The sequence below is a fragment of the Pimephales promelas genome, chromosome 5 (assembly GCF_988280905.1).
Source record: "Pimephales promelas chromosome 5, fPimPro1.hap1.1, whole genome shotgun sequence".
Lineage (NCBI taxonomy): Eukaryota > Metazoa > Chordata > Actinopteri > Cypriniformes > Leuciscidae > Pimephales > Pimephales promelas.
In genome coordinates this window covers 2,906,378-3,194,735 of record NC_142773.1, presented here as the reverse complement: position 1 = coordinate 3,194,735, position 288,358 = coordinate 2,906,378, and the positions used below count along the sequence as shown (strand labels likewise).

At 38.8% G+C, this 288,358-nt stretch overlaps 13 protein-coding genes, 1 long non-coding RNA gene and 2 pseudogenes across 16 annotated transcripts; 7 read left to right on the top strand and 9 right to left on the bottom strand.

Moving 5' to 3' along the window:
- Nucleotides 1-9,997: 9,997 nt before the first annotated feature.
- Nucleotides 9,998-19,349, bottom strand: LOC120468720 (uncharacterized). The gene is made up of 2 exons (XM_039657289.2): nt 18,950-19,349; nt 9,998-12,994 (listed from the first exon to the last, which is right to left on the bottom strand). The coding sequence occupies exons 1-2, from the start codon at nt 19,062-19,064 to the stop codon at nt 11,775-11,777; spliced, it is 1,335 nt and encodes a 444-aa protein (XP_039513223.2). The 5' UTR covers nt 19,065-19,349; the 3' UTR covers nt 9,998-11,774.
- A 12,707-nt stretch (nt 19,350-32,056) lies between these two features.
- LOC120468751 (uncharacterized) lies at nt 32,057-34,092 on the bottom strand. The gene is made up of 2 exons (XM_039657329.2): nt 33,762-34,092; nt 32,057-33,529 (listed from the first exon to the last, which is right to left on the bottom strand). Exons 1-2 carry the CDS (start codon nt 33,844-33,846, stop codon nt 32,529-32,531), a joined length of 1,086 nt encoding a protein of 361 aa, XP_039513263.2. The 5' UTR covers nt 33,847-34,092; the 3' UTR covers nt 32,057-32,528.
- An 11,145-nt stretch (nt 34,093-45,237) lies between these two features.
- Nucleotides 45,238-48,615, bottom strand: LOC120468749 (uncharacterized). Its single transcript, XM_039657328.2, has 2 exons — nt 48,049-48,615; nt 45,238-46,473 (listed from the first exon to the last, which is right to left on the bottom strand). The coding sequence occupies exons 1-2, from the start codon at nt 48,131-48,133 to the stop codon at nt 45,317-45,319; spliced, it is 1,242 nt and encodes a 413-aa protein (XP_039513262.1). The 5' UTR covers nt 48,134-48,615; the 3' UTR covers nt 45,238-45,316.
- Nucleotides 48,616-49,057: 442 nt separating this feature from the next.
- LOC120468747 (uncharacterized) lies at nt 49,058-54,396 on the bottom strand. Its single transcript, XM_039657325.2, has 3 exons — nt 54,115-54,396; nt 53,700-53,820; nt 49,058-52,194 (listed from the first exon to the last, which is right to left on the bottom strand). The coding sequence occupies exons 2-3, from the start codon at nt 53,779-53,781 to the stop codon at nt 51,014-51,016; spliced, it is 1,263 nt and encodes a 420-aa protein (XP_039513259.2). The 5' UTR covers nt 53,782-53,820; nt 54,115-54,396; the 3' UTR covers nt 49,058-51,013.
- Nucleotides 54,397-54,445: 49 nt separating this feature from the next.
- LOC120468752 (uncharacterized) lies at nt 54,446-57,545 on the top strand. The gene is made up of 2 exons (XM_039657331.2): nt 54,446-54,883; nt 56,292-57,545. Exons 1-2 carry the CDS (start codon nt 54,811-54,813, stop codon nt 57,158-57,160), a joined length of 942 nt encoding a protein of 313 aa, XP_039513265.1. The 5' UTR covers nt 54,446-54,810; the 3' UTR covers nt 57,161-57,545.
- A 4,956-nt stretch (nt 57,546-62,501) lies between these two features.
- On the top strand, nt 62,502-89,755 carry mep1bb (meprin A subunit beta b). The gene is made up of 14 exons (XM_039657318.2): nt 62,502-62,631; nt 62,832-62,850; nt 62,951-62,998; nt 63,107-63,150; nt 63,293-63,371; nt 65,985-66,102; nt 66,192-66,370; nt 69,692-69,910; nt 70,295-70,447; nt 71,762-71,977; nt 76,241-76,708; nt 79,050-79,229; nt 81,464-81,701; nt 88,718-89,755. Exons 1-14 carry the CDS (start codon nt 62,566-62,568, stop codon nt 88,938-88,940), a joined length of 2,250 nt encoding a protein of 749 aa, XP_039513252.2. The 5' UTR covers nt 62,502-62,565; the 3' UTR covers nt 88,941-89,755.
- A 1,734-nt stretch (nt 89,756-91,489) lies between these two features.
- On the bottom strand, nt 91,490-144,974 carry phlpp1 (PH domain and leucine rich repeat protein phosphatase 1). The gene is made up of 17 exons (XM_089130819.1): nt 143,798-144,974; nt 123,139-123,335; nt 121,597-121,722; nt 116,326-116,474; nt 113,977-114,123; nt 112,024-112,251; nt 108,640-108,842; nt 107,533-107,593; nt 107,326-107,421; nt 102,752-102,907; nt 100,390-100,590; nt 99,734-99,896; nt 97,976-98,106; nt 96,877-96,993; nt 96,596-96,790; nt 96,270-96,498; nt 91,490-93,774 (listed from the first exon to the last, which is right to left on the bottom strand). Exons 1-17 carry the CDS (start codon nt 144,972-144,974, stop codon nt 92,674-92,676), a joined length of 4,677 nt encoding a protein of 1,558 aa, XP_088986945.1. The 3' UTR covers nt 91,490-92,673.
- A 279-nt stretch (nt 144,975-145,253) lies between these two features.
- Nucleotides 145,254-149,241, top strand: LOC148978819 (uncharacterized). The gene is made up of 2 exons (XR_016168439.1): nt 145,254-145,392; nt 148,032-149,241. It is a non-coding gene; the product is annotated as an uncharacterized LOC148978819 (long non-coding RNA).
- A 5,539-nt stretch (nt 149,242-154,780) lies between these two features.
- LOC148978818 (uncharacterized) lies at nt 154,781-155,967 on the bottom strand (annotated as a pseudogene).
- Nucleotides 155,968-169,100: 13,133 nt separating this feature from the next.
- Nucleotides 169,101-170,132, top strand: LOC148978817 (uncharacterized). Its single transcript, XM_089130823.1, has 5 exons — nt 169,101-169,271; nt 169,419-169,595; nt 169,696-169,754; nt 169,835-169,885; nt 169,997-170,132. Exons 1-5 carry the CDS (start codon nt 169,193-169,195, stop codon nt 170,060-170,062), a joined length of 432 nt encoding a protein of 143 aa, XP_088986949.1. The 5' UTR covers nt 169,101-169,192; the 3' UTR covers nt 170,063-170,132.
- Nucleotides 170,133-170,509: 377 nt separating this feature from the next.
- On the bottom strand, nt 170,510-171,879 carry LOC120468679 (putative nuclease HARBI1). The gene is made up of 4 exons (XM_089130727.1): nt 171,412-171,879; nt 171,174-171,286; nt 170,983-171,094; nt 170,510-170,886 (listed from the first exon to the last, which is right to left on the bottom strand). Exons 1-4 carry the CDS (start codon nt 171,848-171,850, stop codon nt 170,510-170,512), a joined length of 1,041 nt encoding a protein of 346 aa, XP_088986853.1. The 5' UTR covers nt 171,851-171,879.
- A 42,179-nt stretch (nt 171,880-214,058) lies between these two features.
- Nucleotides 214,059-217,653, top strand: aqp1a.1 (aquaporin 1 (Colton blood group) a, tandem duplicate 1). Its single transcript, XM_039657337.2, has 4 exons — nt 214,059-214,494; nt 215,558-215,722; nt 215,983-216,063; nt 217,090-217,653. The coding sequence occupies exons 1-4, from the start codon at nt 214,138-214,140 to the stop codon at nt 217,267-217,269; spliced, it is 783 nt and encodes a 260-aa protein (XP_039513271.1). The 5' UTR covers nt 214,059-214,137; the 3' UTR covers nt 217,270-217,653.
- A 26,036-nt stretch (nt 217,654-243,689) lies between these two features.
- LOC120478176 (uncharacterized) lies at nt 243,690-246,675 on the top strand. The gene is made up of 8 exons (XM_089130824.1): nt 243,690-244,270; nt 244,351-244,430; nt 244,533-244,585; nt 244,732-244,783; nt 245,013-245,086; nt 245,168-245,260; nt 245,345-245,658; nt 246,524-246,675. The coding sequence occupies exons 1-8, from the start codon at nt 243,889-243,891 to the stop codon at nt 246,622-246,624; spliced, it is 1,149 nt and encodes a 382-aa protein (XP_088986950.1). The 5' UTR covers nt 243,690-243,888; the 3' UTR covers nt 246,625-246,675.
- A 13,212-nt stretch (nt 246,676-259,887) lies between these two features.
- Nucleotides 259,888-261,938, bottom strand: LOC148978816 (beta-1,3-galactosyl-O-glycosyl-glycoprotein beta-1,6-N-acetylglucosaminyltransferase 3-like). The gene has a single exon (XM_089130820.1). It carries the CDS (start codon nt 261,910-261,912, stop codon nt 260,617-260,619), a length of 1,296 nt encoding a protein of 431 aa, XP_088986946.1. The 5' UTR covers nt 261,913-261,938; the 3' UTR covers nt 259,888-260,616.
- A 10,377-nt stretch (nt 261,939-272,315) lies between these two features.
- On the top strand, nt 272,316-280,994 carry aqp1a.2 (aquaporin 1 (Colton blood group) a, tandem duplicate 2). Of its 3 annotated transcripts, none has more exons than XM_089130821.1 (5): nt 272,316-274,168; nt 275,233-275,397; nt 276,543-276,623; nt 276,922-277,094; nt 280,276-280,994. In XM_089130821.1, the coding sequence occupies exons 1-5, from the start codon at nt 273,803-273,805 to the stop codon at nt 280,313-280,315; spliced, it is 825 nt and encodes a 274-aa protein (XP_088986947.1). In that variant the 5' UTR covers nt 272,316-273,802; the 3' UTR covers nt 280,316-280,994. The 3 variants fall into 3 exon arrangements, with proteins under 3 accessions (XP_088986947.1, XP_088986948.1, XP_039513270.2); XM_089130822.1 differs by having other exon boundaries at nt 272,317-274,168; nt 276,922-277,099; XM_039657336.2 differs by lacking the exon at nt 280,276-280,994 and having other exon boundaries at nt 272,317-274,168; nt 276,922-277,423.
- A 4,927-nt stretch (nt 280,995-285,921) lies between these two features.
- On the bottom strand, nt 285,922-287,232 carry LOC148978815 (uncharacterized; annotated as a pseudogene).
- Nucleotides 287,233-288,358: the final 1,126 nt, after the last annotated feature.

Here is a 288,358-nt window from a genome sequence, read left to right as displayed (position 1 = left end):
TCTAAATATTTAAAAAGAGCCAAAAGAGCCATTCTTTTGAACGGCTCTTTGAAAGGAACGGATCGCCAAGATCCGGATCCCCTCAAAGAGCCATAAATCCCATCACTAGTTTGCGCATGACGTTTGCTGAGGAAACTAAAAAAGATCTGTCCATTTGGCAACAATAAATAAATAAATGAATGAAATCAAATAAATAAATTCGTGTTTTCCTTTGTGTCCATTATTTATCTCATTTTCACATTGCAACGGGCATGGGTAAGGTAACGTTACAGCTAGAAAGTATACATAATATCGACCAATTAGTGTTTTTAAACCATGGAAAGAGGTCAATATAACAGCAGGAGAACAATTATGTCACATAACTTTACATTTAGCTCAGGAAAGCCATTTAATGACCATAGCATGTTAATTGAATAGAAAAAATAGCAAGAGAGGAGATTTTGCTGATCACTATATCACATATTTATTATATTTTTTTACTTATGTCATTAAATAATTGTTATTATACGCGAATGTCCGCGTCTTGTACTCGCCCAGGAATTCTGTGTAAACCGTACGGCTCCAGACAGGGGCAGTCCACCCGGGGTATTCACAATGTTTTCTCTTCAAAATTGAAATTTTACTGCCACCATAGAAACAATTTATAACTGAAACTGTTTACCCACTCGACATTATACAAGGGCTAACGGTGCAACGTTAGTGACAGTCGTAAATCGCGGGCTGTTTATTCCAGTGGACGCAAGTTGCAACTAAAACAATAGGAGGCAATGGCGCAACGCTACCCAGCAACAGCTCAGTAATGGCGCCCCGCTTACTTCCGGTAGTTTCGCCGGATTCGTCTATAACCCGTTCAATAACCCGGTCGAGAACGGCCATGTAAACTCTGGCAAAAACCTGAATATGCTCATATCCTGGATTTTAAAAACTGGGATGTTATACCTGGGGTACCCCTTTTCTATGTAAACACGTATCGGCATATCCCCATAGTGATTTGTGTTCTGCACATTTTCTATTCGCAAGGAATCTTGGTCTTTTGAGTAGAGAAACTTCTCGGTGCATACAAAAATCCGCGTGCAGTATACCGGAAGTAAACATGGCGAGACCAGACGAGACACAGCACAACATACTTTTGGAGGGAGGTCAGTAACGTTACCAAGATCAAAGCCCAAACAAAGGCGATCGCTATCTGCCCCGAACTATTCATTATCCGCGTGCTGCTGTTGTTGTTGTCTTTGGATACAGGAAGAAGAATCGTAAATGACGCATATTGCGTCTTAAGGTTGTCCGCAGGGCGATTGCTATAGACCATTTCAAAAGATGTAAACAACACTGGTCCAGAAACTCTTCTTGTTTCAGTTTGTAACTGTTTTCTTTATTTCACATGTAAAGAAAACATTTTAAAGATGTTGTTTAACTTTTTGATTCAATTTTAAATGTTCTGTTGGTTGTATTTTATCCCAGCTTTTATGTAGTGTTAAAAACTGAAACAGGAAGTGCTTCTGGACCAGTGTTGTTTACATCTTTTGAAATGGTCTATAGGCGAACTAGGCGGTTGTCCTTGACCGACTTCACATTCTCTGCTACTCCCCATTAATCGAGAAATCACAGAGTTAGAATGAAAAGCGAAAAAAATAATAATAATTAAACATGATCATCCTAAGGCGCCCCTCAGCCACACGTTTAATTAATTACTTAATTACTGATTATTAGATTGAATTGATGAATTGTCAATCTTTTCCGGGGGATGCGTTACGTTACGTCAGGCAAGTGCTCAGCTGCTGTCGCGTTGAACGCGTTGATGAAAAATGAAGCGGTATAAACCTTCTGGTCCACAGGGACGAACACAGAGAAAGCAACAAAATAAAAAGAAAGCCCAGTATAAAGGTAAGCCAGCCTTATGGTTTCAAACGAAATAAATGTAGGCTACTTCCCGGTGTAGCCTACTTGAGATTCACTGTGACCGATGTGCTTTTTGGGCCGATTCATCTCATAGCCTACTTTTATTTTATTAATTTGTCTTAACGGCCCATAAAACTCGTACATCGACAGCCCATTCGTTTTATTTTGCTTAATTGGCGGCGATGAGTTGCTTCCAAGTATAAAGCTGACTATACAGAAATTTGTACAAAACTATGAAAGTTTCTTTTATTTTTCATTGCATTTGTTTTACATTACGTAGTAGTGTAATGTAGACAGACACTGTAACTAAAAGAGGTTTGAATTTTTCTTTCTTCAATTTGCGCACTGAATTGCACCAGATTGATGAATTTAACATTTAAATTTGATTTAAACATGAATTAAACATTAAAATGCATAGCATTTTCTTACGGGGACACTGAAACCCCCTTAGCTCTGTAGCAGCCAGGTAGTAATTGTAATTTATCTACTACAAGTTACATTACATAACACAGATAAAATCTATTTGTACAATGCAACTACTGTATGTAGGATGATACAGTGCAGAAATATCATTGAATGTTATTTGTAACAGAACAATTTATTACACATGATCTTTGAACTTGTTGAAGTTTTGGAGTGATTATAAGAGCATTTTTGTTTTGTTAAATAAATACTCATCATCAGTTTGCTTTTGGGCATATTAAAAAAAGTAATTAGTTATAGTTACTAGTTACTTCTCACAAATAGTAACTTAGTTAGTAACTGAAGTAAATCATTATAACAGTAACTAATTATTACCAGGTAAAGCGTTAAAAAAAAATGTTAAAATAGGCCTATGTCATGGATGCACCCAATACTAAATATGTTAAATTAAAGAAATGGATTGGACACTATAGAATAAATTATTATTATAAAACGTTGTACACTTATCTACACTATTGTAATGTTGCTGTGGGATAATTTGGGAGACACCAATAAAATGCAATATATTATTTTAAATTACATTATTCAATACATAACATACATACATAATACATAACTTAAGGTTTTTCTTTTATGGGGGGGGGGGGGGGGGGCTGCATGTAAACGTAGTATTCTGTCCTCCCCTTCTATCTCCACCAGCACTGTCAGCTCTTTGTCATAGCTTTGCTCGTCACCTCTCAAGTCCCGCATGTTTCGACCTCTTCCCGTCTCCAGTTGTTCAGCCATTTCTCCTTCTTTGCTTTTAGAAATATTTATTTATTAACCAGGGCCGACCCTGCTTAGCTTCCTAGATCAGACGTGCTTTAAAAAAATAAAATAAAATAATTAGAAGATATAGATTTTCTTTGTAGTACAAATCAGGTTCGTGTGGGGGTGATGGAAGGAGACACGGGGTCGGCGAATACTGGGGCTTGTGCACTTTATTAATTCGTTTTTTCTCTCCCCACAGCGCTGTACGTGCTCAAAATACAATAACTCAGAATGTATCCGTGAACAACATAAACAGTCAAAAATAACTCTCTTCTCGCTGGATATAGCTTCCTTTCAACAGCACCAAACTCTTCTCACAGCTGTCTGCTTCCTCTTTGGCTCCCGTGCACGAGCTCCCAGTCTCTCTCACAAACACGTCAGCACGGCCCGCTTTTATGTGGGCCGTGCTTTTATTTATTTTTATGCTTTTATTTATTTTTTCCTCGTGCCAATCACTGAAATCACAGAGAGGTGTTTGTCATTTGAACTTGACCCACTTATTCACCGCTCGGCTCTCCGCTCTCCCACCACAGACTCGCCACATACCCCCACCGTCCGGCCTGCAGCCTCCCCCCTCCCCCCTCCGGGAGAGGAAGTCGGTCACAGCCATCTGTGCACCCGGCCTGTGGATCACCTTGAACTTGAAAGGTTGTAAAGCTAGATACCAACAGGTGATCCGCGCGTTGGTATCTTTCATGCGGTGGAGCCACTGCAGGGGAGCATGGTCCGAACAGAGGGTGAATTCTCGCCCCAGAAGATAATAGCGGAGAGTGAGGACAGCCCACTTGATGGCCAGCGCTTCCTTCTCAATGGTGCTGTACATAGTCTCTATCTTTGAGAGCTTCCGACTAATGTACAGCACCGGCCGTTCCTCACCCTCTTATCTCCTGGGACAAGACAGCACCCAACCCCCTGTCCGACGCGTCAGTCTGTAACAAAAAAGGGAGAGCAAAGTCAGGAGCCTGTAACAGCGGGCCGCCACACAGGGCAGCCTTTATCTGGGTAAAAGCCTGCTGACACTGCTCCGTCCACTGGACGGTATCTGGCGCCCCCTTAGGTCTTGGACAGGCCGCAACTGCAGCTATCTTATCAATTTGGGGACGCACCTGCCCGTGACCCAAGTGAAAGCCCAGATACCTAACTTCCACGCGCCCAATCGTACACTTCTTTGGGTTGGCCGTGAGCCCCGCCCCTTGCAGTGTCCTGAGGACAGCTCGCAAGTGCTGCATGTGCCGCTGCCAGTCATTACTATAGATGATAATATCATCTAAGTATGCCACGGCATATGCAACATGCGGCCAGAGGATTCTATCCATCAGGTGCTGAAAGGTGGCAGGTGCACCGAACAAAACGAAAGGAAGGGTGATAAATTGGTGTAATCCGAACGGCGTTGTGAAAGTTATTTCTTCTTTAGTCATTGGAGACATGGGGATCTGCCAATAACCCTTTGCAAATCCAGTGTCGAATAAAATCGAGCAGTACCGAGTCGATCTAGCAATTCGTCCACCCGTGGCATTGGATATGCATTGGATATGCACTTCGATACAGCATTCACCTTGCGATAATCCACGCAGAACCGGATTGAGCCGTCGGTTTTAGGTACTAAAACTATCGGGCTCGCCTAATTACTGTTGGATTCTTCTATTACTCCCATATTCAACATAGCCTTCAATTCATCCTGAACTACTTTCTTTTTATGTTCAGGTAATCTATATGGCCGGCTGCGTATAACCACGCCCGGCTCAGTCTCAACATGATGCTCTATGAGGTTTGTTCTACCAGGGAGGGGCGAGAACACATCAGCAAACTCAGTTTGTAAATTTCGAATGTCAGTGATCTGGGACAGTGAGATATGTTCTCCACAAATGGCCAGAGCCGAGGATTGAGATTTTAAATTTGCCTCTGGCCCGAGATCCTCCTCCCCACTCACTACCGTCGCCAGCATCGCTGACTCCGCCTCATTCCACTTTTTCAACAGGTTGAGGTGATAAATCTGATGTGTTCCATCCCTATCTGATCGAACAACCTCATAGTTGAGATCCCCAATTCGCCGTGTGACCACGAACGGCCCTTGCCACTTGGCGAGTAATTTGGAGTTGGATGTGGGAAGCAATACAAGCACTTTATCTCCCGGTGAAAATTTGCGTAGTCTAACCCCCCTGTTGTACAGCCGACTTTGTTTGTCCTGAGCCTGTAACAAATTCTCCATAGAGAGCCGCCCAAAAGTGTGGAGTTTTGTTCTCAGGTCCAGGATGTATTGAATTTCATTTTTGCTATCCGAAGGTCCGTCCTCCCAAGCTTCCCTAAGGACATCCAGCACCCCACGGGGCTGGCGCCCATAGAGCAGCTTGAGGGGGGGAAACCCCGTGGAGGCTTGGGGGACCTCGCGTACAGCGAACAAAAGGGGTTCTAACCACTTATCCCAATTTTTGGCGTCTTCCTGCACGAACTTACGAATCATGGATTCAATGTGCGATTAAATTGTTCAACCAAGCCATCTGTTTGTGGGTGATAGACGCTGGTACGAATCGATTTAATGCCCAGTAATTCGTATAGTTCGCGAACGGTGCGTGACATAAATGCTGTGCCCTGAACGGTTAGAATCTCTTTTGGGATTCCTGCATTCTTCCATTGTGTGTCGGACAAAGGGGCTTGCTTAAATTTTTTGTAAAAATAAAAAAGGAACTGATCCAAAATAATATCTTGAGCAAAAATATAGTAAAAATACTATTTAAAAATATTTACAAAATAAACTTTCCTAGAGTGTTTTAAACACCCTGTATTGTAAGGAAATATACAAGATGCCATTAGCTTCTTCAAATTTACTGAATTTACTGCGACCTTTACCCAGGCTGGTAAAAAAAAAAACACGCTGGTTAAAAAATAAAGTTTGAGGTAGAACATCTTCGAGACCTCTTTGAATGTCTCTGAAACCATCCAAAGTAGCGAGACAAGCACAATGACCTGGCCCCACTTCAGTGTTTTGTGCAAACACAGAACCTGAGAGGAATGTGTAGCACTGCATCATTTGATGCCGAAATGTCATAGTAAGTGACTTGGCTAACACGCTTGAAAAATCCATGTTTCGATTCAAAACGCATTGCCCAAAAGTGAACCAGTGGTTCATGATTGCCCTGGGGTAGTGTACAGTAGCATGAAGTGATGCTTAGGGCGTTGGTGGAGATGTAGGTATAGCTCCAAAAAGAGTTAATGATGCTCTTGGATAATGTAGGCTAGAAAGATTGTGGCTCTTGGTGTAATAGATGGACACAAGATGAGCTCCATACACTGTCATAGTAGTAGTAGAAGATTCCAGAACCTGTTGCAGCGTGGAGTAAGATCACCAATCATTAACATTAGCAATCTTCGTAAGCCGTCAATGAAGAAAATGTTTAAATATCCAATGTGACTACCGTGGCTCAACTATAAGTTTATCAAGCGACGAGAATACTTTTTGTGCGAAAAAACAAACAAAAATAACGAGTTTATTAGACTATTCCTTTTCTTCCTTGCAGGCCAGAAATGAGACTTCCTTAGATTTCCACGACGCATGCGCGAGAACTGAACTGAAGTAGTTGAAGGAGATCGCAATTCTCACGCATGCGTCGTGGAAATCTAAGGAAGTCTCGTTTCAGGCCAACAAGGCAGAAAAGGAATAGTCGAATAAAGTCGTTATTTTTGTTTGTTTTTTTACACAAAAAGTATTCTCGTCGCTTGATAAACTTATAGTTGAGCCACGGTAGTCACATTGGATATTTAAACATTTTCTTCATTGACTTTCTGGGCCGTCAAGAGCCAGTCCCTTAGGAGCCAATGTGGTAGTTATACAGCTCTCAAATTTAATCAAAAATATCTTCATTTGTGTTCCGAAGATGAATGAAGGTCTTACGGGGTTGGTACAGCATGGGGGTGAGTAATTAATGACTTAATTTTCCTTTTTGGGTGAACTAACCCTTTAAGAATGGCAGTGTAAAGGGTGCCCAGTAGCAGTTCCAAGTAGATTGGCATTACTAAACCATTATAAACTCAGACATCCACACTTTGGGCGTACTAGCTGTTATCCATGTACGTATTCAGAATGCCCATGCACATTTAAGACATGGAATATTTGACCCCTTTTGTAGTAAACAACAAATTGGCAAAAAATCATCAGTTTAATTGATAATGAAAATAATCATTAGTTGCAGTCCTAAAATTAATACTGCCTGATTTCCCATTCAATGTAGCTTAGTTATTTGAATTGACAAACCCGCTATCTCTACATACATTACAAGAAAAAATGTAGATCAACAAATCAATTTGCAACAATTTTTAAAAACACAAATCTTTTTCCATCTTCACAGATTGAGACGGACAATGACGACCCCAGCCATTCTTAAAGTGATCCTGGGAGACAACAGCAGTCAAAGAATTAACTTTCAAAAGGGACTTCCAGGTTCTGTCGGTGAACTTGTAACCGAGGGACAACGTGTGGCGTCAACACCGGCCACTGCTCTGGGAATATTATAACAAATGTAATTTCAATCATTTAATAATCTAGATATAATGAAAAATGTGAACGTGTATAATGAGAGCCAAATATGACCAAGACAGACAGATGACTGATTACAGATTACTGTTAGACCTTAGTTCTAGGATTGTGGATGGTCCTACAATTCTAGAGCCAAGATTTCCAATTGTGCAGTGGTCGGCAACCTTATGGCAGGCAGAGGGATAATCACAGAATGATTTTGTTGTATCTGTGCATTAGTGCAGGTTAAACTATGACATGTTGTTGACTGTCTTGTCTTTTGCTTAAAATGATATGAGTAAAACTGATATGCTGTCATTGTTCAATTTAAACTATATTTATCACACAGAGGAAGCTTAGCACTTGCTGTGAGAATTTTATTATAACATTAAAAAAGAATAAAGCGATTTGATTCAAGAAATGTGTTTGCATGTCCTATTGCTTTTACAGTAATGTTGTTACACCAGAGCCCATCTAACGGAGAGCCTTGGCACTTCCTATTAGCCCCATTGTGCATCACCTTGGTTGCAGTTCCATTAGAATTCCACTGGAGGTGATCGCGGGCGAGTGCAGAATGAATGGGAGTCTATGGGGCTAAACGGCTAAATGTGTCTCTTTCACCTGCTTGTCGTTAAATCAAAATAGATTTTATTGTTGATTCCGCAAGTTCAATATAGATTATAGGCCAAAAGTCGAATGAACAAGTACTTATATCCTTTTGATTTCTTACAGGTTAGGCCGTTGTTGGTGTATTTTCTTAGCGCCCTCGCATGGACAGAGACGTGTTACTGCAGCCAGTCCAGAACCCGGAAGTAACCAGCCAGTGCCAATTCTCTTCAATTAGACATTCTCTGGTTACACTAAATTCATGTTTGTTTAACAAGCACAAATTATGTATCTTCTGGCATGAATAGCTATAGGGAAAATAAGGTAGACAGAGTTGATAGACACCGAGTGCATTTATGCTGCTATATTGCACATACAAAAGATGTAAATACAAGAACAGAAATGGAGCAACGCTTGTATTGCTTCATCTATACATGACATTCTAACTTTACAGTAGCTACCATTTAATAGTCTGTGGTGCAACATGTTTCAGAGTGAAGAGCAACCCTGTGTAACACGGCTTGAGGTGTTTTCAGCATCTAGAGATTGCATTAAGGGAAGGCAATATGCACTATAGGTTTCCTTTATTTTCAAGTTTGCATTTGGCACCATTTCTGGACGTCTAGAACCTGAGGGTTCAAGTGACGCCAAGCTCCATCTCCAGACTGTTTTTTTTTAACAGGCTTCTGGTATTGATGCCCTACCATATGTAGAAGTTCAGACTGTCCTGTGTCTGGCGATGGCATACACAAGAGTGCATGGAAGGTCCTGGACATGGACAGGTACTACATTACGGTAACAGAGACTGGCCGAGGGAAGGGTTGACTGGCCGTTGGGAGCCCCTGAACTTTTCCTGGTGTGCCGCTTGCCAAAACCCCACACATTAAGCGCCGTTAAATTGTTTAATAAATGGATAATTTATACTGTATATGGGAAATATATTTTCTTTTCATAAGGGCCTGAGATTCCTCCCAAAATATGAAGCTGACCGTAACCCACCTACAATTCAGCCTGCTCATCCCTCATCCCAGTCCACCTCTTCAGCGTTAAATAATTATTTAATTAAATACACAGTGAAAACAGTAATATTACAAAATAGTATTACAAATTAAAAGAACTGAAAATCATTCAGTGTGCCTGGGTCAAAACATTGTCATTATTATAAATAATATTATAATATATTGCCCTATTTATCTCATTTGTATATGTCATTTTAAGCAATCTCACATTTATGTGGGTAATGTAAATAATGTATCCATGAAAGTGTTAACCAGTTTTTTATGCAGTTTCCAGTGAAAAATTAGTGTCAGTTCACAAAGAAATAAAATCTCGGTGACAAGTGACTTTTCATTCACAATCAACATTCTTTGTAGACTTATGGGTGATTTCAGCCTTGCCCGAGGTGGGACTCTAACCGACGTAATTCACAGAAATGTTATCTACAAAATATGAATATCAAAGTTTTTTTTTTCTCCTCTCATTTTTTCTTCTACCCTTCCTCAAATAATTGCACATTATATGTGAATGTATTTCTTGTTTCCTTATTGTGTACTTTTGGTGCAATAAACAATTTCAAGTAGTTGTTTTATCTTGCCTAAAACACCTTGTATTAATTATTTATAAAAAAATCAGTTATATATTTTGATTGTTAAAAGTTAACCAAAAAACGATGATTTACAATTAACAAGAGTATACACAATTATTTCATACCCAATCTTTGTTTCATAAATATTACAAACACACACAAGATGATTTTGCTCCTTTTTTTATTTCTATTAACTTCATTATGTACAGTTTGCACACTACATATTTGTGGCCTTGGTTATAATACACCTAAATAATGCAATTAATGCATCCTATCCAACCATAAACTCACACACACCTGGGCTTGACTGATTTTTGTTATCCAACAGTGTGAATACTAGTATGCCCAAAACAACCTTATTTTATTAGTAATATGTGTTCATTTTGAACCAGAGATTATTTTCTTCTCCCCCACATTGCTACACTTGGCGTTCCTGGTTAAAAATGACCGGTGATATTCTAAAATGATATTCCTTTAGATAACATTCCAATGTTATCGCTAATATTGAATTCAATCTTTCTAATAACTTGTTCTCTTTTGTTCTGTATTTGATCTGACTGGCTGCATGTACACTGCAGACTATCTTTGTAAGTGTACAGACTGTTTAATAAGAAGATACTTTATAAAGTCAGTGCACTTCGCGTATACTGGCAGGAGAAAACAGTCTCGAAAAGTCAAACCATGAACGCTGTTCAAACAGTTCAGAAGTTCGCTGAACTTCATACAGTTCAGCTCACTTGGCACGGCGTTCGTAGTTCGACTTATCAAGATCTTTGTTGTCCAAAGATGGCTCCTGTTGTGTACACACGAAGTGGACCGTCTTCATTAAGTATCTTCTTCTTATTAAACGGTCTGTACACTTACAAAGTTCTCAATGCTTCGTTTTGCATGTATGGACCCTCATTATGTTACTGTGTTAGTGTGGGGCTATTATGAGCCTTGTTAGTGGTATTAACTAGAGATTTCTTTTTACTTATTAAATGCCCCCATAAACTAGCGTTATAGACTAAACAGTTTTTAGAGATAAAACCCTTTACATTCAATTATCATGAAAACAAATCTAACTAGGTACCAAAGTTTTATTAGACAAAAGGTTTATTTTGCGGCAGAGTTCTCCTTTGCACAGATACGATCTTTTGACCAGATCCAATTTTTTGGCCCGACTGTTTCTCACTTTAGACAGGAGGACTTGCATTCGATATCTGTGTTTACATTAAATCCCGCCCAATGAGATTTTCAGTGAGCAGACCCTGGTTTTGAATGGCCGTGATATTAAGAATATTTACATAATTCATGTTAGGTGGTTATGATTATTTTCCAGCATGGACAAGATAACAGCAGTCATGATTAATGGTTGTTTTGCAACGCAAAATCTGAAGGAACAGATAATATTAATAATGTCCAAAGTCATTTTTGACCAGGAACACCAACTTAGCTAAATTAATAATTAATCCAATGTTTTTAAAAAAACACGCCAGCTGTGCCATTATTTACGAGACATGCGAGAGCCAATGACTTTTCTGATGCCAAACCTGGTGTGGCATGCCATACTCCAAAGGACAGCAATTACTTGAGAGTTTTGAAAGCTACAGCAGAGAAGAAAATTTACAGCAAATAACAGCAATCCTCTTTAACACTGGACTAGTTTCATGGTGCTTTTTTTGGCTCCTGTTTAGAGCTCGACATCCCCAGTTCCCATCATACCAAAGAACACTCTGGAGAATCTGCAAAACATCTCCGTGTTCCACAGAGGAAAGTCTCAGGTTTGTGAGAAAGTTTTTCAGAAACCAACTATTAAAGCTTCCAACACCATTCTTTCCATGCATCACCCTACAACACATATGATAAAGTATGTAATTGTTAAGCATATTAATGTGGATACAGAACTGCTGCTCCCCAAAACAAAAAATAAAAAACATCCCTGGAAACAAATCACAACCTTTACTTAGGCAAATTTGGGCAATGCTTCTTCTTATGAGTCAGCAGAGTACTCAAGCGTCCGAAACACTTCTCGCATGACGGGCACTTGTACGGCTTCTCTCCGGTGTGCACTCGCTCGTGGGCTTTCAGGGAATCAGAAACCGTGAAACACAATCCACATTGTGCGCACTTGTAAGGTTTCTCGCCAGTGTGAATTCTTTGGTGCCTTTTCAAGTAAATGATTCTCGTAAAGGCTTTCCCGCAGTCGAAGCACACGTGAGGCTTCTCGCCGGTATGGATTTTCTGGTGCTCTTTAAAATTGTGGAGCCATAGAAAACCTCTGCCACACTCAGAGCAAACAAAGGGCTTCACGGTTTCGTGAGTTTTCTCGTGCTTCTGGAGATGTCGAGCCTCGATGAAACTCTTTCCACACTGAGAACAGTGGTATAGTTTCTCTCCTGAATGCTTTTTCATGTGACCTATCAGGTTTCCATGATAGATGAAACTCTTCCCGCATTGAGTGCATGTGAAAGGTCTCTCTCCAGTGTGCAGTCTTATATGAATCTTTAGGTTTCCTTTGTGTGTGAAATGCCTTCCACACTGACGGCAAGTGAAAGGCTTCAGTCCTGTGTGAATTTTCATGTGATGCAGAAGACTTCCTTTGTGTGTGAAACTCTTTCCACACTGATCACATGCAAAAGGCTTCTCTCCAGTGTGAATCCTCATGTGATCGGTAAGATTATCTTTATGTATGTAACTCTTCCCGCACAGCTGGCACACGTACGGCCTCAAGCCCGTGTGAACTCTCAAGTGATTCTTAAGGCTTTGCTTATGAATGAAACTCTTCCCACACTGATCACATGGGAAAGGTTTATCTACAGTGTGAAGTCTGTAGTGCTCCATCAGGTGTTCCTTACACAAAAAACATTTTTGACACTGTTGGCAGGCAAAGGGCATATTGACCGTTTTTTGAGCTCCATTTCGCACTGGAAACACATTTGTTGTGGTCTCGGAGCAATTTTCTCCAGAGTGAGTTCGGAAGTGATCCATCAGGTGCTCTTTAGACTCAAAATTTCTTTTACATTCAAGACAGGAGAAGAAAAATCCACTTCTATGAGATTTTTTGTGCCCAAACCTTCTCCCAGACTCGGAGCAACTTAACACCTGTCGTCCAGTAAGGACGATATGAGGATCCTCGTCCACATTCTGTTCTTCACTTTCCTCTTTCACTTCTGTCAGCCCTAATGTGAACATAATAGGTAAAAGTTAAAATCACAAAATGATGATTGTTAAGATAATGGAAACAATATTAAGGAATGTTCCATGCTCAGTACAAGATAAGCTCAATTGACAGAATCTGTGGTGCAAAAGTATTATCCACCTGTCCCTACTTTACTTATAAAACAATGGTCATTGTCGTTTCGTTTCCACGCGGTAAGCGGTAGACCAATCAGAGTAGAGAAACTCGCAGAAAGGAGGGATTTAGATCGGACGCGTCATTTGAGAATCATTGGAAAATGTGATGTGCAAATGTATATTTTATGAGGAAATGAATGTGTTTTTTGAACTTTGATGCATGTAATCATGTAGGAGACCTCTGAAAAAATCAGAAACCTTTAAAGAGCCCCTATCATGGATTTTTGAAAATGACTTCATGTAGTGTGGAATATAGCTCTAAGGGAATGAAAACATCCTGCAAAGATTTATATCTGAAAGTGCACCGTATATAAAGTTATTGTCTTTCAAAAGTGAGAGTCGACTCTGAGTCTATGAAATGAATTGTTTTTGAAACGAGTCATTAGCTGTTTCGTAGTGACGTAGATACGAAACATAAGCATATTGGCCGCGCCCAGTTACTGCACGCGCAGACGGAAGTGTAAACTTGAAGTCTACACATTCAAATACTTCATCATAGCATCATGTCGAAAAGACGCTGTGTTCTACAATGCAAAGATATTTCAGCCACTTTGTTTTCATTTACCAGGGACGAGCATGTGAAGAATTGGTGGTTAGAGTTTATATTTGCAACAATACCACATTAGTATAGCCCGATTGTGTTCTCATTATTTTAATTACGAATCGTTCAAAAACATAAATGAATTCAAATGTGGATTCGCAAGCGGTTGTTCCTGAAGGAGGGCTCAGTAACTTATTTACCCAGTGTATATGGATCAGCTTCCTTTTCCGAATCACAACCTGTAAGTATTTTTAATAATTGTTGCTTCTATGGGTTTTGTAGCGTCCGGGGCGCGAGGAGGGAAGGCGCAATAAGTATGTGTGTGCATCTGTGTGTGTAAGTTACGCTCAGCGCAGCTTCTAGGTCTCCAATGTCAATTTTTTTAAATATGTGGAATGTTTGTCGCTGTTATTGGAGTTATCATAAAGAATAGAGCGTCTTGTAGTACTGCAGTGCTTTATCAATATGTTTATGCATTGGGCTAACAAACAATAACTGACTGGGTCATCCGACCAATCACCGCCGATTAGAGTCACGCAAAGGAGTGGTTTGGATTTTGAGTCGTACGAATCATTCGGGAGTCGGTGAGCAAATCAGGTATGCATATTATAAGACAACAAAAGTGTTTTTTGTCATTGCATTCATGTAAAACTGTTGTTGGGGACTCCCAGAACAATATTAGTTACATTTTAAATGCCATAATAGGTGCCCTTTAAAATAGCATAACTGGGGCATTTTCAATTTTCACAAAAGGTCAAAGTTATACCATGCACTTTGTTGAACTGAATCAACGCTAAACTGATTTGAGCTAAAAAAAATAATATTACTACAGTCTTTTTAAAGCTGCCTTACAGCATCATTTGAAAGTCTTTTATTTGATCAAGTTTTCATCATTGATTTTTATTCTCCTGTGTTGTATAAAGCGCTATACAAGGTGACTTGACTGAGACTTTAAAGGACGTTTTATTAAGGGATAAGTTTGAAGCACACCATAAAATAATTCTATCAATGTATACAGGGCTAGTATGACTTGTATAGATACACAACCAGGTATCGGATCAGTACTCGGGGATTGGCCGATACCCTGGGTCCAGGTATCGGTATCAGGAAGGGAAAAAAGGTATAGGAACATCTCTAACTGAAATAGTGAATTGTCATCATTTGTGTAAAATCCAGAGTTTGCATTTATTATTTATGTTAGGGCTGTCAACTTTAGTCGTTTAGTCGACTAATTGGTCGATGGCGTTTTGGTCGACTGCCATTCGTATTGGTCGACCAGTTGCATTTTTTTACCAATAGAAAGAAATTTTCCAAGATTTACTCCTTGATATTTATTCCTATATAAGCAGTTATTTATTACTGTATTCTAAATATAATTAGCCTATGTTTTATCCCTAACTTTAAATGCTTTAATAATTTAAGTTATTTGGTAACAGCGCCACAGTTTAGCGCACCACAGAACACTCGGTTCGCACCTGTGGCTGGCTGCACTGCTGAATTCATGCTCAGTAAAGGATATTTGTTTTGGGTTTAGTCGACAAAGTGTTCAAGAAATCTAAATCTTTTGTCTGGCAACATTTTACAAAAAAAAAAAAAAGACAAGACTGTGGAGTGCAAGCTATGCGGCCTTAAGCTAACTTGCGTAAAAGACGTGAGTAGGCCCTTTAACGGCTTTATCATGCTGACTCAATAGATTGTGTTTGTTATGTTTTTGTTATTAATTGTACACTTTACGGATTTGAAAATAGCCTAAGTAATGTAAGAAACGAAAATAAACCTTTAAGCCTTCCTACAATGAAGCCCATTTTATTAGTATTGTTTTTTAGACTATTTGTTTTTTGTGTTTGTTTTAAAATGCCTAGATTGGCTGGACGAAAGTTAACCCATAGCTTTGAAAGTAAAGAATAATATACAGCCTTTTTAAACGAGATCTGTTAGGATTTTTCATTATGTGGCAGATAGCGGTTATATTTTTTGTAGCGTGTGGTAAGGAGCGCAATTGTGACTTGTCACTACAGACGTAGGACAGTGCTCGTCACTTTTTGCAGTTCACTTAATTTTCAAAGAATTGTAGGCTATTATTATAGTTTTATGTATTTTTGATGTTTGATCGGTTGTTTTATAAATGCTAAATTGTAAAAAAAAGTCAATTGTTTAAATGTTCAATCAAAACATTGTCGACTTATCGTTGAACAGGACAATCCTTTAGTCGACAAGGGATTTCTTTGGTTGACTACAGCCCTAATTTATATGGAAAAAGGAAAAAGCATAAATGAATGTAAAATTACAGCACTCTGCATGACATGTGGAAAATATTGTCTACTATCAGCCTATAAAATATGTCTTCTTTGCAATGCTAATTTCATCATGCTCATTGCTCACTAAGAGTGGCATTGACGAATCCACTGGGTAAATTAATATATATAATAGGGGTGTAACGGTACACAAAAATCACGGTTCGGTACGTACCTCGGTTTTAAAGTCACGGTTCGGTACGTTTTCGATACAGCAAAAAGAAAGAAATGCCAGAGAAATTTCCTATTTGTTTAAAGAAAAAATATTTTTAAATAAGTGTGAGTTTTCCTAGATCTTGAAACTTTCAGGTTTATAAATGGGGGTCATCTTTGAAGGGTGAACAAATAATGTTTTGGTCATCACATTAAAAATAACTTTTAAATATATATTTATTTATATAATATTTGAATTTTGAAGTGCTGGTAAAAGATGTGTGAAGTACTTGAAAGCATTTCACCATTCCAGCAAAACTGGTTCCAGTTAGTGTTACTATATTAAATCCATGGTGAATGTTGCTGGTCTGTGGACGAAAGTGTTCATTCACGGCACAATGTTTCTCCTGGTTTCCATGACAGCGCTGTTTGATCTAATAGAGATCTGCGGTTAATAACGGAGAAATGCATCTCACTAGATCTCGCAGCGATGTTATTACCCGAGTGGCGAATTCAAATGTTTTCTTTACCGGATCTCTTAGCGCTGTGTAGTAACAGTGTCGCTTGGTCGAGGTCGTCTCGCGCTGCACAGATGTTGCTGGTCCGAACTGATAAATGATCCGTGAAGCACATTTATAGCGCAGTTTCGTTCTGCATTCATTACGCTTGCCATTTGATGTTGCGCAACGTTGTGTTGGCCGCGTCAGCACGAATTTTGCCGGCAGGAAAAATGGTCCAAGCAATCGTTCGGTTTGTATGCGTACCGAACCGGAAGCTTCGAACCGAAACGGTTCAATACGAATACATGTACCGTTACACCCCTAATATATAATATAGCTACATCTCAAACAGTGTATCATTTTTATCAGCAACATGTTTCTTTATATCACCCAGCTCTAAAACTGATCAATATTAAAGCTTATGACTTTTATTGTAAAACTGCTTTGAAACGATGTGAATTGAGCGCTTTACAAATAAATTTGACTCGACTTGATATAGAACTAGCCTATATCGTGGCCCCAGATTTAGCAGCACATATTCCACAGTGTTCTGTCTGAAGCGATTGTTTGTGCAGTAAACTCATTTAACTTGATTTTGTATTAAGTTAATCAAAACATTATCCCATTGATCGTTAATGAAATCACTAGTTATCATTTATTATTAATAGAATCAAGGATTGGAACAATCCAGACTGGTCAATAGCTGTGTTCCGTTTTATTCACGATAAAACACGGCCATGACCGCTTCACCCAACAGTTCTATCACTACACCACAGCCCTAGCAACCACTCATAGCAACGTTTGATCCCACTGATATTGTTCATTGAAGCTAGATTAGAGTATTGTGGGAGATTGAGTAAGTGAGTGCACCTGCATATTACAGTAGACGTAACATTTTCCTCAGTCCTATATTCGTAATAAAAAAATCTGTTTGAATGTCTCCAGCGATATCTTTTAAAGTCCCCGTGAAATCAAAATTGAACCTATTTACTTTGTTAGCGCATATTACTAGTCTTGTGGTGAACAATTAATCCGTGCAAGTAAAAATATATTTAAAAAATGTTTTACCTTGGTAATCTTTAATCAAAATCTGAAAAGTTACTTCCGGTCTGGAACGGTTTCTTTTTCTGATGACGTAGGTTTCACAGTTTGGGTGGGGAAACGCTTAACCACTCCCCTCAAACCGTTAGTTTGCTATGAGCGAGAGATAGAGAAGAGGAGCGCTAGAGTAAAACCCTGCCCTCTGTTCAATATTCCGTTTCACTTGGAAATACGTCACAGCACTGGAGAAAAATCGTTTGCAACTTCCGGTTCACGGGGACTTTAAAAGTCAAGGGGTTTTCCCTCATAAAGACAGTCTTTGCCACCATCTAATGGCGAAATAATGTATGTAACTTCTGTTGCTGTTTACGGTTAGTGATTTTTTTTCCAGCGGAAAGAAGGGTTTAAGTGATTTTACATCATTAAAGTTTCTGAAAAATAAACCCGAGTGACTTATTCACGATACAGCACAGCCTCTCGTACCTTATTGCCTACATGTAGTACAGCCTCACCTCAAGCATCTACTACACCAATAAGATTGCTGTATTATAAACCAATGAAATTGGGTGTGGGCTGGCAACACACTCTGGCGTCACTCCTTTGGCGTGGTTGTATTACACAGACCTGGCAACCCTTGTCCTGTTGTGTTTTGGGGGATATTCCATTAGGATTTAATGGGGTTTCTGTTGTTGTTTATTGTGTTGTTGTTTATTGTTTAACATGCCACCAACAGAAGACAAAAAATAACCAGTAGAGACTATTACCGTCTCCATCAAAACCAAAACAATTCCAATTATAACCATTAAACCAATTACAAATTATATAAGGGTGTCTATTGTTAGTTTTTTTCAGCAGGGTAATCTTATTTTATCCAAATAGTGCGCGTGGAGCTTTTTCCTAGGCGCGTCGCCTCGAACTTCTAACTTGCACTCTAGAACGACCGATTATTTATTTATTTTTTTTTAATTAAATGATTTGATTTCCGCCAAATCCTATCGTTAGAAATGCCTTCAGAAATTGATTATACTGAGTCGCATGGTACTTTCTCTATCGATTATGTGATTTTTGTATTATTGCCGTCAGACCTGGCACATTATTTACTAGCTTACAAAACTATAGTTATGCATCTAAACATGCATCTTCCCTCTAAAGTTACGTCAATGTATGGCATCTAATCGTTATTTCATAGCCACCAAAACTAGCAGTGAAGCTTTGTTACCAAACACAGTAATAAATAATGAAGAACCAAACCTTCTTGTTCATCTGTTTGCTCAATTTTCACACCCGGTGGCTCTGGAATCGTCATTTCTTCACTCTCCTCTTTTATAAAGTCCATCTTTACAATTGTATGTGAAGAAGACATCATTTGATAAAGCTTGAGTTATTTGGGCCTGTTCAAACGCGGGTCTTCGCGTTCAGAGTAACAGTATGAGATATTTCTATCCGATTCACATAACTCCTACTATTTACTAAACACACGCGTCCTTCTGAGAATATCAAAAGTCAGAAACTGTATATTTTTACTTAATACCTGCTGCTATCCACTATAAAGTGTGCTGTTGTTGAGCGATACACACTCACTGACGCTAACGCTAGCGGAACAAGATGGCACCACTAACGTTATTTCTTCTTCTCGAGTTTCAGTGTTTGTTGCTTTATCGCCGCTGCTGGACTGGAGTGAGAAGAAATTAAGGCGTGATGACGCAGGAATGACGTAGGCTAACCCGAAAGTTAGGAGCGTAAGAATTGCAAGAAAATAAATGAAAATAAAATATTAAAATGTTGCTGCATTAATGTGATTTAGTACCAAAAAAAAAATGCTAATGTTAAATAACAATAAATTAATAAAACAATTCTCAAGAATCTGTCACATTTTATGTATTTAAATAATACATCAATTTAAAAATTGAGAGAGGGGCCCTATAGGAAGTGAGCCCGAAAATGTTTGCTTATATATTTAAAAAATAAAATACAAATGAATAAAAAATAAATGAAAAAATGTGGATATTCCTTAGATTATTGATTGTTATAAGCGTTAGTATAATAGTAAACACTATCTTTTGAATTAAAACATTGGGCAAATCAGCCCTTTAGTGAACTGAAGTGAAATATTGTTTCAGTGAATAATTTTTTTTTAAAAATAATTATTGGAAATTGAATGCCCTAATTTTTGAACATGTTTGTTTATTAATTTTAGTTATTATTATGTTATTATATATTTATTTAGATTTTTCAATTACTTTGTGGACATTTTTTTCAAGGCACGTAAATGCTTTTAAAAATAATGAATGGGGTATTACTGATGCATGTTATTTTGTAGAATAAAATGAATCTTGAGCTTGTGTTCACCTTATACTTTATTTCAGAAATGTTCAAAACCCATCGACTTCAGGATGATGGAAGCAGAAAGTCTAAAATTCAAACTCGTTTCTGTGTTTCAGGACTGGATTCCTGTGGCACTCATTACCTTTAGACTATAAATTACATACACACACAAAAAAAAACATGTCATTTTTAAATTTATATTGTAGAATACTCTTGTATTATTAAATAAATAACAAATTACAAACCGTTTTCGGCCCAGAAATCTCAGTAAAGTTGGCTAACTAAAGCATTGTTCACACTACATGATTTTAAAACAGCGGGCTGGACTGTTTTGCTCTCTGTGAAATCAGGAGTTTTCAAGTTGTTTAGCTGTTCACACAACACAACGTGATTGATACCTTGAGGATCAAGAACTGACATTCTGCTCTTTGTCTCTTAACTGCTGGTTCATCTTCTGCCTGGTTTCCAGCTTCCTCATCCTCTGCAGCTTCCACATCCACCCATTCATCTTCTACAGCTCCCACCTCTGTCTGGTCACCACCTCCCGCATCTGCTGCCACTTCTGCCTCTGCCTGGTCAAGTCAAGTCACATTTATTTATATAGTGCTTTTTACAATACAGATTGTATCAAAGCAGCTTCACAGCGATAACATGAAAATAATACAACTCAGATCAATAATATTGTTGAATATTAAATGCCCCCAACTAAGCAAGCCAAAAGCAAGGCAACACCTTCCTTTTCTTGTGCTGCTCCCACCTGAATTTGGGATACACCGTCATCTCCTGCTGCTGGCACAGTCATTTGATGTCGTTGTAATCGACGAGAATGGTGAGAAACAAGTAGCTCTGACTGATCTTTACACTGTGGCAGTGGAAAGGAAAGCCTCTGCTATTGTGACAGACTCTTCACATCCCTTGCAGACGATATAAATACCTTTGGTGAAAAAGGCCAAGTATAAGAAGACTTTTATTCCAACTGCCAATGATATTTTAAATAGGAAATAGGGAGGGGGTGTATTTTAAATTGTGTGATTGTCTTTTGTATTGTACTGTTTTTTGAGCCTTTGTCTAAAGACAATTTTCTACCCTCTGTGGGGATAGACAATAAAGCTTTTGAATTTAATTTAATTGAATTGAATACCGGTCTGACTCTGTAGCACGCACAGTGTCCCAGGTGCAGTGTTGGAGCCCAGTCAGGATTTGACTCATCCATTTCATATGATGGTTTACCTTCAAGAAGACATCAAAAAATAAATACAGAAATAAACAAAACAAAAAACACCACAGTGAAGAAAAATACATCAAAAAATACAAAATACATTTTAAGATGCATATTAAAGAAATCACACTAATAAATTAAAATAGGAATGTTTACCAATACTTAAAAAACAAATCTTGTCCTAAATGTCAGCCCTGTCAGTCCACAGTCAGTCCTATCATATTAAATATCATGATACCCGCCATTATGTGTTTATAAAATCTCCTATGTTAATGTATTTAAGAAATCCAGCTCTGTCCTGGCTGTTCTCTGGACTCATTGAGGGAGGTAGGAGATAAAAGTGCCCTGGCTAAACTGACAACTATGCTGGCCCGTAAATCACACCCACTGCACTACACTTTGTCAGTTCTGGAGAGCAGTTTCAGTGATAGGTTGCTCCATCCCTGCTGTGTGAGGGAGAGATACTGCAGATCTTTCCTACCAGCGACCGTCAGACTGTACAATGATCACTAAGGACTCTATACTATATGAGCCTTATGTGCCTTTACTACATCTGTGCATATTTTTTTACTATCAGTATGTATTTATTACTTATGTATTTATTACTCAGTATTTAATTATTACACAGGACATTATATAAGGCATGGTCTGTTTTAGACTTATTTGTTGTGCAGGAATTCTGTTTTGTTTTTTATTGGGTAAGAATGGTATCTCTTTTATGTCTATGCTTGCATACTTATTTCTCTGCTCTATCTCTGCTGTTGCAAACCGTAATTTCCCCACTGTGGGATAAATAAAGGTTTTTCTTTATTATCTTTTTTTTTTTTTTTTAATATAAGTGCCTGGCGGTTATTCTGGCCTTTCCATTCACTACATTTAACCTAAAAATTGCATATATTTCTTATAGATATTATAATACACTGTTAGATTCAATCAGGGACATAAAATCAATAAGATCAATCAATAAGATCACCGCTGTCAAACAAACTCATTAGAAAACCATTCTAACATTAATTAAAAAATAAGATCTATTTTTCTCCAAGATATTTTGCTATAGTGGAGTTGTATATTTCTGGTAGAATGTCCCTAATAATTTGACACTCACCTGAATAAAAATGTCTGGAACACACTTTCAGCGATCTTGGGATGCTGGAAAACTTGATGTCTGTACGTCTTACGGCTGATATCCAAGAAAGCCGGCGTCTCTTTGTCACATCTGAGACATAGTTTCCTTCATTCTGCCTCCAGACGGGAAAGCTAAAGAAAGACAATTCGTTGTCTAATTTATTTCCTTGTCGGTCGTGTGAACGAACATTACAGCCGACAACACAACAAGTTCTTCCCATAACTTTAAAATAAGTTAAATCTAAATGTTTACTTTAGCGTTATATAATAGCGGTCCGGATTCGCGTCAGGCTGCAGATCATTGAGAGGAATGGCGAGATGGCCTCACAATATGGCGGCGCTACCCATCAGCCACCGCGACGCTCTGTGCGGTCAAACTGAAAAATTGTATGCATGCATGAGCATATTCATGTCTTTCAGAGGAGGCTGGAGGTTCTGGAAGGCTCCCTTACCAGGCCTTGTTAAACCGAGGCCTGACGGTAGTTGGACTGCCAAATGGCCTTGGTCTAAGGAATCCATCTGTTTATGGAAGAAACCAATTAGATGCCATTTTGAAAGATGCTGAGCAGATTTCATTTGAAATTAGTAAGTCATATTTAGACTTACTAGTGGGAGTTGTTTTTCTGCATGCTATTTCGCTCTTTGAACACTGAGCGAATAATGAGGTAATAAAAATATTACAATATTGTGCAGGGCCATTATAAACATCCCAAACTGATTTTTTTGTGTTGTTCCAGAATTGAAATTATAGTGGAACACCATTTTTAAGGCACATCTCCAGATAGTCTTTACATAGTTGAATATGATTTTGGAGATTGACTGCCCATTACAGTGGTTTACATTTACAAACTATGAAATGAATAAATCTATTCCTTTCATTGTTGTAACTTATATTCCCTGTTTGATACTGTAGGATTTTTTACTCCAGCAATTTCGTGTCATGCATATCCTTCATACAATAAGTGTACCTTTTTTTGCCTTAACATATATAAAGCAGATGCGACACAATGCAATCCGACTGGGATGGGAGAGGGTGTTCTTGAGGACATGGACCCAGAAGCCACAGCAGACAATATCCATACAAAGGAAGGATGCCAATCAGTGGAAGAGTTACTGGAACCCATGTGTAGAAATGGTAATTATTTGTAACTGCTTTCTTTTTAATGCCAGTGGCTAGAACCCAAATGCATTTTATTGGATTGAGATTAGTGCACAGACAAATGCTCACAAAACTAACAGAAAAAGAGAGAAAAGCTCACAAATTGTTTAACCATATTTATTTTTCAAAAAGAAAAATTAATATCACATAGGGCTTCGCATGCAGTAGGGATCACACCCACAGCGCAAAGAAACATCCAAACGGCGCATATTTTAAGTGGTTTCTGGACACCGTAACACGTGACACTATACAAGATCTGGTGACTGTGGAGGTTGTTGGAGGACAGTGAACTCATTATGATGTTGAAAAAAAGCAGCTGGAGATGATCTGAGCTTTGTTACATGATGCATTATCCTGATGGAAGTAGCCATCAGAAGATGCTCCACTATGCTCAGAAAGGGATGGACATGGTCAGCAGCAATACTCAGGTAGTCTGTGCTGGTTAAACCATACCAAGTTGGGACTAAGGGGCCCAAAGTGGGACAAGAAACCCCCCCACCACCATTCCAGTAGCAGCAGCTGAAGCGTTGATCGGCGGCAGGATGGATCCATGCTTTCATGATGTCTCCAGTAGATTCTGAGCCTACCATCTGAACGTGGAGCTGAAACGTGGAGCAATATTTGAAGAGTTCAGATGCAAAAGCCTCTAAGTGCCATTTGAAATTTTCTTCTAAAATGATCATTTTTATCAAGCTTGTATATTTAAGTTCAGTAATTTCACTTAAATGGCAATGATAATTACCTATTAATTGTTATTTAAGTGAAATTACTGAACTTAAATATACAAGCTTGATAAAAAATGACCATTCTAGAATAAAATTTCAAACGTCATTTAGAGGCTTTTGCATCTGAACTCTTCATTTATTTTCTGCATTTTTAAGACCATTCTCTGGAAACCCTAGAGATGGTTGTGGGTGAAAATCACAGTAATACTCCGACCAACAACCATGCCACATTCAGAGTCCTTTAAATCCCCTTTCTTCCTCATTCTGATGCTCAGGTTGAACTTCAGCAAGTCTTCTTCACCATGTCTACATGACTAGATGTGTTGAGATGCTGCTATGTGATTGGCTGATTAGATATTAGTGTTCATAAGCAGTAGCACAGCTGTATATAATAAAGTGTCCAGTGAATGTCAATACTAACACTGCTTACTGTATCCAATAATCATGGTTCATGTAAATGCTGACAGATTGGATTAGAAGTTTTCCATTAAGGTACAATATAAGTATTGAGTTTTTAATCATATTGTTTTATGTACTGTAGGTGCACAGCAGATAGCAGAGAACTTCCCTGGAACTTCTTCAGCCACTTATGTCGTTATGATGACTGCAGATTACAGTATGTATCGGAATTGTACTATTCCACAGCAAAATATACATTCTCCTTGCAACCACAAGTCTTATTCGTCTATTGCAGAGTCTTCATATGAAAATGTTTAAGTTAAAATATTTTAGGATAACATTTATGATGTATATGATACAGCACTTTGAGACTTGTTTCACAGAGGTAAAGTGCTTTATAAGTAAAATACATTATTATTATTATAATATGAGGCTTGTGTGTCTGTATTTTTTTTCAGGTTGTCACTATAAGAGATGACTTTTGTAGTATTCAACCACCATATCAGATCAACTCAAAGTCGCTGAGCTTGCAAGCTTTAAGTTGAGCTGGCCAGTTGTAACAGAAATAGCTGCCATTATTTTAAATATGTTTAATACTGTTGGTTGGTTGGTTGATTGATTGATTACAAAATTTACATTAAAAAATAACTTATCTTTTGTTTTTATTTCGTTTTTTCTTGGTAGGTCAAGACACCTGCTGTGTCTGCCACATCCATTTTGGTGACAAGAGAAAGAATGCTACCAAAAAATGGCATTCATGGTCACAGTGTACAGCAGGGTTCCTCAATAGGTGGAAAGGAAAATGTTTGGCCCGCACTCATTTCCAGGTTGTCATGGTAACATCAGTGTAAGCAAAAATTCAAACGCAGTATCTAGGCGATCACAAGCGAACGGAAATATGGCAAGTGCGAAGAAAAGAAAAGCGGACACAGAAAACAGATGATTCAAATCTGAATGGACTGAACAATTTTGTTTTATTTTGCCTGACCACCACAACGCAAAGCCAACGTGTTTGCTATGCACGCAGACCGTGGCTGTCTGTAAGTCTGACAATATCAAACGCCATTTTAACATTTCTTGAATAAAACAGACTCGTTTGAAAAAGAAAATAATACATAAAAATAAATAAAAATAGAATAATTGGGCTATGTGGTGATTTGTGACTCTTTTTAACAAAACAACAACAACAAAAATAGCAGAGCAAACTTTGAGGTCATTTGGTGGCCCTTGGCTCTGTATTGTCAGCAGAATTTGGCCCTTGGTAAAAATTAATTGAGGAACCCTGGTGTACAGTGTGCCAGTTCTGGTCACATACTGCATGTGGTTTTAAAAGCAACATGTGTGCCAACACCGTCAGTGCTGAAACACCTAAAATAAATGTCTTTGTTGTTTCATTTAAAATGTTTTTTTGCATGCTTTTTGTAATCATTACACAGCATGAATTAAAGTTTCGCATTATTAAGAAGCATGATTTTGTATGTTTGTATACATGTGAATGGGGTAGGGGTGGGATATTTTTGTTTTAGGGCGTGCTGTTTATGTTCAGATGTGTTTGCTCTGTGCAGTGCGTGATTGTTAAACTGTTAAAAAAATAAAATTAAGATATTGTTGGAAAAAAGAAGCATGGTTTACGGTGAATTGGGGAGTTATTTGAGTTCATGTGATGCACACTTACAGAATGTTTATTTTTTTATTCTGAGAAATTCCTGGAACATAAATGTTCTCAATCTCCACCACCACAATAACGATTTTTATTCACAGATATGATGGATATTAATGGTATAAATCATAATACATATGAATAGATACATGTCTACCCCTCAAATGTTTGGGATCACTTTCCCATTAAATCCAATGGGAAAGCGATCACAAACTTTTGAGCTGTAGTGCATGTATGGATATATGCCTACATTCCTTATTTACTGAGACTACCGTTACTTCAAATCCCCAATGAGATTAATAAATCAGACTATTGAATAGGAAAGCTGCGTTACAGTTATAAAGATAGCTGGACTTCTGGGTTTGCTTAGTTTTTTTAAGGTTTATGTGGCAGCGGATAGCCTATTTAACATGACCTTACATGAATAAAGCCACATATATTTATTTATTTTAAATATGTAATATCATCCAATTAAATTCTGTACTATAATGCTATGCATTTGGCTTGATGAGGACAAAGATGGTCAACCTCTGGCAAAAAGATGTAGAGCTGGGGAGAGACGAAAACGAAATTCAGCTAATGTTACTGGTTGTTGTTTTTTTTTTTTTCATCAGTAGTTGCACTCATTATTCATTGAGCAAGTTCTAAATGGATATTCATATTTTTACAGTTTCTTCAGCAAGCGTTACACCCTCCTGTGCTCCATCTACCAGCACAACTGAAGACACTGTTACCATCGAAAATTTTGTTTTTTTCCCTTTATACTTGTTTCCTCATTTGTTATGTGGTAATTGCCCAGATTTACCATTGCCTTCTTCCCTTTTAATTTTCAGACTCCCTCATTCAAGATGTCTGAGACCTCTTGGGAAGTGCTGAACAACCTCTCCCCTGACATTGGAGGGACAGGCAAACTTCCTCTCTGGAGAATTGGACAGTAGTAAGGCCCTTCATGGTGAACAATATGTTGTCATCTGAGAAGCCAAAGGAGGGGGTTTGCCATCATTGTGGACACAAGGCTGCAGTAGTGATGTATAGAGACTGTTTACCGCGATCACTCTACTGCACAGCCTGTGACCTTTCCACACATGAGGCCCTGGTGCTTCATAACAGAGCATCAATGGTGGAGGGGTTCTTCAGACACCTGCCGCCATCCACTTTTGTTCAGCAGGATGAAGGAGGGAAATTCTCCTAATATGAAAAAGGTATTTTTTAAGTCCCAGGTCCCATTAATTATCTAATCAACCAATCACATGGCAGTTGCTTCAATGCATTTAAGGGTGTGGTCCTGGTCAAGACAATCTCCTGAACTCCAAACTGAATGTCAGAATGGGAAAGAAAGGTGATTTAAAGAGTTAGTTCACCCAAAAATTAAAATAAAGTCATTAATTACTCACCCCCATGCTGTACCAACTCCGTAAGACCTTCGTTCATCTTCGGAACACAAATTAAGATATTTTTTATTAAATTTGAGAGCTGGATCCCTCCTCCATAGACTGCCTAAGGGACTGGCTCTTGACGGCCCATAAAGTCATTAAAGAAAATGTTAAAATATTCCATGTGCCTACAGTGGCTCAACTATAAGTTTATCAAGCGACGAGAATACTTTTTGTGCGAAAAAAAACATAAATAACGACTTTATTCGACTATTCCATTACTTCCTTATGGGCGCATGTGCGAGAACTGAGATGACGACGTTCTTCTTCGACTACTTCTTGTTACTGGCTGCTCCGCTTAGGAGTTTTACCGCCCCCTACCGTATAAGATGATGATCCATATAGAAGCTCCGGATTATAAGGCACACTGTCGTTTTTTGAGAAGATTAAAGGCTTTTAAGTGCACCTTATAGTGCGGAAAATACGGTAATTGAAAAGCGTATGTACAGGGCAGATCTTCGTCCGCTTGCAAACAGAAAGTTTTGCGCTTCCAGCTATATCAGCACATCATCTTATACGTAGGTGTCGGTAATACTCCTAAGCGGTGAGCAGCCGGTAACAAGAAGTAGTCGAAGAAGAACGTCGTCATCTCAGTTCTCGCGCATGCGCCCATAAGGAAGTAATGGAATAGTCGAATAAAGTCGTTATTTATGTTTTTTTTCGCACAAAATTATTCTCGTCGTTTGATAAACTTATAATTGAGCCGCTGTAGGCACATGGAATATTTTAACATTTTCTTTAATGTCTTTATGGGCCGTCAAGAGCCAGTCCCTTATGCAGTCTATGAAGGAGTGATCCAGCTCTCAGATTAAAAATATCTTCATTTGTGTTCCCGAAGATGAACGAAGGTCTTACGGGGTTGGTACAGCATGGGGGTGAGTAATTAATGACTTAATTTTAATTTTTGGGTGAACTAACCCTTTAAGCAATTTTGAGCGTGGCATGGTTGTTGGCGCCAGACGGGCCCATCTGAATATTTCACAATCGGCTCAGTTACTGGGATTTTCACGCACAACCATTTCTAGGGTTTACAAAGAATGGTGTGAAAACGGAAAAACATCCAGTATGTGGCAGACAGTCCTGTGGGCGAAAACGCCTTGTTGGTGCTAGAGGTCAGAGGAGAATGGGCCGACTGATTCAAGCTGATAAAAGAGCAACTTTGACTGAAATAACCACTCGTTACAACCGAGGTATGCAGTAAAGCATTTGTGAAGCCACAATACGCACAACCTTAAGGCGGATGGGCAACAACAGCAGAAGACCCCACCAGGTACCACTCATCTACGCTACAGGTAGGAAAAAGAGGCGACAATTTGCACAAGCTCACTAAAGTTGGACAGTTGAAGACTGGAAAAATGTTGCCTGGTCTGATGAGTCTCGATTTTTGTTGAGACATTCAGATGGTAGAGTCACAATTTGGCGTAAACAGAATGAGAACATGGCTCCATCATGCCTTGTTACCACTGTGCAGGCTGCTGGTGGTGTGGGGGATGTTTTCTTGGCACACTTTAGGCCCCTTAGTGCCAATTGGGCATCGTTTAAATGCCACGGCCTACCTGAGCATTGTTTCTGACCATGTCCATCCCTTTATGGCCACCATGTACCCATCCTCGGATGGCTACTTCCAGCAGGATAATGCACAATGTCACAAAGCTCAAATCATTTCAAATTGGTTTCTTGAACATGACAATGAGTTCACTGTACTATAATGGCCCCCACAGTCACCGGGGGCCCGTTTCAGAAAGGAGGTTAAGTGAAAACTCTGAGTATGTTAACCCTGAAATGAGGGAAACTCTGGGTTTTCCGTTTCAGAAAGGTGGGTATATCAAACCCGAGAAAGCAGAGTAAGTCAAGCCCGTTTCTGAAAGAGAGGTAACTTATACTCAGAGTCAGTTACCATGGTAACTTACTCTGTGAACCTAACCTGGTCGGGAGCAGGTTTTCTTCAGTAAACTCAGAGTTTCTTGCGGTCTCCTCCCCTTTTTTAAAGAGGAAGTGCTGTTTAAACACTAACAATAAAATGTATTTACACATTCTTTAAGGAATATATATTGTTTGTCCATGTTTTAATTGACTAAATCTGTTTTGCAGCAATTTGCCAAAAAGTAAAAGGATTAAAACGTTTGCTAAACTTTTATTTGATTACCACCATTTTTTATAATATATTTCTATTAAATCATTAAAAAAATGGAATAAAAAACATTTAATAGAACTCAATTGTTTTTCAAACATAATTTAATAAGTTATTAATGATAAAAATAAGACGTTAATCTTATTCATAATCAATTATTGAAGTTAGTTGATTACATATGTTTTATTGAACAAATGTTTAATTTATTTAACTCATTTTCATTTTAACTGATAATAATAAGAACCGTAATTTAATAATGCTGTTTATATATTTAATAATTGTTTAATACCATAAACCGTGATATTTTCTGAGACGGTTCTTATACTGTGAAACTCTCATACCCCACATGGGGGAGTCCCGCACCCCACCCCCACTGTTAAACAAGTTACTCAGCAACTTTTACTGTTTTAAATTAACTACTTTTTACTTTTTAGATTTTTAGACTGGTATTTTTACTTAAGTAAAAATGTATCAAAGTAATTGTAGACTACTTTAGGTTGAATAACATTCTTCCAGTTTCACCTCTGATATTATAACAGTTACTCTAAAATAGTTATGAATTATTAACAACAAATGACATCTTCAACGGTGTAGTTAGATTAATGTAATAATTACTATCTCTAGAAAGTATTGGTCTACATATTACTAAATCCTATATCAACCTCAACCACTTGATTAACACAAGGAGGAGAGACAAGAAACTGCACTTTTAATGCTCTCAAATTAACAATATACAATTGCATGAATTATTCTTGAATTGATCAAAGTGTGTAGAGGGAGAAGGTTACATAAAACATATAACTTTTAAAAATGTATGTTAAATGCACTATTGTTTTATACTGAATTAGTATATAGTTTATGCAGTAGCTTTTTTAATGTAATTGCATCATATTTTATTTTAAATTACAGAAGAATTAAGAGTAACCCCCTTAATTAAATTACAATATTTAGATCACTTGTTAATTAATTACACCTAACACCTCTTTTTGTCTGGCGCTGTTGCCATGGTGACTCATAATATCTGCGCTCCATTGATAATGGCTTTTTATAGTTGTGGTGCACGCGCTTAACTCAGAGTCGGTCAACTCAGAGTTGATTGAACTAACTCATTTCAGCTGTTCTGTAACCGAAAACTCAGAGTTTCCCATCTCAGGGTAAGTCAACTCAGAGTTCAAGCTTTAACTCAGAGTTGGTTGAGCCTCCTTATTGAAACGGGCCCCAGATCTCAATCCAATAGACCATCTTTGGGATGTGGTGGAACGGGAGCTTTGTGCGCTAGATGTGAATCCCACAAATCCCCATCAACAGCAAAATGCTATCCTATCAACATTTCTAAAGAATGCTCTCAGCACCTTGTTGAATCAATGCCACGTAGAATTAACATAATAGTGTAATGTGTAAAACGTGTGTTAGAGTAATAACGCAGTTCATGGATTCTCGTTCTTGGAAGGCGCCACCGGTTACTCGACATGGGTAAATTGCAATCGAGGATTTTTTCGACTTTAATCGAGGAATCATTAAATCCCTAGTTCACAGTGAATGAATGCAGAGAACTCTATCAGTGCATGTGCTGAGTTTAGCATTTGCATTGTTGACGATTACAGCATTTCACTAGATTTGTAATGAGACGCATTTGTAAACTTGTTTTCTGCTAAAATAAATGCTTGACTGCAGTTTCCGTCAAAATAAAAGCTCACTGGTTTATCTCTTGCATTTAGAAATTAAGGCAAAATGAATTATGAAAGTTTCTTTATTTTTGCTGTGCATTTGTTTTACAATATATGAAGAGTTCAGATGCAAAAGCCTCTAAATGCCATTTGAAATTTTCTTCTTTAATGGTGATTTTTATCAAACTTGTATATTTAAGTTCAGTAATTTCACTTAAATAACAATTAATAGGTAATTATCATTGCCATTTAAGTGAAATTACTAAACTTAAATATACAAGTTTGATAAAAATCATCATTAAAGAAGAAAATTTCAAATGGCATTTAGAGGCTTTTGCATCTGAACTCTTCATATGATTATTACTGTCATATAAATAATATTATATTATTAGTAGTATTATGTAGTGTAATGTAGACTGAGACACTATATCACGAGTTACTATATCAACTAAGGTTTGTGTCCCCTTTAAAGTTCAGGTACAAGTCAAGATGCACACTGATTTATAGGTTGGAGCTCTTAATACCGTACTCCCACCGTACTCTTCCTTTGAGGCCTAGGTCCATTCATCAGAGTTTCGCTAAATCCTGTGAGAAACGCTGTTAAATTTTCATTTTGTTTTCGATCATGATTGTAATGCATGGATAGAAAACATTTCTAAAACATTAGAATTGCAATGGCCATCTTCTGATGATCATATTAGGCAAGTAATAGCTCACGGCTGGCTATGTGTGCCACCGTGCTTGAAATTATTATTATTAGACAACTGTTCAACAAAGACAGAAAACTAATAGAGAGAGACAGATAATGGGTGATCCTAGGGTTCTCAGTGATGTCAAAATAAAAGTCCAGCTTCAAGTGGCCAAACTGAAAAATTATTGGCCAATGCAAAAATAAAAAAATTGAGCCACATTTTGGCCAGTTGATGGAAACGGAAACAATGGAAGCATTCTCAATGAATTGTTACAGGCGTATTCCTGAGGGTGAACTCAGGTTTTCAACTTTGGGCAAGCATTTTTTAAATGTTTCCCTAGATTTCCATATCGGCTGAAAGTCTTCCCACATGAAGGGCAGAGGTACGGCTTCTCTCCAGTGTGCACTCGCTCGTGCACTTTCAATGCTCCCGAAACTGTGAAACTCTTTTCACAGTGTGAACACTTGTACGGTTTTTCTCCAGTATGGATCCGTTCATGCACTTTCAGTTCACCGGCTCTAATAAAAGTGCTTCCACAGTCCAAGCACTCGTAGGGTTTCTCACCAATATGTGTTTTCTGATGGTCTTTAAACCCGTTGAGCCACAGAAAACTCTTCCCACAAAAAGAACACACGTAACGCTTTTCTTCTTCGTGAATCCTCATGTGTGTCTTTAAGTGAACGGCCAAGAAAAACTTCTTATCACAGCGCTCACAGCTAAATGGTCTTTCTCCAGTGTGAGACAGTAAGTGAGTTTTGAGATTGCAGGCCTCTGAAAATCTCCTGCCACACTCAGAGCACTGGTGTAATTTCTCTCCAGAATGAACCTTCATGTGCCTTTTTAAGCTGTTTTGATGTGTGAAACTCTTCCCACACAACATGCATGCGAAAGGCTTCTCTCCTGTGTGAATTTTGGTGTGTTCCTTCAGACCTTCCTTTTGCGTGAAACTCTTTCCGCACTGAGGGCAGGAGAAAGGCTTTTCACCGGAGTGAATTCGCAAGTGCCTCTTAAGGTCTCCTGAATTTGCAAAACACTTTTCGCACTGAGAGCATGTGAACGGCTTCTCTCCAGTGTGAATCCGTATGTGCCTCCGAAGGTCTCGTTTACATGTGAAACTCTTTTCACATTGTGGGCAGGTGAAGCAGTTTTTCAGTTCTGTTCTTTCTGGTGAAAGATCATTTTCAGATTGGGAGCAATTCAAAGATTTTTCTCCAATTATGAAATTAGGTTTCTGAACCTGCTTTTTTCCCTCCACTTCATTCTGTCCTTCACTTTCCTCTTTACCTTCCACGGGGTCTAAAACGAATACATTAAATAGTTAAAAATCAATTGAACTGACTGTTAGAGATCAAGTGTTTATTTTAATTGATGTTTCATTTGCTTTAAGTTATTTATGCCATTTGCATGGTAATGACATTAGATGTGGTTGAAAACTAACTTGGTGACCATGAAAACTTGGCTGTTCTCCTTACTTTATTTGTTAGTTATGAAAGAAGAATGAAGGAAAAAATAAAGAATGATCACCAACCGCTTTGTTCCTCTCCATCTTCGTCTTTTATTCTGCTTGCTTCTGCATCACTCATGTCTTCACTATCATCTTTAACAAACTCCATCTTTACAAGAGTATACCAAGTGTTTATCTTCCCATTCGCAAACAAATCCTCTATTAGCACATTACATAGAGCTGTGCAAAACTACATTTAATAATTTACAATAATGTCACGTTTTTAGCACATAGCAAACTTAAAACCAAATCAAAACTTTCGTGCAGTTTTATTTACGACCAATGCAGAGGCGTTCAAAAGCACAGATCACTTCTTCCGCATATCGCGAGCCTGAACCGCGTTTAACGCATGCGCGAAAGACGTCACAACAACACAACGCCAAAGTTCAAAATAAAGGTCCGCCAAAATACATACTTGTATAGACTTCTTATACAAAATAAGTTTTAATCAAATAACTTAAGAATAATTGATTAAAAATACATTTCATTTTTAATATTCAAGATCATCTTATTGTTTGCACTACTGACATTTCTCTTGAAATATTACATTACATTTAATCATTTAGCAGATGCTTTTGTACAAAGCTGCTTACAAATGAGAACAATAGAAGCTATAAAACCAACAAGTGTACATATGGATTATGGGGGAAAAAAGTAAATAAATAAATAAAGGTCTGCCAAGGCAGAACACGAGGAACAAACATGTTCTAAATGGACGTAAAATAAATTCAGCTCGCTACAGTTTAAACGGACTACATTTATATAGCACTTTCATAGACCTAATGGCCAACAAAGCGCTTTACATATTGCCTCACATTCACCCATTCACAAACACATTCACACACCGACAGCGGTGTCAGCCATGCAAGGCGCCATCCAGCTTGTCGGGAGCATCTGGGGTTTGGTGTCTTGCTCATGGACACCTCGACACTTGGTCAGATGGAACAGGGGATTGAACCACCAACCTTCTGGTTTGTATACAACCTACATGAACCACTGAGACTGAGCCACTACCGCCCCAGTTTAAAGTCATGAAATCAAAATTGACAAACTCTTATTTGTTATGGTATATTACAGTGTTTATTCTAAGTTATCGATAGACATTTTAAATTCATATTTCTTTCAATTAAATGTTTGGTTAAGATCTTCTATTGATCACTAAAAAGTATTATTATTATTATTTTATTTTTATTTTTTTGTCCCAGGATAAGAGAGTACACAAGAAAGCAGCAAAAGTTTGTTTGCAAAGGAAAAAAAATGCATTGTGCAAAATGTGCAAAAGCTGCACAGCAGGATTTACAAGATCAGAATTGGCAAAACAAGCAGTGCCACTTTATGATGCAAATTCTCCATTGGCTGAGCTTACCACAGTTGAGGTACTAGTTGAGCTACTGTTGACATGGGTAGTGAAGTAAAAGGTTATTTGGGAGTGTGACCACTAGAGGGTCTGCTTGTGCAACAGATAGCGAATCTCTCAGAGTTAGCAGTGTTGTTGTTTAGCCCATGTTTGGTATATAGATCTATCTCGTCTGTTCCTGTGTAAACAATTGTTAATAAAGTCATGTCAAATATGCAGTATCTCTCCATTTCCATATTCTGCTGCGTTACAGAATATCACACAAGATGGCGACTCTGGTGGTAAAAGGTGAGCCCATTCGACAGTGAGTCACAGCTGGGGAAGGAATACATAGAAATGATGTGAAATGAGTATTTCTTTAAAAGCAAATGACATTGAGGCAGCTGAGAAAAAGAAGGCTGTGCTGTTAAGTGGAGTTAGGGCTAACACGTTTAGCTTGTTGAGAATTGTACTGTGCCCCGCAAAGCCAGGAGAGATGAAGCATATGAAGAATTGTGAAATGTCCTCAAAAATAATTTCAATCCTAAACCAAGTGAAATTGTGCAAAGATATAAGTTTAACGCACATACACGGAAATAGGGAGAAACTGTTGCAGATTATATGGCGTATTGAAGAAGTTAACAAAGCACTGTGAATACGGGGCCATACTTCCACAAATGTCTATGGAGTGAATGACAACCGTACACTGTAAAAAATGATGCAGGTGGGTGTTAAATACAACCTGTGCAAATCAGTTATATTTTACTTAAGTATATTAGTTAGCAAGTAAAATATATAAAAATGGGTACATTCTAACTACACTACCTATTTATTAACAGTAATATCTGGATCATTAAAAAATGAGTAAAACATACCCCAATATACTAGTTCAGTCATTGCAAATTGCGCATGCGTCAACTTCAACGTCCAGGCGGGAATCGCGGAATTCAAATTCAACGTCTTCAGATTCAGAAGGACCACGAAGTGTTGAGCTCCAGGTAAGATGTTTTTTTTTTATCATGTTGTTATCATATAACCCAAATATTAACTTATTTAATGGTAAGATTCATCAAAAGATTTGTAATTTGCTCGCTTATGTCGGTGCCACAGCCAGCTGACAGGTTCGAATTTCAGGCTGGTCGATTTAGCTTTGATAATGTTAACGTTATGGGTCTTATACCGGCAAATGCAAGTAAAAATCTACACTGATAATTAAAATATTAGCTGCCATTAGTGTCATGCACATTGCTGAAATTAGTGAACAGCTTAGCGAAGGTGCAGCTGTGTGATAAGGGTTTGTTCACGCCGACAGCGTTTTTATTTGATATACGGTTGACGATGTCCTGAGGTGATCAAGGCGGAAAAAAAGTTTAAGTCGGTTTTTTTATGCGATTATTTTCATCATTGTTTTAATCAATGCTTCTGACAAATATTCTGGGTTGCTGTTTCAGATTAATATGATTATTGTAGCTGGACGCGTATGTGTGTGTGTGCCGCACGCACGTGCAGTTCAGAGAGAGTTCTCGAGTCGACTCTCTTCACTTTTCAAAGCAATGGTGAAGAAGCATCGCCTCTGAATGATAGGGCTGGGGGTCGATTCCAAAAAGAATCGAATCCAAGGCGTTGGGAATTGAGAGTCGATTCCAAAGGTTCAAAATGCAAAGGTTGGAATCGATTCCATTAAGGGGAATGATCTTACTCGACTCGTTGTAGTTTAGGATAAGCAAATCTGATTTATGAAATCAATCGACAAAAACAATCAAATTATTTTTTAAGTCATTAAATTCAAGTTCAAAATATCTAAATGTTCACCTATAATCAGGTGGCAACTCTATTATTCCTTTGTTCTATGTGGACATATTTATTTCCTGAATGTTCCAGCATGACAATCTATTCCAATCCTTACAAGATATTTCCATCTAAAGTAAAGGATTAGATTGCTAATTGTTTTATTATGGGATACTGGGGTCAAGAATTCAAGTATTTCTTTCGATTTTTTTTTTACCTGTTGAAATTGAAGTGTTGATTAATACAGAAACCCTGCTTTGTCTTGAAATAAATGACGTGAATAAAAAAAGACAACTGTTTTGGAACAACATGTTGTTAATATGCTTAAACTAACTTGAAAAAATGATATGCTTTTTCTTTTTCTTTTTAACAGGAGGACGAACTTGAGGGCCACACAAACCAAATAATGAAAGTTTTGGTGATTCATAATCCCAGTTGGTCAACAGATTTGTCTTTGTCTGTTTTTGTATTAGTTTTAAGAAGTTGTTAATGATATGTTGTGTCACTTGTAATTAATGAAATGAGTTGTTGTACTGGCAAAGACTGTTTCATCCCATGGAAACCAGTTTATTTTTTAATTAGAAGGTTTTAAAGAAGTTGTTAGTGATTTGTTGTATCTTTTGAAATTAAATGTACATGGGTTATTTTTTTGTGCATTAAAGGTACATCATTTTTATTTTTGATGAACTATACCTTTAATTAATGTTTTATTTTATTTAATTTTTTTAAATGAAATGTTTTTATCCATAGTAATTGGTCAATAAAGAGTCATTTGTTACTGTTAAATTACTGTGTCCTGTGTCTGGCCATTTTTAAGTAAATTTAACCATCTCTGAATAATGTTTAATTATTTCTTATTATTAATAATAATAATTAAGTAGATTAACTGTTTTCTGCTAATAATAGATTAATTATTACTCAATTTGTATAAGTAATTAGCTGTGTAATGTATTGAGAAATATTAGGTAGAATATTTACCTAATTTCGTTTAGTATATCATAGCTGTTAAAGTCAGGTACTCCTTACTCAAAAATATAGAATGAAATCTACCCAAACAAAATGAGTGCAAATTGTTACCTCACTTTTATTGAGTAGATTCTATAGGTTTGTTTTTACAGTGTATGCAGAGAAGATTGCTAGCAGAAGTGGATACATTCGAAAAGGCACTTAACATCTGTCAAGCAATAGAGTCTGCAAACAAAAATGTGAGAGATCCACAAGGATTGTTACTTGGTAACTAAACCCCTGGTCAAAGCCTGGCTCCACCCACTAGCAATATTTGAAAAATGATGAAAAAGTGGGCAGACCCCAGCGGAGATAGAGGGGACAAAATAGATGCTAAAACACTCTATCCTGATCGTTTTCGCAATTCCAACTCCTGACTCCCTACAGTGGTTTTGATGAAACAAGCTGGTTTTTATACTGCCAAGGGCGTAGCTCGTAGCTCAAGAGCGCGGTGAACTGAAACGTGCGTACATCACGAAGAACCGCTAACATCCAATAGGAAAATTCAACTGCAGTAGCCACCGTTCAACCTGAAGAAGGCAGCACTAAGACGTTTTTACACCATATAATGTAGAAATAAAACACTATACACAAATGTCAAAAAAGTTACTCGAATCAATGACTGGTATTAATAAAGATCCATTCTTACAGATCATTAACTCAAAAAGCTGGTTCAGGGGTTAGTTACTCTTTAACTAGGGAGGCAGGACAAAATGCAGACACTCAGGACAGACAGCAATGCATAAAGGGACATAAAGGGAAAGAAAAGGGTGACAAAAAGACGTGTGCAACAGATTTAAAGGTCAACATTTGCCAGAACGAATTTAGGTTTCTGAATGAACTCTGCCATAAACGTGGAAAGCCTGGAGACATAAAACGTGCATGCAGGGCCAAGCAAGTTTCCGTGGGGTGTCAAAAAACAATGTAAAAAGGAGAAAGGTAGGAGAAATAAACTCATTAGAGAGGAGGAAAGTCAAGAACGAGAGGGAGGACACCAGTGATGTTAACACAATATACAGTGTTGTAAAGTGGCTCCTATCACACACTAGGTGGAGGTGAATGGCATGGAAGTGGAGTTTGAAGTTGACACAGGTTGTGGTGTGATGATCATTATGCTCCCCAGATGTAGATCTACATTTTGCTTCGTTTCGCTCGGACATTTGACGGAATCACTCGGACGTTAATGGCGTAGACAAACACGCGGATACACGCAGATAGCTCAAAATGCGTAGAGACAACACGCCACTTGACTCGAAAGTGGCGTGTATGTTTATGCAAAAGTCAGGATGTCATGTTGCCCTGGGAAAGCTGCCATGAAGAAGGATCCAGATTGATTATGTGGGACCATGAAGGTGAAATGTTCCTGATACTGGTGGATGCTTACTCTAAATGGATAAAGGCTTACCCATTGAATAGCTCTACATCCATGGTTACCATCCAGTGCCTGAGACAAAGTTTCAGCCAGCATGGGTTGTCAGAAATAGTGGTGTCAGACAATGTTAGTTGTTTAGAACAAGTACGGAGTTTCAAGAATTCATGAACTGTAACTGCATCAAGCACATAACCTCGGCCCCTTACCATGCAGCTTTCGAATTACACCGCAGTCGACTATTATGGGAAGATCACCCGTGGAGCTGATACCAAACAGAAAGGATACTAAGCATGCTAAAAAGAGACTTTTGAGTGCAGGTCATCATGTGTTTACAAGGAACTTCAGTTCAGGTCCTACCTGGATTCCAGGAAGAGGGATGACTATTTTGGGAATGGCCAGGTAGTGTGCCGAGTTAAAATCTCTCAGAGTTAGCAGTGTTCTGACATTAGACATTTTGCTCTGTCTTGTATGGGTTTAGGAAATGGAATAAAATAAATTCCATTGCCCATCCTTTTCAGGATACCTGGAATCAGTGTTACAAGAACCCCAGGCACATCGTTTTCCCATTTTTCTAGCACAAACACCATAAAACATATAAGCTTCGGATCTTCCAATATTTTTCTATGTCGCTGAAACCTAAAGATGTTCAACTGCCATTGGCTCATCTGCGTTTGAGGGGAGGGGCATAAGGCCACTGCACACTTGAGTCCGAAATTTTCGTTTGCGTTTTTTTGTATTTGTGATTTAGTGGCTCTGAATTGTCAAAACACCATTCAAACTCCATTCAGATGGCTTGCTACGGATGCGAAAAACGCAGAAAATCGAAACCGATTCGATTTTTTTTATGACGGACGAAAGTTTCGGAGGCAGTGTGCAAGTGTGATTGACATAACGTGAGGCCGTAATTTTTTTTAACGTGCGAAAATTTCGGACGTGAATTTCCGACTCAGTGGGCAAGGGCCTTTACCGAGTTTGGCATGATGAAAGAAGCCAAGGCCTTTTCTTCAGCACTTGTCAAAATTCACCTCATTACTTCACACTGTTACTTGATAGATTAACTCCTCGGTTAACTATAGACACGATATAGTCTGGCAATGAGTAAAGTGCTTCTAGCCAAAATTATCTTGAATTTGGTTACACGTCGTTCTTGCCAAAATAACGTGCGAGATGTATGATATTCCATCAAAGTCAACAGTAAACACAAGGTGTTTGGTTTTATTTCTTCGACATCTAGTTTCTGTAGCCTGTGTGTATATTCTTGGGCTATGGTAAGACATCTATTACATTTTCACTAACAGCCCAAACTCTGCCTTGTTTTAGCCTAGACGTCAGGGCTATGTTTGGATGGCTATTAGACGTATTTTTATTGCAAAATTGCTTGCTGGGTATTAGTATGGTGGTCCCCATTTAAACACAAACCTCTGCTCCAAATATTAGAGTCAAGAAGTCATTGCCGGCCATTAGCCACAACCCTTTACCAATCACTTTTAAAGAGCTTCTCTGGGATCTTTGTGAGAACCAAAAAGGTTGAGCAAAATGGGAAATAGGACCAGTTCAACCATATTGTCTATTTCTTGGCGACAATCCTTGAGCATCAGTTTGGCATTAACTGGGTTGATCTAGATGTAATCAACAGCGAGAATCCAGTATCCTGGCAAATGCCTACGACTTCTAGATCGCTATCGAGGCCACAAGCAGCTGAGCCTCTAAGCTAAGGATGCATGCATTTAAGCTCAGACACACAAGTACTAATGCCATTCAAGATACAGACACAAATACAGCACTTTAATGTTGGTCTACAAACAGGGAGAGATTCCCAGAGCTCCACTCTCTGCAAGTAAACGTGTTGTCTATACCAGCCTCTTCTGCGCAGGTAGAGCATGTCTTTAGCAGAGATGGCCTCAACATGAGACCACATTGTGCACACTTAACTCATAAAATGGTCACAGCACTTGTATTTCTGAAAAGCAATATGGCCCTCGCCTCGTTTAGTGCTTGATTGTGTTCTAAAGTACATTGCATTTTCAGTGTTACAAGATAAGAGCTGTGTTCAGAAACGAGTTTGTGGTCATTCCTAGACAGATTAAACAGAGTAATAAAGCATGAAGCTTGTTGGATATTTAACTCTCTCAGCCTATATAAATGTGAGGGAAAGGTGTCAAATAATTGAAATGTCAGCTTGAACTGGAGGACTCAATATAGCTTGATACAATACATGTTATTTTGTATTTTCATACACTTTTAATAAAAGTTCTACATACACCTCTATTTCTCTTCTTTTCTTAGGAGACTAGTTGAGGTTCTGTTGACATGAAATAAAAATATTAAATGGCAATGGCAAGTGGTATTTTTTGTCAATTTTGTTTTATTGCCATTGGTTTAGTGGGTTGAAAGGTTGCAATATTAATGAAAGGTTATAATTTACAATTGCAATTTTGAATTTAATTACTTTCTGGACTCAAAAGTTTTTGAGACCTTCTCTAAAATGGTTGGTCAATTTATTGATCCAGCTATGTAGACAGCGAAATTAAGGGTTGTTAGTCAATATGATAATCTAAAAAAATCCATGTCTGATGCTATCACTTTCTGATCACTTCTTGCTAGGAGGCTAATTTTGTGCAAATGGAAAGACTCTTCACCTCCAACATACAGACACTGGACTAAAGATGTAGTTGGTGAACCACTGAACTCAAATGACAACCAGAGCATGATAAGAAATGTATCTTATCCCAAATATCACAGTCACTTAAAATCCTTGGAATATCTGCCACCAAACTCACCATAGCAGAAACCCACATAAATCAACACATCAACTACAAAGCCAGTCTTAGTTTGCAAAAGATCACGCTTATAGAAACTTTTGGAAATGAAAAGTTTTTATTAAAGCGAATAAAAACATTCATAAACACAAGCCACTGAAGAAAGACAGACAAGGCAAACAAATACAAAAGAGTGATCTATCTTTTGAGTGACAGAGGCAAGATACAGATGCCTGTGAATATGACTGTAAATCGGATAGTAGGAAACTGCGAGCTTCCTGTTCAGTTTCAGGCTTGAGGTGAGGGCTCCATTTGGGAATTTAAAGGCACATTTATTAAATGGTTACACTTTACATTGTTGCTATAAACCAGTAGAGGTAATTAAATATATAACGACAACATTTAATGCTTCCATCAAGGCAGGAATCAACAGTATTACAATAAAGGTAAAATGAAGATACTAATGTTAATAAAAGAAACTGTTCATTTAAAGTAAAAGTGTGCCCATTGCATGCTCCCTACTTTAGCTGGTAATTTTATACATGGCTAGAAACACTAAAACTACATCTTAGTTGCTTGTTTATTAGTCCATTAAGAGACAGATATACATGGTTAATGTTTCCTACTAGAGCACAAACTGACACATCTCAAGCATGATTGATTTTTTTTTTTTGCAATAAAAACAAATGATACTTCAATCATTTTAAGCACCGAAGAGCTATAATTTACTGAATCACATTTGAAAGATTTATTAAAGATAAATAAACTGGGAAGAACTTAAAGTGGTCACACTAGTTAACGTTATGCATTAATTAAAATTAACAATGAGCAATACATTTGCTACTGTTTATTTATCTTTGTTAGCGTTATTTAATGAAAATTCAAGCTCAGGTCCATTAAATATTAACAGATACAACTATTGAATTTAGTCATTAGTAAATGTTGAACTTGACAACAACTAGGATTAATAAATGCTTAAGTAGTAGTTTTAACATAATTCCATTGTTAGTTCATGTTAACTAACGTAGTAAACCAATGTTAAGAAATAGAACCTTAAAGGGTTAGTTCACCCAAAAATGAAAATTAAGTCATTAATTACTCACCCCCATGCTGATCCAACCCCGTAAGACCTTCGTTCGTCTTCGGAACACAAATGAAGATATTTTTGATTAAATTTGAGAGCTGTATAACTACCACATTGGCTCCTAAGGGACTGCCTCTTGACGGCCCAGAAAGTCAATGAAGAAAATGTTTAAATATCCCAAGTGACTACCGTGGCTCAACTATAAGTTTATCAAGCGACGCGAATACTTTTTGTGCGAAAAAACAAACAAAAATAACGAGTTTATTCGACTATTTCTTTTCTTCCTTGTAGGCCAGAACGAGACTTCCTTATAGATTTCCACGACGCATGCGCGAGAATTGCGATCTGAAGTAGTGTAAGCGGTGTAAGCAGATCGCAAATCTCGCGCATGCGTCGTGGAAATCTAAGGAATTCTCGTTCTGGCCTACAAGGAAGAAAAGAAATAGTCGAATAAACTCGTTATTTTTGTTTGTTTTTTCGCACAAAAAGTATTCGCGTCGCTTGATAAACTTATAGTTGAGGATATTTAAACATTTTCTTCATTGACTTTCTGGGCCGTCAAGAGGCAGTCCCTTAGGAGCCAATGTGGTAGTTATACAGCTCTCAAATTTAATCAAAAATATCTTCATTTGTGTTCCGAAGACGAACGAAGGTCTTACGGGGTTGGTACAGCATGGGGGTGAGTAATTAATGACTTAATTTTCATTTTTGGGTGAACTAACCCTTTAAGCTGCGTTCACACTACACACGACTTTGTCGCTGCACGTCGTCAGTGCCTGCGCTGGAGGGCGTTCCCCACTACTGGTTGCCTAGAAATGTTTGTGACATTCACGGAAGTTACTGTATGTCAGACAACAAATGCGTTTTATTGATGCTGCAAACAAACATTTTGGAAGAAAAAGTTTAAATATACATGGAATCAAATGCATAATAAAAAAATAAATAAAATGCATAATATTAAAGATGAACGAGACACCATCGCGGCTATTTAACTGCAGCAAACGTGCAAATACCGGTCTATCTGGGTTCCCAAAACCATTCAGTCACGGAGTCAGTACGGTGAACACCACTGTATACACAGAGATGTATCATAAATTATAGGACAGTTTCTGACTGCTATAATGAGCTTCTCGTTCAACTTGCCTTGATCAGACTCAGCACAAGAGTGACGCACTCCATTGACTTCACTCCTATTGGTTGTCGCTCGCAAATATCGCTCTTCATTTGCACAAAGTTAAAAATTTCTCAACTTTGTCGCGTCACTGGACACGCCCCACCAGTCGCGACCGTGCGTGTCACCGGAAGTCGTCCGCTCGCCATTGAAAATGAATGGTATCGTGTCGCTTGGTCGCGTGTAGTGTGAACGCAGCTTTATTGTAAGGTTTTACCACATATTAGCCGCTTTCTGACCAAGTAGTTACAGGAACTTAGTTATAGGAACTCTCCACTTCTAAACAGTTCTAAGAACTACTCTCCCCCCAAACTCGGTTTTGCTGCTTGCGTTCGCACTGGCCAAGTGGCTATAGGAACTGGTAGGAGGGGTAACGCAAGCACGGCGACGGTCTTTATAGGGTCATCACTAGACGTAGCGCGGCCACATACAATAACAACAAACCAGCATGGAGGAGGCTATTGCAATGTTCCTGTTCTGCCTTGCCGGGACCTTAATAACGGAGAACGAACGGCGGCGTTTAAAAATTATGCTTGAGTTCTGTACAGAGAAACACAGAAGACGAAGACTCCAGCGTAATATGATATTAAGTAATATGATGGAAGAAGATAAAAGAGCAGAGCGCAGGAGGCAAACAAAACGACGGGTAAGTTTAGCTAGCATTAGCAATCAGCTGGTTGAATGCGTTATGTTTGTCTTAATCCTCGTTGTAATGTTTTGCAAAAACAAACAGCGTATGGCAGACAACGTGTTGACAGTGGGCATGACTTACAAGTTGAACCAATCAACGTAGACCTAGGGAAAGGGAACTAAAAAAGTCCTCAGTCTAGACTAGGTACTGAAATAGTAATAGGAGCTACGGTCTGAGGAACTAAAAAATCCCCAATTTAGTCCGGTCGGAACACAAGAAAAAAAGGGTTATAGGAACGTTAGGTTCTAGGAACTGCAAAAGTCCCCCCGGTCGGAAAGCGGCTATAGATATCAGTATAGTTGATAAATGCTACCACGTGCAAATAATAGTAATCATTTTTTATATTTCTATACAACTTTAAGGAGAACTTGGCTCACTTTCTCAACTTTGGGCAAGCCTTTTTTAAATGTTTTCCAAGACTACCATATCGGCTGAAAGTTTTCCCACATGAAGGGCAGAGGTACGGCTTCTCTCCAGTGTGCACTCGCTCATGCACTTTCAGGCCTGATGACTGAGTGAAACTCTTTTCACAGTGTGAACACTTGTAAGGTTTTTCTCCAGTATGGATCCGTTCATGCACTTTCAGTTCTGCAGCTCTAGCAAAGGTTTTCCCACAGTCCAAGCACTCGTAGGGTTTCTCACCAATATGTGTTTTCTGATGGTCTTTAAAACCATGGAGCCACAGAAAACTCTTCCCACAAAAAGAACACACGTAACGTCTCTCATCTTCATGGATCCTCATGTGTGTCTTTAAGTGAACGGCCAAGAAAAACTTCTTATCACAGCGCTCACAGCTAAATGGTCTTTCTCCAGTGTGAGACAGTAAGTGAGTTTTGAGATTGCAGGCCTCTGAAAATCTCCTGCCACACTCAGAGCACTGGTGTAATTTCTCTCCAGAATGAACCTTCATGTGAACCTTTAAGGTGCTCTGTTGTGTGAAACTCTTCCCACACAACATGCATGCGAAAGGCCTTTCTCCCGTGTGAGTTTTTGCGTGTTCCCTAAGAACTTCTTTTTGTTTGTAACTCTTTCCGCACTGAGGGCAGGTAAAAGGCCTCTCTCTAGAGTGAATCCTTATGTGCCTCTTAAGCTCTCCTGAACTTGGGAAACTCTTTCCACATTGCCGGCAGGTGAAAGGCCTCTCACCTGTGTGAATTCGTAAGTGCCTCTTAAGTCCTCCTGAATTAGTGAAACTCTTGCTACACTGAGGGCATGTGAAAGGCCTCTCACCTGTGTGAATCCTAAAGTGATCCTTAAGGCTTCCTTTGCATGTGAAACTCTTGGCACACTGAGGGCAGGTGTACGGTCTCTCACCTGTGTGGATTACCATGTGAACCTCAAGGTGTCCTTTACGTGTGAAACTCTTTTCACACTGAGAGCAGGCAAAAGAGCTTTTAGCTTCAGTTCTTTTTTGCGAAACGTTCTTTTCAGTCTCTGAGCAACTTGAAGACTTTTCCCTCATTTTTAATTTATGAGTCTTCTTCTTCACCCCATTCAGTTCTCGACTTTCATCTTTCACTTCCATTGGGTCTAAAATGAACATAGTGAACAAAAAAAAACTATTTAAGGATAACAAACGGATAAAGAACTAAACAAAATAATCCCAAATAGATTGACATTTGATGTGTTCCATTCTATCAGATAAGGATGATCAATGATTTATGAATATTAGGGCTGTCAAAATGAACATGTAAACGTTCACAGAAGAGAACGCAGTGCAGTACTGGTGCGTTTCTGTGAATCTCCTGTCCGTGTGACACACACACACAACACCCGTTTTTCCACGCGCCTAGTGTATGTTTTCAATTGTTTTCAATGGGAGCGCCGTGTTTTTTAAATGCTATGAGCGTAAAGGGGCTTTCACACAGGATGCGGAATGCGCTGCACTATGAAACCCATTTATTTCAATGGCTTGCGCTGCGCGAAGACGTTTTGTTGCTGCGTCGACCAAACCGCAAGCGCAGCGGTGCGCACTATTGACTTGCTCGCGAGCACGCCGCAGTCAAAGTTCAAAATAGTTTAACTTTTGCCGCTGTGCTCTGTGACGATTATCAGCGCGGCCAATAGAACATAGAAACAAACACGGAAATCAAAATGGATGAATGTACTGTCGGAATTTCCTGAGCTGTACGATACAATTTTGACATCGTCAGAAAAGCTGTGTCATGGAGACATATCTCCATTCAAGTTGGCTTGTCCAGTGTGTTTTAATGTATATCTTCCTTTGTTGTCAGATTTAATGTTTGAATAAATGTTACCTGAAAAAAAAGAACTGAGCTCATGATTTGTGTGTTGACTTCGATGTTATATGTGTACATGCACACACACATATATATATATATATATACATATATAATATCATATGGCATAGCGCAGCGCAAATCACATTGTATCTGAAGGGCAACGTGTGTGAAAGCCCCCTCAAGCGCCGAGCGCCCAGCGTTTTTTACTGGTCGCCAAGAGTTGAAAAATTTTCAACTTTGAATAAAAAGCAGCGCTCATCACTGTCACTTTTTACCCAGCCGTCCAATCACAGTGGAAGAAGGACGGGACTAAACCACACTGACCAACTGCCACCTTCTGTACGACATCAACCAGAAGAGCTAACCGAACAAAATGGATAAAAACAATTACATTTTAGTATGAAACAAATTATCTGCGAAATCAGTTTCAAGTAAACTGTGCTGCGGATATTCTGTATCATAGCAACATAACGTCTGGCAACATGACGTCTGGTATCATGGCATTTATTATAATGGGTTTATGTGGAGATTGTTTTAAATTTACAAAAATTAAAAGCTATTAAATTTTTAAAAGCATAATATATGTTAAGAGACATCAGCAACAGTGTTGGTATCGCAGATACTGGCCTTCTTTAGTAAAAAGACCAAATATTAAATGTGAAAATATTACAATATAACAGTAGATTAAAAACTTTAATGTTAGGTAGGATTAATAATCACAATTAATTACAGAATAATTTGCAATTAACTTTTTTATGGGTTGACAGTACTAACAATTACACATTTTTATGCCATTTTGCAACTCTGATGCTTTACATTGACTTTAATGTTTACAATTTATTAATCAAGAATGACCACTAACCTCTTTGTTCCTCCGTGTCTTCATCTTTCATTCTGCATGATTCTGTCTCACTCATGTCTTCACTTTCCTCTTTAACAACCTCCATCTTTACAGGAGACTTTCGCGTCTTCGTCACGTTTCAAATTATAATATCAACGGAAAGAAAGTAAACAACGAAATATACCAATCTGTTCCACGTGATTAGGCATTTCACGAAAAGAAAAATCAATGTAAATTCCGATATTTACAAGAACTCAACAAATATAGACAAGCATTACAATATTAGAATCGAGAATAAAATCCATTAGTAAAGTAATTATCCGGAATAGTAATGTCTATTGTTTACTTTTGTAAAACATAAATCATTTAATGTAATTTTGTCCACCTTACAGGCTTATTATTCTCAACCGATTTTCAGCAGAGCTGGCGGCGCAGCCCTAGTGACGTCACTGGCAAGCGACCGAGGCACTTCTAAATAACGGCGGTTTGCAAACTAAAACAGTTCATTGCTGCCACCGTCTGTTAGCCAAGACTAGAAATAGAAAAAGACAGTAAAAGACTAAACGAGAAACAGGACATATCAGTCAAAAATGGACAAATTAGTGAAAAAAAAAAAAATAATCTTTTTAAGTTTCCAGAAAAATTCTCCAGAAAATGTCCCACTTGCTAATAAGAAAAACATACAAAAACATATAGGCTAGAGCGTGATTAAATATTACCCAACCCTCTATACTGCTACTTGGCCAGAGATACAATCTCAACACAGTGTGGCAGTGTTGCAACTCACTTAATTGTTGGGGCTACAGGTCACTATGCTTGAACTTTGACCTGAGTGGTGTTGAATTGTAGAAAACACTGTATTGCAGTACAAACAGCTTCAGATGGAGATAGGAGAAGATTCTGATCAGAAGTACACTCCTGCAGACTGAACTGCTTGACCACAAGCTGTTGCTCAATGCTACAGCAATTAAAACAGACCTTTTTTTAAATGAAATAAAAAATGTATTGAAATAAAGAAGAAACTATAAACTTCAAGGTGAAAGTATTTATTATGCATTTGTTTTCGTACAAAAATGAAAGTGATAGTAGCGCATCAAATCTCCGTCCAGCCTCCTATCTCTTACGTCTGTTGAATTATTGTGTCCAAACTTGGCCTTCACCTGTAGAATAGATTAAAGTAGGCTTGTGCTTTAACTTCAGTGTCAGTGAAGGAGATTTATCAGTGAGGGAGGGCAGCGTAGACTTTGAAACCAAAAAATAATCAATCGTCCTTTAACTGCACAGAGAGTGAGATTACATATAATTCTTTTAAAACGCATAATCTCTTCCTACAGGTAATTCTGCATCATGTATTGATGGCCCAAATTTGAGATGCAAGACAATTATATAGTGGATAAAAGTAACAAGTTGCATTTCATTGTATAATCATTGGACTACTAGACAAAGTATTGCATCACTATCCAAATTGATACAAAATGTTACTTTACTGTTATTAATAGTAAGATGGAACCCATACATTCACACTTCTGATGATATGTACAGTTATACGTATATGTACAGACATACCGATAAACATCACACATCTAATGAGATTATTTCCAAGGACAAAATTATGTAATAATTATATAGAATAAATTCTATAGAAAATTTTGCAGTGAAAAAATAAATATGTGAGATGAAGTCAAGCTGTAGACAATTTCTGATAAGAAGTAATGACTGCTCTGTATCATATTCATAACAATGCTTTACAGTCATGCATATTCACTTCACACCCAGTGGATTCTCATGAAAAGCACAAGTGTGCTGAAAACGTCTGTTTACATGAAATAAATCTTGTCTATTTTTTTTACTATTTCTAAAGTGCCTCACAGTTATAGCCTGTATTCTAGACAATGATTGATTGGAACTTTCTATTGTAAGCGCTTCTTGTGTTGTTGCCCCCATAAGATGAATCATTGTATGTATTCCTCATTTGTAAATCCCTTTGGTCTGCTAAATAAATATAAAAGGAAGAGTAAATCAGTGTATTGCTAAAAGTACTCTAGTGTACTTCCACAATCCAAGCACACATAGGTGTTTTCTGATTGGCCACAAACAATATTCCCACATAAAAGGGAGAGAAAAGATGCATTTGACTGGCTGTGAGTTATTCAAATGTCTGAATGTACACATACACACTTTCACATCACTTTTCTTCCATCTTACAAAAGGACACCGATTACAATAGCACTCTTTTCAGTTCTTACTATGACCAAAATGACATTTTAAAATATGATAGAGGATATAAGAATGAATAAAAGGCTTATATCGACATTGTTTGACTAATGATGTGCAAAAAAAATAGTCATTGACAATATTACCATTCTCTTAGAGCATCCCTAGTAATTTCGTAGCATTTCACAGAAATACATCTCACTTAACATTCCGGCCTAAATGTCCAAAAATGCTTTTTGGAGGATATTCTGTCAAGTATTTGACTTGAAGTTAGAGCTGCATGATTAATCGTTTAAAGATCTCCAAACACCCACGCGATCTCATTCCTAAACGACGATGATTCGCCTGTGTCAATGATTCGCGACACATTCAGATTTGTGTTGGCGCTGCCGCTGATCCAGAGAGAGCAGTTGTCATGTGTGAAACAGCTTCACAAAGTCTTTTCAACCACACAATATTATCACAGAAATACTGGGATAAAAAGTTTATAGTTTGGATATAAACACTTCTGATCAAAATAGAGCAAATCAACTTTGGCAAGTAACTAGGCAGTTCAAATAACAATTTGTGTCATTGAATCAATTCACTGAAACCATTTTTAAAAATAATGAATTCAAATTAATTAAACCTTTTAAAAAAGACTGCAGCAATTAACATTTTGTCAGAACCTCTAGTAAATTACATGTTATTACGTTATTGTGTTGTAATATTTAGAATCGTGATTCTCAATTTATCAAGGACAGTGCAGCTCTACTTCAAGGTGAACTTTTGCTCAGTTTCTCAACTTTGGGCAAGCATTTTTTAAATGCTTCCCTAGATTTCCATATCGGCTGAAAGTCTTCCCACATGAAGGGCAGAGGTACGGCTTCTCTCCAGTGTGCACTCGCTCGTGAATTTTCAGGGCTCCTGACTGAGTGAAACTCTTTTCACAGTGTGAACACTTGTACGGTTTTTCTCCAGTATGGATCCGTTCATGCACTTTCAGTTCACCGGCTCTAATAAAAGTGCTTCCACAGTCCAAGCACTCGTAGGGTTTCTCACCAATATGTGTTTTCTGATGGTCTTTAAACCCGTTAAGCCACAGAAAACTCTTCCCACAAAAAGAACACACGTAACGCTTTTCTTCTTCGTGAATCCTCATGTGTGTCTTTAAGTGAACGGCCAAGAAAAACTTCTTATCACAGCGCTCACAGCTAAATGGTCTTTCTCCAGTGTGAGACAGTAAGTGAGTTTTGAGATTACCGGCTTCTGCAAATCTCCTGCCACACTCAGAGCACTGGTGTAATTTCTCTCCAGAATGAACCTTCATGTGCCTTTTCAAGCTTCGTTGATGTGTGAAACTCTTCCCACACAACATGCATGCAAAAAGCTTCTCTCCAGAATGAATTTTGGTGTGTTCCTTCAGACCTTCCTTTTGCGTGAAACTCTTTCCGCACTGAGGGCAGGAGAAAGGCTTTTCACCGGAGTGAATTCGCAAGTGCCTCTTAAGGTCTCCTGAACTTGTAAAACACTTTTCGCACTGAGAGCATGTGAACGGCTTCTCTCCAGTGTGAATCCGTAAGTGCCTCTTAAGGTCTTCTTGACGTGCAAAACTCCATCCACACTGAGGGCATGTGAAAGGCTTCTCTCCAGAGTGGATTTTGAAGTGATCCTTAAGGCTTCCTTTGCATGTGAAACTCTTGGCACACTGAGGGCAGGTGTACAGTCTCTCACCTGTGTGGATTATCATGTGAATCTTCAGATGTCCTTTGCGTGTGAAACTCTTTCCACACTGAGAGCAAGTAAAAGAGTTTTTGGCGTCTGTTTTCTGCGCTGTTTCTTGTGAAAGATTATTATCATTCTCTGACCAACTACAAGACTGTTCTTCATTCATGAGTCGATGAGATTCCTTGTTTAGATCTTTCTTCTTCTCCATTTTCAGTTCTTTATGTTCCTTTTTCACTTCTATCAGGCCTAAAACATGTTTAATTTTCCAAATCAATTCAAGAATGACACATTAAAATGCAATCTAACAATTTCACAGCTAACGGGCAAACATTCTCAGAACTTATACAAACCTTATGGTTTTCTCAAAGTTATGAACAAACGTTCTTCCAATAACGTTCATAGAACATTCGTCAAAACGCTAGCACAAAAATATATGTATATATCATTAATGGAACTTTTTTTCTTAAATGTATGCTTGTCTAACTTTAAAAAAAATAATAATCCTAATTGGCACAGAAGGATCAATCAAATTTAACATTCCAATAATGTTAGCAAAATTATGAATGCAATATTCCCTGAAAGGGATACTTCACCCAAAAATGAAAATTCTGTCATTCATTTCTTACCCTCATGTTGTTCCAAACCCGTAAGACTTTCATTCATCTTAGGAACACAAATGAAGATGTTTTGAATAAACCTACTTTATTGGTACTTGCTGAAGCTCAAACGTGCTGCGTAACACAAGAATGAACGCCATTGGCTCTTGCAAAAGCTCAAACGTGCTGTGTAACATGAGAATGAACCTCATTGGTTATTGCTGAAGCTCAAACGTGCTGCGAAACACGAGAATGAACTTCATTGATTCTTGCTGAAGTTCGTACGTGATGCGTAACATGAGAATAAACCTCATTGGTTCTTGCTGAAGCTCAAACGTGATTCGTAACACGAGAATGAACCTCATTGGTTCTTGCTGAAGCTCAAATGTGATGCGTAACATGAGAATAAACCTCATTGGTTCTTGCTGAAGCTCAAACGTGATTCGTAACACGAGAATGAACCTCATTGGTTCTTGCTGAAGCTCAAATGTGATGCGTAACATGAGAATGAACCTCATTGGTTCTTGCTGAAGCTTCAACGTGATGCGTAACACAAGAATAAACCTCATTGGTTCTTACAAAAGCTCAAACGTGCTGCACAACACGAGTGAAACTCATTGGTTCTTGCACGTCAAGCAAACATGCTTAAGCTTCCGTTTATCATAACTGATTTGTGGGTGGATGAATGTTTATATGTGAATAAACGCCTAAAATCAATCTGTTAACTCAAGGGACAGAAGCTCTCAGTTTTCATCAAAAATATCTTCAGTTGTGTTCTGAAGACGAATGAAAGCCTTATGGGTTTGGAATGACATGAAGGTGAATAATTACAAAATTTTAATTTTTGGATTGACTATACGTTTAACATTTATATAACCAATAAAAAATGTGTTTTAAAGCATGTTTTTAAAGCAAAAATGTTTTGAACGTTCAGAGAAACAGAAATAAATTTTAAGTTTTAAGAACATTGGCAAAACGTTCTTTGAACATGTTTTTGTTATAGCTGGGTTAATGCCATCTGATCTGTTATGAACATTTATGCATTTTGTAACATTTTCACTAAAACACATTCATTCTTTCATTTAACATCTCCTGTGAACTGTTCCAATAATGTATTCATCGGTCATTAATGAAGAATCAAGAATTGACACCAACCTCTTTGTTCCTCAGTATCTTGATTTTCCATTCTGCATGTTTCTGCATGACTTGTGTCTTCTCTTTCCTCTGTAAACTCCATCTGTACAATAATGTCACTCAGATCTCAGCTGGGGGTTTACTGCTTGTTTGGAAAGGAGAATTGTCACGTTTGAGATTATGTACAAATTTGAATGGAATGATCAAAGCTAAATAAATATGCAAAATAAATCCCTTTTCTATAATAACACTCATAAATGTTGCGCCATTTGAAAGAGACCAACAGCACTTTACAAAAAGCATTACAATAGCACATATCATGGCGATAATCTACGTTCACATTACATTACGCTAAATGCAGTAATACGGCCGTGTTGTTTCAGAACATTTGTAAATAACATGAACTATTTCAAAGGTTTCGTAACTATTTATACACCTTAAACAGTAAACACAACACAAATTTCACAGCAGTCTGAGTGCGCCCGCCGCAGCTCGCGTGACGTCATTTCAACTACGTAGCAAAATAAAGGTCTTTAGGAAATAATCCAACATGTAAGCCAGATGGTTATGGTGACATATAATTAAAAGCTACATTTTTTTATCCAGTTGTATGTTGATATGTCAGCGTTATAAGAGCATACAATGTAATTTTTAGTCTATACGGTCTTTTTTTCCCAACGTCCTCACTCCATCCCTGTAGGTGGCGGAAATGCACCGAGATCAGTTTACAAACCTCTATAAAATATATAAAGAATTAGAAATACGTTTTTCGCATATTAGCAAGAGGAGCAATGCTTTGTAAAACATCTCCGATCTGGATAAGCGACAGAGATCGATCCGTTTCAAGATGTGATAGTGTTGGCTTATCATAAGCTCGGACGTAAAAAACGTAAACAAACGCCGCACGTGCTTTTAGCGCGTAGTTGATGTGTATGAGTTGGCATTCAGGCCAATAAATGGAACGAATATTTTCATCTCCGTAGTGGCTAAGTCTCGTTACCAAACAAACAGGAAAAGAACAGGTGTAACAGCTTATACTTGATTAAGTTTGCATCATTGCTCGTTATGTTCCAGTGTATTACTGTGAAGCAGCTTGGAAACAATCTGATATCTGTCTAGCATTCTCGTAAAGATGGAGTTTATTAAAGATGAGAGTGATGCAGAGGCATGCAGAGTGAGAGATGAAGATACTGACGAACAAATAGGTTGGTGAGTTTTCATTAATGAAACGGTGTTAAGTTTAAATAGAGTTGTTTTATGCAGTAGTGGAGACTGGGGAGTTTTGTCCATCCATTGCTCTCAGTGTTTTTGCCCTGTCTCTAACTCACATGTGCATGAATACTTTGTTAAATGCTCTTTCTCACAATTGTTTTTGTATCAGCCCCACACCCCATTTCAATTGGAGCATTAATTCAAAGGGTAAACATGGGAGGAATTCCATTTTAATTTCAAGTTACGAAATACTGAACTAATATATCAATATGAAATATTTAAAGATTAAAAACAGCAGTCTCACGGTTGTGGCAAATGTCAATTGCTAGTTGGTCTGCAGCATTATTATTTTTTAAATATATTTTTAAACGATAAATGCAGATGCACATACATATTCTGTCATACATAAAACCTACACTTGTAACATTAAATTATAGTATAGCTGGTTAAACTGTTTCTCCTTACCATTTGATACAACACTCCCTATAGTGTATCCTATATAGTGTGGTTACCTATACTAAAATATAGTATACTGTAGGTATCCTATATTTGTGTTATCCTATAGTGTGGTCACCTATACTAAAATAACATTGCTAAAGGGATAGTTCACCCCAAAATGAAACATTTTGTCATAATTTGCTCACCCTCATTTCGTTTCTTTCTTTCATCTTCGGAACACAAATGAAGATTTTTGATGAAATCTGAGAGCTTTCTGTCCCTCCATAGACAGCTGCGCAACTGACACTCGGACAAAGTTCATAAAGAGATCGTAAAACTAATCCATATGAATTGAGTGGTTTAGTCCAAATTGCCTGAAGAGACACGATCACTATATGATGAACAGATTGAATTTAGGCTTTTATTCACATATAAACATTCTCCAACTCGCACATCAGTTGTGGTAAACAGAAGCTCAAGTATGTTCACTTTACGTGTGAGAACCAATGAGGTTCATTCTCGTGTTACGCGGGTTTGGTTGAGCTTCTGTTCATGTCCGCTAATCAATGTTTAATAAAAGCTTAAACTCAATCTGTTCTCAGTCTCTTTAGAAAACCTTTGGACTAAACCAATGTATTCGTATGGATTAGTTTTACGATCTCTTTACGAATTTTTTAAAGCGTCAAAGTGATAGTTGAGGAGCTGTCTTTGCAGAGTACAGAAAGCTCTCAGATTTATCAAAAAGATCTTCATTTGTGTTACGAAGATGAATGGAAGTCTTACATGTTCGGAACAACGTGAGGGTGAATAATTAGTGACAGAATTAAAATTTGGGGGGTAAATTATCCTTTTAAAAATTTGAGGACAGATACTGCTGCTTTATGCCATTAAGCTTGGATCATTGTTATTTTTGATTTCACCTTTTGTGTATTGATTTTTGACCGTATTCTGTTTTCTTTTTAGACCCGGTGCAAGTGAAAGATGAAAGTCAAGTGAATGACACACAGGAGACACATCTGTATCAAGAAGCTCGTTTCAGAAGTGGAGACAAATCTTTAAGTTGTTCAGAAACGAAACAGAATCTCTCACAAAAAGCGAAGCGGAGAACAGAAGCCCACAGTTGTTTCACCTGCCCTGAGTGTGGAAAGAGTTTCACACATAAAGGACACTTCAATGAACACGTCAAAATTCACTCCGGAGTGAAGCCCTTCACCTGCCCTCATTGTGAAAAGAGTTTCACGTGTAAAGGGCACCTCAAAAGGCACGTACGGATTCACACCGGAGAGAGGCCGTACACGTGCAGTCAGTGTGGAAAGGGTTTCAAATGTGCGACGAACCTCAAAGATCATCAGCGCTCGCACTCCGGAGAAAGGCCGTTTAAGTGTGATCAGTGTGGTAAAAGTTTTATTTTGGCATCATGCCTAAAGGCCCACATAAAAATTCATACAAATGAGAAGCCTTACGTGTGTGCTGTGTGTGGAAAGGGCTTTTTGCGCTTGGGCTGTTTTAATGATCACCAGAAAATCCACACCGGCGAGAGATCTCATATATGTTTTGAGTGTGGAGACACGTTTACTAGATCCAGTGCGTTGAAACAGCACCAAAAAATCCACACTGGAGAAAAACCTTTCAAGTGTTCATATTGCGGAAAGGGTTTCACTCATTCTGGAGCCCTGAAAAGACACGAGCGAGTGCACACTGGAGAGAGGCCGTATCACTGCACTGCGTGTGGGAGGACTTTCACCCAATCCAGTGATCTACAGAATCATATAAGAAAGCCTTGTCCAATGTTGTCACACAGTGAGCAAAGTTCATCTTCAGTTGCAGTTTAAAAAACAGTGAGAAGTTGCAGTTGTGTTGAATGAGCTTTACAAAACAAACTTTTCCTTTTGAAAAGGAGGGTGTGTTGTCGCTGTCAGATGCCACATGTTTAAAGGAACTATTTTCTTTGATTGGAGTAGAAATGCTATTAATTGGACTGTTAAGGCACCACGATTCTTTTCTTTTCAGTTGTCGTACCGGTAGTTACTCGATCGGTCTGTCTGAAAATATTTCAAGAAATGAAGTTAATTTGGTAATTTCATTTTTTTAACTGTGGGTAAGGGTTATGTTTGAATAGGGTAGCTTGTCTCGTACAGTCTCTTCTAATCGAAGGCAGACACTAACGTGTAGTGTGGTGACCACATGCCATTTCCAGAAATAAAAAAGCTACACTAATCTTCTACTGTGTGTGATTTATTTAATGAGCACAGAAGCGGTTTATGTCAGTAGGAAAGGAGTAGTTCACTTTTAAAAAAACTTTTGCTGATAATTTACTCACCCCCATGTCATCCAAGATGTCCACGTCTTTCTTTCTTCAGTCAAAGAGAAATTGGTTTTTGAGGTTTTTGATGAAATCATTCCAGGATTTTCTCCATATAATGGACTTCATTGGGAACCAAACAGTTCAAGGTCCAAATGAGAGTTTGTGTGCAGCTTTAAACGACACCAGACGATGAATAAGGGTCTTATCTAGGACCCTTCGAGTCATGACTCGAAAAAAGATTTGCTCATTTTGATGAAAGAGTTTGAACAGGAGAGTCACGAACGGGAGAGTTTTTTTTTTTTTTTAAATGACCGATCGTTTCGCTTCTTTTGGACCTTGAACCGTTTGGTTCCCATTGAAGTCCATTATATGGAGAAAATCCTGGAATGTTTTCATCAAAAACCTTAATTTCTTTTCGACTGAAGAAAGAAAGACATGGACATCTTGGATGAGATGGGGGTGAGTAAATTATCAGCAAAAGTTGTTTTTTTTTTTAAAGTGAACTACTCCTTCAATCAAAATGAATATAAATGTTGTATCTCAGTTCTGCATTAAATAAAACATTATTTTAGGAAGTGCTCCAGGGCCTGTTTTCCATTCATATAAGATCAGCTTGAATTATAACTGTCAATGATTTGACATAATTCTTGTGGCAGTTGTTTCGTTATTCATAGTTATTCCTCACAGACTTGTAGTCGAAGCCCCAGGTCCATCACCTCAACCAGAATCAGGGTATGTTAACATGATGACCATGTACTCCGTTCCTACAGGTCCGTGAAAACAACTAAAAACGCTGTATTATTCATACCAGGGCAGTAGTTGATTTCATTCTGTGAAGAAACACTACGTGCCCGTCAACTGAACATGTAATACACATGTGCAGGGATGGCACCGTTTTTGCAAATCCACATTTTTGTCACATTTTTCTCTAAATGTTGAGACGATAACGTTATCGTTCTCAAAAACTTGCACTTTCAGGCCCCCAAAACAATGTTGTCATGTAAATTAATGGCTAAAACATGTTAAATGGAGTCTTTTATGGAGATACTGAAAACAGTCGCTGCTTCAGTCTATCAAGAGCAACCAGTTGGAAATGATAGGCAAAAATATATTGTATTAGATCAAGAAAGGCCACTCAAGTGCTTTATGTGTACCATTGTGTAACATTAAACATTGTAACGTTGTAACATTGTAAAAAAATTAAGTTCAATACGGTTGGGAAATAATGTGCACACTTCAATTGTCCACTAAATTATCATGTCCTCTGGTCAAATTGAACAGTAATGCATTACAGTAAATGAGTTAATATATTTGTGGGGAAAACCTCAAAAAGTTATTCAATACCAGTCATTATAATTTTGGTTTGCTATATTTTATTAATTTTTAAAAATCAATTGATGACTTGTCAAAAAAAAAAAAAATGAATACGAAAACTTTTATCTATTTGGTATCAGATAAAGATATGCTCTCTGATTACAATTGTTTTTTTTTACATTGTTACAATCACTGGTAATAAAAGAATCGCCTATAAGCTAAAATCATTTTTCAACAGAAGTGTAAACATAATTTGATATGTAACAAATTAATTCATGGAATAAGCTACAATCACTTTTAACTAACAATTTGGATGAAACTGTTTCCTTTTAAGGGATGTATGTTTTGTGTTGTGTTCAGCAGAATTCTCCATTGCTACATCTTTAAGACAGAGATGGACAGACACAGATATAAGGAAGTTCAATGACATTATGAGCAGTCACAGGTGAAGTGAATAGTGGTGATCATCTCCTAACAAGGCCACTCATTAAGGTCTGCAAAGATTAGATGGTAAGCAAACAATCATTTTTCATAATCAATGCGTTTGATGCAGGAGAAATGGGCAGACAAAGACCTGGGTGACTTTGACGATGGCCAAATTGTTATGGCAAGGCGATTGGGTCAGAGTCTCTCTGAAACGCCAAGGCTTGTTAGGTCATCAGTGATGAGAATTTACCAACAGAGGAGGGACAAACCACAAACTGGCGACAGGGTGTTGGACGTCCAAGGCTCATTGATGCACATGGGCAACGAAGGCTATCTGGTCCTAGCCAACAGAAGGTCAGCTGTGGCACAAGTCACACAAAACTATAATGTTGGTTATGGGAGGAATGTGTCACAGCACATCTCACTATGAGGCTGTGAAGCCACAGACCAATCTGAGTGCCTATCATGACCCCTGTCCACCGTCGAGAGTGCCTTCAATAGGCATGTGAGTGTCGGACCTTGGAGCCATGGAAGAAGGTTGCCTGGTCCGATGAGTCTCGTTGTCTTTTACATCACATGGATGGCCTTATACATGTGCGTCATGTACCTGGGGAAGTGATGGCACTTTTTTCAACAAAAATGAACCATCACTGAACTTACTTAAGCTGGACTATGACACTATTTTCTTCTAGAGCTGCTGTACAGTTGAAACGAATGTACAGTTGCATTATTTTCCTGTTATCACTGTAAAGCTGCATTGTAAAAAGCGCTATATAAATAAAGGTGACTTGACTTGACAGGATACACTGTGGGACGACGACAAACCGGTGGAGCAGACTGTTCTCATGAAATGGCGTAAGTATGACACGCCAAGTCGTATTTCCATTTTTGCCGTGCTATCAACACGCATAATCGCTTTTCAGCGTGTTTATGAACGTCATTGTCTTAACGTTACATGACTTTATATAAAAATCTATGATCTACCCCTACCCCTATCCCAACCCCGTCCCTAAACCTAACCGTCACTGGGGTCAATACCATTTATGAGTCTTCCCACACCATCCTAGCAAAAAAAATATCTCTCCCCAGATGTAGATCTACATTTTGCTTCGTTTCGCTCAGACATTTAACGGTGTGTACATTCACGAGGAATCACTCGGTCATTTAACGGCGTTGACATACACGCATACACGCGGATAGCTCAAAATGCTTATAGATAACACACCACTTGACTTGACAGTGGTGTGTATGTTTACGCAAAACAAAGTCATGATGTCATGTTGGGTGGAGGGAGTGTGATGCTCTGGGAAATGTTCTGCTGGGAAACCCTGGAACATGTGCCAACTGTCTAAACATTGTTGTAGACCAGGTAAACCCCTCCTAGTCTGGTAGGAAGGGTGGGTTCACCTGCACCCGAAAGGTATATTTTTTTAACCAAGTTTTTTGTAATCCTTAAGGAGTCGAGAAAAGGAAATTTGATACTAGGATACTCTTCCCTGATGGAAGGGGATAATGCACCCTACCACACTGCACATATTGATCAAGAATGGTTCAAGGAACGCAATGAAGTGTTCAAGGTGTTGCCCTGACCTCCAAATCCCCCAGATCTCAATCCAATTGAGCATCTCTGGGTTCAATCCACGGCGTCTCCAGTTGTAACTTGAAGGATCAGCTGCCAATGTCTTGGAGCCAGAAACCACAGCACACCTTCAGGGCTCTCGTAGAGTCTATGCCTCGTGGGTTGATGTTGTGTTGGCAGCACACAGAGGACCAACGGCATATTAGGCAGGTGGTCATAATGTTTTGGCTCCTCAGTTATGCTATAAATGGTTATACCCATTTATACTGTGTGCGGAAAACATTTCTTTGACTAACGTTTTTTTTTAAAAAACCACAGAATGTGAAGTCATATCACATCTGTTGCAATGTCCAAAGCAGACTTGCCATAATATCCTCATTTTGACAGGTGTACAGTACCACTTCCTATAAAGACTATATGGTCTAGCCCTGAAATTATATCTCATAAGCAATGATGTGGAATAATATTTTTGTATCTTTACTAACCCTCCTTGGTTGAAAATGGTTCCTCAGCATTACAGAGCCTGTGATGATCCATTGCACATATAGCTGTCATTGAGACATGTGATATTTTCCCTTGTGATTTATCTTATCTCATTGAGCAAAGTAAGTCTCATCCATTGCGGTGTGGGAAACTGTATTCCCCACTCCTTCCTCTAAATAATATCTTATAGTTTTACATTGACGGCTGAACATAAGAACTTTGCTAAGCCATCCTTAAGGTAACCCATTGATTCAGAATAAACTGGTAGTGATGGATGTCTTTGTCTAGGGTGTTGTTCACTTGTTATGACACAGTAATGACATGCACCAAGCGCTCTGGCCTCAGAGAGTAGAAATGCTCTCTTTCAAATGAACTTTGCTGATATAGTCGTATAAAGGTCCTTTTCCCATTGTGCCCCCCTTTGTCATGCTGAAAATGACAGGCACTTTCTAAATTAAAAAACACATGTGCACTGTTTCATTCTACACCAGCAATGTCCCGTCTGATGTCCATCTATGCCCCATCTGAATGATTCTTCATCAGCCACATCATGCATCCTTCTTGTAGGAACTGGAACTCAGGAATAACAAATCTGCCTATTTTTTCCCCAAAACTAGACTAGACAACCTTCTTTCACTGTTAAGTGATTAATACATATCCTTGTTGTTAATGATCACCTATACGTAACAGTAATGTTAATCAGTTTTCTCATATGTGCCAGAGAAGAATGGGATCCCTCTGCTGAATTTTGGTTCTCCGTTGAAAGAAAAAAAAAATATGGTAGGATTGGTTTTACGAAACAAACTCCCTAAATTTATGGTTCTATTTCTTATTTTCTAAAAGCCATGTTTTGCAATGCTGTTATCTCTTAAAGTATATAATTTACTCATCTCGTTTCTGATCAGATCTGACATAACTCTATTATCAGATTTGATTTTGAAAAGAGAACCAATCAGATGAACTTGTAACATTTACTGCTCTGTCAATTATTGATCTGCTGTTACTCCCTATCTGGTCCATCATGCTAGCTTTGCACTTTTTATCATTTTATGCATCTTTCACAACATTGTTGTGCTGATATCAGAGCACAATTCCTCTTGTCAGTCAGTGTGTGCTTCATAGCCTCAGTCATGTTTCGCATGTTTCTGTTTCTTTTGCATATCTTATGTCTCTTTGGCTGTCAATGTAGGTGTGAGGTAAGCAAATCTTTTACACATATAATTCATGTTATAATGAATATTTCAGTTTTTGTGCAACCAAACAGCAATCAGAACAACTATATTTTTAAGTAATTTGGCATGTGAACTATTTGGTTGTCACCTAAAAAGTGTTGTGAATATGACAATTGATTTTTCACCATATATTTTGAATGATTTCTCTTATGTTATCCCTATAGGCAACACAACGAGTGATCGGTAAGTGTGCTCTCTTCCTCTCTTCTGTGCCGAGAAAGTATTTTAATGTGCAGAATGTAAAAACTATGCCTAACTAACTGCATTGACATTGATTTTGCAGAATATAATGTAGATGGCGGAAAAGAAGATCTGTTTGATGTTAATGAAGGTAAGGTGAACGTCATTATTAAGTCTATAAGCGTTTGTTTTGCTTTGCATGATGGTCAGACCCATTGACCATGGCCTTTCTGTCTTGTCTTGTTTATCATGTTTTCAGATGCGGATCTTGATCTTTTCGAGGGAGATATTTTATATGATGAGGTAACTAATTTGACCTGAAAAACAAATTTCAGACAGTTTGTGTGTCATTTGCTGTTTTTTTATAGCATTTATGCTGTGAATAAAAATAATTCAGCAGTGAATTGCATATGTGACAGAATGTAACAGAAAGTTTCTGTTTCAGAAATTAGGGAGAAATTCTATAATCGGGGATGAATACAGATGGCCAAGAACGATTCCTTATTACCTTGAGGATGATTTGGGTGAGTTTCTTTAGCCCATTTTTTGGTAACACTTTATTTTACGACCCGCAAACAACTGTGTAAGTACACCGAAATTACGGTGTACGTTTCTGTAATTATAGTGTACTTCCGTCTAAGTATAAGGGAACAATATGTTAAGTTTGGGGTAATAAAGGGGTAACAAGCAACACTTTAATTTACAGCCCCCAGGAGTTACACTTACCCTGTAACTACACAGAACAAGGGGGTAACAAACGCTACTTACTATGTAGCAATACGAAACAACACTATTTGCACTGTAATTACAGCGAAAAGGTACTGTTATCAACAAAACAAAACAACAACAAAAATGTTTTAATTACACAGTTTATTTGCCCTGACATTTAAGTGTCATTGCAATTCAATGGGATAAGGTGAGTAACAATTACCACATGGTACGGTCTAAATTAAATCATAGCAGAAACAAATTATTTTGACTTTTGTAGTAATCTAGTAAGAAAAGCCAATAAATTTATTTTTTTTATCATTATATATATATATATATATATATATAGTACATGTGTTTAATTTTCAACCCACAGATGTCAAAATTACCCCGAACATATTTTGCCAGAAATGTGATACATTTTATAAACAACAGACGTACAATCTTTGCCTGGAATATATTAACAGAATGTACCTGTTATTTTTTAACTAATTAAATAATTTGCTTGTATATCTGCTTGTTACCCCCTTATTACCCCAAACTTTACATATTGTTCCCTTTTACCTACATGGAGGTACACTATAATTACAGAAACGTACACCGTAATTTCAGTGTACATACGAAGTTATTTGCAGGTTGTATATCTGCTTGTTACCCCTTTATTACCCCAATTAAACATACATTAAACATGTATTTTTTTCATTTTAATATATTTTAAAATGTATTTTATTCCTGTGATCATACTTGAATTTTCGGCATCATTACTCCAGTTTTCAGTGTTATATGATTGTTATTATAAGATTTCATTATTATGAAATTATTGCTATAAATATGCTGATTTGCTGCTATCAATTTTGAAAGCAGTAGTGCGTTTTATATTGTTCTTCCTGAAGCTCAAACGTGCTGCGTAACACGAGTATGAACCTCATTGGTTCTTGCTGAAGATCAAATTTGCTGCGTAACAGTAGAATGAACCACATTGGCTCTTGCGCAAGCTCAAACGTGTGGCGTAACATATGAGAATATGTTGAATCTCAAACATGCTCCATAACACACGAGAATGAACCTCACTGGTTCATGCTGAAGCTCCAACATGCTGCATAACTTGGTTTAAACATGGTTTAATATTCTGTCTGTTAGGGTGTGTTTACACATGGCAGGTTCGGTTTGATTAAAACAAACCCTGGTGCGATTGCTCTGTTAGTATGGATCATTTGAATATGTGTGAACACTGCCATCTGAACACTGCCACAGTCTCGGTCCGCTTCCAAAAGAACTCTGGTGCATTTCGACTGAAATATGAAAGCATGTTAAAGACATGCTAAAATTTTACTTCATCTTACCTGAGCATTAATAATACTGGAATAAATAATGTGTATTCAAGCGCTGCTTTGTTTGTGGTTTACCTGCAGTCTTATTTTCACTTTCCCCTTTTGAATGATGAATGAATATAACTGCAGTTATCTCTAGACAGTTATCTCTTTTACATGTAGGCGCAGAACGCGCGTGCTTGCTAACAGCTTGCTGTAGTCCTTTCGGAGTGTTCAAGCACGGATTTTCTTCCCGACCCCTTTCGGCAGCACTAGTTCTTTGTTGTTGGTTTGTGTCCTTTACACATTTTATAAGCTCTTCACAAGTTCTCATCTGGTCAAAATACCATCAATAGGCTTTATGCACAACTTACTTCCGCATTCTCTGTAAAACAGGTCGCATCGCTTCCGGTCCAGGTCTTTTGTATGTGCTTCATGAAATTTTTTGCGGTTTTACTCAAGATAACTTAAAAGGAGCGAGCAAAGATTAGCATAACCAATATCCCTCACATGTGCAGATTGATATTTAAACGTTTTATATTTTTTCTTCTTCACAGTAACGTTTATATATTTAAATGGAATAAAACGCCAATAACAAAGTGAACTAGGTAGGTTAGCTGATTACCTTAAATATCCATAGATATCGTAGTCAGTTCTTACGGCCGTTAACACTTTCTCTGACAAGCGGATGCGATGAGACCCGTTTTCCGGTTTGGTCACGTGACGCACGGCATAAAGCCTATTGTAGGCTACGCACATACAACGAGTGGATTTAGCCCAGCAAACAGCATAGTTTTGCTGTTTGGTAAGTTCAGTCGCAAAATATACGTTTTAAAGCTGACCAATCAGGTAGGGAATGTATCCCTATGCCTTTTGGTTGGTTATCTTTAGGTTCTGGACCAAACAATCCAAGTAAACCAAACTATAGAATGAACACAACCTTATTGTAGCAACATTTACCTCCCCCTATACATGATGTTGAACAAAACAAGATGTTATAGGTCACTTTACATGTCAGTCAGATGCACACTTCCTGTCTAAGAGGAAAGTCATTGGTAATAAAGCGGTCGGAGAGCCCAAATCTTATGTTGGCTAACAAATCAATTTCTCTATGGACAGATATCAATGCAAAAGGGGTTATCCTGAAGGCCTTTGAACAGTATCGGTTGAAGTCATGTATCGACTACACGCCATGGAATGGAGAAGAAAACTATATCTCTGTATTTAAAGGCAATGGGTGAGCAACTAAACACTTAAATACATGCTGTTCCACATAATATGAGCTGTGTAGAAACCTTGATAAAATATATGTATGTGTGTGAATAGCTGCTTTTCATCAGTTGGTAACCGGCGAGTTGGCAAACAGAGGCTGTCCATTGGCAGCGGATGTGATCGTATCGCCACCATTGAGCACGAGTTTCTCCATGCATTAGGATTCTGGCATGAGCAATCCCGCTCTGACCGTGATGACTATGTCTCCATTATCTGGGACCGCATTTTAGAAGGTATTTTTTTAATTTAATATATCCTATGCACAAAAAATATTGCATTAGGTCTGGTATTCTGTCACAGTATTGGTGGCTGTAATGAAAAAGGAGTACAAACCCCTTAAAATAAAAATTCCAAGAGGAAACACGCAGGAGAATAGATTAAATCAATTACATCCATCACAACCGATTCCAGACAATGAACAGAGGAAACTAAGAGTTTAAATACAGAGAGATAGCAATGTAACTAAATAAACAACAGGTGAACATAATCCAATCAGAAACCATGGAAACTAACTAACAAACAGAATGAAAACAAAACAGAACAGAGCAGGGGTGCGATTCCCAAAAGCATTGTTAAATGTTCGCTAGTTCCGTCGTTATCAGCATAGTTCAACGAGTCGGTGTCTCCCGAAAATGTTTACAGTGTTAACAGCAGTTTAGAGTTGTGTGGTTGGAACGACAGCTCTCGACCTGTGGTTAGAAGCATAGTTTCTTGTTTGCATGATGTGTGGACTCAATAAATCATTATCTTGAGCCTAAGAAGCAAACTGACATTCAGAACAATCTATATATTTTATTTAAAATACATACAAATGTCATTTACGTCTTTTATTTGTCAAGAGACTTAAAGCACTGTTTTTGACTAAACAGTCGTGACTGGCTTCCTTTTTTCATTGATGCATCATACTATGGTAGTTAAAGGGTTAGTTCACCCAAAAATGAAAATTAAGTCATTAATTACTCACCCCCATGCTGTACCAACCCCGTAAGACCTTCGTTCGTCTTCGGAACACAAATGAAGATATTTTTGATTAATTTTGAGAGCTGTATAACTACCACATTGGCTCCTAAGGGACTGCCTCTTGACGGCCCAAAAAGTCAATGAAGAAAATGTTTAAATATCCCAAGTGACTACCGTGGCTCAACTATATGTTTATCAAGCGACGCGAATACTTTTTGTGCGAAAAAACAAACAAAAATAACGAGTTTATTCGACTATTTCTTTTCTTCCTTGTAGGCCAGAACGAGACTTCCTTATAGATTTCCACGACGCATGCGCGAGAATTGCGATCTGAAGTAGTGTAAGCAGATTGCAATTCTCGCGCATGCGTCGTGGAAATCTAAGGAAGTCTCGTTCTGGCCTACAAGGAAGAAAAGAAATAGTCGAATAAACTCGTTATTTTTGTTTGTTTTTTCGCACAAAAAGTATTCGCGTCGCTTGATAAACATATAGTTGAGCCACGGTAGTCACTTGGGATATTTAAACATTTTCTTCATTGACTTTCTGGGCCGTCAAGAGGCAGTCCTTTAGGAGCCAATGTGGTAGTGAGACAGCTCTCAAATTTAATCAAAAATATCTTCATTTGTGTTCCGAAGACGAACGAAGGTCTTACGGGGTTGGTACAGCATGGGGGTGAGTAATTAATGACTTAATTTTCATTTTTGGGTGAACTAACCCTTTAAGCAGTGAGTTACGTCGTTTTATGGGAAATGGAGGCCTACCCCAGAACCGTTACAGAAACAATACAGCATATGATGATAAAACATAATTTTTTTTTTTTGAAAAATAAAGATTAGAACTTGGAGAAAGTAAAAATGCTGATATTCTTCTGAAAGAGCATGCAAAACAATGTAAAACATAGAATATATAATAAAATATCTTAAAAACAAGGTGAACGATGAACACTTTACTATCCCATGAGGCCATAGGAGAGGATTTGTGAATGGTAGGTCACATGATAATGACACTCACACACATGTACAGTATACTATGTAGAACATACTTTTTTAGCGGTCGTGGAGTAATTACTTATTCAAAATAAGTACCTACTCAAAAGAGTATGCGATTTTGGATGCAGCCAGTGTTTAGGTGGAATATTAAAGACCTTATTCCCAAGTGAATTATACCCAGTATTATTCCCAGTTTTGGATTGGTGGTACCAATCGCACGTGTCTAGACATAACTTAAGTCAGGTGTACATAGGGGAATATCTACCACACCATCCCAACCTTTTTCTCTTTCTTAATTTCGACAAACAACAATAAATAAGACAAAATATTTAACATACATCACTTCCTGAAGACAAAAAAACGGATGATGTCTAATGCAGGCACGTTTTATAGTCAAAATATAGTCAAAATGGCGTGCCATTTCAGCCCGTTCTCATCCCAAGTCGTCATATACAACGCTTTTGCCAAAACATAGACATCCAACGCACATGTCACCCTTTAGTGTCAATATGAGACGCAGATATGTATGGGGCAGAAGGCGCCTCCTAGTGGTCTAACCCTAACCCTACCCAAAACCTAAACCTACCCATACTCTGTGCGTGTTATATTGACGCTAAAGGGTGTTGGATGTCTATGTTTTGGCAAAAGCGTTGTATATGACTTGGGATGAGAATGCGCTGGCCATTTCACATCATAGGACTGCTGTCGGACAAATGAATTGGCTCAATTTCAAACATATTTCAGAGACCAGTCACGCTGAAGCTCTGAGCTCCCTCGAAGGGGAACCACATGATGAAGAATACACACTCTACAACAGACAAAGAACTAAACTGGTGGTATAATTTTACAGGGCAAATGTGGGAGAAAACGAATTACTATCACAAATAGTCAAGTCAAGTAATTTATTTATATAGCACTTTTAACAATACAGATTGTTTCAAAGCAGCTTTACAGAGAAAGGGAAATTATGCAAAAAATATTGTTTCCAGAAGAAAATAGCGTCACAAAAAAGTTGTAAATAAAGTTATTGAGTTTAGATTTAGTTCAGTTCCACTCTGGAGTAAACCGTGATATCATCGTCCAGCTCAGTTCAGTTCTTGTATAATAGTGTCATTGCAGGCAGATCAATATTATTGTTGAATATTAAATTAAATGTTAAATGTAATATCCCTAACTAAGCAAGCCAAGCCAATAGCAACAATGGTGGAAAAAGGCGAGGTTAATAAATACCTATATTAACCAAGAACACGGGCTAAACGTTTAGTTAAGAAACTAAACTAAATAATGAAATGACATTTGCATTGTGTATCACATGTGTATTTACCGTATGAAAAAAAAAACATAATTTAGAAGATTATTACACTGTAAAAAATGCTGGGTTGTTTTAACCCAACTTTGGGTCAAATATGGACTAACCCAGCCATTGGGTTTAATTTTTACATTACATTTTTAACCCAACATTTCGGGTTTGTCCATATTTGACCCAAAATTGGGTTAAAACAACCCAGCATTTTTTAGAGTGTAACAAACAAATTATTGTTATGCTTGTTTGATACAAGGAGATATTAGGGATGGATTTATTTTCAAAACACTTTTATTTCACAGACAAGAAGCATAACTTCGCCAAATACGACGACACTACATCCAGTTCCTTGAACGTACCTTATGATTATGGTTCCATGATGCATTACAGTAAGAAAGCTTTCCAGAATGGCACTGATCCCACCATAGTCACCAAGATCCCTGCCTTCAGTGACGTCATAGGCCAGCGTATGGAGTTCAGCGACAGCGACCTGCTCAAACTCAACAGACTCTACAAGTGCAGTAATGCATTTTACACACTATCACATCTGAAATGAGGCAAAACCTCTTTCCTTCATAGTGTGCTGTTTATTTTTCGTCAATGGCTCTCAATCCTGTTTCTGTGTAATATTACATTCATCTCACCCGTTTCATTTACGTATGACTGAAAATATAAATCACATTCAGTTTCTTAATACAATTATATAAATCGTATCTGTTTCATTTATATGAGTGAAAAATATGAGTCACATTCAGATTATTAATTGGTTTATGTTAAAACTAATGTAATCCAAATGGATGGAAATTTGATACATAAATCTTATGTTTAGACATACATTTTTTAAGTGAATGCTTAAAGTTTGCCTGTACTACTGGATTACCTGACAGCATGTGATTACTTCACAGAAAGCTCCTCCACATTTCTGGACTCCTGTAACTTCGAATCGGAAAATATCTGTGGAATGATCGAAAGCCATGAAAATGCTGCAAGCTGGCAGAGAGTTTCCAAAGTTACAGGTGGACCAGACACTGACTACACCAACATGGGACGTTGTGATGGCAAGTCGTGTTGATTTTTAATATTTAAAAACTTTAATGCATTTTTTTTTATAATTGAAAAGCTTTAAATGGATAGTTAACCCAAAAATGAAATTTCTCTCATAATTTACTCATACTCGTAGTTTGGCATTATTGATGTGAAATCTATACAGCAATGACCATTTTCATTGAATTACAACATAGATTTCAGTCTGTTTTGAAAACAACGTTATTCGAGCGTAACGAGGCACTTATATATTTTTTTCATGCTGGTCGTCGAGAGTTGAAGACTGTTCAACTTTGGGTAAAACCAAGCGGCAACATTCTAATCTGAAAAATGAAGCCTACCCGGAAATGCTGAAAACTGCAATACATCTAAAATCCGCTAGAGGGAGCAAATATCGATAGATATCATGTTAAAATGTCCGTTTTCACTGCATAAATTCATGCTTTTACATGTTGGTCCCATGGACTTTTATTGTGCCTGACAACTGTGAGGGGGTTGAATTTTTTTCTAACTCGTTAGTTTAGATCGTATTTAGATATAAAATGTATGACAAATAAGGGCGGTTAACTTTGATTGACAGCTGATAACAGGCTGCGCTGAGTGGAATTTGACGTCTCGGCCATTATATGACAAAACCACCTCTGTATCTTTTCTGAACTTTGTATTTTGTATTTCTTAAGATTTTCCAATATGGCGCCGTCCATACCCCCCATAAACAGCCTCAAAACTGTTCTTCAGAAAGTCTATGGGTGACGTCACAGACGCTTTGTCCATTTTTTTTACAGTCTATGGGTGTAAAACGCAGCACTCATCACTGTCACTTTTTACCCAGCCGTCCAATCACAGTGGAGGAGGGGCGGGGCTAATACCACACCGACCAACTGTCTTTCTGACATCAACAAGCAGAGCTAACCGAATAAAATGGAGAAAAAAAATGTTGTACAAAATAAATTATCTGCGAAATCAGTAACAAGTAAACTGTGCTGCGGATATTCTGTATCATAGCAACGAAAAACGCTGCGCTGCCAAAATGCTGTCAAGGTGTTTTCTGCAGAGCGTCTATTATTTTCAGCTGGCTAAAAATTATTTGGTGGACACACGGCCTAATGAAATGCGGTCACATGTATATGTTTGTTGAGGAATTTACAACGGCTTCAAACACGGTTTCACCAATCCAAATCGAGGACCGGAACTGATCTGTTTTATAAAACTCCTTTACTTTGACTACAAACACCTCTCATAATCACTCAACGTGAGCATGTTTGAAATGTGGAAGGCCTTGCAATTGTCAGTTCATATACCAATCTGTATAACCATCATGTTTTCAGGAAAGGGTTATTTCATGCACTTGAGTACAGCGGTTGGGATTGAGGGGGACAAGGCGCTGCTGGAGAGCAGGATTCTTTATCCCAAGCGAGGATTCCAGTGCCTGCAGTTTTTCCTCTACAACAGCGGCCATGCTAGTGACCAGCTCAGGATCTGGACGCGAGAGTTTGACATGGCAAACCCGAACGGGACCCTGCATCTCATTCAGCAGATTGAAGGTACAAATGTTCAGCCTTGGATTAATAAATATCAGATGCTATTTTAAATGTGACTGGTGTCAAATACTTTTTATTTGCACCACACAGTTTATTAGTCTTATTATAACCTCAAATATCTTTTTGAAATTTGAGCATCTCATCCAATTTTCAGGGAACTGGTGTTACATGCATAGTCCTAAGATGTTCCCATTTGAGGGAAACTCGCCGCTGCGTCATGGTGTTCACACCTTGGGAACACTAATACCCACTAATGCTAAGGGAATACCTGCTGCAACAGCTGTGAACTGTGCACAATCATAGTAAGCTAGGTATAACAACTCTACTGACAAATTCTTTACAGGGTGCATTCCCTGCGACTTGTATAATAGCCTCTTCCCTTAATAGCCAGTGACAATAGGTGCTAGGGAATATATGCTTAGCCATACATCAAGCAAAAAGAGGAATTCAGAGTATAACTCTACGATATACTCTTTTCTTTGTTGCAGAAATCGACTCTTAAACAAGGGAGTATAACCCTACTTAAAATCGTTTCAACTATAGAGGAGGGGGATGAAATGAAGGAATAAAAACTGGAGAACCCGCCCAGATAACTCTCCTTCTTCCAGCTTTTGCTGCTTTTACTAAGGGAGTGACTCTACAGACTAGTGCGCACAAGGCATATCTATTTTTTTCCTAGAAAGATGCCATATAGCAACCCATCCACAGGGGAGCATAATATCCTACTTACAACGCAACAATAACTAGGGACGAAACAGAATGAGAACTTGGGACAGTATGAAAATGGCCAAAATAATTCCCATTCGCCAACTCCAACCGTGGGAAGAATAAAGATACATACGAAGTAAAAGTCTCTTTATGACGAGTGTAATTGTTCCCGGTGCCCCCTACATCATTAGTCTGCATCGCACGGCTTTCACATTCATGCAAATCACACCAAAGTTCAATTGCAGCCGAACTCAGACAAGATGGTAACAGCTTTCACATTAAAATTTTTTATGCAAACCATGCCCCATGTTTTAAACCAAACTGCCAGTGTGACCCCAGACAGCAAACTGACATTGAATCAACGTGGAAACGACGTCTCTCATGACATTGAAACAACGTTGATTTGCTCATCGAATTAACGTTGAACCAACGTCAGACGCGGCATTCTTCAAAGCTAAATGAAAATCGAAAATTGGTTTGCTTTCATAACGTTGAAACAACGCGTTGATTTCAAGTTGATTTTCCGTTCGTTTTGAAAGAATGACGCGTCTGACGTTGGTTCAACGTTAATTCGATGAGCAAAACAATGTCAGATCAACGTTGTTTCGATGTCATATTAGTTAATTTTTAACACCTTTAATAACTGGTTGGACCATTTGAAACGAAATTAATTTGTTGAAATAAAACGCAGTGGTAAGGACAGAGCAGTTAAAGTAGGCACGTTTCCATTACCCTTCAAACTGAAATTGCCAATTGAAAATACGCACATTGGAAACGCAAAAACTCGGAAAAGGAATATTTCACAAAACTGCAATGCGACATTTAATGTGTTTTGGGTCCGTGTCCGCAAATAATTCTAATAATAATCATCATCATCTGTAACATTTTATTAGGCTACATATGTAGAAGATGCCTTTATCCAAAAAAGGAACAAAGCACAAATAAACACAATATTTTGACGCATATCCAGTGTGTGTGCGGAGTGTGAAGCCGCGCACTGGATGGAGTATTATGTGTTAGCATTAGCAATGAACTGCTGAAGTTGGATCTTATTAAAGGAGTTTTCGCAGTTAGATGATGTGACCCCTTCACAATTAAGCTGCGCTTCTTACAGCTCAGTTGGAGAAACTGCTGAGAGACAACTATTTCTTAATAGGGTTGGTGGTAGAACCTTACAACCCCCTCACTTTCGGAGGTGAGGTGGTAGCCTACTGAAGGAGTCTCAGTGAGATGATGCAACCCCTTAAATTTTAGTTTGATCTTTTAACAGAAGGTACGTGTGGCGAACAGGATGAGTTTTTGCTCAGTTAAGTGGCGTCAATACATATTTTCACAAAACTTTTGCAATTTTTTTTTTTCTAAATGTCGATAAAAATATTGTGAAATGACGGTGTTTCCATTAACGATGTTATGCGACTAAAACATTTTTTTTCCTGAGTGGCATTCACTAATACTAGCATTTTAAGATCTCTTCCCTCTAGTCTCTTTATTATATTTGTCACTCATAAAATATATATCAACCCTGGATTTATAACACCCAACCCCAAACTCATATATTTTCCTATATGTGTTAAGCACAAATGTTCTAGCATGTCCCTAAAAAGCCAGAATGCAAAAGCGAAAATAATACGTTTTTCGCTATATGATTCTGCTTCAAACTACCTACTGTGCCCCAATACCGTCCTCTGAGGGTGAGGGAAGGTGAGGGAGAAGGGAAATGGTGGAGGTGGGGGGAAGGAGATGAATTATACATTTGCTTTTTTAATCCTTTTTAACCAGTCTTTCAGACGGTTGTCAATTTGTATTTCCCTCAAATCTTGTTTCCAACTTCACCTATGCCTCTCTGAAGTTTCCCACCACTGTCTCAATGGCAGTGTCGAAATATCCAGTGGGCGATAACGTGGCATCAAGGAGAAAAGATTTCTCACTCTCCTTGATCCCCAACAGACTGATCCAGAGATACCTCTATGAAACCATCATAGTAACCATTAAGGAGCAAATGGCAGCAGATGTCTGTTTAGTTTTCAGGAGAGACAAATCCGCAGTATGGAGCAGTTCGGCAACTGCTTCAAGTGACAATCTCTGCCCATTATCCAGGTCCTTCAGGAGGTCAGCCTGGTAAGCCATTAGCCGTGTTTCCACTGTCAGGCCAAAAGTGAGCGTGCTAGTGCATGCCAGGGCCAGACGTCTTTCCAATGTCACTTCAGGGGCTTCCTCTGTGCCAATGGCCAGTGGTTTTTGGCCTGCTGAATACCTTGGTTCAAAGCGGGCTAACTGCGACTTGAGGAGTGGTCACACTGCTGTTCATTTCCCAAATTATCATAACAAACTCAGTGTTTGAAATAACTTTGGATTGCAAACTGATGGGGATTGTGATCACCATACGAGGGAAAAATATATTTAAGCTATGCTAAAGGCTAGTTATGCTAACCATTGCGATAGTGTTTGATTTATGGAAAATACCAGAGACTGTTTTAAGAACGTAGACAATTCATATAATATTATAATCATTTATTTATTTGGTTTCATGTTTCTTCTGTCTCTTCCCTGTGCCTTTGTTGATACCAAACTAATGCATACATACCTAATTCTACCAGAAAGACTCAGGAGGCTAGAGAACGTATGAATATAATATTTATTAAACAGTTGTATGTGAATTAGTATCAAATATAGGGTTGGGTATCGAGAATCGAGTATCGATTGGAACCGAGACTAACTTTTCGTTTTTCCCGGAATCGTTCAAAAGTAAAAATTTCGATTCCTAGTTTCGATATTCACAGTCCGCCGAGCGGAAGAAGAAACCACTGAACAACACCAACGAAGAAGCGCCTACCGGAAGTGTTGGTATAACCACGCGAGTCGAACATGAGTACCTTACGTCGGCGGTCCAAAGTGTGGCTTCACTTTTCTAAAAATAACGAAATCTCTGCAAAATGCAAAATTTGTGACAAAAGGAGTATTTTTACAGAATGAGTATTTCCTTCAGAAAGGCCGTTGGTTAGCAAGGTTAGCTAAACTTTTTTGACCCTGCCACTTAAAAGAATCGGAATCGAGAATCGTTAGGAACCGGAATCGAAACAAGGAATCGGAATCGGAATCAGAATCGTTCAAATTCAAACGATACCCAACCCTAATCAAATAGATGTAATTATTAAGTTCTTTGGAGAAAAAAGGCTCCATTGCTACTAAATACACAGGAGCTTCTCAACAGAAAGAACAGCACAAGAGAAGTTACTTGTTGCTTTTATAAAACAGGTTCTAACTAATAAATATATTTAGAAGAAAAAAAAATGTTCTCAATAGAAAGTGTTCTCAATGTGCTCAGCTGGTTAATTAAAGGTTTTATTATTATTATTATATTTTGAATCAGATAGATCAGATTTGTCCTTCCACTGTACCGCAGGTATAAGGTTAATAGTTGGGCTCTATGAGTGCTATGCAGTGACATTGCTGTTACTAGATAACCACTGGAACTAGAACACTAGGTTGACTGAATTAACAACATAACCAGCTGCTTTATTCATTAACAGTGACTCTTTTATGTCCTTTATTTGAAAGCTCCTCCCGGTGGCCTGTGGCAAATCCACCACGTGAGCCTGAACGTCTCCAAAAAGTTTCGTGTGGTGTTTGAGGGAATTAAAGGAAGTGGAAACACAGGCGGACTCTCACTGGACGACATCAACCTATCAGAGACGACTTGCCCTGAACATGTATGGATGATCAAGGACTTCAAAAGCATTCTGGAGAACACGCCAATGAACACTGCTATTTATAGCCCGCGTTTCAGATCTAAGGATGGCTACACCTTTCAAATGGGGCTGTATCCCAATGGCAAGGATGGATACCCAGGAGAGCTGGGAGCTTATGCTCACTTAACGTCTGGAGACGATGCCGTGAGTGACAGTCTGGTCTGGCCTGCTCGCTGGAAGCAGATGACCATGATGCTGATGGACCAGAACGCAGACATCCGCAAACGTATGTCCAACCAGAGGAGCGTAACAACAGACCCCACAATGAAAGTGGAAGGTGAGGTGTTTGTTGATTTGTGTCTATGATTTCCATCATGTCCTGCTAGATTTCTGAAATGTTTACATGCCAAATTTAGTGTTTCCCATTAATTACGTAGACTAATCTAACCACAGTGTCATAATGAACAGACAAATATGTTTACACTACCCATAATAACATAAAAGATCTCAAATATTGTGTTTTGCTCAGTTGAACCAAAATCAAAAGTGCCTTGTGTTGTGACTTAGAGCCCTTATCAAATTAAAATATATTTAATCAACTGGTCAAGTCATCTATAGCACTTTATACAATAGAAAGTTTCAAAGCAGCTTCACAATAATAATTAAAAAAGCTAATGATGTAAACTTAATCAAATAAGAGAGAAGTTCAGATTCTACTGTAAAGCAGCTTTAGCAAGACAATAGTGAATTCAATTCAATACCCAGACAGCAAACTGACATTGAATCAACGTGGAAACGACGTCTCTCATGACATTGAAACAACGTTGATTTTGCTCATCGAATTAACGTTGAACCAACGTCAGACGCGGCATTCTTCAAAGCTAAATGAAAATCGAAAATTGGTTTGCTTTCATAACGTTGAAACAACGCGTTGATTTCAAGTTGATTTTCCGTTAGTTTTGAAAGAATGACGCATCTGACGTTGGTTCAACGTTAATTCGATGAGCAAAACAATGTCAGATCAACGTTGTTTCGATGTCATGTTTCCACGTTGATTCAATGTCAGTTTGCTATCTGGGTAGTGTCAGTCAAATCAATACTATCACTGAATATTAAGTCTCACCATCTTAGCAAGCCAAAAACAACAGGGGCAAGGAACCCAAACTCCATCACGTGACAGAAATTGAGAAAAAAACTGGAGAAACCAGACTCTCAGGAGACTTGATCTGCTCTGGCTTAGATCAACATACAACTTCAAATTAGGTAAATACAACCTTAGATGTATTACAACACATGACACAACACACTGTATCTTTATTTATTTAACAAAAACTAGGTCAAAATGGAGAAGCCATGTGTGAAAAACTAAGTACACCCTTACTGCTTCATAGGAATTATGAGCATAAGTAGCATTCAGACACTGCTAATCAAATGCCGAAACGATTGATTGATCATCGCCAAGTGTCATCACCTCTATAAAAGCAGAGGTTTGCTGGTCTGGAGCCCTCAGGTGTGTGTTAATGCCATGGAAGAAAAACATCAGCAATAATCTTAGTGAAGCAATTGTTGCTGGCTATCAATCTGTGAAGGATTAAAAGGACATTTCCAAACAATTTGAAGTCCATCATTCTACAGTGGAGTGGAGCCCATCATCTTCCCAGGAGTGGACGTCCACAAGACAAGATCAAAGTGGAGATGTTTGGCCACAAAGCTCCACGTTTGGCAAAAAAAACCAAAACACATATCAGCACAAACACCTCATACCATATAGAGAAATGTGGGACAAAATTCCTCAAAAATGATGTGAGAGAGTGTATTTAGCTTTTCACACATGGCTTCTCCATTTTGGCTTTATTTTTGTGTAAACTAAATTGACACGGTGTAACATGTCATGTGTTTTTTTATGTGCTGATATGTAAAACCATAGAATTTAAAGAGGGTGTACTTTCTTTTTCACATGACTTTTGCACTGCATGTTTTAAAGTAAAGTGTGCAGTTTGCTCACGTGATCAGCTCGTGATCCCATGTTATCAGAGTGGCTAAGTTTACAGTGAGCTCCATCTCTGCATGTGCTGTGTGTTTGACGTGCATTTGGGAAAGCAACGGGCACCAGTTACGCAGTTTCACATTCGTATTATTTCCAACATGTTTCTAGACAGATGATCACAGAATCTTACTAAGAAGAAGAAGTTTTATTTATATAGCACATTTCCATACCTCAAGGTCGCTTTACATTGTCCATACTAGATTTGTAACGATCTATTGTCACAGACATTAAAGGTCTCCATGCAGTTTTGTGGCAAAATAAAAGCTTTAAAGTAAAATTATTAATTTACGATAAAATAATTCTTCGAAATTCTAAAATTGTAACATATTAGTGTGTTAATATGAAAGTATTATTATTATATTAAATTGTTTGGCTTCCTTAAAAAGCAGTGTGAATGTAATAAAATGAAAGTGAATATAGTGAAAATATATGACAACTAAAAAGACGTTTTAGTCCATTTTAAAATTCAACTACAAGTTAATTAAAAACATTTTACTCTGTTCAATTTGCTCACAGAAAAGGGTTTGGAGGTCTTAATTTGGAGCTCTCTTGATCCAGAGGTGTATATTATCAGATTGATGCTGGCCTGACACACAGAATCAAAAGACTCTTGTTAAAACTTCCTCTTTAGGGACTGAAAATTACTTCTGGGATGATCCACGTAAAGTTGGGATGACAGTAACAGAAGACGGCGGGACAGAGTACTTCCGTGGTCCAGGTGCCGGGACCCCTGTTTACCTCACCCAGGCCAGAGCCCTGAGCCGAGACTTCATCAAGGGCGGCGATGCCATCTTCCTCCTCACAATGGAAGGTGAGCATTGAGAAACACAGGGCCATTTCACAACTCAGTGGACTTATTTCTCATTAGCTGATCATTTAAGTGCACAAAGGAAAGAATGCAATCTTGTTTACTTACTCTCATTTCGATCTAAATCTACACTCTTAAAGGGATACTCCACTTTTTTTTGGAAATAGGCTCATTTTACAACTCCCTCAGAGTTAAACAGTTGAGATTTACCGTTTTCGAATCCATTCAGCCGATTTTCTGATATTTTGGAGCATATCAGTAACCAGACAGTTTCTGGTCTCATTGACTACAATAGTATATATTTTTTCCTACTATGGAAGTCAATGAGACCAGAAACTGTCTGGTCCAGTACATGCCTCAGGCTTGCATAATATCGCCAACTCAGTAATCCTCTCAAACTTCGACAGCTGGATGAACCGGCTCATTCGATTCTTTTTGAGTCAGACGTGCTACATCGGCTTGTGGGTCTTGCGTTATCAACCCAGAACTAAAGTTCGATTTAGTTTGATTAATGAACCAGCTCAACCGGTTACTTCTTAAAGCAGCTCAAAAGAAGGATTCGTTTAAGAACCGAACATCAATGTGTGTTGGGTAGGGTTGGAACTAAACTGTGCAGGGCTGTTGCAGCCTCACTGTTGGTCAGACGTCAAATTTCGGTTGAAAATGAAAATCAGGTTGACGTCTAAACCCAACATTTGTATCATGTCAAGAAACATTGTTGGCAAAACATGAAATTTTGATTGAAAGTTTATTTTGATTTGATATCAAAACCTAATATTGTCTTTACATCAAATTCCAACGTTGGGTAATAAACACCAGAGATCTATCAAACCCCAACCTTAGCTGTCAATTCCACCTTTTAAGAAAGATGATTACAATAGTTAGAATGGAATTTGTTGGCATGAAACCAAACTTTTAACGAAGCCAGGTTAATGTTGTAAATGAAAAATCAGCAAACTGTGAAACTTGAATACCACAGTCAGACAAATGTCAAGATCCACTTTCAGCCAGACCCAAAGTATTGAAGACATCAGCAGAGAAAGTTAACCAATTAAAATCTTCTTATGACCCAATGTTTGCTAAACGTTTAATGTCCACACAACGTTAAATTAAAACATCATTACACATTGATATTTTGTTGGTTTTAAGTTGTGCTATAATGAAAATCCAACATCTTCCAAACCCTGGCGACATCTAATTTTCTCATGCTAACCCAGTACTGACAACAAACACTGGCCGTCTTCTAAACGTCTCATAGCAATGCTAATATGTCATTTGCATGAGACATTTGGAAAATGTTGGATTTTAAATACAATTTGATTATGATTACAATTAAAACCCAACATAATATCAATGTCTAATGATGCTATAATTTGACTTTGTATGAACGTTAGTCTTATGACTTTCAGCAGACGTTGGGATTTGGGTACATAATACCATAACTTAAGACCAACACAATTTGAATGTCTAATAATGCTATAATTTGACATAGTGTGGATGTTAGTTTTATGATATTTAGCAGAAATTTGGTTTTGGGAACTTAAAACCCTGACTTAAAACGAACAAAATATCAACGTCAGCAGTCGTCATATTCCACATCAAATTTACGTTGACGTTGACATTGGATGTTGTCCTGACTGTCTAATGTCTTGAATTTCAATCACCCAATGTCAGAACCTATATTCAACCAATTTGCAACGTCTTATGATGTCCATTCCCTTCTGGGTATGAAGGTATTTCTTCCATGGAACACAAAAGAAGATGTTTATAAGAATGTTCACTGCTCTATTCCATTCAGTCAAGGCTGACAATGATTGTCAAGAGGCAAAAAAAAGCACCAAAAAGTATTATAATGTCCAACATCACTTGTTTTTAGGGTAGTCATGGCCTGATGGTTAGAGTCAGTCTGGTAACCCGAAGGTTGCAGGTTCGATTCTCAATACCGGCAGAAAATGACTGACCCCAATCGCTCCCTGGGTGCCACAGCATAATGGCTGCCCACAGTGTGTATGTGTTCACTACTAACTTGGAGGGGTTATAGTTCACTTCAAAATGAAAATTATTTTATCACTTTTTTTGAAGAATGTCAGTAACCAAACAGTTGATGTTCCCCATTGACTTCCATAGTAGTTTGTTTTCCTACTATGGAAGTCAATGGGGTAAGACCTCAATGGAAGTCAACTGGATGCTATGTTACTTGTGTGCTCACGTTTGTCCATCTGTTTGTGTTCTCGTAGATATCTCTCATTTGGTTGCTTCACAGCCCTTCCCTTCCACAACCATGACTCCAACAAACTCAACTCCTGGAACACCCAGTCCAACATATCCAGACAATACGTCAACCAGCACAACTACTGCGACCTCCCCTTCATCTGCCACCACCACCACCACTACACCTCACGACCCATGTGTGTCAGTCAAATGTGAAAATGATGGTGTGTGTGTGCTGAACGACGCAGGAGAGGCGATGTGCAGGTACGTGAGAGGCCAGTTCACTGTACTTTTTTAGCATTGATTAGTGTGTAGTACAGTTATAACATGGATTCGTGACCAACCACTTTGGTTCTTGGAAGTATTTTTCCACGTAATTTTTTTCCAGTGCGTTTTCCAAAAATTCTACTCTAAAGAGTGTAAGCCATGAATGAAACCAACCAGCTCTTAAAACAAAAGATGAAAAAAATGTTTGAATAAATCAGACAAAAGGACACTAAAATAAAAAAATAACAGTATGAATCTATTATAAAATATATGGATGTTATTATGAAGAATTTAATTATAAAGTTTTTGATTGTCTGTATAAAAAAATGAAAAGATAAACGAGACCCTAAACTACTGAAATTGAAATACTCAATTGATCTACATATACTACGCCCTAAAAGTATGTACTGCTTTTGTAAATAAAAAGTACATTGTTTTGAGTGTGTAGCACAAGAGTAGGCAAGCTTTTGGACAAACTACTTTGTCATAATTTCATCTTTAACGGACAGTTCTGCATCTTAGTTACATCCTGTCACTATTTAAACTGCCCCGGTCAATCATCTTGTCAAAGTTAAAATCCTCCACATTCAATTTAATTTAATTTCCTAACGTTTCGGAGAGAAATCAAATTCACGTTGATCTGCCGGTCGTGGGTCTTTCATGAGGAGACTCTCCCCATGTGTTTGCAATTTCCTTAATGATGCATTTTAAAGTTAATGACCAAACGTATTTTTACAAAAGTCTACCAATCTGTAGCAGATGAAATATAATGTGGATAACATTGAATAAATATATTTTTGTCAGGTTAGATGCTGATTATTAATCACTCAAACGTCTTTATCTAAAACTTTCTACTCAATCGTCGGACTCACCGACATGTTTGTATTTTTTTATACGTTTTTTTTCATGTTTGTAGTTCTTATCGAATCGTTGTTGCTAACAATGCTATATTAGTTATGTACAAAAACAAAGTAACATTACGAAATCCAGAAATCAATTTCAATAGTACATTTAGTTTAATGTGTCACATCTACTATATCACAATATATCTGCACTAGCTTTTACCATGGCAATGGAAGTAATCATTAGGGCATCAAGATGGGTAGTAGGAGGAGAGCGCTTAGCTTCTGGGATGCGACTAATCAGATGCACCAATCTAATGCACCAATCAGAGCATACATGGATGACAGTTGCCTGCACTAATCGGTTATTGGGCAAGTTAACAGATAATATTGAATGGGCATGAATGCAATTTAAGCCCACTAAATCAAGGAGCATCTCGATAGTTAAAGGGGTCATGAACTAGCTTTTTAAATTTTATTATATTGTTGTCTGAGGTGAAATTATGACGTTCGCTTGGTTTTTGCATTCATCCATCCATCCATCCATCTTCTTCCGCTCATCCGGGGCCGGGTCGCGGGGGAAGCAGTCTAAGCGGAGATGCCCAGACTTCCCTCTCCCTAGTCACTTCCTCCAGCTCTTCCGGGGGGATACCGAGGCGTTCCCAGGCCAGCTCGGAGACATAGTCTCTCCAGCGTTTCCTAGGTCTTCCCCGGGGCCTCCGCCCAGTGGGACGTGCCCGGAACACCTCCCCAGGGAGGCGTCCAGGAGGCATCCGGAACAAATGCCCGAGCCACCTCAGCTGACCCCTCTCGATGTGGAGGAGCAGCGGCTCTACTCTGAGCTCCTCCCGAGTGACCGAGTGACCGAGCTTCTCACCCTATCTCTAAGGGATCGCCCAGCCACCCTGCAGAAAAAGCTCATTTCAGCCGCCTGTATCCGGGATCTTGTCCTTTCGGTCATGACCCAAAGCTCATGACCATAGGTGAGAGTAGGAATGTAGATTGACCGGTAAATCGAGAGCTTTGCCTTACGGCTCAGGCAAATTTCTCCTCCAACCTGAAGTGAGCAAGCCACCCTTTTCCGGCTGAACGTCACCTCGCTGGCGGGGAAGGAGCCTGAGATTGTGCGTGAGGTTGAGAGGTTCTGACTAGAGATAGTCGGCATCACCTCTACGCATGGCTTGGGCTCTGGAACCACACTCCTTTTTGCATTCAAAAGCATCAAAATGAATAGCCAATAAGCTATTTTCCACCCTAGTTTTCACCCCAGCTCAGAAACGCTGGATTTTTATGGGCGTTTCACACTGAAGACTTGGAAGTAAACGCCCTCTGCTGTGAGTGGATAACAGTTTTGCATATTATAATGAGTTTGAACTCACCTCGTCGGTGTAACGTGGGGGAAATTGTTTTTGAAAACGTCCAATAATGGCAACCGGAATGATTCGCCCATACATGTTCGACCCAGAGTCCGTGTGTTGCACCATTCCTGTCAGATCCAATATAGACACCACCGTTCTTTACTCTTAATCGGTCTGCAAAACCTCAACCTCATCAGCTGGAACGTCATGAAAAATAAAATTTTGCAGTCAATTGGAATCCGGACGAAGCTTATGCAGCGACTGTCTTCTTCCACAAACAGACACTGCACAATATTTTGTATTCCTCGGTATCTCGATCTCGTTTGTCATCACAAGGTAGGCTATGCTATGTTATTTAGCTATGCTATGCGTGTAATGCGCAAATCGGTGGGCGGGGCTAAACCGTCATGTTGAAGTAGGAGTTGATCATCTTCTGCAGGGGTGGTGTTTTATCCTCTTTGACGTCATAGTTCCCCACTTTGAAAAACGAGTCGTTTGCTGGGGCTGGTGTCAAGAAAAGCTTTTATTGGACTAACAAGGATGTTTTCAGTTATGAAACTTACAGGATATTCTTATTATATGATGACCTCTTAGATGTCAAAAGCTCAAGGAAAATTTGATTTCTCAGTTCATCACCCCTTTAAAGGAAAGGTAGTAGATAAAACATTCTTCATTAATGGTGAGGCAATACGAACAGTTTCTGAGAAGCCAGTGAAGAGTCTTGGGAGTTTGTACGATGGGGATCTAAAGGACACACTTTGAGAAGTTAGACGACAAGTAGTGGAAGGGCTGAAGAGCATAAACATCTGTGCTCTACCAGGCAAGCTAAAACTCTGGTGCTTTCAGTTTGGTCTACTGCCGTGGTTGCTGTGGCTACTGACTGTGTACCAGGTTTCTTTGACTCTTACAACAGTGGATAAGCTCGTCACAGAGTGGGACTTTATAGTAAAGAAATATTGCAGCTGCCAGTCTCTGCTTTAACCGACAAGTTTAAGTGCGCCAAAGTCAGGCTGGAAATGACCTTAGTAGGGTCACGCAACAAATGTGTAAGGGAAGCAGCCCCTGTGTTAAACACTGGTACAAAGTGGTCAGCAAAGAAATCTGTAGTAGAGGCAAAAGCTGCCCTTCAAATTGGGGATATCGTGGGACTGGTACAGCATGGAAGAGGGGGTTTTGGGATCAGTTAAGCTCCTAAATGGCACAAGGCAGGCTCAGCTCAAAGGAGGAAGCTGGTAGTCAACGAGGTGTGAAAGCAGGAGGAGAGGATGAGGTGTATAAAGGCCATTTCCCAAGCAGGGAGAGTGGATGAGATGGGAGAGTGTGGAACAACGCTAGATTGGCTGGCAAGACCTTTGGTCTTTGGTCAATGGAAGAGAGTAGGATCAGTTTCCTTATTAGGTCAACATATGATTTTCTCCCATTACCGCAGAACTTAACCCTCTGTGTATGAGAGGATCCCTCTTGTCCTTTGAGTTCATCACCTGCCACATTAAGGCACATTCTTACTGGATGTAAGGTGGCTCTTAGCCAAGGTCGGTTTACTTGGCGCCACGACCAAGTACTGCAATGTTTGGCTTTAGCATTGGAAAGCAAGCGTAACATGGCCAATAAGTTGCTGACTGTTCTAGCAAAACATTACACACAGAAGACAATATTCCTCCGCCCAGGTGAGCAACCACCAAGAAAAGGTGTTAAAACCAATTCTCGCCCAGGACAACAGGTATATGCTGGCTGGTCTTGATCAACGCCTTATTTTCCATCTGAGCCACCACTAACCTACAACCAGATACTGTTTGGAAGAGGGGGGTCTGGTTTCAGTCTGGTCTGGATTAGCACACATTGTTCAACTGATAGAGTTAACAGTGCCTTGGGAGGATGCGGTAAATTAGGCATATGAGAGGAAGAAACTGCAGTATGTTCATCTGGCCACTGAAGCAGAACAGCGAGAATGGAGAATCCAGGTTTATCCAGTGGATAAGCGGAAGATGGATGGATGGATGGATGGAAGTGGGTTGTCGAGGATTTGTGGTACACTCTACAACCCGGTTCTTCAGAGACGTCGGATTCGGTGGCCAAGAGTTGCGTCGCACAGTAAACTTACACAGTGAACTTATCTAAAGCAGCAGAGAGGAGCAGCAACTGGCTGTGGTTGAGACGGAAAGATTCTGGCTGGCTGTGTACAGGCCGCCACGCTACGGTTTCGTAGAATTCTTGAAAAACTGTCTTGAAAAAGTGTCTGTTGGTTTATTTGTATAGTAATTACAGTTATTACGTTCCTGTGTATATTGGTATATTGCTTGAATGAGGGGTGGTGTTTGGGCAGATATTGTGTTTTGCGGTAGGTAGACAGTGGGGCTTGGCAATATGGCCTTAGTCAAACAGGTTTGGCGCGTATGATTGGGTTGCGGAGAGATTGTGGTTAGGACACATGTGAACTATGAGGAAGGAGCAACCTCAGCAGCAGGATGGATGTAGAGGTCAGTAAGCTGGGCTGAGTTAAGTGGGGGACGGAGGGGGGTGACTCTGGGACGCCAGAGTCACTGTCGAGCCCTCTTGAGGTGTCGTGGGCTAGTCGACGAAACACTGAGGACGGAAGGTGCCCGATTGAAGACCCAGATGTCCCCAACTCGGCTCAATCGTGATGGTTGTCATGGTGGTCCACTGGAGAGACCACTGTAGTTGCAGCCGTTGAGTCTGCTGACCCGCCAAGTACACTGCAGCCGTTAACGCCGGACAGAAGATTCACACCACCATATGGAAAGAAGCGTAAATGGATGGAGAAGCATAGTTTACTGTTAAGCTACATCTTAGTTTGTGCTTATCTTGGTGAAAGCCGTGTACAAATCAGCATGAAGTTTTAACATCTACTCTCGTGTAATGGAAATCATTAGTCCTGAGATTCTTTACGTTAGTGAATGAATATATAGACATGCAATCAGTATTTCTATTAACTAATGTCTGGTATTAGAACTTTTGGTAGACGTTTAAGAGCGTTTTTCATCATTAAGATCAAAGACGTTCATGTGGAAATGCATTTTGTTTTGTTATTTCATCTGAAAAAATAGTACGGTGGCCCATTAGTGTAGCCTGGATGCCAGCCAAAACTCCGCCCACAACATTTTTTGGTCGGGAAGTTCGGTCTGGATAGTTTTCCTAACCATTGTTCTATTCAGCAGTCTAAAAAATATATCAACACCACGATTAGTTTTAACAGTATGTACCAAACCATTGTATATCGACATTTATTAATTCAGGTGCATATTTACAGTATACTCCAAAATTTCGTTAACGTGCTACCACAGTGCATCAAGTACAAGTACAAATTCAGGTGACTTTTTTCCAATACCTCTAGTGGTTGGGAGCATTTCCGTTGTGTTGTGGATTATTTTACATTGTGTTGTGAATTCATTTTGTTGTGTTGTGAACTTATGCTTGCTTTTTTAATTTCGTTGTGTTGTGCACTACTGGGCCACCGTAGAATACAGTCATTAGGCGATAGATTGACGTGCTCGCCTGTATTAGCCACAAGAAAACATTGCCAACAAACATTCAGCATGGTTTCAAAAACAACACATTTCATCACCGGATCACCTCTTATTTAACACAAATGAACGTCAACTGGACATTTTTTCACTTGCATTAGGTATAGCCGCGCAGCGAGAATAAATACATAAATAAGAACATATAAAAAAGAATAAATAATGGTGGGAATAAAATTGACCCTGGTAAAAAGTGCAGGGGACATATCCCACCCACAAATTATGCCTATGCATGCGTCATCATTATATGACCTACCAGCGTCAGTTACGTCGCTTCACTGCCGTTCATAAACCCTCTCCTGATGCCTCATGGGATAGTAAAGTGTCCATCATATGCACACTTCAGAATCTCACTGGAAGTTATTGGTCATCCGGTACTTTATGCCAACACTTTAAGAGTACTATGAATTCAGACATACTTATTATGTCACATACTGTTTTTTACCTACTATATAGCAGTGAATTATGCGATTTCGGACGCTGCCAAGGATCTCATACGTGTGAATATTGTTGGTGTTACAGCGCTGCAGTTTCAGTGTGGGATTGCGCGTATTGTGCATAAATTGACTCTGCACCCAAAGTGTGTGAACAGAAAGCCGCTTCTCAGCACTAAATTGATTTATTTTTCGATGCTTATTGCCCTTAAACAGTCAAATACACTCATTGGACATGGCGGGTATTCGCATAAACACCTTCAGTTGTGTTTTAAGTGAATTTAAACAGTTGAGAAAGAAATCGCGTGTGTAACCGTATGATGGATCTTTGAGTCAGGTCTTAAAGTGACAGCAGTCTAATTATGAGATAATATAAATAATATCTATATGGCAATTTTCCCCCATGGTATTAATGTCACAGTTGGCTAGCAACTATGGAAAACCACTAGCCACAGTGGCTGGTGAGCAAAAAAAAGTTAATGTCAAGCCCTTTTGGTCAACATGAACCTCAAGGAATCTGCATCACAACATCATCCATGTACCTGAAGCATGTGCACACTTTGGTCAGAGAGGAATAGATGCAATTAAATATGTACATGCTTATTGTGTTTTTTGCAATTAAAATCAGCATATGCCACATATTTGTCTACAATTGAGGTTGTTACGATTATGAGTTCAATCACATCAGTGTGATCAAAGTATTGTTTACATGAGGTAAAGTTTAAATGCTATATTGCCATTATAATCGCATTATGACCTGGATACTGGAGTGTTCATGTCATGATTAGTTGAGTCTTGAATAACAGAGGATGTTGTTGTGTGTGTTGTGTGTCCCTGCAGGTGCGCAGTGGGTAACAACTGGTGGCATTACGGCGACAGATGCCAGTTTAAGAGCTCTGCCCAAAACAACATCATCACCGCCGTACTGGCGTCTGTCGTGGTGTTTGTCGTCATGTTGATCGTGACGATAGTCAGCGTGGTCTGTGTGAAGAAGCACCAGAGGAAAGTACGGTTTGCTGGAGAGGGAATCACCATGAAAAACATGCACTCGTCCAGTGCATGAGGATCTGATGCGTTTCTCTAAAGGCCCGTTCACACCAACACAGAAGACTATACGTATAACTGTGAGCATTAGCGCGCACACTAGCGGACGACGCCGTTCTTCAGTTCATCGTTCATCAGGAGGAGAATGCTGTTATAGTTGTGGTGTGGACTCGGATCCTCTTTTATATTTAGAGCGATTTTTAAGTCAAGTCACCGTTATTTCTATAGCGCTTTATATACAATACAGATTGTTTCAAAGCGGCTTTACAGTGATAACAGGAACATCATGCATTTCGGCTGTTGTTCAGCTGAAGTTAGTTCAGTGTTGATTCAGTTCCGTTGTAAAGATAATCAATTATTAAATTAGTTCATTTCATCTATAAAGCAGTTCTGCGAAAAATTGTAATCGCTCAGTTCAGTTCTCATACAACAGCGTCAGCGCAGTCAGATCAATAATATCGTTGAATATTAAGTGTCCTCAAGCAAGCCAGAAACTCAAACTCCGTCAGTAACTGAATGGAGGAAAAAAGCTTGGGAGAAACCAGGAAACTCCTTTGGCCAACGAACGAACAGTGTGATTATGATTCAAACTGCTTTGAGAACTATATCATTATCAGTATAGTTATCATCCTTGGTGTGAACGGGCCTTAATGTGTGTTTTACAGAGAATGATTCATGCTTTAATAATTGATTCGTTGATGTAATTAATAGGACAAGACGTGGTTTGTTTATTGGCCCCAAAAAGCATTTGTTCACTGTCACTTATAATAAAACGTCTGATAAAGAACCAGGGTAAGAAACACATTACTATATCCATGAAACCTGGTTGACAATAAGACTGTATTAATTCTTCCTTACAGTTTTTCCTTGAGGTTTAATTAAATTTTTCCAAATAAAATATAACTAAAGTTTAAGATGTTTCACATCTGTTCCAGTGAGAGAAGTTTTGGTTACACTTTATTTTAAGGTCAGTACTGAGTAATATTAATGAACTACATGTACTTACCATAGAGTTATGGTTACGGGTTTTAGGGTTAGTTACTTGTAACTATGCACAATTTACTGTAATAGCAAGAGTAAGTACATGTAGTAAAGTGCAAATACGTCACCTTAAAATAAAGTAAAGACTCTCGCTATTGTTGTTGCACTTGCATCATTGTCTGTATATTACTTTTTATTGTTAAAATTGAGATTTAGGCATCATAATAAGCATGCATTACAATAAAAATCACAATTCATTAGTCATTCACAGTTGTTAATATTTAAAGGGATTTGCAGATCCATGTAGTCAGATGGACAATTAAACATTTACTTGAACTTTAGATTCAAGTTTAAAAAAAAAAAAATTAAAATCGCATTTTAAATTTACTGTCAGATGGACAATTAAACATTTAAGGGAATATCAAAAATATATTTATACAAATATTTTTCTGTTAGTCTGCATTTTGACACTCCATGTTTTTCTCCTGTGCTAGTTATCACTTTGTCAACTGCAATGCGTGAAAATTGAACTCAAGCATGTAATCGACCGTTGTTCCTCTTAGCAGCATGAAAAACAAAACTTTAATTCAATGGATTATAGAGGCTATAGCTTCGAAAGAGTGCTCCCTTTACAATCACTAGACAGTTTTCTCAGTTCGGGATCTCACAAAGTTCCATTAAAATCAGTGAAGTTGTCTACACTGCAAAATTGATCTCTTTCTAGCAAATCATGTCTTTGTTTATTATTGAGAGGATCCGAGAGTGTGCAGAACTTTGGTGAAAACGTTGGCGTTTTGAGCGTTGAGTGAATTCTAACTTTCTGAACAGTCATTGCGTTCAAGATATCAACAAACTTGATCTCTTGGGGACCCCTGCCCCCTCAAGACCCTATATATTATTTGAGCATACTTACCTCTGTATATTACAGGTTTTACAATCACTAGGACCACACAGTTCTCCTAACCAACTTTTAACTTGTCAGAGCAGTTAATTTCACATTCAAATGCACTAAAACTACCAAAACACTTCATACACACGTGTCTCAAATCAACTCATTCTTATATAACACTAGCTAAAGTTGTCATCCAAAAAACAATGACATAAAAACACTGACAACGGGTGTTTTCTTTAGTAAAACTTCTTTACAAAACAAGAATTGCACCACTCTGCTGTTTAGAATTCGCTACATGTTTACATTACAGTACAAAATTATTCCTACGTTTTTTGCCTTTTGTATAGATGGTAATGAACTTGAAAGAAGTAGGTGTTTATCCACATCTAATTGTATTGATAGGATTCCATTTTATAGATTAGAAATATATATGGTATTACTGTAGAAATGTAGCGCATTTTGTAGCTGTGTCGAAGTAGGAACATAATGAATGTAAAGAATCCAGTTTGTTTCACAAAGACTGCTGTTGTGCTCACTGTGTGGAGAGAAAGGTGAGCTAAATATTGAGAAACTGGTCCTAGTGATGGTTAAAAAAAAACCTGTAAACTGGGATCCATTGAAAAATGTATAAATATAATATAAAACTATATTATTTCAAACACTCATATCACAAAGCACCACAAGAAAGGCTACTGTAGAGTCATAAATTTAAGATTTATTGTAACAAAACCAGGAACTGTTTGTGTGGTTGGTTTGAGCATAATTTCTTACAGATAAATTGGATTGCATTACAGGACTTGACACAGTCATGCTGGTGTAAAGAGGCGTATGAGTGTGTGTATGTGTGTGGCTCATTGATCAGCAAGTGATGACAGCACTGGGCAGAATGCACAGTTCATTTACAACTGGTTCGTGTGTGTATCTGTTTCTGATACATATACATCTATTGGCATGTATGCATAAAGGGTCATCTTGTTCTAGACACACAGTTCCCTTAAAAAGCATTGGTATACAATATTTTTCTTATTTACAATCATTGGAAAGAGAAAAAGAAACAAAAAAAAAAAAATCACCATTTCTCGCAGAGAAGATTAGTAAAAAGTGACGAAGTCACCATAAAAGAGTAAGCAACTCCTAGGAGTTAGTCTTTCAAATTTCCACTAAATTTCTAGTTTTTATACAGGCCCGAAGCCTTGATTTACTGAAGAGATACAGTATTACTTTAAGTGCCCTATCTACAACAGTTAAGCGTGGTATTACTAGTGTGTACCGTACAACACAATTTAATGTCAACACAATCTTCTGTTTTTAAATCAACTTAAAGTCTGTTGTAGCTTCTCTCACATATGGTAACTAATAAACAAAATCAAAATATCCAGAGACTTGATGTTGGTAAATGACAAGTTAACATCGCAATAATAGTGTTGAATTATATAGGTATCGGTTTAAGGTAAATAAAAAAGTTAAAACAGTCAGTAATCAGTAGTGAACTGCTCTTAAAACTCAAGTGAAATGGGTGAGGCACGGTAGAGTGCAGGTCACTCTTGTGTTCTCTTAAAGGGATAGGTTGAGATCTTGGTGGACTTTGGGGGAAGTGGCGTCATAATACGTTGTCCTATTTGGCCCAGTCTCGTGACCTTTCAGAGCCGTTGTAGGTAGATTACTCACAGCTTCATATTGGTTGACTGCAGTAAAGCAGAATTGAGTATTGAGTGAACATTCAGTCATCATCCACTCAGCCTCATGTTGTTCTGACTGATTTACTCATAAGTGGCGGCATTGGTGCAAGAAATGCTGTCAGAGTACGTCAGTATTGGGTAACTGTAAGAAAGCCAACGACATGAAGGTGAGTAGATGATGGCAGAATGCAACGACTCCTTCAGAGCGGCGTGTCGTAGTAGTCCGCAGGTCGCTCGCTCTTGGCCGGCCTCTGCTGGTCCTGCTGATGTTGTTTCATGATCTCCTTCACCTCCTCTTCCAGCTCTGGAGGTATGATGAACTGGTCGTCGGGGTCGGGTTGAGCGGGGGCCGTGAAATAACCCCCAGATTTCTTGGAAGGAGCCTCGGCCACCTCAATCAAGTTGTGGCTCTGCTCCTGCGGCGCCACCGAGCCGTTCCCCCTTCGCTTCCCCAAGGTTTTGCTCCAAGAATCAAAGTTCCCAATTTTGTCCGCCTCCAGCACAGGCTCCGGAAGCTTCTCTGGGGTTTCTGGTGTGCAAGGTGGAGGTGGCGGAGGCAACAAACAGTGGACGTCAGCCTCCACTTCCACTTGACTGCCGTTAGAGAAGACGCCAGCAATGGGCTCCTCGTCCTCGCTGTCCAGGCCGTTGTCCGAGAGTGCGCTGGAAAAGGTGGCGCTGGAAAGTTGCCTCTGGAAGGAGCCGCTGGCATTGGGCGCTAGGTGGAGCGAGCAGCAGGGCAGGCGCGGGTTTAGCTGCGGCGCGTGGCTCTGCGGATGGAGGTGGATGTGCGAGTCCTGCAGGAGGAGAGGCGGCTCGTCCGAGGACGCGGTGGATCCCACTTCGGAGCTCATCTCGGAAGCGCTGACCTCGGAGCTGATCTCGCTGCAGGAGGACGGGGGCACGCCCGCAGAGGAGGCCGGGTACAGGCCCGGCCCGGGGCTCGGCGGGGGCTGTGGCGGCGCGTGGATGCTTTCGGACGCCGAGCAGCAGCAGCAACAGCAGTCCTCAGCCACGCTGAGCTGCACCACCACAGCGCTCAGGCTGTCCGTGCAGCCGTACGACTGCGCCAGGGTGCACAGCTTCTTGGCAGCCGCCAACGCGTCGGGGACCTTCCGAACGGCCTCCACCGCCTCGCTGGGGTCCATGACGTCGAAGAGACCTCTGCTGCCCAGGATGAAGAACTCATCTCTGGGGGTCAGCGGGAGCGTGTTGACGTACGGCCGAGGCAAGACTGCCGGATAGAGGAATGAATAGCCCATGATGCGGGTGGAGTCTGTTACGCCGTTCACTTTGTTGTCCTGTTTAAGAAGAGGAATTTGCCGAAGTGGCGCACTTTGGTGAGTGAACATAGCTCTTTGTTAATAATTATAGTAAAACGATGTTCAAAGACTGTGTTTGTGTGAGTTAAAGGAATGGTTCACCTCAACATTCAACCTCAAATCTGTGTGATTTTTCTTTTTTTTTTAAGTTTGACGAATCGTTTAGCTGTTTTAACCAGTCACTGGGACATTCAGCAGTTTCAAGCCCCAAGAAGCATATGCTTTAAAAGTAGGGTAAAAGTGGTTTCATCCAGGTCATCTGAAGGGATATGATTGCTTTGCGTGATGAACAGAGCAAAATTTAAGTTCAATTTAAATTTGACTTTCACTGTTACACATTGATTGCTGCTTCAGAGGAGTTGTACGGATAACTTTCATCAGATCATTATGTCCTTTTGGAGGTTGAAGCTGCTGGATTATTATTGTACAGACAAAAAGAGCTGAAAGATTTTTCAAATATCTTCTTTTGTGTTTCACAAGAAGGAAAAAAAATGACATGGGTAAGGGCATGATGAATGATAACAGAAATTGACTTACTCGGTGAACTATCCATTTAACTTCTATAAAAGCAAAAGATAAGCAAAATCTACCTTAGAGTCAACATGAAATGGCATTTCACTTCCTTAATGTGACTTTCTTCAACGAGAAAGGACAGGCTTTTAGTTTCTCACAGTGAATTGGTGTGCTGATGCATTTCATATCAGAATGGAGTCAGAGCTGAATGTGAGCAGCCAGGTACCCCTATGCTAACGCTATTTTCAAATCAATGCTTATTTGACCAGCATTCAATCGCCGCAGTAACTATTGGCGAGATTTTACAATGGCAACAGCCTCAACCTAAGGGTGTGCGATATTGACAAAAATGATATCTCAATACTTTTTACATTTAATAAGACACTATATTGCTGTTACCAATCAAATGAAATCAGTATCAACAAAAAGCCATTTTTGCACTGTATAAGTGGCACAGAAGCTGCATCTAAAGCAGCATTTATTTACACTGCAATTACATTATAAATAATGCTATGAGATTCATTTATTACATAAAACACCAGTAGGCGGCAGCAAGTCATGTCTTAACTTAGCGAACCGTGAGTTTGATTTTCAACAATTCTGATTTATTCAGGAATTAAGCAAGTGTCGTAAGTCGCCCCAGCGTGCATGATATACAGTAGTCAACATTTGAAGTGGATCAAAAAAGTAAATCAAAGTTGTCCTACTACAAGAACGGGTATTGTTCATAATTCATGTATAACTTTGATGAAAGGTTTTGATCCACTTCAAATGTTGACAAGTGTATATTTTAAATAGTATGTGTGTTTTCAAATGCATAGTACGTTGAAAAGTGAATGCCAAAAGTCTCCGGATGGTCTTCGATTTTCAAAGCGTGGATCTCTGCACACACTCGGCTAATAGTGGCCACAACCCTTTGTGCTTTAAAAGAGGATTTGGTTCAGAACTACAAAAATTAATAAAAAGAACTACAGGTATGGTGGATGTGCGTGAAACCAACGGTTAAGTATAGACCCCCTGAAAGGGTTTTGATTTAGCAATATCTAGCCCGATGAAAATATGTTTGTCATATGTGTTATATCATCTGCAACAACATTGTGAACTTGTATTAAGACACAAATAGCACAATCGCAAGACGTTTAACTATTAAATGCATAATTTTGCACCAAAAAAAAAAACATGAGCAGAGTTCTCCACAATTTGCAGATCAGTAGGAAGAAGTGTGTGAGTAGCATAAATGTAATATAATAAAATGTGTTTATGAGGATGTTAACTGTGACAGGATGATTGACAGGGCGATTTACGGAACGCACATAACTTTTTTGATGTGGTAGTTCGCCCCAAAGCTTGCCTACTCTTCTGCAACACACTCCACAGTATATATTTTTTCTTCACAAAGAGAGTACATACCGTACATACTTAGCATAGTACAGGTAGGCAAATTGGGAAGCAGCATCCATCTTTATGAATGGTTGATTCGTTCAAAAACTCTGTTTCAATTCTGAATGAATCAGTGTGTTGATCGGACACAAAGAGTTCTGTTGTGAGTGTGTTCGGAAAAGGCAAAATATAGCAAAAAAGTAACTAAAATGTACTTTTTCTTGTTTAAAATCAACATCACATTTGCAATGCTGCTGATATTCATGTTAATTTGCTTAGCTATATCTAATAGGACTTATGGCATGTTTTTGTTTGTTTTTTTGCAAAGTGAGTGACATACTCGATAATGTCAGCTTTCACGTCGTTAAAACAACAATTATCCTATTTTTGTAAAAGCACACCTCTACCTCAAACAATAATCGACTGTGCAGACTCTTATAACATTTTGATGCAAAGAGACATTGTTTGTCTATGGAATAACGTGCACAGATGAATAGAATAGTTCGCAATAAGATCGGGAACAGTGAAACAAACTTTCATTTCATGTTGACTTTAATGCCAGAGGGAAGCGTTCCTCATACCTCAGTGATGATGGCTTTATGCTGTCGCACGCGGTCGTATTCCTCCTTGATGCTGATGTTGTGGAGCAGTGACAACGGGAGCGCCTTGCCGTCGCGACACAGCACGGCCTGACACTTGCCCACGTTGGCGGAGGTCAGGGTGAAGCAGCCAGCGGGGTCTGTGGGGTCGTGACGGATGTGACAGAGCGCTGCCGAACCGCCCAGCTTCTGCCCTGCAGTGCCTAACTTCCTATTAAATGGAGAGGGAAAAGAACAGACAGGTTTAGTATTAATCAAAAGCTCTCATTACCGATTGTCACCAGACCGCTTATTACGCATGCATTTACCGCTGCATGACCAGGAAGGTGTTGGTCATGTAGTCTTCCTCACTCTTGGTCCTGTGCAGTTCTTCTGCCAGTATGTCGTTCATGGTGCACTGAAGTAAATACGGCACCTCCACGTTCCTGTCGCCGTCGAACACACCGTACAGAGCTTCTCTACTGCCGCAGAAGCTGTTCACAGACAGCGCAGCCACACACAGTCTGGGCAACGCAAACAGCACACGTCAGACACTCAGAAAGCGTTCACACACAGGATCTCTGAAGTCTGTAATCCGGTGGTCACTCACTTGTTTTTGACGCCTGAGGCTTCGGTGTAGCCGTGACTCCAGACAGCGGGCCCTCCTGCGCTCTCATTGGCTGAGAACGACGAGGGAGGCGGATCGATTCGGAAACAGCGGATGTTACTGGGAGTTGAAAGACGTGATCATGTGTTATCAAATATGAATTCTTACAGTAAGCTGAAAGCACACGTCAAGTCACCTTTATTTATGTACAATACAGATGGTTGCAAAACAGCTTCATAGTAATAAACGCAAAAATCATATTTATTTTACAACATCAAAGGGATAGTTCACCCAATAATGAAAATGATCCCATGATTTACTCACCCTCAAGTTATCCTAAGTGTTTATGATATTCTTCTTTCACACGACTATAATCGGAGTTATATAAAAAAAATGTTATTGCACTTCCAAGCTTTATAATGGCAATGAATGTCCATAAAAGTGCATCTGTCCATCATAAACAAACTCCACATTTAAGGATGACTTCAGGGTGAGTAAATCATGGGCTAATTTTCAGTTTTGGGTGAACTAGCCCTTTAACACTTTCCTGTTTATTTATGTGAAGCTGGTTTGAAACAATACTAATTGTCACAATAGAAATAAATGTCACTTGAATACACAAGAAATATTGGTTTGACTTCAATTTTAATACTTGTCATCATGACATAAAATTATCAAAAAGGAAACTGCAACTGCAGTACAATTTGTTGTTTTTGTTTTCTTGATGTAATTGGACACTTCTGAGCTTCAAAGCTGTTCATCATAAAAAATATTAATGAAGTTGTCTGAGGTCAAACATATTTCCCCCCAAATAAAGACAATTCAAATATTATGTCAGACAAAAACACTGGACAGATATTTTAAAAAAAAGTGGCTTTTCACGCTACATCAAGTGAAAGAACAAACTTCTAGAATTGGAAAATCCCTTTTTGGAAAATATATATTTTTGTGTATCATCTTTGTAATTAATCTCACTAAACTATTGTATTAATTTGACAAAAAAAAAAAATCAGTTTCATAATTGCTGAGAAATATGTACACCTGGGAAAATTCTCATTTATGGCATTGACAGAAGTGGAAGAGCATGCACGTGTCCCCTTACTTGAGCTGCTCCAGGGTCTTGTGGTCCAGGTTCAAGCGCAGGTTTCCTGTTAGATCCAGCTCCTGGAGTTTGGGAGGTAGACTCTCCGGTAAGGTGATCTCACTCAGCTCATTACAGCTCAGATCCACACACTGCATACACAACACAAGCGCAAATATATGAATGCCGTCTCGCACAGTAAGATGTTCGTCTGATATTGGTTATTCGATCTAACTGCAGTGATTTGAGATGAATTTCAATCACATTTTAAAAAAAAACACATTGTAAATTACATAAAAGATAGTCAAGGGGTTTTGTGGGTTTAATCAGACTGCATTATTAATGTATTTGGATTACACTAGCTATGTTTACATCCAAATATTGCATAAATGTTTGCGAATAAAGCACTATTTCCATCCAGTGAGTCAAGAGAACAAAACTAAATATCACTAAGGAAAGTGAACCACAATAAACGTGTTATCTTCCTTTGGGATGCAGATTTTGCTGTTTGGGAACACAGTCATGTTAGAGAGTTCAGGGAGGGAATTATCCTGAAACACTTTGACGTCAGACTCAGGCATTTCAGAATGACCAAAACAGCAATTTAATTGTTAAAGTCCCCCTGCAGTCAATCATTTTATCCCTTAAAACTCATCTTTGATCCCCAAAGTGACATTTTTCCTCGTTCCTTAAAATAGCTTGAACGTAACTCTACACCCTTGCCTCATTTAATATACGCGGTTCTGTGAATATACAAAACAGCCCCGCCTCCACTCACTCGCACGAGCTCAGAAATCCACTAGTTGACGATCACACGTTGATCTGATTGGTTTCAAGTTAGTTTGTGACGTCAGAAACACCAGCGATTGGTTCAGTTTTAAGCAGAAATACTCAGCAATGCTGTCGACTTATGAATTTACACATGGTTTGTCTCAAAGCAAATTTAAAACACCACATAAACATATAAACAACATTAAAAACTCAATCTGCATGACAATTAATAGCCAGCACAAAATTCATGATCGTGACAGGCTCAGTGCTCAGGGAAAACACACGTCCAAAATAATCCATAACTAGGGTTGGGTATCGAGAATCGAGTATCGATTGGAACCGGGACTAACTTTTCGTTTTTCCCGGAATCGTTCAAAAGTTAAAATTTTCGATTCCTAGTTTCGATATTCACAGTCCGCCGAGCTGAAGAAGAAACCGCTGAACAACACCAACGAACAAGCGTCTACCGGAAGTGTTGGTATAACCACGCGAGTCGAACATGAGTACCTTACGTCGGCGATCCAAAGTGTGGCTTCACTTTTCTAAAAATAACGAAATCTCGGCAAAATGCAAAATTTGTGACATAAGGAGTATTTCCTTCAGAAAGACCGTTGGTTACCAAGGTTAGCTAAACTTTTTTGACCCTGCCTCTTAAAAGAATCGGAATCGAGAATCGTTAGGAACCGGAATCGAAACAAGGAATCGGAATCAGAATCGTTCAAACGATACCCAACCCTATCCATAACATAATTTACATAACTCATTTTCAACATCACACAGGAAAGTTTTGGTGTCCTGCAGTACTGTTGCTTCTGGTGTGGACAGTAGGGTTGGAAACGGAGAAAATCTCACAACTGAATGACTTTCGTGGCACAATTTGTTTTTTGGGCACACATCGTTATGCCACAAGTTCTGCCCACGGACAGAAATGAGTGAATTAAAGCTAGCTTTTCAACTGAAATGTAGTGATGAACACTGAAAACGAGCACACAGCGTGAGTGATCTGACCTTCATCTCCATGAGCTGCATGACCTCGGGGAAGACCTCGATGCAGTTGGAGTGAGCCACCAGCGTGTGCATGCGCCTGCAGTTCAGGATGGTGGTAGGCACCGCCTTCAGCCTGTTCCCACTCAGGTCCACCTCCTCCAGCTCCTCCAGCTTGGCCATTTTACTGCACAGCAGACAATATTGATTTGCTGAATGTACTGAATATAATATACTGTACATACACACATACTGTATTCTATGAATCAGACTGAATTTCAATGGGATGAGCTTAATGTGTGTGTGTGTGTGTGATATTCGGCATGCGTCACTTCTGGTAATTTGCCGATTAAGCAGGTCATTGTAATTGAGATTTTTTTTTTTTAAATGAGTAATCAAATTTAATCGAGCAAATAACAGTTTACACCTGTTATTTAATCCATCTACTTTGTCCATTTTCATCTATTTTGTCCGTTTACTCCTGTATTTAGCACCGTTCACTTCCGACCCGATTAACCAAAATGCATCTAAATATCAGGAGTAAACAGGGCCATAGATGTGACCTTAGGCTATCAACAGTATTTTCAAGTGTGTGTGTATAGTAGCTTTAGTCTGGGAATAAATTTGGACGTCTTTATTATTCAATTATTGATATCTAAACACATGTTTGAGAGTGTCACCTGGCTGGGAAGGTCTGCAGGTGATTGTAGGCCATGTGCAGGATCCTCAGGTGTGTGTGTCCCGTCAGCTGAGGCACACATTTGTCCGTCAGGTGGTTGTTGGTCAGATAAAGCTCTTGTAAGATACTACTGCTCTCTTCTGACAGACTGGATGCTGGGAGATTCTCCAGCTTGTTGGCTGACGCATTCAGACACCGTAAACTGAAGACAAATCACGTGTTATTGACAGGGAATTACGGACAGTCTCGCTCGAATGCAATACGTTCAAACGGCTATCAACTTCTTAAACACAAAAGCCCTTAGTAATGGCGTTTTCAAAGTTCAGAGTTTTTCTTTTTTTTACTGGTTTAGGGGGTGTTTACACGACACTGCTTTCAACTACATTTTGATAACGTTGTCATCTGTATGCGAAACATTTCACAAAGTACAAGGGAATTTTTTTTTTTTTCGGTACATCATTGCCGTGTAAAACTAGTGTCCACCAAAGCGTTTTTCCACACGCCTGGCATAGGTTTTCAATTATTTTCAATGGGAGCGCCGCATTTTTTAAACGCCATGAACGTAACGAGGCGCTGAGCGTTTTTTTCACACTGAAGCGCCGAGCGCTTTTTTTACTGGTCGCAGAGAGTTGAAAAATGTTCAACTTTGGATAAAACGCAGCGCTCATCACTGTCACTTTTTACCCAGCCGTCCAATCACAGTGGAGGAGGGGCGGGACTAATACCACACCGACCAACTGTCACAACATTCTCTCTGTACAACGACATCAACCAGCAGAGCTAACCGAACAAACTGGATGAAAAATAAATTTTTAGTATGAAACAAATTATCTGCAAAATCAGTTTAGAGTAAACTGTGCTGCGGGTGTTCTGTATCATAGCAACGAAACGTCTCAACGGAAAAATACGCTGCACTGCCAAAACGCTCTCAAGCGCCCAAAGCACGGCATCTTCAGCAGAGCATCTGGCGTTTTCAGCTGGCTAAAAATGCTTTGGTGGACACACTGCCTTAGTTTGCAGTGCACACGGGACCAAACTAGATCCTCCCATTCATATAAGATTACAAAAAAAGATTAAAATTCATTAACTACAGTTCAAAAGTTTGGTATACGTTTAAGTTTTTTACAGTTTTTTTTTTAAAGAAATTAATGCTTTTATTCAGCAAGGATCCTTTAAATGGAACAAACCCGACAGTAAATACATTTATAATGTTACAAAACATTTCTATTGCAACTAAATGTTGTTGTATTCAACTTTTTGCTCATGAAAGGATCCCAATATTAAAGGGTTAGTTCACCCAAAAATGAAAATTAAGTCATTAATTACTCACCCCCATGCTGTTCCAACCCCGTAAGACCTTCGTTCATCTTCGGAACACAAATAAAGATATTTTTGATTGAATCTGAGAGCTGGATCAGTCCTAGATAGACTGCATAAGGGACTGGCTCTTGACGGCCCATAAAGTCATTAAAGAAAAGGTTTAAATATTCCATGTGCCTACAGCGGCTCAATTATAAGTTTATCAAGCGACGAGAATACTTTTTGTGCGAAAAAAACATAAATAACGGCTTTATTCGACTATTCCATTACTTCCTTATTGGCGCATGCGCGAGAACTGAGACGAGACCGTTCTCCTTCAACTTGTTACCGGCTGCTCACGGCTTAGGAGTTTTACCGCCACCTACCTATAAGATGATGTGCTGATATAGCTGGAAGCGCAAAACTTTCTGTTTACAAGCAGAGGAAGATGCGCGCTGTACATACGCTTTTCAATTAGTGTATTTTCCGCACTATAAGGTGCACTTAAAAGCCTTTAATCTTCTCAAAAAAACGACAGTGTGCCTTATCATCACCTTATACGGTAGGTGGCGGTAATACTCCTAAGCGGTGAGCAGCCGGTAAAAAGAAGTAGTCAAAGGAGAACCGAGGAGAACGTCCTCGTCTCAGTTCTCGCGCATGCGCCCATAAGGAAGTAATGGAATAGTCGAATTAAGTCGTTATTTATGTTTTTTTCGCACAAAAAGTATTCTCGTCGCTTGATAAACTTATAATTGAGCCGCTGTAGGCACATGGAATATTTAAACCTTTTCTTTAATGACTTTATGGGCCGTCAAGAGCCAGTCCCTTATGCAGTCTATCTAGGACTGATCCAGCTCTCAGATTCAATCAAAAATATCTTAATTTGTGTTCCGAAGATGAACGAAGGTCTTACGGGGTTGGAACAGCATGGGGGTGAGTAATTAATGACTTAATTTTCATTTTTGGGTGAACTAACCCTTTAAGCATTATTGGTTTTCAACATGGATGATAATAAGAGTGATTTCTGAAGGATCATGTGACTGAAGAGTGTGTTGGTGTTTCACCTGTCTGATTTCAGGAAGAGATTACATGGAAGCTCGATGAGATGATTGTGCTGCACATCCATCACCTCCACGACGGGGCGCTCCACTCGCTCCGGCAAACGCTTCAACTGGTTATGACCGGCCAGGATCTTCCTCAAACTGCCACTGCACAGCAACCTGATGGTGGAGATTACAGGGAGGTCAGTGTGGCAGTGCAGAAGCTCACATCAAACACACACACACACACGTTGTGTTTTCATGTTTTATGGGGACTTTCAACATCAACACAGACAACATCAACATTGGCTTAGCTTTTCAGAACTGAGGGATTTGAAATGTTGTAAAAACGATGCAGAGATGACATTTTTATTACTCAACAGGTGAGTAATGTCTTTTATTCAACAGATAAATTGCCATATGTAGCTATGAGTCCACCCCCCCCCCCCCCCCGAGATTACTGTTATAAACATGAGCCTACTCTGAAAGGCAAAGGCGGAGGTTTTACTGTAATTTATAGTAATATCTTCAGTATTACTTGGAGCGAGGTCTAGTTTCAAGTATACTTCTTTTGACGTGTTAGTGCTTAATGAAACATTATCTAGTGTAAGTGATAAATCCTGTTTGACATTTTTGCTGGCTACTGTTTACAGGCCACCAGGGCACCATACAGACTTTATCAAAGAATTTGCTGACTTTCTATCAGTTAGTACTGGCTGCAGATAAAGTCCTGTTGGTGATTTTAATATCCATGTAAATAATGAAAAAGAGGCATTGGGATTGGCATTTACAGACATTCTAAACTCTATAAGAGTTAAACTTGATTATTGCGTAGGCAACACGCGTCAGGAGGACTCACTCATTGTTTTAATCATACTTAATATCCAATATTGTCACATGGAATCAATGAAATTCTGCAGCAGAGCGATGACATCTCAGATCATTATCCAGTCTAGTGTAAACTCCATGTAGCCTAGGCTTCAGAACAAACTCCCCGTTACAAATATGTTATCACTTCTGCCACTAAAGATTGCTTTATAATTGCTTTATGCTCTTCGGCATACCAGATAGCTTAGAAGAACTCGATGTTGAAACAGAAAATATTGACTCTCTCTTTTTCAGAACTTTAGACAGTTGCTTCTTTGTGCTGAATATTGAAGAAAATAGTCTGACGTCATGGTATAACAAAAAAAATAAAATAAATAAAATTAGAAAAAATGAAGTATTTCGCATTTTGTGGAAGGAAAGTGTTATTGCATACAGAAAGGCCTTAAAAACTGCAAGATCTGCTTACTTTTCAACTCTCTTAGAAGAGATCAAACACAAGTCTAGGTAGTTATTTGATACAGTGGCTAGATTAACGAGAAATAAAGATTCAACTTCAGACATTTCCTAACTGTAATGACTTTACGAATTTCTTTACTTGCAGTCTACAACAGTATCGCATCAGACAGAGCTTTGTAGTGTCCCTACTATTCACTCAATTAATTAATAGTTCTCAATAGTAACAACATTTCTAAACTTGTTAAATCATCAAAATCAACAACATGTATGTTATACCGACTAAGCTATTGAAATAAGTACTTCCAGAAGTTATACATCCGCTTCTTAATATCATTAATTCATCATTTTCATTAGGATATGTACCAAAAACTTTTAAGCTGGCTGTTATTAAACTTCTTATTAAAAAAATGTAACTTGATCCTAAAGAATTAGTCAATAACAGACCGATCTCGAATCTACCTTTTCTGTCAAAAATACAAAACAAAGGCAGTGTCCTCGTATCTATGTTTCTTTTTAAAAAGAAATTATATCTGCAAGGATTTCTAGTCAGGATTTAGACCGTACCATAGTCCTGAGACAGCTCTCATTAGTTACAAATAATTTGCTCTTATCATCAGATTGTGGTTTCATCCGATCACCTCTCTATTAGTGTTACTTGATCTTAGTTCTGCATTTGATACTATCGACCACAACATTCTTTTGAATACACTTGAAAATTGAATTGGCATTAGTGGAATTGCATTAGCATGGTTCAAATCATACTTGTCTAACCGTTATCGGTTTATAGCAGTAAATAAAGATGTCTTATCGATCATAAGTTCAGTATGGCGTACCACAAGGCTCAGTACTAGGACCGCTGCTGTTTAATCTGTACATGCTGAGATATCATTAGGAAGCATGGCATTAGTTTTTCCTGTTATGCTGATGATACTAAACTCAATATTTCTTTTCACCCTGACAAAGCATACAAATTCACTAAATTAACGGAATGCATAGTTAACATAAAAATGTCCTACTAAATTCTGAAAAACCCAGAGATTTTAATTATTGAACAAAAAAAAACAAAACACACATAATAAACTAGAATACTGTCTAACAATTGATGGCTGCTCTGTCAAGTGTTTGTCGTCAGGAACCTGGGTTTGCTCTTTGATACCAATCTTTCATTTGAAAGACATATTTACAATCTGTAAAACCACACTTTTCCATCTTAAAAAATTATCTAAATTACGACATATGCTCTCAATGATAAATGCCAGAAAGTTAGTTCAAGCGTCCAAGGCTAGATTATTGTGATGGGACCACTTATGGGTGGTTGCCCTGCACACATAATAAACAAACTCCAGCTGGTCCAAAACGCAGCAGCTCGAGTTCTCACCAGAACCAGGAAGTATGACCATATTAGCCAGGTTCTGTCACACAGACACACTTTGTCAGTTTTAATCTAGACTAGAAACACATCCCTTTAACCTAGCATACACATAACACATGATCAATTTCTATTATTTTAACAAGTTAAATGATTGTTAGGCTGCATAAATTAGGTCAACCGGAACCAGGAACACTTCCTATAAAACCCAATGTACTTGTTACATTGTAAGAAGAATGGCATCCACAATAATATTAGTCTCTCTGTCTCGTCCTCATCCCGAGGTTACCGTAGTCAGCCGGATCCGGTCCATATCCAGATCAGATGGTGGACCTGCACCAAGACACGACCAAAACGCAGCCCTGAATGTCAGCAGAGACCGTGTCTACTAGACAATCCCCCTTTGGTCGCCACGACACCCATCGGCACAGATCCTCAGCAAAGACCACGAGAACCAGACAGGTCCTCCGCACAGACCCTATGGCCAGCTTTGGCTCCATACCGGCGTGATGATTCGATCTTCAAGCAAAAGGAACTGGATGAATATTTAAATCCAGGACAAATGCTCATTCTCTCTCTCTGGTCTTGCAGCCAGCACTGCAGTAGCAGCTTTGCTATTTCTACAGTCCCCTTTTTCTTTTATAACACGAAAAACTTTATTTTTGATTGGCAGGCTTCACTCTTTGTGTCCTTTATGTTGCTTCCCTAGAGCCAGGTTTGTAACACTACTGATCCCTATCTGAATTCTGACTTCTGATGCTGCCAGAATCATAAAATCACACCGTGTTTGTTCGTTGGCCAGGGGAGAACTGCCTCTGGCTTGCTTAGTTGGGACACTTAATATTCAACAATATTATTAACACTATTATATGAGAACCGAACTGACACGGCTGTATGAGAACTGAACAATGGCAATTTTTCTTCCAGAACTGCTTTATAGATGAAATGAACTAATTTAATAATTTATGATCTTTACAACGGAACTGAATCAACACTGAACTAACTTCAGCTGAACAATAACGAAAATAAGACATGTACTTGTAATTTTTTCAGTTTTTTCCCACACTCAATGACTCATGAAGTCTACTACAAGTTTAATAAACTAGTGTATTCTGAGTCAGTGTTGGTGGCAAAGATGAAAATGACGATGCTGACTCGTCATCTCTGCAGTATAGTAAACGCTCGCACGCCTGTAGAGAGAAATGCATCTTTCATTTGGAGAGTATTTGTTTTCGAATTGGTCAGTTTAAAGTAGACGTTTCAAGCTTTCAGGCCTATTTCTCATGTCTGTGAGTCAAGTATCCTATACGCGGAGTTTCAGTTCATTTGTGACACGCTCCAGTTCTTCTTGCTGTCGAAGATGGAGCAACTTTCTGCTCCTAAGTTTATTCCATCCACTGTCAAACGCTTAATCAGATTTGTAGTTTCCGATCATGTATCGTGCTGTTGGCATCGAGCCTGGTGAAATGTAGCCACACTTTCAATCTTTTCCACTTCTTTTATGGGGGTTGGGACATGTACACACTACAGCATCACGTGTGAGCCACGTCTCTGTGGGCAACCGCATAAACCAGTGTTTTTCCATGATCCCTCGCCACTCATTGGCTCACTAACATTGATGAGATTAAACCCTTAGTCATCAAAATTTGGTACCAAACAACAAGACGTTTTTTGAAACTCTATGGTATTAAGGCAATTGGGTTGGTGTCTAAAAAGTTGTCCTACCCTGCATTTTCTGCTTTGCAGAAATCATAGGGCCCTACATTTTGATTAAAATTCTTTCCCTTAAAGTTGTTAAATTCTCATTGATTATTGGCATCAATGTTAGTGTTTGCAAAATGCCGATCTGTTGCTACGGCAATGACTATGTTAATCATCAGGGGTCCATGAGTGACGGAAATGTGGCTGAACACACAAACCACTGCAGTTTCACTCAGACACTCACCACGGAGGAAGTTCAGAGATGTTGTTGTGACTGACGTCTAGAACCTCCAGTTTCTTGCTGTCACTCAACCAATCGGGCAGAGACGTCATACAGTTCCTGTAAGACAGTGAACACACACAGCTGATGACACATGAAAGGAAACTTCATGTCACTATGTGGGTTTGACCAGATAGTAACAAAGACACAAGGGAGAGAGATCAAACTCACCTGGAGATGTCCACGTACGTGAGGTTAGAGGCCACAGGACTCACGTCTAACTCTTGCAGCTCTGTGGAACAGATGTCGTATGGCATCAAGCGAACGAATGGATGTTGTGTGTTAAAGGGATGGTACACCCAAAAATTTAAATTAGCCCTTGATGTCCTCACCCTCAAGTCATCATTGGTTTATATGACATTCTTCTTTCAGATGAATACAATCGGAGTAATATAAAAAATATAAAAAGTGCATCTATCCACAATAAAAGTGCATCTATCCACAATAAAAGTGCATCTCTCCATGATAAAAGTGCATCTATCCATCATAAAAGTGCATCTATCCATCATAAAAGTGCATCTATCCATGATAAAAGTGCATCTATCCATCATAAAAGTTAATCTACTCATGATAAAAGTGCATCTATCCATCATAAAAGTGCATCTATCCATGATAAAAGTGCATCTATCCATCATAAAAGTGCATCTATCCATGATAAAAGTGCATCTATCCATGATAAAAGTGCATCTATCATCATAAAAGTGCATCTATCCATCATAAAAGTGCATCTATCCATCATAAAAGTGCATCTATCCATGATAAAAGTGCATCTATCCATGATAAAAGTGCATCTATCCATGATAAAAGTGCATCTATCCATGATAAAAGTGCATCTATCCATCATAAAAGTGCATCTATCCATCATAAAAGTGCATCTATCCATCATAAAAGTGCATCTATCCATCATAAAAGTTAATCTACTCATGATAAAAGTGCATCTATCCATCATAAAAGTGCATCTATCAATGATAAAATTTTAAAATGCATCCATCCATCATAAAAGTGCATCAAAAGGCCTTTATTAAGTTCCATATAGAGTTTGTCTATGATGGACGGATGCACTTTTATGGACTTCAAAAACGGAACCAGCAATTCACTGCCATTCTCAAGCTTGGAAGAGCCAGGACATTTATTAATACAACTCTGATTGTATTCATCATAAACACCAGAAGAATGTCATAATCACCTAGGATGACTTGAGGATGAGTAAATCATGGGCTAATTGTCATTTTGGGTGAACTATCCCTTTAATGTGATGTAGAAAGGTGTGTGCGCTACCGTTGTTGGAGGCGTAGACAGCCTTGAGAGCGCAGCCACGCAGACGCAGACGAGCAAGGCGGTTCCTCTGACAGTGCAGGACTTCCAGCCGCGGGAACACGGACACGTCCAGCTCAGACAGACGGTTATCGCGAACATCCAGCTGCGTCACGTGACGCAGAAACTCCGGCTCATCCGGCACGACGCTGGAGATCTGGTTCAGACTGAGGAGACGGAAAAATTCACCAAAGCCATTGTAAATACATTACCGACACTAAAAATGTGCAAAAGTTGGCTGAAATATCTGTAGTACACAATCTACTACATGATTTCTCTCCTCTGATTGATAGTTGCTACTGTTTTAGCAAGTAAAAGGCATTTCAAAATAATTGTAAAATTGTCCACTTTTAGCTTGTGGTTCACGTGTCTTTTTGCTGTAAAACCTTAAGAACTTTTATATTGTTAGTAATATTTTAAGATTATTACTGACTGGACTGAAACAACTTAGCTTTACTTGATTATCTGTACATTATCTTTCAAACAAATCATGTTAAAATGCGAGTTCAAATATGTTCCATCGGCCTTCTGAGAAAGGGTTATTTGTTCATCTCTCATTCATCATTGTATTGCATTATACGTTTTAAAACTACAGAGCTTTGATCATCAAACCAAGCATTAAATATCATCTTATTAGGACATATTATTGACAGATATAGAGTGAAGACTGCTGTCTGATGTGTAGGGTTGGGTATCGAGAATCGAGTATCGATTGGAACCGAGACTAACTTTTCGTTTTTCCCGGATTTGTTCAAAAGTTAAAATTTCGATTCCTAGTTTCGATATTCACAGTCCGCCGAGCGGAAGAAGAAACCGCTGAACAACACCAACGAAGAAGCGTCTACCGGAAGTGTTGGCATAACCACACGAGTCGAACATGAGTACCTTACGTCGGCGATCCAAAGTGTGGCTTCACTTTTCTAAAAATAACGAAATCTCGGCAAAATGCAAAATTTGTGACAGAAGGAGTATTTCCTTCAGAAAGGCCGTTGGTTAACATGGTTAGCTAAACTTTTTTGACCCTGCCTCTTAAAAGAATCGGAATCGAGAATCGTTAGGAACCGGAATCGAAACAAGGAATCGGAATCAGAATCGTTCAAATTTAAACGATACCCAACCCTACTGATGTGTTGATTCACTCGTTCAAATAGCATATTTTTGCTCTAAACATAATTTATTTATGTTTTTTTCTCCTATAATATGAGCTCCATATTCTCACTATATCATACTATTTGAGCCATAAGAGCCTGGCGTAGCAAACATTATCCACAACAAAAGCTCCTATCCAAACCTTTTTGTTTTTATTTTATATTTTTTCTAAAGGTTCATTGAACTGTTACTTTAAAAACTAGATTTTTCTGACTTCATATTTCAGGCTTTACGTGGTTAACATTAGATAATCCATTAGCTAACATGAAGTAAAAATGAGCAATGATTTTCAGCATTTAATGATTTTTGCTAATGCAGGTAAATTTACAAATGGGCATCACACACTGTCAAAACAAGCTCACGCAGAAAAACGGGCCTTGTTGCTAGGAGACCAATGAAAAATGAAAACAACGTGTTCTGAAATGGGCTCAAAATATCAAACATGTTTGATTTCATCCGATTGAATGGAATCTCAGTCTGAACCTAATAATAGAGTCTCTGTGCTCATCACACACTACGGGGTTTTCTGTAAAATCTGTCAACACTGACTGCCAAATATAAGCAGACTGATTCTGACTAGCACTAATTCGTCCAAACTGCATATCAGGGCAACAAATCTGGGTAAAAGTGCTGTAGTGTATTCAAGCTTGTGATTACAATACAGCCCATTGTTTATTTCATGTTAATTCAAAGAGCATTAAAGGGATAGTTCACCCAAAAAAATAAAATGTTCTCTCCTTCAAGTTGTTCCAAACCTGTATGGTGTTTCTCTAGCCTGGGAAAACCCAGACAACTTCCAGCAAATTTAGATTTGCTCTGAAAGTTAGTCTGGCAAAGAGCTCATTCAAGCCCATTTCCAATCCGTGGAAATCGCGGCACCAATCAGCTTTACACGATGACGACAGCGCTGGGATTTTGAAGCAGATTTTGTAGCCTACATTACAAAGATGGACGCCGCCGTCGAACATCACTCGTTCGAATCAGCTATCGCGTCTGTTTTAAGCGATTTGAACGTTTCGAAGCGTCTACCGGAAGTGTTGGCATAACCACGCGAGTCGAACATGAGTAGCTTACGTCGGCAATCCAAAGTGTGGCTTCACTTTTCTAAAAATAACGAAATCTCGGCAAAATGCAAAATTTGTGACAAAAGGAGTATTATTTCAGAAGGAGTATTTCCTTCAGAAAGGCCGTTGGTTAGCAAGGTTAGCTAAACTTTTTTGACCCTGCCTCTTAAAAGAATCGGAATCGAGAATCGTTAGGAACCGGAATCGAAACAAGGAATCGGAATCAGAATCGTTCAAATTCAAACGATACCCAACCCTACTGATGTGTTGATTCACTCGTTCAAATAGCATATTTTTGCTCTAAACATAATTTATTTATGTTTTTTTCTCCTATAATGTGAGCTCCATATTCTCACTATATCATACTATTTGAGCCATAAGAGCCTGGCGTATTTAATGATTTTTGCTAATGCAGGTAAATTTACAAATGGGCATCACACACTGTCAAAACAAGCTCACGCAGAAAAACGGGCCTTGTTGCCAGGAGACCGTTGGCCGCAACGTCCGTTGGTGACGCCCCTCTGGAAATGATTTGTCTATGACGCTTTGCCAGACTAACTCAGTTACAACTGAGAATGGTCTGGTTTTAACCAGGCTAGAGTTTCTCTGTTCTCTTTGACACAAAAGAAGATGTTTGGAAGACAGTTGGCGGCACCCATTAACTTCCATAGTATGGGGGAAAAAAAAATGGCTACCATCAACTGTCATCTTAAAATATCATCTTTTGTGTTCAACAGAACATCATACAGGTTTGGAACAACTTGGGACAACATTTTCATTTCTGAGGTGAACTCTCACTCTAACTAATGTTTTTAGTAGCCTAAACATTGAAATTAACAAAATAATAATATTATTGTTCATTATTAGATAATTTTCACAAATTACAGTTGTGTTATCAATATACTGTATCTCTGATGCATTAAAGTTGGAAAAGTAACAGTGATTTCAATTCACCGTAGATTTCACAGCCAAAAAACGAACTCCAAACCTTGCTGGAACATTTGAATTATTACACATTAAATTCAACTCATACATTTAATAATTGAACACACTTGAGGTGGTGATGTTCCCCTGGTTCAGTGTGAAGTGTAGGCTACTAATGCTCTGCTGTCACAGCTAGTGTGTGTGTGCTCACCGGAGGTCGACGTGTTTGAGCGTCAGCAGACGGAAGGCCTGTAGCGTCAGCACCGGCACTTTATTTCCAGCCATGCAGAGTCTCTCGACGGCGGGCAGCCGCTCCAGCACCGACGGCACCTGTGTGAACTCATTGAAGGACAGGCCCAGGTAGGCCAGCCTCTGCAGAGAGCCCAGCTCCAAGGGGAGAGCACACAGCAGGTTCCCGTCCAGAACAAACGTCTGCAGACTGACACAGACACGGACATGAGCAACGTCCACCACACAGGAATACGTTTTGAAGAACGTTTTGCCAAAAGTGTTTTGTTTTCTTGGTTACATGAATGATAAGGTTTTCATTTTGCATACATTATGAGATTTGAATGTTTTCTGAACCTTCTGAATCAAGTAGTGACATTTGAAAAAAAATGTTAGATGAACATCCAACTAAAGCGCTTCAGGATAAAACGATGCATACGTTTTTAGAGCTCACATTTTGAGAGCATTATTAATAACCAGATAACCTTGAACGGACATTCTATTAATGTTACTGGAAGAGCGAACGTATCCTGTTAGCTGGGTGTTACTGTGCAAAGCAAGGAGGTTAGCACAGTAAAACTCTGGAAACTTGGCACTGGATGAGCACGAGTGTGTCCAGCAGGGGGCAGCAGTGCAACGAGTGTCACATGACGGCCTGACTCCACATATCTACGGTAAGTTTGGCTTCTTTTCGATATACACACACAAACTTTCCCTCGGGGGAATCCGTACTGTTTAACTTTGTGAAGCAGGAGGGAAGCTTATTTGGACAGACCATCGATCCGCCGATTTTGGCCGAGGGAATGAGTCTACTCAACATGTACACTTCAGGCAGATCCATAGACCACAGTGACGTCACAGCATGCCAACTTAATTTAGCCCCACCCTACACAACTTGAGTTATTTTGACATTTAATCACGTTTAATACTTATGAGCTGACTGTATTGTAATATAATTTTAGTTTTTTAATATTTTATATAAATAAATGAATATATTTTTTATAATTAATATTCGTTTATATTTAATATTTTAACACCCCAAGCATACATTCTGGCCTACATAATGGTGCATAAAGCAAATTCATAAGGAAAAAAAAACTATAAATATTAAATCGGCTCCATTGCGGATTCTAAGTGATCAAGTAGTGATCACTCGTGCAAAGTAAGCAATGACGTAAATCCGAGACTTATATTTATAAGTTTGAGTAGTTTGTAAAAACTTTGTAAAACTGACATTAGAATTAATTTAGAAGGAATATCTAAAAGTAGAAACTCGAACGCAATTTGAAGAAAAAACAAACTATTTAAGATGTACAATGTTTTGTGATTTTTTCTTCTTTCTATATACACCTGACATAGTTCGCAATATATACTCTTGTTTGTACAATATGATTTGTTTTCATTAAAAAAATCTCAATAAAATAATAATAAAAAATGAATAAAATAAAAATGATTGTGACATTTTTCCTTGGTAAGCAAAACAGTCCACGTAAAATAACATTGTTCATAACATTGGACATTTTAAAATATGTAACATTTGACATTTTGCTTAGACTAAACTGCACTGATGAAACATCATGTGTTACATGGGGGGGAAATAGGTTACAGAAGTGCAAGCCAAAATTTAGACCGTGAGAGAATAATAGGTCAAGAATATGTCAAAGCGAACAGGGTGTCGCGATGCTACGTACTACGATGGACGCTTCAAAACCATACAGCGTCATCATCCACCCATTCAAATGGGTGAGTTTCTATGATGCTTGCGTTTGCTCTAGACAGAGTGTTAGTCTACTCGATTGCTTACTCGAGACTCACAGCAACACAGCTAAACGTATATGTTGGACCTTTTGGTGAAGGTTGCAAGGTCGTTTGAAAATGTGCTTTATTTTTGTAATTCCTCAGAAACGACACGCACATCTGTGGCGGACACACTCACTTGGTCATTTTGCCCACGTCAGGATGGATGGAGGTCAGGTGGTTGCAGCTGAGGTTGACCTCCGTCAGCGTGCTAATGGAGCAGATGTGCAGCGGGAAGCTTCTCAGCTGGTTATTAGAGAGATTGAGACTCCGCAAACGGGAAAATCTGCAGGAGAAGAGAGGACATTTAGAGATATTAAAGCGATACTCCACCTCTGGAAAGAAGAAAGTGTATTTAAAATGGATCATTTATGTATTTATGTGAGGAAATGTGAAATTATTTTTTGAATTTAAAGCTTTCTAGACTGAGAAAAGCCAGAAAATATATTTTGGGCTTATGTGGATGAAAGACAACAACTCCCAGAATGCACTTGCTTTGCTGCACTAAGAGGCCACGCCTACCGGTGACAGAGCTCAGTAGTTAAACAACAAGTCTAGGCTACAAGTGAGTCTCCATGATGAGTCTGCCTGAATATGTGTTTCGAGATCACCCAAAATGTCCGGGATTCGGCTTTTGCGTTCTACAGTCGTCATTCATTATGTTTACTGTGACGAGCATGACGAGGGAGGGCTGCGGGAGAACGGCGCGAGGCTGTTGGCGTGATTACCGATGAGCGACACGGTAACACTTTATAATAACTGCACGCTATTAATCATTAGTTAAGCATGAGTAAACAGTTAATACATCATTTATAAAACATTAATAGACATTAATATGCAGTTTATAAATATAGCTATACATGCTTTTTTCTTGATTTATAAGCATATCTATAATGCGTTTAATGATTGTATTTTCATACTTTGTTAATGATCAATTAATAATTTCTAAATGAAGTATAACATTATTTGCAAACCAGTGTTTAAGAGTTGTCAGTCATTTATAAGACCACTTGGAAAGTGTAAGTAAATGTAGTAAATACAGGTAGTTATAAAGCATTTATTAGTGGTCAGTTAACTATTTTTGTGAGCTAATCTAAAGTGAGGACTATTCATGCTTTGTAAAGCATTTATAAAGGCGATTTAAAGACTCGTCAATCTTCTAAACAGTAAAATGTAACAAACACAACGCAGTGATACAGAACATAGAAATATTTAACAGCCTTTAAAAATGCTTTACAAGGCATGACTAGTCCTCACTTTAGATTAGCTCACAAAAATAGTCAACTGACCACTACTAAATGCTTTATAACTACCCAAATGAATCCTTAATTAAAGCATTAATACATGTTAATAAAGCATTTATTAACACATTAAGTAACCATCACTATATGTCTGAATAATAAGATGTATGAATGTACATTTAAATAGTTTATTAATCATTTACTTACTCGCTCTAAGTAATCGTATGAACCACGGACAACTCTTAAATAACTGGTTTATAAAAAATGCAATTCTTCATTTAGAAATGATAAATTGATCATTAATAAAGGATGAAAATACAATTATTAAACAAATCATAGATATGCTTTTAAATCAAAAAGAAAGCATTTGTAGCTGTATTTATGAACTGCTTATTAATGTCTATTAATGCTTTATGAATAATGAATTAATGGTTTACTCATACTTAACTAATGATTATTAGCGTGTAGTTATTATAAAGTGTTACCAGCGACACCTGTGAGACGCACCAGTCTCGTATCTCTCAATGAGGAGAGGGAATTTTCTTAGCAATGTTAAAACGCACATCAACCGATCACTTGTTTAGCGTTCATGTAAACATATACAGATTCGGAATGAATTCAGTTAGATTGAAACAAAAGCTGTACATGTAAACAATGAATGACGACTGCAGAAAGCAAAAGCTGAATCCCAGACATCGACGGCCAGACATGTCTGGAAAGAGGATGGTAACCCCTATTACTTAGCTTTCTCAGAACAAGAGCCTGCTAGCTTAGCTTCCAAAAAAGATGTCTGACACTATTGTGTCCATTCTGTGAGCGAGATCCGTCTATGGGCGGGTTGGGAACATGCGGGACAGACCCTACTACTTACTGTAGTCTTTAGCCTCTCGACAAAAAATCCTCTGATGACAAAAAATGCCAATTTTTGGTCGTCATTTTGCATCAATGGTTTAACTTGATTTTAATAATTCCAAAAATTTCCAATCGATTGAATTAACAAAAAAAAATTCCCAATTGATTGAATTTATAAAAATGTAACAATTTATTAAAATTGTAAAAATAATAATGGCCTATGAAATGGTTTTTAGGAATGTTCTATTTTCTGATTTAATACAAATGTATGTATGTATTACCAAAAAAGCTGGAATTCACCAAACTTCAGATGAATTCATCTTTAAAAATGTAATGAAATTAAAATGTGAAGAGTTTGAAGTGGGGGAAAGCTGATGTGTGAAACACACACTGACCTCTGGAGCTGCAGCAGCGTCTGGTCCGCAGGCAGAAAGTTGTGTTTGAGGTTGAGATGCGTCAGGTCTTGACTGTACAGCAGGTTGGGCGGCAGTTTCTCTAGACTACAGCAGGACAGATCCACCGAACTGATCCTCTGAGACACCATCTGACAGACAGACAGGCAGACACACACACACAAGTCATTTATCAAGGTATCATCACAGCAAGATCAACAAGGAATTGTGCATCTATGGGTTTTTTCTTTCCCAGTTGTTTTCTGCAGGGTTATTACAGTTAACCGAAACTAGTCAATACAAACATGTTTTGTTGCTTGAAATAAAATAAAATAGATAATTTCAATCAAATTATTTCTGTTAGTTGCCAATACAGCATTTCCATTTCCATCTGGACCAAATATTGATGCACCTCTTGATGGAAATAACACCAAAACACTTATTTACATCAAGAGGTGCATCAATATTTGGTCACAGAACGAGGAGGGAGCAGCAAGACGATGATGATGTACATGCGACACACCGAAGCAGTTACTTGGTTTATATCCATGGATCCATCTTGGCAGCGGACGCAAAGTTACCTTTTGATACAGCCTTTGTGTATACATAAATATCCTGAATCTTTGACCCATCGTCTTCTTCCTCGTCTAATTTTCTGTCGCTCTACATACGTCATCTGGTATCATTGAACCGATTGGCTGTGGGCTACATAGAGGCGCATTTGACAAACATTTGTAACACCCAATAATATGGCTCTGGGCATTCGTAAACCACGCCTCAAATACGAGAAAATGGGCCACGTCACATTGTTAATGATAATTATGTTGTCGATGCAAGAGTCCAGCACTCTGTAGAGTCTCTCTCCTCCAGCGCGTCCCAAAGACTTTCAGTGAGTTTAAGATCTGGACTTTTCGAGGAGGAGCAGATTCATGTGTGAAAATGATTCTTCATGCTCCTCTCAACCATTCTTTCACATTTTGAGCCTGACGAATCTGGACATAGACATCCTGGAATATGGCCATGATGACGCTACACACTCAGTCAGTTAGGGTTAGAAGAGCTGTTTCCAAACATATAACATGCTAAAAACACAATAATCACTGAAGTAATGATCTAGTCAATCATAGACTCTTAAGCATTTGCATATTTAAATCCCAACAGCGACTTTTTTTAGGCCGGGCAATGTATGACATCTCAATGATACTAAAATAACACTGTCTTCTGGTCCAGCAGGTGAACATGCTCACTTAGCAAAATAGCAGCACACTCTCCTCCACAACAAACTATCATGACTTCATAACCAGTATTCATTAATAACACAGCACACGCCGCTCATAACATGACAGGTTCACATCAACACAGCAGCCTGAAACCTCTTGTGAGGTTTTTCTAATCTGAGGGTCCCGGTGGGCAGGACGGATCTCACGGCACAAGGTTGTCTCTGGGAACGGCACAGTAAAATAGGCTGGCCAGGCTTGCCCTACTTGCGTTTGTTTAGGATGGTTTGTTCATAGTAAAGTATGCTAAAGTAGGACTCCCAACTAGGGCTGTTCACACTCTTTCTGTGATGGAGTGATGAGGTGTCATTTCCAGGGCAAATTTAGCTTAGATCAGAACAATGAGGAGCTCCAGAGTATCTGAACAGCTGTGTGAAGAGGTGAGAAGGTGTGTGTAAACGTGCTACAGAAGCACAGAGGTCTGAAGTCCACGAGCAGAAAACACACGCTGATTTACAGCAGGGGAACGAGTGCACTTCTGCCAGATCCAACCAGTTTATTTCTCATGCTTTACAGTGTGTTCAGGGCTGAAACCAACGCACATCAGTAGATAAATGTTAACGGCAAGACAAAATGAGACTGGGCAAAGCTCACCGTACTGTGAGAACCGGGTCACATGGGTCACAACATAAATGTTTAACAAACATCCCGAGTCCAGGTGTGATTCAGACATACGTCAAGGGATAACGCTTGAAAGCTTAAAAAGAGGGTTGTGTTGCCAAACTTAATGTAATCTATGTGCGTAAATGAGCCCTGATATTTCAATCGTTCAGTCTTCAAGTACACATCATACGATTTTGTGCTTTGCTTCTGTTGTGTTCGGGACTACATTCCCCGTTCACACTGTTAACTGAACGCAGTTAATGCATTATTGCGCAGTCCCTCAGGATTTTTAACAGAAGCACCAAATATAAATCCTCTTATGTACATTATGCATTATAACAAATGCCTGCAGAAGGTGTCAACATTTTAAATCTTTAAAACTTGGCCATTTGTTTACGAAAGAAATGCTACAACCACTGTCATTTCTTGAACAGGAATGTAAAAATCAAAACAAGTGAGTTTAAACTTCTATTTTGAAATGTTTTACGTTACAAATCTGATGAAATGGTGTACATTGCGTTCCCAGATGACCGTTATAAGCAACCCAAACTCACAGCATATGCAGAGATGGAGCCAGAGACACTCCACACATGTAAATAATAAAAAGCTCATGTTCATGTGAAGCAGCATTTACTGTGAACAGAGCCACTCTGAAACACATAACCTATATATATATATATATACACCTACATAACACACATTTATATATATATATACCTACATAAACTATATATATATATATATATATTAGGGCTGGGCAAAAATTAATTGCGATGAATCGCATCCAAAATAAAAGTCTGTGTTTACATAATATATTTGTGTGTGCTGTATATAATTATTTTGTATATATAAATACACACACATGCATGTATATATTTAAGAAAATGTGTTATTCATATATAAAATATTTATATTTATTTAATATAGATGATGTATTTATATATATATATAGAATTTAAGCACAAATAATTCTTAAATATATACATGCATGCATAGGTATTTATATATACAAAATAATTATATAGAGCACACACACAAATATATTATGTAAACACAGACTTTTATTTTGTATGCGATTAATCGCAATTAATTTTTGCACAGCCCTAATATATATATTCAACCCCTATCGCAAATCAGATTTATTGGCGAAATTTTCAGGCTTTCAGCCGTTTGCAATGAACAAATCAAACAAAAGTAAATGAAATAGCTCAACACAACAAATGTTTCAAGTGGTTTCCCCAAATTCAACTGAAAATGCAACTTTTAATGACTTAAAATAATTCAACCCCTTCATGGCAAGCATTTTTAATTCAAAGTAGAACACACTTTTGCTGTTACGACCTTCTGCAAACAAGATGTACAACCAGACACCAGCTTCTAAAGGAATCTGCGTCTGTTCCTCTCGAGCAATGGCCTCCACTTCAGTAATATTCCTGGGATTGCGTGCTGCAACCGCCTTCTTCAAATCCCACCGGAGATTTTCTGTGGGGTTCGAGTCAGGCGACTGACGGCCACTGTAGAATCTTCCAGGACTTCTTCTGCAACTGAGCCTTGGTGCAATTTGAGGTATGCTGGGGATCAATGTCCTAATGGAAGGTTCACTGACGACCAAGCTTCAGCTTCCTCACTGACGGCATGATGTTTTCTCCTAGGCTTTCCTGATACTTTAATGAATCATGCCTTCCACACACTGCAGTTTACCAGTGCCAAAGGGTTTAAAGCAGCCGCAGAGCACCACAGATCCACCACCATGCTTAACTGTAGACAGAGTGCTCATTTCATCGCTCCACAGGACAGAATCCCAAAACTTCTGTGGCTTATTCATATGATTTTGAGCAAATTGGAGCGGACTTTTCTTGTGCTTCTGGGTCAGTCGTGGTGTACGTCTTGGAGTTCTGGCATGGAAACCGCATGCATTTAGTAAGTGCCTTACTGTGCCAGCTGAAACCACAGTGCCTGGTGCCACTAGAGCCCCTTTCACACAGCGTGTTGATCCCGGGAAATTGCCAGAACGCTTTCTGTGTGAACGCAAACACGACCCGGGATTGATCATCGATGCCGGGTTGGGGACCTAGTAACATTGCCAGAATCAGTCTCGGAACGCGCGGTGTGTGAACAAAAGCCAGGACCAATGCCGTAAGGGGTGTGTCATAGTGATGACGCTCGTGTCATCGCGCGACTCTGTTGCTTTTAGAAGAAAGTTTGTGTTCGTCATCAACAAAGAAAGGACCAACAAATGTCTGCAAACTGGAACGAAGCAGAGACCAGGAGCTCCTCACTATCCGCGCTCAAGCTGAGATCGTTCACCAACTTTGTGGAACGTATGCGCGTGTACATGTTTTCGACGTGTCTCATCCTGACGTCATGTGTCTTTACGGGATCTTTACGGGTTGTGTGTGAACACACTCACAGATCCCAGCAAATCACTGGCAGTGTGAATGAACCGAATTCAAACAATCCCGGGACAAATGCCGGGTCACATTATCCGTGTATTTTCCGTAATCTCAGTGTGAAAGAGGCTTAGGGGTGGGACAATATAACGATAGGGTGATGATATTACTCCGTGCGATCCGAGAATCGATGCGCTGGCGCCAAATATCGATATTGTAATTAATAAAATAAGGCGCTCTAAATAGATTTCCCTGCTCCCAGTGTCGCTACTTTATGGCTACGTGAACATAAGTAGCCTAAGAAAAAGAGGTTTTTAAAGTGATGGCGGACAGCAGAGTGAGTAAAATAATAGATGCCCCAGCAGCCACATTTAAGTAAAAAGTCTGGACGCACTCAACAAACATGTCTGTGATTGGTGATTGGATATATTAGGAATCCACTGATAGAAGCCTGCTTTCAAACAACCCGTGTGGATCTCGAGGAAGAGCGTTTTGGAAGTGCTGATCACTGTAAATAGAACTTCAAAAATATCTTGGAAAAAGGTTGAGAAATTGCACCATTGGATAATCAAACGTCACTGTTTTGTTTTTTTAGGTTTTTTTTGGTCAAATATTTTAAATTTTTGAGAAAAGCTGCAGCAATTAGAAAAAAAGTCCCCAGTGAGACTGTCTGTCAACCTATAAATTAATATTATATTTCAACCTTTTTATACATTTTTTCACAGACCAAAAGCATTCAAACCCAAAGCCCTGAAGTCACTGATTTGGAAAAAAAGCAACGAAAGATACCACATTAAATCCATGATTCTTGGACATTTACCAATGATAGAAATATTCAGGACATGGTCTGGTCTGTATAAAAGTCTAATCATACGACTAAAGCGCAGTACTTACTTGCTTGAAAATACTGGCAAGTGAGGCAGCTCACAAGAGTTTGGATCAGCTATAGTGTGTCAGGTCTTATTATTTCTACAAGGTGGAAGGATAGAGGCGGTCACACACACCTTAGCAGCCTGTCGATGCCAGCGCAGGTGTTCAGTGAAGCTGTCGAAGCTGATATAGTAGGTCTGACTCTGAGGTCCCGCTGAGCTGAAGGCCAAACAGTGACTGTGTTTCTTCACCTCTTCCACCTGAACACAACACAAACACACAACTTACACATGAACGGGACACGTTCCCCATGCAGTGGGGTGAAAACACATCATCTTCATCAGCAGCAGTGATGCGTGACATGGCAGACAGCACTCTGTATTTAGTCTAGCGGTCTACAACATAAATGAACACTGACAGAGTACGAGGCTTTAAACGCATCTCTGTTTGTTTAGCACTTCATCAACTCTCAAAACCACCATAAAACTTTACAACTCACTAACCAATGTCCACTATGTCTGTCCTCTCTCTGAACTCTTGTTTTAAGTGTTGCTCGTCGTTGTTAAAGTAACCAGGAACTTGGGATAAATATAGCCTGGGGTTCAACACACACAGGCATTATAAAGTGTGAATGAACTCTGTGAAGTCACCTTAAACATCCCTTGCTTATTTTAATTAGATTTATACTGTACAAACTCCTAGATAAAACATTTAAATTGACTTACACCATGGTCTATGAGAACATTTATTTTAAGCCCTGCATACTGTCAAAATGCTGTAAAATGTCAATCCTCTTTTTTTGACTACTCTTGTCCAGTGCCCTTCAGGAGGTCAGACTGTAGGATCATTGGTTTGGGACTAGGGCTGCACGATTAATGGCAATGAATCCGCACATGATTTGGTAAAGGCTGTGATTATTTTATGCACAAATATGCCCCGCCGCAGAAGTATGATAACACACATCATTCCGGGAAAACACTATCGGCATCATCTCACAGAAAGAGCTCAACTGTCGTTATGAAGTGAGTTTATTAGGCTGTCAAACGATTAATCACATCCAAAATAAAAGTTTGTGTTTACATAATATATGTGGGTGTACTGTGTGTAATTATTTTGTGTATATATATATATAAATATAAAAACACAGACACATGCATCTATATTTAAGAAAAAATATTATTTATATATAAAATGTTTATATTTATATATAATATAAATTATATATAAATCTATATACAGTATATACACAAAAATATTTCTTAAATATATACAAGCATGCGTGTGTATTTATATATATAAAACAATTATACACAGTGCACCCACATATATTATCTAAACACAAACTTTTATTTTGGATGCGATTAATCGTTTGACAGCCCTACAGTTTATAGTAAAAACATGTTATTAAATGTTGGACAAGAGGTTCATAAATGCTTCTCATGTTCGGAAAGATGTTTTTGACGCGTGTTGCTTTTTCAAATGCACGTTATAAGTGACTCAAACTCGCAGTGCTTTCAGATGGAGCAGCGTTTACAGAGCCGAACATCAATGACAAGCTGTGCATAATTTTATTATTATTTTTTTTTCAAAATCGTGATAAGCCAAATCGGTTTAAGTGCGATTACATGGAAATTGCAAGCAAGCCCTATTTGGGACAATCAGACTGGGTTCAGTACCTTTCCTCCGATCAGTGGCAGGATGTGCATCTTGCCCGTATGGCTGGCCTTCACCGAGGAGACCATGAGACAGGTGCCACATAAAATCACCTGCCGTCGACTCCAGCGATTCACCGGAAGCTGCAGCTTTCCTTTCCGCACGTTATACGTCCCGGAGAGCTGGATGCGCTCGGAGCTCTCGATGCTGTGAGGTTTTCCTGCAAAACAGAGAAAGATGTGAGCCTGACTTCTCCACACAACATATCCAGTCCAGCTTCAGATGCACATTTCACACTGAAAGTCAGTTACTATCAGTGACAATTGCTAACAGTAATTTCTAGTAAAGGTCAGATTTAGGAAATATGGAGTGACGGTTAAGAGATGCTTGGTTAATACCTATATAAAGATGAAATACCTATATGAAATACCACCATTTCAAAGTCCTTAAAAGAAAGACATGATTTTACTTTAGCTAGGACTCTGAGATGAAAAAAACTGGTTATGACTACCATACTAATCCGTTTCTCAATTTTAAGACCACTATCGGAAAACACACCAACATTCTTCACTAGTGGTTTCACACACAGGGAGCAAGCTTCTGAAGATTTAAACCTTCATTGAGGTGAAGAAGATTTAGGGACATCCATCCAAGCCTTTACATCCGCTAGACAAGCCAGCAGAGTATCAAAACCCATGCTATTTGATCCCAGAGGCAAATAGATTTGGGTATTGTCAGCGTAACAGTGAAATGAGACGCCACGTTTCTTAAAAATCGACTCCAGGGTAAGCATACGAGGAAAATAGAAACGGAGCAAGAAGCTTGAGGGACCCCACACATTAGGGAAGTAAATTCACCAATATTAACAGAGAACCTTCTACTATTGAAATAGGATTGAAACCATTTAGAAGCATTTCCCTGAACGCCCACCCATCTCTCCACACGAGAGATGAGGGCAGAGTGGTCAATCGTATCAAAGCTTTTACCAGTGTTAAAGTGTTTGTGGAATGGGTTTTCCTAAAACCTGATTGGAACACTTCAAAAATCGTGCTTTTATTCAGAAATCTCAGTCGTTGGTAAAACACTATTCTCTCTAAAAATGTAAATATATAAAAGAAAGATTTGAGACTGGCCTAAATTTTGTCAGAACTGTCGGGTCTAAGTTTGGCTTTTTGAGAAGTGGATGGACATGGCATGCTTCACGTCGTAGCCATTTCAAGGCAGCTGTTCATAAGCTTTTGAATGGTAGACCTCAAACATTTGTTTAAGAAACTGTGGGGGAAGAACGTCAGATCTGATAGGGATCCAGAAGGTTTGAGCTGGCCTACAATACCTTGTAAAGCAGGAAGAAAACTCAAGTACTCGGACGTGACTCATTAAAACGATGATCTGACTTTAAAATATATATTTTCTCATTGGTTATTGTGGCATTTTGCTTAGCTAGTCTGATTGGTTAGCATTAGTTTATTCACAGTTCAAATTCAATGCCTGATATTTTTGGCTGGGTTATTAGAGACGGTCAGATCATTGATGCATCATAACCTAGCAATGTTATTTTTTTCTAATGTTCATGTTTTCATGTCATATTTTTATTTGTCAACCTTACTTTCCATAACACCAGTCTTAAAATATTTTCATTATCTCCATGACAGAAACGGCCCATCTCCGAGTACTTGTTTTTTGAGATCTATCAATGCTCAAAATGAGAAATTAAGAGAGGGAGGGAAAAAAGAGACCAAAATACCCATCCCTACAATGGGCTATATGCACGCATAAGTTCCGCATTTGACGTAAGGATGCTCGTCCATTTCCGGTTATGGAGATTAAAGCGGAGGAAAACCGGAGAAAACGGGATTATGGCAGAGTCTTCAATATTTACTGTCCTCCCGTCTTTGAAACGAAACGTACATTCGTTTAGATGTAATTTTATATATAGTTATGTTTATTTAATATAATTTTAAAAAGAAGCATAAACACAACGAGGGGTGTCTCTTTTATCTGTTTTTGTGACTAACGTTTCATTAGTATAACCATGGAGTATAAAAGTCAATATAAATTCTCGGTATTGCATTGGACTCTATGATCGGCGGAAGTTATCGAGCATCCTTAATCCTTCACCGGAAATAACGCCGTGCATAGAGCCCATTAAGCAGAAGCTAGAAGCTAGAACGAGCATAATCCAGCAGTCAGTACTACAGATACACAGTAAGTGTTGGAAAAGAGTATGAATAGAGTGGTTTAGACTGGGAACGACATTCACATGTGCAGATTCTTTGAATAATTCAGCAATGCTCCATATGGACTGAGTTTACATCCGCCATAGAGATAAAAATACAATATGTTATGCATGTTCTTGACTAACTCTTGCAACATCTCTGCTTTTGCCTCTGAGACAGAGCAAGCGAGATCTGACCCAAAAGCAGCAGTAGTACAGTATGTGGGTCAGGACCCCACGGTACTCCACATGGAGCGCTGAAGCCCACTTTACAGCACCACCACCATCAGCAAAGGTGTAACACCACATCCAGTCCCATCCACAGACAACAACACCTCAGATCTATAGAAGAACATCACACACTCACGTGTAGAATAGGGTAAGTGACAGTCTACAGGAATCAGCCTTATGTTGGTGAACACACAGTTACCACTGTATTCATGAAGGCTTCTATTGTTGTTGTTAAAAAATGAGCAGATACTTGATGATCAGATAATGATCTCACTCAAAAGCTTTAGTTACATTTATCTCTAGTGACCAGAGAGACCTCACATGGATCTTAGGCATGATTTAGGTGTGTTGTGCTTCTTCCATGGGCAAGAGGAAACCACAGCCCTTCCTTCACGAGAGCTCATCTCTGACTGACATCCACCCTGAACTGAACTAGGGTTGTCACGCCACCAACATTTCAGCCGTCCGTCTCAATACTACTCAATTTTCAGTTCTCTGCAACAATTTTGGTACATAGCAAAAACGTATTATTTATCAAGCTTTAATATAACGACCAAATTTACTTTCTGGGCCGATAACATATAACATATCGGGCGATGCCGGTATATGGTGGCCGATAACGCATCCCTATTGTAAATAGAAAACCTTTGACGTGTTTGAAATTAGCGTCGATCAGCGCGTACCGGATTGACCCTTGGAGTCCCACAATTCATATTAATTTTCTGCATTTTTGACAGTGAATCATTCCATGCCACAGTAAACGGGACGTCCCACTAACTTGTCTCCCAGCCCTGTGGATAACTCCGAGAGTTTACACACCTCATCCTGTTTTGAGTGTGTGGGCAGATCCAGTGCTCTGGGTATCCGGCACAAAGCAGAAGAGGGTGTGTGTCCAGGCTATATTTGTCCACGTTCTGCTCCTGCACTCGAATGCACTGGGGGAACCGCCCATATGACATATCGGGACTAAAAACTCCTGAATAATTTCTTTCAGGAGTTTAAAAGGCTCGTGACCATGAGTAACACGTTCTGGAGAGCTTCAGCACACCATTACGCAACCTGACCGAAGCATCTTAGAGCCGATGCCTCCATACTGTTAGTCCTTTGGATGAGATTTTAGATATATCTGACTATGATTGCCAGAGGAAGTTTTATTTAAACCAAACAGTATATAGCTTAAGTCATGAGATTCAGAATGCAAGTGAAACACAGTCAACAGTTTCACAGTTTGTCACTAAATGCGCAGAATAAAAAGACAAACACACGACTGAGCTCATACCAGTGGCATCAGATGAAAAGAGTTAACGTACAGCAAGTTCAAATTATGTCCTCCAATCTAACAATACCACCTGACAATATAAATTCAACTGATTCTCTTTTTAAAAGTGATCTAATATTTTCACTGAAAGATATTTATTTTTCTGACAGAAACTGTTGTTGAACTTTCTTCATTTTGCACTACAAATTTTTCAGTCTCAAGTACAACATTTCTCAACTTTACCTAAATTTGACATATTTCTTCCTGAATATTCCCAAACTGTAAAATGTCTTAAACTAATAAATAATAGAAATAACACATTCCTTAAGAACAGACTGATAATTCATTTGTACTTATGTGCATTGTATTTTAAAGGCAGTACTGTTTCTTCTTTGCAAAGTAAAAAACTATTGTGATGAAGCACTGTAGACCTTTTACTAACTAGAAGCAACTGTGTTAGTTGTTTAGATAATGGTAAAAGTTAGTACAATCAGTTGATATGTAATTGCAAAGTTACTTAAAGTTAGTGGAATATCAAAAGAGGATTGTTCAAATAAAGTGAAACCAAAAATTAATATGAAAAAGAAATCTCTCGTACACTTGAACACAATTAAATTGATGTTGAAGGACAAACCTGCAGTTAAACATTAACCAACATTATGGAAATAACCTAGCAGACTAATATGCATCTACTGATAAACGAATGGACGAGATACATATAATGTAAAACTCAAAGCAACCTCTAAGCATTTGCTTCAAACCCATAAAAATTAATCAATACTCTTGTAAACCAGTCATACAGCAAAATTATTAGCTTATTTTTCTGACAGGATAGTCCACACCAAAATGAAAACCTTCAAAAACCTTCTTTTTTTTTTAAGAACAGAAAAGAAGAAATAAAAAATGTGCTGCTCACGCAGACAATGAATGGTGATCTTCTTCAAGGCAAACTTTAAAAAAGTATATAATATATAATATGCAACTCGTGTGTGTATTCCAAGTGTTCTGAAGGAATTTGGTGGATTGGGCGTTGTCATTCGTATGAGCGCACAGCCAGTTCACTGCGACCACAAGCACATCACTCAGAGAAATCAACACGAATATGATCATGACAGCAAACACGAGGCCTATAAAAGTCTATAAATATAGTAGTATAAATATCTAATAAATCTGTTCTCTGAAGTGAATGTCTGTTATGCAAGCAGAGTTATGTTATAAGGTTCAGTAATTCATCTTTAGAAAGTGACAGAATGACAGTTGAAATCTCGAACATCTTTGGTTTGCGCAACAAATCTCAAAGTGAATTCACATCCATTATAAATCATAAACATAAAAAAAATAATCTGATAAATTCTGTAACATCTAATAGGGAATGATATAGCCTACTGTAAATAAGCAAATAACTTTGTTCACTAATTAGGACTGGAACGATGCGTCAACCAAATCGATTACGTCGATCACGCACTGATTATGTTCATCACTAATCAAGTTTCACACGCATCAAAACTCTGGAGCAGATGCACTTAATACGGTTGCGTTCATAGTACAGTGTTTTATTTTTTACAAACGTGATCCGTATTCTATAACATTCAGTTCATTCTGGTTCTCGAATCCGATTGGCCGAGAGCCTTTTCCAGCTGTGCGATATTCCCCCAGGATCAGCACTGGAACCGCATGCCACATTTCTCACAGAGAACCACTGTAAACCACCATCATTTTACACATACTAGCCTACTGTCATTGTGACATGGAATGTAGAAGAGTCTCTTAGGCAAGAATGTAGTTTTAGACCTCAAATATGCGACTTATAGTGCATATTTGACCATTTGTTTTGACGTTTTCATAGATTGAGCTCCAGGCCGTCAGCAGCCGTTCACAATATCTATTGTTGTTTTTGTACAAGTGAAGAAATGATTGGCCAGCAGCACACCTTTTCCAAGACAAGTAAAAGCTTTAAAAAATATCACTGGGTATATTACTGGTGTATTTTATATTGTACAATAAAATGTGAAAATATCTTGAGCTTGTGTTGTTCACCACAGACCTTATTTCAAGCATACAAAACCCATTCAAAAAGCCCATTGACTTCAGGTAGCGCTAAAATGCGTTTTGGCCTACAAAAACACATCATCCCTGGACCACTCCATTGAGCAAGCACTCAGTACTCAAACTGTATTTGTCCTATATATCATATTGGTTTTTTAGGGGTCCTGGAGTCCATGTGGCACTTTTGTGAGGTGATCCCTTAATAATAAAACATGAAACAAACGCTAATTTAAAGCAAGCACTGTCTGGTTTCAACTCATTCAAACTCAAGAGTCTAAGGACGTCCCACCACCAGAGGACTAATGCACACTGATCCAGATGTTCAGAGCGACAGTGTCGTCTGTCCGAGGATTTACTGTCTAAGTAGAGTCAGATCTTCAGCAATAGGCTGCGACTTCAGTGCTTGCAACACGGATCCTAGTTTCATCAGCCACACTGCTGTAACTTTATATTATATGAAAAATATGAATTGCAATGTATTACTGAGAAATATGTGCAAAAAACGATTTATTATAAAACTATATCTAATATGTGATAATGATGTGTATTAGGTCCTATATGTTGTAACTCTCGGCCTGAACAGTGGCAGCAGAAATGAAAACACTAACACAGACCTACCACTGGATTGACAGGCTATTATTGAATGAAATTAGGAAATTTGTCATGGTTATGATGAAAGGTAGAGGATAAAGTTCAGTAATCTTAAGGAAGTGATTCTAAATGAAGTGCAGGCGTTCAATAAAATAACAAAGGATGCAGACAGAAATGTGCAAGACTGTGATCACTGCAACTCACATAACTCTCGAATTGAATGAACATTTAACCAGGTGAGCACTGTTTGGTTTTTGATTTGTTGTTTGATGGTGGCTAAATTGTTTCACACTGTGAAAATGATATAGGATGACGTGGAGAGTGCCGTATCGGTTAAAGGTCACATGACCGTTCCAGTAAATGCCGCTATATTCATATTACTGTGGCAAGATAAACAGGCTGTGTTCAGATAAGCAGCACTATCTTAAAAGGTGAATACACTTGACAAGTTATAACACGTTCTTGTTGTTCCTATAGTGTCAGCCCGGTGTCTGTTTTCCCGTATTTAGTAAAAGTCAACCAGTGTGTCTGATGTCTGAGAGAGCCACGTGATCTCATTAGTATTCTTGTGTATTTTTACGTAAAGTGTGGTTCTGCCACATGTACATACTTCCGTTTTTTATACACACTGAAACATACAATATTGACAGCACTAAAACATAAATTATTTACTTTTAGACTTACAAATATGTATGAATCTTTCAGAATTGGTCGCATTAATATTTTGATTTTATTGTATTAAACTGACCTTATGCACAGCTACACTACTTCCTGGACTTAAGCCAGCTCCTTGTTTCCCGTCTGCCATTATTGGCCGAACTTGATTAATTCAGGTGTGTCTGATTATTGTTGCCGTGTTCATCTGCTTCATCACAGAATGGCAAATACCCTTTACATACTGTTTTAACTTCAGAGATCTGTGTCAGTTGATGTGCGTTTTTAGGGCTGTGAAACGATTAATCGTGATTATCCAAAATAAAAGTTTGAGTCTACATAATATATGTGTGTACTGTGTATAATTATGTTGTATAAATACACACACATGCATGTAGTCACATCAAGTGACTAACTCATATTTAATGAATTTTAAATATGAATATTACATCAAATGAATGCATATTTCATTTCATTGTGTTTGCTTTTTTGAGCAAAAATCTAAACGCACATGGTTTGGAATCCAGACCTAAGGCTGTTCTCTTTTTAAAACCTTTCTAATTATACCTAATTTATGATTACTAAAATAAGTGATGGCGAAAAAGGCGCAAAAACAATTATGCTAAGGTTAAGCTTGAGGGATGTACGAGGACAGTCACAATTATAGTGCATTTATATTGATGACAGCCAGTGGCGTCAGATCCGCGCACGCACACACCATGTCCTCTAGGGTTTCTCACCGACAGCTCAGCACAGTCACAGATGCTGCTGAATCTCCTGAAATCTCATCTGGATCCAGATGCTCAATACAGCAGTCACACACACACACCATCTGAGTCTCAACTGCAAAATGAACTAACACTTTAACCATTAAAAGAAACAATTCTGGCTTGATGGCAGTGTTGATGTGCAGGCTATTTTATTAAGTTATTATTAATTATTGTGGGTTTTATGATTTTTTTGGTAGATTTTCCCCCTTTCTTAACAGTATACAGAAAAACAGAAAAGATAATGCACACTTTAAAAAGACATCACAATAAACATAAAGGTCTTTCAAAGTTGTCATAGTACACTCAAAGAAGTGAACTAGGGAGGTTGTGCACTTTACATAATATTTATATTTAGCTTACTTATAATAATTGTGTTTTTTTACTTGAAATGTTGTTTTTTTCTATTAAGGTAATTATGTAATTATGTCTCAACTTAACAGTACAAAATCCTAACGTGTTGTCTAAACACAAACCATTTATGTTAAGAAAAATTTTTTTACATCCAGACAGTGGCATATAGTGCGAGTCAACTGCCATTTTAACCGAACTTAATTTGATTGTGTTCAATCTGCTTAAATATACAAGTTAAGTTTACTTAATCCGTTTGTGTTTGCTTACATGATTGATTTGTGTTGCATCAACTGAAACTGGGCGGTGTTTATTAGTTCCCAGCATGCTTTGCATATGGTTGAATTAAGAAAGAATACATGCTAAAATTAAGTTTTATTTTATCTGTTTTTAAAAAGACTTGGTAGTGCGTAATTGTGTTTAATGTCAAACTACATTGCAATTATTGAACCATTTAAATTACAGTGTGTTACCATTGTGGAGAAGAGTAAACAATTTGGTTAGGCTGAAGACTGATTCAGCAGTATTTACATCATATGCTTTGGCAGATGAAGCAAGTAAATCTTATTATGTTGCTTAAAAGTGCCATTGTTAGCTAATAGATGACTATAGTTTAGAAATTGATTATGTGTGACTCTAAAATAAATTATATATTTTTAATTTTTAAAATTTTTATTTTATTTAATTTTTTTACAGTGTAGCATTGGATGAATGAATATGAATTTGAATACCTGAATCATATAATCATATAAGCTGTGCCCAACTGTAGTAAATAATAGAGGTGTGCGATACCGCTAGATTTGGTATCGATCCGATACCAAGTAAATACAGGGCCAGTATCGCCGATACCGATACTTTTTAATAATTAAAGTCCCCGTGAACCGGAAGTTGCAAACGATTTTTCTCCAGTGCTTCAACATGACATTATGACTTTTGCGTAAACATATACGCCACTTTCGCGCCAGGTGGCGTGTTATCTCCACGCATTTTGAGCTATCCGCGTGTATCCGCGTGTATGCGTATATGTCTACGCCATTAACGTCCGCGTCATTCCGCGTGTCTGAACACGCAGTCAAATCTCCAGTCATAAATGCCATTAACCCCAGTGACGGTTAAGTTTAGGGATGGGGTTGAGGTAAGTCATATCTTTTTCTTTCCTAGGATGGTAAGGGAACAGTCATAAATGCCATTAACCCCAGTGATGGTTTAGGGACGGGGTTGAGGTAAGTCATATATTTATATAACGTTAAGTCAACGGCGTTCATAAACACGCTGAAAGGCGATTATGCGTCTTGATAACACGCCAAAAATGGAAATACGAATTGGCGTGTCATACACACGCTACTTCATGAGATCAGTCTGAGTGCTTTGATGTATTTCCAAGTGAAACGGAATATTGAACAGAGGGCAGGGTTTTACTCTATCGCTCCTCCTCTCGGTTTGAGGGGAGTGGTTAAGCGTTTCCTCACCCAAGCTGTGAAACCTACGTCATCAGAAAAAGAAACCGTTCCAGACCGGAAGGAACTTTTCAGATTTTGATTAAAGATTACCAAGGTAAAACTTTTTTTAATATATTTTTACTTGCACAGATTAATTGTTCACCACAAGACTAGTAATATGCGCTAACTAGGCATGTGCCGGTATCACATTTTCATGCTGCGGTTAATTGATTGAGCTTTTATCACGGTATACGGTATTATCACGATATTTTAATGAAATTATATTTTAATGCTCAAGAAAAACAGATGCATTGTGGGTCTCTAAAAAACTCTCAACTTGTATCAATGTGTAATTGTGATTTTCAAAACATATGGTAAACTAAACCAAATTGTTTAAAGTTTAGTGACAACATGGTACAATGACTGGTAGGTTACTGTTTGTATTATTCAATTAAATTCTTGGATTTGATTTCAGTCTTAATTCAATATTGACTCATTTGGAAAATATTAGGTAGGCCTCAGTCTGTTAATGTTTCTCAAGAAAAAAAACTCACATAATAGTGTAAACATACAGAGAGAAATTAAATATAATATTTAGCAAAATACTCCTTGCTATTTTTTGTCTATAGTCAATGAATGTGCTGGTCATTAAATGGCTTTCCTGAGGTAAATGTAACGTTTTGACACAACTGTTCTCCTGCAGTGTTACTGACCTCTTTCCGTGTTTGAAAACACTGATTGATCGTTATTATGTACAAGTAAATATACCTTTCGGTAAGTTGTACTGTATCTTTAAATAAAAACGAAAGTAACATGATGATCGGTTTACTTGAACTGAGGAGCAACGATCTGTGATCAGAACCTAAGAGCTGATTTATCAACTTCAATTTATCAATAACAACTTTCATATCAAAAGTAACCTGCTCTGTCTAGTCTGTCGGTGTCAGTGTCCTCTTTGCTCTGTGATTTTTCTCTGTAGGAGAACGTGTGAAAAGTGTCAAATGCGTTAAGCGCCTTTCAGACAGGAAGCGGAATGCGCGACGCTGGTCGCTTGGTTCAACGTTGCCCTTCAGATACAACGCGATTTGCTATTTTACAAATAAAAAGTTTAACTATTTTGAACTTTAACACCGGCGTGGTCGATGCAGGTCGACGCAGCAACAAAACATCCCTGCGCGTCGCGCGCGTATTCCGCGTCCTGTCTGAAAGTCAAGCTTGAGTCTCAAGCGGAATGTGTGAGAGTTGGCAGCCCTGCGGGGATAAATCGTCGGGAGCATTCCGCCATGCTTGATCCATGTGAGGACTGTTTACATTAGACTAGTGCGCACTGTCGCATGCACACAGTGCTTATACATGTGGGGATTGTTTACATCAGAGTGTGCGCGTGTTCTGCGCAGCACGCAGTGTTTGAGCGGTTGAAGGAAAATAAGCAGCTAATGCGCGCTCTAAAAGTCTAAATTCAAATCTATTATTTTTCACGGTATTTTGAAGAGCCCGCGATAACAATATCGTGCATATTCATTACCACGATTTATCGCATTACCGAATACCGGCACATGTCTAGCGCTAACAAAGTAAAAAGGTTCAATTTTGATTTCACGGGGACTTTAAGGTGGATGCCTCTTCAACCTAAATCTAAATGAATTTTCATGACTTTTAATTTGTTTTTGTGATTTGCATTTTGGGTTATTAATCAGTTAAAATCACAACTTCAAAAGCTTTTGTTCAGAAACAACTTTTGGTTACTTCTATTTTATTTAAACAAAGTTACAAAATTATTACTTTACAAATATAAAAAAATGTAAAAACAAATTATCTTTTCAAGTAGCATGTAAACAAAAAATGTTTCTCTTCTTTAGTGCACTTCTATTCAGGATTTTTTCTTAAATAAACAAAGCCACAAGTTCTCCGTCTCTGATTGTGCTGCTGTAGACTAGAAATGCGCGGCCGCGCGCGCCTGACTGGTGGTCGTCCTGGAGCGCGCTAGCTAGTGGTGAGTCACGTGACGGTACAACACAGAAGAGGGGGACGAGAGCAGCACTAGGATTACAGAGAGCTTGCTCTGCTCTGTGACAGCAGCAGCATTTTGACAAACACGGTCAGGTCGCAAAACGAGAGAAACTGAAACTTAAGTATCGATATTTTCGCGTTGGTATCGATATTATCGATATTAGTATCGATCTGCCCACCTCTATAAGTTGAATCAACCTTAATGAATTAAGTTGACCCAACATAAGTTTATTCAATTGGAATAACATAATTGCATAATGCTGAAATAAAGCAAGTTAATCATGTGGAAATCCTTTCCATGATTTTTTTATGTTCATTCAAAGAGTTATTTTTTGAGTGTAAGAAAACTAAATAAAACATTGAGTAACAAAATGAGTAACAAAAAAATCGTTCATATTAAAGTTAATTTGGATTTATGGGTTTATGGTGAAGTAAAGTTGTAAATATAAGGTGTAAGGAGTGTGTCTTCTTTACAGTTATAGAGAGAGCGAGTGAAATCACCTGGATGCTACACAAGAAACGGGTCAGAACAACCTAGAAGCTTTTTATGAGACACACTGTAAATGACAGTACTGTATTGACTCATGTAACACTGCATCAGTTTTTGAAATGTAAAAGTGGCGTGTGAAGGCCAAGTATGACAAACCATACTCGGAAATTAGTGCACACATAGGAGAAGTGAACACACAAACACATACACACACTACAAACTGTAGCCTATATATAAAAAAAACTTGTGTGAGCAGAAAATGAGATGTGTGAGAGTGTTAAAGAGCAGGATGACACAGTGTGTTCATGACACACACACACACACACACACACACACGTGCCTGAGTGGGTCAAGATGTTCGTCAGGAGACTAACAGTTACGTAACAGACAGAGCGGGTACATGTTGGTGAAGAGCGCGGCATAGAGATACTAATTAAACAAGAACTAGCTTTAAAACATTTGTCAAGACAAATGATGGCAAAAAGTTGGAAGAAGTTTTAGAAACTTGAAGTTTGAAGGCTTTAAAGGGCCATTCATTCACACAGAAGCGCTTGAGACACAGGCAGTGAAATGGGGGAAAACACAAGGTCTCGAAAGAAAGAAGACAGATAGATAGATCACAGATAGATAGATTAATAACCACTTGCTTAACTAGCACAAAATGTTGGTTTAAAGCTTAGAAGCTTTAGCCTGGCTCTGCCCTCCTACATACTTCCGCTCAATTTTCATTTTCTTTCAGTACTATGTCTGGGATTGTGGTGTATTCTTTAGTTGTCTCCAAGCGGCAACCTGTTGTTCATTGAGTCTCTGTTGAGTCTGTTGAGTTCATTGAGTCTGAGTTGTTCAATGTTGTTCATTGAGTCTCTGATCCCTAAAAATCTCCAAATGCTCCACGTGAAACTGCAGTCTTCCAACCTTTTACTATCGTGTCAAACGATTTGAATAATATGTGTGAGAAAGAGAGAGCAAAACAGCGCTCGTTTGTGTTGTTTGAAGACGCGAGAGTGCGCGCTCAACTCAATTTCTGGAGGTATACTGCCCGCATCTGTTATGGAATATGGAATATGATTTGATTTTATGTGCAAGATGGCACCTTTAACTAATTGCCCCTTGTGGGATAAATAAAGTTGATAAAGAGTAAAGTAAATAGTCTCACTTTTAGCTACATCTTTTAGCTATTATAATATTTCGAAGGGCAAAAACATGAACTTCAACTATTGGCTTTAATTCTTCAATCAGCTCACTTTAACGCGAGGCCATAAAGCATTAGCACCTCAGCTCCACCCACGTCCCGCTTCTTTGCCCATTTTATTAATCCAGTGGTGACGAGAGGTGACGCGCTGCCAAGATGGCGATGGCCGGCCCCGCCCACTTTGGGCTTCAAAAATGCTCTTCAGAAACCTACGGGTGACGTCACGGATACTATGTCCATATTTTTTTCAGTCTATGGTTTTCTCCGATCATTTTTTTACTGGTCCAATTAGCAAACAGAGGGAGAACGTTGACGTTGATGTCGTGCGCTAGTTTGAGTCATCATATGTCAGCCATTGGTTATGGCAGATCTAGAGTGACTCTGGGCAGATCCAATAGTTTTACACTTCGACAGACTAGTGACATATCATTGAAAAGGACTAGTATATCCGCACGACACACGTGTGAACCGTAAACGCATGATGCTATGCTCCATGTTTTGGTTTGTAACTTCCTGTAACATTAGTGAAGCAGGCCCGGCTCCATAGGGGACCCACACAACAACCCATCACAAAGTTGGTGGATTAATTATATCAGATAACAAGCTGGTTAAGAACAGGTACTGTTCAAAATTCAGGTCAAATTTTGATGAGAGGTTTTGATCCATATCAAATGTTGACTAGTGTAGATTTTCTCTGTCGAACAAGAGCTTGATAAACTCTAGGCTACAGAAGACCGACAGCCATCATATGATCATGCACTGAGTTTTTTGACAGATCTGCAGGATAAAAAGTCACTTAGACTTAGTTAATAGCAAATAAACACGAATGAACAATAGGTGTGTTGAAAGATACAGTAGAACTTACCACAATGTTCATGTCTCATACATAATATCGATCAATCATTGTTTTTTAACCGCAGGAAGAGGTCAATAACAGGAGAACGATGTCCCATAACATTACATTTACCGCAGGAAAGCCATTTGAGGAAAGCACATTAGTTGGCCAGACAAATTATATATAGAGAGAGGAGAATTTTTTTTAAATATGTGCACTATATTTAGGGCCCGAGCACCGATGGTGAAAGGACCCTCTTGGAATTGCTCTGTTTATTATTATTATTCTTCTCCAAAATTAATCGCATTTTTGAGGACCTAAACATGCGCGAAAACTCACGAAAATTTACATCTGATATGTGTTTCAAAATTGGGCGGGGAAAAATGGCTCGATAGCGCCACCTATAAAAGTTCAACGGAGTGCGCCTCCCGCCACGTTTCACGTACGTGTACGAAATTCGGTACATGCATGTAATGACCCAAGACCTACAAAAAAAGTCTCTTGGAGCGCATCCCTAAATAAAACAGGAAGTCAGCCATTTTGAACTTTCTCTCCGATTTTTGTGCAGTTTTTGCCATTTTCAGGCCTCGTACTTTAACAAACTTCTCCTACAGTTTTTTATCTGATCATCTTCAAAGTTGGTGAGTGTAATCTTAAGGTCTTTGCGACGTTAAATTGTGAAAATCTTGAGTTTGCGTGCTTTCGTCCTCGGCGGCCTGACAAATTTCGATGTTTCGCCACGAAACAGGAAGTTGCTGTAACTCAGGCAAACAGTGTCCAATCTGCCCCAAATTTCACAAGTTTGATAACAGTTCTGTCCTGAACACATGCCCATGCTCATATTCAGTTACAGTCACAGCGCCACCTGCTGGCAACAGGAAGTGACGTGTTTAACACTGTTGTGGACTCCTAATAGCATATAAAAAAGTGCAAGCAAGTACTAAACATGCTAACAACATACTTGGAACATGTTAAAACATGCTAGCAAAAACTTAGCTAAGTGCTAAAGCATGCTATTACTGCAATTAAATAGGAATTTGCTGTAACTCAGGCATGGAATGTTCAATCTGCCCCAATCTTCACACTTTTGATAAGAGTCATGGCCTGAACATATCTCCATGAGAATATTCAGTTATTGTAATAGCGCCACCTACAGGCAACAGGAAGTGACATGTTTTACACGTTGATGCCGTCCTACCAACATGTTAAAAATGCCATTGAGTTCTAAACTCACAAGAAACGTGTTAAAACATGCTAGCAAAACTTAGCTAAAGCATGCTAATTCAATGAAACGATTATAATTTGTTACTCAAAAAGTCAATGTCCCATCTGCGCCAAACTACACACATTTGATAAGAGTTATCTCCTAAACACATGTCCATGCTCATATTTAGTAATAGTCACAGCGCCGCCTGCTGGCAACAGGAAGTGACAAATGTAACACTGTTGTGGACTCCTTATAGACCATTTCACAAGATAAAAACAACACTGGTCCAGAAACACTTCCTGTTTCAGTTTGTAACTGTTTTCTTTATTTTACATGTAAAGAAAAAATCTTAAAGATGTTTGTTTACATTTTTGATTCAGTTTTAAATGTTCTGTTGGTTGTATTTTATCCCAGCTTTTATGTAGTGTTAAAAAACTGAAACAGGAAGTGCTTCTGGACCAGTGTTGTTTACATCTTGTGAAATGGTCTATAACATAGAAAAGTGCCAGCATGTGCTAAACAATCTAACAACATACTTGTAACATTGTAAAACATGCTAGCAATACTTAGCTTATTGCTAAAGCATGCTAATTCAATGAAACTATTATAATTTGTTACTCAAAAAGTCCCATCTGCCCCAAACTTCAAACGTTTGATAAGAGTCATGGTCTGAACACATTTACATTAGAATATTTAGTTACCGCAATAGCGCCACCTACAGGCAACAGGAAAGGACATGTTTAACACTGTTATGGACTCCTAATAAACATATAAAAGAGTGCCACCAAATGCTAAACATGCTAACAACATGCTACTATGCTAACAAACACTTAGCTAAGTGCTAACACATGCAAAAGGCAGTTGTTGTACCTTAAACATGCAATTTCCAATGTGCTCCAAATTTAACATGTTTTATTAGTGTCAAATACTACATATTACACCTATATTTACCTAATTAAAAGCACATTGCCCACCGTGCTCGGTCTTCCTAAAGCCACCGGGTGGGAATAGCACGGGTGCGAGGGCCCTTTTCATCACTGGTTGCAGCTTTAATATATTATATTTTTACTTCTATCATATATTGTAACATTGTTATTATAGCCTCGTAAAAACCACATTATTTTTAATTTGAGTTGTTATTTTTAAGCTTTAATAATAATACCAGCTGACAGGGCTCTCTGTATGTTTACAGCATTAGGTGTGATTTGTTTTTTCTAGAGAAAAATTAACAACTACTGTACCTAAGATTTATCCAATTTAATCGATATTGATTCAAAAAGGAATCAAATCACAGGAGTTGAATTGAAATCGTGAAATTTGTGTCAAGCAATAATAAAAACTGTAGCCTACCAGTCATTGTCGCGTGATGTACACATTATGACATGTTGCCACTAAACTTAAACTTTTGTTTAGTTACCAAATGTTTTGACAATCACACACATGTCCTGCTTAAATGCCCGTTTGTCTGGACATAATGGTCAAATATCTTACTTTCATGAGCATACAAATGTTTTTATTTATTGTTATATTTATTTTAAGCTATTGTACTTTTTTAGACAATATCAAGTTTGCAGTAATGCAAAGATGTCATTATTTAATTTTGTAAAAAAAATATTATTTTAATTTTAAAAACACTGCAGTTTTCACTATACACATTTCAGCATCATTACTAATCTGTGTGTCCATTTTCCTTGAGAACCAAGCAAGTTGACTCATGAAACCATTTGTTTTATTATATGGTGATGGCGGGGTGGATAAGACACATGCCTTTGGTGTGAGAGACCCAGGTCCGAATCCACTGACACCAATGTGTCCCTGAGCAAGACACTTAACCCCTAGTTGCTCCAGGGGCATGCGACCTCTGATATACTATATAGCAATTGTAAGTCACTTTGGATAAAAGTGTCAGCTAAATAAATGTATATATATCGCAATCTCAATATTTGACATTTTCTCCAAATCATGCAGGCCTACTTAGACTGATGTAACACGTTGCAATACACACTTCAGTGAGCCGTACATGCCTGACATTCCCGAAGAGTCTGAGTACACACTTCGCATGCCTTCAGATGGGGGAGGGAACTCTGAGCCGATGCCAGAAACGAGGAAACACTGGAGGACACACTGCACGTTATGCTGACTGCAGACTAAGAGTGATGATTGATGGGTCTTGATCAGGTGACCGGCCATTAATCCTCCTCACATGAGCCCGCAGCTTTAATCTAGCCAACATCTGCCAAGATCCCAGACCAATGCAAACCTTTACGTCAGGCTCCACAGAGACAAGCTCTAGAGATTATCACTATCATTATCGACTATCAACCTTTTCCCATGTCCGCACACTTAACTGTTCTTCAGTTCATTGAGTTTTTATGCGTAAATATGGCGGCAGGCAGTAGCAAGAAATTAAAATGTAGCTTTTTCAAGCTAGTGTTTTTCTTTCCCCAATTCATTTGGTAATTTTTGGAAATTGAACAAACTACTTGCATAAAAAGTTCCCTATAATATAATTAGTTCCCAACAATATTAATTTTCAGGTTTAATGCAATCATTGCAATGCAATACAACAGCGATTGAGAGATGAACAAATTAACCTTCCTCAACAGCCGGATGGATGTTTGACAAATGATGTATTGATCTTCAAGTAAAGCTAAGTTGCTTCAGTCCAGTAAGTGTTCATCTTGAAATCACAACATCAAAGTTATTTTTATGTATGCTTTATAAAAAAAATTTAAATAAAAAGATTTCAAAGCAAAAAGGTGAACATTTAATTTTTACAGTTATACTAAAATGCCTTTTACTTGCTAAAAACGTATAAACTACCAAATCAGACGATATGAAGCAGCAGAATGTGTGTGCAATGGGTTTTTCAGCAACATTTTGATTATTAAGAGGTGTTAGAAATGTGTGACACAGTAGGTTTTGTAGTGTTAAAGTAGGTGTAGCTTCTGGTTAACACTGTAAAAGTCTGCAGCTCTTCACCCTAAGACAACGGCTCAAACAGTTGCTAAGATCCACTCCTGCTCCCACAGCCCTTTCCTCCCCCATGCGTGTTCCTCTCAGCCCTGTTTTTCTCAGCGGCGTGAATGAAAGCGCTTCCTGAAGCCCCACTGTTGGCCGACGGGCCAATGGACGCTGGCGTGAGACGGTAAAGGGAGCGTGAGCCAAGAACAGGCCGGGCGAACAGCATCTAAATATCCAGAGCCCCTCTCTCTTCACCCTCCACTGCACCAACACAGCATTCAGCCTTTCATTTCAATGATAATGAACAGACCGGAACAAGAGCGCCGTCCAAACGACAAGAGCGGCTCACAATGGTTTTGTGGCCATGTCATGTGCATCCGTGGGAGCAGAGAACGCTGCCATGTTTATTACCAGAGAGAGAGCGAGCGAGAGAGAGAGCAAGAGAAGGACGGAGGGAAAGGGAGAGAGAGAGAGATCCCTGGGAACACAAACATGGAGAATTGTGAATTCACGTTGTTCTTCTTGCGGCTGATGAAGTTTTAAAGACAGCTACTGCAGGTCATGTTGAGCATTGGATCGTCATATAGAATTAGTGTCAACACATCAACTCATGCTAACTTTGCGGCATGTGTTTTTAAAGTTGTAAACACTTCAGTGAGGTTAAATTTGCAAGGTTAATCGGTCCAAATTATATTAGTGGCTATTTAAATATTACATAATGACATTTAGGTCCTATTTACTCCTGTTACTGAGATGCGTTTTGGTCGATCGGATTCGGAACGCTAAATACAGGAGTAAACAAGGTCTAAAACGCTATGAGCTTGTCCACTTTCCACCACTTCCAGATGTATAGAAAACTCATCCGCCAGGATTTCTTTCGTAGTGTAAACGCTCATGTGGTTGAATGTGTTCAAACTACCACAAATGACCGTCTTCTCTACGCCAACTGACCTAATGTGTAACATTATGGGAAGAACATTATTGGACAGATGGGTTTAAACTTTGACTGGAGACCCATGTTTGGTTTTCAGATGAAAAACGTAGCAGGTACAATGTTCTCTCACCATTCCTGATTTCTAACACACACACACAGCGTTTGGTTGGTCTTATGGCTGTCAGACCAGAAACGAAAGTTGCTGCTCGTCGTATGTTTTTCTGTTTTCTCCTTTCACGTTCATATGTAAATTGCGTAAGCTTATTTCCTCAATTAGATGGAAAGATCTGGAAAAGTCCATACATTCACCCACACATAGACCCTTCCCTCGAAGAAATCAGTCAGAAGAGGTTGAAAGTGGACAAAAGAGATGGATTAAAACACCAGGTGTGAACGGTCATGTGTCTCCTTCAACAACTTGTGATCCAATCGACCAAAACACATCTTAATACCATGTGTAAACAGGGCCAAAAACTAATAATTTGATTAAATGCAACGTTTTACATTGTAATGTATAAAAAATAACTGCATATAATTAATTTCTGTAATCGCATCTATAATTGCACATTGTCCCTTTCCTTGCTCCATTATCCCTGTTCCTAACTTCACCCTAGCGTATCCCATGGCAATAGCAGCAAGTGTTTCGCAATACAACACAATAAGCACATTGTGCATACAAAATTTAGTCAGTCCATAATAGTTAAAGAGACACCTAATATAAAGTGTAACCAGTTATTCATTTGTAACAGGCTTCTGAAGTAAATAATTAAGCACTATTTTTGACATGCACGTGTCATATAACAACTGATTGACCGTGACGTCCCCTGAACTCAGTGTCAGCGAGCTGATCTCTCCAGTCAAATCTTCTGCATGCACATGTATTCAGTGTTTCCAAAACAAGCTTGTGCACTTCGCAAGGTAAAACTTTCTATAAGGAGTAATTCAAGGCCATCCCAAACACAATTAAAGATCTCTTAAACGACTGAAACTGCTTCCCCTGAGATAAAGCTGTTCCTCACGTGTGTCTCCTCTGGACTGTCAGAGGCAGTAGCTCAGATTTGTGCCAAGCTGTGCCAAAGTCTGCAAATCCCTCTCTGAACTGAAACACTTTAGATACTCGCCACAATATTCAATTAGCCGACACCTTTTCCCAAATTGACAAATACAACTTGATGAAAACTACTTCTTTGGGCGACACACTTCTCTAGGAGGTTTGAAAGGGATTTGTCACTTAACTAACAGCAGACTGTGACTTCTCATACACAGAGAAGGTGAACAGATCTCGCCTATACGTCAAAACGCAGAAACTTGTGTACATGAGCCACAGTCACTGTTTCTACTCTAAATTCAGGGCTCATTTCCATGAACACACATCACCAGCTGACAGCAAACTCTTCCTGTGTGGATGGGGGAAGATGGGACCTGCCTCACGACTCCTCTCTCACACAGGCCGCAAACATGAAATAGTAGTACAGCAGAAAAAGCATCAGTCGTTTACCTGCGTAGAAGCGCAGGAGAGATCCCAGCTCAGTGTTCATCCCCTCCTCCTGGACCCGCCATGGGTCCTTAAATCCCAGTTTAAAGAGAAAATCATTTTGGATCTGTAGGGGCCTCTCATCGGGGGCCAGGCGCCGGGCGGCCTCGCCATGCAGCTGGACATACAGGGCCGGGCCGGAGTCCGAATCGGACGGTGTGCCCGCTGACCCCGGACTGTGCCCGAGAGCAGGCGGTGGGTCACCAGTCACGGGCCTCGTCAGGACGGGCTCAGTGGGACAGTCCAGTTCCAGCTCGTCCGAGGAACTCCCGTACGTGTCCAGGCCCTCAGCGGTACTGCTGTCGAATGCGGACGCATCCGTGCCCAGGATCATGTCGTCGCTGAGTGAGTCCCGGTGCTGGCTGAACCGGGCCCCGGAGCTCAGCTCGTCACAAGCACTACTGGTCTCCACATCGGACCCTGTGAACCTCTTCAGGGAGTCCTCGTCCTGAGGGGACGATCGGTCTACGCTGGCCTCCGAGGGCGTGTAGATGTCGTATTCCTGCGGGTGGTACGGGTGGTCCTTCTCCAGGAGCAGGAGGCGTAATCGGTCACCCGGCTGATCCGGAAGGCTCTCGGTCCCGGTGTGAAGGTGCGGCAGTGGGTACTCTCCATCGCAGTTCCCGTTCACGTCAGTGGACAGGTAGCTTTTGGCGTTCAGCCTCAGGACGGAGCACATTTTGCCGCCGGCCTGTTGCAAACGCTGGGCTATCTCGGTTGCGGTGCTGTCCACGGTGCACAGAACGGGCCGGGACGGGTGAGACCACGCCAGCAGCCGGTCGTGCACATGGATGGAGCCCCGGCGCAGGTCCTGGCGGACCCACTGGCGGTCTGACAGCTGTAGTTGTGGACTGGCTCTGTGTCTCAGCAGCGTCTGTCGGTCCAGACTCCGGCTGTGTGATGAGTTTATACCGGACACGTGCCTCTTCACCCTCCTCTTTCTCAGTAGCAGACTGGAGGTGCCTTTACAGGCTTTGTTTACCATGTTGAGTTCAGCTGGGCTCTGGCTTCTGGTCCTGGGCTGGTCTGAGCTCGTCTGGTTCGATGCTCTCTGGCCTTCATCATCTTCTTCATCTGCTGTGCTTCTCAAGGCCACACTCAGAGCACTGCTCTTCTTCAGTTTAACACTCTCCATCCTCATAAGATCATTCCTAGTCCATTTGAGCGGAGATGTGAGCGCCGCACGACGCTCCTGAACGCGCGCGGAACACGCAGTTATGATCGAGCCGCTCCGCTCGGGATCAGATCATGGAGTCTGAGAGCGAATGACGCGAATCTCGCGAGATGCGCGCGAGAAACACGCGAGAATTCACGTCGCCCTGAATGCTGAAAAGAAGGCAGAGGATAAACGCTGCTTTTTTAATCATATCCTGTAATTTCTGTCGGCATGTCGTATTTCTGTGCTGTTCTTTGGATGATAAAAAATATGAAAAAGAGGAAGTCTCTAAATGCTCGAAGGACTAGCAAATCATCGCGAGAGTTCACGTCCTCAGGCTGACACTCATGGGATGTGATGAGAACCTGGCGAGTAGGCTGAAACGTGTGTTATTTACAAGCTGGTAAGCTGTGTGCGTTTGTTTTAACACACTTTCTCATTCGTTCTCACAGCATCACTGCTTATTGTATGTACAGTAATACATAAAAAGAGTGTGGACACATCCCACTCCACGTAAATCTCGCGAGCATAGAAACTGTTAACGCCCATGAAGCTGCTATTTTGGAGCCTCACTATTTGTTTTGAACTCATTCAAAAATAAATGTGATTATTTTTCAACTTAATTTTCACGACGGGACACTAGTGTCGCTGATTCGCTGTCACCCTTTATTTTTTTTTGGAAAGAGAAAAGTATTTTTCTTCAAGTATTTGGATGTACGTATCTTCGAAATGCAACTCCATTTCCCGTGATGCGCTGCAGCGTGTTTTTATTGGTGCGTCACAGTCATTCATGTCCATCCGTTTATGTTTCTGAAATATAAATCAGTCGCAGCCGTAGGTTAAATGACAGTAACAATATATTCAGTAAGCTGAACACATAATCAGAAATTGAAAACATTTATCACAAATTGGAAAAAAAAGAAAAAATAACAATGTATTCTTTCAAATAAAATGAATATGCAACTATCTAAGTGATTGATTATGGTCGCTTTTATTTTAACAGTTTATAATCGTTGCGAATGTTTTAGTTTATGTATGTTGGTTTTGATGAATACAAAGTAAAGGATAAGTGCGTGAGCTGAATTTAGATTCGCCATTTCAGGCAGACACGGATACAGCAGAAGTGTTTTACTGCCCTCTATCGACCACACAGAGTCACAGACGAATAAACAGTATCAAGTTCAAAATACGGAATAGGGTTTTCTTTTACAAAGTTACAGAAACGTGAAACATAACCATCGAAAAACCATATCTATAAACAAAATAAAATACAAATAATGGATGATTGAAGTACGCCACTGATATGAACAAGCTAGTGAAAAAAACATGCTAGCTAAAAGCAACTGAAACTAGCATTATTCCGAGTGTGTGAAATAATACTAAAATTATTTATTCTAAAATCTTTGAACATTTGTATGTAATATATAGTATTATATAATTATAATTAATACAATAATATAATAAATAATACAACTATTAAATGAAAAAACAACAACAACTGAGCTCTCTACAACATTGCGCGCACAACTGGAGCATTACTACGCGCGCATATCCATTCCTCTTTTAAGAGGTGAGGTAATTATTGAATTACAATAAATCAAATGAACGGTTTTTGATAAAGTTACTTTAGATGCCAAAGTTACGTAAATGACTATTAAAATACCTACGACTTATTAAAGATTACGAAGATTTATGATAGTCAGAATACTAGGCTTACCTGACAGGATGAAATGTTTAATAAGACTCTTTATTTTTGACCTTAAAAGGAATTATTAACTTTGAAAAGGTTGACATAAGATTTATGTGCTTCCAGTGTGGAAGGAAAGTTACAGACATTATATTACACAAAAATGAAGTATATGAACTTAACACAATACCATAAGCTACAGTAATAGAAAGAAAAATATATTAATAGTAATAATATGTTTTGGTGCAGTTATGTGGGTACAAAATCAATTTAAATTTCCTGTTAGAGACTGTCAAACTATTTCTGTCATGATATTATTTTTTGTAGCAACATGACATCATGACTTTTGCGTAAACATATACGCCACTTTCGAGTCAGGTGGCGTGTTATCTCTACACATTTTGAGCTATCCGCGTGTATGCATATGTCTACGCCATTAACGTCCGCGTCATTCCGCGTGTCCATACACGCAGTCAAATCTCCAGTCATAAATGCCATTAACCCCAGTGACGGTTAAGTTTAGGGATGGGGTTGAGGTAAGTCATATCTTTTTTTTACCTAGGATGGAAAGGGAACAGTCATAAATGCCATTAACCCCAGTGACGGTTAGGTTTAGGGACGGGGTTGAGGTAACTCATATATTTATATAACGTTAAGTCAACGGCGTTCATAAACACGCTGAAAGGCGATTATGAGTCTTGATAGCACGCCAAAAATGGAAATACGAATTGGCGTGTCATACACACGCTACTTCATGAGATCAGTCTGTTTGTATTACTCTTAGGATGGCAAACCACTACAGTCGCCAAGCCTCTCAGGCAAAAGTAAAATAGACATGACCGCCACAGTATGTGCAAATTAAATGTCAAATAAAAATGGTTGTGTCCCTTCGTTTGAAGAGGGTGGTGAAGGACTGCACCCTCTCTTGGAGATATGGGCGACCATGCGTGTTTGTTAAGAAAATAACAATAAGACAACATTGGCTGTAACAGACGAGACAAGAGCTGCTAGGAGGCCCTCCGACCTCCTTCCCCATGTATGACGAGTGAAGAACAGGACATCATCAAACGCTGGTTTATCTGAGTCTGCAGGGAAAGGGGAAAAAAGCGAGTGAATTTAAAATCATAATTGAATATTTAGTACTTTATCCTGGTTGACTTAAGCTTGGTAAATGTAAACTATTGTACTTGTATTTCTCAGTCATCCTAGAGTCCCCTAACTCTTTTATTTGAGATACACAGTTTAGGTAAATTAACCTTGATTGGGAAAACATAGACAATATTTAGGGTTGGGGATTCCTGGACAAGGACTGAAAAATTCTCTCATCTGTGTGACACTGGGCTGTTATTTTCCAGGTGCAACTGGCCAGGATGACTCCTGCCCAGATTCCCATCCTGGACCTTTGTCTGTGATGTGGATCCAAACATGATGACTCATAATGGAGAGAAGAGGCATTGGTCGAGTTGTATGTAGGAGACGAGGTGGAGGTCACCCACCTAAAGGCAAACATCAGGCCAAATGGCTTTGGAAAATTTGACTCCTCGAACTACATGACTGTCCATGGTAAAAAATATGATCCACAAAACAGATCAACAACAGAACCTGAATTCAGATCACATGCACCTGCAGCATTTCTGACAGTGACAACAGTGGGAAAAAAAGAATAAAATAATACAAATAAATAAACATAAAATTGGCCAACAATAAATGTATTTTTTTAAACTTAAATACTTAACAAATTAAGATGACAAAAAGAAAACACTGAATCCGTTTGAACGAAGCTTCTGAAAAAACGGCTATTTTTTCCGTTAGACCAAGATTTTTCGTTAAATAAAAATAGCAGCCCTACCTCAATCCACACCATTTTAAAAAAGCAACATCTCAATGTGATGTGGGGTTAGTCTTATGGGCTAAGTGTCTTTTACTACCATTGAACCAATTCTCTGCGTTATCTCCTCAGATCGCAGTGCATCGCATCTTCTCCCTGATAACATGGAGGGCAAAGTTTGTTGTCCTTCAACACTTGATCAGATGCTTGTGGATGTTTTCTCTGCAAATGATACTGCATCGTACTTGTACTACTACCATATTAAAATACGGTAGTAGTACAAGTACGTGTGCAGTTGCGCGTGTCGACCATAGACTGTAAAAAAAGATGGACGACGCCCCTTCGCTCTTTTCCATCAGAGTGAACTGAAGCCACCAGTGTCTCGATATGACACTGACATCTTGGACTTGAGTCTGCGCACTTACGTGTTTCGGGACCAGTCATGCGCAGTCGTGAGCAGGAAGTAAAGCCGCGAAATCAAGGCCGCGCCCTCATTCTCGCTGAATCAGACGCAAGCACACGCCCCGCACTTTCATTAAGTGGCCTCTGTCTGCTTCGTTCTTCTCCAATAATGTCTGCTGATTGCAGAACCTCGTTCAAATAAGGTAAATACAACTACTAACCACATAATCAACATTATGAAAAAAAGTCCGCTGGTGCTTCAGACTACCTCGCACAGAGAACCTGTCAATCATGAGGTCAGAGCACCGTTATTTTATCATCACATAACTAACTAACTTATTTTAAAAACGAACACTTGAAATTACATCAACATGATAGAAACTACAGTAAATGACAGAAACTATCTTTGGAAAAAGGATATGTGAAGTGTAATTTAATTGTTTAGTTGGTCTCGCGTCCCATTGAATAACATGGGGAGGCGGGGGTTATGAGCTATACTAGGTCCGGTCACAGGGGGGCGATCAAGACGTTTTGGCTTCACTTTTGAGGGCTTGTGCGGCACGCTTGGTGTCGACGCGCCATGCAAGTTAATAAATATAGACTATATATATTTTAACTATGCAGCAAACTAATAAAAAAGAAGCTTTAAAAAAAGATTTTAACCATTTAACTGATTATTAATTGGTCAAAATTTGTACTTTCGGTTAATGGTTAAACGGTCAAAATGAGCATCCCTGGTACCCAGAGTGGACCAAGCTCGCCAAAGATAGCCTGTGTAATCCCTGTCTCGAGTGTTCCTCCAGAGAGGGGCTTCTCGCTGCAGAATCGGATCAAGGTGAAGCAGCGAAGTCACCTTGGGGGGAACAAGGTTTACGCGGCTTATGCGCACTGCAAGTTGTGGAGAGACACTGGAAAGTTTTGATTTTAAGTCGGCAGCTGCACAATTCAAGTGATAGTATTCAAGTACTGACTGCACAATATATATATATACTGAATGACACACCTCTCTTCTATCTTTTTAGATATTTTATAGCTATTGTGAGAAGCGTTGGTTATGTCCAAGCAAAGAACGTATATTGACAAGAAGCGAAAGCCAATAGAACGTTCCATTGCAACACCAGCACCCAGTAGCAACCCTACGCCGCCGCCATTTTGGGGTGAAAGCGACTCACTCAATTATAAGATAACAGACACAGCAATGCATCATGTTCTAGCCTATAAGATCATCATGTTTGTAGCTAGCATGATCCAGGGGATTAAAACGTACACAATAAATTTTAGGCCTAGTGGAGTAAATGTACTCAATAAAGCTACCTCAAAAAACTACCTCAAATCTGTATTTAATGATTGGATTTTCACAACTGATATAAAAAAAACATATTGAAGACAATACAGCATTTACTGTAGGTGTACCAAGTGATCAAAATTTACTGATGGCTTAATTTAAGAAATTTTCTATTGCGCTTCTGATTTGGCTGGGAGATTCTCTGATTTTGGGTGCGCAATAAATGATGGATTCTGATCCGTATAAAGAGTCTAACCATGTAGATGAGTGACTTTTTGCACTTCTCTGTGTCACACACTACTCCCCTGCACTCACTCACAATCACCATACTACTAGTAAATAGCTTCCTGCCCATCCCAACTGTGAGGATTGCTGATGTTTTTTCCGAAGTTAGACTCCAAAGCTATGATTAAATCCACCAGTGCCATGCTAGGGACTTTAAAGCCTTTCTCTCCTAAGTTGAGGTCATCATATTGTTTGTCCATATGGAATGCATACTGTAAATCAGCAGGGATATCTGTGGTCAATATTTTACACTCATTACAGAGACCATCTTCACTGTATGCGTATTTCTCCACAACCTTACTGGGCAAATATCCAGCTATATAAACCAGTACACTTCCATCATGGTCAAAGGCAGATGCTGCTGAAACTCGTGGCCTCATCTCACTCAGCACGGTTTGGTAGGACACCCTCAAGGATGTTGACATCAGACTCCAGCACAGCAACACTGTTCTGGAAATACAAAATACATACAAATATTAATGTGAATCTGAATCAACATGCACCAATGCTACAATTTTCACAACAAACAAGTATTCATTACTTCAATGAGCTCAATTCAATTCATTATAGATGGTTGCATTTGGTGTTTCTCCACTCTTTTAATCAGGGTTTTCCTTTTATTTTTCACCTCTCTGTACATTTTACAGTTATCACTAACAAATTATTAAAACGGGCCTTTCTGGTCTTCTTCAACTGGTTCAATTCCTCATTTAAAAGTTTGTTGTTGCTTTTGGCATGTCTGTATATTTTATAGTCTGTTAACCAGAGTAAAATTTCTAATCTAATTCTGAGATGTCTAGACCTCATCAAAGAGTATAGAAGAACAGCATACATTCTTTGACCTCACGTTCCTGTAGATAGCTGGTCCTGGCTGAGTTTTCCCTGGATTCTGAGATTCTCAGTTTTACTATAGGTAGATAGCTGGTCCTGGCTGAGTACTTTCCCTGACCTTTCTGACTCACTAGTCGAGTGGATAACCACAGAGCAGTCCATTGGTTCTCCTTGATGGATAATAAAACAAGTTGTTGTAGTGTAAATATATTCAATTTTCTAAAAATCCAATGAGCCAAAAAGCACTTACCATGAAGACATTTGAAGATATATATGAAGATACTTACTAAAAGATATTTGGTGGAATCAAATTGATTGTCTAGTGAATAGTCCATTGGCTGCTCCACCTGGTCAGCTTTGTCTCCCACATTAGCAGTGACTGGATCATCTACTTGAAAATCAGTAATTACTCTAGAATAGCTGTGTTCGTCCATAATCTTCTCAGTATTGACAGATACAATGATCCTTGGACATTCCTGGGAGATAGCAATGTTCAGCTGAGATCTGCTCAGTGTCATTGACAACTTGGGGACTCTCCTGGGAGGCATATGCTGAACTGCAGCAACAAGGTGTCAAGGTCTTGCTCACAGTTGGTCTTCTCTGAGTTGTTAAACATCAATCCTGTAGCCACAGCCCAGTATTCACACTCAAACTGGACAGAGTCAGGGCTGTCACAGTTACCACCACGAGTTGAAGACACACACACACACCATATTAAGTACAGTTACAACTTACAATAAAGAGTTACAATAAACCATGCAATGCAAGGTGCTGAAATACAATGTTTATTTTTACATACCCCTACTGGCTGAGTAGGCATTCTCAAGTAAGTCTTGATTCAAGAGATTTGTCAAAAGGTAGGAAACCTGGTGACGTTCACAGAGATCACACCAGATCATTTTCAAGCACACAATGTTGTGCTGCCACCCCTCTACACATGGGATCTGCTTGGTTCCAGGGCGAGCACGTACAAGCTTCAGGCAGGGGAGCCACTCCAAACACTTTTCCAAGAATGGGAAGTGGGCAGATGCATCTTGGAGAGCAGACTGCAGCTTGTGGGAATCCTTGAGCTGTTTGGAGTTGAAGCAGTTGAATATGCCATCAAAGTATTCACAGAATTTGGCAGCTGCCATGTAGTTCCTCTGTGCCTGACCTGTGAGCTGCTTTACCTGTGCCGAGGTCTTTATCCCCAGGACCTGAGTTGTCACGTGTCTGTCCTGTCTTGTATTGCACATATATGTATTGGTGTCTTTGTTATGTTGGGCCATGTGCTCTTGTCATTGTTTGATCCCTCCCCCTCGTTACCTGATTAGTGTTTGAGTTCTTCCACCTGTTCCCTCTTGATTTGTTCCCTATTTCTTGTTCCCTAAACAAGAAGCCTCTTCTTGTTTGCTGTCTTTGTCGGATCTTTGTCTTATGGCTCTTTCAGACTGCACGATTTTTAAAGTAGTCAGGTCGCTGCTCTTTTCACACTGCATGACTATCTTGGCCAGCATTCAGTCGCTGCTGTGTTCACACTGGACGATGGATCGGCGACAGAAGGTTTCACACTGCATGACTTTAGAAAAATCGCCGACAGACTCTGTCTAGCACGCTGCACGCAAACTACATTTCACAACAAACACGCGTGAGATATGAAAAGGAAACAACGCGCGACACCACACGTGCAAGACCGGAGTTCTCACGTGAGACTTTTTTTTTCGACCCGGTTGTGGTACAGCTGGTGAAACAGACACGAGTGCTCCTGCCAAATTTCTACTAATTTTTCTTCCATTTATTGTGTCCAAATAGACCGAGAAGAAGCTTTTTTTGTTGAAACAATGCCATATCATGTTGATATGTGATCTATAACTCCTCCCCGAACTCCCTGCTGCTCTGTATCTTGCTCTCTCACTGGCTGCCGGTGATCGCCGATGTAGTTTTCAGTCAAAACACTTTTCACACAGCAGGATTTTTAATCGCCGACAGGTCCAGATATTTAGCATGCCAAATATCTCACGGGCGTCTGTGATTCTCTCAGATCGCGTCTTTGTTCATTCACACTGCATGATTGTCACTCGCGTGAACGAGCGCCGATTTGCCTGTGATTTCGGGCATTTGTCTGCGATTTCTCAAAACCTGTCGGCGAGCCAAAATCGTGGCTAAAATCATGCAGTCTGAACTCGGCATTATGTTACCCCTGTTGTGATGGTCTTCTTGTTCTTGGTCAGTGTTTGTCATTCTAGTTCAGTTCTGTTTTGTATTTCATCGATTATGTTTTCCCCCCTTGTGGGTTTTTGCTTTGTGTTTTTGTTTTCATTTATTAATAAATATCCTTTTACTGCACATGAGTCCTCTTCTCCACTTTTTGTAAATCGTATCGTGACATGAGTAGCAAACCTAATGGCGCTTTTCCACTGCATAGTACGGTACGGTACGGTTCGGTACGGCTCACTTGTGGTGCTTTTCCACTGCATGGTACGGTTCGCTTCAGGTCGCTTTAAATGGTACCTGGTCTGTTGAGGTTCCAAGCGTACCGTACCAGTACTAAAATGTGACGTGAAACACTGCAGATAACTGATTGGTCAGACAGAATCGTCACTACTAGCGTCATTGGATTTGCGACACGAGACACTTTTTTTATCAGTATTTTTGTTTTGCTGCCATCAGCCTCATTTTAAACACATTTTCCGTCTAGCAGTTAAAAACAACCACATACCGAGAATCAGGAACACCATCCCCTTGATAGTCTCCATTGTTCCTGTGTTGTGGGTTTGAAAATGTGGCGCTTTTAAGATGATGTCATGGCAGTAGAGGCGCGCGCAAATAACGATCAGTCCCACACACTTTGAAGGGGTACTACTGCAGTGGAAACGCAAAGCGATCCGAACTGTTCCGCGCCGAGTCGAAGCGTACTGAGCCGAACCGTACCGTACTATGCAGTGGAAAAGTGCCATTACTCTCATGGAAGCAAACGGTGGGAGATGCACATGCTTCTTAGTAAGACGGCAACACAATCGAATGTCCTGTTTGCTGTCGTAAGTATACAAATCCTCCAAAATGCCCCAACAATCAAGTGTAAAACCGCTGCTGTGCCAGTTGTTGCGAATTTTCTTGATCAGATGTGGTGGATCCCACAGGCAGAACACTCTGACAGCATCTACTTCAAAGAACGGGTTCTCCTTTGTAACACCAAGACGACCGAGCATTGAACAGTTACCAGAACCCTGGTCACAGATGAAGACTATGCCCTCCATCCTAGCCTTCCTTAGCTCACAAATGATTGAAGACGGATATATGGTATGGGCCCAATACTGAAGCAATATCCGAAGAGTTTCCACTTCCGGAACACCATGAATGCAGAGGCATAGTTGGCAACATGTGGAGTACGCTGACCTCTACCAAAATCCTCAAAACCTTCAATCCTGTCAGCAGACTCATTATAGGGGACTGCCTGTTTGAGAGACATATCATCAGTGATGATGGCACAAACCTTATCCATGGGGCTTTGTGGTCTCCGTAGACTTCTTCATTGTCGCGAGAATGTTGTGGTTAAAGCCAGGTTTGAAATCAATAGACTTCATAAGCTTCTGCAGTGTGTGGACAGATGGCATAGAAAACACTTTAAACAGTAGCTTGTAACACTTTGGACTGGCATGTAGCAGAGACAAGAAGAAAGCTTTGTCCTGAGTGGACCATGAATCTTCAGCTGAGACATGTGTATCTGTGTACTCACAAAAGCATATGCTTTGGCTGGTAAGAGCTTCTTCATCTGCTTCATCACTGACTCCTTGTTAACACCAGCCTTTCTGGTCTTCTTCGGCCGATTCACTTCCCTCATTTTCGCCTTCAGTTTGCACACCTGTACCTTCAGACTCCTAATCTTCATCTTCAACAGGCAGCTTTGAGGCCCTTTGTCAATGCCATTGGTGGAAACAGTGGAGCCAGTGGCAACGAAGGCCCTGTTTCAGAAGCATCAAATAAGTTAATATCTATCTCTGAACCAGTTGGTTGTTGAACACTGTCTGCAGTGGATGAGCCTACATTTGGCAGGTAAACAATATATGAAGAGTTCAGATGCAAAAGCCTCTAAATGCCATTTGAAATTTTCTTCTTTAATGATGATTTTTAACAAACTTGTATATTTAAGTTCAGTAATTTCACTTAAATGGAAATGATAATTATCTATTAATTGTTATTTAAGTGAAATTACTGAACTTAAATATACAAGTTTGATAAAAATCATCATTAAAGAAGAAAATTTCAAATGGCATTTAGAGGCTTTTGCATCTGAACTCTTCATATTTTTTTGCCTGTAAAACAAACACAAATTTGGAAAATTATTAACTAAAATCACATTACAGCAAAGCAACAAGTTGTTACTTTCCCTTAAGACTGTAAGACTACCACTCTAAAATGGATATTGTGATTGACATTCAAACAGAAATCTGGAGCAATTGAGCTTTCACTCTAAAATGGATAAAATTTTACTGGCATCTCAAAGTATCCCTGTATTTATACCTATATTTATCTTGCGTTTCTTTGGTGCTAACTCCTGACGTGGCTTTGGTGGCTTTCTCCTTAACTCTAACTCCAATGCGGGTGGTGGATTAGGGGTATCAATCATTGTGGGCACTACATCCCGTTTCAATCCCGCTCGGACTTAGTTCGGACTTGCCATAAGCCTCAAAAAGACAGTGGTGATGGCTCAGAAGGTTCCTGCTTCCCCTTATGTCACCATCAATGGCACAGTGCTGTCATTTCGAGAAATTCCTCTACCTCGGCTCAACCTTGACGGCAAATAACATCCTTGATGCTGAGCTGAATACCAGGATCGGTTGTGCCTCAACAACCTTTGGGCGGCTTCAGTCTCGCGTCTGGAACAACCACCTTTCTCTCAAAATAAAGGTGCGCGTATATGAGTCCTGTGTGGTCTCCGTCCTGCTGTATGGAAGCGAAACGTGGCCTACATACTTGCGGCAGGAGCACAAGCTTAAAGCTTTTCATTTCCGTTGCCTATGACAGATCCCTGGCGTGTCATGGCAGGATCGGGTCCTGAACACCACCGTGCTGAAGCTCACTAACAGCAGTGACATGTATACCATGTTCCGGAGGAGGCGACTCAGATGGATCGGTCATGTACGTCTGAACGTACCCACCTGGCACACCTGTAAAAGGCAGTATAGTATGAATGTATTTATTAATTTAACTTGTAGGGTACATGACAATTTCAATACTAGATGAACAATCACTGCTGAGAGGAACAAGAAAAAATAGGATAGGCCTACATTCATTCAAAAACAAGAGGGGAAAGGTAAGCCTAAACCAGTCTCTTTTGTTTCAAGCTTTAATTTTGTTTACTCATCTTTTATCATTCAAATAGACATTGTAGGTATAAAGATGCCTACTAACGTTACATATATTTAATCCAGTGCAGAAGTCATTTTTAGGTTGAAATAATAAGGTGATTATTTTAACACACAACAGTTAAGAAAGAAATTTACACTTTTTTACCACTGTAATGAAAACAGTTTAATAACACAAGCTGATGGTTAAATGTAGGCTAACAGAGACAAATTAACATTGTCATTTCTTACTTGGTTTGAGCTAAGTGGGCAGGGGCACTTGTTTACTTTTTCAAAATGTACACTTATCTTTACCTGTTTTTCTTATATTTTATTTGTGTTAGACTTAGTTTTGTGTTATTTTGCACGGGAAAAGAACAATTACTGTATACTGTACAGTACTTTTGTATTTTCAAAAATGAATTCATTACGTTCTATTCATGTAAATTCATCTATTCACTTCGCTAAAAACTGTAAAACACACAAAAAAATCTGACAGTATTGTTTAGGTCTCATTTGCTTAATTACAGCAAATAGAGCACAGTCCCTCCCACACCCGGTGCCGGAAGAAAAATTTTAATTCAATTTCTCCATTGACAGTTGGGATATAAGTCATTAAAACATAACCATACATGGTAGACTTAAAACCGGCTACGGCTGTACTAAGTGATTGTATATTCTCATATAAATGGCAAAAGTTCATAAGGCACTAACCTTGTTTTAAGATAAATGCCTTTTATCCGTGATGTATTGGATAAGTACTTCATTACCCACAATCCTGAACAATCCCCAATGCATCTGATTGGTGGAAGTCGTGTAACGTGTCTGAAACCCGTGAAGACTGAAGGTAGCGTAATGACGTAGGGCTAAATTCATTGGTCGCACCTCAGAGACACCCCCGCGCCGTTGGATGTGCAGTTGCCGCAGCACCTGAGCCTATGAGCGAGCCAGATGCTCAATGTTTTAGCATGTGCAGCTGCAAATGCGTTTTACATATAAGCTTCAGTAAATCGAGGAAAATAAGTTTCCCTGCACATTCAGTATAATTCACTGGAGGAAAAAGTTTACATGGCCGTCTCAGATTTTGAAGTCACTCAAAAGGCTTTTTGCCTGTTGCTTTAGGTGACTTCAGTGAGGCGTGGTGGTTTATGGGATTAGTAGTTCCTTTGCTCGGAAATGAAAATATGTAGACATGCTTGTACCCTTGAAAATTTTCTTTTCGTTTTTTCACTCGAAATGATATGTTGTATGCTTATGAGTTCAGCCGCAGCTGGTTATCCTCAGACATACAGACATGCTAATACTCTTTAGATATGGATTTTACAAAATGTCAATGGCAGAAATGAATGGGAAATTTACTTCTGGCACCAACACTCTCTCGGGCTTTGGGCGGGACTGTGATGTTCTATAGCACTTCAGTTCATGCTGTGAAGGGGCATGTAATTGGTTGGATATACTGAACGAGTTCACTGTTTGTTTTGAGTCTGAGATCTCGTTCGTGAACGAATTGAATGAATTGGTACATTTAGAATTAGTACATGTCTGACCAAGACATGTACGAAATGTTTTCTGCATGAAAACCTTGTGCTTTGGCCATCTGAACCACTTATTTTCTTATTATATTAATTTAGTAAATTAAGCACACATTTTAGCAAAGCTAAATCAGGTGTTTTGTAACAATACGTTCGTTGTCTAAAGACATGATAGCACAAAATACACACTTTTTCGCCACCTGCTGGAGTATTTATGTAAAATGAAGAAATTGTCACTGAACAAATCATTTTGGTGAACGAATTGAAAATGAACGAGTCTCTGGAAAGAATCTAAATTTTCACCACTAAAACACACACACATATATATATATATGATCATATATTCTGCCATATAATAATATAATATTCCAATAGGATACACAAATAGTTATATTTGGACTGACAGTGTGAGCGTAGCCTAAGACTAGGCAAATGGCAACACATAGGCCTATTAATTACTTATATGTTCTTAATACAAGTTTTATGTATTAAAACATAGATCTTTTGTTCTGAAGTTGGTTATAACTTGGGTTATAAGTTATTACGTTCTTATAACCGATCTTATAACATTATTCAAAAATGTTCCATTTGTCAGCTGCGGGTACTATTATGCACCAGCAGATGGCAGCCTCGTCCTATAGGAAAAATTGTTGAATGAAGTCCTTATTTTGTTTTTTTGTTTTTGGAGCACAAAAAGTGTTCTTGACACTTCATAAAATTAATATGGGCCTTCAAAGTGTTAATTAAATAGCTGTATATGGAGCTAAACAATTGCTGTGTTCAAAAGCGCCCCCTTTACCCTCATTCACTGTTCCCTACATTCCTCCTCTTATAAAGTCCACTTGAAGAAGTGAATAAATATGAGTGAGCGAATTTGGACACTGTTTGTGCTTGTTGTTTAATAATCATTTGAAACATGGAAACTGAACATCTGTCATGGAAACGAGCATGTATAAACCTCAATTAATTTATCAGTTGAAAAGGAATTTATACCTGTATGATACTGTTTCCACATTGGACCAGCGGTTTGGATAATAGATGGACGGATGGATTATTCAGCTGCAGGCTCCATATTCTAGTGAGATATGGGATTTCATTCGGCACAACCATCACAGTGCATTATGGGTATTATTTACCCATTGAGCATACATTGGTTGTACACTCATCATTGTGATGCATTGTGGGATTGATGAGTACACTTGATAATGTTTACTATGGCTTTGAACACCACTGTCCCCTCAAATAGTGCCCTATTTAAGTGTATAGAGGGCCGATTTCAGACTTCAAGATTACTAGAAAGCTACAGTCAGGTCAGTATTTTTCACAGGGGTGGGCCTAAACTCTGCAGGACAGTGGACTCTTCAGGACTGAAGTTGCCCTTCCCTGATGTAGGCTATGCTACAAGTGCAAAAAAACTTGGGGGGGTCGGGGGTGGTGAGGGGGTCATGCACGTCAAGAAGGTCCAACACATTGAACATTTCTGGGATACTGATAACAACACTGAACAAAATTATTAACGCAATACTTTTGTTTTTGCCCCCATTTTTCATGAGCTGAACTCAAAGATCTAAGACTTTATCTATGTACACAAAAGGCATATTTCTCTCAAATATTGTTCACAAATCTTTCTAAATCTGTGTTAGTGAGCACGTCTCCTTTGCCAAGATCATCCATCCCCCTCACAGGTGTGGCATTCAGTGTAGGATTTCCAATACCTGCCAATACCTGTATTTTCAATTGAAGCACTGTGTTATACTGCCGGTCACAATTGTGACCGTAAACAAATTTACAAGTCTTACAAGCAAAATATATATGCAGAAGTATAATTCTCAAAATATATCAGTAGTAGACCCTTTAAAGAATATACTTTACAAAATAGTTTCTGTAAATTAAGATGTTTTATATACTACTTTTTGAAGTAGTCCGAGGAAGACATCTTCTTCTAGATGTGCAAGCAGGAATCTGGCCATGTGACCTTTCACACTAGTCACATGACATTAATTGATTTTAATCAAGACAATCTATTTTGTCATTTAAAAGTTGAATTTCTTGCTCAAAGTCAATAACAACATTTTAGAGCTTCTAGAAATTAGAAAAAAAGCTGCGAAACAGGTTAAACTTATTTAACTTCTGCTTTAAAAACACAAGATATTCTCCATTAATTTTAACCAATCTAAAAATCTATTGAAATTCGGGAATGCGGGTTGGAATATCTACCATGCTTTATAGACCTTATGCACCAGAGAAACATGGGCGCCGTCATCTTTAGAATATTGTCTTTGAACTTCCGGTTTCGCAGTCGCTCTGTATATTTCTATGGCATCGCTGTCGAGAAGTAATTAGCTGGTGAAGTGGATTTACTTATTGTAGAGTTAACAAAAGTTATCATGAGCATTGTAATGTTTATCATAAGCATTGTAATGCAGATGTCTTAACAAATGTCGACCGGGAAATTTTTTACGAGCAGTTCATTCATACCAATGCAAGCTCGCTATGAAAATACAGACTGGAAGTTAAAAGACAATGAGCGTTAGATCAATTCGGCTTTGCATTTTGCTTACAAATTGACAAGTTTGTTATTAAAATGGAAAACACTACCCTCCCTTCAATTAGTAGCAGTGCTGCTTGTACTTCAAATGACCAGTCATCGACATCATCATGTATCGACAACAGCAGCCGGGAGGCAAAAGATCTCTCAAACATATCGCGATAAATGGAAACAAAATTCTCCTGAATAGCATGTGATGCTACCAAAAACAAGGCATTTTGTGAACTCTGCTCTAACGCAAGACATGCATGCCACGCTATCTACCACACATGAGCAAGAATCTTATAGGACAAGGGTGCCCAATAGTACGATCGCGATCTACCAGTCGATTTCAAAGACAATGCTGTAATGCATAAATTCCAACCATTTGGAAATGAGTGTGGTACCAAGCAAAAAAGAAAAAGAAAAATAGTCTCTACCAGTCGATCTACGAACACCGATCCATGTGCGCTGAACTGTGCAGAATCTCATATGGTCCGTTGTTTCCGGAAGAAACACAAACACGAACCGTTTTCTTCTCATCAATATGTACATGTAGACTACTGTTCGCGCTCACCTTATCACCTTATTCACATCTCACCACCGCGTAGATCGACTGGTAGAGACTATTTTTCCAAGATGGCTTCTTCCTGTATTCGCGAAGTTGACTGTGTGTATAAAATATCTTCTTATTAAACTGTTTGGACACTGACAAAGTTCTCAATGCTTCGATTTGAATGTAGGGACCCTTATTATGCTATCGTGTTAGAGTGGGGCTATTTTGAGCCTTGTTAGTGGTAATAACAAGCGATTTTTATTTGTCATTACTCTATGCCCTATATACTAGCATTATACTAGCGTTACAGGCTAAACTGTTTTTAGAGATAAAACAATTTACATTCGGCAATCATGAAAACAAATCTCGGATAAAGGTTAACTAGGTAACAATGTGTAATTAGACCAAAGGTTCATTTTGCGCCAGAGTTGTCCTTTAAGGAAACGCTCTATTTACGTTAAGAAAACTTTCCAGGGGAACCAATAGGGAACATTCTGGGAACCAAAAACTAACGTTCCCAGAACCTAAAATTGTTTGCTGGGAGGCTGGCTAGCTAAAATATATTTTTGGTCCAAATCTGTGCATCCTCCATGGTGCCAGTTAAAGCTACATTCATGCAGTTCATCCTCTCTGTCTGCTTTGATCACCTCCTCTATCCCTATCAACATCTCTGGCTTTACAATTTACCCAGTAGTAAATTCCACTCTAAAAATGTGGTTCCAACTTAAAAGGTTTCTTAAATGCACTTCTCCGTCTACTTTAGCCCCTTTACTAAAAAAAAAACATGTTTTAGCCTGCACTGTCTGATCCCACATTTTCTATATGGTATGACAAAGTCAAGTCAAGTCAAGTCACATTTATTTATATAGCGCTTTTCACAATACAGATTGTATCAAAGCAGCTTCACACTGATAACATGAAAGTAGCACAACACAGATCAACAACATTGCTAAACACTAAATAACCCCAACTGAGCAAGCTCATAGCAAGCCAAAAGCAAGGCGACAGTGGCAAGGAACCAAACTCCATCAGATTGGATGGAGAAAAAACCTTGGGAGAACCCAGGCTCAGTCGGGGGCCAGTTCTCCTCTGGCTTACATTCATATTGTTTAAATATAAATATTAAATATAAATATAAATATATTTATTTTTTTACAAAGGCCTGACAACTTTTAAAGATTTCTATAAAGATGGCATTTTCCGTAGCTTTGCCGATTTATCAAGTGCGTTTCAACTCCCCCCATCTCACCTCTTCCGTTATTACCAAATCAGATACTGCATCAAATCCTTGTTCCCAACCTTTCCCACTTCAATTGTGGGAAGAGTTTCTCTCTCCAGACCCCCCTCAGAAATCTTTCATTTCAGATATTTATAACAAACTCCTGAATCATGACACCTCATCCACCACTAAAGTTGGGTGAACATGGGTTGGACTGCACGACTCTTGGTGGGACGTTGCCCTTAACAAAATCCATTCCAGTTCAAAGTCTTGTATAGAATCCATTTTTCCAAGGCACGCCTGTCACAAATTTTTTCCACTGTCACCGACAGCTGTGACAAATGCCATACCTCTCCCTGCAGTCTGACTCTTATGTTTTTTTCCCTCTGGCAAAGATACTTTAATACTTTTTCTGAAATATTTATGATGAACGTAACTATCTCTCCCCATATTGCCATATTCGGTTGCCCAATGGATTGCAATAGATTTACATTGAAAACTTAGACATCCTTGCTTTCACATCTCTATTGGCGAGACAACAGCTTCTTCTCCACTGGAAATCTACAAAAGCCCCTTCCAGCGCCCAATGGGATGTTATGTTCTTTTTGAAATTAGAAAAGATTAAATATTCTCAGGAGCGCCCTTCAGAAAACTAAAATGACAAATGGGACACCCACTTAACAGACAAGCACACATGGCAGCCATTGTAAGCCAAGATCGAAAGTGCATATGAAGTGTGCCATTTGGGACAGGGTTCTAAAAAAGCGTCACTCAAGTTAAAATAACTTCATCTTTTAAAAGACGCATCTCGAGACCATGTGCTTTTTCTCCATTCCAGAGCCCGTGTCTCACGCTTTTCAAAGCAAAAACGCTTTCTGTGTGAACCAGTCTTAAAAAGCCAAAATGGCCAAATAATTATTTCCATCATGTCTAGAACTTATGCAAATGCTTCTGTACCTTAATTCCAGGTAAGATAACCATCTCATGTGAAATTTGATAATAATCAAGATACGTAGCTACCACACATATTAGACAGGAGACCAGACTGAGCAGAAAACGGAAAAAAACAAATAGCATGTCTAGCCCACAAATATATATGTACATTTTACATCTAGTAGAAGTAAACTAAATGTCTGGTCTGAATAGAACACATGAATATGAGTATAACTATGAGTATATGAAATTAAAAGATACAATACACAAAAATATAAATGGATCAATTCAAGAATAATATGTTTAAAAGGATTAATCTTAAAAAATAAATTACCGGTAAGAAATCATATGTGAATAGGTAATTGAAACTTCATTATACTGTTAGTAATGGAAATCTGCTGAACATATTTGCCAATTCAAAATACTTGCAAAGGGCCAAACACTGAATAAATATGACTTAAACATTCATTGCTATAAAACATAAAATGTAATTCTTTTTAGATGAAAGGTTGTTAAAGGAGTAGTTCAATTTAAAAAAAAAAAAAAATTACTCACCCTCATGTCATCCAAGATGTCCATGTATTTCTTTCTTCAGTCGAAAAGAAATTAAGGTTCAATGGGAACCAAACGGTTCAAGGTATATAGAGGCTGAGTTGGAGTGTTTTGATAGTATTTTGGGTGCGGGGTCATAATTTCCGCACTATAAGTCTTTAATTTTCTCAAAAAACGTCAGTGCGCTTTATAATCCGGAGCGCCTTATACACACGAACAGACACATTGTCCCCGGCGCTGCTTGCGCGTCACAGAATGTTCATAAATCACTCCCCGTTCACAGTAACCGGGTCGTCTCATTTAAAACAGCCAGCTGTTGCTGTCAGTGAGCCGCAGCACATTGAATACTCATATGAGTCAGGCTGCTAATGTAAGTTTTGTGCCCCCCCCCAGCGTGCTCACACTTACTAAATAAACCTCCGGCGCCGCGCACTCGCTACATTCCATTTAGCCTTTAGAACATCTAGTGGATGCATAACGCAAACCCAGTCAAACGTTTGACTGCAGTATCTTATGCACTTTATAATCCGGTATGCCCTATATATGAAAAATGTTCTAAAATAGGTAATTCATTGAAGGTGCGCCTTATAATCCGGTGCGCCTTAAAGTGCGGAAAATACGGGTATACAATTTGCAGAAAGAGAAAGCTGAAAACCATAAGAAGAGCAAAAACAAAAAGAACGATTAAATGGAGATGAATGACATGTTTAGCAGCATACGGTAAGGACAATTCTTCTGTTTATTAGGCTATATACAACATAATAACGACAAGACATTTCAAAGCTATAGCCTATGACATTATATCTGTGAGATAAGTCAGTAAATTCGAGTAAAATCACAGGCTTCGCTTATCCCGTGCGAATGCGCCACATGAAATTCAGATGTGGGTGGGTATTTCAAATTCACACGTGGTCCCCAGGTAATACTAATCCTGTGCGAATAGGGCTAAAATTAACAAATCTTTTTTTGGAGTCATTTGATTCATTCAACGAACGAAATGAATAAATGAATGACTCGGAAAAACATTTGTTCATTTTGATGAACGAGTTCGAACAGGAGAGTCACGAACGAGCATCACAGAACAGAGCAAGGCGATCATTTGAGCTTATAAAACTTAAACTTTCTTATCTTAAACGATCGTTTTGGTTGATAAGACCCATTGCTTGATTCATCGTCAGGAATCATTTAAAGCCCTTTGAACAGTTTGCACTGAAACTGTCTTTAGGACCTTGAACCGTTTGGTTACCAGTAAAGTACATTATATGGAGAAAAATCCTGGAATGTTTTCATCAAAAAATCTTAATTTCTTTTCGACTGAAGAAAGAAAGACATGGACATCTTGGATGACATGGGGGTGAGTAAATTTTCAGAAAAAGTTTTTTTTTTTTTTAAAGTGAACCACTCCTTTAATACAGGAACACAATTAGTTTACTGTAATTCAACTCTTAATTCAGTTTAACTAAATTAAGAGTAATTAAACTAAATTACTCTTAATTTAGTTAAGAGTACTAAATTAAGAACTCTTGACTAAATTAGTTAAGAGTACTTAACTAATTAAGTACTCTTTTAACAATTCTAAGAGTTTAAGTACTCAAAGAGTACCTAATAAACTCTTTCAAAATGCGTTAGGAATGGGTTCCAAGACTGAAAAATGTGTCCATTTGACTGGTGCAGAGTTTCTCCATTTGTATTATGGATAGCATATCAATGACCCATGCCTGAAAGGAAGAAGGGGTGGGGGACTTCCATTCCCTCAATATCAGTCTCTTGGCAACTATCAATCCCAGTTCCAATGGTTGCCGCATTATAACTGTCCGGAATTGTCCTTGATGCTTGAGAGCAGCCGAAAATAGTCCAGCCTCGGGCTGAAGGGGCCTCTGATATGATTTGGAGTACCAGTAAATGTAATGCTTTTAAGTATTTAAAATTCTGTCATAAATCAAATTGGGGCTTTGGTGTCATACTCAACCCATTCTCACTCTAGAAGTAGGAAAAACGCTATCACTCACAATGGTGTGGAAATATTGTATTTCTTGTTTTTAAACCAAACAGTCAGACATGGAGTCTGGTAACATGGAAACTTGTGGATTGATGTGACATGGGGCCCTCTCAATATTTTCACAGCTTTAACACGGATCCATTAGCCCCATTTGTTCAAATTAACATCATAGTGTTCTGACAGTGAGTGCACTACATAAATGCTTTGTGGAACAATGTGCAGTAGCTTTCTTTTATACGTATATAAGTGTGTCTTGATTGAAGTGCCATTTGCTTTTCAATGAAATCCACAATGCATGGTCCTCCTTCCAGAGATTTGATCGTTATTATACTTGTTAGCGCCAATTTTATTTATATCTATTCATTAATCGGACACTACTCATAGGGGAGAGGCCATATTATGCAAGATTTTTACCCAGTGAATATTTCAATTTGTCAATTTCTCTATAGGCACGCGTAATCTAAAAAACGTATTGCAGTAATAATCTCAGAATGAGAAAGTAAGTAACCACATCTAAATCTAAATGATGTATCTAAAACGTCCAATATAACATATTTTCCATTAAATATAGCCTGAAATGAATGTGAAGAATGTTCTGATAAGCAAACATAGAACCATGTAATCATAGACATGTATGCTACAAGCTGCTCTCACAATCATAATTAGAGATATAATTACAGGTAATTGCTCTCGAGACCCTATATGCAGAAGTTTTGGAGGCCCACATGCTCTCATGGTGAAAGCTGGGAAGGAGGCTGTATGGAGACATTATTGTCTCCATACAAGCTTTTCTTCAGCACTACACTTTAGTCTCAGAATATCTCACATATTTGGATAAGTGGGCAGCCAAAATGCTTGATGGTCTGTGCTCTCAGCCTCTATGGTTTCATGCTTACAATGACAGGATATGGGGTTAGAGCAACATCCATGTTCTACACCTCCTTTCAACCTTTTTTTTTAGTTCAGCTAAAAGCAACACCATTTTGTGTGTATGTGTGTGTGTGTTAGAAATGTGGTCGATGCTGTTTCCTCTTTTAAAGGTTGCTTCCTGTTTTATTTAGTTTTTGCAAACTTTTAAAAGGTAAATTTGTTGTAATATAAAAGGTTTTGCTGACTGTCAGGATTATGTTCTGTTTTCTGTTTCATTGTGACTCGGGCTCTGTCGCCCCCTCTATACACTTTAATAGGGCTCAATTTGAGGGGACAGACATTTTTAGAGTTATCCGAAAACCATAGTGGACGGTATCGAGTGCACTCATTTAATACCACAACAACGAGCCTACAACTGATGTGTCCTCAACGGCTAGAGAATACCCATGATGCACTGTGATGGTCATGTCATTGCTGAATCATTCATCCATCCATTTTCCAACTCGCTGAACTGGTCCAGTGTGGCTACAATGTAATATCACACAGGTGTACATTTAATGTTTTACTTGATTATAAATTAAGGTTTATACATGCTAGTTTCCATGACAAAGTTCAGGATAAACCTTTCCATTACTACTCGAGCTGCCAGTCTTGCTAAGTTTCAAATAGTTATTAAATGGCAAGCACAAACGATCTAAAAGTGCCAGCCTTTAAGCGGTGCAGTCAGTGTCCCAATTCACTAACTCATTTCATTCACTCCTTCAAGTGGAGTAATGTCCCAGATAGCAAACTGACATTGAATCAACGTGGAAATATGACATTGAAACAACGTTGATCTGACATAGTTTTGCTCATCGAATTAACGTTGAACCAACGTCAGACGCGTCATTCTTTGAAAACTAACGGAAAATCAACTTGAAATCAACGCGTTGTTTCAACGTTATGAAAGCAAACCAATTTTCGATTTTCATTTAGCTTTGAAGAATGCCGCGTCTGACGTTGGTTCAACGTTAATTCGATGAGCAAAATCAACGTTGTTTCAATGTCATGAGAGACGTCGTTTCCACGTTGATTCAATGTCAGTTTGCTGTCTGGGGTAGGGAACAGTGAATGATTTTGAACACAGCCCCAGTTTCCCAGCGTGTTTGATATTGTATTCAGTTCACCTGTTGTCGATTAATTTGCTCATTAGTTTCTTGTTTGGTTTAGTATTTATACTCCTGTGTTCCTGCGGTCTGTCCTGTCTCCATCTGTGTTATTGTCTGTTTCCCTGAGTTTTCATGTGAGTTTTGTGGATGAAAGACTGTTTCTGTGAATCACTCATCTCAGTGCGCTTAATACTATTACCATTTGTGACGGAAGAGAGGACAGAACAGTAGTGATGGGAAACCAAGGCTTTCTAAAGCTTTTGAGGCTTTCATCAAATTCGGAAAAAAAGGTTCATTACTCAAAGCTTTTAACGCAATGCACATTCATGACATCAGGGGCTCGTTTCAGTAAGGAGGTTCAACCAACTCTGAGTTAAAGCTTGAACTCTGAGTTGACTTACCCTGAGATGGGAAACTCTGAGTTTTCGGTTACAGAACAGCTGAAATTAGTTAGTTCAATCAACTCTGAGTTGATTGACTTTGAGTTAAGCGCGTGCACCACAACTATAAAAAGCCATTATCAATGGAGCTCAGATATTAGGAGTCACCATGGCAACAGCGTCAGACAAAAAAAGGTGCATATTTCTCACCAGTGGAACTGGATGTGCTAATGCAAGCATATGCAGAATTTGAACATGTATTTTAAAAAAAAGCAACACGGCTGCCGCGGCGAAGAAGAGAGAGTTAGCTTGGGAGAAAATAGCTGCTTGAGTCAATGGGTAAGTTTACATTTTAATTACTTTTATACAGTGTTGGATGTAATGAATTAAGTTACTAAATCATCTAAATACTGTAATTAAATTAAAGACTATAAAACAATTGTGTATAAAACAATAGTGGATGTAATATCAAATTTTAAAAGGTATATTTTTAATTTAACTTTCTCCCTCTAGTTACACAGTTTGATCAATTTAAGAACAATTTATGCAATTGTATATTGTTTATTTGAAAGCATTAGAAGTGCAGTTTCTTGTCTCTCCTTGTATTGTTCAAGTGGTTTAGGTTAATTTGGGATTTAGAAAGAAATGAATAAGTAAGTAAAACAAATTAGGAAGTAGACCATACTTTCTAGAGATAGTAATTATTACATTAATCTAAATATACTTTTTGAAGGTAAAATTTATAGTTAGTAATTAAGAACTATTTTAGAGTAACTTACCCAACTGCTATAATATCAGAGGTGAAACTGGAAGAACAGTATTTTATTAAACCTAATTTAATTTTCATGGATATGTGCAATCCTGCAGGCATAAAAAGAACATGGCAGCAGCTGAAAATGAAATATAAAAACATACTTCAAGCAGGTAAGCCTTGAGCCCATCATAGGAGTAGAGTACCTCGCTTTACAAACATTTGACATATTAAATGACTAAATAGCATTCAGTGTCTAGCAGTGCCGCAGCATTTTTGACATAGGTTTAAATATTCATTCTCATTTGACTTCTACTCAGCCAACAGAAAGAAGGCAGAGGCTCGCAAAACAGGGGGAGGACCTGCACCACCACCTCTGTCAAATGCAGAAGAGATGGCCCTGAGCCTAAATGCTGGAAGGCCAATGGCTGAGGGAATTCCTGGAGGGACTTCATCAGAGCCAGTCACTCCAGAAGACTTAAGTGCATTCATAAAATGTAAGAGATCTACCTACAGTATGTGTAATTTTTTATATAGACTAAATGTGATATTTACATTTATATTACTTTGGGTTGGGTTTTTTGTTGGTCCCAACAGATTCTGATGGTAATATCTGCCTCTTGGAGCCTCCTGTCCCAATAGTACCCCATACAGTTGTCAGTAGCCTACTCCATTCACCATCAATTACGACAAATAGAATTATAAAGTGTACTCTATTAAATGTTCATCTTCACAGGATGATGGGGATGAAGAAACCATTTCTGCTACCACAGACAGGCCTACAGAGGTAATTTTAATATTATATGTTTACATATCAAACAATTTACACATTCACATTTATATGGAGTAGCCTATAGAATCTAAGTTTCTATATGGTTATTCTTATCTCTACCCCCAGAGTGTGGAAGAACAGCAGGAGGAAGGTCCATCAACTTCTGGTGCACAGATGAACACAGTTCAGTGATTTACAGTAAATGCCACAGTTTAATTCGGAATTTTAGACTACATTCATGATGTAACTCTAATCTAATGTATTTTCAGTTGCCAGTTAAGGAGTTATATAGACTTCTTCTTATTAAAAAGATAGAAAAAAACCAGCAAAGAACTTGTATACTTGGACCGCCAGATCCAAAAGGCAGATCTGGAAATCGACATTCTGAAACTAAAGCTAGAGGTGAGTGTATGGTCACAGGTGCATTCTAGGAAGTATTGTAACTATTTTAAAATCTTTTTTTTTTTTTTTTTTTTTTTAGCAAATGAAGAACACCATATAAATTGCTGTGATTTTGTTTATTAATTATTTTATTTTGTGGTTGCATTTCTATGAAATAAAGAACACCATAAATTGCTGTGATTTTGTTTTTATTCTTTTTTTTTTTTTTGGTGGTGGTGGTGGTGGATATCATGTGTATTAATCTGAGAAGACATTGCAGCATATCATATCCCAGACTACCCTTCCATCCTGGAAATCTGCAGGGTTGATGGGGTCTTCCTCAGGGTCTTGTAATTGTAGGGCAGGGTGTTGCTCCCCTCTAATTATGGCAATATTATGGAGAACAACACATGCCACAATAATGTCGCAGGCCCTTTCAGGGGTTACCCTGAGGTGACGTAGGCACTGGAAACATGCTTTCAACAGGCCTATGGTCATCTCCACCCGGGCTCTTGTCCTGCAGTGTGCCACATTAAAGCGCTGCTGTAGGCCTGGTTCAGGTTCTGGGTAAGGGGTCATAAGATTTGGTCGGCATGGGTAACCCCTATCTCCCAGCAGAAAGCCATCAATCTCTCCTGTAAGAAAGTTCACATTGCTTTAGAGCTGCATAGAAATTCCCCTGTAAGTGTTTAGTGCATACATTGAAATATGTGTATAGGGTATATACTTACCCCTTTCCAGTCTGTTGCTCAGGGTTAACCCCCGATAGATTCTTGAGTCATGAACAGAGCCGGGCCACTTGGCCTCCACATTTGTGATTATATGTGCAGCATCACATATGATCTTGACGGTGCAAAGAATGAGAGATGTTAAAATTGTGGTGTAGTCTTTGACCATTAGAAACAGTAGACTGTCAGCGTACCTGCACATTAATACTGTGGATGGATGTCCTGTTCACATAGTCTGCTTCATTTTCAGAAGGTGCAATAATCGGAATATGTGTGCCATCAATGCATCCAACCACATTCGGAAATCCTAAAGGGAATTCTAATTATTAGGTTACTTCCCGGGGTCGCAGCAAGATATTATAACTGAGTGTAATTTATAAGGTTAGCCTCATTTAAACACTAAACATTTAAACAGATTTATACACCACTGACCTGCAATCGTGTGAAACTCCTCTTTGATGACTCTCACTGGTTTGTGCCCAGGAAACAATACAAAAATTCTCAGAAAGCGCTTAAGAGCGAGCCACACTTTCCTTACTGCTCTGCAAACAGTAGCCATACTAATATGTTCTGCATCCCCGACGTTATAAAGAAAACTTCCATTCGCAAAGAAACGTAAGGCAACGCAAAGAATCTGCTCGGATGTAAGAGCACGGCCGCGATGGTTGATGTTTCTGATGTAAGGATGGATGGGATTATGGATGTACCTTATTGACTGTAACGAAAAACGGTAACGCTCAAATAAAAACGAATAGGGATATGACAAAAAATCCACTCTGGGCCTCAAAATCCTCTCCCGACGTAAATGTAACTCCCTACGAAGTAATACTGCCTCTTCGTCAACAGGATCATCCATAAAAGGACATGCCATTTCATACCCTTTGATGCGCTCTGCGTGACTAAAATGTGCGCAATGAATATGTCCCCAAAGAATCAATGAGGTGTTTAAACACCACTTCCTCTTTAAAAAAGAAAGGGGAGGAGACCAAAATAAACTCTGGGTTTTCTGAAGAAAACCTGCTCCCGACCAGGTTAGGTTCACAGAGTAAGTTGCCATGGTAACTGACTCTGAGTATAAGTTACCTCTCTTTCAGAAACGGGCTTGACTTACCCTGCTTTCTCAGGTTCAACTTACCTCCCTTTCTGAAACAGAAAACTCAGAGTTTCCCTCATTTCAGGGTTAACATACTCAGAATTTTCACTTAACCTCCTTTCTGAAACAGGCCCCTGGTGGTCAGACCTGTTTGCTTTACCATATCTAACAAATCAGTGCAGAACAGAAAAAGCATGTGACCAAACAAAGCTTCGGAAGTCTGTGACATACCAGAGTGGATTCAATACAGTCCTATCTAATCTCATCTAAATTAATTTGAGCCAATGAGATGATGTGTCATGTGTAGCCTGGTCAACGGATTGATTCACAATTTGATCAATGATATAAAATATTAATCAAGTATGTAAATCAAAAGTGTGTGATCATAATTATAGTAATTGTAATTGAAAAAAATATTTTGGATGGTCCATTTTTTAAAGAATATCATTTATTTTATAGGGAAGTGTAGTGTTAAATCATTTAAACAATGCCTACTCGATAACCCGTTTTATGCATCAGTTGGGGTTGCAAAGTGCCAATTTTTTTCAAACCAGCTGTCCCGACCTTTTCAAAACTGCATGATCTTTGAAGCTTCAAATGTCATCAATCACGTGGAATGAGACGCAAGTCATCGAGTGGAGTTTAATCGCACTAAACACACTCCACATCCAGAGACCAGCCATCCGCCACAGACGACCCACACAATGGACTTGCAAGTTCCCCCGCAGGTTGTGGAGATCGGCCTGCTGTGACTGACAAGCCAGAACCTGCAAAGAAGACAGAAGGAATCGTTGCCCCGGAGCCTGAACCACATGATAAGTCTGACTAGGTGCGTTACCAGGCAACAACGTGCATCTCCAAGGGAGTATTAGTGAAGAACAAGGGAATGGAGGAAAGCCCCACCCACAACCTTACCGCTGTGGATGTGATTGACATGGCCTCTGGATGTGTTCAAAGAGGTAATTCTCCTGTTTCTCTGCTGGTTCTGCCCAGCCCTGAATTGCTTGTTTCCCTGCTGGTTCCACCAGGCCCGATGTGATCTGTGATCCCTCTCAGCTTCACTTTCCGGCCTCCGCTGACAGCCAGTTCCTCTCTGCTGGCTCCCTTCAGCCCCTCTGAATCTCCTACACCATTCTGGGTGGATCTGCCTCTGAGCTTTAGGTCATCAGCTCCATCTAGTATGAAGGATTCCCTTGCTATATCTCCAGCCTCAGGACCCATTGCTCCACCTCGGTCTGTCGATCTACCTTAGCGCCTCCCTTCCACGGCTCTGCCAAAAACCATCATCCTGACAGCTTCAACAGGCTTCCTTGTCCCACAAGCGTCCTGCACCTACCTGCACCTTCGGCTCCATCTCCGTCTTCCCCCCAGCTCCACCTTCGTCCTCCATCCCATTGGCTGCCCCTCAGTCCTCAGATTCCCTGGTTCCACCTCGGACTCCTGTCTTTGCGATGTTGCGTGGGCACTTCAGCTCATCATCTCCACCTGGGTCTCTTTCTCCAGCGGCTACATCTCCATCGGTCTTAATATTTGCCCTGGAATATTTGTTTTTTTTGGGGTTCACTCCCTCCTTCAGAGCCCCTGCTCCTTCCCAGTGTATTTGATTGTTGTATTCAGTTCACCTGTTGTCTATTAATTAGCACATTAGTTCCTTGTTTGGTTTACTATTTATACTTGTTGTTTTCCTGCTGTCTTTGTTCTGTCTCCATCAATTAATACTATAACCACCTTTGACACTGACAATGCTTTACAATGTGTTATATTGTTCTACAAAGGCCAGTTACATCTGAGTAGAGCTTGTGATTAAGAAGGGGCGAGAAAATGCCTAAACACGTACTCAGCGCTGGTAATAACAACACACTGAGCCAGCTAACCAATCACAGCACATTTTATATTTCGAAAGGAGGGGATTCATCCAAAACGACGCGTTCAACCAGACTGGGGAGAGAGGAGCCGTAATAATGTAAAATATGTTTTTTTTTATCGTTTTTTTGAACAATCAAGCATGAATCATATTCTAGAACACCCCAAAACCAAAATCCAGACTTTATAAAAGGGCATAATAGAACCCCTTTAAATTATACTGTTTACATTAACATGTTCATGTTTAAGCAATAAGGTATGAGTGGCCATATTTTGAGAATACCCATGTCTAAATGTGTTATACAGTGTACACAGTTTCAACTTGACAAAAAATCAAACAGAAAAAACACCATTCACCTCAAGCATGATATTTTATGTCTTCTCACTAAGACTACATTCACACTGCAAGCCTTAGGGCACAATTCTGGTGTATTGTATTGTTTGGATCTGATTTTCTTGTTTGGCGTTTGGATTTTTTTTGAATGTGGCCAATATCAGTTTTTTGCTTCTATATAGCTGCACCATAATAATTATGAGACACGCTTCACTGACTACCTTTGCAGTTGTCTTCCATATTAACTCAATTGATTAGATTTTCCATTATTTATGAAAAACACTTCCCTGTCATTGACAAAGTTTGTCTTTCCATGTTTTCACTGTTGTACGGTAGGGGCAAATGGAAGTGGCTCAAATTAGTATAAGTATATACAGTATACACTCACCTAAAGGAATTATTATTATTAGGAATTATTATTATTATTATTAGTAATACCTATATTCAATTCAAATACCTATTCAATGCATTTAGGGGTGTGGTCTTGGCCAAGAAAATCTCCTGAACTCCAAACTGAATGCCAGAATGGGAAAGAAATTTTGAGCATGGCATGGTTGTTGGTTCCTGATGGGCCGGTCTGAGTGTTTCACAATCTGCTCAGTTACTGGGATTTTTACGCACAACCATTTCTAGGGTTTACAAAGAATTATGTGAAAAGGGAAAAACCAGCATGCGGCAGTCCTGTGGCCAAAAATGCCTTGTTGGTGCTAGAGGTCAGAGGAGAATGGGCCGACTGATTCAAGCTGGTAGAAGAGCAACTTTGACTGAAATAACCACTCGTTACAATCGAGGTATGCAGCAAAGCATTTGTGAAGCCACAACACGCACAACCTTGAGGCGGATGGGCTAAAACAGCAGAAGACCCCACTCATCTCCACTACAAATAGGAAAAAGAGGCTACAATTTGCAAGAGCTCACCAAAATTGGACTGTTGAAGACTGGAAAAATGTTGCCTGGTCTGATGAGTCTCGATTTCTATTGAGACATTCAGATGGTAGAGTCAGAATTTGATGTAAACAGAATGAGAACATGGATCCATCATGCCTTGTTACCACTGTGCAGGCTGGTGGTGGTGTGGGGGATGTTTTCTTGGCACACTTTAGGCCCCTTAGTGCCAATTGGGCATCGTTTAAATGCCACAGCCTACCTGAGCATTGTTTCTGACCATGTCCATCCCTTTATGGCCACCATGTACCCATCCTCTGATGGCTACTTCCAGCAGGATAATGCACCATGTCACAAAGCTTGAATCATTTCAAATTGGTTTCTTGAACATGACAATGAATTCACTGTACTAAAATGCCCCCCACAGTCACCAGATCTCAACCCAATAGAGCATCTTTGGGATGTGGTGGAACGGGAGCTTCGTGCCCTGGATGTGAATCCCACAAATCTCCAACAATTGCAAGATGCTCTCCTCTAAATATTGGCATTTCTAAATCTCAATATTCAATATTCCTCTCAATATTCAACATTTCTAAAGAATGCTTTCAGCACCTTGTTGAATCAATGCCACATAGAATTAAGGCAATTAAGGCAAAATGGGGTCAAACATATAGTATCAGTATGGTATTCCTAATAACCCTTTTGGTGACTGTATATACTTGTATAATAGAAATGCAGTCCATTTACCATTTAGATATTTAGATAAAAATCCAAGATCAGATTCCATATGGATTGTGTTGGACACACCACTATGGAAAAAAAACATATATGACTTGCATGTGAGAAAAAAAAAAGAAAAGAAAAATCCACCTTTGCCTACAATCTGAACACTGCCGGATTATTTTGTATTAGGAAGAATAAAAAAAAAACACAACAGTGATATTGTTCTCTAAATTGTGTAATTTGTATTGTTTGTAAATTTGTATTGACATTCAAAAATCACATGAAATCATTGTGTTACTTCATCATTAGAGCCAATACACTACCGATTTCTTGTGTGTTGTAATCCAAAAGCAAAATGCCAATATGTAATTTAAATGGAGAATGACATTTAAGAGCTTCAGGTCTGGCGAAGATTTTATTTGAAGAACTTCAACTTTGGGGTTTGTTCCCAAAACAAAGTTATTTTATAGCCTCATTCCAATGTTGCACAAGTACTTTAGGATTGTTTAACTGTGTTTTTTCAAAAGCTTGATAGCCCTTGATCTTTATGGAAATGTCTTAAAAATTCTTAAAATTTATGTTTCCATTTTTTTCTTGACTCTTTTATGTTCCACTGAAAGAAATTAAATAATTATATTAACACATCCAGAGTGACTAACAATGGAGCAAGAGGGCAACAGATTGTAAATCCTCTGGTAGGAGTGTGCCTCTGGTATATACGTTCTGATGACGTGGTAACATGTAAGGGGCACAATGGATCTCAGGGAGCCAAGGAAATGAGAAGTTCCTCTGCATGCATCTCGTATGCAGTGTCCTATACATCAGGAAGCTACCAGCGGCTGCTCTTAAGGGAATAAAGCCTAATCTCTCCTCTACACAATGCGCTTCGAAAACACCATGACGTCGTAGAGTATCCTTGGTATTTAAAACAACAAACGAAAACAAAGCTCCACACAGGATAAAAATAAGCACTATTGTATAATTAAATTTAAAAAACAAAATAATAAATACAAAAGTTTTACTCTGGCAGGTGTATTCCAAGGTGAAAGGGTTTGGTAAACCTTCCTAAATATTACTGGCGGGGCATTTGTGAATTTGTGTTTCTTGAAAACAAATGTTCACACTCAGTTAAATGCATTGATTTCCTCTTGTGGGGGATGGGGGGTCTCGCTGTGCCTGTTGCTAAAGGGATTAAACTCAGGGTAGCCTCTTTTTATTCATTCAGGGGCAAAAACTCTCACAGTGGATCTTGTTTTTGAGCTCAAGTGTGCTCTCAGAACTATTAGAATGAAGTAATACTGCTGAAAGGATTGTCTCAGCACTTTTAAATAGTAGATATAGCTGAAATATATTAAACAGTGCAAATAACAGTAGTAAACTATTTGCATCTATTGGATTTTGTAGCATTTAGAGTGCTTTATGGTCATTTTTAAGTTGAGATCACATGCTCTCACAAGCTCTGTATGAGGATGAAATTGGTCTTAATGCTGTGAATGGTTGAAGAAGAAAATTTTGACACACTTTTTTCGACTGCAAAATGTTAGTGGAGCATTTCTAGTTAGTTAACATTCATAGATAATCTTTTCTACTTTGTACCACTGTGCCCAGATAGCAAACTGACATTGAATCAACGTGGAAACGACGTCTCTCATGACATTGAAACAACGTTGATTTGCTCATCGAATTAACGTTGAACCAACGTCAGACGCGGCATTCTTCAAAGCTAAATGAAATCGAAAATTGGTTTGCTTTCATAACGTTGAAACAACGCGTTGATTTCAAGTTGATTTTCCGTTAGTTTTGAAAGAATGACGCATCTGACGTTGGTTCAACATTAATTCGATGAGCAAAACAATGTCAGATCAACGTTGTTTCAATGTCATATTTCCACGTTGATTCAATGTCAGTTTGCTATCTGGGTGGTTACTCTGCTGGAACACCCGTGAATTTGAGAGGAATAGACTGCATACATCCTCTAAATAAGTAATTAATATGTAATAATAAGTGATTAATGAATAAATAAGTAGCCTAAATTCCAAAAATTCAGACAAAAGCTCAATTTATTGGGAGATGCCACTATATGGCTGTATATTTACCATATTCACAAATGGGGGGGTTGGGGGTATCGGGGGTGCCATTTTGAATTTTTAATTAAAAATAGTGCAAATTTCAAATAAAGTTGTGTAATTTTCATCATTAGATATATTATTACTGTTGTTCGCTGAACATATCATAAATTAGTTGTCTAATACTTATATTTGCATCTTTCCACAATCTCTTATTGTGTTGAGAACTCCTCCTCCAAACTCCACCCATGTTGTAAATATCTTCAACACTTCTATGTAGCATATAGGATGCTTTAAATGCCAATGGTGATAAGGCTTTATTGTAAATTAATTTAGAAAATCTATAAAGAAATATTTCAAGATAAAAAATATGATCAAATATATACTTTCAGAAATGACAAAGATGCTATCTACCATTGAAAACTCTGGCTCGGGGAAGCGCTCAACAGTCTTGGCTTTTACCCTTGCTGTGAATGACTGTGGTTTGTGCTTTAGTGAAAAGCCTGGAGAACATTCAGAGGTGTTTACAGCTAGCTTTCACTTCAAAACAATGTCATTAATGGTCACAGTAATATGCTTTGATAAAATGACTTTAATTTATACAGCAAGCCTGTGTTTGAATCTGATGCTGATGTGTTTTTCTTTGTGATTTAAGTGTGCATATCTACAAAGACAACTGCAATTCAAAAAGGTTCTTTGAAACACTGACAAAAAGCAAGCAAATGGTCAGTTAACATCAAGGTTTCCATGTTGATTTGGCACTTCCTGTCTAGTTCCGTTGCCAAGATGAGCTGAATAGCATGGGTTTTCACTAAACAATGTCCCATTATCGGCTGTCCATTGAGTGAACCTGGGATCTTGTGTGTAGACTATAAAATCGTTGTTCCAACACCCCAAACCTGCATGACACAAGCAGACAAAATGAGAGTTCTTATTTTTCAGGAAATCCTTAATAACAATATACTGCATTGATTAATCATATGTTCAATCTGTTGTGTTTTTCTGAAACAGCTTGTTCATAAAGCATGGTCAGTGACAGTAAATTTGTCAAGGATGTAACTGAATAACTGGTAAACGATATTGCCACAACTTTGTGTTTTCTTTGCTGCATCTTCTGTTTGCTTGAAGAAGAAATTTACAATTGAGGGAAGTAGATTCCAGATTGCTTCCTTCCCATGAAAAACCCTTGATGGTCACAAAACAAGAGAAAGACGACAATTCAATCTCCCTAGAGATGGTCTTTGTGAGATTCCCTAATCTATTTCTGCTGTCACGTCACTAACTCTCAATGACTGAACATTCTCACTAGTAGTCCCAGCCTTTGCTGTCTGCTCTGCACTTAAATTTATGAACTATAAGCTAGCATCCAACATGCAAGTGTTTTTTTTTTTTTTTTTTGGGCCATGTGAATAAGTCAGATCACTGCCAGACTTGGGAATCTTTGCAAGCCTCATGTGCTGCAGCAACTTTTTGCTTTGGACTGGGTGACACTAAAAGCAACATAAGCTCAGTGATTGTAAGGTAGCACTCTATTGATATTCCTCAAATTTTCTGATTTAGCTTTGTTATAAACCCTTTTACCCCAAGTATTAAAATGAATTCAGCTCAAACTTGTACTGTTAAAACAGTGAGACCACCACACTTACTCTTGCATTTTCTCGGCATCTTTAATAGAACTGGCACACTCGAGCACTCGAGAAGGTGTAGGCATGGGAAGGGAAGCCATCAGAGGCTCTCATTTCTTGGTGGTTTCATATCTCTTGTGCAAAGTTCTCGAGGAAATTCATTGTGTCTCTCTTTTCCTTTGAACTTGTATTTAGTCTGCCAACACTTGTTAACTAAGCCCAGACCTCATTCAAGCCTCATTGAATTATTACATACTGTTCAACATGGTCAGAATATACAAAAGTTATGAAAATTATATTTTATATCCAGTTGAAATGAAATTATCAATTTTAGAGAACAATATTTTATTATTATTATTAAATTGTATTGGTTAAGTATATGCCTTAAAAGATACTTTAAAAAAATTTTTTGTGAATATTTGACTTTGACTTTATAAAACTTTACCAACATTATAAGAGAACCTCAAGGAACATATTTAAATTAAAAAAATAATGTTATGGCCGCTTTATTGTAGGAAATTCTGTCTTTAATCTGTCTAATGGCTCAAATTGGGGTTCTGTTAAAGCCTTCAGGACAATGCCTAGATCCCATGAGAGAATTAACCAAGCTCAAGATCTGAGCTCCTTTCAGAAAGCATTTGACAAGAGATTGGAAACCAATTGTGTAACCTCCATAACCCATATGGTTATCCGAGATAGCCACTACATATCTCCTACATATCTCCTCTAACTCTGTTAGACCAGTCTCCAATAGGAACTGGAGGAATGACAAGAGTAAATCAACATCACATGAACCTGGGTCCATTTCTCTTGACTGACATCATCAATAGAACCTTTCCCACTAAATAGCTTAAAGCCACCTTGTAGAAAGTGCTTTGGCTGCTTGCAGGAAGTGCTTCTCCAAGAGCTCTGAATGACTCCTGTCTAGTCGCCAGACAACTAGTTTGTACTTCCCTGGATTCCCCATATGAGTTCTATTACTTCAGGTCTTGGTTCTTCTTAACATTGTGTGTATTATAGCTAGGGTTGGGTACTGAAACTCTGTGCCAGTAGGGAACCGGTTCTGACGTAAACGGTAGTAACCAGACCGAATAAGAACAAAAATTTTGGTGCCTGATTTCGGTGCCTGAGTCTCTATGGCATGATGCGCACACAGGCAAAGTCTCTCCCTCTCCGCCGTGCACGCACTATACGGTTTATTGGAACACAGTCTGATCTGTCTCACATGCGCGCCGTTGCTCGCTCGCTCTAGACTTTGGGAGATTTTAACTAATTTGCGGGCATCAGGGAGCTGTTATCAATATGCAGGAGACTCCCAAAATGTCTGCTGATTGCAAGGGGATTAATGTGCCTGCGCTGTCCGTCCCAGAGGTTGCTCCCTTGTCCTCTGTACTCCCGTTATGGCAATGGGCATTTTGTGTGTTTGGGCCGCACACTGCTCTTCACCTAATGAACCCGCTTTAACCCATGAGTCCACTCCAGAGCCTTTTTCTGACCAGAGTCAATTCCTTTCTAGCCCAGGAACTTCCTGTCTGACTCAACGTGACCGCAGAAGTCATATCATGGGCTGGAGAGACTCTAGAGGTTGTATCTGAACTTCCTGCCTGTCTCTACATGAACGCAGAGGTTGTACACAAACTTCTCGACAACCTGAAATATGTTGCTGGTCCAGTTATGCCCATGGAGGAAACCACAGAGCCACCGGCCTGTTTTGACACTGCCCCTGTGGTCAATGCTAACCTTTCTGTGCTTTATGTTTCAATCTTTCTTGATCAGTAGTCATGGTCTCTTATGGTACCAGAATTGCCATGATGGCCTTCAGCAATGCATTGGTGGACTCTGCTGTGGTGGTCTTCAGACTCATCTACAGTGTTGTGGTCTTCAACTTTACCGTCTCAAGCTTTGCTAAGGGGGTGACCTGCCTGGTCTGCACAACCCTGGTCATCTGCCAAACCTGCACCACCCAGGTCCTCTACTCAGTCTGCTCCACCTTGGGTTCCTGGTCTACCTGGGTCGGCGGCCCCTCTTCCAATGCATGGACCTGGCCAACCTTCCTGCCCCCAGATCCGCCTCCGATCCACCTCCCACGGGTGTGGGAGAGCCTGGAAGCCGCTAGCTCGAGGGGGGACTGTTTCACAATCGCCAACTGCGAGTGCCCTTGTACGCCAGCAAAGGGCATGCTTACCCCTCACTCTAAACATATCATGGACTCAGTTTCTCACAATGCTTTGTCTCTCATCTGTGCAATCATGTGCAGCTGTTTCCCATCACCTCATTATCCCTTAGTCTCTCTGCCTATTTACTGAGTTCAGCTGTTTGTCTAATGTGTAGTCTTGACCTGTGTTCCACATCATTACTGAGCATTTCCTTGTTTTCCCTGGTGTTTGATTTCTACCTGTGTCCTGAATTTTTCATTCCTGTCTTGCCTCTGGATTTGTATGTCTGTTTGGACTTATTTTCTGTGATCTGACCTTCTGCCTGTTTTATGGCCTGCAACTTTGGGTTGTGCAATCAATAAACTGCATTTGGATCCTCAATCTCTGTGCTCAGTGCTGTACGTTACAACATTTTATTGTGTCTTGTTTTACTATAAACAGTTGTCCCTCTTTTGCCACCCTTTTTTGTGATGTCTTTTGAAATATTATTGTCTTTTAAAACCTATGTTGATTCTTTGATTTACATGAAGAGTGTTGCTCATTTTTCAGAGGAAGCTATATTTAGAGAATTTGCAAAAAATATTTTTCAGAATTGTCTCCAGATCACAATGTTGGCATACAGTGAATGTGAATGTGTTGCATTTGTTTATAAACATTCATTGTGAAACTAAATAAAATGATCCAACTGTCAGATTATTTGGCAACACCTTTTCCTGAGTGAATCAAAATGCTTGGCAAAATTCTGCAACAGACTTCTGACTTATTTTGAAAATAACATTCCCAAAGATCTCCTTGATAACAGCAACTTTGAGAACATAAGCTGTTTTCATTCACTGTTCCCTACATTACTCCACTAATATATTCCACTTGAAAGAGTGAATCAATCTGAGTGAGTGAATTTGGACACTGACTGCACTAGAATGGCTGCCGCTTTTGCATAGTTTGTTTTGCTGTTTAATAATCATTTGAAACATGGAAACTGCAGTAGTAAAATAAAAAGATCTGTGTTAAAATCTGTCAAGGAAACTAGCTTGTATAAAACTTAACTAAACAGTTTTATAATCAGGTAAAAAGGAAATGTATACCTGTATGATATTACACTGTATCCACATTGGACAGTTTGGAAAATGGATGTTTGGATTATTCAGCTGCGAGCGCCATCTTCTGGCAAGTCATCGGAAATCATTTGGCGAGACCATCACAGTGCATTATGGGTATTATTTAGGTGTTGAGCATGCATCGGTTGTAGACTTGATATTGCAGTGCATTGTGGAAATACTGTAAGTGCACTTGATAAGGTCCACTATGGTTTCGGACACCAATGCTGTCTCCTCGAATAGTGCTCTATTTTAGAGTATGGGGCAGTTCCGAACACAGCCATTGTCTCCTGTTATCGCTTAATAATATGTTTAACAATTTTCTAATAGAAAAAAATGTACATGAGATTTCCAAAAGTCTGGAATGCAAAGGTCCCAAATAGAGTAAACTGCTGAAATAGCTCTGAAATAAACACTGCATAGGTTTAAAACAGCAGCTGTTTGTGTACAGAGAGCAGATGTACACTGATAAGGGCACTTCTAGGTTACTATTATGTATTGCCTGTTCTGTGCTTTTATTTTGTCATGTGAACTTTTAGTTTTTTGTGCTTTTTCCTGTTCCTCTCATTGTTCCGTCATTATTTACACCTGTGTCTAGTTAGTCTGTGGACTGCTTTTTATATAAGTGTTCATAATTACACTGTCAACTCTCATTCCTGTGTAATAATCAAGACACTTTACTGCCGTACCATGAATGCAGCAGGCGCGATGACTAAACTTAGTCCCGGTCATGTTAGAAGCTGGAGACTATTTTCAGGCGCTGCGTCATAACATTTAACACATAACACTCATGGTACGACAGTGAAGTTTCCTGATTATTACGCAGGAATGACAGTATAGTTCCTAGTCATATCAGCCTAGAAAATCGCAACTTTACATTTTCCGTCTGTCTTAGTGTACGATGTAACTATAGAAGAGTCAAGTTTTAAATAGGAAAAACATCAAAACACTAATTTTTTTGGCAGAAATGCTAATGGTCTTGATGTATGCTAAGCTATGCTAAAAGTGGTACCGCCAGAACCTGAGATCGGCTGAATGGATTCAAAAAAGGTAAAACTCAACAGTTTAACTCTGGGGGAGTTGTAAAATGAGCATATTTCCAAAAAAAGTGGAGTATCCCTTTAACAGCAACACATTTCTAAGGGTTTGTATGTGTTGACGGCTGGTTAGAGGGCAGAAAAGTGAGTGCTTTACTGTTTCAGTTCACTGTTCAGTGTTGCCACGGTCATTACCCTGTTTGCTCTGGCACTGGCGATGGGTCCTGTTTCCCGAAAGAGAAACACGTGTGCGTTTGTGTCTTTTTCAAGATGTCATTCCACCTGTGCACAGCAAAAACTCCAGTGTTAAATTAACTCTCCTGGGAGTTTATTTGACTCCAGACTCAAGAGTGTTAAAGTGTTAAAAAATGAGTGTTAAATTAACACTCAAGAGTGTTAAAGTTAATGAGCTAATTAAGTGATTAATTTAGTGATAATTGACCATCATTGAAGACACCTGATGATCACAGGCAGAATCGCTGAAGAAGAAAAATCTCATTTTCGAAGTCACCATAATGGTGATCATTATTTGCTTAGAGAAAAGGTGATCAGGTGCTGTTGATTATGGTTTGACATAACTCACTAAGCAAAATGATGTCCAAAAGATGTTTTTCAATGTCTTTGTCACAAAAGGCAGAGTTTGAAAAGACTTCCACTAAGGGGCCAGAATGAAAGTTTTTATGACGTCTTTTTTTGACGTGTTCTGGACATCTGAAAAAGACGTTAATGGATCCTTCGTGCAAGGTTAAAAACTAGTTCAAATGTGGCCATTCTCAACATTATTTATGGTCTATACTGGTTTATACTGTTTCTGGACCAAATAAAAACTCTCAGGATGCATTAAATTAGAACTTATGTTTATTTCTTTTCCTTACATTGTTTAGATGGTGATATTTATTTCATTTTGAGTCACCATTGTGGTGATCAGTGTTTGCTTTAGTTGGGCTCTTGGTCCCAATAATTAGTATTCTAGCTTTTCTTTGGCTGTTGTAACTGTGTGTGTTTGAATAACACCATTGTTGTGACAGAGAAAGCCAAGAAAATTGGCTCTCATCAGCTCCTTGTCGGCTGTTGACGATGATGATGATGAAATCAATATAAAGTGGGCATTTAACGTTGTGTTTAGACTTTTGTGTTTGTATCTGGAGTTTATAACCACCAATCTTGTGGAACTGCATTATTTGGCCTAGTAGTTGGACAAAAAGCAAATTTACACAATGTTTTGAGAAAATGTTCCATCTAGTCACACACAGACATCAAGATTTTGCATATGATTCACAAAAATGGTGACAATAAATAAAAAAATGCTTCATGCCGCAATGCATGATGGGTAGCTTTCATAGTACAAAACATCCTCGATTCCCAGGCTTTTTTTGTTTTGGTTGTCACCGTCGTTGAGAATCATATGCAAAATCTTGATATCTGTGTGTGACTATGTGTTTCAATTTCTTAAAACATATTGTATGCAGTGGTCATTATAAAGTTACTGGTCCAAATAATGCAGTTCTACGAGATGAATAATTATACATTTCAGATATAAAAACATAAGTTTAGATGATTTTGTCATCATCAGCAAGCATCTGAAGACATCTAATTTTTAATTTTCTTGGCTTTCTCTGCACAATCAATGGTGTTATGCAAACAGTTACAACAGCCAAAGAAAAGCTAAAGTAAAAAGAATTGGGACCAAGAGCCCAACTAAAGCAAACACTCATCACCACAATGGTGACTTAAAATGAAACAAATATCACCATCTGAACCACATCTAAACAATGTAAATAAACTAATTTATTTCAAATTGTAAATTTAATGCATCCTGAGAGTGTTTCTTCAGTCCAGAAACAGTTTAAATTGTCTAAATAAGACCATGAGTTATGTTGAAAACATGTTGAACTTGTTTTTAACCTTGTACGAAGGATCCATTAATGTCTATATCGGACGTGCAGAACACATCACAAAAAGATGTCATGAAAACTTTCATTCCAGCCCCTCAGTGGATCAGCCCCATCAGACTTTTGTGACAATAACAATATCTAAAGTATAAAATGTAAGGGTTGACAGACTGCCCCACTGAAGCAAACACTGATCTCCATAATGGTGACTTATAATTTTGATTTTTCACTTTCAGTGATTCTACTTGTTAACATCAGGTGTCTTCAATGTTGGTCAATTATTGCTCAATTAATCACTTAATTATCTCATTAACTTTAACACTGCTTCAGAGTTAATTTAACACTCTTGAGTGTGGAGTCATATAAACTCCCAGGAGAGTTAATTTAACACTGGAGTTTTTGCTGTGTGCGTTTCTGGATGCAGTCGTTCCCTTTTCCTCTCTGACAGTCACAATCACGTGTTTGAGTTATATATTTATGTGTGTGTACACACACACACACACATATATATATATATATATATATACTGCCCTACAAAGCAAAAAGGCAGTAACTACGCAGAGTGCAGAAAAATGACTTTTGCTAGGGCTTTTTGCAGTTACTGTACAAACGACTACCATTTTTCTCTAAAACGACACGCATTTAAGATAAGATGTTTTGTCACATAACAAAGGATGTCTTGAATGTCATGAAAATTGTAATAATTAATGCTTTACCAAAACTGCAGTTACTGCCTTCACTCAAAAAAATGATGTGTTGGCTTTACTTAACTTTTTCATGTAAACAGGTTCCACCGGTTCCACATAACTTTGTTTTGTTAAACAAACATAATTTGTTCATGTTACTTCAACATCATGGAAGTCATTTTAAGCCATCCAATCAAACTCTGAGCTGAGTGTTAAAGTTAATGAGACAATTAAGTGAATAACCGAGTGAGGATTGAGCATTATTGAAGACACCTGATGATCACAAGCAGAATCACTGAAGGAGAAAATCACAAATTGTAAGTCACCGTTATGGAGATCAGTGTCTGCTTTAGTTGGGCTCTTGACCCCTATATTATTAACTTAAGATTATGTTTGGCTGTACATGAGTTATAACAGCCAGGTGATCACATAGAAAAGGTGGAACAGGGGATTGAATCACCAAACTTCCGGTTTGTAGTCAAACTGCATGAACCACTGTTAAATTTACCTTATGGATCATACCAGCACTGCTCTTGCAGAACATACAATTTTAGCCTTTTCAATGAAATTCAAATGATCAAATCAATAAACAAAAAAAAAATTTCTGGGTGCCACCAATCAAAATTCATTCATGGCTCCCATCATGCATTGCTGCATGAATAAATAATGAGCTTAAGACTCCTAAAGCAGAATCACAAGGAAAAAAAATCTAAAATTGTAAGCCACCGTTATGGAGATCAGTGTTCGCTTTAGTTGGGCTCTTCGCCCTTATATTATCAACTTTATATTTTAATTTACTGTTGCATCTGAGTAATACCTGCCAGATGAACAAAGATAAACAATTATAAAATGATGTTGGACATACAATGACATTCATCATTTGAAATTTATGTCTGTGATTTATTCTGTTGGTTACTGCATAACTGAAATTCTGCATAAATATCCAGAATGTTAAATATAATATAATGGATTTCTCAAAAGTTGTATTTTTACAAAAAAATATTTCTTTAAGGCACACACAGACGTCAAGATTCAGTCAATGCTTCTCAACAACAGTGACAAGTAGAATATTCAATTAGGAAAAGTAAATTACATAGACAATTCAGATCATAATTTATTCAAACCGCAATGCATGATGGGAGACATTAATGAGTTGTGATTGGTGGCAAGAAGGACTATTAATGTCACCACGATTGAGATAGACAGGCTGATTATTGATATCTGTTTCTACATAAAGATTAAGTGATTTGATCAGAATAGTTTTATTAAATATTTTCTGTTATAAGAAAATACAGATATGTTGTATAATCACTAAACTGTTGCTAGCAAGTTAATCCTAACCATCAGAATTATGAATTTTTGGAGTTTTCAGATCACAGCATGATTATGTCAAAACATAACCAACACTATCGGATCACAGTTTTCTTTGTTCATTTGCCTGTTATAAATCGATAACAGCAGCCAAACAAAGTTTAAAGTAAAAGTGTAAGGGTCAAGAGCCCAACTAAAGCAAACACTGATCTCCATAACGGTGACTTACAATTTGTGATTTTCTCCTTCAGTGATTCTGCTTGTTAACATCAGGTGTCTTCAATAATGCTCAATCATCACTCAGTTATTCACTTAATTGTCTCATTAACTTTAACACTCAGCTCAGAGTTTGATTGGATGGCTTAAAATGACTTCCATGATGTTGAAGTTACATGAACAAATTATGTTTGTTTAACAAAACAAAGTTATGTGGAACCGGTGGAACCTGTTTACATGAAAAAGTAAAGTAAAGCCAACACATCATTTTTTTGAGTGTTTTTGCTTTGTAGGGCAGTATATATATATATATATATATATATATATATATATATATGTCCAGTAAGCTGTGGCAGCTTTTGTGGATGGCTCATGTTCTCAAGCATGAGTCCCCATTACCATGCCCCACCCCCGGGTGCCATGTGGGATGGGTGATCGGAGGATAGTGATGGATGTCTTGACTGGTAACCATTCCCTGTGGGCTCCTCACTCCTCCATCACACAGCTGATAGAATTCCTGTTGAGCATGCTGGTCCCTCTGCCACTACCACTGGACCACCACTGACTCCAGGTTACGTTCGGTTCCTCAGCGAAAAAGCAACTAGTGCGTGCATCCAGTGCCATGTTTATGGGTATTTACGCTAATTCCATTGGCTTGTTCACTCGAAGAACAATGGCTCTCTGACGCGATCCCCATTCAGTCGACCGTCGACTACGTCCTTCGTTCCCTCCTTCAGGGAATGGTGGGTTGTATATGCAACCAGGATAGCCTGGCAAGCCAGACCTATCAAGATGTTAGGTCTGGGAACTCACAATTGGCATACCTCAATCCGAGGGGCGGGATAAAAGTTTGTCTTTCAATATCCCTCTGCACGCTATAGGATAGCGCCACAAACAACCAGAGCAATGAACGGCTGTGGATGAGTGAGTCCATTGCGTTTTCCCTCCAGCGGAGCAAGTTGATATATTAAACTTTTGTCGTCAAAACTCCGAACACATCTTCCTTTTTTAAGAATGTCTTAAGTGACGTTCTCTTAACTCCAAGTAATCCAGAGTCGCGGCCAAAGCCGTTTCGAAAGACCGCTGTTCGCCAGCAGCATCTTGTTTGTTTTCAAGTAGCAGGGAAATCACCTATGGATATCACGTGCAGAACCATCACAACTTTGCCATCATTGTGTTAAGCCCACCCACCAACTCTATACACGATGAGATTGGCCGGACCAGAGTTTGTTTTTTCCACTTCGAAAGCCAACGGAGAGTTGCTAGATCACACTTTACTGCAAAATAATTTTTGCTGCCGCTAGGGTGCGTCTAGATTTCTAGGCTAAAACTATGCCGTTTTGTTTCTTACATGTGTTAGCGAATTTTTTAAATGTATATTTCTTTTTGATCCTGTTCTGAGTTCGCCATTGTTGCAATTATTTCTGCATGATTTATGCTGATTCTTACTCAACCTTATGATGTGTGTTATAACTTGTGCAACTGTTTTAATTTATATAGTAAAATTATAACATTTAATGAAATAACAAAATTTTGTCTTAATTTTTGATTTACTGGTTGAATGAAAATAAACCACAACTCGCTTCTACAGTTTTTGTCTTAGTATTTATTTATATATATATATATATATATATATATATGGGGTATTTTGCTAACTTTTTACAAAAGGTCTTGTGTGTTGTTTGTTAATGTTAGTGCAGTAACTATATACAACTTGTATAAAATATGAATGTATTAGTAAATGTTGAGATTAACATTATTTCAGATTAATAAATGCTGTAGAAGTATTGCTTATTGTTAGTTCATGTAGAAAATAATTGTAACAAATGGAAGCTTATTGTAAAGTGTTACTCGTGTTGATTAACCCGCAAAATACTGGAAGTGACATATCCATGAACTGCACTATAAGACTGTTCTCAAAAGCTGCATATTATATTTTGAACGTTTTTATATGATTATATTAAAACCATTTATAAATCATAATACATCATTGTGAAATCACGCAATTCAATTAAATAATATGCGCTGCAGGTTTGAGAGTAAAGTGCAATGCTTTATTTATTATTTACATTCATGCAGGTTGTGTTTCTTCCAGTGTCTCAGAGCAGCTCAGTTCACTGTAAATGCTGCTCCACATATACTTATGTCATAAAGGTTTAAACCTTCACTCTAAGTTTGCATGTTTTGATATCTGTTCAAGAAACGACAGTGGCTGTAGCATTTATGCTGTAAAGAAGTGGCCAAATATTAAAGATTAAGTGGACATTTGAATTACAATTCACCAATCTTTTGGAGTTTATTTCACAAGTTCACACTTACATATAATTAGAGAGGATAAGATTAAATGCATATTTGCTGTGCTGTCTGGGTGGAGGGTTCCCAGCTCGGAGTTTGGCCCGAACCCCGAGTACTATGTAAGTGTTTAGGACTGGAAGTGTGGAGAAGGGGCGGTGGAGGGAGGAGGGATGTGAGATTGCTGAATCTATATAAACACTTCTTATCATTGATTGCTGAGTGCACTCCACTCGAGTTAATTAACTGAACGTGCTTCTCCCGAACTTTGTTAATAAAACATCATATTATGTATATCACATTATGTTCTTCAACAGTGTTGTTCAATAAAACCAAATTATTAATTGCTTTTGATACTTTATTTGAACCAATTATTATTCCCTTATTGTTATTATATACATTTTAAGTCATTTTAAAGGCTATTGTTCAAAAAAGGCACTTGGGTCCAATTTTCAAAAAAGTTAATGTCAAGCCCATCTCACAAGTTTTTTTTTTTTTTTTTTTTTCATTCTTTGCATAGGGGTAAAAACAAGTTTGAAATACATGAGCAGTAGTATAGTGTGGTCCCACTTTATATTAGGTTTCTTAAATACTACTATGTTCTTTCACACAGTTTAAAGTACAATGTTCTTATTGTAGTCTTGTTGTATTGCTAAACACTTTAGTTACTATTGAGGTTAGGGACAGGTTTAGTAGTATGGTTCAGTTTAATGATGAGCTAAGTTGAAGTTGTTTCAAAAGTGTAATTATAGATGAATTTGCAGAAATTGATTATAGATAGATGCAGGCATTTTTAAAAAAAAGCACAATGTAAAAACATGTATGTAAATCGTATCAAATGTTAATACATAGTACTTAAAGGCACTTAACATAAAGTGGGCCTGAATTTGTAAATATTCAAGCAAGACAATGAAAAATAGTTTTACATGATCACGCCATTGGTCACAATCACTGACCGTTTAAAACAGTGGACACTTGTCTACACTGGATGTGAGCATTAGGTCCTATCAAAACAAATAGATCCCATTATAATCAATGATACTATCTACACTGGTTACAGTATACAGATGCCCGTTCAATTTCTGGTGTACTTCACGCAACAACAGGAAAAATAGAAGAGTAATGGAACATGTGCATGTTAACATAGGTACAGCATTCAGAAGGACCCCAGCAAACGTATCAAGTGTATGTTTTTTTTTATTTTATTTTTTTTATGGCATCCTGGATTGCATCTGTATGTTTGTTTGGAGCATTTGAAAGCATTGTTGAGTAAACCAGGCCAATGGAATGGAGAGTTGTAAATGTTTGTTGAACGACATTTTGCCATTGGCTCATCTCCTCATTCGAGAGGAGGGGCTTACCGATAGGTCAGTTGTGTTAGAAAACCACAACAATGGCCATTTACTGACAAGACGTAAGGGAAAAGCCCAATAAAATGGATCAATGCAGACATAGGGCCAGATTAACATTAAAATGATAATTAAAGCTGCAAGCAGCAATGGGCGGGCCCTCGCACCTGTAGCACGTTGGAGTCTTGAGGCGGCCGCGTTGCATATTCTGCAGCTCAGCCAGTGCGGCTGTGCATTTGCTACGCTGCTTCGTTAAAGGTCACTTCCTGTTGCCAGCAGGTGGCGCTATGACTGTGGGTAAATGTCGGGATGATTTGTTCAGAGCGGGACTCTTGTCAAATGTGTAAAATTTCGTGCGGATCTGGGCATTTACAGCCAAGTTACTACAACTTCCTGTTTCATGGCGAATCATCGACGCCACGGAAACGCCCATCGACGAAAAATGCGCAGAGAGCACAACTTTACATCGTCAGTACCTTTAGAAGGTACAGCAGAAATTTGAAGTCGATCCGACTAAATCCCTAGGAGCAGTTCGTTAAAGTACGGAGTGTGTAATCGTCCCAAAATGGCCTCCAAATTTAAAATGGTGGACTCCCTGTAAAGTTTAGGGCATCGCTCCAAGAGGATTTTTTGTGCGTCTGGTCATGGTAGATGTACCACATAAATTTCGTACATGTCGGTCAAACAAGCGGCGGGGGGTGCTTCGTTAAACGTCACTTCCTGTTGCCAGCAGGTGGCGCTATGACTGTGAGTGAATATCGGCATGTAAATTTGTTTAGGGAGGGACTCTTGTCAAATGTGTAAGATTTCGTGCAGATCTGGGCATTTACAGCCAAGTTACTACAACTTCCTGTTTCATGGCGAATCATCGATGCCACGGACACGCCCATCAACGAAAACGCGCAGAGAGCACAACTTTACATCGTCAGTACCTTTAGAAGGTACAGCAGAAATTTGAAGTTGATCCGACTAAATCCCTAGGAGCAGTTCGTTAAAGTACGGAGTGTGTAAATCGTCCGAAATCGGTCGCCAAATTCAAAATGGCGGACTTCTTGTCGAGTTTAGGGTATGGCTTCTTGAGGCTTTTTTGTGTGTCTGGAAATGATACACATCCCCAACAAATTTCGTGCATGTAGGTTGAACGTGGACGAGGGGCTAATTTTTTCCAATTTTCTAGGTGCCGCTAGCGAGCCATTTTGCCCTGCCCATCCGCGAAACCCACAAAATATGAAATTTTTCACCAGTCCTGACATGCGTGCCAAATTTGGTGAGTTTTTGAGCATGTTGCGGCCCTGAAAATGGCGCTTACTTTGCAGAAAAAAGAAAAATTACCCTAACAGTTTCAATAGGGCACTGTTAGTGCTCGGGCCCTAAAAATAAGTACATCATGGCCACATTAAGGGTACTGCAACTGTGACAAACTGTTGAACCCCTAAATGTATGATTTTTTTAATTAACTTTTTAAACATTTATTGCACTTTATTTCAGCTCAAGAAAGCCACTCTGATATTCACTGAGAAACAGGCATGGGTGGGCTGTTGAAGTGAGCACAAGGATTTTTTCCCAGTGGGCAATTTGGGTTGTGGCCTGGATTGTTTATACATAAACGGTTTAAGAATGTGAAAAAGACCTAATATTATCAGGGGCACAGCAATTTGGGTGACCGGTAGAGTGGTTCAACTGACATCTTGAACCCTTTCACAACCTCCTTGTTCAGTTGCATTCCAACTGCCAAACTTTGTGGAAGATGCAAATGAATTGTTTAGACTTTTGCAGTAAAATGCCAAATGGTTGATTTAAAAGCAGTTGATTCAAAAGGTTAATCAAAAGTAGAGTATGTACAGCATTTAACATGTGCAATGTCAGGCAGGGAATGACACAGGGATGTGGTCCAAACCCAGATGCAGGGTATTCATTGTAAACAGCAGATGAACAGGTGAGTAACAAACTTGAGGAATAAGCAGATGACAGATGAACCAGCACAGATGAAGAGCATAGATGATAGGACAGGTAATCACAGCAGTGGAGTATACAGCTATAGTAGGTATAAAATATGTGTAGCAAGATTTGGATATGGAGAAGATCCAAGATCGAAGTCAAAGAGAGAGTATCCACTTGGAATGCAGCGCAGTCATCAACGTCCTTGGTGGCGAGCCTAGACAATGGTTTGTGTATGTGTTGAGTATACTGTAGCAGTGGTGAAAAGATGAAAGATGATCATAAACCTCATCAGGCTCTGTGGAAAAAGGAGGTGAAAGAGAAGGATGATGAGGTTTGAACAGTGACATGGAATAAAGGTGCAATTCTATAATGTATTGGTAGCAAGTGACTGGGTCAATCTGCTAAATCTGATGAACTGGATGGAGAGTCAGGCCTTCTGTCTGGGCTAGTACAGCGGTGGATTGGTGTGTCAATCTGTCAATGGATAACTTGGACATGGGCACGGTTCCAATGGTACAAAATGAAAGGCTTTTTTTAAAAGTGATGACTGGAATGTAGGAGTAACCAACCATCTGAGGGAGGGTGATCTGTAAAATCCACTCTGGTGACATCCACATGTCACCATGATTTTGACATATTCCTGGATGTGTTTTTGATCCTGGAAAAAATATTCCTGTCCAAAAATTGTTCTAACCCTATCCATAACTTATCCTTAAAATCAGCAGGAAATGATAGGTGAATAACACTATGTAGAAGCACCTAAACCTGGTTGTAAGTCTAAACTTGACATAAACTGTAAACTTATCCCTTAAATCTGTTTAGTTGGTAATATCAGAAGAGTGGTGTCTGGAGAAAGCATTTGCCTTGGAGTTTTTGGACGCTGGACAACGTGATGTATACGTGATGGTAAAAGTAAGGTTGATTACTTGAAACAGGTGACCAGAACCCTTAAGACAGTTGTGCCACTCCACCAGTGCCAGCTTGAGGAAAGCAGATTCATGAATATGACCCTGTGCATGAGTGAGCAAGAGAACAACTGAGTTCAACAAGCATCTTCAAAACATCTACAAAACCAGATGCCACTGACTTTGCTGTAAAGTTAAAGTACAACTGGACAACTTCGTAGTTTGACTGGTCGAGACTGTTTTCCAAAGAAGGCTCCTGCCTGTATACGTGAAGTGGACTGTTTTTATAAAATATCTTCTTATTAAACGGTCTGTACACTTACAAAGTTCTCAATGCTTCGTTTAGCATGTATGGACCCTCATTATGTTACTGTGTGAGTGTGGGGCTATTTTGAGCCAATGGTATAAACTAGCGTTATACGCTAAACAGTTTTAGAGATAAAACTCTTTGCATTCGATTATCATGAAGACAAATCTCAGAGAACGGTTAACTACAGTAGGTACTAGGGGTGGCACGGTTCACGAAACCGACGGTTCGGTTTGTATCACGATTTTAGTGTCACGGTTTTCGGTTCTGTATGGTTCTTGTTATTTTTTTCTTTTAATCTTTAACACTTCAGAAATGTACTTTAGCATGTGATATATAGCTTAATTATCCACACTTTAGGATACAGTATAAAAAACATTATATTCATGCAATCATGCACAAACTGAATTTGACTCTTTGACTTTAAGCACATTTTGGGACTATCTCAGAGGAAAGCTAGGTGAGATTTTAACACAGCAAGAGAGAAGAAATTGACATGCTTTTCGTTTATTTGGCAAAAAAAAGGAGAATGTGTATCACTATGTCTACAAGAACTTGTGCATTTTTATCACACAAATCTTATTTACACAAAGAAATTAACTTGCATTTATGAACTGACAACTTTTGTAGCTCTTACAAAAATTCTATCTTTTAAAAGAAAAAAAGAGGAACTACACTGTCTTTTATGAATAAGTCAATATACATGAAACCTCATTGCCTATAATTAGGCTATAGAAATAGCAAAGGCCATAAACATAAAGTGAAAAGTTCAACCTCAACACAAAAAACAGTATCAACAATGCTTCTATTCCCAAAAAGTGAGGGTACCTTTTTTTCAGTTTAAATTAAAGTGCAGGATTTGGAAACATTTGACTGAAGCTCTTATCTAAACATAAAGTGCCACTGTAACGTTATATTAAAATACCATAACATGAAATCCAAAATGTTCCCACACACCGGACTTATAGCATAGACTTATACGACGCTGGCGCATCCTCCAACTCCCTCATCTCTCCCACTTGCCATTTCTCCGCGTGCCGTGACCGCGCTCCATACTCCACTTTTACTGGCTTGTTTACTAACTTGAACCGGCGCTGCACAGAGCGATCGGTAATGACATCAAATATCGCGAAAGTGAGTGACGGAGCCGTCGTTCCCGCTCTAGTGTGATGTTATTCACCGGTCGCTCTGTGCAGCGCCGGTCCAAGTCGAACAAGCTTATGTCGCGCGAAAAGAAAACACACGTCACATTCGGGCACGAGGTTACATTGCGCATGCGTCGAACCGTGAGACGCACACACGCTCCGAACCGAGACAAGCGAACCGAACGGTTCGGGTGTTTTTCATGTACCGTGCCACCCCTAGTAGGTACCAATGTTTTATTAGACCAAAGGTTCATTTTGCGCCGGAGTTCTCCTTTAACAAATTCTGGCTCTAAAATAAAAGAATTTACTGGATTCTTCAGAAGGTGCACGCAGATCTATAGAAATGGGTTTTTCATTAAAAAAAGTTCTCAATTGCTATAACAGACCAGTGGTTCTAACTCGCTGTCAGACAGGAATGACATGTCAAAGGGCAAATTAAACCATCTCACTCTAGATTGGACAAAAGGGACATAAAAAAAAACTTCAAAGAAAACTCTAAGAGATTAAAAAATTTATTTTTATGATGCTGATATGTGTTACGATGAACAAATATAGGTACCAGTTAGATGTCAAAGTTAGGCATGCTTGCATTAGCTTTGTTGGCAACACTTTACAATAAGGTTTCATTTGTTAAAGGGTTAGTTCACCCAAAATTGAAAATTAATTCATTAATTACTCACCCCCATGCTGTACCAACCCCGTAAGACCTTCGTTCATCTTCGGAACACAAATGAAGATATTTTTTATTCAATTTGAGAGATTGATCACTGCTACATAGGCTGCCTAAGGGATCGAAACTTGACGGCCCAGAAAGTCAATGAAGAAAATGTTTAAACATTCCATGTGACTACAGTGGCTCAACTATAAGTTTATCAAGCGTCGAGAATACTTTTTGTGTGAAAAAACAAACAAAAATAAGGAAAATAACGAGATTTACACGACGCATGTTCGAGAACTGAACTGAAGTAGTTCGCGAAGGAGATCGCAATTCCCGCGCATGCGTCGTGTAAATCTCTTGAACTCTCGTCTCAGGCCTACAAGGAAGAAAAGGAATAGTCGAATAAAGTCATTATTTTTGTTTTATTTCTGCACAAAAAGTATTCTCGTCGCTTGATATACTTATAGCATTAACAATACTTCTACACTTATAAATCTTTTAAAGTCCCTGTAAAGGAAATTCTACAAAAAAATCTAAACACATTATAAATGTTACAAATGTATTCCTAAAACATATTACAAAGACTGTGAACTGTGAAGTACTGAAATGAGGAGTTAGACCGTTGAACAGTTTTTCACCATGGGCGGGGCTAAAACAGGGCTCGATGACGCACTGGAGCTCTTGAGCTCCTGGACACACCCCTACTCGACGACACACTGAGGCTGATCCATAGACAGGGCAGGAGCTGATCTCTCCCCCAATAATAGAGCACATTCGCATTCGCCGCTCAATCGCGAGTGACTGTCAGACTCAGTATTAGTTACTACAGCCTACAGTTTTCTAGCTAGCTATGCCTTCGACATGGAAACGCATAGGCTTCTACCTGGATGCAATCATGTACAAAACAGATCGGTGTCTTTATTTAAATGTCCTTAAAATGATCACAGCAAGAAGAGGTGGATTAATTATGTGTAGAGCCTACCTTGATGGAGAGCTGAGGATCACCGCCAACACCCGCCTCTGTAGTGATCATTTTTTACACAGGGTTGTTTTATAAACTTTCCTCAGAGACAAATGGGATTCACTGATAATCCGCTGTTACTGGTGAACGGGGCCGAAACAACTATCTCCCGCCTCAGCATTCATCCTCCCGTTACGAGAGCAGTTTCACCTAATCATCACCGTCGACAGCTTTCCCGCGAGTGGGTGTGGTTTCAGCGCAGCCAGCGGACACGCCCCCAGCGTTTGAGAACAGAAATAACTGCTGATTTTTTTTTTAAGATTTTGATAGCTTATTTTATAGATACAGTCGGTTGGTCTGGGAACGCCCCGTCACGTGATGTGAATTTAGCCCGTGGGGGAAAACATTGCCTTGGCGCTCATTGAAATACATGCGACAATCATCCCGTAGAGTTACTGTGTCGTTTTCTGTACCACCAATAAACTAACAAATTATAAACTGAAGTTCTACATCCTTTCTAATAAACATACAAAACCGGATAGGAGGACAAAATGGCAAAATTAATCATATCTTATTAGATTACTGTGTGAGTAGATCCCTGTGTGATATAGAAGTAGATGTTAACTCGTTTTAGACAGTGGGCCAGATTTGTCTGACATTACATCCCTTACAAAAAATAACTATAGTAATCCTATGGCTATAAATATTCTATAGTAGTGTATAATACTTCTGTGATGTTCTGTAATACCTCTATACTTCTAGTCTATGTCCCAAAATACTATAGTATTCCTATATGTGTATGTTGCTTGTGTAAAAAAATATTAATCTAACCTAATTATTTTTGAATTAATTGACCCTTCGCTAAGCCCCGCCCTCCCTAGTTACTGTTGCTACGCCTGTCAAGCTTTCGCGACTGGCCCATCTATTATAGTGTGGATTCCCAATGAGATAATTAGTAATTTTCGGCGAACAAGTTAAATATCTGAGAGAGCAAGACAAAAGGGACTACAGTATGCATTCGAGGGATATATTCACGACATTATATGCAACCGATTAGAGAATAATTTCTTAAAAATTAAAGTTAAAGCCTAAAGGCCCGTACACACCGGGACAAATATCAGCGCGCGTTATTCGTCAGCGTTTTTTCAACGCGTTTTTTGTGTTCACACCCAAGCGTTTTTCACTGACGATGAGCCGAGTGAACATGCAAATTCATTCCTTGACATTAGATGGCGCTTAATCTAAAACAGAAATAATAATAGAATACTATACTAGGGTGATCATATTCATGTCTCAATGTTTTATTATGACAGATAGAAAAAAAACGAATGAAATAATGATAGAAATAGCCTAATGTCTTCTGTATTAGAAAAATAAATATATAAATAATAATAAATTACTAAAAGAAATGCCTCCAAATGTAACAAAAAATAGCTCTCACAAACTTACAAAAACGAACTAACAAAATCTATTTATATCTTTAGTTTTCATCCTCTTTATCATGTTTTTCTTCCTCATCCACCTTGTTTGCCCATCTATATTTTGCTGTAGAACTGATCTTTCCCAGCAGTTTTTGTTTGAAAATCAGGACATTTTCATCACTTAAAAACAGTCAGGACAGGACGTGGAAACAGGACATGTGTAACGCAATTTGAGATGTTGCCCAGAGATAAAAACATAGCACAGTTGTCGGATGAACAGATGCACGAGAGACGAGAGTTGTCGTATTTCCCCGCGTTTAATAAAACCACTCAAACGTTACACTCGTCCTCATACACGGGGATCGAGGGAGAAAAAAAAAACAAAGATCTGGTCACAATAGAAAAATAAAAGAAAAGAAAGAATACAAAGAGTCGGCAGAGCGGTTCTCCTCTCCTCACTTGTCAAAATCTAACTGACACTACGCACACTATATGTGCAGTTCTCATCTCAACTCAGATTTCTATAAAGCACAAAGTGACCGTTTTACACATGTCCCGGGAAAACAGGACTGTTGGTCACCCTATACTATACTATTATTACAGAAATACTAATATAAATATTATCATATAGCTCTTTATGCTCCGAGACCAGCAGCTCAACATTCATCTTGCCCATAGGTATCTTATCTCTTCTACGCCGTATGTGTGCTCGGCAAGACCTTTTTGTGTTTGAGCGCCCCCAAGTTGTGTTTTACTGTAACTTCAGAAGTACCAGACACGTGAGCAAACCCGCCAATCTCGTTGGTCGGATTGGTTTTGACGCGGCGCGTCAAACCAAAAAAACGAACCCGAGGCGTTTTTTTAAAAATGACGCTTTTACGCGTGGCGTTTTTCGCGTCGGTGTGAACACTCACATTGGCGCCCATTGTTTAGTCACGAGGCGTAATTCGTCCCGGTGTGAACAGGCCTTAACGTTATATAGTCCCAGCGCAAGCAGCAGCGCTTCATACGCTGACCGTTCAAAACACAAATTAAGGAACAGCTATGTTCATACACAGCAGGGTATGTGAAAATAATCTTAATAATTATAAATCAAACAGCTAATCAATAAATCTTGTGGAATAACTAATACCGGGAGAGCCGCGATCGGATTGGGTTAAGTTAAGGGGTAACGTTAGTAGGACGTCGATTAACAAAATGCTGAAATATATTTTAAAGTATGTCAGTGAGCCTTTGTCTTGTCACTTTAATCGTCTTATTTTACGTTATATCATTATGACCAAAGCGTCAATATTTCCAAGCAATGGGTGTTTTTGTTAAGCATGTCGACATTTACCAGAATGGGTCTCGACTCGCACATAGATGCTAGATCACGCCAATCATTTCTCCCCTTGGCTTTTAGATTTTCTGGAAGGAAAACAATTCCTCTCCCCCGTCCAAACTTTTAGTATACCGGTATCAGATTTGCACAATCCATACGCGCAATGATTCAGCATGTTCCCTCGTTCGAAAGCTTGCCAGACCTCCCGCGCATAGTTACGGTTGCTAAGACATGATTGGCCAGTGGCGGTTTTCGGGCGTGGCTTAGCGAAGGGTCAATTGAGCCAAAACCAAAATGCGTTAGGTTGTACCCCGCTCTCCCCTATGTACTTGCTGGCTTTTTTTATCATTCAAACTTGGCTGGGTGGCTAATCACACTTTTTTCTGTGGTGTGACAAACTCAGAACACATACTAAATTTTGACTTTACAGGGACTTATAAAAACGTATACACTTATATAAATTTTTAACAATTGTTAATGCACTGTGTGAACACACATGAATAAAAAAATAACAATTGTATTTTTATTAACTAATGTTAACAAAGATTAATAAATAATGTAACAGATATGGCTAATTTTTCGTTAATATTATTTAATACATTAATTCATGTTAACAAATGAAACCGTATTGTAAATTGTTAATGCTTTTTCATACTTACTTGTGTATTTCATTTGCTCTTGTCTATTATCTTGTGCATTTGTAAGTATGATTGTGAAATGATGGTTGTTGCACTGCAAAAATCCCAAGAAAACAAGATAATCTAATTTTTAATAAATAACTTGAGCATCTGCCAGGAACGTTCCTCCTGCAGAGATAAACACTGTTTCGAGAACTATAGTGAGAACATCTGATCAAGACTAAAACCACTATAATTCTTTCACTACATTTTCAACAGTTTGTTTCTTCACTTGGTGTCATGCCCCAAGAACATGACGCAACACAAGTTGATCTACGTTAGAGTCTTGAGGCGAGAGCTCTCTGTCCAGTGGAGATGTTGTGCAAATGCTTCAACAAACAAAACAAAGAGCTAAACTGAATGAAATCAAATAAAATATCCCGCTGAAATAGCACAAGTTTAGTGACTGAAGCACCACCTCTCCCTTTGTTTGCTGACACATGGATTGTGTATACCTACCTTACATAGACTCTTTGCTTCTGCAGCTTACACAGGCGCAGTCCTTATACTGTAGTATCCCAACACCTGACGCTGAATTAGCTCATATTTTAATTTTCACCAACATTAAAGCTAATTCTCCAGACATCACAGGCTTTCTGGAGCACTCAGTCCCCTTCATTACAGTAAGATGGTGATCCGTAGAGGAAGAAAATCCAGATATAATTGACAGCATTGGTATGTTCACTTGAAATCAGAGAAAAGATTTGGAATAAAGTGCATGAGTGTTATGAGTTTTACCAATTTTACAATGACATTATGCTTTAGTTTTTGAAGCATTGCATTCTTTTGAGGCTTGAAAGCTCTAGTTCCCATTATTTGTAACTGCGTGTAAATATTGACCTTGTTTATATTGAAATAAACTTGAAATATTATTTTTTTTAACATTTTCTATTTGCTTTCGACAGAATAAAATGGCCATACAGGTTTGAAACATTAGTGAGAGTGAGTAAATAAGATCTTTTTTTTTTCTTCATTTTTGGGTGAACCACTGTTACCACAGTTTTAAAGGTTCTCACAAATGCACACTGCAGATAACATTTGCAAAAAAAAAAAAAAAAAATCAATTCCATGTCAAAAAATATATTTAAAAACTTGTTGTTTGACAAATATTTAATTAAATTCATGAATAATAGAAGTGGTTTGATCACTTAGCATTCTCACAGGGGGGATAGATGTGGTTTGTTTCTGAGACTGAGTTTTCTGAGTTGAATCATTCTTCAACTCCTTAGAAAAAAAGAGGCAAACACCCTAAAACTATCTCCAGTTTGTTGGCTTTGTAGAGATAGTAGCTGCGGCAACAAAATTAGCACACCAAACACATAGCAACTTAATGATGCTGCTGAGTGACAAGAATGCTACAATTGTTTAATGATGAATCCCCCTTAAACAGTTTTTTAGACATGTTAGCTGCATGTCTACATAAAACGGCGGCTGTATTTTAAAAATTAGCTCAACACCGTATGCACAAGGAGCAAGCATGAAAACATTTAAAACCTGAATTTTTAATCTTTCCATATTAAGTAAATTTCATTCAAAAACAGGAAATCCGACTGTACTGATTACATAAGATAAACTGCCCACAGTATAGCAGGCTAATAACAAGGCCGTAGAGGGAAAGCCCAATAAAGCTCAAACCATTGAAGCTGGCTGAGTGTTTCCTGGCCATGATGGTAAGACCAAACACTGTCTTGGATGTTATCATGTTCCAAAATTGACTTCATGCCCCACCTGCATTTGTCAGCATCAATGTTTAGCTGGTTAGCATTGCAGCATAATCCCTACTGAAAGGCTTGAGTCTATCTGCATTCTTGCGGTACCCTCTGTCAAAGTCAGAGTAGTAAATATTCATGAGGCATTTACGGCTCAGGTTATCAACTTAAACCATGACCCACGAGCTAGCATTTTAAAGGATTCACTTCAGAATTCAAATGTCCTTATAATTTACTCACCCCGACGTCATTCAAGATCTTTACCCAGACAGCAAACTGACATATCAACGTGGAAACGACGACTCATCGAATTAACGTTGAACCAACGTCAGACGCGGCATTCTTCAAAGCTAAATGAAAATCGAAAATTGGTTTGCTTTCATAACGTTGAAACAACGCGTTGATTTCAAGTTGATTTTCCGTTAGTTTTGAAAGAATGACGCGTCTGACGTTGGTTCAACGTTAATTCGATGAGCAAAACAATGTCAGATCAACGTTGTTTCGATGTCATGTTTCTACGTTGATTCAATGTCAGTTTGCTATCTGGGTATGTCTTTCTTGCTTCAGTCAAAAAGAAATAAATGTTTTTGAGGAAAACATTCCAGGATTTGTCCCCATATAGTGACTTCAATGTGGTCCAACAGGTCCAAAATATATGTTTGTTAAAGTATAAAAATGTTTTTTTGTTTTTTTTTTTGTTTGTTTTTTAGAAAATTAATAATGATTTGTCTAGGGGATTGTGTTGAGACTTTGAAGCTGCACCGAAACTGCAATTTGGACGTTTAACTCGTTGGACCCCTTTGAAGTCCACTATATGGAGAAACATCCTGGAGTGTTTTCCTCAAAATCCTTCATTTCTTTTTGACCGGAGAAAGACATGAACATCTTGGATGACATGGGGGTGAGTATATTATCAGCAAATTTTAATTCTGAAGTGAACTAATCCTTTAAATCAACTCCCATTGAGATACGTAGTTTTATGCAGATTTGATGTACCTCTTCAATCTTCACAATTGATTCTTATAAGACATCTTCCATCTAGAAAATAAGGTGATAGAGGACAGCCCCAACACTGCCTCTACCAATCCCACTCCAAAAACCATTTGACCATTTTGGTGTCACATCCAGAGAGCCTGTGACAGAACACGGCAAACTTGGAATGCTAGAGTTCAGTGTAAACAGTTTTCAACAGTGGACATTGTTTCATCGTCCACTCACTGTGTTGACATGGTGTCAGTTCAGGTTACTTTTTAATTTTTTCTTTATGAATGTATCATACTTTCTATGAATTACATAACGATTCTGGCATTAAGTTTTGCTCCTGTGGTGAGCCAAGTTCATGCTCATTAGAGACAGCCCTCATGACTGATTTGGACTTTAATGTTACTGTCATCCTGAGCTGAATGGGACCTTTTGAGAGAGTAGGGTTCCTGGAGAGATATAGGGACAGCAAAACAAAGTTAAAACAAAGTTGTGGCAGGAACACTAAAGCTTCCAGACATTAATGAGGGAGCGGCATGTATTATAAACAACTCGCGTTCCTCGACTATCTCTGGCCTGATTTTTATCAAGGATTCATTCAAAACTCATTCAAAAGTTTGTGGTTTTGTTACTGTTACTGATGTGAATCCTTAAGGTTGTGGATTTGACCAAACCCTTTTAAATTTTGGTCGCCACCAAAAGATTGCAGCACTCACATTTTCTTTCTAAAGTGCAAAATTTAAACTACTTTCAAATGTGTCTTATAAGATGTTTATAAGATCAAGCTTAGCGAGAATCTGCCTCTTCTTTATTTCTCAGTTCTTTTCTTTGAAATTCACATGCTTATTTTTCTCACCCCCTGGTTTCCTCTCAAACCTCCTCCTTTGAAGCTCTCAATGGATAGTCTTCATTTCCCATGGAAACAATAGCTGTCGGAGATCTCAGCCTTTGTTTGGGCATTCCTGTCTGCCTGGCGGCGTTATGAAGCAATTAGGTACATGTGAGCAATTAGTGAACTGGCTTTTTTTTTTTTCTGTCACACAGTGTTTTGTGGCTGGATGACTCAGAGCTCTCTCCATTTTAATCTGTACTATCAACTATGTCTATGTGACAGGTCTTGTGTTATGAGTTTACATTTGTTCATATACTGTATAGTGGATCAGTATTACACTCTATAAAAAAAGACCTTTGATCTAAAAGCAAATCCCATCTATTTTATTGGGCTCTCTTTAAGACATTATAAAAACATATACAGCGAATAAATTACAGCTCAACAATCACTACCCTATCCTTAGCTCTTATCTCATATACTTTGTATGAGTATGTATGGTACTAGCTGGTACAGGCTTATATCTTCTCACTACTCCTGGATCTGTGCATGTGTGTTTTGTGTCAGCCTGCTGTACATTCCATTGAATGTGTGCGATCTGACCCCACTGCTCTCGGCACCCACTCCTGTGTTTACACGGTAAACGTCATAGTAAAATGTAATCTCCCTTATCAGATAAGTTGAGAAGCCAAACTCCTAGGAGAGTTGCTGTCTTGTCTCCTGTATTTTTCTTTTATTAAAGTAGTCATTTTGAACAGAAAATACACACTGTCATACTGTACATAGTGCGCTTTTCAATACAAAGATTCACATTCATCAGTACTTGTGTATGTCCACCTTTATTTTTGATGGAGGATACGAGTGTTTCTGGAGAGATGTTCTGTCATTTGTCAGAGACAAATAATTTTCAGCTGCTCTTTGCTGGAGGGGTTGTGCTGCTCGAGCTTAATCTTCATAACACCTCAAAGGTCAGGTGACATACCCCGTCAGATTTCATTTTTTCATTACAAACTTTGGCATGATTTTGATAGTGTGCTTTGGATTGCTGTAGTAGAAAATTCTCAGGGCCAGATTTACCTCATATTGTGATATAGGCTAAATATGTATACCTGTTTAAAACCGCTACTTTTCATAAAAAATAAAAAAAGACACTGCATAAAAGTTGATATTATGGATTTATGGTCAAACAATAAATAATTAATATTCTACTAAAATCAAGCTGAAATGAAGTTGTTGTTTTTTTACCCACGATTGTTGGACATAGCACCTGAGGCAGTAAGTGCATCGCATTACATTTTCATTAACTTCTAAAGTTTATTGTAGCTATGTGGGTGCTCAGTTTTTTATTTCGCGTTGTGGTCTAGGACAACTTGAGGTATCGCACACTGGATGCGCATATTCTTAGTTTTTGGCCAGCAATATTGTTATGTTTAAGGACATTATGAAATTGAGATAATGTCTGTACTATGTTATGATTGCACTGTACAATTAAAAACAACCGTTGCTGAGTCTGCAGTCTGAACACTTTACCTCAGAGCATCCGTTAACTGAAATAATTGAGAATCTCACCTGAAAATCCGATAACATCAGCAATTTTCATCCACGCATCTGATTTCTGTTAATGAATGTAAAATTAAATGTATCTTGCAGCACAGGGTGAAGTTAGTATAGAGCATCACAGTCCCGCCCACAGCCAGAGAGTGCGTTGGTGCCGGAAGTAAATTTCCCATTCATTTCCCCCATTGACATTTCGTAAAATCCATATCTAAAGAGTATTAGAGCATGTCTGAGCATAACCAGCTACGGCTGAACTCATAAGCATACAACATATCATTTCGAGTGAAAAAACGAAGAGAAAATCCAAAAAAAGTCAAGAGTACAAGCCCGAGCAAAGGAACTACTAATCCCATAAACCACCGCGCCTCACTAAATTCGACTGAAGCCACCGTGAAAGAGCCTTTTAAGTGACTTCCAAATCTGACGACGGCCACGTGAACTTTTTCCTCCAGTGAATTTTATAAAGTGAATGTGCAGGGAAACTCCTTTTCCTCGATTTATTGAAGCTTATATGTAACACGCACTTGCAGCTCCACATGCTAAAACATTGAGCATCTGGCTCGCTCATAGACTGTGCTGTGGCTACTGCACATCCAATGGCGTGGGGCTTCTTTGAGGTGCGACAAATGAACTTAGCCCTACGTCATTATGCGATCTTCAGTCTTCACGGACCTTCAGACACGTTACACGACTTCCACCAATCAGATGCATCACTGTGGGATTGTGGGATTGTTCAGGATTGTGGGTATTGAAGTACTTATCCAAGATATCACAAATTAAAGGCATTTATCTTAAAACAAGGTTAGTGCCCCATGAACTTTTGCCGTTTATATAAGAATATGCAATCACTTAGTACAGCCGTAGCTGGTTTTAAGTCCACCATGTATGGTTACGATTTTATGGCTTATTATCTCAAATGTCAATGGAGAAATTGTATTGAATTTTTACTTCCGGCACCGGCTGTGGGCGGGACTGTTATGCTCTATTGACGAAGATTTGAGACAAATATAATGTAAATTTAGCATAAAACTGTGTAAAAGGCGCGGCAGGATTTTCAGTCGCTTGGCGCTGCAAACAGACGCCAAAGTGTCTTGGAACGGCCAGCTTTGTACGATGCGTTGACGTCATTTCCACTGAAACAGGAAGCTAAGGCGGGACATATCGAATGATAACATAATAATCCTAAAAGCTAAAAAACATACATTTTGATTTCAGGGGGCCAAACATTAAGCGGCACTTAATTCAAGATCGAGGCGGGTGGAGTTATGAGGCTTGACTGACAGTTTGAGGATCCAAGATTTAGTCTGAAGCTCTTTTTAATACTTCTTTTCATTGGTTAAATATTTGCAAAATCCACAGACAGACATAAAGGGTGACCAATAATAATGATTTATGAAAAAAATATGGTGTTTCTGTCCGATATTTAAAAATGTGTTTATTTATATAGTTTTACAGAGTTTTGGCATTATTGTGCTCCCCATGTGCCTAGAATTCCTATGCAGAAACCCAGCCCTGCATATTCTATTCGGCCAAGTTTCTGGAGTCATCGTGTCAGCCAATATTTTGGTATATCCACCACAGGCACAGATGGTGCCATCTATGAATGTAATCTCCCCAACATCTTTTGTGTTCCCACTCACCACACGCCCACCCGACCAAAGAATGTGTTTCCAATATTCATCAGGCTTCTTTTCGTGTTCTTAATCTTGCTGTTTTGTGTCAGAGCGCAAACTATTGTTTGGACACTGTCCATAGAGGTTATGTCCTTTGAACTGTCTGAGCTTTCACAGAAACTCACTGTCACACTGTCTGTATCGGTCTATTCTATTCCATGTGGCATTGTGTGTGGCACATGCAGATAAGCACAGCCCAATGGTCAAAAATTGAGAAGTTCTGAGTGTTCACAGGTCATTTTATAACCACATAACCATTGGGCATCATAGGTGTGATCAATATTGTTTCAGTCATCACAGGTTTTTTAAAGGGATAGTTCACTTTGAAATTAATTTTTGATATGTTTTAGCTTACCTCAAGGGCATCCAAGATGTAGGTGTCTTTGTTTCTACAGCATTTTTAATTTTGACATTTTTTGGTCAAACCGTTGTCGTCTGTCAGTCATACAGTATAATGCAGGTCTATGGAGCCCACCTCAAAAAGCATGCACAGAGAAGTCAAAATTGAACATGATTTAATGACTTGTAAATGTAAGTACACATTGATGGCCTAAGACACGAAACGAGCGGTTTGTGTGAGAAAACGAACATCACCCTATCATAGCATTTGAAATGTTCCTATTTTTGTTTTAGGAGTTCTCAAAAACAGTTTAACATACATGCAAGGATAAAAAACACTTTATTTGTCTTATAATATGCATTTATTTTTAACTGATTTGCTCACCGACTCCCAAATGATTCGTACAATGACTCATTTTTCCAAACCACTCCTTTGCGTGACGCTAATCGGCGGTGATTGGTCAGATGACAGACCCAGTCAGTTATTGTTTGTTAGCATAACGAATAAACATATTGATAAAGCACTGCAGTACTACAAGACGCTCTATTCTTTATGACAACTCCAATTCTTCACATGCTCGATTCTTCTTCGAACTTCTGATTCTTCGAACTTCTGATTCTTCACATGCTCGTCCCTGGTAAATGAAAATAAAATGGCTGAACTATCTTTGCATTGTAGAACACAACATCTTCTCGACATGATGCTATGATGAAGTATTTGAATGTGTAGACTTCAAGTTTACACTTCCGTCTGCGCGTGCAGTAACTGGGCACGGGCAATATCTATCTACGTCACTACAAACCAGCTAATGACTCGTTTCAAAAACAATTCATTTCATAGACTCATAGTCGACTCTCACTTTTGAAAGACAATAACTTTATATACGGTGCACTTTCAGATAAATCTTTGCAGGATGTTTTCATTCCCTTAAAGTTATATTCCACACCATATGAACAGTCATTTTCAAAAATCCATGATAGGGCCTCTTTAACAGCCTATCAGATTACATTAATCAGATGTCCAACTGAACCGAACTGAACCGTCTCAAACGTGACGCCAGAAGTGATCGCGTGCGTATGTACGCGTCCATTGTTTACACAGAGATTTCGGAAGTTTAACCTTTCACTAAACAGTGTTGGGAGTAACGCATTACAAAAGTAATACATTACAGTAACATATTACTTTTTGCTGTAACGCAGTAGTGTAAGGCATTACTAATCAATTTTCAGTAATATTTTACTCGTTACATGTTCAATGAGGCTTGTATTACAGTTGTATTACAGTGTATTGTCTGCTTTTACTTCTTAAAGGCAACAGACTATGTGAAAGTTTTAAAGCAGTCTTTTAGTGCCAGTTCAGAGCGGTCGCGTCTGTAACATTGTTTTTTCCTCATAAATGCGAACACGAAAACTAAAATAAAATGAATATTTTAAGTTCTATGGAGACTGGAGAGCCAATCCTTCCTCATCCGATTTGCGCAGTGTAATTAACAGAATTACAAAAAATATATTTTGCCTCCTATTTTTTTTTTGTCACGCATTAATGTGTGTCTTTTCCCTAATATTAAAAATAAAACATAGACTGATATTTGTCTAATGTCTGGAGTCCTTTGAGGAAGTAGCCTATATGTTTCAATACATGTATTTTCTGAGAATTTTTATTTCAAGTTTTGACTGCAAATGTCATGTCCATAATGCTCCTTAACTAGTTGTGTGGTGTAGGTCTACATATTTTATAATGTTAACTTCAAATGATACTAATAGCCTAATTTAAAGATAAGGCAGCATTGGATCTGGACGGTAAGGAGAATAACGCTGGGAGTTGGAAGAGGTGTGTCGCGATTCTGTTCGTGGATCTGAGTCAAGTGGCGAATGGCGATTTCGGTTTCATATTGCATATCGTTACAGCCCAAAAGTTAAGTTCTACTTAGTTATTTTGGTGAAAGTAACTCAAAAGTAATACATGAGTAATGTAACGCATTACAATTCTGAGACAGTAATATTGTAAGGTAATGAATTACTTTTAAATAACAGTAACAAGTAATACCTAATGTATTACAGTTTGGAAGTAACTTGCACAACACTGTCACTAAACATATTTAGATATATCGAAATCGTCTTCCATTGTGATTTCCCGTATATCTAAATATGTTTAGTGAAAGGTAAAACTTCCGAAATCTCTGGGTAAACAATGCGTGACGTACATAGGCAAGCGATCACTTCCGGCGTCACATTGGAGACAGTTCAGTTCGGTTCAGTTGAACATCTGATTCAGATCAGTTCGACGGCTGTTAACAAGAGGTAAAAACTATATAAATACTGTTCGTTTCGTGTCTTAGGCCATCAATGTGTACTTACATTTACAAGTCATTAAATCATGTTTAATTTTGACTTCTCTGTGCTGCTCTTTGAGGTGGGCTCCATAGACCTGCATTATATGACTGACAACGGTTTGACCAAAAAATGTCAAAATTGAAAATACTGTGGAAACAAAGACACCTACATCTTGGATGCCCTTGAGGTAAGCTAAAACATACCAAAAATTAATTTCAAAGTGAACTATTCCTTTAACATGTGCATCTGTGAACACAGGTGTTTTTTCTACTGAATTTCTACTTCGGGGCCTATTGCATATTTCTTTTCACACATACTGTTTTTCCTCAACTGAACAGTGGGAAGTAGCCTTTGCAATTCAGGATACAGCCTAAGTTTTCAACTTTCTAAAGCAGGGGTGCCTATTTCTGTTGCTAGAGATCTTCCTTCCTGCAAAGTTAAACTCCAAACCTAAAATACACCCAAACCTGCTAAATAAGATTTTTAGGAAGAATTGGTCCTTTCAAACAGGCCTATTAAAGTAGGGTTGGAAATGAACTCTACAGGAAGGAAAATCTCCAGGAATAGGATTTGGGCATCCAAAGAATTTGTCTTTAATTGTTCATGAGAGGAAATGCTCTGCTTTTCAAAATAATGTAATATTGCAATTAATGAGATTACTATTTGACATTTTGATATTGTATATCTAATGTTGTTTAGCCTATTAATGAAGAATGCAAACTTTAAATATAATGTTAATAAAATGAAGCATAACTGTTTCGTCAAAACGTACTATCATGACATTTGTAACACCATGCACTGCTCCGAGTGTTCGCTGCTGTGCCCCTCACGTCATAAAAAAGAAGACTTGCGTGTTTATAATGATCTGACAGACAAAGTGTTTGCATGAATGGAACAGCCAAGAGCCTCAAGCGTGTCTCTGATGGCTGGACATGAGATTTATTAAGAGTCTTTTGACTTCTGCCCTGTAAAGTCCATTAAAAGTCATTCCCAACCCTTTAGATTTACAGTGGAGTTTTTACTAAGTTTTTTTGAGCTAATGCTTATTAATCATTAAGTGTTTATACTCCCAACATTCCACCAAATTGGATCCATATATTCCTTGTTTTAAAGGAAATAAAACTAATATACACTTAATATGCAGGTTACACACAGATATACCTACAAAATAATTTGAATCTTTTGTCGGCCTGTTTAAGCTTCACGTTTCTGAAAGGGGGACACTGAATGCATCAAGTTATCAGTGGCCGTGTAAATACTCTAACTGGGTATTTGAAAATATCTGTGACAAGCATTTTAAAACGGAAAATAGGTCAAGAATTGTATTTCTGATAAGACATTAACAAGGGGTATTTATTCGATTTCACAAGAAAAGATAAACCTGAAATTGGTTCATTTCAACAAGACAAACAGTAGTGAAAAGGGTTATATATGAAAATAATTATGACAAAAGATAAAGATAATGTGTGATTTACGATTGGTACATATCTTTATTGGCACAGGCCCTAGATTAGTAGTTCTCTGTCTGCCATATCTAATCCTAAACCACTGTCAGTCGCTTGGATTTCATGTTTATCTTCAGCAAATCTAGATCTTTTCCAGCTATGTTTCCAAAGAGAACCAGAACATGGCATTGTTTGTACAACAATTTTTACAAAAATATTTCTGCAAAAAATTACATTTCATCTGCGCTCAGCTAAGAGACAAATTAAAACCTGACTTTGATACAATGAAGTTAATTTATTTTTAATACATTTAAAATGCTGTTAAGGATGATTTTAAAGGGCAAGAAAAAAAATATAGGTGCATCTTTATTAGTAAGCGTAATGACTTAGCCAGCAGGAAACCCTTAAAAAAAATGTAAACACACGTTTAGTATGTGTCTGCCTTATCTATGTGACCACAAGTTCATTTGCAGTAGGATCCATGATAAATCCTCAAATCACTGATAGCAGATGTCCTCTAAAGACTTTATTTTGGCAATAAGAACCATGTGTTGAGTGCAGTTAGCTGTAATACAATATGCGGGAGAATGAAATTTTACATTTTTGTGTCATTAGTTTACTTTGTGTTTTGCCCAAAAAAAATCTCACTGTAATCATAAAATACTGCCCAGTTAGCTCTGAGAAAAGGGTCTTGAATCTGAAATGAGTACAAATAATTGTTTGAGTTTCTGTATATCCAGAGAGGTAAAAGTTGCTGGTACTTAATTGCTGTATTGTTTGAGTTAAAAAGGGAAAAAGGGAGCTGTGTGTGTGTGTGTGTGTGTGTGTGAGAGAGAGAGAGAGGGGGAGGGGGGGGGGGGGGGGTTAGGTCAGGCCAGGCTAAACACACAATGTTATGGGGACAAAGATGGCAATATCCGAAATCTTTGACCTTTGATAATCTTTGATATTTTTTGGTCCCCATGAGGAAAAAGGATATATATATATATATATATATATATATATATATACACACACACACACACACATTATCCTACTGTGCAAAAGTCTTGGGCACGCTAATATTTTTTCGCCCCCAAATATATTTTTAAAACCTGTTATTTGTATCTTTTACTATAGCGTGCCAGTAGGAAATATCAGTACAATTAATATTTCATTTAATATCATGACCAATTTGTACGAATTTGTATGAGTGAGTACGAGGTGGCTAATTTGTATGAATTCGTACGACCCCCCCTAATATTTGAAATATATTCAATTTTTCAGTAGTACATTGCAAATATACTAACGAAAATTGTACCTTTAAATATGTATATTAGCATCATGCTTTTACCTATTTTCAAAATACAACTTTGAATACACTTTAATATACTTGTACTTCAGTATATTTTCTAAAAATATTTTTCAGGCAAATATACTTGAAGTGAAACTCAGTTTATTTTTTTGAAAGTGTCTTTATCTCCACTTTTTAAAAAATGTATTTTAGGTATATTTTAATGGTGTGCTGGAAATGATAATTGTAACAATGCATTGAAAGTACACTTTCAAAATACACCGTATTTGTACAAAGTATAGTTAAGTTTTGTTATTGAAGACGAAGTCTGCAATTTGTAGTATCTGGAATAACCCAAAGGTATCCCGTCCTTCAGATGAGATGTTAAACTGAGGTCTTGACTCTCTGTGGTCAATAAAAATCCCAGGATGTCCTTTGAAAAAGAATAGGGGTGTATCCCCGACATCCAGGCCAAATGTGACGCTAAAGGATGAGAACGGGCTGATAAAACCACCATATCTATGGAAAGTTCCCCTAAAACATGAAAACCCAACACACCCATCCCACTACTGAAAATCACTACAGTATTTCTTTGACTAGGAAAAACTGCCCAGCTAAAAGTGTGGCCACACCTGAATGAATTGTTGATGTTTCTCATGGTCTTGAAAATTCAGTGTGCAGAGCTGTAATCTGAAATACAACATTTCCAAATATAGCTTTGATGAAATGACTAATATTCTTTTTATAGTTTAGCTGGAGTTTCAACTGGAAATTGATGTTAAATCGGCTCAGAGCATGCCCTTCTCTGAGATACTTAAAGTGTCAATGAAACGAGAGTTAAGAAGCAGGGAGAAAAAAAACTAAAGACGTCTCATTAATTTCGCCTGCCTTTTTTCTTCTCTCTCACTCACTCTTTCTGCTCCTGAAGCTTAAACCCGCCTCCTGTCTTCATTAGCAGGACCTGCCCTATAAATACTCTCTTTTGGCAGAGAAACGTACTTAGTGCCCACAGAAACCCTCTCCCTCACACAGCTGAGAGTGCCCAGAGCTGCCCGTCATGAAGGAGCTGAAGAGCAAGGCGTTCTGGAGGGCTGTTTTGGCTGAGCTGGTCGGCATGACCCTCTTCATCTTCCTGAGCATTACAGCTGCAGTCGGAAACGCCAACAATGACAAACCAGACCAGGAGGTCAAGGTGGCACTTGCATTCGGGTTGGCCATTGCCACTCTTGCCCAAAGCCTGGGTCACATCAGTGGAGCTCACCTGAATCCAGCGGTGACGCTGGGCTTGCTGGCCAGCTGTAAGATCAGCTTTCTGAAGGCTGTGATGTACATCGTGGCCCAGATGTTCGGTGCAGCGTTGGCGAGTGGCATCGTATATGGTGTCACGAAAGGGGACGTCCTGGGGCTGAACACGGTGAGTGAGCGATCCTTCTTATCTCTGTGAAGTCACCTGTTCTTCTGGGCCTCCCAGTTCCAGTGCAGTTTACATACAGCTTTCAACTGTCTTTACTGGAAAAAGACAATTCAATTTGTTCCAATTTCATGAACTAATTTTATGAACACATTTTGAATTTTGGGTAACACATTATTTTAACCTTGTTACACATGTTACATGTACTTACCATAGTAATAACAGTAAATTATGCATAATTACATGCAACTCACCCTCAACCAAACCCTAACCCCATAGTAAGTACATGTTGTTAATTGACAGTAATCTGTACTTAAATATTTGTCTTAAATTTTGAATAAATCACTTTATTTTAAGGAGACATTGTTACAGTGTAATTGAATATTTAAGTACTAAGTAATAATTAGCAACTACATGTACTTACTATATAAGTTGCATGTAATTTGTTACAATGCCACTGTAAAATATAGTGTTACCTAAATATGTTTTTTTACTATTTTAATCAATATGGGTGAATCCAACAGAAATCATTTTAAGGTTCAAATAACAAAAACAAAAATCCCACATTTTTCTGTACACTGAAAGTCATTCACTACTCTGGTTTAAATTACAGCATATATTAAAATGTTAGAAACGTACTTAATAGCAGTCGGTAAACAGAGAAAAACCCACACGTTAGAATCAGTCACTATGAATGGGCGTGTGGGCAGGCAGGATCTGATGATAAACTTATCATGTCTGTTCAGAAGCAGCGTTCTTTCCAGTGAATATCATTTCTGAACGTTTCAAGAAGGCGTAATGTACTTACAGTATTTGCTTTGCTAAAGCTGCTGGCTGTCAATGTCATGTTGTTATTGCTGAGTGACATCAGAGCGCTGTCCTCTGACCTAAAAACTATTTCTTACTTAATTACCTCTTGCTTATACACCATAAAATGAGTGTTTCTTCTGCTTTAAGTTCATATATATGTAATTGTAATGTTCATGCATTTAAATTAATGAAATTATTATAAATACTGAACTTTTACTACATAAAGATATATATATATATATTTTTATTACTACAGATCAACGACAGTATCTCTGCAGGTCAAGGTGTTGGTATTGAACTCTTCGCTACCTTCCAGCTAGTGTTGTGTGTCTTAGCAACCACAGACAAAAGAAGGCGGGACGTGTCAGGCTCCGCCCCTCTGGCCATCGGCCTCAGCGTTTGCCTGGGACATTTGACAGCCGTGAGTAATCAGCATTCAGACATCTACTGCTACGTTTTCTTTGCATGAGCATTCCTGTAACTGTTGTAAATATTGCCAGGGTTACCATATGAATACATAAAGCAACATCACACAAATAGAGCTATGTTTAGCTATGGTAATCAGTTTCCACATTAGGGAAAATGTAAATAAAGTGGCCCAACCAATACAAATGGTTTTGCGCTCAATCTCCCAAGACTCCCAAACATCGTCTCCATCCTCTTTTGTTTGTCTTTGTGCAGATCAGTTTCACGGGATGTGGAATCAATCCAGCTCGATCCTTCGGTCCGGCAGTAATCCTGAGAGATTTTACCAACCACTGGGTAAAATTACATTTCTGTTTTCACCTGTGCAAATTAATACATGCTATCCATATCTAGAGAATGCAGATGTTAATTGTAAACCATCCAGGTTCTTATCAGAAGACAGAATCTGCTAATGTTGAACTTTTATAGTTAATGAGTAACAATGATATTGTTTTAGATGAATGCCTAGTCAAGAATAATCTATAGTTAACTTAGTTAACTCACATGTTTGTGTTTTGTTTGCTAAAGGTTTATTAGTGTACTTAGGCTCGCAGATAGCACATGTCTATTTAAAGTGCATGTTTTCATCCGGTATTTTACCGCAGATGTAGAGAGTTTGCTCATTTGCTATATAATGTTGAATAGAAATGTATTTTAAGATGTTTATCAGATGTGTATGTGCTTCCTACGGTTAACCGATTACCTGAAGTATGTTTGGTACGTGAATGAAACCTTGAGATGTGCTATTAAGAAAATCTGATATATCTAAATATATATACAATACAGATAGTTTCAAAGCAGCTTGTGATAACAGGAACATAATGCAAGTCAGTTCAGAGTTGATTTAGTTCTGTTACGAAGATCATCAATTATTAAATTAGTTAATTTCATCTATAAAGCAGTTCTGGAAAAAATGTCATCACTCAGTTCAGTTCTCAAACAAGAAGCGTCAGTGCAGTCAGATCAATAATATCGTTGAATATTAAGTGTCTTCAAGCAAGCCAGAGTTGACAGTGGCAAGGAACTAAAACTCAATCAGTGACAGAATGGAGGGAAAAAAAAACTTCTGGCTCCTCAGACTGCATTACTGATTACACTGCATACTTACATTTGAGTTGAACTTGAGTCATATTGGGTACCAGAATAACAAGGATATGCAACCAATCTCTAGCATTGACAACAAATCAGAAACACTGTAGCACTGGAAAGCACCCTAAGATGTTGTTTATATGATATTACCATGAAATGTCCTTCCATAAACGCAAATATATCAATTCCCTTGTATACTGTTCCTAAAGGATGTCTGAAATGATTTCTACGCAGGTGTACTGGGTAGGGCCTATGTGTGGAGGGGTTGCAGCCGCGCTGGTCTATGACTTTCTGCTCTTCCCTAAACTGGACGACTTCCCTGAGCGCGTGCGAATGCTGGTCTCCGGCCCAAACACAGACTATGAGGTCAACGGTACTGACGACCCCCCTGCTGTGGAGATGTCTTCAAAGTGATACGAGACTCGGCATATTTAGTGAATGATATTCCTCAAGACCACTAAATATCTGTAAATATATCCTTTTTTTCCCTACAGGGAAATAGCATGACAGTGTGTTGTAAATGTAAAACCATTTATGTAGTCGCTCAAAAGGACAGTTAGCATTTTGTATTGACTGATTCGAGTTTTGTATTAATGTTTTTACTCTTATTTAGTGAAACAGTATGTACCTCAGGAAAATTATACAGTTTTTCACTATTTTTTTTTTTTTTTAATTTCACATATAAGCTTCCAAAATTCACTTTTTGTGAACTTTTTTCCCACATTGTATTGTATTATGTGTACACAATGATGACGTTTTTTTGTAATTAAACATCAGGATGTTTAATCTAAAATATAAGATGTTTTTCTTCAAATTACTAATGGTAGTCAAATCACAAAAAGCTTGAGATTTTCCATTTGAACTGAACATTTGTACTACATATTAATCAAATATAGCAATCTCGTAAGATTTTATTGAATCAATGTATTTCTTGGGGTGTAATATTTTTGAACAAGCCTGCTGTGTTTTAAAATGTGAGCAACCGTTACACGATCCTCTGACGGTAAAACAAAACTGAACCCCTTACAATACAGAATAGATACAAAACAAACAGAATTGAACTATGAACCTGAACCATGGTAATAGAAACTCACCGACAGCGAAAAAACTCAAAACAAAGCTCAACAAGGTGCTAGGGAAACAAGACGGCTGTAAATACAAGGGCTAACAAGACACCGGTGGGAACAATCAGGAAATCACAACGGGAAACAGGAAAAGGAACAGGAAATACAACTACAAAATTAGAGACTATATAACAAAAAAAAAAGCACATAAACACATTTCAATATCAAGTTTCACTATCTTAAATGTTTAACATTAAGCTTTTAATACATGTACTACAATTAGTCGATAATAAATTTTGATTTTTTTACTGAAGCTAAATTATTTTTAAAAATGCACATATGTGGTATATGGCAAGCTGCACACCTCACTGTTGAATATTGTGTGATTTGTAAGTCTAAAAAAAAAAAAGTGAATATGGCCTGGTTTCACAGACAGGGTTTAGATTAAGGCCTTAGTTCAATTAGTACGTTGAAATAGCTTTTATAAACGTGCCTTAGAAGGAAAAAAAACATTACTGATATACATCTTGAGACAAATCAATGACACTGACATATTTTAAGATATACTGTATCAGTGTAAGTTGCTTTCAGTTAAAACAGCTCAAACATGCATTTTAGTCAGACACTAGGCTTAAAGGGATAGTTCACTTAGAAATACATTTTTAATATGTTTTAGATTACCTCAATGGCATCCCTGTAGGTGTAGGTGTCTTTGTGTCCACAGTATTTTCAATTTTGATATTTTTAGCCGTTCTTGTCTATCAGTCATATAATGCACGTCTATGGTCACCACCTCAAAGAGCATGCAGCCGAAGCACCCGTGCCCTCAGATCACTTAGATGTGGCTGTGGTTACAAGAGGTAACACCTTTTCTCACGGTGTGTTTTCTCACACAAACCGCTCGTTTCGTGTCTTAGGCCATCAATGTGCACTTACATTTACGAGTCATTAAATCATGTTTAATTTTGACTTCTCTGTGCATGCTTTTTGGTGGACCCCCTCAGCCTCCAGTGTATGACTGATAGACAACAACGGTTTGACTGAAAAATGTCAAAATTGAAAATACTGTGGAAACAAAGACTACATCTTGGATGTCCTTGAGGTAAGCTAAAACATATCAAAAATTAATTTCAAAGTGAACTATCCCTTTAATAAAAATCATCTTAATTGGTTTTCGGAGTAAAATGTGACCTAGGCATTTTTGATTGTGGGTTACATAAGCCATAGAGGGTTATGAAACAGTGTGTGATACATGCTTTTCCAAGAACGGTGTCTGAACAGCACAGACACAAATAACAATGATAGTAATAAAATGTTAATTTTCCTATTTTTGGACACAAACACCTATTTGTATCTAGCAATATGACTACAGATTATGTAGTTGTTCATCATTACATTGCTGATGCTGATTTTTAAGACTGTGTCCTAGTTTTGTGGTCTGTGATATTGTTTGCGAACGGTAATGGTTCACATGATTTTCTTTCATATTGGCTTTAGAATTTAAAATCTCACTGTCAATAAACAGTATAATCGGACGGAAATATTTCATACAGGTGCATAAGCTATCACATGCTTGCATTAAAAGGGTTTTAATGGACTATAGATACCCCATGGATAACCCCTGGAAGCCCACCTCCCTCCTTTGTACATCTTATCCTGTCTCGTATCCTGTTCCACACCAAGGAATGTCACATCTCTTTCCCATATTGTTTGCCATGTCATGTAGTAAACCAGTGTTGTGACATGAGTGTCACGAATAAGTAGCCCAATAATAAATTAATTTACTGCGAAATAAAAAACAGTATTGTATTCCAAAGTTAGTGCATATGTTACTTGTAAAAATGCCTCTATTTGCATTTTTCAAATCCTAAAAGTTAAATTGAAAATTAACATGAATTTGAGGATGTCTCAAAATAACTAATAAAGCTGTAATTATCGGTCTAATCCTTCAAAAGTATGGCAATCCACACCACAGGTATAATGATATTGACAGAGGAACGATATGATTGGAATCACCTTTCAGAACTATTTTCTTTCAGCTTATACAATAATAATAATAGAAATATTGACAACCTAGCAGAATCCATATGAGTTTAAACCATTCAAATGTAGCACACGCTTACAATAAAGAGAAAGTTATTGTCCGTTGGTGTACATGCTATATAACAATATTTGTTATAGTTTTTGTTCATTTATAGTTGTTGTTCTTGGTGTAAACAGGTCTTTAGCTCCGGCTGGTGAATGCCGTAACTACAAACTCTGCAGGAAAAATAATCTTTCTCCATTGATGGCTGTTGAAATCTAACTGTGTATTCTGATTAAATAAACATTTTTCAACATAAAAATTATGATTATTTCATTATACTAATGAAGATGTGATATTTTTAAATGCTTTTCCCTGTCTGCTGCCTTTGCCCGTCACATCTCAGGATAGTCACTATACTTAAAGGGATAGTCCACTTTTCAAATTAATTTTTGATATGTTTTAGCTTATACTTCAAGGGCATCCAAGATGTAGGTGTCTTTGTTTCCACAGTATTTTCAATTTTGACATTTTTCAGTCAAACCGTTGTTGTCTATCAGTCATACACTGGAGGCTAAGGGGGTCCACCTCAAAGAGCATGCACTGAGAAGGCCAAATTAAACATGATTTAATGACTCGTAAATGTAAGTACACATTGATGGCATAAGACACGAAACGAGCGGTTTGTGTGAGAAAACAAACAATATTTATATCGGTTTTACCTCGTGTAACCACAGCCACGCAGTTGCAAAAAAATAAAAATAAATCAACGTTGTCTGTTGATATGTCGAAATTGTCTTCCATTGCAATTTCCTGTATATCTAAATATGTTTAGATCTTCACAATGAAGGATAACACTTCTGAAATCTGTGTAAACAATGAGTGACGTACACACGCGAGAGATCACTTCCGGGGCTTTCCGACGCTTGCACAGATAGAAGCGCCCTCTCAGATCACTTGGACGTGGCTCTGGTTACAAGAGGTAAAAACGATATAAATACTTTTCGTTTTCTCACACAAACTGCTCGTTTCGTGTCTTAGGCCATCAATGTGTACTTACATTTACGAGTCATTAAATCATGTTTAATCTGGACTTCTCTGTGCATGCTCTTTGAGGAGGACCCCATGTACCTCCATTATATGACTGACAGACAAGAACGGTTTGACCGAAAAATATAAAAATTGAAAATACTGTGGAAACAAAGACACCTACATCTTGGATGTCCTTGAGGTAAGCTAAAACATATCAAAAATTAATTTAAAAGTGAACTATCCTTTTAAGGACTTGTGCTGCATGCCACACAACTTCACATTTTTCCCAACGTCCAATTTGAGAATAAAAATAAACCTTACCCCTGCTTGATGCGTCACTTGACTTGATGGCGGCGAATAACGATCATAGAGAGCTGGTTAATACAGCAGTGTAATCCTGCAATAGATTAACATTTTTAAGACAGTTTTCAGTCGTTATATTTAGGGTTATGAGTTGGTCAGGAGAATATAAATTACATTTAAATAATTAAACCAGAAAATCATAATACAAATACAGAATTGAAAAATAAAAGTGTCCGAGGACTGGGGTTTTGAAGGATTGTGTGAATCGGTTTGTGTAGAAAATAAAAACAGGAATTTGAAAACTATTACCATACTCGTAGTTAATACCATTAAATTAGATGGTTTAAAAGTTTTGGATAACAAATAACATGTACTAATTTTGGGACAATATGAACATTTATTTATGATTTGGCCATAACTGGCAGAAGATTAAATGGCGCCATCTTGTGGTGTGATTGACTGGAACGTACTGAGGCTGAAAGTGGGACCTTTCTCCTGGCATATTCCCACTTCTGAATTTGATTTGGAGCCACCAGTCAATTAGTGTTGTCACTTCCATCACAACCAACAATATTGCCAAATATTAACAGTGTTGGTGAAGAGCATGCTTGAGATATATGATATGCAAGGATAAATAACAAGTATTTCAAGCACAATTAAGTTGTGCAGTAATACTTGCTCAATTAAATTGAGTTCACTGCACTCAAATAATACTGACAAAAGAACTCAAACTGAATGAGTTCTGTTACAGCCCACTGCCTGTTTCTGAGGGAGTGTTTTCATAGAATCAGGAAGTCGACTGCTCGTTCAGGGGACAGAGGAGAGCGCGGCTGACAATAAAGCTGAAGTTTATGAAAAATAAGACTTTTTTTAAAAAGAAAAACCACGAATACATGTTATATTGCACAATCATGCAAAGAAAAAAAGCAGTCAACCCCCCCCCCCCCCTTTAATAAACATAAAATGCTGTCCAGAGGTTTAGAACAGAAATCTTCTTTATATAATAAATGTAAAAACGAAAGTCTTCCAGAGAAACAGGTTTGATAGAAAGTAACTTAGATCCTCCGTTCAGACAGCAGAGCGTTTTCTGTGATAGAAAACACCCTGTGCCAGCCAACTCAGGAACTCACAGGAGGTCAGATATCAGCGGACGATAAAGGGCGAGATGGTCCTCACTGCGGAACATGAAATCCATGGGGAGGAGTCGGATCCAGATCCAACTCCTCCCACCTTCCATACACCTAAACCTAACCAACTCCGCCCCCTGATCCCTAAACCCACCCCTAATCCCTAAACCCAACCCTAATCCTAACCATCTCCACCCCTTGGATCGTGATCCGACTCCTCCCCGTGGATCTCATGTTCTGCATTGAGGTGCTACTGTAAAGGGCAGGTGCTGGACAGGTATTCTGTAACAAGCATAGCTTAGTAGCAAATACTCAGAGGTAGAACAATCTCCAAAAGAGCACAGGACAGGACAGGAACAAGAGGTAAGTGCTCAGAGGTCTCATACATATTACTCTTGAAATAATCTGGCAAAGATACAGGGAAAAGCAGAGCTAAAAGAAGCAGACATAATTAGAGAAAGAGAGAACAGTTATGGAAAGGATGACTCAAGTAGAGAGTAGAAACAACTGGGGGTGATAAGAGAGATGTGTGTGCATGATGAATGAGAGAGATGTATGCAAGATGAGTGGTGTGGTAGGCAGCGAGTGTGTATGTGTGTGTGTCCAAAAGAGGGAGACAGAGTAAGGAGAAAGAGAGCCAGGATCACTGCTGTGCAGTGAGAGGAGACGGAAGGACACAATTATCATCAGAGTCTGAATAGTTACAAAGTGGGTGTCCTGAGAGATTGTGGTAGCAACTGAGCGCGAGCAAATTATTGGCAGCGTCAGTATCTACAAACTCAGACATGTGTTGCTACCAATCTTTTATATAGCAAGTATTAGCACATGATTGGTTAGATGTGAAGGCAATAAGTGATGCAACAAGCATTCTTGACAGAACTTCGGCTAAAGCTTTAATTTCAAAACTGATTTTATTTTTTTATTTTTTTCAAGAGTCCCACTCCGTTGTGGATCGATGATGTTTGGATTGCTCATGGTTCGGAATGTTCAGCGGGAGTTCTGACTTTGAAAAACCTGGGGACGTTTTGCACTACTTTAGCGACCCAAATGGACATTATCTGCTTATGGTCATTTGTTTAAACAATACTGTGATAATACTATTTAATATCTATGGTTATAATGGTTCTCTTTAGACTTGATTTTGTAATGATCCTGGCTCTCTTTCTCCTTACTCTGTCTCCCCCTTTTGGACACACAGATACAAATACACACTCGCTGACTACCACACCTCTCATCATGCACCCCGCTGTCCGCGGTGCTGAAAAAGTAAAGCTCCCTAATTGGCAGAAATCGTTCCGTTGTATACTCCAATGGCGTTCCTCTATGTATTAATTTCAATTAATCAGTTTGCTCTTACACTAATTGTACATTTGCTCACATTTGTAGCTTTTGCAAGGATCCCTACCCAAAATCAGTCTGCCCACGCCGGTACAGACCTGCAATCCGAGGGAAAGCCTCAAATCAGAAAACATTTTTAATACACGTCCTTCCACTTCTATTAACGTTTCAAATCTTTCACACTACCTCACTTCTCATCCTGATCCGACTTTTGTCAGTGTAAACGAGGCCTTAGTCATTCAAATACATACGATGGTCGCGCTGCTTTCCCCCACGCCGACCACGTCCCCCAAAAAGGACTGTATGTATAGAGAGTTGACTGGATTGATGACGGGGGTTGGGGAGACGCACACACGCAAGGTCTCTCCCATAGTCTTTCCCTCTCTACCGTGCTCTCTCACCTTCATTTTCTCCTCACAATCATGACGTAGATCAACTGCTAGATCAATGAGTATAGAAACACTATGATTACAATGACCTCCGATCACAAAAATCTGAAATTATCTCACATTATGGGATTTTTTTCATTATTGATCGTACATCGTACAGAGGTCAAAATTATCGTACAAATACGATAATTATCGTACATCTGGCAACACTGCTCTGAAGCAACCGGGGCAGTACCTTCATTTAACAGCGCTAACGCCCTCTACAGGAGACAATAATAACAGCAACCTTTTCTTTAAATACCCAAAGATAACGATGAATTGAACCAACCATTAAGTAAGGGTTAATGCCCGACGAGGTGTCCATTGTCAGGTTTTAATGGACGACGGCGAGGCGTAAACCGGCCGACGCGCAGCGGAGGACGGTTGCCTCCGCCGAAGTCCATTAAAACCTGACAATGGACACCTCGGAGGGCATTAACCCGCTTATACCATGGTCACTTGCCAAATAAAACATTAGTTTATATTTTAATTAGGCTAAATCTAGTTTTTACAAATAATAACTTGACTGACTGTTTATCTAGCAACCGGAGATATTTATAGTCCGCTTAGCTCGTATCCCTTCAGGTTCACAAATGCATTTTTTTTTCATGAAACACAAAGGTAGGCATAGTTTTTTTATTACACATAAAACAATTAATCAAACAACAATAAAAAAACAATTAGCTCTGAGCTCCAGCGATTTGCGCTTAACGTTATAGAGGGCAATAAATTAATCAGATCAAAGAGAGGGTCATTTGCCTCAGGCTCCTTAGGCTTGAAACGCTGTAACGTTCAGCCTTCTCCTGCCTTGGTTGTCTGGACAGCTGCGTAAAACTCCCGCAGGGTCTCATTCAGGGGTGCGTTTCCCGAAAGCATCATTATCCAACTATGGTCGCAAGTTACGTCGTTACCAATAGAGTTCAATGGAGCAGCGCAGCAGCGGTGTAATTTCCTCCGTTTTATTTACATTTTTTCTTTCTTCAGCAGCATACCAGTCGTCAAAGTTGCCATATTCTCCATAAATGTTAAAAGAAATAGCACGAAGTCGCTCATTGTTGTATTAGGCTATAATATCTAACGTTAGATGATAGAGCATGTGACTGCCTGTTGCTATGGTTACTCACAGCCGTTGTAGGCAGCGCATTTATTTATTAATTTCGAATGGTAAACAGGCAGTTTCACCAGAACTACTTTACTAGGTGTCCTCTATCACTTTTTAACGGACACCCTGCAGCCAATCAGAATCGAGTATTCACCCAGACCATGGTATAACAAATGTTAAAGGCCCACAGAACCGGCTTCTGACACAGCACCGGATGTAACTGGGCGTGCTGAGACAAACCCGGAAGCGATCGTGCATAGAGCCTATAGAACTGTTCACTTTCTGTAGCTAACTTCATATACTGTACTTCCTTGAATGAAGTTTTGTATAGGTGTGAAGAAAAAACTTGTGTCCATATCGAACAAGACAGATAACAGGAAGAGGTGGCTGAAGTCAGAGTCATCAGTTTTTCTTGCACTGAAGGGTGTGATGATGGACAGCAATCTCCTTTTTTTTTATTTGAGACAGATGGCACTCTTCAAACATACAAGACTTTAGACAGATTGAAGTGTTTTTATGTCATGCAGTTTTATTTCATGCAGTTTGTCATGTTGTGCTTAAAAATGGGAAAAATGTACATTATTGTGAGGCCTGCTATCATTATCATCTGAGCCACTCTATAGTGACAGTACCACTGATCTCCAGACAAATACTTTATAGTCACTACATACCCAGACAGCAAACTGACATTGAATCAACGTGGAAACGACGTCTCTCATGACATTGAAACAACGTTGATTTTGCTCATCGATTTAACGTTGAACCAACGTCAGACGCCGCATTCTTCAAAGCTAAATGAAAATCGAAAATTGGTTTGCTTTCATAACGTTAAAACAACGTTGATTTCAAGTTGATTTTCCGTTAGTTTTGAAAGAATGACGCGTCTGACGTTGGTTCAACTTTGAGCTGCACTACTTCCTGAACTTCAGCCAGCTCCTTGTTTCCTGTCTGCCTTTATTGGGCAAACTGATTAATCCAGGTGTGTCTGTCCTCAGTAGTCACAACAACAATAATCAGGCACACCTGAATTAATCAAGATTGTCCAATAATGGTAGACAGGAAACAAGGAACTGGCTGAAGTTCAGGAAGTAGTGGAGCTGTGCATAAAGCCAATTCAACAACAAATGCGTCAAAAGTTGTTGTCATAGGATGTCTGTGTATATAATTAAAACCTTGCTTGTATAGTGTGTAACCACCCATTTATTAATATATATATATTTTTTAAAAATATTCTATTAAAAACTGCATTTGTTTTCTTGCCATCTTCTCACATTTGCCACAGAAGGACCTGTATGACAAGTAAACATGACGCAACAGGTCCCTCGCATAAATGTAATTTCGCTTGTACGTAGCAAACTTTATCAGAGTATGTCTATGTAGTTTAAAAAAATTGAGCCAACGTTAGTGTTTGTGTGTGTCTGTGTGTGTGTGTGTGTGTTGCACATCCATCATTTCAAAGGGGACGCGACTACAAATTCTATAAGTACATAAATGTATCAAATAACCATAGCGAGACGTACTGGTCCATTCTCATTTGTGTTTATTCTGCCCGAGTCTCTTGGTCATCTGGGTCTGATCAGAGACTATTTATATATTCCGATTCAAACATGAATAACATACAAAACAGCGGGTCTCTCACTCTCTCAGCCCTTCTGCTTAGACAGACTGCCATAGGTATGCAAGTGACGCCCTCATCCAAAGGCAGGGTGGGGATATGCAGCTCATTTGCATTTAAGGTTGTATAGACCAAAACAGGTCATTTTTAAGCAGGCCCCAAAAATTACATTTTCAAATGGTTATAATAAATTAAGTGTGGGGTATTTTGTGCTGAAACTTCACAAATACATTCTGGGGACACCCGAGACCAATATTACATCTTATAAAAAGGGGCATAATAGGTGTCCTTTAATATGCGCAAATGTGGTTTCAGTTATTATTTTTTTTTAACTTTTCTGTTATCTTTTGGTTATACTTAAACAATTATAGAAATAAAAAACACTATAGAAGAGGGCAATTCACATTTTGGTGGAGCTGGGTAATTTTTTTTTATCTCTATGAAAAGTAGTGAAGTAGAAGTATAAAGTAGAATAAAATGGAAATATTCAGTCACAAGTATGTACAGTACCTCAAAATTAACTGAAGGTACTTTGGTTAAAACAGTCTTACCTCTTTATGGCCACTGTCCTCAGCCAAGTCCACCTGCCTCCTACCAAGGCCTGCCTGTGCATGCAGCAGTTCTTCGCTACCCTTTGGAGTAGTCGTCGAGGGTTTCGGAAGCAAATAAAATTGAAAAGTTGTTGTTTTAACAACTTTTGAATAAGGCCTTTTTTTAGATCGTGGTGTCCCATGATAGAAACCCGGAAATTGTCTGTAAAAATATAAAATACTGTGGTTAAAAAAAATGAATGTCACCTGATCAAAATAATGGTTTCGGTGAATGACAAGAACAAGACATAAATCAAAAATTAGGCAAGTAAAAAGCCTTATAAAGATTTACAATGGCAAATAAGCAAATACATGACAATGACTTGCTCCACCTACAAAACCTAAAAATGGTTTTATTCGAGAGCTATGCAAAATGACATTCCTTGCACTTTACCATAAATAGTGGGATATTTTATTTGTTGATTAAAACTCAACTGAGTAAAATTTTCCCCACAGGTGTGTCATTTGTATTAGATGTTGTAAGAAAAAAAATTTGTCACATGATGTATATCTGTAAAGATTCTCAGTCATAGATGTCATAGTTATCCAAATAAGGTTAAAGTCAAGTGCAACATGATGTACATTTTTTAATTTGAGTTTAAGTAGCTTTAGTTAAACGAAATAGATTTCTCCCAAGGGTAGCTTAGGTGTAGTTCAGTGTCTTTCAGTGTTAAGTAACTGTCAATTTTAAAAGCTATCTTTTAAAAAATTGCTTTTCCAACACTGAATATAGAGTACTAGTTCAGAGCCTATAAGAAATGACTATGTGTGTATAATTATTTAAAAACATTTAATTACTTTCCTAATTCATGCTGGACCCTCTCACTGGGTGTTGGAGTCCTAGCCTGCCCGGTAGCCTTCCCTGTAGCCTGCTCTATGGCCTGGCCAGTTAAATTGCGGGTTATAAGATTTATCAGGGCCTTGGCGGCAGTATCAACCGTACTTTGTGGTTCATCCTGATTTCAAGAGAGAAAGAAATGCATTAGTATTACAATTATCATTAGCATGTAATAACTATCATAATTATTAAGATTTTTAACAAGGGTTGCAATAAAATTGGGATAAAAAAAAAAGACAGGGTCCTATGATTGCCCCACATTGGTGAAAACATTTGTTGTTCAGTAGTTTAACACTGCACTGCAGTTTACAAAGTCAAGTAAAACCAAGTCTCTTCATATCACCTTCTTCATATCATTACTTTTACACTTCTCTCTGTTGTAGTATGTTTAAATTACTGTTATTGTGTAGTAGTACAATCCAAATATTTGATTATATATATTTATAAAACGGTTAGTTCGAATCCTTGATTCTGATTGGTCAAGAGTTGTGCTTTATTCATGATAAAACACGGCTATGACCGCTTCACCCAACAGATCTATTGATCGCTGCGCAACACTGCGGTTCTATGTTGTTTTTATTTGAGATTTCATGCATTTTACACAGTGGAACGTTGTTGCTGTTCACACTCAGGGACTATTTTTTCCAGCGGAAGGAAGGCTTTTAGTGATTTTACTTCAAGAAAGTTGCACTAATACATTGTTTTTTTACTTTAATATTGTGTGGCAACCGTTTTATAAAAGCAATAAGGTACTCGAGGCAAGTGCTGTATCATGAATGCGGAGTGCCTGCAACCCCTTCAGCCGTTACTTATTCACGATACAGCACAGCCTCTCGTACCTTATTGCTTACATATACAACTTTATGATTATTTGATTGAGTTTTTTTTTTTAGATAACTGTCAGATTTTATGTGGATGCTCATGTGGACGTTAAAACTTCAGCATAACTGACAGCAGCAAAATAAATAAAATCCTGAAGATCAAAATAAATAGATCTACATAATACAACCGTATAGCGTATTGAAAAGTTAAATATAACATAATATTAAGTTATAACAAACTACTTTATAAACTGTCTCTGGTTATACATACACTTAAAGCAAAGAGTAAAGATAGTTGTAGTTTCCATGATTTTCAAAACTTATACTTATGCCGTTTTGGATATGTATTATGTTCGTTATTTCAAAATAATCCGTGTAGGGATTGAAGTTTCACTACAGGGCAAATTGTCTTTGAAAAGTCGTTAACGGTTAGTTACAATTGCAACATTGCTAGAGCTAGACGTCCAATGGGTTCAAAGTCAACCTGTAGTGTACAGTTGTAACGGTCACCAGGTGGAGTGCCCTTGAGAGTCACCAGAGGGCACTCCACACCAGATGTTCATGTTTCCCTCACAACTACATTTCCCAGAACTCACTGCCCGGACTCATCACTGATCACATTCACCTGTACCTCATTCACTGATTGCATTCACCTGTGTCTCATCCTGTTAGTGTGTCTATATATACCTTGTGTTCACGTTCAGTGTTTGCGAAGTCTTGTTTAAGTGTTACACGGCAATTCTGAGCATTCTTATGGTTTTCTGGTCTCTTGGTTTTGGATATCTTGCCCTGTTCCCTGGATTACTCTCTTGCCTCTGGTCCCTGCCTGTTTTGTTTGTTTCTTTGTTTATCTGTTTTGGACTGCCTATCTATTTATGACCCTTGCCTGTACATTGGATTACGCCTCTGGATTGCCCTCAAATAAAGCTGCGTTTGGATCTCATCTACAAGCCTCAGAGCAGTTTGTAATAGAAGACTTCGCCACACCGAGATCCAGCAACAACCGACCAACAAATGAATCCAGCAGCACAAATCCGGGAGTTTGCTGGTCAGATCGCGGCCTTGGCCCTGGATAGCCGTGATCTGTTCCAGTATACCTGGGGGTTCGTTCCTCTCGCTGCCTCCTGCTCTCTCGGTGATGAGGCTATTAAGCTGTGTTACCAGCTAGGGGCTAAGGAGGTCAACCCGAGGGAGCTCCCCAATCTCTCGGGTCTGAACTGGAGAGAGGCGGTCTCCGTTTGTGAAGAGAGTTTCATTCCAAAGCCTCATCACGTCTCAGCAGAGCTTCCAGAGCCTCGTCACGTCTCAGCAGAGCTTCCACAGCCCGCGCTCACAGTCAGCCCTGCCGAGCCCCCGCTCACCGTCAGCCCTGCCGAGCCCGCGCTCACCGTCAGCCCTGCCGAGCCCGCGCTCACCGTCAGCCCTGCCGAGCCCCCGCTCACCTTCCAGCCAGAGACCGTACAGCCAGAGACCGTCAAACCAGAGTCTCGTCCCGCCGAGACAGCCCAGCCAGAGTCTTGTCCCGCCGAGACAGCCCAGCCAGAGTCTCGTCCCGCCGAGACAGCCCAGCCAGAGTCTCGTCCCGCCGAGACAGCCCAGCCAGAGTCTCGTCCCGCCGAGACAGCCCAGCCAGAGTCTCGTCCCGCCGAGACAGCCCAGCCAGAGTCTCGTCCCGCCGAGACAGCCCAGCCAGAGTCTCGTCCCGCCGAGACAGCCCAGCCAGAGTCTCGTCCCGCCGAGACAGCCCAGCCAGAGTCTCGTCCCGCCGAGACAGCCCAGCCAGAGTCTCGTCCCGCCGAGACAGCCCAGCCAGAGTCTCGTCCCGCCGAGACAGCCCAGCCAGAGTCTCGTCCCGCCGAGACAGCCCAGCCAGAGTCTCGTCCCGCCGAGACAGCCCAGCCAGAGTCTCGTCCCGCCGAGACAGCCCAGCCAGAGTCTCGTCCCGCCGAGACAGCCCAGCCAAAGTCTCGTCCCGCCGAGACAGCCCAGCCAGAGTCTCGTCCCGCCGAGAAAGCCCAGCCAGAGTTCCATGTCAGCCCTGCCGAGTCTGAGCCTGTTCACGTCACTTCTGCCGAGCCAGAGACGCTCCACGTCACTTCTGCCGAGCCAGAGACGCTCCACGTCACTTCTGCCGAGCCAGAGACGCTCCACGTCACTTCTGCCGAGCCAGAGACGCTCCACGTCACTTCTGCCGAGCCAGAGATGCTTCACGTCACTTCTGCCAAGCCAGTGTCTAAAGACAAGATGGCCGCCTCCAAGCCAGTGTCTAAAGACAAGATGGCTGATTCAGAGACTGTTCAAATCACTTCTGCTGATCCAGATTCTGTTCACGTCACCGCCTTCGAGCCAGTGTCTCCGGACAAGATGGCCGCCTCCGAGCCAGTGTCTCCGGACAAGATGGCCGCCTCCGAGCCAGTGTCTCCGGACAAGATGGCCGCCTCCGTGCCAGTGTCTCCGGACAAGATGGCCGCCTTCGAGCCAGTGTCTCCGGACAAGATGGCCGCCTCCGAGCCAGTGTCTCCGGACAAGATGGCCGCCTCCGAGCCAGTGTCTCCGGACAAGATGGCCGATCCAGTGTCTCCGGACAAGATGGCCGATCCAGTGTCTCCGGACAAGATGGCCGATCCAGTGTCTCCGGACAAGATGGCCGATCCAGTGTCTCCGGAAAAGGTGGCCGATCCAGTGTCTGCCCCCGATCCAGTGTTTGTTTCTGTGTCTGTGTCTATCCTTGTGACCATTTCTGATGTAGTGTCTGTTCCTGAGCCGGTGTCTGGTCCTGAGAGGGCATCACCGCCGTGGCCGCCCGAGGGGTCTTCGCCGCCGTGGCTGCCCGAGGGGTCTTCGCCGCCGTGGCCGCCCGAGGGGTCTTCGCCGCCGTGGCCGCCCGAGGGGTCTTCGCCGCCGTGGCCGCCCGAGGGGTCTTCGCCGCCGTGGCCGCCCGAGGGGTCTTCGCCGCCGTGGCCGCCCGAGGGGTCTTCGCCGCCGTGGCCGCCCGAGGGGTCTCCACCGCTTTGGCCACCCTCAAAGCCTGCTCCGCCCTGGCCGCCCGCACAGCCTGCTCCGCCCTGGCCGCCCGCACAGCCTGCTCCGCCCTGGCCGCCCGCACATCTTGCTCCGCCCTGGCCGCCTGCACGGCCTGCTCCGCCCTGGCCGCCTGCACAGCCTGCTCCACCCTGGTCTTCCGTCCTAGTCTCCAGGCCCTATTCTGCTCCACAGGCCTGGCCCTCCATCCCTCCCCCGGATCCGCCTCCGCTCCACCTCCCTCCTGAACTGTTTTTGGAGCGTCTGGAAGCCGCTCTTTGGGGGGGGGCTATGTAACGGTCACCAGGTGGAGTGCCCTTGAGAGTCACCAGAGGGCACTCCACACCAGATGTTCATGTTTCCCTCACAACTACATTTCCCAGAACTCACTGCCCGGACTCATCACTGATCACATTCACCTGTACCTCATTCACTGATTGCATTCACCTGTGTCTCATCCTGTTAGTGTGTCTATATATACCTTGTGTTCACGTTCAGTGTTTGCGAAGTCTTGTTTAAGTGTTACACGGCAATTCTGAGCATTCTTATGGTTTTCTGGTCTCTTGGTTTTGGATATCTTGCCCTGTTCCCTGGATTACTCTCTTGCCTCTGGTCCCTGCCTGTTTTGTTTGTTTCTTTGTTTATCTGTTTTGGACTGCCTATCTATTTATGACCCTTGCCTGTACATTGGATTACGCCTCTGGATTGCCCTCAAATAAAGCTGCGTTTGGATCTCATCTACAAGCCTCAGAGCAGTTTGTAATAACAGTGAGGTTAAATTGACACCTAAAGGTGTAACTTTATGAAATGCATTGGTTAATTTTGGTGGGCAAAACCTAATGTTATGCCTGTCCATTACCTTTTCCAAGTAATGTTAACATTACCAGCCACTTTAGCTGTCTAGACAAAAAGTATTGAAACAACAGACACGTGGGATTAACTTACTTTGGTTCCCTAGATGGAAATATTAACACAAATGCCCAGAACTAACAGTACATGATGCAATAAGTCAAGATGGGTCATTCCAAGAGATACCATCAGACATTTGGCTAGTAACGTAACGTTAGCTTAAACAATAAGAACGTAACATTAGCGTTAAATTTAAGCTAGCAAGTCAGATCGTTAAGATTTTACCTGAACTAAGCTGGAAAATGCATCAACCCATTAACGTTACATTACATACTGTTTCCTCAACATACAGTTATTATCATTATTTTGATTGATCGCGAAAACCTGTTACTTACGGTTTGCTGTGGGTTTTGATTTCCTGACGCCATGCTGCTCATCATGGGGTGCCACTTACTGTAGCACGTCCAGATTCTGCCGAGTAGACACGTTCCTGGCTCAACAAGGGTTAAGCTTATGTAAAATTGATCAACCAATCAGTTTCATCACATGACATCATCCAGACTAAGAGCGCCACTTTTTGATTTTCTCAGCGTCTCTGCCTCATTTCACAGAGGTAAGTGCAATTTCTATAAAAAATATATAATTTCAAATGTGTGTCAAATTCAATATCTACTACGTGTAAAATCGATTTTAATTTTACATGAATTAATTACTAACGCTAATATGAACTAAACTGCTCAAATAAGGTGCGAATCTCCTCGGACCGCGATCGTTTCGTCATCTGACCCGTTGAATCGTTTCTCCTGTTGATGTATATCACTTTTCCCCTGCATTCGTTTAGCAGACCCTCATGCTAATCCTTTTGCAAAAGAAAAGCAAAACACATAGCGGATGGGACCAAATACCAATAAGGTTATTCATTCAAAGTAATATCAATACAATATCTAATTATGATATTACTCATCTAATATTAGACAAACAGTAATCAACCATTGTATTTAAATCATCATAATAATATAAAATCTAGTATAAGACTGTAGCGGTCACCAGGTGGAGTGCTCTTGAGAGTCACCAGACAGAGGGCACTCCACACCAGATGTTCATGTTTCACTCACAACTACATTTCCCAGAACTCACTGCCCGGACTCATCATCACTGATCGCATTCACCTGTACCTCATTCACTGATTGCATTCAAGTCAAGTCAAGTCAAGTCACATTTATTTATATAGCGCTTTTCACAATACAGATTGTATCAAAGCAGCTTCACACTGATAACATGAAAGTAGCACAACACAGATCAACAACATTGCTAAACACTAAATAACCCCAACTGAGCAAGCTCAAAGCAAGCCAAAAGCAAGGCGACAGTGGCAAGGAACCAAACTCCATCAGATTGGATGGAGAAAAAACCTTGGGAGAACCCAGGCTCAGTCGGGGGCCAGTTCTCCTCTGGCTTACATTCATATTGTTTAAATATAAATATTAAATATAAATATTGTTTATGAATCAAACGGCGCCATAACATATCGCAGGCGTTGAGTCGTCTCTTCACAGGCGTTGAGTCGTCTCATCACAGGCGTTGGGGCATCCGAAATCCCCGTGAGAGGCTGGACACAAAACTGGACCTGACGAACGCCATTTTTCTCGGGACAAGCGTCTCGAGATAACAGCAGAAAGGCAGATGGGAAATAATTAGCATAGCTGATGTTCATAATGATTTCCGTTATAACTCACAAACTCTCCGTAACCTGAACTCTCCGCAACCCAACCATACGCGCCGACCCGTTTGTCTAAAAGGCTGTCGAGCCCCACTGGTGCGTTAAGCAGTTTCAGTGGCAAACGGTTCCGTATGGCATAACAGAGGACTAGAAGGTAAGCATTATGTGAATGCTTGACTAAAGAGAAGCGTCTTTAATCTAGTTTTAAACTGTGTCAGCGAGTCAGAGGCTCGGACCGTATCGGGAAGGCCATTCCAGAGTTTTGGAGCTAAATGCGAGAACGCCCTCCCTCCTTTACTGGACTTCGATATCCTAGGAATGACCAGAAGCCTTGAATTTAGTGATCTTAAGGAACGCGGTGGATTGTAGGGCGATCAAGGTCCGTTAAGTACATAGTACATGCTACTGTTAAGTACATGCATTCACCTGTGTCTCATCGCATGGTCATTCATTCAGCACGAATCATCGTATAAATGCTATGTTACTATTCAAGCTAACTAAAAAACACTAAGAACGAGAAATGTTTAAATTTACAATCCACAGCTTCGGTTATATTCTAGTATATGAAACATATAAGTTAAAATATATTAATGACTCGTTATAACGTACTTCAAACGTCTCTTATAATAAAGTGATTTTCTCTAATTTGTAACCAGGCACTGTATTGTATTATTGACTGTTTTCGTAGCAGCGCTTTCAGGTTTTGCACTTTGCAGACGGTCCCTTCGGATCTGTCTCTCGGCCACTGCAAAGGAAAGCTCGTTTCGTGAAAAAATCCCAGATAGCAAACTGACATTGAATCAACGTGGAAACATGACATCGAAACAACGTTTTGCTCATCGAATTAACGTTGAACCAACGTCAGACGCGCCATTCTTCAAAACTAACGGAAAATCATTTTGAAATCAACATCGTTTCAAAGTTAGGAAAGCAGTTAGTTTTGAAGAATGGCACGTCTGACGTTGGTTTAACGTTAATTCGATGAGCAAAACAATGCCAGATCAACATTGTTTCAATGTCAAGAGAAACGTCGTTTCCACGTTGATTCAATGTCAGTTTGCTATCTGGGATAGGTTGTAGCTGCTTGTCTACGTTACTACGATTAAAAAGATGTGACATTTGTGTATTACGAGTCATAGACATATACACTAGACCTCACCTTGGCTACGGCAGTTCATTGGAATGAATGCGTCAATAGAGCCGCCATCTTGAAACAGGGGAGCCCCTCCACTTTAATGCATCAGCGTCAATGTAGTAGACACAGGTCTAACGGAAATTAAATCATCATGAATGCGATTTTTCTTGTTTATTTGGTTTGTTCCAACGGTCAGACATGTATTTATGATTGATTCCAGAAAGAAATTATTATTTTTTTTTAAACATTTTCCTAGTTCAGATTTCATCCGTGAACATCATGCGCTGCACAAAAGTCCGCCACCATCAATGAATTCGTCGTAAAGGCAGAGATAGCAGCGTTACCTAGCTACTTCCTATGACAAGACCCCTGTTCCAAGATGACGGCGGTTTTGACGCATGCTTAGAGCCCCAAGGTGAGGTCTAGTGTATATGTCTATGGAGTTAGATGAGGATAACACTGGGGAGTGCAGTGTCATAGCCATAGACTGTGCAGTCGATATCCTCTGAATTCATGGGAGAGAATGTCGCTACTGCCACCTGCTGGTGTGGCTAATTAACTGCTCTCACATGTACGCATTACAAATCTCTTTTTGCAGATCGCAGCGGGACAGAGTGGACAAAAATCCACAAATGTGTATAAGGGAGTTAAAACGTCACGTGACCTGCAAATTGCCAGGAAGCAATTTGCAAATGCGTAAAAACAGTTTTGTGTGTAGAAATGGATCCACAAAAGCGCACATTATTTTTGTGAATATGATTTTACACAACAGAAATGTAAAAATACATGTTTTAGGTGGTGAGATATTTGTGTATATGTTTATTTACAGATCTCTGCAGTACACATTTCACAAATTCCACAAATGTGTAGAAAGGAACTTACAAATGTAATGTGACCCACAAATTCACAGGAAGTAATTTGCAAATGTATAAAAACAGTTCTGTGTGGAGAAATGGATCCACAAATGCGTAAATCACAATTTGTATGTGAAATAAAAACATATTTGTACAGATTTAATTGTGTGTATTTGCAAATCGTGAGATATTTGCGTATATGTTTATTTACAGATCTCTGCAGTACACAATGGACAAAATTCCACAAATGTGTACAACTGTAACATGACCCACAAATTCACAGGAACTGATCTGCAAATGTGTAAAAACAGCTTTGTGTTGTACACATCACCCTGTATTTTTGTGGATATGATTTTACACATCACAAATGTAAAAATACACATTTGCAGATAGTGAAATATTTGCGCATCATTGTAAACATTTGTAGATGGTCTTTTTTGGGTTACAAATATTAAAGTCCAATTAATTCTTCCATAGTCTTCCAGCATGCTGTACATCCCATCTGTACATTTGGATATTCTTATTTGATTAAATACAAATTTCAAAGTGAAGATAGCATACACAGGGCTTAAAGTATTCCGGCACCGTGCCGGATCTCCGGCGTGCGGCCGTGAAGCCGCCTTTCCACTGCACATGACATTCGCATTTCGCCCCCTAGTGTCATTCGCATAGAACTTTCATTACGATCGTACGTGGCAAGATGGGAGAGAAGTTGATTCTGGCTGTCTCGGAATACCCCATCCTGTATGAGATAACTCTCGAATCATACAGAAACACTACCAGAAAAAATTAAGCTTGGAAAAAAGTTAGTCGGTCTGCCAGATGGGTTTTGATAGCCAAATGTGTAAAATGAATGCTAATCTTTGTCCCGCCTAAATTACCAACCCATCTAGCCTATTTAAATGCAGTTGGATTATTCCAAATGCAACATAACAATGACCAATGCTATCAGTTTATTAAATTTTGTTTAATTTAAAATGTAAAGTTATGCTCATGTACTACGGTGATATGAACTAGCAGTATGAAATTAGTCTGAATTTAAAAAAATATAATTATTGTTATCTAGCATGAATGTGAGTAAATTTACAGTTATGTAATTCGTTTTTAACCTAACAGTGGATGAGTGCAGGAAAAAGTGGAGGGATCTCAGTGATGTTTACGTCAAGGGAAGAAGAGAGGAGAAGAAAAGAAAAAGTGGATCAGCTGCCAGCCAGAAACGCCCTTGGTGTTATTATCACATCATGTCTTTCCTCCTTCCATTTATCACTTCTCGGCCCACATCTGGGAACGGAACTAGAGAGAGGAGAAGGTAGAATAAATGAGGGAGAAGCAGAGGTAATACATGTTCAAGAAAATCAGTTAGGACAGGACACAACAGACATACAGGGGGTGGACAATGAAACTGAAACACTGGCCAATGTTGGAGGTTTCACATCTATATGCCTGGCGGCCAATCTTCAGAGTGAAGCACGGGTGGATCAGTGATGGTTTGAGCTCCAATATCATGACAATCCTGATTGTATTTGATGGACACGACACTGCCGAGGACTACCAAACCCTTCTAGAGAATCATGAGCACCTGATGCTCAAACCGCATGATCATGCACCAACACACACAGCAAGACTTGTGACAGAAGGGTTTGATGAAGATGAAAGTGACGTTGAACATCTCCCATGGTCTGACAGTCACCAGATCTGAATATTATTGAGGTGTTTTGGAGGAGCGAGTCCACCAGCATCATATAGTGACCTGGACACTGTTCTGGAAGAGGAACGGCTCATAATCCCTCTGGTCACTGTGAAGGACTTCTATCTGTCAATTGGTGCTGTATTTGGATGCAAAATGAGGCCCTCACCATTCTAACAAATTATTGTGTAGTAAAACCAGGTGTTTCAGTTTTTTTGTCCAACCCCTGTAGTAGAGATCAGTGCAGAAGAGAGTAGGATGGGCTGTTCGGGAGAGGACATGGCTGGAGAGGAGGAGAGCAGAAAGAGGCAGAGTGGAAAAGACTTTGTCCAGCCACGACAACACCGGAGGAGAGTTGAGGGAGGATCCATGTCTTCTTTTGAGCGGACAATCGTTTGAAGCCATACAAACATCCAACTGTCCTGCCCCTGCTGGATCAGAAGATCCTGATATGCAGTTTCTGCAAAGTTTGCTGCCAGCCCTGAAGGGACTTGAGCCTGTTAAGGCAAAAATTCAATAAAACAGACATCGCTGCGTAAGAGACACTTCAGAGTCAAATTAATAAAAGAAAAGAGAAGTTTATTCTTGCAAGAATAGGCCCAGTCGCTAACACAGATTGGTACACTGTGAAGAGAGTGACGCCCAGAACACAGGCCGGGGTGAAGACTAAATAGCCCTCCCCAAGGTTATTTACTACAGGCCAAGCCTCCCCGTAAAATTCCACAAAGCAATGGATTCAAATGCTAGGTTAGATTTACCGCTAACCCCCTCTATTCTCCCAGTCTAAGATGACCTCTGACCCGGCCGGTTCTCTGGTACCTCACTCCACTCTTGATAACGGAAAGACAAATTACCTCCTTCACGGATAGAAAACAATAAGACATTACTATAGGAGGTAAACAGATAGAAACTCAAGACACAATGATCATATGTAATACATGTGAGATTAAAATTCCCCAACAAGCCTAAATGCAGGGAACTCACCAAGCTGAAAATCCACCAGCTAATTTTTGAGGCTGAATTTCATTGTGAGTTTTGAAGATCTGTTTTATTATTATTATTATTTATAAAGATTTTATAATAAAATGTGAATAATGGTGCTAAAGTTATCTCTGCTTTTCATGCAGAAATTTTCAACTGGACCTCCTATCTAGCTGGACCTCTTTACACACTCACAACACATACAGTACACACACACACACATACACACACACACACACACACACACACACACACACACGTTATTATGTTCTGGAATGTTTACTTACACACACACGTTATGCTCTGACATGTTCATTGACACACAAACACACACACAGACACACTGTTCTTAAATAAAGATTTTCATTACTCATTTATTTGAACTTGTGTAAATTGCTACCATCAGGGTCCGAGTGTGACCCAAAAATCTACCAGGAAATTTCGTAGACCACCGGCCCTCATCGCCGGCACGATTTTAATAGCCGATAGCATTTACAGTTATACTGATTTAAAAGGAACTTTGTTGTACTATGCTGGAATAAAGTTCATAAATGGTCATTCTTTACCATAGGAATTGATGTTGGGTGGACTCTGTGCCTCTAGGGCGGTTGAGGGCCATGCTCCCGCGCAAGAAAATTTTGGACATTTTAAGGTTAAATGCATCAATCTCGTGCTCTCTGAGAGATCAAAATTAAGAGCTTCAACCCATGAACTGCTCGTTGAACAAAGAAAAAGCATTGATTTGTACCAGGATAATAAAGAGGGCTTTTTAGTTATGAGAGTCTCAGTCTGCATTACATTATCAATGGTGTTTTAGGAAGCCAAACAATTATTATAATAATGTAATAATGATTTATAATTATTCCTGTGACGTACTGTAAAATCCATTTAGCCTATAAATGTACTATGTAAATGAAAATGAGTATTTCAAAAGTATGTTTTAACCTACATTACACTATAATATAGGAAAATTAAAATACTTTTGTCCTAATTTCTTCACTTGCAAGAAATAAACCCTTGAGCTTTTATTTAGGAGAAAACACCAAATGACCATGATGATCGCGTGAGCAAAGTAATCACGCAGCACAAACAGAATGCTATGTTAGTTATTATAATGGCGCAACGCCATATGGTTTCAATTTTAGTTCTTTGGCAAAATATATCACTAGAGACCTTAATGTTAGGTTTTACATTTTACGTCTTTACATATGTGTTGGGAAAAGATTGAAAAGAGAGTTCGACAAAAGGCGGACTCGAACTCGCGTTCAGTGCATCAAAAGCTGCTTCACGCCCTACGACCTACGCCACTGAAGCTGTTTCAACACGGGCGTCTTTTTGCTGTAAAGACAGGCACTTAGTGCAAATATATGCTCCGTTATAGAAAATGTAAAAAAAATTATAAAAAATAACACTGAACTGGGAAAAAAGCTTTTTTCCACAACTAGCCTGGCCCGGGACAGACGGTAATTGAAAATGCATTGTTATCTTTGCAGGTTCTTTCCTGGATAGGGCCGCAGGAGATGGCGACGGAGTGGGAAAGCTTTGTCTGCAACAAAAGCATGAGGAAGTGGGCCTAGATGTTCAGCACTTGGTAGATGGGCATCTGGCGGGATTTTCAGGGTGCCAGCTTCAAGGGCCCTGCCAAAAGTAGAGTCCCTCAAGGTTCCACCATTACTTCCACGGCCATAAGCACCCACATTTATCACCCTAAAGCGGTAGTTTGCATCAATTACCGCAAGTAATATGATGGAATAGGTTCCTTTATAATTGTAGAAATGGAAGCCTGAGTTGGGTGGAGCTTGGATGATGACATGCTTACCATCAATGGCCCCTAAACAATTAGGGAAATTCCAGCGCACATTGAAGTCCTGGGCGATCGTCTGCCAATCTTCTTCTTGTGGCACTGGGATGTATTGATGTACCAGACCCTCCCAGATCGCCTTTGCCACATCAGGGACAATGGTGGACACTGTAGACCAGCCTACTCTGAAGCGATAGGACAGTGAGTGGTATGAGGCTAGATATCTGAAAATATAAAACAAATTGGTGGTAAACATTTATATTTTAAAAATGCAGGTAATGCTAATTTTTTTTTACAAATAATAAATAATTATATTTATATATATATATATGTATTTCCACCTAAATTTTTTGGCAAAAATAAATTAGGTCTATCTACTGTTAAGAAGCCTAATAGCTTGGTGAAAAAATGAGTCTCTAGGGCCTTCTTCTTGCACCTCTCCTGATACAGGTCTGTTATAGATGTAAGCTCACAGCCGCATATTTTCTGAGCAGTTTTGACCACTCTTTGTATTGCTCTGCGGCTGTTTGTAGTGCAGTTGTTTTACCATTCCTTCACGACAAGACAAAAGAGAACGCGCTTTCAGTTAATGTCCTCCTGACACACACACACACACACACACACACAACACAGTGCTACAGAAAGACGCGTGCCAGTATCGAGTTCTCAATCGTGCAAGAACGAACAATAACACACACGTGTATGCCAGAATGTCCATTTTGTTGAGTATCCTCTCAAGAACAGTCTTAAATGAGTAAAATAAAATCTTAAATGGAAATAGTAGAGAGAGAATGAGATGCTTGAGATCCTGTCAGCAGCAGCAGATCTTAAAGTGACAGGACAGGAGCCATTCTGTCTGACTAAAGGTAAACTAAAGAACAGAGAAAATCACTAACTGCACTTGACTAAAGAACGCTCGTAGCTTTGATAAGGATTAATCTATATTTCTTTTATAATTTATGCAGTGCGGACAGTTAAATAACCTTATTCAAATTATGTTTGGTACAGATAAATATGACATTTATTATGGGTTTAATGAGGATTGTACGGTGGCCGAGAAGTGCAAAACAAATCACAATTATAAAAACAAAATAACAATTCAAAAAACACAACGACAATTCAGAAAACATAATAACAATTCAGAAAACACAACGACAATTCAGAAAACACAATAACAATTCAGAAAACACAACGACAATTCAGAAAACACAACAACATTTCAAAGAAAACGGAAAAGGTAGGTACATTTTGAGAATGGCAAACTTATCGCTAATTGGACGAGACACCTGTCAATCAAGCGATTACGGGAAGTACCGACTAGAGAGGTTAGAAAACCGTTTTTGAACGTGTGGTGTGAGTTTGTGTGAATATGTATTGTCCTTTCTGTGGATTAAAATATGGCGTCCTTCCAAATTTCTGCAATTCATGTGGAAAAAATCTCGAGGTTTTAAAGGAGACACGACAGAAAACGCCCATGCCAAAGACCGTGACAGGTATGGCTAACGACGTTAGCTAGACAGCTAAAACCAGAACGTGTCTTTTGGTCTTGACTTGGATTTATAATACCAAGACAAATATTGAATATTACAGTTTTTCTCGATTGTTTACACACATTTTCTGAAAGAATGCCTCATATTCTCAGAACTCTACACACAAATCTAAAAACACTCACACAATCGGCAAAACCCCTCAATTCTCCTGCAAAATGAAACTTTACATTCAAAACAATGTTAGTTCTTCTCAAAATGGTATTTTGTTTTCAAATGACACACACAAACCATCATATGAATAGACATTTATAAGAACCAGTTGAACACTGATGTGCTCAATGGAAAACACTATTGATGAATGGAAAACACTTCTTCTCCATTCATCATAATGCCTTAGGCCTTTTTTGTTCAGTGTTACACTTACTACAGACATTACATACATAACTGTGTTGTAAAATATTTGAGAATATTGTTTTTTATACCCAGAACACACAAATACACGGTAACAAATATATTTTATTTTTCCCACAAAATCAATGGGAGATAGATCGCACATTTTGTACACCCCAACCAACACAAAGTTGCACATACAGTGGTCTACATACAAAACAACAGAATTTTTTATGCTGTTACAGTAAAAAAAGAAATAAAAAAATATCTATGCTGCATCTTCTCTTTGGTTTTGGTATTTTATGCTAAAGCTCTGATTGCTAATTGTAAAACTGTGTGAAATATGTTTGCCCATGTGACGAGTCAGTGTGAGTATTTGAATGGCAGTGTGTTCCTCATGAAAACAAGAGATTTTCTGCATGAAAACTGTGCCAAATGCAGAGAATTTGTGTGTAGTGTTTTGAAAAAAAGTGTGTTTTAGAACTGCAATTTGAGTGTAAAGCAGGAATTGTGCTTGTAGTTCAGTAGAATTGGTTCAGGGGGTTGGTGAATGAGTTACATGTTGTGGTCATTGTGTCTCAAGTACCAGAAAATGTGTGTAAACAATCGAGAAAAACTGTAAGCAGTTAGTGTGCGGACAGCGTTGATGTATAGTTTCTTGCATAGGTACAGGTGTAGACTCAACACCTGCGCCCAATTTGAAACAATTTTTGGAATACCGAAATCTGAAATCGAAGGAAAGAACGAACTTTTCCTTGGGAAAGAAAGGAGGAAGCAAACACGAGCAGAAGAAAGTACAGGTAACGTTACAGTATAATTTCCAAATGGGTGTTAAGCGATTGTTTGTGAATGGCACTTTTGCTAAAGTGATACAGTTGTTTTTTGTTTTTGTTTTCTTACAGATTAATATCGGTATAATGTGTCTACAGAGTGGCTACTTAAAACCACAACGTGGGAAAACACTCCCCTTATTCGTGGACCCACTAATAACTGCGAATGGTCTCCTCATGATGGCTGAAACAAAATTGAAAAACTTCAATAAAGACATGGAAGAAGGACCCTACATACTTCTATACCCAGATGGCTCTGAAGTCATTAATATTCCAGGGACACAAATGCCATTCACCTTGAAAGATTACAAAACAGAAATTGGAAAGCAATATTCAAGGATAAACTTGTTTATTTGCAGACAGAAAGACTTTATAGGTTAGTTAGCTAAAAGTCATGCTTCATTTGTTTAAGCATAGTTAATTTACCATGGTTTTACTTTGTTCTGTGTCTTACAGAACAGGTTCTCAGTTCAGAATCTGACTCCGAAGTTGTCATAACCCGGAAAACTGATGAATCTAGCCTGGCTGACACACTGGTAAGATTAATATTCAATTGTTGAAAACTGAAAAAAACAAACATTTTTTTATGTTTTTTTTTTCAACTATATATATTGTTGTAATTATTATCATTCTTTCAGCCAATAATACCTCAACATACAAGCACGCCACAAGACCGCATGAACAGTAAAATGTAAGATGTTTTCAATCTTGTCATGGCTCATGTTTGCTGTAAAAGCAGAATGAATTGGATATTGTGTATCTAATCTAAAGGGCTGTAGAAGATCTGATTACATCTGTTCACAGTTTATATGTAATCCTTGTTTGTGTGCTGTTTAGTGATTCTACCGTGGAGCCGTCTCAAGGAAGTGGACAAGGACATGTAGAAGAGGTTAGTAGTAGCTGTGGTTTGAACCCATTATTCAGACTAACATTACCTGTGAATTGTTTTTTGGATCTTATAGTTGTCTATTGTTGTGCTTTTAAGAAGCCACTACACAAAAAATAATATAAACTGCCAGCCACAATCCAATTAGAATCTGTTGTGATGCCTTGTATAAAATTACTCTAAGATAGTTATATCATGATAGCTGTTGATGAAGCCTGATTTCTGTTTTAAGATAATGCTCTCAGACTCAGAGGATGACCGTCCAGGTACTTCCGCCCATGTTGCGACGCAGAACTGGTGTTACAGGTTTGTTTGGTTTATTAAATCTTGTGTCATGGAATTTGTACATTTTTATATTTGTGCGTAATGATGATCTCTTATTTGTAGAAAATACATGGAAGTGTATGCACCTGTGACTACTGAAGAAGACGATGAGCTATTAATCACAGCACACGGTCTTGACCTCCCAGTACCAATAGAGTAAGCTAAAAAATGTGTTGATTGGAGAATGTAAGTCTACAAATGCTGATTACATTGATAAATAAATACTTTTACTCTCTTTAGGGAACAAAACAGTGTAACAGCTCCTGATATTATTTCAAATCTGGCCCTTGTTATTGATCGAAAAAGTGTCAGCAGATTCAACATAACGAGATCCAATGTGTGGGATGGGGCAGTCAGAGGATTTAAACGCGTCTCATACTCGGAATTCAATGACTTTTTTGTGAAGTTCTCTGATGATGCTGGCTTGTTGGAAGAGGGTCTTGATACAGGGGGACCAAGAAGGGAACTTCTCACTTTACTAATGAGCTGCCTGCAGAATCGGCCCATTTTTGATGGACCTCCCTATAGACGCTACCTGGTATACAATTCAGTTGGTGAGTATTTAAGTTTTGTTTTGTAAAGGAGTTCCTGTTAATGAAAAAAATCATGTGTGTAACAGACATTTTTCACTGTAACCATTTTATTTAGTGTGTGATTTCCCTTTACTTTCTATGACAGCTGTTAGGGAGGATGAGTATTTCTTGGCAGGGAAAATGATTGCAGTGTCAATAGTGCATGGTGGACCAGGGCCCCATTTTCTTTCTAAAGACCTGGTAAACCACATTGTAGGCCAGCCCTCTTTCAGCGCCACTTTAGAAGATGTCACAGATGAGGGTGTAGTGAAAGTGCTGCGAGAGGTATGGTAATAGACATGTTTTAGGTGATTAGTAAGGTTACTTAAAGTCCCCGTGAAATCAAAATTGAACCTATTTACTTTGTTAGCGCATATTACTAGTCTTGTGGTGAACAATTAATCCGTGCAAGTGAATATATATTAAAAAAATGTTTTACCTTAGTAATCTTTAATCAAAATCTGAAAAGTTACTTCCGGTCTGGAACGGTTTCTTTTTCTGATGACGTAGGTTTCACAGTTTGGGTGGGGAAACGCTTAACCACTCCCCTCAAACCGTTAGTTATGAGCGAGAGATGGAGAGGAGGAGCGCTAGAGTAAAACCCTGCCCTCTGTTCAATATTCCGTTTCACTTGGAAATACGTCACAGCACTGGAGAAAAATCGTTTGCGACTTCCAGTTCAGGGGGACTTTAAATATGTATGACCCTAGAAATAATCAGTAGCAAGTATAAAACAATTCTGCTTTTACGTGTTTATTAAGTGGTGAATTATTTCACTTTCAATTCCGATAAGAAAAAAAATCTTTGACATGAAAACCCATGTACTGTTGTTGATTTCTGTCTTAAGATTCAGATTGCAACTACTTTGGAGTCACTACAAGAACTAATCTTGAAAAACAGCACGCTGCTCCAAACAGCTGGGTGTTTTCGATGCGTGAAGAGCATTGAGGAGAAACACAGAATTGTGGAAGAATACGTCAGGTGGTATGTGATAGACAGAAACCACAGTGTTATTAAAAGGTAAAATTGTAAAAAAAAAAAATTAAATAAATCATACACATTACAACATATCTATAGTCTTTCAATGTTACTTTATTTCACTAAATTATTCACTGTTTATAGCATGAATATTACATTTTCTACAAGCCTGTGACTAAAACAGCCTAAACTCTTGACTGCTTTTATAGATTTAAAGATGGACTTGCCACACTGCAGTTTCTGACAGCACTTAAGCAGCATCCAAGTGTTTTGGCTTCTTACCTCTGCCACACTGACAAGAAGCTGACCGCGAGCGATTTGGAAAGCCTCTTCAAAGCAGAACTCAGCCCAGTGGGTAGTAACCAGAGGCAAGAGGAATCCAAGACGCTTTGCTTTTGGTCAGACTATCTCCTCGACTGTGAAGGTTTGTTATTTAGTTTAACAAACAATGTTATGTTTTCGGATAATTTTAGAAATCTTTAGATCAATAGTTCACCCAAAAATAAAAATGTCAAAAGTTCTCCTGCTCACTCATTTATACAATGGTAGTGACTTGTAACTAACTTTTATGCTTCAAATAGGGCATAAAGTATTACATGCAAGTTAGGGGTGGAGGAGAAATTAAATTATGAATAGTATCTCCCAAAAATATAATAAGGATTGCAATGAAATACGTTTATAATACCTCTGTCCGTTTTTTGAAGTTAAAGCTAGTAGATCTACTGTCGTTGTATGGACAAGAGCAAGCAATTTGTGTTCTGCTGAAGAAAGCAAGTCAAAGTAATTTTCAGGTTAAAGGATTAGTTCACCTCAAAATGAAAACTTACCAATAATTTACTCACTCCAATGCCATCCATGATATCAATGTCTTTCCTCGGTGAAAGAGAAAACTAGTTTTTTGAGGAAAACATTTCTGTTTTTTACATTTTAAAAAGTGTATATATATATATATATATATATATATTTTTTTTAAGAAAATGACCTATTGTTTCGCTAGATAAGCCCCTCCTCCTCAGCTGGATTGTGCACAGCCGCTGAAGCACTTCAAAGATCTTTAATTTGGACTTCAAAACGTTGGATGCCATTGAAGTCTATTATTCAAAGAAAAATCTAGAAATGTTTTCCCCAAAAAACTTATTTTCTCTTCCACTGAGGAAAGACAGACATGGATATCTCTGATGGCATTGGAGTGAGTACATTATTAGGACATTTGCATTGAGCTGAACTTATCCTTTAATTATGGAAAGTGTAACTTGACATTTCTAGCTTTTTTTACAAAGTTCCATTTATTTTTTTTTGTCTTTGTAGAACATCAGACTGAAGTGCCACTGGAGAATGTGCTGATGTTTGCTACTGGCCTGACATCAGTTCCACCAGCTGGAATTACACCACAACCATGCATTGTGTTTCTTGCCAATTCACTGTTCCCAATGGCAAATACATGCTCAAACACACTTAAGTTACCACTCTTAGACACGTACAGTCATTTTCAGACTCGCATGGATTTTGGAATACAGAATTCTCCAGGTTTTGGATGTTTTTAAAGGGTTCGTTCATTAAGGGTTAACTAGGGTTAAATTATTTAAAAAGGAAATAATTCAAAACAGAATGTGACATTGCAAGAATTGTGAACTGAGAATATGGTACATGTAAATTGATCAAAATTCACTTAAAGTGTTAATTCACCCAAATGGATATTTCTGTCATTAATTACTCTCCCTCATGTTGTTCCAACTCTGTAAGACTTTCGTTCATCTTAAATCTGAGACCTGTCTCTCTCCTCCATAGGCTTCTATGATATTGAAACATACCGGCCCAGAAAGTAAAGATGACGACGTATAAAATAGTCCAAGTGGCTCAACCAAAGTTCACGTAGTGTAACAGAGCAGTGATTCTGTGTAGTACGCCAGAACGTAGGCTCACTATTGGCCGATGTTGGTTGTGTGTGACGTGAGCCTACGTTCTAACGTACTACACAGAATCACTGCTTATCACTTGGACTATTTTATACATTGTCGTCTTTACTTTCTGGGCCGGTATGTTTCAATATCATAGAAGCCTATGGAGGAGAGAGACAGGTCTCAGATTTAATATGAACGAAAGTCTTACAGGGTTGGAACAACATGAGGGAGAGTAATTAATGACAGAAATATCCGTTTGGGTGAATTAACACTTTACAGTTTTTGCCCATTGCTTGAACACATTTTGCAAAATTTCGCTCTTTGTGCCAAAACTCTACACATAAGTAAACGTGACACAACACTGGAAAATATACCGTTCACATCTGTGTCAAATTGAAACTCTACGATCAAAACCTAACATTCCTTTGTCAAAATGTAACTCTGATGACAAAATGACACATACTTGCACCATATGCTAACACTTTCAGATCAGAGGGAACACACTAGTCTACTTTATATAAAACACTGCAGTCTCTGATTTTGACTGTTTATTCAGAAGGCATATTTTCAGGAGGAACATTTTCAAACAACCAAAAAAGCAAACAGGCCTTCTCAATATTGTACATTGCAGCACTCTACATTGCAGTAAGATAAATTCAGATAAAGCAATAAAATATATATAATACAGTAATACTGTAATAGAAAAACACTATATATATACATACATTATGGAGAGCATCTAGAAATGTGAGTATATGTTGGTTGTTGCATGCAGTATAGAGCATATTGCTGCACTATAGTAACACCCATACAGAACCCTCACCCCATCACAGGTACCTGTGAAGCTCTCCAAATAGATGGTCCTGATATGGTGCATATTCAGCTGGTACTGGATTTCACCATTACTGCATTGTACATGTAAACGACAGTTGCATTTACCCATATATATTCAGCTCGAAGTCCTTTGACCCTGTCACTGATCCTCTCAAATGGGGCTCTGTAGAGCTGCTTCATGGTGATGCTGTGTTTTCCCAAGATGCGTCTGATGTTGGTGATCCTCACATGGTTTATGTTGTTGAACACTGTTCTGTCAGCAAGTATTTTCTGGTGGAGACGGATGGCTCTTACAGTATTGCTTTCCAAAGTATTGTCAAAGTTGCTCTTACAGTATATCATCAGAGTTCGTGCATGGCCTCTTCGACCTTGACCTCCTCCTCCTCCTCTTCCTCTTGCCCTCCCTCCCTCTATCCATGCTTGCAAAGTTCTTCAAATGGCTAAACTGAGGGCATTTTGTAGCTGGCTGATTGGTGTTTAGTTTTGCAATTAAGTGCCTTCGGGTGTGTATTTGAGTGGTTGCAATAACCCAATGTGTTTTGTATTTTGAATACATATGTTTTCCAAATGGCACCCTGAGATTTCATTTTTGAACAAAGTGTCTTATGTATGAAATAGAGTGTAGTATGAAGGACCAAGTGTGTTGCATAAAGGAGTAAGTGTGTTGCAGAATTGCAACTAGAGTGCAAAGCAACGCTTTTGTTTAAAGTATGGGTACATGTGTTTGAGGCATGGTAAAAAAAAGCTTCAAGTTGTGTTACTTTAGTCTAACCATGGTTCTATAGTGTTCAAGCAATGGGCAAAAACTGTAAGTGAACTTTGATCAATTTACATGTACCATATTCTCAGTTCACAATTCTTGCAGCGTCACATTCTGTTTTGAATTGTTTCCTTTTTAAACAAGTTAACCCTAGGTTGTACTCTTTGGTTTCAACTGTCCTTTTTAAAACACTCATGTTCATAGACCTGCTGTTTCCTTCATTGTGAAGTAAAGTTGTAATGCTTCCTCCCAATTCTCTGGCCACTGTAACTGATTGTGTTCCATTACAAATTCTAGATATTCCTGGATGTTTTTATCACCACATAATTGTGTTGTCAGCCTTGACTCAGGAAAAGCACTTAACTCGCTGTCATCAACTGCAAAGCCACAGTCCCTTGATCCATACCTGAAAGTTAAATTGTTTGTAAATGTATTTAGTATACACGTTTATACAATGTGATTTTTGTAGTGGTGTATTTTAAACAAGCTTATTAAATCACTGTTATAAAATGCAATTTGTACAGATTTTTGATTTGCTGACCTGTGTGGTAGATGATAGAGTTCATTTGGTACCCCTCCAGGGCACATTGCAAGTCTAGAGGGCCTAATCCTGTGCTTATTCCAAAGTTCTACACATTCATCCAAGTCCGCCTGCAGAACATTTTGGAAGCAGAACTGAAGCAGGAACTGGTGTTCATTGCTGCCATTGAAGTGTCCTTCATTTCTAAGGTCCCCAAAGAGTTCTATCCAGAACTGAGCCCTAGAACACAAACGTCCACGTACATCAATGACATCAAATTTGTTCTAAAATCATGTGTGTTATTATGATTTATTTTCAATTGAAATTTTACAATGTACTAGTTGCAATAGTATAACTAACGCATCACTTTACTGACGTTTCTTCAATGCTCAAGAATATGAAACGAACACAAACCTTGCTTTCCTAAAGCTGGACCACCAAGATTCAATGCGTTGATTGCTCATTGATGTGCCATACATGTGACTTCTCGAGCCAGCATAGTAGTCCGTGTGGTTATGGCGGAGACTGCACTGTATTGCTGCCATTGTCCCATTTTCTGTTCCACAGTCTGTTCGTAGTCTCATGGGTGCAACGCCAAGGCGTTGTACACAGGACGTGTAGTTGTGAGCAATAACCGCAGGGTCATTGTTAGTATGCCCACAAGTAAGCCAGAGGACACGTCTAGAAAAACCATCAATGCATCCGGATATGCCGAAACCAAATGGCTTTAGTTTATCGTACCCATCAACATGCCAAAGATAGTTCGGTCCCATGGAGTGACATGTACGCCTTACGAATCTACGACGTGTCCTCAGTTCTGTCCCTTGTGGGTTGAGTTCTTGCAGCAACCGCATAACATCATCACGTTTAACACGTAACTTGTGTTTCTGCAGAAGTGCTAACCACATTGTCCGATAGCCGAACAACTGTCCTGGTCCACGCAGCTCTGCTCTTATAGCATTCCTTACATCGTTTATAGGCGAATAGTTATTTCTTCTGTACCTGCATCCTTCAGGTGTGTTTTTAAAGAGCGCAAGCTCATTTTAATATCGTGGTATGTCGCCAGCATGTCCACAATCACGGCATATGAATGTCCTTCTTCAAAGTAGTGTTTAATGTATTCCATTTTCGAATTTAGCAAAACAAAGTTGATCACAAGTTTCTTACTTCCTGTAAGGCTTGATTGACCGGTGTCTCGTCCAATCAGCGATAAGTTTGCCATTCTCAAAATGTACCTACCTTTTCCGTTTTCTTTGAATTGTTATTGTGTTTTCTGAATTGTCGTTGTGTTTTCTGAATTGTTATTGTGTTTTCTGAATTGTCGTTGTGTTTTCTAAATTGTTATTATGTTTTCTGAATTGTCGTTGTGTTTTCTGAATTGTTATTTTGTTTTTATAATTGTGATTTGTTTTGCACCTCTCGGCCACCGTAGGATTGTCTTAAGGTGATATTTTGATTTTGTCAATAGTTTTTTAAGCCTAACATTAAACATTTTTGGAAAAATCGTTTTCATCGAGATATCAGTAGCTATAATATTAGTGATACTGGCAAAAGATGCCAGCTGTAATGCTGTAATACCCCCCCCCCCCCCCCCCCCAAAAAAAAATTCCAAGTGTGCAGGCTACTTTCATGAGTGCTAAACTGACCGCTTCAAGGCATAGTTTGAACATTGCTGATCGTTCCTGCAGGTATTGTTCAGCACAATGAAACATCAATTGACAGATTATTTAATTATATTCATTATAACATTTCCAGACCTGAAGCCATTTGTGCAAATATATGAACACATTCATTCAATCTCAAAACTCCACAACTGCCGGAATCCATCTGCGGGTCATGCTTCAGGGTCTTGCCACTGGGCTGTTTGCTCATCACACCTCAGTTAAATAAAATTCCTAGAATGTCGAGACATTTGTACTGTTTTAAATCGAATAGGATAAAAATAAAAGTAAATAAATATAAGATGAAACAGTTCTAACAAGGTTACCTCCAGTTCCGAAGAATTTTATGTTCATAAGAACGTACATTTCCCATTGGGTCAATCAGAAGGAGTGTTTTTACAGGCATGTTGATATTCTAGAATATAATGTCATGTAATCATAAGGTTATGAAACTACGGGAAGCTGCTTGGTATCAACACTTTCAATCTATGCAAATGGAATAAATAAACTTTAAATTATTGACCTAAAGCATTAAAGAATGTCTGCAGATTATGGAAAAATTGTTAGGATGTGACAGACTTTGAGAGAGAGAGATGAGGTAAGTGTCAAGTGTCTTTAGTTATTTGCAGGTGAATATAACACACATAAGTGAATGATAGCATTATAGTGAGGGCAAATTCCAAATGGAAGTGAGTCCTCAAAGTGGAGAATTTGAAGTGAGCGGGACACTTGCGTGATATTATGTAGCCGTTTGGAACGCACTTGGTGAAGGGAGCGATGAAAGATAATGTCTTTCCTTATTCCCTATTTGCTTATTATCATCACCTGGGAATGTTCCCATTCATAGTTGTTTTTTATAGACAGGAGATAAAGATAACAAAGGCTCTTTACCTTCGTCAGTGAAATACAGTTTATAGCCTATGTGTGTGTGTAGCCTACTGAATTTCTCTGCTCACAACTTTAAGGCGGACATTGACGCAATTTTCTTCTAGAAACAAACTTTGTTGTATTATTTTCATGTTATCACTGTGAAGCTACTTTGTTACAATCTGTATTGCAAGAAGCGCTATATACTGTAAATAAAGTTGACTTGACTTGCTTGTACTTTGCTGTTTGCAGGGTTGGATCCTGGTACTGAATGCATCCGCTGTAATTTTATTTATTCTTCAAAACACACAAATGCTTTACTGTTCGTGTTGTAAGCAATAAATTGGTTAAAGGTTGTAGATTAGGGTTATACATTTTTACAACTTCATGATGCTGTACTTTTAATTTGATGACTAATCCTGATAGGGAAACTGGTTTTCCACCAACCATAGAGCCATCAAACACAGTACACAAATAACAGATAAACAGATAAATAATTCTGCATTAGGAGACTACTACACCCTGATTAGGAGACAATTTGAAGATTCAATTTCGCAGTTCAAAAAAAAAAAAAAAAAACACTTTATAAAACAAGAATAATATTCAGCAATTAACAGAATGGTTGCCGACTTTGGCTGGAGTGAGACTGTAAAATTTCCGTACGCGAAAATCTCAAAACAAAAGGGACACATACAGAAGTTACTCCACCTCCCCAGAAAACCACAACACACACGTTTCACAAATTAGGCCTGCTATATATGCCACAGTGGCAGTTTACTTCACTGCCTCTAGAAGAGGTTTGTATCTGAAGCAGGTTTGGATCCGTTCATGAACAATCCGTTCATTGCGTCTGTCACGTGACAAATGAACGAAAGACTCGGAAGGTAGTACTCGGAAGAAGTAATTATTTACATTCCCTGCAAATTATTTTTGACTGCATTATAATGATTTTTCTTATTTCGGAATATGATAAAGACTGCATAGGTGCATGTGTTTAAATAAAGCCCTTTAAATAAATGCAATGACTCGAAAAATCATTCGTTCATTTTAATAAACGAGATTGAACAAGCGAGTCAGTAAAATAATCCAAACTACCCATCACAGGGTGCCATCAATTGACAGTGACAGTCTGTGGGGTCAGTCTTGTTTAGGCCAATAACTGAAAAGGTTCGCTCAGCATCCGCATTTGAGTGTGGCAGGCTCAACACAATCTGGACAACCTTTGATAATTTGGGGAATTTTAAAATGCCACTCGCCCGATTTGCAAAAACGTAATTTGTACCATGAGCCTATTTTTATTGAGCAATTGGCAAGACTGACTGATAAGGCAAGACTGCGTCACTAGTGATAAGGCACACCATTTTATCTGATTCTGCTTACCTTGGTTGTCATCCAAACTTTCAAACGTGCATCGGTGGGCTCCAACTCCGAACCTATGCTCTGAACTATACACTACAAAAGGGCACAGGCTGCCATTTACAAACTTATACAGACAAACCTAATCTCATGCAATCAATGCCTTGCATTTGAGGTTAAACAGTTCATATTATGAATGTGTAAAAAAGTGGGAAAAAGTCGGCACACCTTTATAGTCACCTAGGGTCACCTGTGAGTATAAAGCCGGGAAGTGTTTAACGTTTAGTTGTCTGAAGAGCCTACGTGCTTGAAACGTTACCACCTGTGTGTGAGTTGATTATATTTTTCACAATTTTGAAACCGAGGTGTGCCGACTTTTGAGGACCCAACTTGAGTGATTTTCTGTGGATGTACATGCTTTTGGATCTGATTTTATTTTTCTATAAGTGCCCATACAATGTGATCTCATTTAATAAAAGATAGAAGTAGGATAGAAGTAAGGGTCATTGTCACAAGAATAAGACACAGGCGAGTGTGCAGATTGACACTTCCGGTTTCGCATTCGCCTGGTGCAGGGAGCTGAAGAAAGCCGAGAATGATCTCTTATAGATGTTTATTGAATCAATTACATCTCTTAAAATACTACTAAGATCCATATTACTAATCACACGAGCCAATGCCAATTAAATGCACGGATGCATAGTCATATTAATGAATCAAATGCATCGAACAGAAGAATTGACTCGTGCTGCATATGCATACACAATGACAATTATGCCTACTGTAAATATAGTTACAACTACGATTAGAGTTGTTAAATAAAAATTTGGAATAAAATAAAATAAAAAGCCAAAGAATTTACAAATGTATTACAATGGTGAATATAATTATATGACAAATCATAGTGCAAATCATAGCTTTTAATTGTTTATTCTGAGCGCGCTGAAGCTAACGAGCACCGGGAAACTGAAGAACTTTTCTAAATTGCTTAAATCCACGAAACGCATATGTGAGATTAATCACATATTTATATTACATCAGCTTTATATTACGACTTATCTGCACAAAAAGACGTGAATGCACAATCGAACTTGTGCTGGTCATAATAGCTAATCCCTGTTCTGGACGCGCTATTCCCACAACAACGCGCTGGAACGGCAACTAAACCCAGAGAATTCACAACGTTTTATTACAAATACAATAGTGTTCTCATTATAATGACATGTATATGACAGTCCCCGCACGATAAAGATGATCACTGGTACAATGAAGCGCACGTCGTTCATTAACTCAACCAAACGCATCCTATATTAGATTAATCAGATATATAGGTCTATATACACAAAATAAACATATTAAAACTTACAACGGCACAGAATGCTGTGAATGCTCAAGAGAACTTGACTGTGCAGCAAGTCTGTGCTTGTCATGAAGGCTAACTCCGCAGACGCACTCTTTCCGCCACAACGCGCTATTCACGCTGAAACACTGGCGAACAAGAATTCACAACATTCTTTTGCATGCGTGTTTTTATTATAATGTTTTGAAGCCTATGTGACAGATTTGTGCTGTACATGTTGCACTGAACTGTATCTTCCTTTTCGAAGTGAATCCAATCATTCAGAACCATCATGGAGAACAGCGTGCTTCTCTCAGCTGAAGTAAATAATCTATTATCTATCGGCGTTGATATACCGGCCCAATTTTCTTATACTGATAACGATAACATCAAAAAAGACCATTTATCGGCCTATATTGATTTGTGGTCGATATATTGTGCATCCCTATTTAAGACCAATAACTGAACCAGCTCTCTTGATCAGCTTATTTATTTTATTTTTGTCCTCAACAGATATAGGCTACTACTTTATATGTATTTAAAATAGGCCTACATGTGTTTCATACCTAACTATACTAACCCATTAATATATTCACTGACATATTGCTTGATACTTAAATATTATAATTAAACTTTATTTGGAGTTCTTCTGTAGCCTATTGCATAATGAATACTTCTTAAAATTGAACCTATGAGTTTAATATCACGTTAGTAAGGATTGTATGATCACTGAATAATTTTAATGCAAGATATTTAAAGTGTACCTTAAAGGGATAGTTCACTTTGAAATAAATTTTTGGTATGTTTTAGCTTACCTCAAGGGCATCCAAGATGTAGGTGTCTTTGTTTCCACAGTATTTTCAATTTTGACATTTTTCAGTCAAACCGTTGTTGTCTATCAGTCATACACTGGAGGCTAAGGGGGTCCACCAAAAAGCATGCACAGAGAAGTCAAAATTAAACATGATTTAATGACTCGTACATGTAAGTACACATTGATGGCCTAAGACACGAAACGAGCAGTTTGTGTGAGAAAACGAACAGTATTTATATCGTTTTTACCTCTTGTAATCATAGCCATGACTAAATGATCTGACGGCACGGGCGGTTCGGTCTGCGCATGCGCCGGAAGTGATCGCTTGCGCGCCTACGTCACTCTTTGTTTATACAGAGATTTCAGAAGTTTTATCTTTCACTAAACATATTTAGATAAATGGGAAACCGCAATGGAAGACGATTTCGGTTTATCTAAATATGTTTAGTAAAAGGTACAACTTCCGAAATCTCCGTGTAAATATTGAGTGACGTCACACGCAAGCGATCACTTCTGGCGTAACATTGAACTGATTCGGTTCGGTTCAGTACCACAAGACACGTGTGCTCCAAGTACTCACAACACAACCAAATACAGAAATGGGCTGCAAACGTTCACAACACCACCAAATACAGAAACGCGCTGCAAATAACACGGTCCACAACGGAAATGTTTCTGGGGAACCAAATAAGTGACGGACCCGACTGGGATGTGTTCATAGCATACCCAGGACGTGCTTACAGCAAAAAACCTTTATTGACAAGAAGTCAAAGCCTATATTTTTTATAAATAAACTATACTATTAAAATAATATTGTATATATAAATAATATTATAATTTTTTATAGTCTATCTATACTCCTTGCTTACTCAAAATTCTACTTTATTTTATTTAATGTCTTTTGACTCCCCCCCCCCCCCCCCGCAAAACACAGAGATTCAAATTATTATGACATACAACTTGTGTACAATATACAACATGTGTTAACAATATGTTCAATGTCATCACAATACAAATGAGAAAAGAACAATGATCTGAAAACTAAACTAAATAAATAAAAAAAGAACATGGAGGCAAGATATTAATCTATACATCAGTTACACTATACAAATAGTTTCATTTTATGTTTACATTTTCACAAGAAAAGTTTCCTAAAAATGTTAGGTAATGTATGGCACATATATAAAACAGATATTTTAACAGATTTTTATAAAGTAAAAATAAAAAAATAAGATATATATAATATTCCTGGGGGAATTTTCCTTACAAATGCTTCACAAAGGCATTATTTATATATTTATAACGCCGTGCATAGAGCCCATAAGCAAGTCCCAGTTGGGTCCGTCACTTATTTGGTTCCCCGGAAACATTTCCATTGTGCTCTGTGTTACTTGCAGCGTTTCTGTATTTGGTTGTGTTGTGAGGTTTTGCAGCGCGTTTTGTGTATTTGGTTGTGTTGTGAGTACTTGGAGCACACGTCTGTTGTGGAACTGATGAAGATGTTTTTCTTAATTTGTGGATGGGTTTTTTTTGTATTTGCATGCGTTTTTATATTTGCACACGTTTTTTTTGTATTTGCATGCGTCTTCTTTAGGTTGCAAAACGTTGAACTCTCTCGGCCACAGTAGGTTTGTCCAGTTAGTTTAAGATATAACTGATGACCGTGTTTGCATTAATTTTGCGTCATAAAAGCATTTTGACATGCAAGTATGTTTAACCAATGAGTCGTTCACGGCCACATGCACGAGCGCTCTTCACAAAGCGCACGTAAGTATTTTAAAACGAAAGCAGCCTTCTCTGTGATTTTCATATTTTTATATAAGCCAACTGCACTCCAAAAGACATAAATAATGCCTTTGTGAAGCATTTGTAAGGAAAATTCCCGCAGGAGAGAACGCGCACTGCAAGAGTAACGTTATAACATTAAGCAAAGCGGCAAAACCTGTGCAATGAAGCCCGCAAATATCCTTGTAATTCGGTTAAACCCCGAATGAGTATGAAATACCATGTTTCGGAAGGTTCGAGCGGTCTCGTGTGTGTGTGTGTGTGTGTGTGTGTGTGTGAGTGAGTGAGAGAGAAAGAGAGCGAGAGAGAAGCAAGCAGAACACGGTTGTTTCTAAAGCACACGCACCGTCACCACGCATCTGTGTTTAAAAACTAAGCTCAGACTCGATTCTGAAATTCTCTGAATCGATCCAGAATTGTTGGGGAGAGAATAAATAACACAATATCATTAAAAATAAACTGTTCTTTTCTGTATGCCAAAGCTATTTGCGTAGCATGCCAAACTGCTTTTATCTCGCGTATCACATGACCAGTGTAATCGCAGCTTTTGCGATTACAAAATCGCGTTTCATCATATCGCGAAATTATCGCAATTTGCAATTAATCGTTCAGCCCTAGTGATTACACGAGGTAAAAATGATATAAATACTGTTTGTTTTCTCACAAAAAAAAACGTTTCGTGTCTTAGGCCATCAATGTGTACTTACATTTACGAATCATTAAATCATGTTTAATTTTGACTTCTCTGTGCATGCTTTTTGGTGGACCCCCTTAGCCTCCAGTGTATGACTGATAGACAACAACGGTTTGACTGAAAAATGTCAAAATTAAAAATACTGTGGAAACAAAGACACCTACATCTTGGATGCCCTTGAGGTAAGCTAAAACGTATCAAAAAAATTATTTCAAAGTGAACTATCCCTTTAAGTATACTTGCAATAGTTTCACTTTAGCAAAATCAAATAAACATATGAAGAGTTCAGATGCAAAAGCCTCTAAATGCCATTTAAAATTTTCTTCTTTAATGATGATTTTTATCAAACTTGTATATTTAAGTTCAGTAATTTCACTTTAATAATTATTATTGCCATTTAAGTGAAATTACTGAACTTAAATATACAAGTTTGATGAAAATCATCATTAAAGAAGAAAATTTCAAATGGCATTTAGAGGCTTTTGCATCTGAACTCTTCATATGTATATCTTTAGTGGGACCCTTGTTCCAATCAAGCAGACTTTACATATACCAGTTTAATATAACAAAAATACAATTGCAGAGTATTTATGTTAAGTACATCAATATTTAAATGTATTTGTAGTATACTTAGCATAAAATACATTTATTTAAAATACATTTCTGTATTTATTTTTCACTAGGGTATAAGTACTTGTGTTTCTGTGTCTTTAGTTAGTTCAAGGCTGGATCCTCTTACTAATTTCTACGACTTTAGTCTTCAGAAATTTGTCTTTAGTAAACTCTCTCTCTCGTTACTTACTGAAAGGTTTCATTTTATAAATATATGATCTATTAATGTTAAGCTATTTCCAAATCTGTTGGTTTATATGAAGTATTATTTGTAACACAAAGAGAGCTTCTCTAAATTATACAGATCATTTTTAAACACAAATGACTAATTTTATTCAAAGTATTTGAAGATTTACATCATCCTATTAATATAACTTCAAATATATAAATGTTTATAACATACTTTATAACATTTACATTCATATCCATAAAAAAGATTCCTATAATATTTAGAACAATATATGGTTGCACTTTGTTTTCGATAGTCCACTTTAGACATTCTACTGACTATAAGTAACTTTTCAACTAAATGTCATCTAACTCTCATTAGAGTATTAGTAGACTGTAGTAGACTGTTAGGTTATGGTTCGGTGTTAAGGTTCGGGTTAGTAGAATAAGTTGACTTGTATTTGCCATGTTGAGGGACCAACAAAATAAAGTGTTAGCAAATATTAAGTAGAAAGTCTACTAATCCTCTAATGAGAGTTAGTTGAGCTTTAGCTGCAAAGTTACTTATAGTTAGGAGAATGTCCAAAGTGGACTATCAAAATAAAGTGTTTATAAAATGTACAAATAGATACTGTACCTGTCATTAAAATATCATAAAATGATGTCAGATTTTTTAATTGTTACTAATGATTGACCATAAATAGCTTTGTACCTTAAAAAAGCCTCCATACATTTGATTGCTACATCATCTACTTCTGGATCAAACTTGTTTGCCAAAAGATGGTGTTGTCTCACAATCCATTTCAAGTCCCCAGCTCCAAATACACACACTGCCCGTCTGTGTATCCCAGTGCATGGTGGGTAGGGAGCCCCACTCTTTATATCTCCTTCATGGTAGCTCCACTTTACTAGACGAGCAATTGAGTTCATGTCTGATTGCTCGTACTTACTGTTTGGAGGGTCCGATCCTGGTACTGAATGCATCCGCTGTAAGGTAGCCCACATGTGCTCATCTGGACTGTATGTGTCTTTTGCCCATTTCATGAAATCTTGAATCTCTTCACTTTTAAAGATGTGATCCACAAACTCTCTTGAAACCACAAAGTAAGCATTTCCTGTGAACATAGGGCTCTGTATTGGCGGGGGTGACTTTGTAACATCCGTCCGAATCACAAAATCCGTAACATTGTGATGATACTGCCAGCGCACCTTTTTGGACTTTACGGTTTCTGACTCCAAACTGTTCTTTCCGTTTAAGAGTTTTAGTGACTGGATCATTTCTCCATTGGTTTTAATGGGAAAATCATTGCCACAGGTGTTGAGCAGATACCTCCACTGGACAGGTGACTTGAGCAGATCCTGCATGCAATTGATGTCCGCTTGAACTCGAGACCAAGAGGCGTAGATCACATTCTCCAGGTTGCTGGCCACAAACACATTGGTCAGGCAGGACACAATGGCTCTAACTGCTTCTTTAAAGATCTCAGGTGACTTCAGGTCCACATGAACACAGTACACATTGTCAGGAGTGTAAATGGCCCTTAAGAGCCTTTCAAACATTTCAATCTTCTCGTGGATCACCATTGAGTAAGCAATGGGGAAATCTTTCTCCTCTTTACTGAGAGAAAGCATTAGAAACCCTCTGTCTTGGATGTAGGATGGACAATCCTTGGTTGCGTTGAGATAGAATGATTCAGACAGCAGGTATTTGCTCTTTTTTTTTTTCGAGACCAAGAGCTTCCCGAAAATGTCCTTGTCCACTCCGTCCATGTCTCCTTGGATAATAGCAGAACAAGCCTGTAGTTCTCCAACATCCTGCTTTAGTAAGTGATTCAATACCAGCTCTTTCCTATGAGGACAATACGTCATACGTCCTAGATAGATCAGCAAAAAAAGGCACACTGAAATGGGGATTATTTTCAGAATCCTCAGTTTTTTAAATCTCATGTTTAATCTTTAAAATTATTTCTTTCCAGAAACAACCTGTACCAGTGAGGTATAAAACATCTTGTAACAAGACAGCAAATCTTGTACAAAGGGGAAGGGCGGACATCTGCGAAAGATATAAATAATTATTACACCGAGGCGATGTGAATATCACACCAGGAAGGTGTGTATTAAAGGAGAACTCCGGCGCAAAATGAACCTTTGGTCTAGTTACACATGGTTACCTATTCAACCGTTATCTGAGATTTGTTTTCATGGTTACTGAATGTAAATAGTTTTATCTTTAAAATCAGTTTAGCCTGTAACACTAGTATAATGCTAGTATATAGGGCATAGAGTAATGACAAATAAAAATCGCTTGTTATTACCACTAACAAGGCTCAAAATAGCCCCACCCTAACACGATGGCATAAGGGTCCCTACATTCAAACCGAAGCATTGAGAACTTTGTCAGTGTCCAAACAGTTTAATAAGAAGATATTTTATACACACAGTCAACTTTGTGAATACAGGAAGAAGCCATCTTTGAAAAATAGTCTCTACCAGTCGATCTACGAATGCCGATTCAAGTGTGCTGAACTGTGCAGAATCTCATATGGTCCGTTGTTTCCGGAAGAAACACAAACACGAATCGTTTTCTTCTCTTCAATATGTACACGTAGCCTACTGTTCGCGCTCACCTTATCACCTTATTCACATCTCACCAGCTCACATGGGTCGGTGTTCGTAGATCGACTGGTAGAGACTAATTTTCAAAGATGGCTTCTTCCTGTATACGCGAAGTTGACTGTGTGTATAAAATATCTTCTTATTAAACTGTTTGGACACTGACAAAGATCTCAATGCTTCGGTTTGAATTTAGGGACCCTTATTATGCTACCGTGTTTGTGTGGGGCTATTTTAAGCCGTGTTAGTGGTAATAACAAGCGATTTTTATTTGTCATTACTCTATGCCCCATATACTAGCATTATACTAGCGTCAGGGGCGGTTGGCCAATAGAGGGTGCTATGGCGCCGCCCTCCCTCGATGAGCCAGACCACAGTTTATGAGCCAAATGCAATAAATAAGTAAATACATAAATCATGTATACAAATTGTCAATATTAGTGTGTTTGAGATATACTGGGAGAAATGCACCCAGTATATGTGAAAAATAAAATAGAAATTCAAAATGTCTGGTTTTTCTACACTTCCCCTTCCTGAAGTGCACGCATAGAGAGCACGTGATCAGCTCTGGGGTAATAGAGAAATCGCCCCAGGAAGGCAGGTCTCTGGAGCAGCTTAGCCAATCGCTGATTTAAGATATAAATGATTGACATAAACTGTAGCCAATCAGCGAGCTCAAATCTAGTCAGCTATGGGCGATTCTTGTAGCGCCCCAAGCAAGCGCGCGGCCATGACCGCGCCCATGCGCACCACTACTAAAGTCAGGACAAGTCTCATTTACTGTACCTGTGGAATATTTGCTTGAAAAATCACTCAAAATTGTTGTGAGTAATACTTTTTTTAATTTAATCAGCTAATTAAGGAATCACTAATTATATTGTTTGAGTTCAATTTCAAATGGAAAGTTTATGCACTAGTTTGTTTTTGTGCAAGACTGGCTCAACCTTTTAATATTGGCATTAAATAATTACTTCTTCACAGAGCACTGGTATCCTTAAGATGTATTTGGGTGGTTATTAATTATAATAAGAATTGTTAATTATATAGCCTTTCCAACACCCCAGGTCGCTTTATAATATAGGTTAAGAACTTTAAAAAAAATAAACCTCAACATCAAAGATGACAGAAAGTAATATTCAGAGGTTACTTCCATTAATTTCTTAGCCTACAATATCCATAACAAGGCAGAGGTCTACATCAAAGCGTACAAAAATAAGCATGGAACCTTTAAAGATTGTGAGGTAAAGAGTAATATTCAAGATTTTTTTTAAGTGTTTTTAAGAGGTTTTTGATGGAGAGAAGGGTGGATTCTTGACAGATGTCTTGAGGAAGAGCATGCCACAATGCTAAAAAACCTGAGTTCCATGCCCAGATAGCAAACTGACATTGAATCAACGTAGAAACATGACATTGAAACAACGTTGATCTGACATTGTTTTGCTCATCGAATTAACGTTGAACCAACGCCAGACGCGTCATTCTTTCAAAACTAACGGAAAATCAACTTGAAATCAACGCGTTGTTTCAACGTTATGAAAGCAAACCAATTTTCGATTTTCATTTAGCTTTGAAGAATGCCACGTCTGACGTTGGTTCAACGTTAATTCGATGAGCAAAATCAACGTTGTTTCAATGTCATGAGAGACGTCGTTTCCACGTTGATTCAATGTCAGTTTGCTGTCTGGGTGGTTACAAGACTATTGAAATGCCAAATATGACACAGCCCCACCTAAGATATTTTTCACCAGCCGCCACTGACTAGCGTTATAGGTTAAACTGTTTTTATAGATAAAACTATTTACATTCGGCAATCATGAAAACAAATCTCAGATAACGGTTGACTAGGTAACAATGTGTAATTAGACCAAAGGTTCATTTTGCGCCAGAGTTGTCCTTTAAGGTATTGTATATCACATCTGACCGCTTTGAGGAAGTGGTTTGTTTTATGTTTTATTACCAGATCTGTAGCCTGTTTGATATGGATTTAATATTAATTTCAAAGGCTTTTATATTATCACTCTATCTTATAGTAATCTGTATAAACTGTTCTTTCTTACTAACTTGTAAATAAGTTTTCCCTGTTTGTTTGCTTGTGTCGACCTATGTGTTGTAATAGGTGATGATTTCTGGGAATTGTTGTGGTGTGCAAAACGTGGAATCATCTCTGTTAATCATAGTGCAGCTTTATGGGTTGTTGCTGTGTGCAGAAAGCATGCTATCTCACTTGATATCCTGATGGTAAGTGTTTAAACACAACCATGACTGGGACTGTGATGAGTATGATGATTGGTAACATCTTCTTTTGTCGTTTTAGGATTCTCTCTCTCGTTCTCTGCTGATCATCACAAAGGGAATTGCTCGTTCTCTGCCGTGATTCGTTGTTGCTGCGGTTGATACAGCCATGCTGACACGATCATCGCTATAGCAAGAAGGAGACTGCTCGTTTGATTCTTATCGTGTCGTTTTAGTGCCCGGCTTCATATTTTTGTCTGTTTGTTTGCGTTCGGCTACGGTAGAAAGATGACGTCACAATATGGCGACCTTCATAGAAGGCGATTCACGCGGTTATGGTAAATGTCACGTTCTAATAAAAACATTACGGTTTATTAAGTAAGTTCTTTATACACCACTGAAAACATAGTTATGGATGTCATATTGCATTTCTGCTAATAGATACCTAACTTTTTCACACATTGCACCTTTAATGATAAAAATCTATCCAGTGGTTTTGTTTTAATCTCCTTATATGTTTTCCCGTCTCAAATTGAGCCGTTCGACCGTGTGTCCTCAGAGACTCCCGCTGTCATTCTCTCTCCAAAACCTTCAACGGTTGTCAAGACAACACTCCACGTGCGTTCACGCCTGCAGAACAGAGGGGCGGGGTTTATTATTTAAAGGCATATGCACTCAAACGGCTTGCTGAAAACAGAGCTGATTTTCAGCAGGTAAAATGGTGTTTTCTTAAAATACTAATGAGAATTTTTAATAAAAGTATATTACAAAGTTTTCATTTAGACCCTAAACATACAAAAATGGCATTATATGTCCCCTTTAAGTTTCCTCCATTCAAATTTTTGTAAGACTGAAAGAATAAACAGAAAATAAACATTAGAAAAGTGTGACATCTGTTGACTTTACACAGTGAAATATAACGTCACCCAGCAGCTCAGTAAATTTACATAGTAATCCCATAACAACACTTTTACACAATGAGAGATTAAACAAACGTCAACAGCATTGCCAAAACACTGTTACATAGTTAACTTACTCGCAATCTCCACATAAACGGAATGTAAATAAACCTGCAAAGCGCCGAGGCGCTTAGCAGTTAAACTAACAATACGTAAGTGCTATGATCCCTCTCAGTTTAATTTAATGCAGTTTTTTTTAGAATAGAAGAGATAAGAGAAAGTGTTAGTATAACTGGATCAAATGCCGGCGAAAAAGATATGTTTCTTGAAAGTGGCTACTGACTTAATACCCCTGGTTGAGTAAGGGAGATCATTCCACGAACAGGGAACATCATGGTAAAGGTCCGAGAAAGAGATTTTGTGCCTCTTTGGGATGGTACCACAAGACGTCATTCGCTAGCAGATCGCAAGTTTGTGGATGGCACATAAGTCTGAAGTAGTGAGTTTAGGTAAGAGGAAGCCAGTGGCTGTTCTCTAGGCAAACGCCAGTGACTTGAATTTAATGTGAGCGGCAACTGGCAACCAGTGCAATTTTGTGAGGAGAGGAGTGACGTGTGCTCTCTTCGGCTCATTAAAGACCACTCTGGCTGCAGCATTCTAGATCAGTTGTAGAGGTTTGACGGAGCAAACTGGAAGTCCAGCCAGGAGAGCATTACAGTCCAGTCTGGATAGAACAAGCGCTTGCCTTGGACAAGGAGTTGTGTAGCATGCCCTGTTAAGAGGGGCCTGATTTTCCTAATGTTGTGCAAGGCAAATCTGCAGGACTGGGCAGTTTTAGCAATGTGGTCTGTGAAGTTCAATTGATCATCAATTACAACCCAAGGTTCCTTGCTGACCTTAAAGGAGAACTTCGGCGCAAAATGAAGCTTTGGTCTAATTACACATTGGTACCTAGTCGACCGTTCTCTGAGATTTGTTTATGATAATTTAAAGGTCGTTTAGGTAGTAATTTTATAAAAAAAAAACTTTTTTCCAAATTTGTTTAAACTTTCTATATATATCAATGCATAATTAAAATGTAAGTACTTTGATAAAAAGAGTATAAAAATCAAGTGACTCTAGACCGTTTAATCTGCACTAAACGCAGCTCATTATTTCAAACCAGGATAAAACAACGGATTAGCTTAGTCAACTGTCACTCTCTCGCAACCATGGCAACCACCCTTTTGCCACACAGGACCAGTGTTGCCAGATCGGGTTCCCGCCCAATTGGGCTACTTTTGGTCACGTCCGACCGGGAAAAAATGCATTGGGCGGGCCTTTAAAATTTGGCCTGTTTTTTTATTCAACAGGCGAGTTTTTATTTTTAACTATGAACAGTATTTTATGTTTTTTTTTTTTTCATGAAAACGAACTATAAAATAAATTATATAATGTAGGACGTTTTAAATTAGCCAATAAGGTTCAGGTTAATCCTGTCCAAATCAAGCTTGATTGGCGGGTTGTTGTAGGCTAATCGTTCTATTCGTCATATCATCAAAACTGCATCATAATCATTTATCATCATCATTATGCCAAAGTGGGGTAAATATAAAAAGTGCTACAGGAAGGAATGGGAGAGCGACCCATCTCTGAAAACATGGATTTCACCCGTGGTAGGGGATGAGTCAAAGGCATTTTGTAAATACTCTCAATCAGAAATCAGAGCAAAGTTAAACGATTTGAAAGAGCATGCTAACACAAAAAAAAAAAAAACCACACACATATCGCGCTGTGCACCAAGTGTAAAAACTTTTACTGTGCCAGCGGGAGCAGCAGGGCAGTGTCTGATCAAAGATGACCAAAAACGCAGTGAAATTAGAATCGCTGCCTACATTGCTTGTCACAGTTCAATAAATGTGGTGTACGATTTGTCAGACATTTTGAAAGATGAGATGGGAACATTCCAAATGCACCGGACAAAGTGCACAGCAATTATCAAATCTGTCCTCGCGCCCCTCTTCAGAGAAGAACTTGTGGAGGATATTGGTGAGTCTCCATATTCCCTGTATCTCGATGAAAGCACTGACATTTCTGTGAACAAACTTCTTTGCATTTGTGTGAAATACCACTCAAAAAAACACAGCAAGTTTGTCAGTACATATCTTGGACTTGTGGAGCTGACAGACGCCGATGCTAAAGCCATATAAGACACGTTGCTTTTCAAAGTAAAAACAGCCTGCAGATTAAAAACATGATGGGCATTGTTACAGATGGCGCCAGCGTAATGGTTGGAAAAAAACACTCTGTTTTCACCCTACTGAAACAAATACAGCCAAGCCTGCAGCTTATTCACTTGACATTGTTGAAAATAAAGCAATGAAGCTTCTTTCGAGCAACATAGAATACATGGTTAGAGAAACCTACAACTGGTTCGTTCATTCAGCAAAGCGGCAGTATGAATACAGGAACATTTAAAAACAGGGGTTGCCCCTTGAAATTAATAAGTCCAAGCTGTACCCGTTGGCTTGTGATGGCTGACTGCATTAACCACATTGTGGATCAAAAAGATGCTCTCACATTGCACTCTAACATGGCTTCAAGTACACAACACTGTTATACTGCTCGGCTTTTAAAGGAAATGTACAATGACAAAAGTAATCTCCTTTACATGTACTTTCTTCAACCTGTTCTTATGGAAATCAAAGCTGTAAATAAATGCTTTCAATTAGAAACAGGCAGTGGTGGAATGTAACAAAGTACAAATACTTCGTTACTTTACTTAAGTACATTTTTCACGTATCTTTACTTTACTTAAGTACAATAAATAGTGCCTACTTTTTACTTTTACTTCGTTACATTTTGCAGCAATTATTATACTTTCTACTCCACTACATTTCTACAACTTCTGTTACATTTTCGTTACATTTTCTGATCAGTTTTTCCCCTGCCAAAACGTAATCTGACCGTCCGTTCGTTGCACGTTTGTCTTACCAGTGACGTTTGGTTGCCAAAGATACAGTATATCAACCCGGTCACACTAAATGCGTCTCACACGCAGTGTGTTTATCGTGCAACTCATACGCGAAAATTTGTTTTTACGTGCATAGGAAACACACCGTGTGTAATATATGTTTGGTTTGGTTAGGATATGGCAAGCCAAGAGGTTCAGAATTACACCATAAATTCATCTCGTTTACTGCCAAACATAGTTATTAACATATAGTAAGGATGATGTGTATTGCCTAATTGCAAGCTTGTTTCAGAAATGGTGACATTTTTTTCCATCATTATTGAACATCATTATAGGAGTAGGCTATTAGGTTGAATGAGTTAGAATTAAATGTTTTATTAATCATTAGAAAATAGACATTAAGATAATAAATTGTTATGCAAGTACTTTTACTTTTAATACTTAAAGTACATTTAAAATAAAGTACTTTTTACTTTCTACTTAAGTATGGTTGTCATTGTGTTACTTCTACTTTTACTAAAGTAAATATTTATCTGGGTATTTGTACTTTTACTTAAGTACTGAGATTCAGTACTTCCTCCACCACTGGAAACAGGAAACACTCTCGGTGTGTTTAGAGACTTGGAAAGGCTGTACATGACAACTGTTAGACGCATTCTCAAACCGAGCGTATTGCGCAATCACAATCAGCTCCGTGAACTTGACCTCACACAGTCTGGCATATTCCTATCCCCTCTGGATGCGGACCTGGGTACCACATTTATGGACAAACTGGAGGAAAGTAGGTTAGCCCCAGACATGAAGGGGAGAATTGCTTCGCGCTGTATGGATTTTCTGAAAGAACTCGTAAAGCAGTATCAATTGCGTTTACCTGCTTCAATGGAATTCCTTCGCAAACTCGAGCTCATCTGTCAAAATCTGTTATGTCCACTATAAATCGGCCTGGAGTAAAGGACTTGCCAGCTGATCTTTTCTCGTGCGGCGTGCCCCATTGATACATTAGAAACGCAGTGGAGGAATGTGACAACCGCAGGCTTCTCTGATGATCAGGACATTGACAAGTTTTGGCTCGAAGTCGAAGCGTTTAAAGATGCAGGGGGGCACAAGTGTTTCCAGGAATTGGCACAAGGTGCTATATGCCCATGTTGAGCGAGCATTTTCCCTCGTCTCGCTTTTAAAAGATGACACTAGGAATCGTATGGGACTACTGCTACTCTCCAGCATCATGGATGTGCGCACTGGCCTGGTCAGAAATGGCTTTACCTCGGCAACGTTCAAACCTCCCCGGCAGTTGCTGGAGAGATTTGACTCAACGATCTATTAATCGATCTGTTTGTGACTGTACAAAGTTGGTTCTATAATTTCATAGTTCTATAATTGTTCTACAATAGGGACGTTTTCACCAGTTCTGCGGAGATTCTCTATATTAACTCCATATTAAAAGGTAAGCGTGTTTATGCTATTATAGTACAATTTTGTTTTGCTGTACATTTGATCATTTCTTAAACCCAATAACATATAGGTTACAAGTAGCTGTAGCCTAGTGTCTAGGGAAGATTCGATGTATCAATCAGTCGTTTATTTAAAATTAAAATAAGGTAAAAAACGAGAATTCATCTTGATTGTTAAATAATAATAATTTCAATAATATAAAAAAAATTAATTAGTTGTAAATAAAGTACACATTTTTAAGCACTAATACAAAAATTAAAGTGTTATGAAAATGATTTGAAAATTGGCCTATTAGGGAAGAACTGTATTTCTGACAATAGTAGCACAAGAACAATAAAACACGTTGTCTTCTGAGGTTTCCGATGTAGACCTTGGACCCTATTTTAACGATCTGAAATGCAAGTGGCAAAGCGCAAAGCGCAAGTAACTTTGTGGGCGGATCCCGGCGCTGTTGCTATTTTCCCGGCGGGATAAATGCCTCTTTAATCTAAAAGGGGTTGGTCTGGAGTAGCTTCATTATTCATAGGTGTGGTTTGGGCATAACGGAAATAAACCAATAAGAGCGTCATATCACATTCCCTTTAAGAGCATGATGAACGAGGTGCGCTTGTTCCATGGAGCAATACTATTTTAACGGCGCATTTACCAGGCGCGCTTCAGCATCGGTTCACAGCCGAGGAGATCGATGTTCTCGTCAGGGCCGTAAAAGAAAGAGAAGGGACATTGGGGATGGGACAAACCCACCCAAATTAACTTCGGTTAAACATGCATATAATAATTTGGGTAAATGTGTAAGCTTTATGCCTATTTTTCCCATCGTCACGGACACAACAATGATTTCCCTCATGTTTATATATTTTTCCCTTTTAAGTAAAATGCATCTGTGTAGCTTTTTTTCTGGTCATTGGCGCAATTGTTTTCTGGAACTGCAAAATAGCACCAGGGATTGTTTGCGCCGACACACACCTGCTTTTTGCGCCAACCCGCCCAGGGAGCGCAAGTTCATTCCCTAGTTTACCGACGTGCGTCTGTGGAGGAAAAAGCCCGCTTTGCGCGAGTGCAAAATTGGAATGATAAATGTGTCAGTGTATAAAGTCATTTGCGCCGGGTGCAAGATAGAGCCCCTTGTGTTTTATTACGCTGGAAATATGGCGCAAGCATGGTGCTCTGTAATTTTTTTGTCTGGTTGATTAATAAGAAAATTAATTCTGTGTTTTATTGTAGCTATAACAGTTTTAATAACAGTGTGTATTTTGGGCTGGTATTTTTGTAAATGGGCAGGTATTAAACTGTAGTTGGGCTGGAAATCTTTAGTCCAATCTGGCAACACTGCACAGGACCTGCCCACTTGCACGTATCCAGATACCTGTTCACATGCCATTGTTTGAGCTTGAAGATGCAAAACTTGACGCAGGTCCTCTGGTCCAAAAAGTGCTCCTTGCCCTGCACTTCGAGCACCCTTTCCACGGCCTCTACTTCCACGGACCCCAATTGCACGACCTCCTCTGCTTCGCCCTCAACCCCGGATCTGTCCTCGAGCTGACGATGCGGTAGGCTACTTGTCTCTGGAGTGTCAACATGACAACATGACTTTTACGTTAACATACACGCCACTTTCAAGTGAAGTGGGGTGTTACGTCAAGACTCATAAATGCTATTAACCCCACTGTCCTCATCAGAGTCAACAATGCTTTCATCATGGAAACTCTTACATGCAGAACACCATATATGTATATGTGAATCTTACACGAAATTCAGCTTCATCACAGTGTAAATGATGGCAATGGAAAAACGTGTATAATGCAACTTGTTTTTTGCTTTGCCTTAGGCTATAGATGACTAGCTCGTTATCGAGTCAATAAATATTTATTTAAAACTTTACCAATAGCTTGATGCTTGATAGTGAGTACTAAAATACATCTTATTTGTTTATCTTCATGCTTATCATTATAAAGTTAGATTTGTTATTACATGTGGTTCATGTGTTTTGGGGGCATGGCTTTGGAAGGAGCCCATAAGGGAGGGGGTGAAGTGAATGGAAATAATGAGAGGTCGTGAGAGGTCTACAGACACTCTTTTTTTTATGCTTTTTTTTTCAGAGTACTTATATTTTAATTATGCATTGATATATACAGAAAGTTTAAACTAATTTGGAAAAAAGTTTTTTTTTTTAAATAAAATTCCAGCCTACAATACCTTTAATGTAAAGAGTTTTTATCTCTAAAAACTGTTTAAAGTATACCCTATATGGGGGCATATAATAAGTAAAGATAAATCGCTAGTTAATATCACTAACAAGGCACAAAATAGCCCCACACTAACACAGTAACATAATGAGGGTCCCTACATGCAAAACGAAGCATTGAGAATTTTGTAAAAGTACAGACCGTTTAATAAGAAGATACTTTATAAAGACAGTCCACTTCACGTATACAGGCAGCAGCCATCTTTGGAAAACAGTCTCTACAAGTTGAACCACAACAATATCTGGTGTATTTGCAAGCGCACGAGAAAAGGTTTCAGAGCTTACAATTAGATACATAGATGATTTTACACAATAATGTTTGTACAAGAGCTGGATTACTCACACAAGTCAGTTTATTAGACAAATTAATCTTGTGAGGTAATGCAGCGCTGCTTCACTTGGTCTAACGTTACACTATCACACTAAACGGCATTTAAATGTGTGTTGAAAGTTATAATGTTATACTACGTGTTAGTTCGTTTGCAATACGAAACTAGCAGTAAGCTAGATCAACATTAGAATAACATACTGACCATATTCTAACATTTCATCATATTGAGCTTAGTTATATAATATTGATTTGTTTTATGTACATTTGCTCACCTGTCTAATAAAGCTGTCAAGTCGTGACTCATGAAGCTCTGTCAAGTCTAAGTTAGTTGCGGACGTGGAGCTCTCGGCATCTCAAAAACGCCACGCTGATATTGATCCTCATTTAGTTCTTGTTTGTCCCAAAGTCTGCTTGCCATGTCTATGTTTGAAAGAAACAAGAACTGCGTGCCGCTAAACATTACGCACTACGGAGTTGTCCACGTCTGTGGCCTTGGTTACGTCATGGCTATGGCAGTATGAACAGAAACCGAGGATAGCACGGATATTGCATCATTTACAGGCGACATTTTTTTCCTGGACGGCCTCTTATTTAAAATTGGAATTTCTCTGAAATAAAAAAAAATCGTTGGAGACTTTTGGGATGTTGTAAGTACAGCTGCAGGAAATATATCACACTGTGCAAGTGATTTTTGGATATTTTATTGCAAAATTCTTACAAATTGTACCTTTAACAGCTATTCATTCAAAAATATGTTTCACATCACATCTAAGCGTTGAATATTTCTCTTGGTGTGAACAGGCCTGGGAACATGTGTTCATTATGCATCTGGGGAGCATGTAGGACTCTAGAAACATAGGAATGACTCCCAAAAATTCAGCAGGTAAAAATATTGTCAAATGGATCTACCATTATTTAATCGGGCTGTTGTGTGACACTAGCTCTCGGACAGTTAGTAATTAACTACTACCTCCTACCGTTTCTGGTCTAAAACTGGTTCCTTTGTTAAAACCAGTTTCCTGTCAGTCATCTTTCACTGAGTGTTTATAAGTGGTAGCTTAGCTGGCAATTTCATTTACCAGCTAAAAGGCAGAAGAGGAACAATTCTTGTAATGGCACGAGAGCTTAAAAGTTGGTCCTTTTGGCGGGCAGTATTGGCCGAGTTTGTTGGGATGACCATTTTTATTTTTATTGGTATAGCCTCTGCCATTGGAAACAGGCATAACAGATATCCTGACCAAGAGGTTAAAGTAGCTTTAGCTTTCGGTCTGGCGATTGCCACACTGGCTCAGAGTTTGGGGCATATCAGTGGAGCCCACTTGAACCCAGCTATTACTTTAGGACTTTTGGTTAGCTGTCAGATCAGTTTCTTCAGGGCCTTCATGTATGTCATTGCCCAGTTGTTGGGAGCTGTGGTGGCAAGTGGCATTATGTTCAAAGTTAGCCCTGACCCTGAAACAACACTGGGGCTCAATATGGTAAGTTGCTTTATCCAGAATATTACATTCAACCACTAATACTACATTCAGAATTGTATTGCATGGTTAGTTGTCATATTGGGATACTTAAGTAACTAGAAGTTACACAAATGTTTTTGTTTTTTTTATGTTCCTGGTATTTTGTATGTTGATTTCAAACTCAGTTGATTCTCTTAAACTTGAATATTTTAATTATTGTTTCCTCCTTCCAGTATCTCTCTCTCTTTCTTTCTTTTGCTTTTATTTCTGTTTTAAATCCAGATGTTGGCAAAGAATGTCCTTTTTGTTTCCAGAGAGAGAGTTTTTCACACATGTTTGTATTGTTCAAGGCTTAAGCCTTTATTTGATGGTTTGCAGTCTTTTTAATTGTTTTGATGAGAGTTTTTCTGTGCAGACTTTTATTTTGGGCTTTAAATATGTTCAAAAGCGAAGGAATGAGTGTCAGTTGTTGAATTTTATTTTGGATAAAGCCAAAATGGCCATCTATATTAGTAGAAGAGATCAAATTGAAAAACAAAGTGATTATAATGTTGAAAGGGTGTTCGCAGCTATGATCAAATCAAGGCTTGTAATCGATTTTCGTTTTTACAAAGCTATGGATTCCCTAAATGTGTTTGAAGGAATATGGTGTCGCAGAGGAGCGTTGTGTTCTGTCATTGATAATGAACTGCATTTTGCACTTTTTTTTTTATAAAAAAAAGTAAAAAAATAAATAAAAAAAGTAATATCTTACATTTGTTTTATGTGAGGAATCTTTTTGATAAATAAAGATGATTGAAAAATAAAAAAAATAAAAAAATAAAAAAATCGATTTGTCCGATGTAGTGTGACTACACTCCCCGCTAATGGAGTCTGTTAATGGAGTCTGTTTGTCTGTTAAACGTGCTGTCTTTTTCTTCTGACTGTAATGGTGCAAATGTTCAAAATTCATTCAGATGTTAGGAGGTATTCTTGAAATCACATTTATAACCTTGTCTTACAATTGTAATATGGCAGTATTGTGTTGAACTGTTGCATCATTAAAGGAAATCCAATATTTGTTTATTTTCTTATTTTCCTTATAGCTGAGTAAAGGTGTGTCACAGGGACAGGGATTTGCCATTGAGCTCTTCGCAACCTTTCAGCTGGTCCTCTGTGTCCTTGCCACAACAGACAAACACCGGACTGATGTCACAGGCTCTGCACCCCTAGCCATCGGACTATCAGTTGGTTTAGGGCATCTGGTAGCAGTAAGCACTTGATAATTGACTTTTCATCAACCGAAAGTAAATGATAAACAAAGTTCTTAGATCAGTAGATTTCCAAACAAGCTTAAAGGGATACTTCAGGATTTAGCTTTAAGCTTTGTATTTGTAGGAAACCTGTAGTGTTTTTGAATGACCATGCTTTCCACCCTCATATCCCCCTGAGACGAGAGATTTATGTATTTTTTGTCTGGAAAAAATTCTCAGATGACGCAAAAAAACGTAATTTTTGCTTCATCAGAGGATTTTTTGGCCAGAGGCTAAAAACTTCAGTCAGTAGGGTCTGTCCCGCATGTTCCCAACCCGCCCATAGAGGGATCTCGCTCACAGAATGAACACAATAGTGTCAGCCATCTTTTTTGGAAGCTAAGCTAGCAGGCTCTTGTACTGTGGAGAAAGCTGAGTAGTAGGGGATACCATCCTCTTTTTCCCGGACATGTCCGGCCGTCGATGTCCGGGATTCAGGTTTTGCTTTCTGCAGTCGCCATTCATTGTTTACTTGCACACCTTTTGTTTCAATCTAACTGAATTCATTCCATTGGTGAATCTGAATGTAGTGTTTACATGAACGCTTAACAAGTGATCGGTTGATCACTTTTTTACCATTGCTAAGAAAATTTCCGCTCCTCCGTGAGAGACACGAGACCGGTGCGTCTCACAGGTGTCGCTCATCGGTAATCACGCCACCGGCCTCGCGCCGTTCTCCCGCAGCCCTCACTCGTCATGCTCGTCACAGTAAACATAATGAATGGCGACTGTAGAATGCAAAAACCAAGCCCCGAACATTTTGGGTGGTCTTGAAACACATTTTTGGGCAGACTCATCGTGGAAACTCACTAGTAGCCTAGACTTGTTTAACAACTGAGCTCTGTTACCGGTAGGCGTGGCCTAAGGCAGCGAAGCAAGTGCATCCAGGGAGTTGTCGTATTTCATCCACATAAGCCAAAAATACATTTTCTGGCTTTTCTCAGTCTAGAAAGCTCCAAATTCAAAAATAATTGCACTTTTCCTCTACATTAATGACCCATTTTAAATACACATTCATCTTTCCAGAGGTGAAGTATCCCATTAAGTCAAGACTCTTTTCTGCTGCATGCATAACCTTACAAGCTCATCATTCTCATCCCCAGATCAGTTACACCGGCTGTGGCATCAACCCTGCTCGGTCTTTTGGACCAGCCGTTATTCTTGAATCCTTTAAAAACCACTGGGTGAGTCAGTACCTCATTATTTCTATGAGGTTGTTGTCAGAACAAATTGAAATTGCTGTTTGAGTAAAACAAGAATTAATAGCAACTTAAATCCTTTGCTGAGGGTAGAGATTAGTCATTTTATGATTTGGTTATATTTGATTTTTAACACTATAAACATCTTGGCATATTATTACTTTTTCAAAAGTATTCATAGGCCAGAAAAGAAAATGTTTGGTTCTTTGATATAACTTGTTCTTTTGCATACTATGTGCATAATAACAATTTTATCAAATGTGACAATTATTTCCTTGTATAGATATACTGGATTGCACCCATGTTGGGCGGGGTGGCTGCTGCTCTTGTGTATGACTTCTTGCTCTACCCAAAGAAGGAAGCGTTTGGCAAGCGTCTGAAGGTTCTGAAGGGCACGGCGGATCCGGACGCCTTGGCGACAGAACCCCTAATCGAACCCCGAACCCCCAGATCTGGGTCTGGTCAGTGGCCTAGGCCCTGAAACGCGTCTTTAACCTTCATTAAATGTCTACATACATTACCAGAATACAACATCATTTCTTTTGTTGTTGTCCAAATGATCATTTTGTCGGCTTCTTTTAGTATCTTACTCTCTGTAGCAGCATCATTTGCAACATTACTTCCAACACTTAAGGAAGTGTTCTGCCGTCTTCTGTCTATAACATCTCAGGAATTACCTGTAACAGCATTCAGCACGCTTACAGTTTTATTCTTGGGGAAGCAGATTATTTTTGCTTTACGGGCTGGCAGTTGATTGAATAAATTAATCTTGATTTCAGCATTAACGTTACGTATCTTGACTTTTGAGTTTGCCGTAATTTTCCTATCTATATGTATTTTCCTATTAATTCAGTAATCAGTCTCAATTGGTAACTACACTGTAAACATACAGTTGTGGTCATAAGTTTACATAAACCTTGCAGAATGTTAGAATAATTATTTTAACAAAATAAGAGGGATTGTGAAAATGGCTTTTTTCTATTTATTTAGTAGTTCCACAATTAAGCTATTTCACATAATAGTTTACATATAGTCACAAGACAAAATAGTAAATAACTGTACAAAATTTTCATAAGTTTACATATACTTGATTCCTAATACTGCATGTGTCTCTTTACCTGGATGATCCACGGCTGCTTTTTTGAGGATCTTCTTTGGTTTTCCAGCATCTTCTGCATATTTGACCCCTTTCCAACATTAGACAAAATAAGTACAAATTACTCTGATCATCCTGTTGTTACCCCTCTTTTTTAGTTAAAATTATTAACATTTTGCGGATTATTATGACCACAGCTGTATAAAAAGGTCAAGTCATTTATATCTTCTGTTCTTCTCTCTCTTAAATGCATAATGGGTTCATGAAGTCTCTCTCCTCTCTCAGACATTGCAGCATTGTTCGATTGTGGTTGTTGAAGACCTCCATGTAAACCGTAATATTCAGAATATCTCTTCTATGTTATGTCTGGACTGTGAACAGTTTGATTTTAAGTTGGCATTTTACAAATTAGACAAGAATCACATGCCAAATTGAAAATGCAGAAATTTCTGTGTCACAAGTTTCACCAACATTATCCGCCATCATTGTTTGAATAGATGGTCCAGTCGGGCTATTTGGTTTGACAATGCTACTTTGATAATCAAACAAACACAGCAAAGCTTCGAAGACGTTAAAAAGCCAGTTTCAACACACGTCAAAAGTCTCGCCTTATAAATGCTTAACTCCAGCTGTCTCTTGATATTACGCTGGGAAAAAGAAAAGGGTTTTAACATTTTAAGAATTATGCATTTGCAAATCTGTAGCTTTATGCACAACATTGTACTGAGAGGTTTATGAGAACACTTCTGCAAAGTAGTTAACAAGTGCAACCAAACTGACCTGATGTCAACTTGTGTATCACCTCTAGAGTAACTGATGCTAAAGCTGTCACACAAGTCAGCATTTTGTTGACTGCCACAAATCACAAAGAATTTAAAAAAAACTGTTTGTTGGATAATGTCACGAACTGAGTGACTCAGGATGTTTGCTCTGTACTAACTGTTAACATCATTGAAATCAATATATCCACTAGCACATTTTGAAAGGAATGATTTTGTTTCCTTTTTCGCGCAGTCAGGTGTATTGGATGCATGGATGCTGCTCACGTAGGCATATATCGTTTTAATGAGAACTACAGCAAACCCTGTCAGTTATCTACAAAAAATCTCTTTTAGGGAGAGTATTTCGCTTATGAGAAATAATCATCAATGCTTAGCATCTGTTTTAATACCCCTAAAAACAAGAAGCCATCTCAAAATGCATCAGTTTGGATCTGCATTGGAGGATTGAAACAAATTTAAGGTGCATGCCTAAAATTATTGACCAGTAATCATAACTTTTGGCTCGTTTGATTGGAAAACTATGATTTCTGTTTTGTTGTCTTAATATGAAGTAAAAGATAAAAATGAACACAGTGAAGGAGTTATGATTTATTAAAGTCAGTTTAGGTTCTTATTTTAAATGATTTTTGACAATATTTGTATAGCTGGTAATCAAGGGAAACAGCACAATCTAACGGACAGGCGATGACCAAGGCATTCGATTACCTGTTCCCTTTACTCAAAATACTTTTTTGGGCCTCATTCATAGAGCCATGTTGCATATTTGTACATGTAGTCTCTTTGGCGATTGTTGCAAGTTCTTAACTAATAGTAAAGCAATCCTTGTGTAAATTTGTGCAGAATTATAAATTATAAATTTAAGAGAAATTATTCTTGTTGTAATTTACATTTTTTTGGGCTACTTTACATGTTCTGTTTTTTGTTTGCCAGACACAGACTATCCATCTATCCATCCATTTTCCAAACCATTTGTCCTCTGCAGGGATGCTGGAGCTTTTCCAGTCATCTCAAAACCCTGAAGTGCTAATGGGAATATAACATTTTTAAACTTGACCACTTAAAGATAAAAACAAAAACAAAATGATAGTCATTCTGCAACTGAAGAAAATTTGTAAACCAAATGTGTTATGAAAATGTGCTGTCTTAAGAGCTTTTAACTTCCCCTGCCATCTAAACACAGAGAAGAGTTTATACCGGTGGCTTTGCTGAGGGTGGAGTGACACTTTTGAACAACATTTATCAAGTGACAGAACTGCAACACCCAAAAGTTCAGTTATCAGTTTCCTGTCATTGTGCTGATGAGGCATAAACAAGCACATACTGTAGATGTTCCCGAGCACACTTGCATTGCTTGACCAAAGTGAAATGCAAAGCAAATTCAGGGAGTCTCAGGGGGACATGACATATGAGTTCATGGAGTGAATTTCAAGGGCGGACCAGTTCAACTTCACAATGTAGAGGATTTCCATCTTTTATCCACGTAATACCATCCAAATACTTATTTTCATACATAAACATAGTGGTTTAAAAATAAAAAATATACTGCCACCCCCCCGTGGATCTCAGGCATTCCCACCACTAACCCTAAAGGTGTCCTTACTCTCCACACGACTATTCCTGTAACAGACTCTTGTTTTTATTTGTTTTGGAGCCAAGAGAGTAATTTCAGGGTTTGTTTTTACAGAAATACAATAAAAATCCATTAAAAAATTCAGACTTGTTATTTGACTTGTGTTTGTCTTTTTTGTTTTTGTTGCAGGAGGTCTGGGACCCGAGTAAACATGGATTACAGAACATAAGCTTCTGAAAGAAGGCCACATAACACATAACGAAATATGCGTCCTAGAGTTTTTTCTTCACAATGATCTGAAAAATCATCCTGCCTAATCGTGGGCGCTCTTTTGGTCCCCAGAGGGTTAGATAGTCCAGCCATGAGTAAACCGCTTCTAGACAAAATCTTGTAAGCAAAGTCAACAGTGATTACAAGGTGTTTGGTTTTATTTCTTCGACATCTAGTTTGCATAGCCTGTGTCTATATTCTTGGGCTATGGTAAGACTTCTATTACATTTTCACTGACAGTCCACATTCTGTCTTGTTTTAGCCTAGACGTGTCAGGGCTGTGTTTGGACGGCTAGTAGATGTCTTTTTAAAGCAAAATTGCTTGCTTGGTATTAGGCCTAATGCATCTTTAGTGAAAACTCTTAATGTTGAAGAAACTGATCTGCAGATCAGTATAATATTTTATTTTTAAGTAATATTGCACTGATGATTTACATCATAAATATATAATTCTTGAAATTAGATATTTAAAGCCCTATCTATGTTGCCATTATTGAAAATTATACTTTTTTATATATATTTTTTTTAATGAATTTAAAGCTAATGTATCTTGCAAAAAAAAATAAAAAATTGTGAGAGTTTCCATTTTTGATTGTGCTGTTTGCAGTAAGTCTGTATTAAATGAAATTTGCGTCCAACTGTACTTCCGTATTGTGATATTTTTGGGTGAACTGCTTTGGAGCAAACCACAGAAAAGATCTCCACTACTCTGCTTTTTCATCTTTTTTCTAGCGACAAATGTGTTTGACCATTGCGCTTGCTCTTGGGTGTATTCACACCTGCCTTGTTTGGTTCGATTGAATCGAACTCTAGTTCGTTTCCCCCTTGGTGCGGACCTTTTGGGCAGGTGTGAATACAGCAATCGAACTCAGGTGCGGACCAATCAACCAAACCGAGACCCAGCTGAAGAGGTGGTCTTTTCACATTTCACACGTTTGCAACGCTGGCAGTCTGCCCAAGATGTGAGAACTCCTTCCTTCTGCAGAGTTCGGGCGTATCGCTTGTCAACAAATGCATGTGTGTATTCCCTAGTGTAACCATGGCAGATTTTACGACAGTAGTCTGTTTCCCAACTGTAGGGGGACCCCGAGAGCAAAATTTCAAAAATAACATAATGCTGCTTTAAACACTAAAACTGGTGACAGAGAGTACATCAAATCACTCCATACATTTAAATTTAAATTAAAAAGCTGATGGAAGACACATTAGCTGTCTTCAAAACAAATGTTGTCCTAAAATGAACTACAAGCATTTTTTTTCATTTAAAATTTAAATCAATTACACTGCTGAACAATAACCACTAATTTCTATTTCTCCCCATATTTTATTTATGACAATTACATAATTTGTTTATGTACTACAAACACTTTTCATATTTTCATATTTCATAATGGGTTTTATATAATGTAAAAAATATATATATCTGAATAAGGCAGAAAGAAGGTCTATAGACCAACGCTACTTTTGGGTCATCAAAGGCTAACCCTTTTTGGGGGGAAACAAATGGATTCCCCTGAGAACAGAACTCGCTCTAGATCTGCAAAGTTGCTTAGCAAAAATGGCACAAACTTAAAGAAGCTACTGGATACATGGTTACAAAAGTGTCCCTTTGAAATGGTTGAAAACTGGATTAATGACCCCACGCAGTGGCCAAACATGGACTATTTAGACATCTACCACTATCTTGTGGAATCACCAAGTAACCTATTGTTTTTTTTTTCTTTCTTTCTTTGTCAGTAACACTCTCACAGTATGACGAACTAGATGATGAGGCCATGTCACTTAGATCATATTTAACTAGATTTAAGCTATGGACTATGTGCACGTTAGCATATGCTAGTTCCGGCTGCGAAACCGATATGGGGTGTCTAGTTTCCGGTAGCCTGATGGACGACGTAGAGGATGTATGTTTCTCCAGATGTCTTGAACATTTGGCGAATATTACAGTCGATTATGTTCATCGACTGGCTAATGATTTTCCTCCAGCTCCCCAGAGCAAGAGAGAAGGGGTTTAAATATTACATTTCTCAGTATTTGCATCATTTTGAAGGGAACGTTAAGTCACAACAACATCCATGCTCAGACTGATCTCATGAAATTGCGTATGTATGACACGTATCACGTATTTTTGGCATGCTATCAACACGCATAATCTCTTTTCAGCGTGTTTATGAATACTGTTGACTTAACGTTATTATTGTATATATTATATATACACAGTGTATATATATATATATATATATAGCATATGACCTACCTCAACCCCAACCTACCCGTCACTCCTACCATCCTAGGAAAAAATAAATATCGCTCCCCAGATGTAGATCTACATTTTGTTTTGTTTTGCTCGGACATTTGACGGCGTATACGCGATACACGTGGAATCACTCGGACATTAATGTTGCCATGCTACGTGCTCAAGCTATGCGATTTGGTAACTGTTTTATCTCTCTATAAATTATAAAATGCGAAATCATGCGTTAGAAATTGCATTTTCCAGAACAGTTTGTGTTGGCCATTGTTTTGTTTATGATGTTCAGAGGATATGTTGTTGACAACCACTATCTATATAGAATGTCATATTGATCAGTGTCGACAACCACTATACATGTCATACAGGGAGTAAAGGTATCCGACGTTGGTTCGTTCTTTATCAAGTTAGGCTGTTTAACACATATTAGGCTGTTCACACATATTTCTAAACAGGTCTCCCTTGCAAAATAGGTTCTAAACCCAGGGGCTTCTCCTGGTTAAAGGGTATAATATAATAAATAATTAGTAGCCTAAAAACTTCCTTCTAGTTGTCATGGATACGCAACGCTCCACTCTGTAAAGCGACTACTTGGGTGCGGTGACAAAATGTGAAATATCGTTTACTTTTCACAATGCAGCAGCACCTGGCTCCACCCAAATATGAGTGGAAACTGTGTTGGTTGACTTGACAATGAACAAACGAACATAGTTTTAGACAAATATATTTAGATAGCTAAGCTTTAGATAGCCGGTCCACTGATGTAGGATGTAAACAACGGCAACCGGAACCGAAGTACCCAACATCCGCCCTCAAGGCGGAAGTTAGCATTTTTCTCGTGCACAGAGTCAATTGACATAGTTTTGTGATTGGTGATTGGTGAATTTGTGATTATGTGAGTGGTCTCACTAGGCACGCTAACGTGGCTGTAGATTTTTCTGTTGAAATAGTGGCAGGCTAGCCTGGCTAATGCCAGACCCAATTCTTGTTGAGACTTGGGTCTGGGAACCACATGTACAATTTCTGGTATTTGAGGAGTGGTTTAGAATGCCAAGCATCGTTTATTGTGTGCTAAGAATGTCTATCAAATGCGCCTGTATATGTAGCTCATAGTCAATCGTTTCAATTAGAAAAACACAAGTATTAAGTACAGTTTAACATAGATGTTGAAGTTGTTGCATTGGAAATTGTTTGCGCTTGTACTTCACAAGTTTAAACATTTTAAAACTTAAATTTAATGACTAAACTGTCAACAACTTTAATTGGGTACATGTGATGCACAGCTGAAAGTTATACTACTAAAGCGGTAGCTGTATATTGATATTGAAAAGCAACACAACTTGGTGGCACTGTAACAACCACAGTAGGTAGTCTACAGGCATAATGCATAGGCATGATATTAATTAATACCACTCACCATTTATAAGTTAAAAGGACTTCATCGACGACGCTGCCTAGCAGGTTGGTACTATAACGTACAACTCCGTGGCTAACAAGTCTTGCCACTTCGCGCTCATCCAACTGCCGAACAGAAGTTGGTATCAACAATTCTTTATCACATTTTCTTTCTCGGGACACAGCTGAGCGGCAGATATTCCAAGGTTGACCGCCTCCTGTACCTGGTCCTTCTTTAGGGCGATTAATGGCGAGACAACAATAACGACTGGGGTCTCGCTAAGTTTAACGCCAAAAGCTGCTCTTTTTTCAAAATAAACTTGCATTCTAAACTACTTAGATAAGAACAATATCTAAGGCTGCATCAAAAGGTGGCTTCGCGTCTGCTGCCATGTTGAATCCATAGAAATAAACAAACTGCTTCGGTGTGTCGCATAGATGTCATCGTCTTGCTGCTTCCTCCCCCTTCTGTGATTGATTGGTTCCCTAAATGAGGCGAAAATCTGGACCATGGTATCCATACTGCCTTTGTGAATAAAATCGTGCTGCGGGAAGGCAGCATGGGGAAACCGAGACTAGTGGCAGGCTAGGACTAAAGTGGACTTGGCTGGTTTCTACTTGTGTCTAGAAAGTTCTTTAGACTTATATGACTTTTCGACGACCACTGCTCTGGGCTACATGTAACAACACGAACGGCTGTAGATCAAGCCTTCTAGGCTAGATAGGATAGCGTAATGCCAGCCACTATTTCAACAGTATAGCATAGCAACATGGCCTCATCGTACTATGAGTGTGTTAATGACAAAAAATAGGCTACTTTCTAGGTACAAGGTAGGACAAAAAATTCAAATCAACATAAAGACAAATGGATAGCATGTGGAAATTAGTAATTACTGTGACTGTTAGTAATTACTGTGACCGAAAACGAGTTGTTTTTTCTCAAAAATGCTCATAACTTTTTCAATATTCAAAGATATCTTAATGAAATTTTCTGTGGAGATGGGTTTCATTCTTTCGATCCAACGATTATGTGTGTAAAAACTTAATTTTAACACATAATGACTGATTTGGCCTATTTTGTGGTATTTTTCCGACGAGCAGTTGTTCAAAATACAAATAATTGAATGGAAAACAACGATCCAAGTAAATTTTTTTTTTTTTCAAAGCTAAAATCATGACCAATATTGCTGACAATATATTTTTTTCTTTTTATATATACATAACTTTTTTATTTTATATATAGCACAAAAATAACCTACGATACATTAAAAAATTTTAAGAAACGTGTGATTTTTAACGTTTTTTTCATCATTTACATTTGTTTTCATGTGCTTTGTGCCCCCGCTTTCTTAAATAAATAAGTGAATTAAATGATCCCTGTGTCACACTAACATTAATTGGAGACGACGCTGGACCGTGAATTGCACACCCTTGAAATTTTACACCCTTAACAACAGAGACTATAGAGATATATAGACTGTTGGATGGTGAGATCATCGGCATAGATTGGCTGCCAGCGCAAACACAAACATGTCAAAATCAGTTGCATTTTCATAGGTTTTTTCCTCCCCCCAGTACGCAACAACACACCTTTTTCCTTTCGCTTCTTTTATTTTTACAATTCTTCCATTGTACACAATGTTTTTACCTTCTTCACACTAAACATGGCACATGTTCCTTCCAACTGCTTTGCCAGACAACAGCTTTGTGATCTTTTCGAGTTTTGGCTTTTCAAGCTCTGGAAATTTCTCTTTGAGATCTTTAATCTGGATGTTCTTTAGTTTTCTTTCCAGCTTGCTGTTATTTCATTTGCTTGTTCCTTGTGCCTCAGATCATTCTGCTTTACTCTCCTCCTCTGCCTCTGAACCTGTCCCAGCTTCACATCTTTTTTTTAAAAATTGCATCTCACTTTTCTGTATTCATGTCATGAAAGAATCCAACTGTTTTGTTCTTTGATCCAACTGTTTTGTTCTCTTCCTCTGCATGCTGTGTGTTCTGGTGGACTTGGTTTCCTCGTTAAGTTTCTCGGTCAGGTCTATCTCAAAATATTTTTTATATTGTCTTTATAAGACCTAGACAATGGCACTAATCAAGCTTCCATCATGACCTTGAACAGGTCCTCATCTTTTGGAGGATCTCTTAACTTCTGTAGAATTGCTTTTAAATCTTTAAGAGCATCTTCAAAAAAATCGTTGCTCTGTGTCAAGAGATCCAAGAGGCTCCCTTGCTCCTTTAGTCGGGTGACCACCTCCTAATAACCACAGATATTGCCTCCACATGGTCAATTTGGTTCACTCCTGCCCTGTAGAATATCTTTATCCATGGACCGGTCAGCAGTTTTCCCAAAAGGCCCAAAACCTGCATCTGAAGGCCTGTGGTTGACCTGAAGTCGGAGAACAAGCTTGCTTGCAAACCGCCACATGATGTTCCTTTCTCCAAAAACTTAATGAAAACAGTTTAATGCTGAATGAAGACTCCACAGATGTGGAAAAGAATGTGAAGCCGATTTCCCCTCTGGGCAGTTTCTGGTTGTCCAGGAATGTTACAAAGCCACGTGGATCTCCTTTTCCGTCTTTGTATCTTAAAGTATTCATTGCCATAACAATGTTTCCAGCAGAACAGTTGTTTCCCCATTGTTTTTTTTCAATGCTAGTGTATCCTCACATTCTTTTGAAGCAGAGCGGGTTTTGAGTGCTATCGAATCTAAGGGATGCAGATGACAGTTGAGCTTATTTAAAGTTTTGTCCCATGATTCACTTACAAGCAGTATTGCAGCATGGTTGGCCACGCATCTGTCATTTAGTGTGTTTGATATGTTGTCAATAATTTTACTTTGTGAGTCCTGATAATCTCTGTTATAGAAATAGGAATGTACACTGGCAAGATTATCAATTCTATCCAGTGGACCTATGGGTACTGTAATCCTCAGCAGTCCCCCCAGGAAGTTCATCAACAGCTGCAGCATAACAATTTGTTTCTGTTGTTATGTGCACACTATTTACATTACTCATTCTTGTGTGGTTGCGTCAAATCCAAGGGTGGTGTTTTTATTTTTGAGTATTTCCTCGGCTCTTTGAAGGTCAGCAATTGCACCAAGTTCACGGGTCATCGCTTCCACAGTGGACCTATGAGGCACATCAGTCAAGGCCACTTCAAAACTTTTTAATAAGCCTAGGGACATTACTTGTGGGAACCTGGTCTGCAACAGCATCATACACCATCAAACGCATATCTGCGGAATTATTATTATTATTATTTTTTTGTCCAATTTGGTTTCCTTCTGTTCCTTCCAATTCCTGAATTTTCTCTTCAAGCATTAGTTTTTGTGAATGCAGCTGTGATATCTTAACATAACATTGACGATTACAATGGAGACAAAGGAATTAATACATTTTGATTTAATTTTGATCAGAACCATGTATAATCGTGTAATCATGACTCATCACAAACAGTTAGTGGCCTTCTGAACAGACATTTAATTGAACATGACAATCGTGCTGCTGATGGATACTTGGAATGACCACAAGAAAGTGCGACACATGGTGTTAACTGCAGGCATTTTCTTTAACCCCAGTTATTTATGAACTCTGCCCAATCTTTCTTATGGTAGAAAATAACATCTGGAGTTTGTGGCCACATAGTTCTTACTAGAAACTTAGACATAAAAAGAAATTTAAGAGGAAGACGTAAGACGAAAATGAAACATAGTAAGAATAAGTCCTTTTCACCCAACTGCCACATTGAGCTAGCCTGAACTTCCTCTCCCTCAACCTTGGAGGCTCAGGAGTGCTTGAGGGATCCTCAGTGTGGCACATAGTGTCCCTCAGGTCTACTTTTACTGTCTGATAACATAGGCATAACTTTGGTTCTGCATGCTTGCAGAAGCATGACACTTCCCTATGACTAATTTGTGCAGCTTGTGAAGACAAACCTATCTTTAATAGGGGTGTGCCGATCCGATATTCAGTATCAGTATCAGTCCGATACTGGCCAAAATCATTGGATTGGATATAATGAATCGCTAGAGTATAATACAATCATGGACCTTTGTCCTAAAATGTCATACACATGCTTAACAACACTTGAGAGACATGCCATAAAGAGAGATGAGCAACAAACCCCGCCCAATTGCTTCTTAAAAAATAGCCAATCATGTTTCCGGGTAGAAGAGAGACCGTGGACTTGGCAACAGTGGCATCACATGAACGGTAGCTAAATTGTGAGTGAGGTGAGACCTGTCAGCAATTATTATGTCAGCTGTGTGGAGTTATTTCAAACTCAAGGAAGGAAAAAACAAAGCCGAGTGAGAACGTCGCGAGGCTAATGAACATCTCTCACTGAGGAAGTTGAAGATGG

What these genes read in the sequence shown, in the direction of transcription:
- LOC120468720 (XM_039657289.2), bottom strand. Translation starts at nt 19,064, where the DNA reads ATGATGTCTTCTTCACATACAATTGTAAAGATGGACTTTATAAAAGAG. An exon ending in GCAAACAGATGAACAAGAAG is followed by an intron (nt 12,995 to 18,949) that starts GTTTGGTTCTTC and finishes TGTTCACATTAG; the next exon opens with GGCTGACAGAAGTGAAAGAG.
- LOC120468751 (XM_039657329.2), bottom strand. Translation starts at nt 33,846, where the DNA reads ATGGAGTTTGTTAAAGATGATAGTGAAGACATGAGTGATGCAGAAGCA. An exon ending in AGATGGAGAGGAACAAAGCG is followed by an intron (nt 33,530 to 33,761) that starts GTTGGTGATCAT and finishes TATTCGTTTTAG; the next exon opens with ACCCCGTGGAAGGTAAAGAG.
- LOC120468749 (XM_039657328.2), bottom strand. Translation starts at nt 48,133, where the DNA reads ATGGAGGTTGTTAAAGAGGAAAGTGAAGACATGAGTGAGACAGAATCA. An exon ending in AGACACGGAGGAACAAAGAG is followed by an intron (nt 46,474 to 48,048) that starts GTTAGTGGTCAT and finishes TGTTCATTTTAG; the next exon opens with ACCCAATGGAAGTGAAAGAT.
- LOC120468747 (XM_039657325.2), bottom strand. Translation starts at nt 53,781, where the DNA reads ATGGAGTTTACAGAGGAAAGAGAAGACACAAGTCATGCAGAAACATGC. An exon ending in AGATACTGAGGAACAAAGAG is followed by an intron (nt 52,195 to 53,699) that starts GTTGGTGTCAAT and finishes AACATGTTTTAG; the next exon opens with GCCTGATAGAAGTGAAAAAG.
- LOC120468752 (XM_039657331.2), top strand. Translation starts at nt 54,811, where the DNA reads ATGGAGTTTATTAAAGATGAGAGTGATGCAGAGGCATGCAGAGTGAGA. An exon ending in AGATACTGACGAACAAATAG is followed by an intron (nt 54,884 to 56,291) that starts GTTGGTGAGTTT and finishes TTTTCTTTTTAG; the next exon opens with ACCCGGTGCAAGTGAAAGAT.
- mep1bb (XM_039657318.2), top strand. Translation starts at nt 62,566, where the DNA reads ATGTTTCGCATGTTTCTGTTTCTTTTGCATATCTTATGTCTCTTTGGC. An exon ending in GAGATATTTTATATGATGAG is followed by an intron (nt 63,151 to 63,292) that starts GTAACTAATTTG and finishes TTTCTGTTTCAG; the next exon opens with AAATTAGGGAGAAATTCTAT. An exon ending in CTTCCTCCTCACAATGGAAG is followed by an intron (nt 79,230 to 81,463) that starts GTGAGCATTGAG and finishes GTGTTCTCGTAG; the next exon opens with ATATCTCTCATTTGGTTGCT.
- phlpp1 (XM_089130819.1), bottom strand. Translation starts at nt 144,974, where the DNA reads ATGAGGATGGAGAGTGTTAAACTGAAGAAGAGCAGTGCTCTGAGTGTG. An exon ending in TGCCACTGATCGGAGGAAAG is followed by an intron (nt 121,723 to 123,138) that starts GTACTGAACCCA and finishes TGTTGTGTTCAG; the next exon opens with GTGGAAGAGGTGAAGAAACA. An exon ending in ACGTACGTGGACATCTCCAG is followed by an intron (nt 107,422 to 107,532) that starts GTGAGTTTGATC and finishes ACTGTCTTACAG; the next exon opens with GAACTGTATGACGTCTCTGC.
- LOC148978817 (XM_089130823.1), top strand. Translation starts at nt 169,193, where the DNA reads ATGGATATGTGCAATCCTGCAGGCATAAAAAGAACATGGCAGCAGCTG. An exon ending in TAAAAACATACTTCAAGCAG is followed by an intron (nt 169,272 to 169,418) that starts GTAAGCCTTGAG and finishes ACTTCTACTCAG; the next exon opens with CCAACAGAAAGAAGGCAGAG. An exon ending in CTTAAGTGCATTCATAAAAT is followed by an intron (nt 169,596 to 169,695) that starts GTAAGAGATCTA and finishes TGGTCCCAACAG; the next exon opens with ATTCTGATGGTAATATCTGC.
- LOC120468679 (XM_089130727.1), bottom strand. Translation starts at nt 171,850, where the DNA reads ATGGCATGTCCTTTTATGGATGATCCTGTTGACGAAGAGGCAGTATTA. An exon ending in GGAGTTTCACACGATTGCAG is followed by an intron (nt 171,287 to 171,411) that starts GTCAGTGGTGTA and finishes AATTCCCTTTAG; the next exon opens with GATTTCCGAATGTGGTTGGA. An exon ending in TCCACAGTATTAATGTGCAG is followed by an intron (nt 171,095 to 171,173) that starts GTACGCTGACAG and finishes TGCACCGTCAAG; the next exon opens with ATCATATGTGATGCTGCACA.
- aqp1a.1 (XM_039657337.2), top strand. Translation starts at nt 214,138, where the DNA reads ATGAAGGAGCTGAAGAGCAAGGCGTTCTGGAGGGCTGTTTTGGCTGAG. An exon ending in ACGTCCTGGGGCTGAACACG is followed by an intron (nt 214,495 to 215,557) that starts GTGAGTGAGCGA and finishes TTATTACTACAG; the next exon opens with ATCAACGACAGTATCTCTGC. An exon ending in GCCTGGGACATTTGACAGCC is followed by an intron (nt 215,723 to 215,982) that starts GTGAGTAATCAG and finishes GTCTTTGTGCAG; the next exon opens with ATCAGTTTCACGGGATGTGG.
- LOC120478176 (XM_089130824.1), top strand. Translation starts at nt 243,889, where the DNA reads ATGGGTGTTAAGCGATTGTTTGTGAATGGCACTTTTGCTAAAGTGATA. An exon ending in GACAAGGACATGTAGAAGAG is followed by an intron (nt 244,784 to 245,012) that starts GTTAGTAGTAGC and finishes TTCTGTTTTAAG; the next exon opens with ATAATGCTCTCAGACTCAGA. An exon ending in GACCTCCCAGTACCAATAGA is followed by an intron (nt 245,261 to 245,344) that starts GTAAGCTAAAAA and finishes TACTCTCTTTAG; the next exon opens with GGAACAAAACAGTGTAACAG.
- LOC148978816 (XM_089130820.1), bottom strand. Translation starts at nt 261,912, where the DNA reads ATGAGATTTAAAAAACTGAGGATTCTGAAAATAATCCCCATTTCAGTG.
- aqp1a.2 (XM_089130821.1), top strand. Translation starts at nt 273,803, where the DNA reads ATGGCACGAGAGCTTAAAAGTTGGTCCTTTTGGCGGGCAGTATTGGCC. An exon ending in GTTTAGGGCATCTGGTAGCA is followed by an intron (nt 275,398 to 276,542) that starts GTAAGCACTTGA and finishes TCTCATCCCCAG; the next exon opens with ATCAGTTACACCGGCTGTGG. An exon ending in CCCCGAACCCCCAGATCTGG is followed by an intron (nt 277,095 to 280,275) that starts GTCTGGTCAGTG and finishes TTTTTGTTGCAG; the next exon opens with GAGGTCTGGGACCCGAGTAA.